Source organism: Nyctereutes procyonoides, unplaced genomic scaffold, assembly GCF_905146905.1.
Source record: "Nyctereutes procyonoides isolate TBG_1078 unplaced genomic scaffold, NYPRO_anot_genome, whole genome shotgun sequence".
NCBI lineage: Eukaryota > Metazoa > Chordata > Mammalia > Carnivora > Canidae > Nyctereutes > Nyctereutes procyonoides.
In genome coordinates, this window is record NW_026575125.1 from 118,663,779 (window position 1) to 118,938,178 (window position 274,400).

Consider the following 274,400-nt stretch of genomic DNA (forward strand, 5'->3'; position numbering starts at 1 on the left):
CCGGAAAGCGAGAGAGAGAGAGAGAGAGAGAGAGAGAGAGAGAGAGAGAGAGAAGCAGTGAAGGCAGGACGGAGACCTATCCCACCACAGTCACCACAGGGCTGAGCAGGGAGGGGGATAGGCTGAGACAGGCCCCTTGGCCCCTTAATGAGCCAAACACACACCCAGAGGTACAGGGCAGGGACAGGGTTCCCACGAACCGACAGCTCCAGCTCAACACCTCTCCATCAAGGGCAGGGGGCTCACTGGAGTGTCGTCCTTGCTCCGTCCTGAAGGCACAGGGATACAGAAACAGCAAGTGCTGGGTCTCCACGCGCCACCCCTGGCCCGGGTGGAATGTTGCGCTCTCTCCCAGGCTCCCACCTCTCGGGGTGCTCCTGGTTGAGCTGGATGGGAGGTGGCCCCCAGGCAGAGAACTCCCATCTGAAGCTTTCCCCCTTTGGAACTGACGGTGGCTGTCCTCCCCAAGGCTGGCGGTATATCTACCCCGAGGAACCCTCGTGGCTGCCTTGGCTTGGCCCTGGCACTGTAGGATGCTCTCTGGGTGGCTCTGCCTGAGCCCAGAAGCTTGCACCCCCGCACCAAAGAGGGCGCTCGGGGTCCAGAGGAAGAGCCACCAGCCTGAGGGTGGTCGGGCTGCCCACAATTCGCCCCCCCTATACTGGGGGACACCAGTATAGACCGGGCTGCCGACCCTCGAGTTCCCTCTGGGAACATCTGCAAGCCCCCTTGGGTGTTGCAGTTGCCTGAGGTGGGTTCCCGATGCCCTGCCAGGGGTGCTTGGCTGCCCAGGTGGCCAGTCGGACAGGATGCTCCCCCTCCCGTGCCAGGTGGCTTCAGCAGATTCCAGGCCGAATGCCCCCACCTGTGTGAGACCAGCCTCAGCGGCCGCGGCAGCTCAAGCACAGCCCCGGTGCCCAGCCCGGTGGTGGGGCTGGGCGGCCTGTGCCTGGGCTCCGACTGCTCTGACGCCGAATCCGAGCCTGACCGTGACTCGCTGAGCTGTGGCCTGGATTCCGAGGGTGCCACTCCGCCCCCCGCGGGGCTGCTGCCATCCTTCCCCGTCCAGATCCTGCCCAACCTCTACCTGGGCAGCGCCCGGGATTCAGCCAACGTGGAGAGCTTGGCTAAGCTGGGCATCCGCTACATCCTCAACGTGACCCCCAACCTGCCCAACCTCTTCGAGAAGAACGGCGACTTCCACTACAAGCAGATCCCCATCTCAGACCACTGGAGCCAGAACTTGTCCCAGTTCTTTCCTGAGGCCATCGCCTTCATTGGTAAGTCGGCCCTGCCCTCCTCTCCCTGCCTCCCCCCCCCCCCCGCCGGGCCGAGCTCCCGGGAGGGCCCCTCCTGGGCTTCGCCACAGTCCCCAGAGCCCCAGACTGGACCGGCCACCCGCGACAGCCCTAGGACCCCTCAGGCAGGACGGGGCCCCCGGGGCCACCTGGCTCGCAGCAGCGCAGGGGCAGGGCCCGCGCGTCATGCTGCCTCCCGCTCTGCCCCCCGCCCCCCCAGACGAGGCCTTATCCCAGAACTGCGGGGTGCTCGTGCACTGCCTGGCAGGTGTCAGCCGCTCTGTCACCGTCACCGTGGCCTACCTCATGCAGAAGCGCCACCTGTCACTCAACGATGCCTACGACCTGGTCAAGCGGAAGAAGTCTAACATCTCCCCCAACTTCAACTTCATGGGGCAGCTCCTGGACTTCGAGCGCAGTCTGCGGCTGGAGGAGAGGCGCGCCCGGGAGCGCAGCAGCGGGGGGCAGGAGTCCGCTGCCTCCGACCCGCCCTCCTTCTTCACCACCCCCACCAGCGACGGTGTCTTCGAGCTGGACCCCACATAGGGCCCCGTCCCACCCCCGCATGGGTGCCCTCGCCCACCCATGAGCGGGGCGGTGGGGGGTGAGGAGGGAGGGGGTCTCAGCCATAAGCAGGGGGTGGGGGGCGCGCAATACCTCATGGGAGGGCTGTTGGGAAGAGGCCGGAGCCAGGAGCCCCTCCAGAGTGGCCGCGGGGAGACACCTGTCCTACCCACTTTTAACATCCACGGGAATCTTATTAAATGTGCCTATAAGCCGGGCCCAGGGCCGCCAGCCTGACCCGCGCCGCTTTCGGGCGGAACCACGCTCCAGAACCTGCCTCTTCTGCGACTGTTACTTTTTTCTTTAGGGGGGTGAGGGTGGGGGGATTCCCGTTCCAAGGGACCATCCAGATGGCTGCCTGTTCCTGGGCCTCGAGCCTCCCTGTGGCTTCTCCTCAAGCAAGGGTGTGTGCTTGCTCTGGCCCCCTCGTTTGCTGCAGAGACCTGCCCCCAGTCCCATCCCTGTCCCCAGATGGCTGCTCCTGGGGAGGCTTCCCCACCAGTTAGTCCCCTCCCTGCTTCTCTGCCAAGGCCTCAGGCCTCTTGGGGCAAGGGCCTCCCAGGGGATGCGGTCCCGGGGGTGGGGTGCCCCCCCCCAGCAGCGCAGGGTCCACGTGGACCGCCCCTCTCTGGGTGGCTCCTTGCTGGGCGCACCTCAGGGGCGGGTGCGGGCCTGGGGGCTGCTGCGCGGGTTCCTGGCCACACATCTGGCGCCCTGTTTATCCACTTGACGTTTGAAAAGATGCCTTTTTTTCCTCTTCCCCCAGATGTCTTAACGGGATCACTGGGGCTCTTTGTGACTGAGGGTGGCCAAACTGCTGCCGCGGGAGATGGGGGTCTCGGAGCAAGAGCTGGGGGCGGGGAAGGGGAAGAAGGCCTGGATTTTGCCGCTGCCGGTCCCACACAGCCACGGTTGGCCTGGGGGGGCGGGGAAGGGGCCAAGCTGCATATACAGAGTCATTCATTGCAGCGCACACCCCTCGCGGGCGGCGCGCATGCATGTGTGTGTGCATGTGCCAGTGCTCACACACGCACGCCGGCCTGTTTCCACACCCGGCCCGGGGCCCGCAGGCCCTGCTGCCTGCGGGGCCATCTCACCCTTGGGAATCCACACCACGGTTGCTTTCTTTAATTGTTCCTGAATAAACGGTTTATGTAAGATACTGAACAGAGGGAACTGCTTCCTGAGCACCCTGGAGGGTTTGGGGAAGGTGGGGGGGAGGCCCAGAGCAGGGATGCTGGAGCCCCGTGCTGGACTGTGGGGGGCGGGGGGACTTGAGCACCCACCCTCAGCCGTGACCTGCCGTCAGGCACCCACGCAGCCTGTAGGCCCAGCCTCCAGCAGAGCCGCCCATCGGCTCCTGAGCCACGGAGCCCCCACCCCGGGCCACACGCTGCTGCTCCGGACAGGGAGGTCGCATGAGCCAAAGATGCTCACCACTCGGAGCCGGCTTCCTGGAGGGGCAGGGAGGACTCTAAGCCGACCCCAGTGAGGCTGAGGGTCTGGTTCTGTGCAGGGAGCAGGGGAGCGGGGACCCACCAGCAGTGACCTCAGGGTTTGGCAGCCGAGCCCCAAGGCTCAGCGCGGAGTCGGAGCCGAGCCTCAGTGTGAGGGGATGGGAGCCACCCGAGGACGGGAGCTGGGGAGGGATGGGGGCACACCTGCGTGGCCAAGCTCATGTCCCTCTGGCTGGCACCACGTGGAATTTGCTCCTTGGACTGCAGATCCCGGGACGGAGGCAGGGAGAACCTGCAGCGGCCGCTGGGCCACCTCAAGGGACAAAGGAGGCTTGCTCCTCGCTGGCTTCCTGGGCTCAGCACCGGACAACTCCCCTGAAGCTCAGGTGGTCCTTCTCAAGCCTCGATGCCCAGGGCGCCCAGGGGGCGCAGTCGGTTAACTGACGCTTGGTTTTGCTCTGGTCGTGATCTCAGGGTCAGGAGATCGAGCCCCATGTCGGGCTCAGTGCTCAGCGGGGAGGCTGCTGGAGATTATCTCTCTCCCTCTGCCCCTCTCCTCACTCGTGCCTGCTCTCTCTCTCTCTCTCAAAGAAATAAATCTTTAAAACCATGACTCCCAACCACAGAGACGTGGCAAGAGGTGGAAGTGAAGCTGGAAGGTGGGTGCGGACAAGTGCAGGGGGCGCGCATGCCCAGGAAGCAGGAACCCAGGCCACCCCTCCTCCTTGGACACCCTCTTCCTATAGCTACCCAGACACCTCCCATGGGAGCCAGGAGATGATGCCTGGGGCCCCACATAAAGCCAGTACTCTTGGGGTACCTGGGTGGCTCAGTCGGTTGGGCGTCTGACTCGTGGTTTCAGCTCAGGTCACGATCTCATATCAGGAGATCAAGCCCCACATCAGGCTCTGTGCTGGACGGGGAGTCTGCTGGAGATTTTCTCTCTCCCTCTGCCCCTCTCCTCACTTGCTCACTCTCACGCTAAAATAAATAAATAAAATCTTAAAAAAAAAAAAAAGAAAGCCAGTACCCTTGAAGGGCAATGCTCTCAACAGGCATGGCTGACAGATTACTGCCCCCCCCCCAAAGACGGCCACATCCTAATTCCAGGCCACTGTGAATACGTTACCTTAAGTGGCAAAAAGGACACTGCAGATGTGCTGAAGTCAAGGATCTTGAGATGGGGTGACTGTCCTGGATTATCTGGGTGGGCCCGAAAACCATCATATGCATCTTTATAAGGGAAAGAGGGATTCAGGAGAGTGAGGGGAGGAGACATGGCAATGGAAACAAGGATCAGAGCCAGAAAGAGATGGGAAGAGGCTACATTACTGGCTTTGAAAGTGTACAAAGGGGCTGCAAGCCAAGGAATGCAAGTGGCTTCTAGAAGCTGCAGAAGGCAAAACAACAAATCAGCTCGACTGATACCTCGAGCTTAGCTCAGTGAAATCCATGTTGGGTTGCTGATCTCCAGAACTGGAAGAGAACACATTTGTGCTGTTTTAAACCCCTGGGTTTAAGAAAAATAAAATAAACCCCTGGGTTTGTGGCGATTTGACAACAGCAGCAGCAGAAAATGAGAACAATTGGTGACCTAGAAAAAAAAAAATACCCCACCAAAAGAGGTGAGGATATTTACTTATTTTGCCCTTGGAAATGGGTAGAAGTGTGAAAAAAAAAGGGGGGAAATTTGACCCTCAAGAATTAATAGCCACAAGCTGAATTTTTAAAAAAGATTTTTATTTATTTATTCATGAGAGACACAGAGAGAGAGAGGCAGAGACAAAAACAGGCTCCACCCAGGGAACCCAACGTGGGACTCGATCCCGGGTCTCCAGGATCACACCCTAGGCCAAAGGCGGCGCTAAACCGCTGAGCCACTGGGGCTGCCCTACAAGCTTAATTTTTAACTGAAAGAATCTAGGCATAGAGGACTACACTCCACAGCTTTTTTTCTTGGAGGGACTAAGGGACAGTGAGAGATCTGAAGGGGGGCACAGCTCCGGGATTTGTCTGGAAGCTCCATTTGCTTAGCTTGCACACGGATTTCACTTGGAATGGAACAGCCCAATAAAAATAGCGAAGTTTTGAAAATACATTTTTTTAAAGATTTTATTTATTTATTCATGAGAGACACACACAGAGAGAGAGAGAGGCAGAGACACAGGCAGAGGGAGAAGCAGGCCTCATGCATGGAGCCTGACATGGAACTCGATCCCTGGTCTCCAGGAAAAGGCCCTGGGCTGAAGGTGGCACTAAATGCTGAGCCACCCGGGCTGCCCTGAAAATACATTTTTTAAAAGTTCTAACTGAAGTGGTCCAGAAGGAGTATTGCCCCCAGAGTGCCTGGCAGGAGCAAGCACAAATCCTCTGTGCGGGGACATCCTTTCAATATGGGCCTGTAAGGTGGGCTAGGATGATGAAGGGCTGTAGTTGGGTATTTGCCCTCTGTTAGACCCTGATACAGCCCCAGTAGCTCAGGATCTGATGCAAGAGTTTGTCCCGAAGGCAGGCCTTATTAAGAACAGAATGGTGTATTTCAAAATCTCTACTTTCCCCCTCCCGCTGCCAGAAGCAGGAGACCTCTCTCGCATCTTCACTGTGCCGTTAGGGCCCCTGGAGAGAAAATGTATAAAAGTGTGGGAACCTCCCTAAGATTGGGCCCCTCCCCCCCCAGATTTTTTTTTTTTTTAACTTTCAGACGTGTCGACACTGAACCTCAAGCAATTCATCAGTTAAAGTTCAGGTTTTCCTCCCCCCGGCACTGTTCTCTCCCAGGTTTCTGCTCTGTTAGGCTATGACTCTCCCTGTATCTGCCTGCCAGTGTTTGGAACAGTGGTTCGCCCTGTGGATCTCACTTCTCTCGTGGATCTAAGGAGAGCTGTTGACTTTTCAGTGTGTTCAGCTTTTTACTTGTTGATGGCGTGCAGTGGTGACTCCCAAGCTCCTTCCATGCCCGACCAGAAGCTGGAAGTCACCCGAGTCTGATTTGATTGGCTGATTTTTTTTTATTATTGTAGGTTACATTTTATGTTTCTTCTACTTGAGTCAGAAAGTCTGGATGGTGGGGCTGACTTAACTTATTTCCTTTCTCTCTACCACAGGGTCTTCAGTGACTGTTGTCTCCCTTCTAAGAACAGTTGATTCATATATTTTGCCAAGGTTTCCAGTTTTGCGTGGTGGGAGGGTAAATTCTGGACCCTGTTACTCCCTCATGGCCATATCAGCATTGAATAATATTAAGCTTTGTTAAGATAAATACGCTAAATGCTAGATTTTCTAGAGTGAAGATTATATAGAGTGTATTACTGTTAAACTAGTAGAGGAAAAGTCTCAAACATTGAGGGAAAATCTCAATCCTAAAGAAGTCAAGGACAAAAATAAAGAAACAAACACTGGAATAAGTAGAAGGTATAAAGTAAGATTATAGAAATTAATCCAAACATCACTTAAGCAAAATAAATAGACTAAACTCTCTAGCTAAAGACAGGATTAAGGACATCTGGGTGGCTCAGCGGTTTAGCGCCTGCCTATAGCCCAGGGCATGACCCTGGAGTCCTGAGACCCAGTCCCACATAGGGTTCCCTGCATGGAGCCTGCTTCTCCCCCTGCCTGTGTCTCTGCCTCTCTCTCTCTCTCTCTCTCTCTCTCTCTCTCTCTCTCTGTCTCTCATGAATAAATAAAATCTTTTTTAAAAAAAGACAGGAGTATTTTATTTTTTTTAAGATTTTACTTATTTATTTATTTATTTATTTATTTATTTATTTATTTATTTTAATTTATTTTTTATTCATGAGAGACACAGAAAGAGAGACGGGGGGGAGGCGCTCATCACGCTCTGACCCCAAGGCAGCTGCTCAACCGCTGAGCCACCCAGGTGTCCCAAGACAGGATTATTTTAGATCCAGCTATAAGCCATTTCTAAGAGACACATCTAAATAATAGGATCAAAAAAAAAAGATTAAAAGGGCTGGACTTCTAGCTATGGCCAAGTGAATATATAAAAAATAATCTCCCCCCTCCCCCCCCAAAAAACAACCTGGCTAACTTCAGTTAGTAGAGCATGCAACTCTTGACCTTGGAGTCATGAGTTCAAGCCTCGCATTGGGAGTAGAGTTTACTTAATAAAAAAAATTTTTAAAAAAACTATAAAGCTGGACAAAATTGACAAAAACAACCTTGGTGACCTGGAAATCAACTGAAGGTATATAATAAACCAAGAAACTAAACTTTGGGACTGGCATAGCGGTTTAGCACCGCCTGCAGCCTGGGGTGTGATCCTGGAGACCCGGGATCAAGTCCCACGTCAGGCTTCCTGTAGGGAGCCTGCTTCTCCCTCTGCCTGTGTCTCTGCCTCTCTCTCTCTCTTTCTCTCTCTCTCTCTCTCTCTCTCTGTGTGTGTGTGTGTGTCTATGAATAAATAAACAAAATCTTTAAAATAAATAAATAAAATAAACTTTGGGACTCTGTGGCATTCTGACCTAGCTTTGATCTCATCCCTCCCAGCTTGTTTTGGCATGGGCCAGGGCAAGGCAGCTGATGAAGACAAGCAGCTTCTCTGCCTAGGTTTGAGGAAAGCTAACTCAATTCGGAGTGGTGGATAATACCTGCATCCAGGGCATTCTCAGTGGAAGTGACTTCTCAAAGGCAAAACAGCCAACAACACAGCTCTTTTAGACTGATATTGTGAATGTGCTTGGGGCAAGCATATTCTCGGCTAGCCAGAGAATGAAGAGGTCTCAAACAATCCATGTTCTCCTGGACTATCTTGAGGCTACACACGCATATAAAAGAGACTCAAGGGGGGATCCCTGGGTGGCTCAGCGGTTTGGCGCCTGCCTTTGGCCCAGAGCACAATCCTGGAGTCCCGGGATCGAATCCCGCATCGGGCTCCCTGCATGGAGCCTGCTTCTGCCTCTGCCTGTCTCTCTTTCTCTCTATCATGAATAAATAAAATAAAATAAATTTTTAAAAAAAGAGACTCAAAAGAACCCAGGGAAAAGAAAACATTAGACAGACCTGCAAATACCCTGAACACTGAAAGAGGTCCCCTACCCATGCACAGATCCATCAGCAGTATACACAAGTCTGACTAGGTGAAGATGTTATTAGCAATTTCCATCCAATCAATGGCCAGCCACTAAGCTAGGCAGATACAGGGGCAGCCCCTACAAAACCAGGCTTAAAAATTTAAACTAGAATATATTAAAAAAGCAGAAGGTCACCTAGGTGGCTCAGTTGGTTAACCATCTGACTCTTGAACTCAGCTTAGGTCTTGATTTCAGGGTAGTGAGTTCAAGCCCCATATTGGGCTCTACACCAGGCGTTGAGCCTACTTAGAAAGGAGGGGCACCTGGGTAGCTCAATCAGTTAAGCCTCTGACTTTATTTTGGCTCAAGATTTTATTTATTTATTCTTGAGAGACACACACACAGAGAGAGGCAGAGATGCAGGCAGAGGGAGAAGCAGGCTCCATGTGGAGCCCAACGTGGGATTCGATCCTGAGTCTCCAGGATCACACCCTGGGCTGAAGGCGGCGCTAAACCGCTCAGCCACCGGGGCTGCCCTGTGTTGATTTTTTAACTGGATATTTTTGAGTTACAACTGCATTACTCAGTTTTGGTAAAATGAAGAGGCTTTGCTTCAGTATAGCTCCATTCCTTCCCTCCTCTTTGGTGCAGTTAATGTTATGCATATGTTTATTGCATACGTAGGTTATAAACCAATAATACATTGTTATGGTTACTGCTTTCTTTATATGATCTTATGTCCTTTAAATACGTTAAGAGAAGAAAGGAGGAAAAATATATTGAGACTTTTATATTAGCACACATATTAATCATTTTTGCTGCTCTTCATTTCTTCCTTCAGATTTGAATTACAAACTGGTGTCAGCCTGAAGGACTTCTGTATTTCCTGTAAAAAACTATATGAGCAGTGAGTTTTCTCACTCTTTATATACCTGGGAATATCTCTTTTTAAAAAGATACTCAAGAATTAGTGAACTTGAAAATAGATCAACACAAATTATCCAATCTGAAAACCAGAGGGATAAATGATTGAGACTCAGAGACCTGTAGAACAAGTATACTAAAATGTGTATAATGGGATGCTTTAAATCTTTATTTTTTAAGATTTATTTATTTACTTATTTATGATAGACACAGAGAAAGAGAGAAAGAGGCAGAGACACAAGAGGAAGGAGAAGCAGGCTCCATGCCAGAAGCCCGACGTGGAACTCGATCCCGGGACTCCAGGATCACGTCCTGGGCCAAAGGCAGGCGCTAAACCACTGAGCCACACAGGGATCCCCTAATGGGATGCTTTAAAGAGGAGGAGAAAGAGAAAGGGGCAGAATAAACATTTGAAGAAATAATGGCTGAAACACTCAAATTTTATGAGAAACATTAATCAGACCCAAGAAGTCCAATGAATCCCAAGTAATATAAACACAGAGTTAGTCGTAGACACTTCCCGGTGAAAGATAAAAGTCAAAGATAAAAGCCAAAGATAATCCATTTTGAAAGCAGTAAGAGAAAAATGACCCAAGCAGAAGGGAACCACAATGAAATTAGCAGTTAACTTCTGATCAGAAACAATAGAGGCCAAAAGACAGTGGAATGACATAATCAAAGAACTGGGAAAAAAACACCATCAATCAAAAATTCTATATCCAACAAAATTATCCTTTAAAAGTTGCCGGTTAAATGGGGTGCCTGGTTGGCTCAGATCAAGAGCAAGTGACTCTTGATCTTAGAGTTATGAGCTCAAGCCCCACACTGGGTGTAGAGATTACTTGAAAATAAAATCTTTTTAAAAATTAAAAGTTGAAGATTTTTTTAAAAAGAGATATTCCCAGGTATATAAAGAGTGAGAAAACTCACTGCTCATATAGTTTTTTACAGGAAATACAGAAGTCCTTCAGGCTGACACCAGTTTGTAATTCAAATCTGAAGGAAGAAATGAAGAGCAGCAAAAATGATTAATATGTGTGCTAATATAAAAGTCTCAATATATTTTTCCTCCTTTCTTCTCTTAACGTATTTAAAGGACATAAGATCATATAAAGAAAGCAGTAACCATAACAATGTATTATTGGTTTATAACCTACGTATGCAATAAACATATGCATAACATTAACTGCACCAAAGAGGAGGGAAGGAATGGAGCTATACTGAAGCAAAGCCTCTTCATTTTACCAAAACTGAGTAATGCAGTTGTAACTCAAAAATATCCAGTTAAAAAATCAACACAGGGCAGCCCCGGTGGCTGAGCGGTTTAGCGCCGCCTTCAGCCCAGGGTGTGATCCTAGAGACTCAGGATCGAATCCCACGTTGGGCTCCCACATGGAGCCTGCTTCTCCCTCTGCCTGCATCTCTGCCTCTCTGTGTGTGTGTCTCTCTCATGAATAAATAAATAAAATCTTTTTAAAAATCAACACAGAAAATAAAATGGTATATAAACTGGTAAATAAAAATATTTAATACAAGAGAAGGTAGTCAAAGAAGAAGAGAGGAACAAAAAAGAATGGAGATATATAGAAAACAAATAGCAAAATGGCAAATGCAAACACAACGGCATCAATCGTTACATCAAATGCACATAGTCTAAATACCCCACTCAAAAATCAGAGAATCAAAAAAAAAGTGAGAGTCCATTAACTGTATATTGTTTCAAGAAGACAAAACTTAGGTTCAAAAACAAAAATAGATTAAAAATAAAAGGATGGAAAAAATATATCATGCAAACAGTAACCATAAAAGAGCTGTAGTGGCTATATTAATATCAGATGAAATAGACTTTAAGACCAAAGCGATGATTTTTTTTTAAGATTTTATTTATTTATTCATGAGACATACAGACAAAGAGAGGCAGAGACACAGGCAGAGGCAGAAGCAGGCTCCATGCAGGGAGCCCAATGTGGGACTCGGTCCCAGGTCTCCAGGATCACGCCCTGGGCTGAAGGCGGTGCTAAACCGCTGAGCCACCCGGGCTGCCCAAGACCAAAGCGATTATTAAAGAAAAAAGGGACATTTCATCCAGAATATATAACAATTATAAATAAATACACATCTAACAACACATAAAGCAAAAACAGACAAAAGGAGAAAGAGACAATTCAACTATGACAGTTGGAGATTTCAATACCCGACTTTCCAATAATTGGTAAAACTAGAAAGAACATCAGCAAGATGCAGAAATCCTGAACAACACTATCCACAAGGCTGACCTAACTAAAACCTATGGGACACTCCACTCAACAAATGCAGAGTACTCTTCAAATATGTATGGAACATTCTCTAGGACTAGGATTATAACTTAGACTATAAAACAAGTTTCAGTACATGTAAAAAGATTGAAATAACTCAAAATAGGGCAGCCCCGGTGGCTCAGTGGTTTAGCGTTGTCTGCAGCCCAGGGTGTGATCCTGGAGACCCGGGATCGAGTCCCACATCAGGCTCCCTGCATGGAGTCTGCTTCTCCCTCTGCCTGTGTCTCTGCCTCTCTCTCTCTCTCTCTCATGAATAAATAAATAAAATCTTTTAAAAAAACTTTATAAAATGAAATAACTCAAAATAGGTTTTATATTTTATATTATATTTATATTTTATATAAAATAACCACAAAAGAATTAAATCAGAAATCAAAACCAGAAAGACATCTAGAAAATTCAAAAATATTTGGACATTGAACAGAACACTTGTAAGTAACCTTCAAGCCAAAGAAAAAATTACGAGGGAGGGATCCCTGGGTGACTCAGTGGTTTTAGTGCCTGCCTTCAGCTCCGGAGATCCTGGAGACCCGGGATCGAGTCCCACATCGGGCTCCCTGCATGGAGCCTGCTTCTCCCTCTGCCTGTGTCTCTGCCTCTCTCTCTCTCTCTCTCTGTATGTCACTCATGAATAAATAAATAAAATCTTAAAAAAATTATGAGGGAAATTATAAAATACTTTGAACAGAAGGAAAATGAAAATTCAACACATCAAAATTATGGGATGCAGCTAAAGCAGTACTTAGAAGGAAATTTGTAGCTTTAAATGCCTCAACCAGCAAATAAGAAAGGTCTCAAGTCAACAGCCTAGTAGTGATCTACCTTAACAACCTAGAAAAAGAAAAGCAAACTAAATCCAAAGCAAGCCAACATAAGATCAGTGTAGAAATGACTGAAATAGAAAACAGAAAAAAAAACTAATGAAAACAAGAGTTTGCTCTTGGCAAAGATCAACTAAACCAATATTAACTAGACTGATCAAGGAAAAAGGTTACCTAGATCAAGAATGGAAAGGTGGGACATTACAACTGACTTACACAAGTTTGAAAGATTCTAACGCAATGTTTTGAACAACTTTATGGCAACAAATTAGACACTTCAGATGAACTGGACAAATTCTTGGACACAAATAACCAAAATTGACTTCCAAAGAAAGAGAAAAAAAAACTAAAAGACAACCAACAGAATGGGAGAAGATATTTGCAAATGACGTATCAGATAAAGGGCTTGTTTCCAAGATCTATAAAGAACTTATTAAACTCAACAGCAAAGAAACAAACAATCCCATCATGAAATGGGCAAGAGACATGAAGAGAAATCTCACAGAGGAAGACACGGACATGGCCAACATGCACATGAGGAAATGCTCCGCCTCACTGGCCATCAGGGAAATACAGATCAAAACCACAATGAGATCCCACCTCACACCAGTGAGAATGGGGAAAATTAACAAGGCAGGAAACCACACATGTTGGAGAGGATGTGGAGAAAAGGGGAACCCTCCTGCACTGTTGGTGGGAATGTGAACTGGTGCAGCCACTCTGGAAAACTGTGTGCACGTTCCTCAAACGGTTAAAAATTAGACCTACCCTATGACCCAGCAATTGCACTACTGGGGATTTACCCCAAAGATACAGATGGAGTGAAACACCAAGACACCTGCACCCCGATGTTTCTAGCAGCCATGTCCACAATAGCCCAACTGTGGAAGGAGCCTCGGTGCCCATCGAAAGATGATGGATAGAGAAGCTGTGGTCTCTGTATACAATGGAATATTCCTCAGCCATTAGAAACGACAAATACCCACCATTTGCTTCAATGTGGATGGAACTGGAGGGTATTATGCTGAGTGAAATAAGTCAATCGGAAAAGGACAAACAAAAAAAAAGGAAAAGGACAAACATTATATGGTCTCATTCATTTGGGGAATATAAAAATTAGTGAAAGAAAATAAAGGGAAAGGAGAGAAAATGAGTGAAAATATCAGTGAAGGTGACAAAATATGAAAGACACCTAACTCTGGGAAATGAACAAGGGGTGGTGGAAGGGGAGGTGGGCAGGGGGTTGGGGCGGCTGGGTGATGGGCACTGAGGGGGGCATCGGTGGGATGAGCACTGGGTGTTATGCTATATGTTGGCAAATTGAACTCCAATAAAAAAATTTTAATAAAAAAAAACAAAGAGAAAATCTGAACAGACTTATAATAAGCAAATAAATTTAAAAAAATAAGCAAATAAATTGAATTAGTAATTTCCAATGTTCCATAGCAGAAGAAATGAACAGACATCTCTCCAAAGAAGCCATCCAGACGGCCAACAGATACGTAAAAAGATGCTCAAGATCACTGACCATCAGGGAAATGCAAATCAAAACGACACTGAGATATCACCTCACACTTGTCAGAATGGCTAAAATCAACAGTGCAAGAAACGAGTGTTGGCGAGGATGAGGGAAAAAAGGAACATCTTGCACTGTTGGTGGGAGTGCAAACTGGTGCAGCCACTCTGAAAAACAGTATGGAGGTTCCTCAAAAAGTTAAAAATAAAAAAATAAATAAATAAAAAAGTTAAAAATAGGGGATCCCTGGGTGGCTCAGCGGTTTAGCGCCTGCCTTCGGCCCAGGGCATAATCCTGGAGTCCCGGGATCGGGTCTCACGTCGGGCTCCCTGCGTGGGGCCTGCTTCTCCCTCTGCCTGTGTCTCTGCCTCTCTCTCTCTCTCTCTCTCTCTGTGACTATCATAAATAAATACAAATTAAAAAAAAATTTAAAAGAGAAGTGCACTTGTCCCCACGGCCACTGGGTGGTGTGTGCAATGCTGAGATGTTGGATCTCTAGATTGTATACTAAACACTAACAGAACACTGTGTGTTGACTATCCTGGGATTTCATCAACCAATTAATCACTTAATGGTCCCACAAAGAAAATCCAAGCCCAGAAGTCTTCACGGGTGAATTCCATGAAGTAGCATAACCGGAAATCTACGTCCATAGAAAAACTTGCGTGTAAAAGAGAAAGAAAAACCTTGCATCAAACGATCGTAGTAGCATTATCCACAACAGCCAGAAGGTGGAGGCACCCCGAAGGCCCATCAGTGGGTGCACGGATGAGCAAAACGTGGTCCCCGCATACAGTGGAACATCGTTCAGCTAGGAAGAGGTCATGAAGTACTGTTCCACGCTACGGGGTGGACGACCTCAGAGACGTTACGCTGGACATGAGAAGCCGGGCACGAAGGGTGACGTACTGTATGATTGCATTTATGTGAAACATCAGAACAGGCCAATCCACAGAGGCAGAATGTAGACTAGTGGGGGGCGTGGGGGTGCTGGGGGGAATGGGGAGTGACCACTAACGGCTACAGGGTTTTTTTGGGAGGTGATGAAAATGTTCTGGAATTGGATCGTGGTGATGGTTTGCACACCTTTGTAAATATGCTAAAAACCAACAAACTGTACATTTCCAAGGGTGAATTTTTACAATATGTGGATTATATCTCCATAAAATAAAACAAATTCTAACTTTGAGAGGGAAAGGATCAAAGATCCTATACCGGACAGATATTAACCAAAAGAAAGTGACAGTTGTTATGTCACTGTCAGTCCAAGTGGACCATGAGGCAAAAGCATTGCAGTGTCAACGCGTGTGTCACTCCTTTTTTTTTTTTAAGGTTTTATTTATTTATTCATGAGAGAGACAGAGAGAGAGAAAGAGAGAGAGAGGCAGGGACACAGGCAGAGGGAGAAGCAGGGTCCATGTGGGGAGCCCGACCTGGGACTCGATCCCCGGTCTCCAGGATCAGGCCCTGGGCCGAAGGCAAGCGCCAAACCGCTGGCCACCGGGGATCCCCGTGTCACTCCGTTTTGACGAAATGTTCAACTTACCTGAAATATGTAGCACCCGCACTTACTAATTTAACTTAAAAATACACAAAGCAGTAGTTGGAGGAATGAGAAAGAGCCATCAGGCCTCTACTCAGGGACATCTCCATGGGGCCTCGGGGCGTCCGGGTGGCTCTGCCGGTTGGGCGCCCAACTCTTGATTTTGGCTTGGGTCATGGTGTCCGGGTCGTGGGATCGAGCCTCACCTCGGCCTCCGTGCTGAGGCTGTAACCTGCTTGGGATTCTCTCTCTCTCTCTCTCTCTCTCTCTCTCTCTTTTGAAATCTCCGTGGGGCCTGGAGACAGGCTCTGGAGATTTTTTTTTAAGAATTATTTATTTATTTATGATAGACAGAGAGAGAGAGAGAGAGAGGCAGAGACATAGGCAGGAGCAGGCTCCACACAGGGAGCCCGACGCGGGACTCGATCCCGGGACTCCAGGATCGCGCCCTGGGCCAAAGGCAGGTGCCAAACCGCTGAGCCACCCAGGGATCCCCCCCTGGAGATGAGGTTTTTATATTCATCGCAAAAGGCCAGGTGGGGTTGAAAAATATCGAAAACCTCTCTTAAGGCAAAAATCTAATCCCGTCACTGTCCTGCCTACAGGCAGCCGTGCCACACCTCCCCAGCGCCCACTTGAGAAAGTTCACTTTCCAGGCCAGTCGCTAGCCACTGGGCACAAGTGTCCTCAATCCACCAAAGCGGTTTATTTGTTCTTTCCCAAACACTTCGCACTTCGTGTGTTGCCCACCTGCAGCCACGGGGACGGAGGCACGGCTGCCCGGGTTAAGCCAGGAATGGGCAGAGGACGTGGCTGGCCTGTGGCCACCAGTGGCTGGCGGTCCTGCGTGCTCCCCTCTGCCTCCCGAGGGAGCTGCTTCTCTCCCGGGGTGGACTCCTTCACCCCTCCATGTCACCCACGAGTGATCCCCATCTTTCCAGGCCCGCATCCGCTGCCCATGTTCCGCCTAGGGCCCCCACGTGGACCCGACCCACATCCCTACCGCCAGCCCCGCCATGTCGAGCTCCGTGGGGTCTCTCTAGGGCTTGGGTCCCACGCTTGGCCTCTGGCTCCGTGGAACAACCTCCAGGTCCCCACTGGCCAGCGAATGTCATGAAACGGAACCGAGGCCCCGGCTCCCCACTCTTCCTCGCGCTGACGGCCTGCACCCACGCAGGGAAGGGTGAAGAGCCCCCCGAGTTCTCCGCAAGTCCCCAGGCATCCTCATGCTCCCAGGGAGCCTCGTCACTCGCACGCAGGCAGTCGGGGGCGTCAAGCACGCGGCTGTGTGGCCTTGGCTCCGGCCCTCGGCCTCTCTGCGCCGCCCTTTCCGCAGGTGTCAGGTGGAGATGGTGACAGGGCTTCGAGTGACACACGGAGGTGGAAGGTGGCCCGATGTAAAGCTGCTTCCGCATTTGCAGAGGAGGACGAAAAACAGTCCCTTTGGCTCTATTTTCGGGCCCTGCAGGGAAACTGGCCGTGCTCACCACCCACCCTGTCTCTCCCCCAAGCCCACCCCATCCAACCTCTCTTGGTAAATGGTCCGACCCCTCTAGGCCACCGGGCCGCACCTCCTTTGCTCCCCACCCCCACCCGACCAGCATCCCCGCCCCACCCAGCCGGTGTCCCCGGCCCCAGCGCCACCCACAGGTTCGCGGGGACCCACCCTGTGTGGGCCAGAACCAGGGCTACAGGGTCCTCCCATTGCCGGACTGGTCCCTGACAGCTGGGAGGATGCGAGCGCACTGGGGCCGGCTCCCAAGCAGCACCCACCCTCTCCAGCTGCCCCAGCTCAGCTCGGGCCACCCGCCAGCAGCTGGCCACCGCTCCCAGACTAAGGTCCAGCCCTTACCCTGCCAGGCCTGAGCACCTGCCGGTCCCTGAGCCTGCAACGGTCTCACAGAGCGCCCCCCAGCTCCCTCTCCATGGCCCACCTCCAGCTCCGGCCTTTGGGGGCCAGTCTCTCTCCCAGACCGGACACCTGCGGCCTAGGCACCTGGGCGACCCAAAGATTGCCTCTCACAGACTGCCCCCTGGGAGGGATGAAGGGCACCCCCCCGCCTGCCCTGGGGGTCCCCTTATCTCCCGGCTCCCGGATGGGAAGGGCAGGACTTCTCCCCCAGGGCCTGATTCCAGGGGTGCGGGGTGGGATGGGGAGGGGGGCAGTGGGGGAGAGGAATGGTTTTGAGCCGCTGCCCAGGTGGTGACGTCCGAGGAGGCCTGATGGATGGTTTTAGATGTGGCCATGGCGCCGCCTGCTGGCCGGAGGCCAAGTGGCACCCGCGTGCGGCTGGCGGAGCTGCAGCCCCAAGCCCGCGACCCGCCGAGGGTCTGGCCATCTCCCAACCGAGCGGCTCCTGCGCAGGGCTCCCGGAGCAGCCGGCGCGCGGTCCCCACGCAGGTCATGCCTATCGTCCGAGCAAGCTCACCCCCTCCATTACGGGGCCTCCTCCTCGAGGGCAGGCACCTTGCACGCCGGGCCCAGCGGCGGCCACAAACCAGAGGCCCAATCGATACTTGATGGACAAAGCAAGAACAAGCAGGTGTCCTGAGACTCTGGGGTGAAGACGTCAGAGGTGTCAGGAGGTGACGAGGGCCCGAGTAGGAGCTAAGGGGGGGGGGACAAACAGGTCACTGGAGGTGAGGACCCCAAGCGGCTGGGACCTGGCCTCGGCCCTGGCTGCCTGAGGGCCCCTGGACTGTGGGCTGGGAAAGGGGCGCAGGCATGGTAGGATTGGATCATGTGACCCAATAGCCCGGAGCGCAGCATCACCTAGAAGTGGGCCTAGAAGTGGGCCACGGGGACAAAGGACGAAACTGCCCACCACCCTCTGGACTTGCCCTGAGCGCAAGGGCCCATGGGAGCTAAGGGCAATAGGGAGCAGGAAGTGGGTGAGGGGAGGCTAGGAGAAGAGAGCTAGAGGGGTTGGTGCGCCTGGGACTCACACCCTACGATGTGCCCATTGCCAGCCGCCTGGATGTGCCGTCCATTGCCGGACGAGGTGCGCTATGCCCGGTGGTTCCGACAGGTGCCAGGCCCCCTGGCTCCGACCCCAAACACCGCTGCAGGCCTCCTGCGCCCCCTGCCCTCGCCCGCCGACACCCAGGCTGGCCCTGCTTGGGCCTCCCTGCCTCCCTGCCTCCTCGCGGGTCCCAGAGCTTCACAAGGAGAAGGGTCTCTCCCATCGCGCTCCACAACGGGGGCTGGCAGGGAGCAGCGGGCAGGACTCAGTGGGGAGGAAGCGCCGGCCAGCTGGGCCGGGACTCAGGGTGCTCCTCTGCTCGGTTAGGGCTGAAGAGCGGCCTTAGGGGTCTTCCTCTAATGGAGGGAGGAGGGAGGACGAGGAGGGAGGAGGGAGGAGGCCTACTGGGGCCAGGAAAGGCTCAGGGCCTGGAAGGTAGGACTCTGGAGCCCTGGCCCGGCCACAGTGGGGTTGCAAGGGGCAGGGGCCACACAGCCCGGAGGACTGGCCACCGCTCTTCACGCCGTAAGCCATCACAACCCAGGCTGGGTGTCCCGTGTCATCTTCCTGTCCCGGGGGGTGTCATGCCCTCCCCCCCAGCTCATGGGCTCCGTAAGTCACAGTACGGGATGGGTGTTGAGTCCCCGCTGGTGCCCTGTCCTGGCTAGAGGGCTCCTCCCACCTTCCGGGGTTCCCTAGCCTTCCACATAGGAGATGCCCACTGGAAATGCTCTCTGTCTGGCCAGGGCCGTGGAAGGTGGGGGATGGAAGGGAGAGGTTGGGGGACTGTGTCCCCTTGCCTGTGAGCCCTTCCCAGCCTGTCCCCGAAGCCCATCCCCAGGGCACCGGAGACAGGGCTCCCCAGACCGCCACTCGGCCCCCCGCCACCGCCCTCGGCTGGCAGCCCTCCGTTTCTGCGGAGCCAGAGCCACATGCAGGCCGGCCTCTAGGGGAGCAGAGCTGGCAGCCGGGCCGCCTGTCGCTGGAACTTTGGGGGGACAGGGACAGGAAGTTCTTGAACAGCTGGGAGCTCACCTGCCACCATGGGAGGGAACACAAGTTCAGGTGGCAGTGGGCGAGGTCGCATGGTGGGGGCCTGTGGCCAGCAGGGCCACCTCCTCGGTTTCCTTCCACAGGTGACATTCATCCTCTCCACACTCGTCCCCCACCCCTGTCCCTTACCCCTCTCTCCAGGTCACCATGGGCCCGTTGCTCTGTCTGTCTTTATTGATTTGGGGACAACTCGAGGGGGGCTAGAGGGCCATGACGCAAGCGGGACCACCACAGTCAGCAAAGCACAGAACAGCGTGCAGGAGGAACTGCCCCCGAAGCCTCCTTGGCTCCTAGAGGGGGCGTGGTGGTGTCGGTGGGGGAGTCCCCGCAGACACGGAGGCCAGGGCACAGGGTGGCAGATGGGGGAGTCCCACGCCTGCCCGGGGCCGTGCGCCACACCCACACCTCTCCGACTTTCCAGCAGAGGCCGCGGGGTCCTGGGGGTGGGGAGAGAGGCCCGAAAGGATCCACCCATGAGAAGGGAATCTGGGAGGCCACGCGCACCCGAGCACCTGCCTGCGGGGGGGGGGCAGTCAGGGGGCGCCCCCAGCTTGCCCTGCGCCCCTGCTCCCAGTCAAGGCTCTCGGCAGCGGCGCCCACTGGGTCCTTGGCACCGGCCCGCACTGACCCTCAGGGGCCCGCGGCCACCAGCCCCCGTCCCCTCCCTGCCACCGCCCTCCGCTCTCTGGGGTCGCCCCGCTGAGCTCCTGGCCACACGGAGCCTGCCCCCTGTAAGTGCCCTCAGGAGTCAGGTCCCCGTGGGTGCGGGGCCCACCCCTGCACACCTGCGCATCACCACTTGGCGGGCTGGCAGGACTGGAGGCCGGGGTGGCTGTGGCGGGCCATCCTCCGCTCAGAGGCCTCCTCACCCTCTGGGCTCTGGCCCAGCTTGCGGATGTGGCGCAGGAAGGAGGTGGCATTGAACGCTCTCTGTGGGGACAGAGGGTTGTCGGGCCAGGCCCCGGCCATGGCCCCAAGACTCCCAGGAGCCCAGAGGCCACTGGCCACCCGGGCCCTCCTCCCTGAGGAGGTCCACGGGCCCGTCCCTCACCGACCTTCCAATGGGTCCGGGCAAAATTTTTCTGGATCTGCTCACTGACGGAGCCCAGGATGTCCTTGTCCAAGGCCGCGTCCCCAGAGATCCTAGAGGGAGGCCAAGGGTCAGTGGCGGGGCAGCCTCTGAGGGTGTGGTCCCTCCGGGCGCAGGCCAGGTTGGCAGGGGTCCCCACTCACCAAAGATGCTGTAAGGCCTGCTGGCAGGTGAACCTCTTCTGGGGGTCTCGCTCCAGAAGGTGCCGGATGAAGTCTTTGGCTGGAGTGGGGACGCCAGGTCAGCCCACCCCATCCCCACTCCCCCCGTCACTCCCCCCTCCCGCAGCTCGGGGCCAGCTTCAAGTTCACCTGATTCTGAGATGTCATCCCAAAAGGGAGAGTCAAACTCGTAGCTGGCCCTCAGGATCTGGCTGAAGAGTTCAGGATCGCTCTCGTCGTAGAAAGGGGGGTACCCACAGAGCCTGGCACCCACACATGAATCACCCAGCTGCCCAGCCCTCCCCAACCCAGCAGAAAGCAGGCAGGCCGAAGAGGAGCCTTCGCAGGGGTCACTCACAAGATGTAGGAGATGACACCCAGGGCCCACACATCCACGGCCTTCCCGTAGGGTTTCTGCTCCAAGAGCTCCGGGGCTGGCGGCCAGAGACAGACAGACACACACCGGCACGCACAAGCACCGCGCCTTCAGTGCTGCCAGGCTCGGCCGAGCTAACCCCACAAATGACCCACCACCTACCCTGGTGCGCGGCTCCCGCGGTGTCCCCCAGCCGCCCCCAGCCCCCAGCAAGCCTCAGCGTGCCTCCCTCACTGACCCACATATCCTGGGGTCCCACAGGCGGTGCCCAGCATGTTGCCAGCCTGGATCTTGGAGAGGCCGAAGTCGGAGACCATGATCTTGGAGTCCTCAAAGGGCGTGGCATAGAGGAGGTTCTCAGGCTGCGACACACGGGGCGCCAGAGGAAGTGCCAGGTGAGCCCCGGGGCCCCCTGGAGTCCCCCAGACGCTCGGGGCGCAGGGTTGCCGGGCGAGGCCCAGGCGGGCAGGTGGGAGAGCAGGCACCTTGAGGTCCCGGTGCACGATACCCAAGCTGTGCAGGTAGGAGACGGCCCCGAGGACCTGGCCCACTAGGTGGCTGGCGTCCTTCTCTGTGTAGGAGCCACGCTCCATGATGCGGTCGAACAGCTCGCCCCCTGTCACCCTGGGGGGAGCGGGGGCTCAGCTAATCCGGGCCCTGGCACACCGCCCCCCAGCGCCGCCCCGCAGCCTGCCCCTGCCCTCCTCACAGCTCCATGGCCAGGTACAGGTGGGAAGGGCTCTCGTGGACGTCCTCCAGGGCCACGATGTTGGGGTGGCTGACCCTGCAACGGCACGAGGAAGGCGCCACTGGGCCACCACAGCCCCCGCCGCGCCTCTCGGGGCCTAGGAGTGCTCGGTCCTGGGCCACCCCAAGCCCTCCTCCCTCCTCTCGTCCCCGCCCCCGTTCCCTGCCACCCCAGGCCCGCGCACCTGCGGAGCACTGCGATCTCGTTCTCCACCAGGGCCTCCTTGCCTCGCAGGGCCTTCTTGGGGATGCACTTGAGGGCCACAAGGTGTGAGGAGCCGCGCTCCTGGGCCAGCACCACCTCCGAGAAGGCGCCCCTGGGGGGCAGGCCGCGGGGGACAGGGGGGAAGGGGGAGGGGTGGGGAGGCCGAACACGGGAGGTGCTGCGGGCCCAGGCCACCCGCCGCCCCCACCCCGCCTCACCCGTTCACACACTCGCACACACGCACCCCGCGCTCACTGACACACACACTCACGAGCCGAGCTTCTCCCGGATCTCGTAGACGCTGCTGATGTCTTCCGTCTGCTTCTTGAGCAGCAGCATGTCTGCGGGGGGTCGGGCGGAGATGGAGGGGCGCCCCCTGGGGAAGCCACCCCCAGTGGCAGCCCCGCGAGAGCCAGGAAGCCGCCCGCCCCTCCCCCACCGCCAGGCCCGCACCCCCAGGCGGGCGACTCCCAGCGAGGCCACCGCGGCCGCTGCCCCCTCCCGGATGCGAGGCCACGACCCCGTGCCCCCACCCCCGCACCCCGACGGCGGTCGGCACCGACACCCGCTCTCTGCCTCCACACAGCGGCCCCGCCGCGGTCGGCCGCCTTCCAGAAGGCTCCGCGCACCCCCACCCCGTCCCCCCGGGCCCACCCCACCCACAGCGCCCACAGACGGGCGGCCCCCCTCCACCCCCGGGCCTGGCCCCGCCGCCCTCGGCCCGGCGCTCTCGGGCACGCGCCTCTCGGGGCCTCCCGCGCCCCCGAGATGCACCTGCGACCCCCGCGCCCCGCCGCCGGCCGCGGCCACGGCCACCCACGCGGCCGCCCCAGTGCAGCGCGGGCCTGGGCGCCTCGGGGCGGGAAGGACTCGGCTGCCTGGGCCTCCCGCGTCCCGCGCTGCGTGGGCCGCGCCGGGCTTGACAGGTGCGTGCGGGGGCGCGGGGGCGCGGGGGCGCGGGGGCTGCGGCGGCGGGGCCGGGATCCCACGCGCCCCCGCCCGCGCGCGCCCCCGCTCCCGGCAGCGCCGGTGCGGACCTGGAGCCGAAGCCGCAGCGTCGCCGCGCAGTGGCCGCCGCGCCGAGCCCCCCGCCCGCGCCCCGCCGGACCCGCCCCCTCCGCGCGCGCCCCCGCCGGCCGCCGGCGACCAGAGCGGGCGGTGGCCCAGCGCTGCCGCGGAGCCGCAGGGCGCCTTGTAAGGCAATGGGCCCGGCGCCGCCGCCGCCGCCGCCTCCCTTCTGGGCCCGCCACGCCAGTTCCTGCCGCCTCCGCCCGGGCGCCCCGCTGGACCGGCCCCAGGGCCTTTGCACCTCCGCCGCATGGTGACGGGGCTCCCTCCGTGCCTGCGGGTCTCCTCCCTAGCCCCGCCCCCGCCACTTCTGCCACCTGGCCTGAGCCCCCAGCGGCCAAGCGCAGCTGGAGGCCGCGACGAGCCTCCCCACTGGGCTCCCCCTGCCCCCCCCCCCACGCCCGGTCTCCTCCCCTCCAAGGAGTCAGGCCATTTCCCGAATCCAGGACGGTTACCGCGGCCTCCACACCCTCCCAGGGCTCCCCACGTGACCGGGAGTCAGAGCACAAGTCCCCGCAGGGGCCCAAGGGCGTTGCATGGTTGGTCCTCCTTCCCGATCATGCTCAGGCCCCTCTCACCCCCGCCCCCCCTCCACTAGCTCTAGCAGCTCCGACCCGGCCGGCCCCCTAAGTGGCCCTCAAACATCGCCGTGCACCTGCCCCAGGGCCTTTGCACTGGCTGCCTCTCCGCCTGGAATGCGCTTCACTCAGACTTCTGCGTCCCTGCCGCCTCACTCTATCAAGCCGCAGCTCCAGTGTCCCCTCCTGGAACAGGCCTCCCTGCCCGCCCACCCCAGTCCCTAGTACACCACCCTGCCTGCCCCGTCCTCAGAAGATCCATCATTGCCGTGTCACCTCCTCAGTCTTGTCTTCCTCTTCAACACACCCGCTCCCAGAAAGTGTCTCTGCTGACCCAGCTCCGGAAAATAATCGCCAGGTGACTGGACTCAGTCCTTCATCCAACAACTGGTGGATTCTTCCCCTCCAGCTCCATCTCAGTTCGGGCACTGGGTCCAGGGACGTCCATGCCCCACCAGGGACAGGGACGCAGGTGTCCTGGCCGTTGACCGGAGCTCGTGCAGACCGGTCAGGGCTGCAGGGGCTTCTCGGAGCCACAGGGGCCAGGGGTGGCCTGCTGAATGTCTCTTCGCAGGGGTCTGCAGGCCCCGCCGTGACACAAACTCTTTTTTTAAATATTTTATTTATTTATTCATGAGAGACAGAGAGAGAGAGAGAGAGAGAAAGAGAGGCAGAGACCCAGGCAGAGGGAGAAGCAGGCTCCATGCAGGGAGCCCGACGTGGGACTTGATCCCGGGTCTCTAGGATCACACTCCGGAGTGAAGGTGGCACTAAACCGCTGCACCACTGGGGCTGCCCGACACAAAGTCTTTTAAGAGGCTCCCCAGGCCCGACAGACATTTGTCAAGATCATCTTTGCAGAACTCAGCTCGGACACGTCTCTAATACTTGGTCAATCTGAGAAGGACCCCAAGCTCACCCAACAACGTTCCCGGGGCCCTAGCCCTCGGCAGCTGGCTCACCTCTGTGAACAGGGTTTCCTAGGAATGGAATTGACCATGACCCCAGCTCACCCTGACCGGAAGGCCTGCCTGTTTCGGGACGCCTGGACCGATTGACACAGACCCGAGCCTCGTCTTACCTGCTCGTCTAATAATTACCCATCAACGTGTCTAATCCACTGCAGCCGCTTTGGCCCAGCCAGAAGAAAGATTATCAGAGCCCCGTGGTCACGGGCGATAACAAGGAATATAATTCACATACGTGTGCGTTTGTGTTTCAGACAAGTGCGATGTCTGAGAAATGAAAGCCCGCCCGCCTGGAGAGGGACGTCGCCGCGGGCCAGCACGTGAGATGTGGAGGCAGGAAGACAAGGGCTCACTTCCAAAGGGAGCATGGAAAGAAGAGGCGGCATCGGAGTTTGCGATGGACACAGCTCCGAGCTCAGCAGGTGCTTTTGAGGCCCCTGGCCTCACGTCAGAGGTGGTAGGTATCACGGTTGCTGGGCTTTCTTACAGTGTTTACAATACACCAGAAATCACACCCTTTGCAACTGTTTAAACATCTGCTGAAGTATTGTAGACTCCCACTTCGAAATGCCTGTGTGTGTGTGTGTGTGTGTGTAAGTGTGTGTGTGTGTGTGTGTGTGCGGAGTGGTTGGGATAAAGAGCTTTTCCAAATCCTTTCAGAGGCCCATTTGCAGAAAAATCAATGGAAAGTTAACCGTAGGCCTAAATGTAAAACACCCAACTCTTGTAAGAAAACAGAAGAGAAAAATCTGTCTTAGCTTGGGCCTGTGATGAGTTTTTAGATATAATATGGGAAGCACGGCCCATGAAAGAAAACACGAGAAGTTGGACTATATCAACATTTTGAATGTTTGCTCTGTAACAACGGTGTTAAAGAGAATGAGAAGACAAGCCACAGGAGCGTGGGAGATCTTTGCAAAACATGTATTTGATAAAGGACCAGTATTCAAAATATACGAGGAACTCAGGGACGCCTGGGTGGCTCACCTGGTGAAGTGCCTCTGCCTTCGGATCAGGTCTCGATCCCGGGGTCGAACCCGGAGTCAGGTTCCCTGCTCAACAGGAAGTCTGCTTCTCCTTCTCCTTCTGCCCTTCTGCCCTGCTCATGCTCTCTCTCACTCCTGTCTCTCTCAAAAAAAAATTAAATCTTAAAATATATATATATATACATATATATATATATATACATATATATATATATCTTAAAACTCAACAATAAGAAGCAACCCAATTAAAAAATGGGCAAAAGGCCTTACCAGACAGCTCACCATGAAAGAAATACAGATGAAAAAGAAGGATATGAATAGATGCTCCACATCCTACATCTTATGTCAGCAGGGAACTGTAAATTAAAACAGTGAGATACCCCTACCCTATGGCGGTTTCTTACAAAAGTCAACGTACTCTTACCATATGACCCAGCAATCACACTCCTGGGTGATTTCTGGGTGATTCAACCCGAAGAAGTCGGAAATTTATGTCTACACAAAAACTAGCACATGAAGGTTTAGAGCAGCTTTATTCATAATCAGGCAAAAATTGGGAGCCACCCAGATGTTCCTAGGTAGGAGAATGGATTAAAAAGAAAAGGGTGTGGGGATCCCACATCGGGCTTCCTGCATGGAGCCTCCTTCTCCCTCTCTCTCTCTGTGTCTCTCATGAATAAATAAAATCTTAAAAAAAAAAAGAAAAAGAAACGGGTGGTCCATCCGGAGGCACCTGGGTGGCTCAGTCAGTTGAGCAATCGACTCTTGTCTTTGGCTCATGTCGTGATCTCAGGGTCATGGGATCGAGCTCCACTCTGCTCAGCTGGGGGTCTGCTTGAGATTCTCTCTCTCCCTTTGCCCCTCCCCTCGTTCCCTCTCTTTCTCAAATAAACAAATACATAAATAAATCTTTTTTTATTTTTTAAAGATTTTATTTACTTATTCATGAGAGACACAGAGAGAGACAGGCAGACTACAGGCAGAGGGAGAAGGGAGCCTAATGCAGGACTCGATCCCGGGCCCCTGGGATCACGCCCTGGGCCAAAGGCAGACGCTCAACCACTGAGCCACCCAGGCATCCCAATAAATAAATCTTAAAAAAAAACCCAAAAACCTATGGTCCATCCAGACAATGGAAAAGCTATGAAGCCATGAAGAAATGGTTGACTCTTGAATACCTACTGCATTTTGCTAAGTGAAAGAAGGCAGTCTGCAAACAGTGACAGACTGTGTGAGTCCCCTCATATGACATTCCAGAAAAAAGCAAAACTATGGAGACAGTCAACAGATACGGGGTTGCCAGGGGTTGGAGAGAGGGGAGTAACGTTTGACTAGGGGAAGCCCAGGAGATGTTTAGGGTCGTGAGGCTACAGCATGTGGTGCTGTGATGGTGGATACTGTGGATAAGTCAAGACCCAGGGAAGTGTGCAGCACAAAGAGCGAAGCTTAACATCAACAAAGTTTGGGGTGCCTGGGTGGCTCAGTCGGTGAAGCATCTGCCTTCAGCTCAGGTCGTGATCCCAGGGTCCTGGGATCGAGTCCTACATTGGGCTCGCTGCTCAGTGGGGAGTCTGCTTCTCCATCTGCTCCTCACCCCACTCATGCTCACTCTCTGTCTCAAATAAATAAATAAGTAAATAAATAAATAATAAAAATAAATAAATAAATAAAATCTTTTTAAAAATCTGCCAATTTAGGGATGCCTGGGTGGCTCAGTGTTTGAGCATCTGCCTTTGGCTCAGGGCATGATCCCGGGGTCCCAGGATCCAGTCCCACATCAGGCTCCCTGCATGGAGCCTGCTTCTCCCTCTCTCCATGTCTCTGCCTCTCTGTGTGTGTCTCTCATGAATAAATAAAATCTTTTTTAAAAATCTGCCAATTTAAAAATAATCCTTTAGGAAATTGGGAGATCTCAGGAAGGAATAGACTCTGACAAAAGAAGCTAGTTGTATCTCAAGTGTATGAGACCATTTCACTGAAGGGGACTGGGGGGAAGGGGGCTGATGTGAGCCACTAGGAACTGAGTGGAGTCCGTAAGACCAAAGGCTAAAGGAACGGTGCATTCTAGCAACTCTTGTTCCCCACAAGGGTAGGGGTTAACAATGCTGAAACCCCTCGGCACGTACACTGGCATTCAACAATTAAGTACACAGAAGGCAGGTTTTTCACTGTTGCAGTGGGATGATACAGACAAGCAAGGCGGGTGCTAGAAGGATCCATGTGGCGATGGATCAGAGTTGGAGACATCAGTATGAATGGACGTTTACGTGACTATACAGGTGCGTATGTATATATAGAATGTATAACAGATGCATACACCGTGTCTACCTATATACCATACAGCAATTTGTTGTATATTATATTTCGACATCACGTATAGGTATGTTCATAGATACGTGTTAGTATGCACGTAAACTTCCTTGCTCTGGCAGCTAAGAGACGTGGAAGCTATGACACCCCAGTAGCCCTGAGCACACTAGAGCCACGACCGTGGTCTCTAACAGCTTTCTCCCGTAAAGGGCTCCTCGTGTAGGGCTGGGACAGGAAGTGCACACGAGGAGCCTGAAGCAACTTACACTGCCAGAAAGTAAGGAAAGGCAGTGTGCTCAAGCTCTCACTCGCTCTGTCTCTCTCTCCTCCTCTCTGTTGCGCGCGCACACACACACACACACACACACACACACACACACACACACACACAGTGACGAGGGTATGACAAAGGACCGCAGGAGTCAACTGAAAGAGCACCCAGGGGTCAAAGATGGAGCCACATAATAAATAAAGTAGCATCGGGTTGTGATCCAAAGTAGAAAATAAATATCCACTGTTATAAATAAATAGTCAAATAAATAAATAAGGGGGAAGGGACAACCTTGGCACAGAAAACTGTAAATAAAGGACTCAAGTGTGGGCTGTGCAGAGTGCCTTCCTTCCAAACGGGATGGATCGGAAACGGGGAGGTTCAATTTGCAGTGGAGACACCCAAAGAGCGAGTGGGACCCCAGCCAGGTGACCGGCGTGGCCGTGGCCGGGGGCGAGTCACGTTGAGGGCATGGAGCCTTGTGAGGATGTGACGGGAAAGGCACGTTAGCCCTGCGGTCGTCCTCCCAATAACCGCCCGTGTGTCTCCTCCTGAAACACCAAAGCAAAGTGTCCAGGTTGTTAAGCACGAGGCAGTGTGGTCCTGGGGCAGAGAAAGGACACTTGGGTAAGTCGAGGAAACCTGAGTTGTCGCTGGGGCTTCCGGTCATCGGGGAGCACTGTGCGCTGCTGGTTGATGATGGTGACCGCGGGGCCCCAGGCAAAATCCAGAGACCGAATCGGGAAAGTTTACCTGAGGGAGGCCAACGCCCCGAAGGGAGCGGACTTGCATGTCAAAGATGTTTCCAGAAGACCCAAAATCCTTCCAGGTTCCAGAAGGAAAATGCGCCGCACCTGCTGGCGGGCAGGGAGGGTCAAAGGGCTCGAGGTCAGGGAGTCCCTCAGCCGCGGGCAGCCCCCGGGAGCCCATCTGGGGATGCTCTGCCCTCAGGGTCTTCTGCCGCCCGAGCCCAGAGCCCAGCTGGAAGGCGGACCCCCAACTGGCAAGTCTGAGGTCAGGGTGGAGACAGTTGAACCCCTTCTCAAAGGCACCCCGCTGAGGCAGTGTGGGTACCAGGGGAAGCCGCTGGGCCTCCTCGGTGGAGGAGGGTCAGGTTGCCCCTCCCCAGCACTGGGGACCCTCCCAAGGCTCCAGCCCCCAGCCCCAGGGGTGCCCTCGAGCCACTCTCCCCCCACCAGCTGTCAAAAGCAAAAAGCCCTTCAAGGTGGACTCCGGCTATTTTGAATTCCAAAGCTCTTTGAGCCCCCACCCGATCTCCAGCTGCCCCCAGGCCTCTCCAGGGATCCAGGGATCCCAGGTGCCCGGGGGTGGGGCGTCCTCCCACCCGTGCACAGGCTCCCACCCCCACCCCCGCCCCCACGCCCCGGCGGGCCCCACGCCCCAGGCCCGGGCCCAGTTCCCAGCGGGCACTCCCAGGCCTCCCGGGACAATGAGGGCCTTCCGCTCCGGCTCCCTTCCTGCCCTCCCCCCAGCTCTCTCCTTCCCTCCTCCCCCTCTTCCTCAGCTCCCGGTGCCAGCGGCCCGGGGCTCCAGGCAGGGGGCCCTGGCACCCGCTCACCCCAGCAGCCAGGGCCCCAGGGGCGGGGAGGGTGGCCGCAGAGCCCTGGGAGCCCATCGAGGCCCACGGCCCCTCCGCGGGAGCCGCCCCGGGAACACTGTAGCCGCTTCTATGGGCGCGGGCTGCTGGGGTCAGCACACCGGAGGCCAGAGTTCCGGCCTCCAGCTCCCACTTTGGGCAGCTCCTGCCAAGTCACCCTGGCCAGAGGCGAGGATGGGTCCGCGAACTTCGGGCACCCCGTCAGGCTGCCCGCCTCGGCTCTGCGTGGGAGGCAGCGCCCGCCCACCTGCTCGGCCTCCGTCCTGGGACAGGTGGCAGCTGAGCCGAGCCTGCGGGTGGGAGGGAGGTCCGCCCACGGGGTGGGCCCAGGGGCACCCCGCTCCTCGGCGCCGCAGAGCCCGCAGGCCGGCTCCGGTCCAACTGTGCACCCCTTGGAGAGGACCTGAGCTCCATCTGATCTCGGGCGCAGCGACGAGGCCCCGGAAGAACGGACGCGGACGCACAGGGCGGCTTTGTGCTGCTGAGACAAGCCCGCGGCACTCGGCCAGGGGAGGAAGCCACCAGTGGGGTCCGGGCCCAGGACAGCCATGGGGGTGGCATCAGCACCTGCCTGAGGACCACTGGGGTGGCGGCATAGGGAAGGTGCAGCCCTGCAAAGTCAGGTCCGGGAGCCTGTGGCACCCCCAGATACGGAGGCCTACGTGGGCCTAGACGCGCCCCGTGAAGGCCCCCCTGGGGCACTGAGGGCCTAGGTCCTAGGGGTTCTGGAGCTCACGCAGGCCATTGTCGGCATCCACGCGCCCTTCCTGTCTCCCTCTGGCCCCCTGCAGGCCAGCCGCCCCCCTCCTGACACCCTCTGACCTCGCAAAGGCAGCAGCAGCCTCGCCTCGGTGGCAGCTCACTCCCACTTGTGCCACTGGCCTTTGAACCTGCCTCCCCTCCCAGGGGAGACAAGAGTCCCCACCCTTGGCTCCTGCAGGCCCTTCGCAGGCTCCCGAGGCCTGGCCCTTTGTCCCCTCTGCCCTCCCGGCAGCTGAGCTACTTCCCCAAAGTGCCACCCACTTGCCCGCGTCCTTCTCCAGCCACCGCCTTCTCCCCCCACCAGTCTCTTCAGATGAGCGAGATGTTAAAATTCTCGAAAGAGCCGCCTGCACCCGGCCACGTCCCCACTTCCCCTGGCTCCTCAGGGCGCTGTCTGACCTCTGCCCGAACCTCTCCATCACAGTTGCCGCCCTCACTCCACTCCTGCAAGTGCTCCCGGCCCCTCCTCCCCCCTCCTCCCCCTGGGACAAGATCCTCAGCCTACTTCCTTGGCTCCTCTTTCCTCGCACAGGAGCACAGAGGGGCTTGCGGTCCCGGGCTGGAGCTGCTCGTCTTTCCCCCGTCCTTGTTCCCCGCGGCCCCCCTGCCCCGGGCCTCCCACGGCCCCAGTACTTCTCCACGGCCCCTTTGTCTCTGGGCCAGCGTCGGTCTGAGACGGGGCAGAGAACACCCAGGTTAGGGGCCTCTGATGAGCAGTGCAGCCCTGCTGCCTCGAGGGTCCCCGAGCGCCCTGCGCCCCCACCCGACCTAAGCACAGGCCACCCCAGAGGCTCCTCCAGCGATTCTGGGTGGAGAGGCTGCCCCTCCCTCGCCGGCAGGCTCAATCTGGCTCGGCCCAGAACTGCTTTTCTTCCTAAAGCCACTGGATGGCCGAGGGTTTAGCTTAACGGGATGAGCCATCTGGGGACTACAGCCTGGTGATCAAAGTGTGGGACCGGTTGGGGGCTGGGGGCGCACTTCACCTCCCTGCCAGGACAATGACCCTTTCCTCCCCCCGCCCCCCCGCCCATGGCTGCTCTTGGCTCTACAAAATCCCCAGCAGGCTGCCCCGTGCCGGTGGGGAAGTGGCCCAACAGCCTTGCCAGGAAGGCCCGAAAGTCCCTGGAGAGAGAAGCTCTGCAGGTGGGGAACTGGGGCCTCCCAGCTGACGCCTGGGGGGAGGGTCTGTGCACCCGACAGGCACCAGGGGGCAGCCTTGGCCTATTCCAGCCGGAATCTCCTGCGGGTCTCGCGGGAGTGGGGGGCAGCCAGGGTCCCCGAGACCCCTCCTTGGTGACAACGTGTAGCTTTACTGGGCAGGCTTGTCTCTGCCCACTTGGGAGGCTCATAGAGAGACTGTCACCCCGGGAGCTGGGACCCCGACCTCCAGCTCCCAGGGTTCGTTCGCTGGCTGCCGGGAGGAGGCAGATGGTGCTTGTGGCCAAGCCCCCCAGCACACCTGGAGGCAGAGCCGGCGGCAGCCTGTCCCTTGCCTGCCAGCCGAGGGGTCCTTCGGGAGGCCGGAGCGGCCTGCAGCCCCCCGGGAGCAGGGAGCCGGGGAGCCGCAGGCCTCCTACCAGCACCGGCCCAGGCCCTCGCTGGGGGTCAGACCAGGGTCAGGGAGATGGCACGGCCTGCGAGGATGGGGAGAGCAGGAGGGGCCCAGGATGGCCGGAGGCAGCCAGGGGAGTGGCTTTCCTCGAGCCGGGAAGGGAGGCTGGGAGGGGCGCCCTGGGCGGCAGGCGGGCCCAGGTGAACCTGGGGCAGGCGCGGTGGGGTCCCCGGAGCGAGGCACTGGCGGGCGCCGCAGGTAGCAGCCATCCTGCCTCCCGCTGGAGCGGCGTCTCCTCCTCGGGAGGAGGGAAGGAGGAGGTGGGCGGAGTGACGGGGAGGGCGGGACGGGGGGGGAGGGGGACCAGCCCGGTCGTGGGGGTGGGGCGACAGTGACATCACCCCAGAGTCGGTTCTTAAGCGGCAGCCGATCGGACCGGGAAAGAGAGGGACGGTCGGAGCGCGGTGGCGAGTCGCTGAGCCCGCCGCGGCCCCGAGAGCGGCTGGAGCCGCCGCCGCCGGGAAGGAGGGGCGAGCGCGCCCGAGCCGTCGTCGTCGTCGTCGTCGCCGCCGCCGCCGCCGCCGCCGCCGCCGCCGCCGGAGCCGCGAGCGAGCCGGGCAGCCGCGCCGGCCCGGACCGGGGCGGGGGGCGCGGGCCGCAGGCCCCTGCTCCGGCCGCCGCTTGCAGACCGTGGGCGCCCGATGCCGCCCGCGCCCCGCTAGGCTGAATCTCGGGCCGGGCGAGCCGCCGCCGCCGCCGCCCGAGCCGCGGGCAGGAGTCTCGGGAGCCACCGCCGCCGCCCGGCCGGGCCCCGCCGCCGCCCGCGCGCCCCCGGGCCCCCGACACACATGAGATTCTTCAGGCTCACTTTCAAGTGCTTCGTGGACTGCTTCTGACCGCGCCGCCCCGCCTCCCCGACCCCCGGCCCGGCCGCCCCCGGCCCCCGGAGGGCCCGCGCCTTCGGGGCCCCCCCCCGCGCCACCGGCGCCCCCCGCCGCCCGCCCGCCCGCCCCCGCGAGGCGCCGCGCCCCCCGGCCCGGCCGCGCGGCCCGCCGGGGCCATGGCGAAGAAGAGCGCCGAGAACGGCATCTACAGCGTGTCCGGCGACGAGAAGAAGGGCCCCCTGATCGCGCCCGGGCCCGACGGGGCCCCGGCCAAGGGCGACGGCCCCGCGGGCCTGGGGGCGCCCGGCGGCCGCCTGGCCGTGCCGCCGCGGGAGACCTGGACGCGCCAGATGGACTTCATCATGTCGTGCGTGGGCTTCGCCGTGGGCCTGGGCAACGTGTGGCGCTTCCCCTACCTGTGCTACAAGAACGGCGGAGGTGAGCGCCCCCGCCCCGCCGCGGCCCGCTCCGCCCGGCCGGGGCCCCCGCTGCCCCCGCCCCCTGCCCGCGGCCGGCCCCAGCGGGGCGCAGGGCCGAAGTCCGGAGGCCGGGGGCCCGGAGGCCGCCCCTCGCTGGCCGCCGCCGCTCGGTGGCCGCGGCTGGCGGCCTCCACCCCCCTGGCCGGTCATGTGCCTGGCAGCGTGTGGGGGGAGGGGGCCGGCGAGCCTCCTGCCGAAGCCCCGGGACTGATTGGCCACCGAGGTGGGAAGGCCAGGCCTGCCCCCTGGGGGGCTCCCAGAGGTGAGGAGCCCAGGCTGCCCCCGCTGCTCGGGCACACAAGTGGCACATTGTGCGGGGCCCCCACGTGTGCACACACGAACACACACACACACAATGGGCTACTCTGTCCCTCCCCCTGCCCTCTCCTCCCCTCCCTTCCCTTCCCCTCTCTTCTCTTCCCCTCCCTCCCCTCCCTCCCCTCCTCCCCTCCCCTCTCCTCCCCTCCCTCCCCTCCCTCCCCTCCCCTCCAGCCTGGGCCTGGAACACTGGGTGCCTGAGCCAGGCTTGGGTAGCCTGCGGCCTGGGCCGCCTGGCGCCGCCGCTGGACACACTGCATGCACACCCCATGCCCGCCTGCCCGGGCCCAGCTTAGCAACAGCGATAGGCACCCGTGTGTCCTGTGACTGCAGAGCGCCACTGGGGTTGGGGGGAAGCCACGGGGACTGGGCGATGGCTGGGAAACTGAGGCCCAGAGCGAAGGCCTTGGCCCAAGGTCATGCACAAGAAGGATGCTGGGACCAGGAGCCAGGCAAGCTGCAGCCAAGCCTGACTTCTGAGGAGTGCAGAGCTGAGCGGGGCCGACGGTAGGGGGCCTGGAGAGGGAAGGGGGGCAGGCGGGCTGCTGGTGCCCAGCTCCCCTGACCACCACCCCCCCCCCCGGCCTATGCTCTCTGGCCCTGCCGCTCCAGGGGCCTCGAGCCCTGCTCACCAGACATTGTTGTACCCCACTTCGTCTCCCCCTGTCCTTGCTCACCGACACCTCCAGACACCCCCTATGTTCCCTGGCAAAGGACTGCCACTCAGCCACCCACCTGCCCTCTTCCCGGACCTTCGTACTTGCAGGCAACTGCCTGCGCACGCAGGACCCCAGGGCTCCCTGTCCTGGCCCCAGCCAGCCAGTCTCCCAGGCCTGAGTGCCAGCCACAGCACACGTACGCGCAGGAGCACACATACACATGCCGGTCCTCCCCTGCGCTGCCCAGCAAACAGGGAACTGCGACACGAGGGTGTGTGTGTGTCCTCCACGCCTGTTAGGTCACCGTAGGTGAGGGTAGGGCCAGAAGCCTTGTGGGTTGCAAGGGCCGAGGACTGCCACAGCCCTCCCAACACTCCAGCCTTCTCCCCACAAGGCTGTTCACCTTGCACCTCTGAGTCAGTGGCCACCCCTGCACTGATTCACCCAGTGGGAAGTTGTGATGGGGCCAGGGTGTGGCCCAGAGCTGGTTCCACCCTGACATCACAGGGCTTCGGAAGGCGGGCCAGCCAGCCAGGGGCTAAGGGGCTGCCTGTGCAGGTGCCCACCCTCTGCTTCCTCCCCCAGGTGTATTCCTTATCCCTTATGTCCTGATCGCCCTAGTTGGAGGAATCCCCATTTTCTTCTTGGAGATCTCACTGGGCCAGTTCATGAAGGCCGGCAGCATCAACGTCTGGAACATCTGTCCCCTGTTCAAAGGTGAGCGGCCCCGGGCTGGTCCCTCTTGTCCTCTCCCTCTGAGATCCCTCGCCCTTCCCACTGCGAGGACAAAGCTGGCACCCACTTGAGAAATCTTGTCCTATCTCAGCACTAGGCTGGGGCTCCACGGGGGCCCCTCACATCACAAGGGGAAAGCTAGAGGACCTGCAGACCACCCGCATGATCTTGGGCAGGTGGGGATGGGAGCCAGGGACTTGGCCTCTCCACTGAGGCCAGGATGCCCAGGCCCGGCAGGGCTGAGAACAGGCCCTGCCAAGCACACTTGGCCCCCCGAGGCTGAGTGGCGGGTGCAAGAGCTGACAGCAAGACACGCCGCCAAGGGCCTGCTCCCCCAAGGCCAGAGGGCCAACCAAAGGAGCTTGGATGGGAGCCATGCAGCCCAGGGCCTGGAGGGAAGGACTACTGGCAAAGGTCAATTTAGAGCTCCTTGTGCATGTGGGCAGTGCGCCCCATTCTCTCAGGCCCTAGGAAGTACCCTGAGGAAGAGTCAGTGATTGGCCAAGGTTGCCTGCTGAGAGGGAGAGGGGGACTATGTCCCAAACGGCCCCAGGTCACCAGGAAGCCCACAGCCACTGAGGACTGGAGGCCACTGGGGGCCCAGGTGGAGGCTTGGCCCTCCCTCCACCACCATGGTGGCAGTGGGGCCCAAGAGGAGGGGACAGGTGTGAGGCTAGGGAACTTACAGGACTGAAGGCTGAGTTCGGGGCCAGAGGGGAGGACTCGAGGGAGGCTGCAGGAGGTGAAGCCGGGAGCAGGGGCAGGTTTCTGCTGGCGGGGAGGCTGAGGGGGCCAGACACAGATGGGGGAGCTGCCCTGGTGTTGCCACACTTGCACAAGGGAGTCCAGGGTCCAGGGGGCTCTCTGCATCTGCTGTCCTCCCACTCCCCACGATCCTCCCACCAGATCTCCGCAGTCGTGCTCTGGAGGCTTCTCTGAGCCTGGTAGGGTAGATAAGCAGGGGGGCAGGGGAGGGGAGTGGCTCGTGAGAAGCCCACGCAAAAACTCCTCCCCAGGCCTGGGCTACGCCTCCATGGTGATCGTCTTCTACTGCAACACCTACTACATCATGGTGCTGGCCTGGGGCTTCTATTACCTGGTGAAGTCCTTCACCACCACGCTGCCCTGGGCCACATGTGGCCATACCTGGAACACTCCCGACTGTGTGGAGATCTTCCGCCATGAAGACTGTGCCAATGCCAGCCTGGCCAACCTCACATGTGACCAGCTTGCTGACCGCCGGTCCCCTGTCATCGAGTTCTGGGAGTGAGTCAGGCGCCTCTGGGCCGGGCCCTGCCTGTCCCCCGCTGCGGGCTCCACATATGGCCGGAGTCTGCATGCGCTGGGGCCCGGCCTGTCTTCGGGGAGCCCCCAGCACAGCCCCTAGAGGAGCGGGAACGGGTGGGCCTGACTCCTTCACATCTCAGTCCCAGGCATTGTCACTCCATCGTGCCCGCCAGCCTGGGAGGGTGTGGCTCGCGGGCACACTGTGGGTGCTGTGGGTGCTGTGGGTGCTGCGGGGCCGGGCTCCCAGCCCTACAGCCTCCGGCCCGTTCAGGCTCACACCCTGCAGCACCTCCGGGCCCCAGGCGTGGGGAGGGAGGGGGGCTGGACGGGGCGCACCGCCCCAGGGGCCGCCCGCAGCCGCTCTGCCCGCTGCCCGCACACCCTCACGGGCCCTCCCTCCACCAGGAACAAAGTCTTGCGGCTCTCCGGGGGCCTGGAGGTGCCGGGGGCCCTCAACTGGGAGGTGACCCTGTGTCTGCTGGCCTGCTGGGTGCTGGTCTACTTCTGTGTCTGGAAGGGGGTCAAGTCGACGGGAAAGGTACGGCCGGAGGCTGGCAGGGCTGGGGGTGATGGCCGCGGTGGGGGTGTGGGGGGAGAAGGGGCGCCCCTGCCAGGGACCACTGCTGCAACGGGAGGGGGCCCGGGGCCCCAGCAGGGCGCGGGTCATCGAACCCAGGCCGCCGGATCCCCACCTGTGGCTGGAGGGCCCGGCCCCCCTGCACGCTCAAGCCCGGGAGCCTTGCCTCCCTCGGGGGAGAGGCCGAGGTGGCAACTGTCCCTTGTCAGTGAGGGGCCACCCCGGCTCCCCCACTTGCTGTCCGGGCCTCTCTGCAGGGACCCGGGCTGCAGCTGCCCTTGCCTGCCTGGCCCGCTCCGCTCCGTGCGGCGGGAGGCAGAGGTCTGTGGTCCACGTGGCTCTTGCCCCTGTCTGTCCCTGGCTGGATGCTGCCTCTCTGGCATCAGGGGCCCAGGGGGCGTGGGACCTGCCCCTGGCCGTGTCCCCCCCACCCCCGTGGATCACCTGCTCACCGCGGGGCTGCTGCTGCTGCCCGAGCCGAGCACACAGCCTCCCCGGGAGGAGCCGAGGCCTCGAGGAGGACGGCGAGGCCGCCGGCTGGCCTCCCGCTGGACCTCCGAGCCCCCGGCGTGGGCCCCTCTGAGCCGCCCGCCCCCCCGCAGATCGTGTACTTCACCGCTACCTTCCCCTACGTGGTCCTCGTCGTGCTGCTGGTGCGCGGAGTGCTGCTGCCCGGCGCCCTGGATGGCATCATCTACTATCTCAAGCCCGACTGGTCCAAGCTGGGGTCCCCGCAGGTGAGGGCACGTGCGCGGAACGGGAGGGGGGGCGGCCGGGCCGCACAGCCCCTCGCACCCCTCACACCGTCCCGGCCGGCCCCCCCGCAGGTGTGGATCGACGCCGGGACCCAGATCTTCTTTTCCTACGCCATCGGCCTGGGGGCCCTCACGGCGCTGGGCAGCTACAACCGCTTCAACAACAACTGCTACAAGTAGGTGCCGCCGCCGCCGCCGCCGCCCCCCCCCCCCCCCCCCGGCCCCGGGAGGCGGGCGCCCTGACCCGCCCCGTGGCCCTGTGTCCCCAGGGACGCCATCATCCTGGCACTCATCAACAGCGGGACGAGCTTTTTTGCCGGCTTTGTGGTCTTCTCCATCTTGGGCTTCATGGCCGCGGAGCAGGGCGTGCACATCTCCAAGGTGGCCGAGTCAGGTACGGCCCCCGCCCCCGCGCCGCGCCGCCGTGGCCCCTCGTGCAGAGGCGCCCTGGGGAGCGGGCGAAGCACCCGCCGCACTGGCCGGTCACCCTGGGCCCGGGGAGGCCCGGCCGAGCAGCTGCACGGCCCAGCTGTCCTCGCCTGCTCGGAGCGGGAGCCCGGGGCCCCAGGGCCACGCGGAGCCTTGAAACCCGGGCCTCGGAGAATGCCCCGCCCGTGTGCCAGAGGCTGCCGAGGAGGGGGGCCTCGGGGTCACCGGTGACCCGGGACGGGGTTCGAGTCGGCGGAGGGACCGCCGACACCCTGACCCCGGTGGGAGGGTCCCGGGCCGCCGCGCCGTCCGTGGGCGTGGGAAGGGGAGGGGGCGATGGTGCCGCCCACCCGGCGAGGTACCCGGCGAGGTACCCGGGTGTGCAGACCTGCCCTCCCCTCTCAGGGCCTGGCCTGGCCTTCATCGCCTACCCCCGGGCCGTCACGCTGATGCCCGTGGCCCCGCTCTGGGCTGCCCTGTTTTTCTTCATGCTGCTGCTGCTCGGCCTGGACAGCCAGGTTTGCAGGGGGCGACAGGGCACGGGGGGGGGGGGGGGGGGGGGGGGCGCTGGCGTAGGCGGAGGGCGTGGCCTCAGCGCCCGGCCACAGTTTGTAGGTGTGGAAGGCTTCATCACCGGCCTGCTGGACCTCCTCCCGGCCTCCTACTACTTCCGTTTCCAAAGGGAGATCTCTGTGGCCCTGTGCTGTGCCCTCTGCTTTGTCATCGACCTCTCCATGGTGACTGATGTGAGTGGGGGCGAGGGGGGCCGCCCCGGGCCTCCGGCCGCCCGCCACCCATCGCCTTCCCTGACGCGGCTCTGTCCCCAGGGCGGGATGTACGTCTTCCAGCTGTTCGACTACTACTCGGCCAGCGGCACGACCCTGCTCTGGCAGGCCTTCTGGGAGTGCGTGGTGGTCGCCTGGGTGTACGGTAGGTGCTGCGGGCGCAGGGGCGGGCGGGGCGCGGCCGGGGCGCGGCCGGGGTCTCCAGCTGCAGCCCTCCCGCCCCAGGAGCCGACCGCTTCATGGACGACGTCGCCTGCATGATCGGGTACCGACCTTGCCCCTGGATGAAATGGTGCTGGTCCTTCTTCACCCCGCTGGTCTGCATGGTAAGGGCCAGGGGAGGCGGGGCGGGGGCGGGGGGAGCAGCGCCGAGGGCCCGCCCCTGGCTGAGCAGGGGTCGTCCTGCTCAGGGCATCTTCATCTTCAACGTGGTGTACTACAAGCCGCTGGTCTACAACAACACCTACGTGTACCCGTGGTGGGGCGAGGCCGTGGGCTGGGGCTTCGCGCTCTCCTCCATGCTGTGTGTGCCCCTCCACCTCCTGGGCTGCCTCCTCAGGGCCAAGGGGACCATGGCCGAGGTCAGTGTGCCCTGCGCGACACCCCCCCGCCCCTGGGCCAAGGCATCAGCTCCGAAGTGCCCGGTCTCCCACCCGCTAAGATGCACCAGTGCGCTAGAAGTCTCCGGGCCAGCTGGGGGAGGGTGGCATGGAGGGGACGCAGACCCTCTGGGGCCTGAGGTCATGGCAGGGGGAGCAGAGGTCTGTCCCCGGCCTCCCACCCCTTCCCCTAGTCAGAGAGCGGGGCGCAGTCAGTCCCCGCAGCAGGAGGGGCCCCTGTCCCCAAGCCGCGGCAGGTGGTGGGTAGTGGACAGGCCAAGGGCCAGCATGCGTGCCCCCTCGACCCCCATGGCCCGGGGACTCAACATGTCCCTTTCTCTCGCAGCGCTGGCAGCACCTGACGCAGCCGGTGTGGGGCCTCCACCACTTGGAGTATAGAGCTCAGGACTCCGACGTCAGGGGCCTGACCACCCTGACCCCAGTGTCCGAGAGCAGCAAGGTGGTGGTGGTAGAGAGCGTCATGTGACGGGCACCCGGGCTCCCATCACCAGCTCACCCTCTTGTAGCCATAGCAGCCCCTGCTTTAGCCCCCCCACCCCTCCAGGGGGCTTGCCTTTCCCTGACACTTGGGGTCTGCCTGGGGAGGGGGGGAGGAAGCACCACGAGTGCTAACTAAAATAACTTTTTTTTCCATTTTTAATAAAACGCCAAAAATATCACAACCCACCAAAAATAGATGCCTCCCCACCCCACCCCCCAACCAAGCTGGTACACACGCTGCTTCCCAGGCCCTGCCGACCGCCGGCCCCCTCGTGCTCGCTGCAGATGTGTCTCCCCAGCCCCACCACACCTGCCTCTGGGGGGGGGGGCCACCCTGGAGGCAGCAGTGGCGGGAGGGGGGGACACAGGGCAGGGAGGCGGGGGAGGGGCAGCAGAACCAGAACCAAGGCCGCTGTTTCAGCTGGGCTAGACCCCTCTCCCCGTCCCTCTTCTAGAAGCTTAGAGAGCCAGCCAGCAACGGAACCTCCCGGTTCCCGCGCCAATTGCCACCAATATCAATCGTGTGAGCTTGTGTACGAGTGCATGTGTGCGTGAGTACGTAGGTAGGGTGAACCTAGATCTCTCTTAGCAAAGGTGAATACCAGGTGTAAACTGTGCCTGTGGGCAAATGAGGCTTGTATTTTGCACATTTTATAAAAACTTGAGGAAAGAGATTTCTGCTTGTATATTTCTAAAGAGAAAACAGCCCGACGTCCCTCCCCCTGCCACTCCCCACCCGTCCCTTTCAGCGTCCCCTTAGTCCCCTGCCCCAGCCAAGGAGTGTGAATTTATAGATCTAATTTTCATAGGCAAAAGCTTCAAGCCGTGGAGCGTGCGAGTCTGTCGCGTGGGTGTGCATGTGTCGTCCCCGGCCCCAGACTGGGGGGGAGAGTGCACGGCGGGCGGCCTCCGGGGACACCCCCCACGCCCCCGCTGCCCACAGGTGGATGCGGTGCCGGGACCCCGGGGCCGCTCGCCTGGCACGTGCGCCCTGCCCCCGGGGCCGGGCACGACCGCAGGGATCTGAGGTGGGCACCAGCCAGGGAAGGGATCCGGGCCGGGCTCCCACCTGCGAGCTTAAAGCTGATGCGCTTCCCACGTCTCGAGTCTTCCATGTAGCAGCTTTAATTAACCCACGTGTGTGTCACGTCCGATCCCGAGACAGCCGAGTGGACCCTAGAAAGGCTTCCCCCACGCCACCCCGACGTCGGTCGGAGGGGTGGGACCGGGTGAGGGTGGGGGTCCGGCGGGGACATTCTTACTGTGCTAAAAAGCCACTGCAAACATAGCAATAAAAACCTGTCATTTTCCAAAGCTGCCTCCTGCTCCACCTCTGCTTGTCAGGAGGGGGGCTGTGCGGGGAGGGTGTTGGGGCTGCAGGGGTGGGGTGGGGGAGGCCACCTCCCCTCGGGCTTTCCTCGGTCCCCGCGCCCACCCGGTGCCGTTCCGGGAGCTGGGAATAGAGCAGGTACCGAAGCCGGCAGAAGCCTTTTCCCCCCGGAGCTGACATACTTGGGGAGAAAGGATGACGAGGATGGTAAAGAGGAACGCGAGGGTGGGAAGTCGTGGGTGCGGAGATTCCTGAAGGTTGCCCAAATGCTGCATTGAACAGGTGACCTCCGGAAGGGAAGGTGAGCAGGAGTGCTGGCACGGCCAGTGACAGCTGCAGCAGGACCCGAGAAAGCAAACAGCACTGGGACCGGGGTGCTAGCACTGTAAGGGCCAAGTCTTCAGATTAGGGACCCATGTGCAAAGTGGAGCCAGTGGAGGTGTGGATGGCTGTGATGAGGGGTTCAGACAGGAGTCAGGAGACTCCGTGAGACACAGACAGATCCTGAGCTCTTGGGCACCAGGAAGGGTGGCGGTGGCAGGCCCTGCACCCAGGGACATGAGAGAGAAGGTGTGGGGGTGACGGTGGCAGCTAACTGGGCCTGCTGTATCAGAGATGTCACCTCAGTGCAAACATCCAGTCAGCACGTGGACAAGGAGTCTGGACTGGAGAGAACAGTAGCGGTTCTCAGCACATAAACACAGCCCTGACAGCCCCGAGCTCCCCCCCAAGCTCCCCACGGGTGACTGAGAGCAGGGGCAGAGGGAGAAGTGGCCCAAGCACCCGGCCCTGGGGCCCTGGGACACTCACAAGGGGGCAGAGGGGTAGCCGGCAGTGGACAGGGAGGAGGGGCAGGAGGGACCCCGAGAGGGGAGGGTGGCCTCCTGGCACAGGAATGAGCACACCTCTCCCGCTTCCACGCCCCCCCCAGAGGGGAGATGGTCAGGAAGCCAGGGGCGTAGGGTTGCACCGGGGGGCCACTGATGGTCAAGGGACAGGAGGCCCTGAGAAAGTTTGCTGGGTCCGGCAACGGGGTCCCAGAGACCCGCACAGGAGGCCCGGGGTGCTGGGTGCATGCAAAAGCTTGACCGGAGTGGGATTAAGAAAGGCGGTGTAGAAGCAACCCAAGTGTCCACTGATAGAGGAAATGGATGAATAAAATGTGGCCTATCCACGTAGTAGAATATTATTCAGCCTTAAAAAGGAAAGAAACGGGGCAGGGCACCTGCCTGACCCAGTGGGAAGAGCGTGAGACTTGATCTCGAGGTCATGAGTTCGAGCCCCACATTGTGGGTAGAGATTCCTTAAATACCTAAAAGCTTTAAGGAAAAGGAAACCCTGACATGTACTATGATGTGAAAGAACCTCGAAAACATGCTGAGGAAAAGCAGCCAGACACAGACGCTGTAGCAGTCTGCATCCACGAGGTACACAAGAGTGGTCACACCCACAGAGAAAGTACGATGGTACGTAAGGTTTGGGGGCCTGGTGCGCACTCTGGACGCCAGCCTGGGAAGGAGTGGTGGCCCCTCAGAGGGACTGGCTTGCTGCCCCTGCAGTTCCTCCCTGGCCAGTCCCTGCTCTCCAGCAAGGCATGACCCCCCCACTGAGGAGGAGCTTTAGCCCTCAACTATACAGCCAAGGGTGGGCCACGTCTGAGGGTCACCAATAACCAGGGGACAGGTCCCCACAGAGCTCAGAAAGGAACACTGGCTGAGCAGGCCCGACTGCAACTCAAGCCGGGCCTGTGCTGGCATGTGGAGGCGCCTCCCCAGCAGGCCATGCGAGCAATGTCCCGGGCCCCTCACATGTGCCTCGCCCTGTCAACTCCTCCAGCAACAGCCCCTGCCTTGTTGCCCACAGAACAGAGCCTACAGCCCAGGGTCATCCTCAGGCCCACTCTGCTCCCCACCCTGGGCTCACACCAACTCCTTACCATCCCCACTCCCCCAACTACAACTGTACCTTTGGCTCTTGCTAAATGGCCTATGAGCCACCTGCCACAATGCCACCAGACTCCGAAAACATCAACATCATAAAAAGGGAAGTCGACAAAGGTTGGACTGCTTGGCTGGGGCCCTGAAAGCAGCAGGTAATCACCATTTATTCTGGAACCTGCCCCTGTGGTAGGGGCTTCAAATGTGGGGTCTGGCCATCTAGTGGGAGACAGGTAAGGAAAGCAGTGAGCCCTTGGGGCACGTGGGTGGCTCATTGGGTTAAGCATCTGCCTCGGACTGGGGTCACGACCCCAACATCCTGGGATCAAGCCCCACATCAGCTCCCTGCTAGGCGGGGAGTCTGCTTCTCCCTCTGCTGCTCTTCTCCCTTTCTCGCTCTCTCAAATGAAAAAATTCTTAAAATATTTAAAAAAACAGCCCAGGACTTGGTACGTACTGGGCTACCACAGCCAGGGGTGGGGCACCGGGGGGGGGGGCAGGCCCACTCAAGAGCAGGAGGCTGCTAAAAAACGGTGCTTAGAACAACCTACGGGCCAGTTTCTGTGGGTGGTCCTCCAGTTGGGGCTGTTACCCCCATCCTCATCTCATCCCCCCACCCCTGGCGGGGTATGCCAAAAGCAGCATGGTGCAGCATTCTCTTTGCTTGGCCCAGGGCCTGACACCATGGGGGTTCAGGGGCCACCCGAAGCTGGCCAGGGAAGAACCCACAGTTTGGACTCTGGCCTCTAGAAATTCATAGAACGGTGAGCTCAGGGGGAGGGCAAGGTAGTCAGGGAACACTTCCTGGAAAAGTGGGACTATCCCTCAGCCTTAGCATAGCAACCACACGGCCTCACCCACAGTCCCCCACCCCTACCACCCATCAGACACCACCTTGCTGCTCATGAAAGCACAGGGAGGGGACACAGGAGAAGGCAGCCACTGGCCCAAGGCCTTGCCAGGAGTAGGAGTACAAGCTAGCCACTAACACGAACATCTCCAGGGGCTCCCCAATTCCAAAGAAAATACCTCCAACCTATTCTTTTTGCCTAGTCCTCAGGGCCAGCAGAGGATGAGCACTGCATCGAAGACAGGGGCTACAGCAGCCCCAGCCACCCAGGCCCTCAGGCTGGTCTTGAAGGCCACCTCCTGAAGTTGGCCGGCGGGAGGGGGCAGGGAGGGAGACTGCCAAGGGAGGAGACCACAGCAGAAGCAGGCTCTCCAAGCAGGTACGCACGTCCAACATGTTCCCAAGGTTGCAGGCAGCAGAGGGGGCACCCTCCCCACCACCTAGCTCTATCCTGGGCCAGTCATAGGTCACTGTCAAGGGCAAGTCTCCTGTCTTAGTAGGCGTGAGTCAGAGGTCATCCTGCAAACCTTCAGGAGGAAGTGGGGCAGGGAGTGACTGGTGGCACTCTGCCATGTTCTATCTGTCCTAAAATGTGATGAACAGGACTCAGAGGAGGCAGGCAAGTCTGCCACCCGGAAGCCCCAGCAGTTTACTGAGTCTCCCAAGATTCCCTGGACCCAGTGGCCAACCCAACAGGTCAGACACACCCCAAGTGGTCATAAAATAGGGCCTGCCTGGGGAGCAGAAGGCAAAGGGACAGGGAGAGCAAGTATGAGCCTGGGCCCAACCTAGGATGAGGGAGTCTTTAGAGATTAGTAAATTGAAAGAAAATAACCTGAAGGCCTCCGGGACCCAACATTGGGAGTCTCTATCAGAACTTCCCGCACTCCTTCTGGCCCTCCAGTGATGGGAGAAAGACGCGGCTTCCTGGTGGCCTCAGTTACACGCACGAATCATAGTCACATAACAATGAACTTTATTGCTCCAGGAAAACTCTACTCTGCCTGCACCGTCTACCCTCCTGCAGGACCAGAGACAAGGGGCCCTGGAACCCCAAACAACACGCAACACAAAAAAGGCACAACCCAGTGGGAAGCAATGCCTGCCTCATGCCTGGCCGGCTGGGATGGCAGCAAATTCATCCTGCGCAGGCAGAAACTGGGTCCCCTGGGGTATGCCGGGAGAGCGTGGAACTGCAAGCTGTGCAAGGGGACAGGAAGCAGAGGGGGCGAACTGAGGTACCGGGGAGGCCGGGCTGCAGGCAGCAGCGGGCACAGCCCAGGTGGCAGGTGGGGAGGAGCAGCCTCACTCCTCCTTCTTGTCCGTGGGGCCATCCACCGCTGCCTGGAAGGGACAGAAACCACAAGGCAACGGGTCGACAGGGTGCACCCCTCCCCTTCACCCCCTAGCCCCTTCACCCCAAAGGCCCAGCTTGCTGGTTTCTCCCCAGGTAACAGGTACCAGGTGAGCAAGGGACCCCACCTGCAGCAACACCTAAAGGCCTGCTCAGGTGATTGTGGACCCTCTCTAGCAAAGGCTGTGACCCTAATGCCAACCAGAGGGGGTGTAGCTGGGCGCCTCTGCTGTCACGCTTCTCTTCAAGCCACAGGACCCCACACCAACCGCCGTCTTGGGCCCGTGGCAGACCTGGCATTCAAGTCCCTCCCAAGTCCCAGCTCAGGCCCTGCACAATCCTGCACATCTTTTATGGGTCCTGCTGGTGATCCCACCCTACACTGAGGCCAAGCAGTCCTCCTCTGGGGCCTGGGCCCTATCTCTTCAGCCACTGTGGTGGCCAAATTTAGGCCAAGTGACAAGGCAAATTGTTAGAACTTAGGGGCATTTACATGGCCCTCAGGCCCAATTCCCAGGCCACCTGAGCTTCCAGATTCAGCCAATCTGAGGACTCTGACAGGTCCTAGGAGCGGGGTGGGGCAGGTAGGCCGCCCCAGCCCTGCATCACCCCCACAGCCCACATGCAGAAGAGGCAAGCTGCCAGTCGCAGAGTGTCCCTGCAATGGACCTGGACCAGTCAGGAGCGCCACACCACAGACCAGGTACACATGTGAGGGAAGGTGCTCTTCTCAGAGACACTGACGCCAGGCAGGAGGGCCTACCGCACTACCAAGGCCACTTTAGCAAGTGGCTGCCATCTGCCAAGCCACACCCCTCCTGCTAGAGAAAGAGTTCCAGCTGCTGAGCCCAAACTGGCACTGCTTGGCAGGCTCTTCTCTAGACCCAGAGTCAGCAGCAATGGAGGAAGAAAGGGGGAACGGGGGAAAGAAGAAAGCAGCCAGCCCCACCACCAGGGCCTCTTGAAGGCTCTGTCGAGGGAGGCCAGGCTGGGGATGAGCCCGCTCGGTGCTGCTCAGGGTGCGGGGGGCAGATCCGACCCGGCAGAGCAGAGCACACATGCCACTGACCTGTAACTTTGCGTGCTCCTCCAACAGACGGTCGTACTCCTTGGTAAGGCCCTCAGACTGCTTCCGCATGGCCATGGCCTCGCGTTCAGCTTTCTCTAGTTCTGGAGATGATGCAGATAAGGAGAAAAAGAAAACACAAAGATAGGGATTAGTTAGGAAGAAAAAATCCAGCTGCTGGAGACACCAGAGACAGGTCTGAATGTGTCCCCACTGAGGCTGTCTAGGAGGGCGCTCCTCTCCAGAAAAGTTCCCCTGCCAGCTGTAGGGCGAGCCCCTGAAGCAGGAGAGGGCTGGCTAGCACAGATGGGGGAAGCAGGAAAACACCAAGGACCCCCTGGCCCATTTGATGAAGGGACTCCAAGTGGCCCTAGGCATGGGTGACTTTGGGGAGGCTGTGGGCCTGGAACCAACAGTCTGAGAACATTGAGGTGACAGCAGGAGGTAGGGAGCAGAATGCTGAGAGCAAAAAGCGTGTTGGGAGGGGCTTTCAGGAAGGGAACAGATGAACTCTTCAGTAACACTGCCAGCCGTTCTGGGGTAGCTTCCCGAGTTTTCCCTGTCCCTGCCCCAAGGACGCTGGTGACACTGCCACATGTGGAGAGCACTGTTCCCTGGGCCTATTGCTGGCCAACATGCTCCAGAGCTAGTCTCGGAGCACCTGGGACTCCCCGGGCCTCCAGACAGAGACTGCACCACTGAGCCCCAGCAGCTAGATAAGCAGGAGGCCATTTGTATGTTCTCACTCAGCTCCTGAGCCCAAGTGCACATCTGTTATTAATACTTTGGCACAAGAGGGGCAGCCAGCACTGGTGGAGCTTCCAGACTTTCAGGGGCTGGGGGACACCTGAGGACAATGCTCACTTTGCTTGTTGATGTCTAGCTCATCCTTCAGCTTCTTCAGATCAGCCTTCAGGCTCCTGTTCTCCTCTTCTACCTTCTCCTCGGCATCCTTACCATCCAACTTGACCCCGCCAGCAGCAGCTTCCTAGGAAGAAGGCCAAGGGCACGGGTTACTTGGGCGGGCGGGAGGGAGGGAGGGAGGGAGGGAGGGAGGGAGGGAGATAGGCGATCCAGCTCCGTCTCCCCCACTGAGTGTGATTCCTCAAGCTGCACTGGGCACTTGCCCCTTCAGAAATGTCAGCACAGAACTGGGCCACTGCTTGTTCCCAGCTACCAGGCAAGGGGAAGGGCCAGCAGGGCCACCTGCCACACTTCACAGGCCACACACCCTACCTCTCTTCCTTAGCAGCACTGGGAGTTCACCAGTCTGCCCAATGACTCCATCTGCTACCTTCTGGAGACTTTTACCAGTCACCCCTAACTGACCAATGACCTCTGTTCCTCTCCCCAGGCTCCATAGCTCACTCTGGACAGAAGCAGCAAACTCATCCCTGCCTGTGCAACTCTATCCCTCCTGTGGATGAATCCAACCCCATCTACCCATCTTCCCAGCTTAGCTCACACCTCACCTCCTCGGATAAGCCTTCTGAGACTGGCCACTTCCCATCCCTGTCTTGCCCTGAGCTGATACAATCCTCAGGAAACCACAGGCCTTATCTTGCATTCTTCTATGCTAACCTGCCCATGGTTCTTCATAGCACAGGGCTCAGCTCACCAGAGTCAGTTTTATCAGGAAAGAGTCTGACCTGGATGTAGCACATAGAGACAAGGGAGCAACGAGGGTGCCCCTTTCCCTGTCAAGTCCCACAACCTCTCCCTACATACCCCCACTGAGAACCACCCCTGTCCCTTCTACCCAACCCCTCAGCTTTGCCAACAGCTGCAGTGTCACACATTTCCCAGCGGTGACACTGCGGCCTGGAGGGAATGTCATGTGGCAGAGTCCAGCAGGTAGAACTCACCTTCTTCAGCTGGTCATTCTCTTCCATGTACTTCTTGGCCGCCTCACTGGCACTCTCCGCCTGCTTTTTAAAGGCTTCATTGGACGCCAGCAGCGTGGCCTGCTGGGAGATGAGAGTCACCAGGCGTCTAAGCAGGCTGCAAATGAAAAGGAAGGGAGAAGTGAACAGAAGCAGCAAGGGAAATGGCTGGCATGAACTTCTCTTGGTTGCTCCTGCCCCAAGCCTGCCTCCAGCCTAGACCTGTCCTCTTGGATTGCCAGAGCAGCCAAGCAAGACACCGCCAGCCTGGGTCTGGCAACAAAAGGGAAAAGGTGAAGCCTAAGAACCATCTTCTGCCACCAGAATGATTAATACTGCCCCAAAACAGCTGCTCGAAGCTGAGGCTGTCCTTCAGTCCCAAAGGCACAGGAAGCAGCAGATTGACAGGGTACCCCAGGCCAGGCCTGGCTACAGCTGGAGGACCCTGAACCTAGCCCTTTCCACCTCAGGGCCTGGATGTTTCAGAGAAGCCACAGCACCATCTTTCTAGCTGTGAAGTCAGGCTTGCCCTGGTAAACGAGAGCAGCCAGCGTCCAGAGGCACTTCCAGCTTCTGGGCCAAATCCTCAACACCCACCTCATAGGGGAGGCACGATCACTGCCCCACTTCAGAGAGGGGAAACTGGCTAAGGCAACTGGTAGAGGTCAAGAGCCAAACATGGACACAGCAAAGCCCCCACTGTAGGCTGTCTGACTCCAAGATCCAAGCTTGGAACCATCACCCATTCTCAATTTGGAGGGAACCACTCCCAAGCCAAGTAAGAGGAGGACAAAAATGACTCCTCTCTACACATGGTCTACAGGCAGCTGTTAGAGAACATTGCAACAACAAGGTCTTCTGGGGCTGGAGGAACAGAAAAGGAAGAAGCAGGACCCAAGCATCTCAGGTCCAGACTAGCCACAAAGGGCAAACAGGTGGCAGCTGGGGGCACCTGCCACTCCATTTCCCTGATAGCCAGCCCTGTCCTCGAGATGTTACCTGACAAGAGAAGAGAGGAACAGAGAAAGGCACAGCTCAAACAGTAAAAAAAAAAAAAAAAGAAAGAAAGAAATGGGGTGGGGAGGAGGGAGGGCACATTCCCCACACACCTGAGACAAGAGGCCCTGGCTGGTCATAGCTATGAGGAAGGCACCTACAAGCACCCCTGGGGAACAGGGAAAGACTGCTTTGTAGAGTGTTTCCACAACAAAGGGCTTGCTCAGAGAAGACAAAGCAGCCTTGGATGCCTGCTCCTGGGCCAGCCTTCACAGGGTTCTCGTGGACACCTGTAGTTTAGATGGCCCGAGGGCATGGGGCAAGAAACCAGGTGCACTCCCCTGCTGGCATGGGCCGTGGCACAGTCCCCATCAGGAATAAGTACCGGGCAGGGGCAGGAGAGGTGGGCACACAGGGGCCCTCAGAAGCCCATCATGCTTCCTGGTTTGCGGAAAGGCTCCAGGGGCCCCTGGCAGCATGGGGAAAGCCAGGCTGCTGGTTCCTGGCAGGATGGGAGAGTTTCCAATGACATGTGCTCTCTAAAATTAGCAGCTGGACCTCGTGGCCCAGGGCTCAGGTTTCCCTGTCTCAGCCCCTGACTATACACCAGCCTGCCCCCCACTGGGCTGGAGCCCTGGAAGAGGAAGGAGCTACCAAGCACCCCAGAAACCAGAGAGAAACAACACACTTGACTTATGTCAGCAGGGCAGAAGTCACCGGAGGGACCCAGAAAGAAAGGCAAGTCTGACTAAGCCCCAACCTCCCTATTCTGAGCACTCCGGCAGCACTCAGCAGATCCTGGTGATGTTGAAGAGGCCCCTCCTCCCAGATGGCGACAAGCTGGGGGGAGGGCACGTGTGCCACCTGGTGGACCCAGCAGGCAAAGATAGGGCAAGTAAGCCCAAGAGTGACACACCTCCTGTCACAACAAGGCCAGGCAGGTGGCCGACAAGAACAGGACTCCAGCAGCATCGTAAGTGACCATGGCTGTCCCCCAGGTTATCCAGGGAGGCCGGGCCCAGGGTGGTGGTGCCAACAGTAGCAATGCAGCAGGGGTCCGGCTTTCCTCAGTGCCCTCCAAGCCCGTCCCCAGCTATGGAGAGCCAGGGCTGCCACCATGAGCCCAGGCAAACACAAAGACCCTAGCACAAGAACTGATCAAAGAGCCTCCTGAAACCGCAGCCTGCTCCAGCCCCCCGCCCAGGCTCACAGCCCTTCCTCAGGATCTCTCGCTCAGTGCAGGACAGGAGCCACCAGAGCAGGCGCCCTCCAGCACCTGCCAACCCCAGACCCTGAGTCCACGTCCTCCGTCCTCCGGCTTCCTGTTAGACCTGTTCCTCCAACCCTGCTGTGGACAATTCTGCTATGCTAATTCTTCCCTCCAGGAACCTTGTTCTCAAGGAGCTCTCCCTCCTGCTGGCCCAAGCCACTCTTCTCCTCTCTTCCCTCCCTCCCTCCATTTGGCAACCTACACCAACCTAGGACTTGCCCTGCTCAAGTCACTACCAGGACCACCGCTGGCCTAACCACCTGCTCCAAGGAGTGCCCTGAAACCCCTGGAGCGCTCGCTCAGCAGCACTTGGCGCAGCTGATAGGTGGCCCTCCTTGCAGGATTCTCCCCAGCCCCTGACTCAAGCAACCCTCACTGCCCACCCATCTCATCACCGACAGGGTTCATTTCAGGCCAGGCCCTCACACCCAACTGTCTCCTAAAGGCTGGCCCCTGGGGGTCCTTGAGCAAAGCCCAGTCGGTCTGTGGGCAGACCATCCCTGTATCCCCCTGTACTGAAGGGTGTAGCCGGTCTACCCACAGTCTGCATGTGCCCCATCGCGCCCTTCTCCCCCCAGCCCCAGCCAGTCCTGTCCACATCACCTCCACACAGACCACCTCCAGGTCATCCTCACTGCCAACGGGGATGGCCTCAGTGTTCGTGTCCTGGGTGATGAACAGCTCCCAGTAGCCTCCTTCCTATCCATGACCATATGGCTTTGCAATCCACACTCCAAAAGCAAGCCAGAGTGATCTTTCTCCGAGGCAACCTGATCACGTCACCCCTCTGCTTAAACCCTCCAATGCCAGTTTGGGCCTTCTCCCCCTGCCAGCCATGGAGGGCCCTGCTCTGCTCCAGGAACACCAACGGCTAACCGTTCTTGAACACACCAGGTTCTCGCTCACCTGGTCTCCATGCCACAGCACTCGTCTGTGATAGCCTCCCCTCTTCTGGTGACTCAGACCAACTCAATCACCACCTTCCTCCAAAACCCTTTCCTGCCCCTCCTGGGTCCCCGTCTCGGCTCTCCCACAGCATCTCCGCACACCCCCACGTGGCTGGCCACACTGCTCTTACTCTGTGCTCCCCCTTACCACCTCTCCAAGTCATCCTCTGTTCCCCAAAGCCACAGCTCTCCCCGGCTCTGCTTTCCCTCTGCCCAGCCACAGCAACAAGGACACAGGCAACAACAGGGTGACAGGGACCAGCAGTGGAGAGGTACAGTGGAAAACCGTGCTGATGAGCAAGCCAGGCTTGGGACTGCAGTGGTAGCTAAGAGGCAGGTGGAAAAACACTCAGCACCAAGGCCGGGGGGCCCAGGGCCAAGCCAAGAGCAGCGAGCCCAGGGGCTGGCCTCCTGGAACTGCCCTTCATATACGGGGCCCAAGTCTCTGCACCTGCCCCCAAGACATCATCCTGGAGGAAAGGCTGATGTACTGGCTTTCTGCTGTCTCCTGCTCCTTAACCTCCAACACTCTCTGCTCTACTGCCCGAGTACTATCACGCACAAAACTGTTCTGAGCCATCCGTTTCTGGACAGCACATGAGAACCCACAAGCCAAAGGGATTTGCTGAAGTACAAGGCTGACAGAGGGACCCAGGGACCAGGTTAAATGCACCCAGTGATGGATGGGAAAGCCAGCACACAAACCTTAAGAACACCTAGATGTGTCCTTGGCAGACCAAGGTCATCCCCAAATACCTGAATTCAACTCAGCTTTCTTGTAAGATGTTCTTGGACTCTGAGTGGAGCTCTCATGCTTTTATAAAAGGTTGAATAAACAACAGAAAGAGAGAGAAACAGACTCTCTATGTGGACACTAAAGAAACAGTGCCAACCATATCAAGTAGGGAAGACGAGGTTCATATGTGCTTTGCACCAATCCCATCTCCCTCCTGTGGGCAAATAGAGGAGGCAAACATTGGCTTCATAGGGTGTGAGGCACAAGCAAGGGGAGCATTCTCCAAAGTCCCAACTAAAATTTTCTATGGTTGTGGTAACACCCTCACCTCGACCCTGTTGCTAATACTGCCCGCTTAGCATTTACCAGGCATCTCCTGGGTGCCATGCCCACAGTGAGTTGGGTCACTGAGTCATTGGGACCCCAACACAGGGACAAGTAGGCAGGCAACTCCCCTTCAGCCCACTGCCCACTGGGCACAAGCTAGTGTCACAGTGCCACCTGTTGACTCTCCAGGCTGATTGCAACCCTGTGCCAGACGAAGCTTGGCAGGGCTGCTGGTGGGTTCTGGGTGAACCCAGCCCACCTGTCCAGGAAAAAACATGGAGAAGGAAGGAAAGGCCACCCTGACAAGGAACCAAAAGCCAGGTGATGTCCCAAGAAAGGCTTTGGGCAAAGTCGAATGATAATAACGACAGAAACGATCCCAGGAAACACACAACCTTAAACAGTTTAGAATCATGAGAAGAAGGCAGGAGAACAGCAGAAATAGTTTAAGATGCAGGGAAAGTCACCTCAAATGGCCTCTTAGCTCTCATGTACAGAGGTTGTAGAAAATGGGGAGGGGGACTAGGATGAGGATAAATACCGATGCTCACCTCAACTCCAGCTCATGGCCAGGGAGTGCTCACCCACCCTGAGGCCAGTGAAGCCAGTTAGAAGGGACAGGAGCAGAAGCACGTGGCCATCCACCCCCTAGAGCTAAAGAGAACCAGTGGACAGGAGCAAACTATTTCTTGAGCTTTCTCATGTTGCTTTCTTGAAACCTGTTAGGAGAGCTGTGTAACCCAGGGGACAGACAGCAACTGAATGAGGGCAGACGAGGAGGGTTCAAATATGCGGGTATCCTACCTGGCGACTGGAGAAATTGAGGGAGTGGGAGGAAGGGAGCCATCAGCCCTGGGTGTGCCCAGCACAGTAGTAACTTGAGTCGAAAGGAAACAAGGCAGTGCCTCCAGCAGGCAACATGCCATGCTCAGAGCCTGGGAAACATGCTTGGACCAGGGCATCAGCGTAAAGGACTGAGAGGTAGCTTCAGCTATACTGATGATGTGGAGGCCACCTGCCACATGTGTCCTTTTCAGTTTAAATGAATTAAAATGACTAAGTGGCAGGCCCAATTCATCAGTGATACCAGCATGCTCCTTCACAGCCTGAGCACCTTAAGCCTACACACTAGAAACCTGCTCCCCACTCCCCTACCCTTTGCCTCAGAAAGGGGCCCTCCTGGAACGTCAGGCTTTTTCAGTGACCTTGGAATCAGAAAGAAGGAATCTCTGTTTGCTTGGCACCCTGCCCCAAAAAGGAGGGGCTCATTCACCATCTGCTTTTAGAGCATGAGGAAGAGAATTCTTCAGTCCCAAAGAACTGAAAGATCTGTATTTTAAAAGTTGACGCTTGTTCCAATGCACGTCAGATGGTCTTTCCTGGACAACGTGTAGAGAACTCCCCCCCACCTGCTTTACTGCTGTCCTGTCATGAGAGTCCCTTCTGGCCCAGCACCCACAGGACACTGCATGCTATAACTGGGATGAGTGGGCCTTGGGCAGCTGCAGGGAAGACTTCTGTAAAAGACTTACCCAGTGCCTAGGTCTGCAGCACTTTTCTATTCTAGTCATAGTCTTAGAAAAATGACAACAGCCAATATAGCAACAGATGGAGTGACAGACCAATAGAACTGAAGGCCAAACCCAAACCTGATGTTCTGCGATGGGGCCTCCACCCAAATCACTCCATCTTCCAGCAGGCCTGAGCATCAGGATTTTAAAAATCCCCTAGTTACCTTATTCTAGACAACAATTTAAAGAGACAAACTATAAAAACCTAAACCCAAAAACTGCATGGCAATCAGGGAAATGTGAGTAGACACTACCAAGTTTACATTATGAACTTGTTACTATAAAGTTCTTATAGATGAGATGTTAGTGTTGCTTATGATTTTATTTTTTTAAAAGGTTTTATTTATTTATTCATGAGAGACACACAGATCAGCCTGCACTGGGCTCCACTCAGTGCAGAGTCTGCTTGAGACACTGCCTCACCCTCTGCCCCATGCACTCTGCCCTACTAGGGCGTGTGCATACACACACACTCCTTCTCTCAAATAAAAATTAAATAAATAGAATCTTTTAAAAAACCCAAATAATCCACAGCCAGGGCACAGTGGAGGTGGGGAGATAAAATGGGAGTGGCCAGGAGACTCCCACTGCTGAAGCTGTCATGTTGGTGGGGTGGGGGCTATCCTTTTCTGCCTCTATAAATGGTTATGTCATCTACGTCAACAAAGCTAGTAGCAGCCCCGGGTTGTTTCCAGTGCCTGGCCAGTGCTGAGAGCCCCCAAGTACCATCTAATTGGGTGTCCTCAGGATGCGTGTCCCCCAACCCTCTCTGTTCCTACTGCATAGCCTATCTCACTCTACTCTGCCACCCCCATGCCCGACTCAGAACACAAGGTCCTTGAGGCCAAAACTGGGCCTTCTCTTCTCTTAGCCTGAGCTTGGCATAGCCTACCACACAGTTGGGAAAATCCCACAAAACCCTTATCACTATTCAGGGGATACTGAGAAGTGTTACCATTTACTAAATACTCCCCATATGCCAGAAATGATGTGCAGAACATCACCCGAATCACCTCAATCCTCACACCAGGGAAAAGCTCAAGAAGTTCAGTGACTTTCCCAAGGTTACCAAACTGCCAATACCAGACCCAGGATCCAAACTCAGGTCCAATTCCAAATCCCACTCTGGTCATACCAGCCTGCCTCTCAGGGCATGGGTCATTATGGAGAGGAGGGGGAAGTGGCCATGGTTAAAGCATGACAGAGCCCAGACTGGCCACTGGCCCCTGCCCAGAGTGTATGCACACACGCACGCACACCCCAGTAGTGACATAGGAATCAACTATCTGCAGAGCTGAACATCAGGAAGATGGAGCGCTGACCTGAAGGCAAAACAGAACCCCTTGTTTGCCTCAGAGGGTCTGGATGGATTTTACCCTGTGGGTTAAAAGGGACTCGACTGCCTTCAAACAGACAACCTAGCCTTCAAATCACTGGCCATGAAGGAGAGGAACCTGGCAGAGAAGCACAAAGGCAGCCCCATCTGACTGACTGCAGGGGCTGACTGCAGTGACACCATCCAGCCCGGTGGGGTAGGCAGAAAAGAAGAGATCCCTGTGGATCGAATTCAGGTCATTACACATGGAGGGGTGGACCTTCCTGCATCTGGATGGTGAGCACTATTCTGACTCTGACTGACACTTTAGCAAAAGTAGAGAAAAGCGTGGCCCTCTGAACACTCGAAACAGCCCAGTAGGAGCTGCCGTGTGGCTACACTCCCAGCGACTCCAGAGGGACGATGGCCAGCTGCCAGTCTCCAAGCAGGGATGTAGAGACCAAGGATACGAGCGTGCAATAATAATTCACTAGCCAGAGCCCGCAGCTGCCCAGAGCAGCACTCAGAAGCAGCCTGTCTCAGACCAGAGGCCCCCAGTGAGCACTTTGGGGGAGTCTAGACCCTGTGTTTTTCTAACGCCCCTGGGGTCCCTACTGGGGAGCTCAGGAGACCTGAAGAGGTGGGCTTCCAATCTACAACACCTGGCACAGCAGCCTGACAAGTTCAACCTGGGTGCAGGCCTGACGCTGTCCCAATCTCCCTACCCCTACTATACAGTCCCTAAGGTTTAGGCAGCCCTTGGCGTGTGCCCGGCCCTTGGCGCAGAGCTGACTGGCCTACAGGAGAAAAGACCAGGTTCCCATGCCGCCCCTCACAGGCTGCCCGGCACCTAAGCCGGCTAATGACGCAGACCTCACAGAGTAGACTTCATAAGAAACCTCAGAGAATGGGATCCCTGGGTGGCGCAGTGGTTTGGCGCCTGCCTTTGGCCCAGGGCGCGATCCTGGAGACCCGGGATCGAATCCCACGTCGGGCTCCCGGTGCATGGAGCCTACTTCTCCCTCTGCCTGTGTCTCTGCCTCTCTCTCTCTCTCTCTCTCTGTGACTATCATAAATAAATAAATTAATTAATTTTAAAAAAAGAAACCTCAGAGAAGCACAAAGAGGTGATGTTATTAGCTGGGCCACCATGAGAGGGGGGCGGGTTTCCAGGAAGAGGCCACAGAAACACTTGAGGATGGGGACCCATATGGCCAGTTCATGACCTGGGGAGGCCAGAGCACAGAGCAGAGGGCTGCAGGGAGGGATCACATCCTGAAAAAACTGGGTGTCAAGCGTTTATGCCAAAGGTGCTAGGAAGGCACTGGAAGCAGGGGTAGCAGGGTCAGTTTTCCAGGGAAAGGGGGACCAACTGGGGGAGCAAAAACAGCATCAGGAAGCCCGGCTGGAACAATCCCAGCACCACTGGAACAGCGGTTCCAAGGACCAGAAGGAAGGCAGGCTCAGGAGGTCAGAGCCCCAGGCTGTTGAATGGGTATAGTTTCACTTTCATAAGGTAAAAAGAATTCTGGAGCTTGGTTGTACAACAGTGCACAGAGACTCAACACTACTGACTCGGACACTGAAAAATGGTTCAGATGGTTAACTGGACAATATGTGTAATTTTACCACAATTTAGAAAGACCCACATGGGAAGATCACATGGGAGAAAGAAAAAGGACAGAGCACCCTCCCCCCACCCTCCTAGGGTTCTGGGCTGGGAAAGCAGTTCTCAAACTCAAGAGAAAGGAGCACAAGGACCTGGGCAGGGAACAAGCTGCCCACATCAGCGCTGAGGCTCAGTAGACACAAGACCAAAGCCCAGACCCCGCTCCCACCACTGCAGCCAACTTGTTTAAAGATGCAATGTTTTCCTTAAGCACGAGGCCAACTTCTCCAACGAGGAGGCCTGTTCCACCCAACTCCACACCACCACATGCTCCTGCCCCGGGGCCCTGTGAGGAACCAGGACTGCCACCAGTCCCTCTTCTGAGCATCCCTCTCTTCCTCTGTGGCATCCACATCCTCCAACCTGCAGTCTCTAGGTCTCTACCCCAGGCTTGCCTCTCCTGGCATGTTTCCTTTCCCCCCCATCTCAAGGGAAGTAGCCGTGCTGCCAGCACATCCCTCTCCGCCATCCCTCAACCCTTCCCTGAAGCTGCCACAGCACGCCATCGTGCTGACCAGCCACCTTTCAGTGAGCTCTGCTGGCTCCCTTCTCTCCCAGCGCACCTCTGGCACTGCCACTCTGCGAGTGCCCCCCAGCAGAACCACCAGCACCTCAGCCTCAGAAACCTGGCATTCCTACCAGCTTCTCCCCTTCTCTCGTCAGTACCCCTCCAACTTGCCCCTCACCACCCCTGCTACCATGCCCTGGTTCAGGCCACCGGCAGCTCTCCCTCCAGTAACCTCCAAGTTGGTCTCCCTACATCTAGGCTCTCCTGCTCCACTCCAACCTCTGACCACTGCTCAAACATGCACACACATCTGTGACCATGGGGCAGTGCCACTGGAGCAACCCAGCCCTCAACCACATGGATGTTAGGTACAAACTCAAGAACCAGCATTCAAAATGCTGCACCCCAGTTCTCACCACTCCTGACCCATCCACCCTGCTCACTCAGCCCACCCTTCCCTGCACTCCACTGGAGCCTACTGGGGCTCAGTCCTGCCAGTGCGATGTGTGCTAACATAGCAACGTTGGCAGATGCTTCAAACAGCATCGAGAGGCCCAAAGCACCTGGCCTAGCTGATGAGCATGCAAAACAGCAATTGAGGGAGATTTTCCATTGTTTATGACCAGAAAAACGGGGGAAGACGGACTCAATGCTCAATAGTGGGGAACTGGTGCCAGCATGGAGCCCAACGGGAGCCCTGAACTCACAACCCTGAGATCAAGATCTGAGCTAAGATCAAGAGTCGAATGCTTAACCAACTGAGCCACCTAGGCACCCCCCTGATCCTGTTTCTTAGAAACAGGTAGAAGTAGGCAGACTCTGTAGGGAAAGAACCCAGGCATGGAAGTCACATTGTTCTAGTTTGATTTCTTGGCTCTGCCAACAGGCAGCTGTGGGGGCTCAGGAGAGGTTTTTGAGCTTCTCTAAACCCCCGTTTCTTCTTTGGAGAGCTGTTAAAATTATTTTGCAGTATATGGAACACCTAGCCAAGTGGTAGCTGCGATCAAGGTATAAAAACCTCTAGGAAGATATATGGCAAAGGTATATATAAGTCAGCAGCAGTTACAGTAGTAGTAACATTTCAAAGAACTTATTTCATTTACCTAAAGCCTCATCTTCCTTCAAAGACTATGGTTATCAGATGACCATCTTCAGATGGATGAAAAGGGACTCAGAACCATCTAAAAGATTAGAGTCATGAGACTCGTGAAACCAAGACTAATGACGAGGACATGCAGGGAAGTACACGTTAGCTTACAGATAGCACAAGACCATTTCTACCAAAAGCCAGGCAGAAACTACTTAGAGAAAAGAAATAGTCCAGTATCTGGTCTACAGTCAGAGGTGGGCTGAAAACCAACAACCTAGTACTGGAAGCTCACACCAATGCAGACAAGCTGGAATGTGAACAGTCGATTGGAACTAGGTGTGAACCTGGGCATGGCCACTTCTTAGAACCTGTGCTGCTCAAGCCACTCCATCTCTCTTGGGCTGCCCTTTTCCATTCATAAGCCCCCGGAACTACTCAAGTCATTAAAGCTCTTATTGGTTTTGAAAAAAACCAGAACCCAAACAAAACACACAAACAGCTCACAAAGAGGAGAGGCCACATGGCTGCAGTCTGAGATAAGCCCTCCTTGTAACAGGTTGTGAACACTTCAAGCAAAAGGGGAGGAGCTAACCCAAAGCCACACCCTGACTTGGTGGAGCCAGTCTCCTGACTTTCGATTTTGAGTCCTTCTTCAGTCACTGTCAGCCCTCCTAAATGTAGATCTGTACAGAATGGCATTCCAGGGGCACCCCTCTTCTATAACTCCAACACGGGGCAGTAACGGCTACTCACATGCACACCTCTGGCAACTACTCTGTCGTCTTCTTTCTGTGGCAATAACCCAGCTATTGTCTCATGCTAAATAATGCTCACGTGTCCACCAAGCTAAGACTGAGTGGGACCCCACAAAACAGCTGTTGTAATATAACCAAACCTGACCCAGCAGAGAAAGAAAGAGACCTCTCTTGCTCATTCCTTCACAGGTTTGCGTACAGCTAACCAGAGTTACAGCTGGTTCAGGGGAGCCTGGCTGGCTCAGTTGGTAGAGCACTGACTCTTGATCTTGGGTTGAGTTCGAGCCCCACACTGGGTGCAAGGATCATTTAAATAAATAAATAAACTTTAAGAAACAAGTTAGTAGCTCATCTGTGTAAAATTTCAGAGAGGGCGGGGCACCTGGTTGGCTCAGTAGATAGAGCATGCAACTCTTATACTTGGGGTTGAGAGTTAGAGGCCCACATTGGGTGTAGAGACTACGTAAAAATTTTAAAATATTAAAAAAGAAAGCTTGGAGAGGCCCATAAACAAAGACTTATAGAACAAAACAAGGAAGGAGCCCTCTGCACTGGGCAGATAGTGTGTGCACAGATGAGAGAAGACATTCTTCAAAGAGAAAGTGTGTCAAACATTCTAGGGCAGGCACAGCAGTCTCTGAACCACCCAGGTTAAACGAGGAGAGCAAGACCGTGCTCCCGGTGTTTTAGATGCATCTGACTATATCCAGACCCAGAGAAATCCTATCCCAGGTAGTGAAATCCCTTGACACAGCCAGAGCTGCCATCCAAAGTGGGCTCCAGGAAGTGCGCAGTGCAAATGTGCCAGAGCAGCGCTATCCAAGCACACATGTGCATGAGGCTCACCCCGGAGCTTGTTTGCCAGAAGGCCAGGGGACGGTCTAAGGTTCTACATTTCCAACAAGCCTCTAGTTCCCACTGAGGCTACTACTGGCTCCAGGCCGTCAGAGCAGCACGGTACCAGGGGAGCAGGACACTACCGATCCAGTTCCAATGACTAAAAAGAGTAAGATGCAAAAAAGAACAGAACGCCTCAAAGGACTGATGTCTGAGAGTGGTTGTTAACAGTAAAAATTTGGGGTACCTGGGTGGCTTGGTTAAGCACCTGCCTTTGGCTCAGGCCATGATCTCAAGGTCCTGGGACCGAGCCCCACATCGGGCTCTCTACTCAGTGGAGAGTCTGCTTCTCCCTCCTCCTCCTCTGTGCTCTCCCTCTCTCAAATAAGTAAAATCCTTAAAATAATAGTAACAATAATAATTACAGTGAAAATTTCAAACCAGCGCATGTATCTGAGAACAGGGAAGTGGTGAAACACACAATGGTCCCCTCACATGACAGACTACATGACTGTTAAAAACAAGAGGTCTGCATGAGTCATGGAAAAATCACTAAAACATATCATTGAGTGAAAAGGGGCAAGTCAAAGCAAAGCAAAAAAACCCCAAGGCACTTATGAAAGCAAAGTTACACATCATATAAAACACTACTTTAAAAGTTCGGAAACATCCCATTATTACCCGTCTTCTGTGGATGAGACAAAGCGCTCATTCTCGTGCCTGACATTTCTGTATTATTTGAAGTTTAGGGGCCTTTATTTATTTTATGATGAGCAAGAATAACTTTATAATCAGAGGAACAAAGACTATAGTTTTGTTCTTAAAGTATTTCCTGCAAGCTACATACGGGTTGTGTGGACATCAAGTCTGGACAAGAATTTTCCATAGCTAACGTTGTGCAAAGAGAAGTTGCTCAAGGACCACAGCTGCCACATAGGATCTGAGCCCTAGACTAGGGAAGAATATGTATTTCTAGAAAATTCTAGAAACAATTCAATAGGTCATTTTCGGGCAACTGGTGAATCCACACTAATCCCTGAGAGTCACTGTTTCCTTTTCTAAGAAGTTGCACAAGACCAACCTTGCCTGTTTTTGGATCGGCTACTGGACAAGGACATGGGAGGGTGTAGCAGAGCATCTTCTAGCCACAACAGAGAGGGAAGAGATCTGTGGCTGCTGGAACACACAGGCCCAATGTGTCATGTCTGACTTGTTTAAAAGGAAACTCAACCGACTGTTGCATGCTTGTGAAATGGACAAGTCACAGCAAAGTGAGGAGGCAGATAGTGGGGCAAAGGGCAGAGTGGGACTGCAAGAGCAGATTGGAACGGCCGGCCCAAATTTCACTCGGTTCTCCTAACTTCTGTGCGTCCTTCAGGGAACAAGCAGGGTGTGTAAACAAGGACTGCTTCTCTCCAAAGCTACCCCCCTCTGAGGAAACTGCCAACTGCTCTTGCTCTGTAACCCTGATGGTGACGCTGTTACCTGACTCTGCATTCGTCAAAACACTCCTAGAACCGAACTCAACTCTCTGTACTATCCACCAGCGTTAACTCAACCGCGGGAATGAAGCTGGAATGCCCAAGCACACAGTGTTGCAGAGAGAGGACAAGTCGCGCACGCACTCACGCGCCTGGCATGCTGGCCACCCACTGGCCCCTGGCCCAGCCACACAGTATCTGCCCCAGAGGTGTCCTGGGAGAGCCCACAAAAACAGAAGCGTCAGGAGTGTGACTTCAAAGACAGATGTGCGGAACAAGCACCACTCCTCCATCCACCACCGCGATTGCTCCTGAACTGGCAACCTGCAGTTTGCCAGCCTCTCTGCACACGTGGGGCCCCAAATGCAATCCTCCAGATAGTGCTGGCTGACACAGAGCTCAACAGGGCTAGAGCACCTCCATCCTGGCGGCCCCAGCCTTCACAAAGGGCACTAGGAGCTCCTGCACCTCTGCCAGAACTCCTTCTAGGGTGCAGGAAGCCACAACCCCACACCTGACCGAGTCCCTGACCAGCCACAGCTCCATGGTCCTCTGTCAACCTGTAGGCTTATTTACACAGGTGTCCCCACTCAAAACTCGAGTCTCATTAGAACTGGCCCCATCACTGAGTCTGTCTGATAGCTGTGGATTCCCAGCGGGAGCTAACCTGCCTGCTGCCCACCACCTCAAGTCCATCTCTCCCTGCATCTGTTGGACAAACCACCAGCGTCCTCAGCAGAGAAACGCCAGGCAGGCTGAGGGTGGCTCCCAGCAGCAGCCACTCACAGCAGTGAGGATCCCACCTGAGTATACACCGTGAGGTCGGCACCCTGCTCACGCTTCGGCATCTGGTCCCTAGATATCCAACGAGAGACTGGCAAACACTGTGCAGAAAATCCACCATGGTGAAGCAGATGGAGGGCAGGGCAAGCCCAACAGAACTCGTTCTCTATTAATTCATGGTAACCGAATGGTCCCTCCCTCTTCTCTGAAAGCACACAAGCTATCCTTTCTTCCTTTCTAAGGTGGAGGTGCACCGTTCCCGGAGGTACTGCAGTACCCAGTGGATGCACGGAGTAGAAGGAACAAGCTCCTACTCCACTTCCCTGCTGGAAAAACACATTTACTCTACTGTTCTCTGATAGAGTCCACTCCTAAACTGGTAGGAACAGATATTACACTTGATCTTGGCCAAAAGGCCAAGAAGCAATACCAGATGCTCTTTCTAGAACGTGAACTGAAATCAAGTCAGACCCTCCTGCTCTACTTCCATCTTCACCGGCCTTCTCCCTCCTTTGGAAATTAGGATGTTGGCCTGTCTGCAGCCTTCCAGCATTGATCCGACCCTGCAGCTCCTCAAGGACTAACAATTCCACTTGCAGAAGACCGACCGCCAGAGCCTCTGGCCACGATTTCATCAGTGTTAGTGAAAACTACATTGCCCACCTGGGATTTCCATTCTCTCATTCCAAGGCTTCCTTTATCCTTGACCTCCTGCCCACCCTTTCCTTATGTTACATAAAAACATCAAGGAAACTACCCTTGCCCCAGGTCTTACTGTGTTTCATGATCCAGAGCCCACTAAGGGCTTTGTCTTCTTGACGCTGCTTTTCTTAAAGCTCTGCATGCTCTCCTGGAGCAATCCTTAGTTCTCTTTCTGTCCTTCCTATCTTTCATAAAACATAGGCTTGCCTGGGAGTCCCCTCCTACCCCGCCGCCCCCCAGCCTCTCTGGCTATTTTTTAAAAATATTCATTGAAGAAAGGCAGAGAGAGACAGAAAAGAGAGCACATGCGCGGGCACACAGCAGGGAGAGGCAGAGGGAGAGAGAGAATCTGAAGCCAACTCTGCACTGAACACAGAGCCTGATGATCCACAATCCTGAGATCAGGACCCAAACCAAAACCAAGAGTTGGACACCCAACCGACTATGCCAGCCAGGCGCCCCCACCTCTGCAGGCGCTTTACACACAGTGAACTCTTCCTCCTCCCGGAGCTCACCTGTAGTTAGACTCAAATCTGGATCTGCCTCCCTTTCAGTCTCAGACCACAAAATCATGCTTCTTTTTTAGAGCTTCCCGAAACCCTCCAACTCCAGGATACCTGTCCTCCCAGCCTTCTCACTGCCTGACTGAAATTTCCAGTTTGAAGACAGCATGCTTGCAGACCCCTTCAGTGATCCAACAGACCACCTGGTAAAGCTCTGTCCTTCCCAGCTCCAACCCTGCCACACTCCAACCTGGACCCAGAGTGGTGAAGGTCACCTGATTGTCTTTTCCTCTGAAAACCTGAAACCCAGGCAGGCCGTCATATTAAGGCCTAGTGAAAAGGGGCATCCCGGAGACCAGAGGCAAAAGAGGCTAACTCAAGAATTTACACACTACCCTGCCAACCTCTGGAAGCCCCTGGCCTGAGTACAATGTTTACTCCCAGCCAATCAGCACACTCAATGGCAGCCAGGCCCCTCTGATGAGAAAGAACCCCTGTGAGCAGAAGGCCTCCAGACTCAAATAGGCACTTGCTATCAGTTCAGTCTTACCCAGGCTAGCCACCCACACGGCCCTGACTGAGGCCCTCAGTCTCACCAGAAAACCCACCAGAAATACTCGGGCTGCCATGGAGCACAAAATGCTCCTGCAACAGAACTACAGTGGGGAAGGCACTAGGGACAGACACGGTCTCAGCCTCGTAGTGCCACTTCTGCTCACTCTTCTCAGGTCAGGTTGCCATGCCCAAAGGCCCCTATTCCACTGGTCCCTTTAAACTGGCCTCCATGAGATCCCTGGGTGGCGCAGCGGTTTGGCGTCTGCCTTTGGCCCAGGGTGTGATCCTGGAGACCCGGGATCGAATCCCACGTCGGGCTCCCGGTGCATGGAGCCCGCTTCTCCCTCTGCCTATGTCTCTGCCTCTCTCTCTCTGTGTGTGTGACTATCATAAATAAAATAAAAATAAAAATAAAAAATTTAAAAAAAATAAAAATAAAATAAACTGGCCTCCAAAGACCCTCTCCCAGAGGGCAACACCTCATAACTCACTTCAGCCTACAGAAAGAAAGCAAGCTTGGCATGTGTTTGCCTTAAAAGACCACGTGGCAAGTTACAGCAGAGCCAGGACACAAGTCTTCTGCCGTTCTGGTCAGACCTTTCCCACTCACCACACTGCCCCTGGAGGTCAGAAGGAGAATCAGAGGCCTCTGGGGGAATGAGGGTCCCCAGTTCAAGGCCACAGACTGAGTAAGCCAAAGTCACTGGCTAGCCCACGAGTCCTTTCCCAACCCTAAGCCCCTTGTTCCTCCTCACTCACAAGGACAGCAGCAAGGAAAAGCCAGCAATATAGAGATTCCTCTGGGCACGGAAAAGCTTCATGTGGAAGTGTTCCACAGCCCCAGGATTATTCTGCAGGTTCACCTTCTCTGTCACGTCGTCGTACTTCCGAATCTCACGTACAGCATCTGCAGCACAGAAGAAACACAAGGGCATCATCAGCTCCTGCTCAGACAAGACCGGGTTGTCCAGGGGAGACACGTGGCACAAGTCAACGTGACTCCACTTCCCTCACATCTGTCACCCCAGGTATCTCCCCTTCTATACACACCTTGAGGGGATGCCTTGTCAGAAGCTTGGCCTCGAGACCCATTCTCCTCCGGCTTTTTTCATGTCACTCCCTGGCCCCATTCCTACCCAGACCACAAACTTACTCTGTATCAAGGTGCTAACCAAGTCTGAGGTGTTGCTGACAACAGCCATGGAGCCCTCAGTGTCTGGTTCCGTCTACCTCAAGTCGGGCTGGCCATCAACTACCCCAGTGACAAGCCAGGGTCAACCTGTTCATGTAAATCCCCACGAAGGAGGCATGAGCAGCCTAGGAGTCAAGACCCCAAAGCCACTTGCCAAAGACAAGCTTTTCCGTTTCTAAGGTTCATGAAGCGTTTTACTATTTAAACTGCCTTATTTGGGGCAGCCCCAGTGGCGCAGCAGTTTAGCGCCGCCTGCAGCCCGGGGTGTGATCCTGGAGACCCAGGATCGAGTCCCATGTTAGGTTCCCTGCATGGAGCCTGCTTATCCCTCTGTCTGTGTCTCTGCCTCTCTCTCTTTGTGTGTCTCAATAAATAAAATCTTTAAAAATAAATAAATAAACTGCCTTATTCTAGGAATGGACATCATTAAAATGTCCATATCTCCCAGAAACACCTACAGATTTAATGCCATCCCTATCAAAATACCAACAGCATTTTTCAGAGCTAGAACAATCTTGAAAAACAAAGTAGGAGGTATCATAATTACAAATTTCAAGTTATATTACAAAGCAGTAATAACTAAAACAGTATGCTGCTGGCATGAAAATAGGCATCGATGGAATACAATAGAAAACTCAGAAATAAACTCACAGCTGTATGGCCAAATAATCTTCAACAAAGGAGGAATGCATATCCAGTGGAAAAAATCTCTTCAACAAATGGAGCTAGGAAAACTGGACAGCCACATGCAGAAGAATGAAACTGGGCCACTTCCGGGACACCTGGGTGGCTCAGTGGTTGAGCATCTACCTTCGGCTCGGGGTGTGATCTCAGGTCCAGGGACTGAGTCCCGCATCAGGCTCCCCACAGGGAACCTGCTTTTCCCTCTGCCTCTGTGTGTCTCTCATGAATAAATAAATAAAATCATTTAAAATTTTTTATTTTTTAAATAATTCTTTTTTTAAAAGATTTATTTATTTAGTTAGTTAGTTATTTATGATAGACGGGGGGCGGGGGAGGCAGAGACACAGGAGGAGGGAGAAGCAGGCTCCATGCCAGGAGCCTGACGTGGGACTCGATCCCAGAACTCCAGGATCGCGCCCCCCTGGGCCAAAGGCAGGCACTAAACCGCTGAGCCACCCAGGGATCCCCTAAAAATTTTTAAAAAGAAAGAAACTGGACCATTTTCTTTCACCAGGCACAAAAATAAACTCAAAATGAATGAAAGACCTAAATGTGAGACCTGAATCCATGAAAATCCTTGAAGAGAGCACAGGCATTAATTTCTCTGACATTGACTATAGCAACATTTTTCTAGATTTGTCCCCTGAGGCAAAGGCAACAAAAGCAAAGACAAACTACTGGAAGTACGTCAAAGTACAAAGCTTCTACATGGTGAAGGAAACCATCAACAAAACTAAACTGCAACCTACAGAACAGGAAAAAAAATTTTTTAATTAAAAAAGCAAATAGAACGGTCTTATTCTGATTAGAAAATAAATGTACAGGGGCAGACCGGGTGGCTCCGCGGTTTAGCGCTGCCTTCAGCCCAGGGTGTGATCCTGGAGACCCGGGATTGAGTCCTGCATCAGGCTCCCGGCATGGAGCCCGCTTCTCCCTCTGCCTGTGTCTCTGCCTCTCTCTTTCTGTGTCTCTCATGAATAAATAAAAATCTTAAAAAAAACACACAAATGTACAGACCTCAAAAATTCAAATATACCAGAAATGTTTAAAGAGAAAGAATCCCATGACATAAGCACCCCCAACAAACACAGGACATGCAGTCATCTTACCTAAAGCAATCACTTTCTGCCACATTACCCTATTTTCTCTGTAATATACACCTAAGCTGAAATTACCCTAATTACTGGTTTGTTGTCCATATCCCCTGAATTAGACTACAAACCATGAGAGCAGAAGTCTTTTCTACTACACCCAGGACCTAGCACAGTTCTGGGTGCATAGGGGGCATGCAAATAACTGAATTGTGAGCAGCCTCTACTCCTGAGAGGCACCAATAGGAATACAGTATTCCAGTATACAAGTATATTTACATATTTGTCTATACTGTAGAAAAGGAACCATTTACTACTCCCCACCCGTTACCTGAGACATCTTTTTAAGTCAGTACATAAGGATCTACCTAGAAAGGTCTCTTAAGAGAACCGCCCCCCCAAACAGGAGAGAACAATGTACCGCAGTACCACAGTATATGGATACTGTCGGTTAATTTTTTGTTTCAGACTATTTTTTGTTTTTTAAAGACTTCATTTGTCAGAGAAACAGAGCACGCAGACATGCTCTTTTTCCGAGTGCAGACATGCTCTTTCTCTGAGCAGCAGGCAGAGGGAGAAGCAGGCTCCCTGCTGAGCAAGGATCTCATTGGGGGAGTTGATCCCTGGACCCGGGGATCACGACCTGAGCCAAAAGCAGATGTCAACCGACTGAGCCACCCAGGTGTCCCAAGAGCCTGCTTTGTTTTTTAAGCTGATATTACGTTATTAAAAAACCTGCCTCCCTTTACTGGTGTCCTTGTGTTAATCTGTATCATGAAGCAAGCATCCTCCTACCCTATTAGTAGAGATCTAAACCAGGCCAAAAACATGCTATTTATTATGAACTATATGTTCCTGTCCCTTGCCTCCCTCCCAAAATTTTTATATTGATAACCTAACACCCCGAAAGATGGTATTACAAGATTACGAGGTGGAGCCTCTGGGAGAGTTAGGTCATGAAAGTGGGGCCCCCATGAATGGGGTTAGTGCCCTTGTATATTTTTTTAAGATTTTACTTATTTATTCATGAAAGACACACACACACACACAGAGAGGGGGGCGGGCAGAGACACAGGCAGAGGGAGAAGCAATGCGGGACTTGATCCCAGGTCTCCAGGATCAGGCCCTGGGCTGAAGGCGGCACTAAACCGCTGAGCCACCCGGGCTGCCCAGTTAGTGCCCTTATAAAAGAGACCCCACAGAGCTCTCTCACCCCTTTCACCATGTGAGGACAAAGTGAGAAGGCTTTATGAACTGAGGAACAGGCCCTCACCAGCACCAAACCTGCCAGCATCTTGATCTTGGACTTCCAGCCTCCAGAACTGTGAGAAATACACATCTGTTGTTTAAGTAAACAGTCTATTATATTTTTGTTATAGCAGCCCAACGTAAGACCTAAAATTGAAAACATTCATATCCTTGGATTCATCAAAATTCCACCTCTGTGGATTTATCCTATGTAAACATTTGCATAAATATATGACCTTACCGGTATACCTATAAAGAATTGAGGGGTGGCTCAGTCAGTGAAGCATCTGACTTCGGCTCAGGTCATGATCTTGGGGTCCTGAGCTAGAGCCCCATTGGGCTCCCTGCTCAGCAGGGAGCCTGCTTCTCCCTTTTCCTCTATCCTTCCCCTACCCCCTACTTGTGCTCTCTCATGCTCTCTCTCAAAATTTTTTTTAAAAAATTGAATCACAGCAAAACATGTATTATGATACCACATAACATTTATTTTTTAAGATTAAAGATTTTATTTGAGAGAGAGAAAAAGAAAGCACAAGTGGGGGGAAGGGCAGAAGGAGGAGGAGAAGCAGACTCCCCGCTGAGCTCAGAGCTCGACAAGGGGCTTGATCCCAGGGCCCTAAGATCACGACCTGAGCCAAGGGAGGCAGCCAGGTGCCCCAGGATACCACACAATGTTGAAAAAGGATGAGATTGCTGTAAAAAGAGATCTAACACAAAACAAAATGCACAATCCAAAACAGGGTGTACTATGATCTGAATCCAATCCCAAACAGTATACAGTATTTTAATAAAGATGCCAGCATCAAAAAATGCTTATGGACATGCACAACAAAGCATCAATGATCATTTTTCTTGTGATACGGGATTATGGGAGGACTTTCTGGTTAAATTTCTGAATTTTTAAGAACATGTGGGGGATCCCTGGGTGGCTCAGTGGTTCAGCGCCTGCCTTTGGCCCAGGGCGTGTGTCTGGAGTCCTGGGATCGAGTCCCACGTCAGGCTCCCAGCATGGAGCCTGCTTCTCCCTCTGCCTGTGCCTCTGCCCCCCTCTCTCTATGCCTATCATGAATAAATAAAATCTTAGGAAAAAAACATGTTATTTTGTGATTAAAAAAAAAAAACCAAAAACATGTTTGGAGTGCCTGGGTGGCACAGTCAAACATCCAACTCTTGGTTTCAGCTGAGGTGATAATCTCAGGGTCATAAGACTAAGCCCCAGGTTGGGATCCATGCTCAGTGCAGCCTGCTTAAGACTACCTTCTCCCTCTGTCCCACCCTGACCACACTCAAGTTCATCTCCTTAAAATAAATAAATCCATAAAAAACAAAATACTAAAATAAAACAAAAACATGTTTTTCTGTTCCATCATCTGCATCCAGGGACCCCAACACCCTAAGGACCACTTTGGTCAATGGCAGGGAGCAGACTGGGGATGGGGGTGTTAGGCCACTAGTCCAAATCACGCAACACAGTGCTGCCCTCCGTATCTCAAGGCTCTGGACCAGGGCAGCTGACCGTGGATGCCCATCAAGCCCATTCTCCCACCTTCCCTCTTAGACCTGCCCAGACTCCTCCCCTTCAGGGGCCAGCCAGGGCTGCAGCTCCAGCTAGCTATGCTCATCACCTTTCATCAAGATTCCTGCTAGCTGGGCAGCCCGGGTGGCTCAGCAGTTTAGCGCCGCCTTCAGCCCAGAGCATGATCCTGGAGTCCCAGGATCAAGTCCCACATCCGGCTCCCTGAAAGGAGCCTGCTTCTCCCTCTGCCTATGTCTCTGCCCACCCCCTCTCTCTGCCTCACATTAATAAACAAATAAAATCTTTAAAAAAAAAGAAGCAATCTTATAAAAAAAATTTTAAAAATAAAAAGAATAAAAAACATTTCTGCTAGGTAACATTTATACCTGTAGAAGTCTTAACACACTTATCTAGATCACACTTCTTACTGTTACGGTAGGAAGGAGCCAGTCATCAAAACCAGTGTCTCTCTGGAACTTCCAAGTTCCCTGACCTCAAAAAAGAAGAATGGCACCTCTGCCAACTCCTAGGTTCTCACAGGACCTCCTTGGCCCATCAGCTATGCCAAGACATGTGGAGCTCATGGATCCTTTACAGAGGAGCAAGGCCTGGAGGCAGCACCCTGGCGAGGCAGCACCCTGGCAAGCCTCTCCCCACCCCCTTACCCCTACCCTACACCTAAAAGCAGAATCACACATACTCCATTCCACAACTCTAAAGCCTGGTTTTTTAATGCTCAAAGGATGACACCCTTATTTTCTACCCTTTCTGGCCTCAGAGGCCACACAGGGAAGGAACTCTGACTGCAAAGAGCTACTTATGGGGCCTTGCCGAGTATTTCAAGAACAGCACAGTATGCACATGTGGGCAGCTGATGCCCACCCTATACAAGTGGGAACGGGTAGGCTGCACCTGGCCTGTTCAGAGAAGCCTGAACATATTCCATCAGGCGCCAACACATTAGGAGGAAAAATGCCTAATGCTACAGCTAGTGGATGGTGCCTTACACATTCCCCCCACCCCGCCCCGCCCAACTATAGCTCCCTGGCCTCCGATCCACTGCCACATTTCTCCTGGAGACTCAGGTAGAGAGGAGTGCTCTGAGCCTAAGCAGGTATCAACACCTTGGAGACAGAACCACTGTCTGCCACAGAACCCAGCCAATACTTTAAAGTCCAAGCTGAGGGATATGCTGACCACTTAGTACAACAAAACACATATTTAACAGCCAAATGAAAGCTATATTGCTGCCTTTGGTCTCCAAACAATCACATCACCACGTCACAAAATGCCTGCCTTCCACCTTAGTACCATATAAGGCCCCAAGCCCCATCCCTGAGAATGCCCTGAGACCAGCTTATCTTTCAAGCCTGGTTAGTGTGTTCCTCAACATGGTGTTTACAGAACTCCACAGTTAGAAGGACCCATAAAGACCCTGAAGCCTGACCCAATCCAGAAGGCTCTGGGATACACTGCCAGACCTCAGTCCCCACTATGCTATAGGTCACGGCAGCTTCCTTTCCAGCCCCACTCCCTGACCATTTGGTCACTCGGTCCCTTATTCACAACCTGTCTACATAACTGAAAAGCAGTGCTGCTTAAACCAAGATCAACATCAGCCAGTCAGCTTCTCTCGGATTCAGTTCTGAAATGACCTGAGGAGCCACCCCCAAAAGGTGGTCATCACAGGGTGCAAAAAGGCTGCCGGTCAAAGTAAAGGCCCTGCCAACAGTCAAGAGCATTCTCTTCGGGGATGAGGGATCCTCCTTCCAAGAGGAAGACGGAGGCACTGAGGTGGTCTATCTCGGAGAAATCCAACTTATAGGCTATACATGGAACACTGCACAAGGCTTTACAGCAGAGGCCATGCTGTGGCAGAGAGGCTGGGGCACATGGCTGCCCTCAGCCATGGCTCACTCACCAATGACCAGCAGCACAAGGATGACAATGAGGACTACAAAGAAGGTGTTGCCATAAGTCACTACCAACTCCACCAGGCGGGACTTGAAAATCTTCTGCCATCTGTGAAGGAGACAAAAAAAAAAGCTGTAGAAACATACACTTGGGACCCAGGACCCTGAGAACAGAAAGCCAGTCTTGCACTCATCTCCAATGGCTAAATATCCTGAACGGCCTCAGCCTCAAGTGTCCTCAGTTCTTCAATGTAGGACATCTGTTTGAGAGAGTGTGGGGGGGGGGGATGCTTGGCCATATACAGAAATTCCTGTGAAACCACTCTCTTAAAAACCCTAGTAGTAAAAAGAAAACAAAACACTAGTAATCTCTGGGGAAGGCAACAAAAATGTTCTTTTTTTACTATTATTCAAGGATAATTAACATATGGCTTTCAGAGGCAGCGAAACAGAAAACTTAAACTTTTCTTTGCATTCCTCTATGTAATGTTCAAAACGCTTGCCACATACCCATTATTTCCTCAAACAGTTTCTCCACATGACCAAAGTGGATTCATGTAGACCTCCACCACCCTGGATTATTATGAAGCTGACCCAAGACTTCCCTTTGTTTCTTTCCATAAATACTTCAGGAGGTAACTGTTAGAAAATAGCCTTTAAGAATGGTTAATGCAATCATGATGCTATCACGAAACCTCAAGAAAATGAACAAGAATCCCTCATTATCAGAGCCAGAGTCCCAAAGTCTAACTGCTGCAATTTTTTTTAACAGTTGGTTCGTTTGAATTTGAACAGACAAGGTTCTGACTCTGCATTTAGTTGATAAGTAGCTTCAATCTCTCCTCGCCCTCTTCCACCTTCTTTCCCAATCGACTTTCTGCAGAAACCAGGTTGTTTTTCCCACAAAGGTGCCCAGATTGCAGCTCCAAAAAGGCCTCTGTCTCTACATTTCCTCTGAACTGTATGAAGCGCAAAGAAATTCAGATCTGGCTTTTGGCTAGAATATGTCCTAGACAATATCATATGCTTCCTATTTTATCATGTCAGAGATCTATGTTTTTGTTTTAATCATTTTTAAGGGGCAGCCTGGGTCGCTCAGCAGTTTAGCGCCGCCTTCAGCCCAGGGCGTGATCCTGGGGACCCGGGATCGAGTCCCATGTCAGGCTCCCTGCATGGAGCCTGCTTCTCCCTCTGCGTGTGTGTCTGCGTCTCTCTCTCTCTCTCTCTCTGTTTCTGTCATGAATAAATAAATAAAATCTTTTAAAAATCATTTTTAAAAAAATCTATAAAGATTTAGCTTTATTTACAATTGTCTAATTAAAATCAGAGAATGTTCACATATTATGTGTAATTAAACATTAATTTCCAATTAACTTTTAACAGATCCTTGCTCATTAAAAGCAATATGGCTTCATCTCTCATAGGCTGAGTAATGCTCACGAGGCTGCTACGCAGTGCCAGCGGGGCTGCTTAGAAGGACAGAAGTTACCAAATCAACTACAACATGACCCCATAGTGCAAGTGTTCCAGATGCCATATTGCCACCCCCTTGAACCCCCGAGGGAAGGCAGAGGGTATCATTCCAAGAAAGAAACATAATCAGAGAGAGGTCTTCTCTCTTTTGGAGCATTCCGAAGGCCAGAAGGCAGTGTGCACGGGAAAGGAATTCAAAAAGATGTGACAAAGCAAAACTGTGTGGAAGGTTGGCAATAATAAACACAACCCCTGCCACCTCAACCCCAGACAGGTTCTACCTGTTTCCATCTGGCCCCAATTCCAGGGTCTTACCAACTCTGCATGCACAAGGGTTTGGGACTCAGCAACAATCACCCTTTTGCTTGCCTGCTTGCGCACAGACCATACCTTTTGGGAGAAATGAAGGGAATGCAGAGAAGCAGCACAGCAAAGACCTCTGCATAGAGGAAGGTGGCGACTGCAGTCCACTGCAGACTCATGCTGTTGCTAGAAGGTTTCCAACAGTGGGATGCGAGCTTGTTTCCTGACAGGACACAAAAGGGACAGAAGCTGTTGTGAGAGCTGAGCAGCCGCTGTTTACCCTCTACCCCAGCACTCTACTCGGGTCTTTTTAAGCCACTGGCTGAAACTGGCCTCGACTTAGCAGGGATACTTGGCCAACAGTGCTCAAAGGCCTGAGAAACTCCAGTTTGCCAGGACAGAATTGCTTGCTGCCTTCCAGGATGCGCATTAAGAGCCACCTTTCCGGCGGATTCCTTTCCCGACAGAGTCCAGCAAACTCCTTATGCCTGCTTAACTGGGAAAGTGTTAATAAACATTATATAAACGGGAGAAAATTCTCGACATCCATCAGGCACACTCCCTTCCCAGTCAGCCTCAGGGCGGCAGTGTTTCAGTAACGCACTTTCTCCAGGAGCCGCGGCGCCCCCACACCCAGCCCCAGGGAACCCCGGAGGCCCTTCCCTCCCGAGCCTTCACGAACGGAGCCGAGAGAAAACCTCCGGCGTCCCTCTCTCGGGCGAAAGCAGGCGCTAAAAACAAAACAAAACAAAAAACCTTCCGACGCCGCCGCTCGTCTAACTCCCGAGGCGGTGGGAGAACTCAGGGAACCTCCGAAAAGCCACAAGAGCGACTCCTACCGGGCGGGAGTCGGGGCCAAGCGCAAATGCGGGTCTCGTGTTAAGCATCTCCTGGCCTCGTCTAGAGAAAGTTCTAGAAAAAGCGGTCTCCTGAGAAACCGGAGGAACGAAGCCCTCACGGCAGCGCGGGTCGGCCACAGCCGCCCACCCGGCTCCAGGCCCCCGCGTTGCCCCCGCGCGGCCCCCGACGAGGCCCTAGCCCGCCACGCCCTCCTCCAGCCTCAGGCCGGCGGCCCGTCGCGAGGAGCTTCGCCACCGCCCCTCAGCCCCGCGGCCGGCCCCCACGCCTTCACGCCCCCAGAGCCCAACTCCGGCCGCCGCCCCGCCTTCCCTCCGCCCAGCCCTGCCCCCGGACTCCCGCCTCTCCGCTCTACCCGCCGCCGCCCCCGTCGAAGGCCCGGAGGCCCGGGCTGTCCGCAGAGCCCAGCCGGGCGCGCCACCACGCTCACCGAGCTCCCCACAGCCAACGCACACGCCCCGTCGCCGCCGCGGCCGCCGCTACCAACGCTCCCACACGGCCCTGGCCCCGCCCCTTCCCCCGCGGCCGGAAACCGGAAGCACCCGCCGCGCCCCGCCCCCCGCTCCCAGCCGCACCCAGGCCCCGGGGCTCCGCCCACGGCCACATGGAGCCCCACCCCCAAGCCGAGGCTCCAAAGCCCAGGACTGGAGGAGAAGAGGCGCCTCGAGGCTGGGCGGGGACGCCTCGGGCGCGCCGGGAGGAGGGCGGGGCCTTGGCGGGAAAGCCAGCGCGCGCTTCTCTGGCCCGCGCGGTCCTCCCACGTCTCAGTGGTCGGGGAAGGGGCGGAGCCCAGCCGGAGAACGAGAACGGGGTGGGGCCGGCCGCGCCCGGGCTCCGCCTCCCGCCCCTCCTCCGCCCCCGCCCCTTCCCCCCGACTCGCCCCTGGGGAGGGGTGGGTGGGTGGGGATTCGGGGCGGGTGGCGAAGTCACTGTCGGCTTCAGCCAGGCTGCGGAGCGGACGGACGCGCCCGGTGCCCCGGGAAGGGGCGCCACCGGGAGAGGAGGAGGAGGTGGAGAGGAAGAGCCGCCCTCTCTGCCGACACCCCCTACCCCCACCCCCGAGGCTCTGCCCCCAGGGGCTGGGGGCCTGACAAGTTTCTCCACCTTGGCTGCCTGAAGAGGCCGCTACGCTGGAGGGCCCCGAGCCCACCGCACCAGGGTCCCCAGCACCGCCCCGGTGGCCTAACGCGACAGTCTCAGGAACCACTGCAAGGTTTCCAGTTGCCTAGACAAGGAACCTGGGGTCAGAGCAACAACCCTTCCAGCCACCTGCCTCGACTTCTGCCTCAGGCACCAGTCCCAGCCCTGTGCATCCAACCCAGGTGACATGCCGGTGCTCTCCACCCCCCGGTCCTCGCGGGTGACCACGCTGAAGCGCACAGCCCTGGTCCTGGCCCTCACGGCCTATGGAGCCCACAAAATCTACCCTTTGGTGCGGCACTACCTGGCTGCAACCAGGGGCCCTCAGGTACCAGCAGGGGAGTCCACGCAGGAGGTATCTGGGGCCACAGCGGCCAAGGCCAGCGTGAACCGGGTGTTCTTGCAGCGGCTCCTGGGACTCCTGCGGCTGCTCTTCCCCAGGACACTGTGCCGGGAAACAGGGCTGCTGGCGCTGCACTCGGCCTCCCTGGTGAGCCGGACTTTCCTGTCAGTGTACGTGGCCCGCCTGGACGGCCGGCTGGCCCGCTGCATCGTGCGCAAGGACCCGCGGGCCTTCGGCTGGCAGCTCCTGCAGTGGCTGCTCATCGCGCTCCCTGCCACCTTCATCAACAGCGCCATCCGGTACCTCGAGGGCCAGCTGGCCCTGTCTTTCCGCAGCCGTCTAGTGGCCCATGCCTACAGCCTTTACTTCTCCCAGCAGACCTACTACCGAGTCAGCAACATGGACGGGCGGCTTCGCAACCCTGACCAGTCCCTGACCGAGGATGTGGTGGCCTTTGCCGCCTCTGTGGCCCACCTGTACTCCAACCTCACCAAGCCGCTCCTGGACGTGGCGGTGACCGCCTACACCCTGCTTCGGGCGGCCCGCTCCCGTGGGGCCGGCACAGCCTGGCCCTCGGCCATCGCCGGCCTCGTTGTGTTCCTCACAGCCAACGTGCTGCGAGCCTTCTCCCCCAAGTTTGGCGAGCTGGTGGCAGAGGAGGCGCGGAGGAAGGGAGAGCTGCGCTACATGCACTCCCGAGTGGTGGCCAACTCAGAGGAGATCGCCTTCTATGGGGGCCACGAGGTGGGGCAGGTCGGGGTACTGAGCGCAGACGAGAGCTGGTGGCAGGGGGCAGGCAGGGGGCAGGCGGCCACGGACAGCAGCGCTGGCGGGGGCCGAGGCCAGAGGTGTGGGTAGGCCACAGACTGGGGATGGCAGGACCTGGGGCAGCCCAGGTTTAGGCCCCAGAAATGGAGAAGCAGGAAGGCCGGGTGGGGACCGCCCAGGGCCACTTCTGCTTCCTCTCCCCCTCGGGGTGCTTATCCTGGCCTCGGGGCGGTGGAGCCTAGCGGTTCGGGGTGTGGGAGCTCCCTGCTTGCTCCGCTCCTACAGCCAGCCGGGAGGAGGCTCCTGCCATCTGGAAGCAGGGACCCGGGGAGGGGGGGGCACGGCCGGCTGCGGGGCCCCGGGCCCTTTGAAGGCCGGCATCTGGCCCAGCTGGTGGGCCCGGCAGGCCGGCGTTATGGGCATGACTCAGCCCGAGCAGGCGTTAACGAGCAGCGCCCGGCGCGGCGGCCGCAGCCCCAGCAGTGCTGGGCGCCCGGGGTCAGAGCCTCCCCCGCCTGCGCCCGCAGGCAGCCTGGCTGCCTGCTCGGCTGCCTCCCCAGGCCCGCCCGGCCCAGGCCGCCACCGCGGCTGGACGCACTTCCTGCCCGCCGGCGGCCACCCTGCCCCCCCCCCACCCGCGCGGCCGCCCTTCCGCCCGGGTCCCAGGCGCGCAGCTCCCCAGCAGGCCTCCCGGGAGCCTGGCGCTGGGAAAGGTTACTCGGGGCCAATGCTCCCTTTATCTCGCCTCGCCCCTCCCCTTCCTCGTGCCTGGGGTTGCAGCTGCCTCGGGCCCTGCTCTCTGCGACTCCGGTTTTGGTTCCCGAGGGCTTCTGGAGGGAAGGGCACAAGGCACAACGGTATAGCCGCCTCCTGGAGGAGGCCCGTGTGTGTCCTTCCCGGCTCAGGTGGCCTCTTGTCGCCCGACCTTGTCCCATTGGCTGCACGTTGGGCAGGGGCCATGATTTTTTTTTCTTAAAGGCTTGTCCCTAAACTGTGCACAGTGGGCATCCCAGGTGTAGGGCTGGGCTCCAGGTTGGGGGAAAATGCCTGGTCTGCAGCTACAACCCGGGTCTCGTCTCCCGCATGCTGGACTGCAGGGCCTTGGCGGTCAGCCACGGCCTTGGGTGAGGCGCTTGGCACTTTACCCGCAGCTACATTGTCAGCCCCGGCTGGCGCTCCTGCCAGCTCCCAGCACGAGCCTGGATTGCCAGGGTGCTCGGAGGAGGCATGCTCACTTCAGGAACCAGGATTGGACTCGATGCAAAGCCAATCAGTGTGCCAGACCTGGCTGGTGGGGGCAGGAGGGCCCCGGTGTGTGTCCACAGCCTGTCTCTTTCCACCTCGGCTCAAGGGCTGGAAAGTGGTGTGGGGTGATGGGCCCTCGTGGGTGCGTCAGGTGCCTTCACTGAGCAGGCACGTGGCTCACCCCAGTTCCAGCAGCTGATGTCCCTATGGACACTGGCCCAGGCTCCATTCAACAGGTTAGGGCAGAGGTGACTGGCTGGCTGGCGGGCAGACATCACAGTGTCCTGTTCTCACTGAGCTCCCTGAAGGAGGCCGAGTTAGATTTCATTCGCGTACACACGTACACACAAACTGCCGCTGGCTGGAGAACAAGGTGAACCTTTCTCAGCAAATCAAAGCATCAAAGCAGGTTTATGAGAACCTGGTTCTCTGCTGATGGCTCTGCCAGGATGGTGCAAAGTCATGCCTCTTGCTGCCTCCAAGTGGTGTGAGCTTGGGCAGGTCCCTTTGGCTCTTGGGCTTCGTCGTCCCACAGTCCAGCGGGCGTGAGAGCACACACGCTGTGGCGTGTGATGAGAGTCAAGTGGAGAGTCAGGTGCGAAAGTACTCGGCAAAGGAGACGGTGCCAGGCTGGGCAGCTGGGCTCAGCCAGGGGTGGGAGGTGGGGCTGGGGCACAGACCCCTGTAAGGAGCCTAGAAAGCCACCACCGAATGGCCTCCTTGCCGTGACCAGTTCCGGACCCCTCTGGCCTGCCTTCCGTTCCCTTCGCCGCTCTCTTCTCCAGACCCTGCGGGAGCCCCTTTCCCCGGCTGTGCAAGCGACCTGGGGTCACAGGTGGTGGCCCCTGTGGCAATGGGGAGGGAAGGGCGGCACTGGCGGAGGAGCCTGCCCTTCAGCTTTCTGGGGGACAATACGGTGTCGGGTCTTCATCCAGGGGAACCTTGGGCAGGTTGGGGCAGTGGGGCCCAAGGAGACCGGGAGACTCTGGAACTGAGTTCCTCAAACCCAAGTACCGCCTGTTGCTTTCCCGTGCCGCTCTCTGCTTAGTTACGGTTAGCACCCCCCTCCCCGCCAGCAGTTGCCCAGAGATGCCCCAAAGCTGCGCGGGGCAAAACAGGGGTGTGGTAAGCATGCCAGCTAGACAGGTGGTGGAAAGAAAGGATGGGGCCATGGGCCTCGGAAGGTGGGGGTGGGGAGGCCCTTCTTGGTGGCGACCGTACCCTGGTACTATGACGTCAGGCAGTCCCGAAGTTCGAAACCGGCCCCTGTGAATAGGGTCCAGTCGTAACCCCGTACCCTTGCCCTTGTCGTGGCCACCAAATGGCATAGCGTGTCCGAGCGGTGCTTGGAGACTCTGGTGGTGCCCGTGGGCCTTACCAGGAGGCCGCCTGGCCTCCCTCTCCCGCCCTCCGCAGGTGGAGCTCGCTCTGCTGCAGCACTCGTACCAGGACCTGGCCTCGCAGATTAACCTTATCCTGCTGGAACGCCTGTGGTACATCATGCTGGAGCAGTTCCTCATGAAGTACGTGTGGAGCGCCTCGGGCCTGCTCATGGTGGCCGTCCCCATCATCACTGCCACGGGCTACTCGGAGTCAGGTGAGAGCCGCGGCGTCGCAGGGGGCCGGGCCGGGAACCCTAGCCTGTCCTCCCGGGCTGGGGAGGCCCCGGAGCTTGGGCTCCCGGGCTCCGCACGGTCACCCTCGCCCGGAGCTCCTGGTTGTCTTCTGCTCGGCCTGTGTCTTCCCTCTCCGCCATTCCACGCCCCGTGGCACTGCACCGCTGAGCCTGGGGACTGTGACTCAGGGAGCCCCTGTGTCCCTTTCTCAGACGCACGCACCCTCGCCCACCTGGTCCTGGCCTCGGCTCACCGCGACCTGGGAGTGGAAGGAGGGGGAATCAGCTTCGGTTCCTTCGTCGCTTGGGCCCTGGCTTTCCTGTGCCTAAAACAACTCTCGTGGGTTGCCGCGGGTATAGACGGGCGTGGACCCTGAGGCCCGCGGTGGGAGTGAGGAGAGACCGGAAAGCCTACCTTGCTTGTCACTTTAGCTCTTGGGTCATCAGGATTCCCCTTTGTCCCTCTGCTGGCAGTCTTTTGGTGGCCGCCCTCTGAAAGGTTAACACTGGCTTGGGAAGAGTCCCTGTTAACCTCGAGCTCCTCCTCCACCTAGCCTTTAGAATCTTCTAGCTCAGGGTCCCGCCATGCCCATGTTTGATGTAGCCCGGGTCAAGTTTGCCTTCCTGTTGTTTTTACGCTTTGCTTCTTGCTTGATTGGGTCAATGTGTGTTTAAATTCAGCTCTCTGGTCACCGATTTCTTTGCCCGCTGGTCCTTTCCCACAGCCCAGTTACCTTCTTCCGGAGGGACGTCTTCTAGAAGTCCCCCCCCCCCCCCGCAAAGCTTTTGTTATGGAAACATTGAGATTGTTCTGTTGTCTGAAAACATCTTTATTTTACTCTTTTCCTAGACTAACGTTTAGTTGGGTGTGGGAGTTGGGGGGACGATTACTATCTCTCAGCCCCTTGACAGTATCCCATTGTCCCTGTTGGACAGTCTGCATTGTCTCTCTGGTTACTTCTGGACTTTCCTCCCTGGCATCCTGCAGCTTCCCTGCAAAGTATTTACCTGTAGGCTTCTGTTTATCCTGCTTGGGATTTGTTGTATGGCTTTCGGATATTCAGGGTGTCCTGTCATTCTGGAAAATTCTCAGCTGTGATCTTTTCAAATATGGCCTTGGTCTCCTTCTTTTACTCTTTTCTTCTCACTGACTCCGTTGCGACTCCTCACCACTTCGCCATCTGAATTCGGGGCCGTCCCCACAGATCTTTTATGCTCACTTGTCCATCAGTTTTTTCTTTGGCTGCATCTGATTTGAATTTTTTTGAAATTTCAGTTACTATTTCTATAAGTTCTTTTTGCTTCTTGTTCACACAGAAATTTGAAAACACACATCTTTTTTTTCAAATAGGAATTTCTTTTCTTTTTTTTTTTAGATTTTATTTATTTATTCGTGAGAGACTCAGAGAGAGAGAAGCAGAGACACAGGCAGAGGGAGAAGCAGGCCCCGTGCGGGGAGCCCGATGCGGGACTCGATCCCGGGACCCTGGGATCAGGCCCTGGGCTGAAGGCAGATGCTCAACCACTGAGACCCCCAGGCGTCCCTCAAATAGGAATTTCAAACTGTTTTTGTAGATGTCTGATTCTCTCAATTCTTGGACTGCTCCTTTTTTACGCTCCATGGTGTCTGTCCAGCTTGGGGATTCTTGGGCGTGTAAACCAGCTTTATTTTCCACCGGCTGCTGTTCACTCACAGTGGATCATTTCCCCGTGGGTGTTGCAACCAGACTTCCGTGGGAACCCTGAGTGGCCTAACTGGGGGGTCATTCCCCAGGAAGGTGTGTACTTGCTTTTGTTCAGGCCACACACACCTGCCTGCCAGGGTAATTAACCACTTGGAGGCCCTTTCGCCTTAGCTTCTCGGCTTGGGGAGGAGGGGCTCGTGACCTTGGCAGCGGTATTAATTTGAACTCCAGACACATAATTACATATTCTTAGGGGAGACCTTTTGTTTGGTGCACCCAGAGCCCCAGCTATGCAAGAGAGACTTCCCTGTCTTCTCCCATCTCTGGAGATTTCACAGGAGCACCCGAATACTGGCTTCTCTTTGTGCTCCTGGAAATTTCCTTGCTTTCCTTGGAGCACAGCTCTGCTTGAAAAGGTGGGGCGCCTGGCTGGCTCCATTGCTGGAGTGGGCGACTCTTGATCTCAGGGTTGTGAGTTGGAGCCCCACGTTGGGTGTAGACCTTACTTAAAAAGAATAAATAGGGACGCCTGGGGGGCTCAGTGGTTGAGCACCTGCCATCGGCTCAGGGCATGATCCCGGGGTCCTGGGATCCAGTTCCACATCGGGCTCCTTGCGGGGAACCTGCTTCTCCCTCTGCCCGTGTGTCTGCTTCTCTCTCTCTCTGTCTCTCGTGAATAAATAAATAAAATCTTGAAAAAAAAGAATAAACAAAACCTATTGTAAAAAATTTTTTAAAGTTAAAGATGTGTTCTTTCATGCAGTTTGGTAGCAAGAGGGTTTTCAATTGCATATAAGAGAGAGAGAACCTGACTTGTTTCAGAACCAGAAGTCCGATTCTCTCCCTATTTGTGTCTCTACCCTGGGGCTTCTGGACCCTCTGCTACCTGTCCGCCCCTGGGTGACCCCCAAGAGGAAGGCTCTAACTGGAGGGGGATATTACTTTAGGCTGCAAAGGCCTTACATGAGGGTGGTGGCCTTGATTTAGGCACAGGTGCCGGACCCAGTCAGCACCCCTGGCCTGGAGCATGGGAATCCATCCCGAGGACACCGACCTGTGGTTTCTGCAAGGGAGCGCCTGCAGCCCCCTTCCTCTGTAGCTGTCCCTGGGCCCCAGACCCCCGTCTGGTCCCCAGGCTCCTTCCTGACTACTGCCGTCCTACTGGCCTCCTCGTTGTTCCCCTGAAGCAGGGCTCTGCCGGGAACGCTCTCTCCCCTGGGGACCCACCGCCCCGCCGCCCTCTTCTCCTTCCCCGCTCGCCCGTTGCTCTCCCACCGCCGACCACACTGTCTATTCCACTTCTCTATTTGGTTTGTCGTCACTCTTGTCACGTTAGGCTATGTGTGCTCACTGGGGGCGGGGATTTTTGTCTGTTTTGTCCTTGCCGTGTCCCCAGGACCCAGTGGCCAGTGAGGGCTCCGGGGCCTCCTCCAGGAGGCTGGGGCCCTGGGGACCGACGGGAGGAGTTAGACACTTACCAAATGCGGGAAATTCGGATACCTTTGGCCTGCCGGATCTGCAAGGCCAGAGGGCCCAGAGGGAGGATGGCCTTACCGTGAACGGCTGCCTGTGTCCTGCCCCAGGGCTCCAGTCTTAGCTGCCTGAGTCTCTGAGGAAACCCACAGAGGGCAGTCGGTGCTGTCTCCGGGGAGGTGCCCGCTGTTGCCAGGATGCCCCCAGCAACGGCAAACCGTTTCTCTTTCTGTGCAGCACTGTCCAGCTTTTAGGATGTCTGGGGAGGACAGCTTATGTCCCCCCTGCCTGTTGGGGGCTATGACCCTGGGGGCACAGTGGGAAGGTAGGCCCAGGGCCATAAACTGTCAGGATTAACCCCCACCCATGTCTTGTTCCTTGGATTGCTGGACCAGGCCCAAGAAAAGGCAATGCGAGGCAGTCAGGCCGTCCATCCCGTGCCTTTTCCACCCTGAACTGCCCTGAGGCCACCTACCCCTTCCCACCCCACCTCTGCCATCATATTCCTAAGGCTTCCGCCTTGAATTGACATATTGACATATGCCCCCACCCCGGATAGAGTCCTTGGGCCCATCATGGGAAATTCCTTCCCACTACTTCAGCCTCAGGAGCCTCAGCTTCCCCTGGATACCCCAGTGAGCACTGCTCATTCTCCCACACCCAGGACACTCAGAGTCAGCCTTCCCCTTGCTCCCCATCACCATTTCCAGAACATTCCTTGTGTAAAAGCCCTGCCCACTCAGGGGATCTAAGGGTCAAGGGAATCAAGGCCACTGACAGAAGAGGATTAAAGGGAGCAACCACGGAGTCTAGACTGAACTAGAAAAGCAAGTCGAGACAGAAACAGGCTCCCAGGGAGAAATAGGGGCGTCGAGGATGGCCATTCTCATGAGGGCCACAGAATACAGTGTCGAGGCATGAGATGAGGGAGAAACGAGGTCCAAAAGGGACACACATGTTGGAAAGACTCGGGGGGACGATGGCTCTGGGTGTTGGATGATGGGGTGCAGGTGTGGCCCCGAGAGGGGCTGCCATCCTTAGCATAAGACACAGAGCGAGGGCACTTTAGGGAAAAGGAGCTGGTTGTGCCAAAAAAGAAAGGCAAATGCTTACAGCTCATCTTCTGATCCAGATTATTCGGATGTAATTAACATACCGTACAATTCAGCCTTTTAAAGTGTACAATTAAGTGGTTTTTAATATATTCAGGAAATTGTGCAACCATCACCACTAAATCCACAACATCGTCATCACCCCAAAAAGAAACCCTGGACTCATTAGCAGTCACTCTCCAGCACTCCCCAGCCCCCTGCACCCACTCATCTTTCTCTTGCTGTGGATTTGCCTCTCGTGGACATTTCACATGAATGGAATCACACAATCTGTGGCCTTCTGTGTCGGCCTTCTTTCACTCAGCATCACATTTTCAAGGTTCATCCACATTGTAGGGTGAATCAGCACCTCCTTTTTATGGCCGAATAATCATCCATTATTTACGCATACCGCAGTTTGTTCGTTCACTGGTGGACATTCGGGTCGTTTATACGTTTTGATGATTACGAACACTACTGCCATCACCATTTGTGTACAGGTTTTCGTGTGAACGCGTGTTTTTGTGTCTCGTGGATGCATGCCCGGGAGGAGAGTTGTTGGGTTCCGTGGGAAGTCTACGTTGAACTTTTGGAGGACCTGCCTGGCTGGTTTGCACGCAGCTGCACCATCCTACATCCCCACCAGCCATCCCCGTAGGCGTGGGGCGGTATCTCCCCGTGGCTTCGATTTCTATTTCCCTGATGACTAATAAGGTTGAGCATCTTTTCACATGCTTCTTAGCCATTTGTAGATCTCAGAATACAGTAGAATCATCTGTTGAGATCCTTTGCCCACAGTTTCATCGGGTTCTCTTTGTTGTTGAGTGGAAAAGGTTCCTTACGGTATTATGGATCCGAGATCTTCTTGGATTTGTGATTTGCAGATAGTCTTCTCCCAGATTATAGGCTATATTTTCACTTTCCGGATGGTTCCCTTTGGTGCCCCCGAAGGTTTTATTTATTTTTTATTTATTTATTAGAGAGAGACAGAGACGGAGAGAGACAGAGGGAGAAGCAGGGTCCATGCAGGGAGCCTGATGTAGGACTCAATCCCAGGTCTCCAGGATCACGCTCTGGGCTGAAGGCAGCACTAAACCGCTGAGCCACTGGGGCTGCCCAAAGTTTTATTTTTTATTAATTTTTTTAAAGATTTTATTTATTTATTCATGAGAGACACAGAAAGAGACAGAGAGAGGCAGAGACACAGGCAGAGAGAGAAGCAGGCTCCTTTTGGGGAGCCCGATGTGGGACTCGATCCCGGGACCCCTGGGTCACGCTCTGAGCCAAAGGCAGGTGCTCAATCAGAGACACCCAGGCGTCCCAACCCCAAAAGTTTTAATTTTGATGAAGCTCATTGATCTGTTTTTCTTTTGTTGCCTGTGCTTTTGGCATCATATTTAAGGAGCCATATGTTAGTTTTGGGGGGGGGTGAAGCAGGGGTCATCCTTTTGCAAGTGGATACCCCGTTGTCCCAGCACCATCTGCTGGAGAGACTTTTCTTTTCCCCAAGGGGTCAGTTTTGCTTTCCCACAGTCCCCTCCTTTCCCCTGTGCCCCATAGACTCAGAGGCAGTGAAGAAGGCAGCCTTGGAGATGAGGGAGGAGGAGCTTGTGAGCGAGCGCACGGAGGCCTTCACCATTGCCCGCAACCTCCTCACAGCTGCTGCGGATGCCATCGAGCGGATCATGTCATCCTACAAGGAGGTACCCCCCAGCCCAGCACCGCCCCCTGCCGTGCCTCCCACCGCTCCCCCAGCTGGCAGTGTCTGACCCAGGTCACCATCCCCGCAGGTGACAGAGCTGGCCGGCTACACAGCCCGAGTACACGAGATGTTCCAGGTATTTGAAGATGTCCAGCACTGCCGTTTCAAGAGGCCCGGGGAGCTGGAGGACGCTCAGGCAGGGCCCGGGGCTGTGGCAAGGTCTGGTGTCCATGTAGAGGGGCCCCTGCAGATCCGAGGTAAGGGCGCGCTCCCCACGGACACCCCCACCCAGAGGGCAGGATCTTTGAGCTGTGTCCCAGGGAGGGCTTCCAGGGCCTGCCATGACCCCCGTCGCCTTCTTTCCCCGAGTGGTAGCTGCTAGTCACCCCCCTCACTTGCCAGCTCCTTCCCAGTGCTCTGGCCAGAGATTTCTCTTGTTTCTCTTCGCAAAAGAGGGAGATGCAGTCCCTGAGTAGAAGGGATCACTCTCCCATGTGGGCAGCAAGCGAAAGTTCGAGACTACAGCAGGGGCCAGGCACTGTGGAAGAGGGGCCCAAACATCAAAGCTGCCATTAAAATAGTGCCAGGAGCAGAGGGTTTTACAGAGCAAAGGCGGACTCCGTGCCTCAGGTTCCAGAAGCCAGAGAATTGACATTGCCCCTCCCCTGCCCAGAGCAGAGCACCACACGCTGGTTGGGGGCAGGCTTCCGGAAGACCCATATTCCCAAGGGTCCCCGGACCACACACTGGCATGCCGTTAGCGGTGGAGTGGCACGTGGAACCCACCGGAAGGCAGAGGGAGTGCTGCTGCTCCCTCTATTCCTTCATTGCGTTCTCTCTCCAGGCCAAGTGGTAGATGTGGAACAGGGAATTATCTGTGAGAACATCCCCATCATCACGCCCACGGGAGAGGTGGTGGTGGCCAGCCTCAATATCAGGGTAGGTCAAGTGGGGGACGGGGTGGGGGGTCGCCTGACCCAGGAGTGCTGGCCTGGCTGGGCTCAGCTATGGGGCCCTGGGCCTAACCTTCTGTAGCTGCAAGCCCCAACCCTCGGTGTCTGGCTTATTGGGCCTGGATGTGTTGTCATTCCCCAGATCTACTTGGCTAGTGGGCTAAGGTCAAGGTGAGATGCCAACGTGTCTCTGACTGTTGGTTCTATCGCAGCAGAGTCATAAAAGTGACTAGCGACTACTAGGAGGAGCCAAGGGGCACCCAGGGGCTCCTGGCCCTGGCCCCATGTTGCCATCCCCCTCCGCCCCCATCCCCGAGAAGCCCAGGACTTGGGGGCTCTGCTTCAACTGTAACTATGGTGAAATAGATTCCTCCAGTGACCTGGGCTTAGGGTCCCCTCCGTCTGCTTTAAGGAGCCTCCAGCGTGGGTGTGTGCTGGGTACAGCCTGGCCCAGCAGGAGGGCTCCCAGCCACTGCAGAGGCTGTCTGCAGAAAGGAAGCCCCGGAGGCCAACACCCACCAGTCTCCGGCGTCCCTAGTCGGAGCTTCCGACACGGTCGGGGCCTGATAGGGGAAGGAGAGGCCTGGGGGTGGGGCGGTCCGTGTAAGAAGTGAGAGGGAATCCTTCCTTCCTTCCTGGGCTGGGCACTGGGAAGCAGGCGTAAGTTGGATGGGCACTGCCTTCAGGGAGGCCCCACGCCGGGTCCCCTAAAGTAGTGCCAAGGTCCCAGTGAGCTGCGCGGGATCCCGTGGGGGCCACGGGAAGGATGGTCCTATCCCTGAGGTGAGCAGAGGTCACAGGAAGCTGCACGGGGGCTCGGGGAGGCGGGCAGCATGAGGAAGAAGGCCTCCCCCAGAGGGCAGGCAGTGAAGTGGCAGGAGCGGGGAGCCGAGGGGCCGCAGAGCTGGGTGGCCTGGAGCCGTGGCCCAGCGGGGAGGACCTGGGGAGAGGCGAGTGGAGGGTCAGCGGCTGCTGGGGCCAGTGGGGGCTCCTTGCCCTGATCTGCCGAGAGGGGCCCCGAGAGCCGCTCGGAGGCTGGGCACGTTCTGTTACCCCGAGCGGTACAGGACGGTGGCGTGATCCCTGTCGCCCCTGGCCGTGCTCACTCTTGGGATGTGACAGGGAGCCACCAATGGCTGGTTTATCCAAGGCAAACGATTTCCCTGCAGGCCCAGCGGCAGCCAAGTAGGCAAAGACCAGGGGCCCTGGCTCTCCAGGGCGCAGCTGGTTAGGGAGCAAGGCCAGGTGAGGAGGGGTGACTGGACGGAGGAGCCGGGGTGCGGGGCGAGGCGGAAGCTGGGCTCGGGGGCTGGGAGATGCCGGGAACAGACGGGAGCAGTTCCCGGTCATGATGGGCCAGGCCGTGGGGCAGGTCGGCGGAGGAGGGAGAGGCCCGGGGAAGAGGACCAGGGAGGCCGCCGGGGCGCCACGGTGGGGGGGGGGGGGAGCCAGGCCTGAGGCACTGGCCCTTGTGCATCCACCATGGGGGGGGCCAGCACCCCCCCGCCCCAGGGCATTTATAATTTGACAAAGGATCACAAAGTGATGGGCTCGGACAGCAGAAGCGCTTCGCTCCCAGTCTGCTCCCGGCCGCTCCCAGTCCGGGTGCCATACTGGCCATCAGTGGTGTTCCCAGAAGCCTCACCTCGGTCTCGGCCTCCTCGTCACATGGCCTGCTCCCCATGTGCACGTCTCCGTGTCCAAAAGTCCCCTTTTGCTAAGGACACCGGTGACAGCGGATGAGGGGCCCACCCCACTCCAGGATGAGCTCGTCTAAATTTAACTGACTGCATTTGCAAGGACTCTTTTTCCGAATAAGGTCACGTTCTGAGGTCTCGGGGGTTAGGACCATAACACAGGCGTCTGGGGGCGATCCCACTCAATCCACAACACTGCCACTCGGACCTGGCGAGGGGGGAAGCTGTGGCCTCAGTGCCCTGCCGCCTGACCCCTCCCTTCCTGCACACTCCGCCCAAGCTCAGCTGGCCTTTCTCCTACGGGAGGCATCTCCCTAAGGCCAGTGGGCACCGTGTAGTGGGCTAACTGGAGAGCCCGAGGCCCTTCACGCTGAGCGCAGGGGTCACAGCGGCATCCGGCCAGCGCCCTGGCACCCGCGGGGGCAGTGAGAGGCCCAGGGGGAAGGGGGACTAGCCAGGCATTAGGAACAGAGTGGGGGGTTATCACTGTCCACCCAGAACTCGAAAGAAAGCCCCTGGCCCCCTCCCGGGAGAGCAGGTCTGCCTGGGAAGCGAAGACACTGGGAGTCCTGGTGAGCTGGGACGGCGGGCGAGAGGGTGCCACTGACCTCCTGGGGCCTTCCTCACGCTGGCCCCCTGCTCTCTGGTGCATGGCAGGGGCTTAGGGATCAGGCCCGGACCCCAAACAGGCGTCTGGCTAGGGCTCTGACTGCCACACCTCATCCTTCATGCCCTGCTGTCCGACACCAAGACCCCGAGAATGGCCCGCCTACCAGCCTGGGCACGGCCCCGGATGGGGGTCCCGGGGGAGGGGACGGAGGCCCGTGCAGCCCCCCCCACCAGGTACCAGTGCCGCTGCCTCCGCAGGTGGAAGAAGGCATGCACCTGCTCATCACCGGCCCCAACGGCTGCGGCAAGAGTTCTCTGTTCCGGATCCTCGGCGGTCTCTGGCCCACGTACGGCGGCGTGCTGTACAAGCCCCCGCCCCAGCGCATGTTCTACATCCCTCAGAGGTGAGGGGAGGCGTCCCGCCGCTCCGCCCCTACCCCTTCACCCGTGGGACCTGCCACCCAGGAGCAGCAGAGCGGGGGGCATCGGGAGAGCTCAGCGAGGTCGTGCCCCCGGAGTCGGAGGGGCCATGGTGCCTCCACCTGCCGTCGGGGCGTGGCCTACTCATCTGGCAACTTGGTAGCTGGGGGGCGGGGTGTGCACGGGCAGGAGGGGGGTGCAAGGCATCTGTGCAAGGCTGTACGGTGTGGGGGTGTGGGGGTGCACATTGTGAGCGTGCGTGCAGGGGGGCTTGTGAGCCCTGCCCGGGTCGCTTAGTGGCGGGGGTCGGCCCTGCCCCCAGCAACCAGGGCCGGTGACAGGGCCCCACTGGCGCACAGGGCAGCCCTGCCCCGGGTAGACACGCAGCCTTCCCACAGGCCCTACATGTCCGTGGGCTCCTTGCGGGACCAGGTGATCTACCCAGACTCCGTGGAGGACATGCGCAGGAAAGGCTACTCGGAGCAGCACTTGGAAGCCATTCTGGACATCGTGCACCTGAACCACATCCTGCAGCGGGAAGGAGGTAGGGAGGCGGCGGCGCATCTCACCTGGCAGCGCCATGGAGCGAACCCTCAACATTGCCCTTTGTCCCAACACTCAGGTGAAGGGCCTGCTGCTGTCCCCCCCCCCGCCACCCCCGCCCCGGCCCCGGAGGGACACAGATAGCCCCGCCGTCCAGGAGTCCAAAGTGCTAGGAGCCCTGGAAGCCCCACCCACCAGTGTGGACCTGAGTCCCTGAGGCAGGGGAGGCATCCAGCGGGTGGGCTCGCTTGCTTTCGGCCCAGGACACCCTCTCCAGGCTCTGGGGCTCATGGCAGGGAGGGCCCAGTGGGCCCAGCGGGGAGCCCGGGCTTTCCCTGACAGTGAAGGAAGCCTTTGGAAGCTTCTAGGCAGGGACGTGACAGGTCAGTGTCACATTTCAGCAAGAGGACGGACGCTGGGCGTGAGCAGGGCAGCTGGGGATTGGGTGAGCACGAGGTGTGTGTGCAGAGGGCCCCCGGCGTGGGAGGCAGGACAGAGCCCTGGCGGTGCCAGCCCCTGGGTAGGAGCCCGCGGGAGTGCAGGGACAGCCTGGTAGCAGGAGAAGGCACTGCTCGAGGGCCTACCGGGCTTGTCTGCAAATACCCATGGTGCCCAGAGGGCAGGAGGTGGGGAGGGCGGCCCAGCCGCAGGGGAGAAACCAAGGTGGGGCTGGGCCCAGTTTCCTCTGGGAAATCTGACAAGTGGGGTCCCACCCCTGCCTCCATCCCTTAAGGGGCACTTGACCTTACTTAAGCAGTAAGCTGGGCCCCTGACTCTTCCCCCCCTCCTCCCCGAGAAGGGCAGGTACCGCCCCCTCTCTCAGCACCACCAGTAAACGCCGTGAGCCCGTCAGGGCTCAGAGCAGGCCTGCAGGGAACCGCAGGTGATCCCCGAGGCTCCTGCCGGGGTGTTGTCCCCGTGTCACAAAGACGGCTGGCCCGAGCTGGGGCACTGGGTGGCGCCGCCCCTCGCGGGCCTACCCTGGGTGCCTTTGCCCCCCCCCCCCCCCCCCCGGGCTTCATCCCCAGCTTCCCTCTGTCCCGACGAGCCCTTTCATGTTCCAGCCGCCCCGCACCTGGGAGCGCACCCCTCCTCCTGTCTTCCGCCCCCCCCCCCCCCCCCCCCCCCCCGCTGTTAGCGCTGAGTTCGGCTGCGAATAGCAGAACCCGCCCCCCAACAGGGGCTCAGATGGGTCGCAGGTTTATCTTACCGCGACACAGACACAGACATCCTGAGGGAAGCAGGCGCATCCCCAGCTGTGTGAGGGCCCCTCGGGTCACTCAGCGGTATGTGGCCTCCGTTCCCAAGGTCACCTCCTGGTGCAAGACGGGTGCTCCAGCCATCACGTCACATCCCAGGCCGTGGGATGGAGAAAGGGGCGGCGTGGGGAAAAGGGCCAGGGGTACCCGCCCTGTGTCTTTGAGAGAAAGTTCAGAAGCTGACACGTGTAACACGCTTAAACCCCACTGGCCAGAGTTCAGTCACATGTTCACATGTCACCTCAAGACAAGCTACCGAGAGTGTTCTGTAGGTGGCCACACGGCCTGACAAAACTTCTAGGCCTGTGGGAAGGCAGAGTGGAGGTAGGACACGAGGAGTCACTTCTGCTCAGACTTGCTGAGGCCCTGGCACCCGGCGATGACACCAGCAGCCCGTCCCTGCGGGTGAGAAGCCTTCTGGAGAGACCCCTGCGGCATCCCTGGGACTGGGCCACCACTGGAAGCGCTGGCTGGCCCTCAGCACCACGCCACGTCCTGCGTGCATCCTGCGTGCGTCGGCCGGGGCGGCTGCGACATGGGGCCCCGGTGGCCGAGCACCTGCCACGTGGCCCCTCCGGGGCGGCGGCCGGAAGCGCGGGGGTCTCCGGGCCGAGAGCGAGGCCGTGCGGGCCTGGGTCCCTGGCTCACGGGCGGTGGTCCTCACCCTGCGTCTGCCCTTGGCCGCCCTCTGGGGGTCCAGGGGGCCCCGTGACATCAGGAGGCGGGCCCGTGGGACCGGGGCGCAGCCCCCCGACCTCGGACAGCGGGCCCCTCGGGAAGGCCGCGGCTCCCAGGAGGCCCTGGGGCGTGGGGGTCCCACATATCTTGTCTTGGAGGGGACACAATGCTGTCCGCAAGTCTTTTTTGACTGTTCAAGTGTCACCTGCAGATGGATAAGCATCCGGGGCGCGCGTCCACAGTGGCCAGCGTTCAGCACGGTCACACGAGCCCCGTATCCCACGGTCACTAGCGTCTTCGGCCCCTCCCGCTGTCCCTGGGTCAGCGACAGCCCCTGCGGAATTGAACAGAAGCCCCTTGTCCTTGCCTAGGCTGGGAGGCCGTGTGCGACTGGAAGGACGTGCTGTCGGGGGGCGAGAAGCAGAGAATCGGCATGGCCCGCATGTTCTACCACAGGTGAGCTGGGCTGCCAGGGGGCAGCGGGGCTCCCTCGGGTGCCCAGCCCGCAGCGGGCACCAGGGGCAGCGTGGGGTGTCCAGGGGCCCGGGCGGGGCAGCCAGGTGGGGGGGGGCCCGAGGAGGCCTCACCGTAGCCCCAAGAAGCAGGATCCAGTAGGCAGAGCGGGGTGCCCACCGTGTAGGGGCGGGGGAGACCCAGGCTCGGAAGGACCCCACAGCCTGGCGCCTTCGACCCCACCCCAAGGCCCAAGTACGCGCTCCTGGATGAGTGCACCAGCGCCGTGAGCATCGACGTGGAAGGCAAGATCTTCCAGGCGGCCAAGGACGCTGGCATTGCCCTGCTTTCCATCACCCACCGGCCCTCCCTCTGGTAGGTGCCCTCCCTCCCCGCCTGCGTTCGCTCTCACATGCGCGCCCACGCCTTGGCAGCTGGGGAGAGACCCGCCAAGCGTCTCCTGCTGAACAGCCCCCGCCCCCGTCCCTCTGCCGGCCCAGGAAGTACCACACGCACTTGCTCCAGTTTGACGGGGAGGGCGGCTGGAAGTTCGAGAAGCTGGACTCCGCCGCCCGCCTGAGCCTGACGGAGGAGAAGCAGCGGCTGGAGCAGCAGCTGGCGGGCATCCCCAAGATGCAGCGGCGCCTCCAGGAGCTCTGCCAAATCCTGGGCCAAGGCTCCGGGGTCCTCCAGGGTGCCGTCCCCCCCTGAGCCCTGCGGTCACGTGAAGGAAACAGCGGCACTTGCCCGCCGACCCCTGCACCCAGCCCTGCCGCGGGCCCACCCTGCATGCCTCTCCCTCCCAGGCCTCCTGGCCACAGGCCTGCCCCGCCTCGAGGACTGCCGGCAAAACCACGTGCCTGTCCCCGGGCCCCCTCCCCTGGCCGGGCCAGGTGGTCCTGCCTTCTCTCCCGGGGGCGGGGGTGGAGATGAGCCCCCCACTCACACCGCCAGCCAGTCTGTGCAGAGCCTTGCGTTTCTGGGGCCCTGCTCTCCTGACGCCACGGTCCCCCCAGCGCCCTCCTCCAGTCCCTCGGAGACCCCACGGGCCATCCACTGCTACCGCCCAGATGGCCCAGCGAGGCTCCCGTCCCCCGGGACACCCTTCCTGCCATAGAAGCAGCCAGACAGGTCCCCTTGCGTGCACCCCTTCTCCCTGCCGGTTGTCTCCAAGAGCCCTCGGGAGGAAGGATTGCACATCATTTCTGAGCAAGCGCTGGTAAGAATGTAGCCCCTGCTCCTGTTGGCCCCTGGCCTTCTTTCTTTCTACAAGCTAATTTACTGGAGTCCCATCGGGAGCCATCTCGATTGCCAATACAAGCACCCTGCCAGCCATTGAGCCAGCCCCCGGTGGCCTGTTACCCCACCAGCGTACACTGCCAGCCACCTCCCGGGGTGGGGTGGGGGGCACAGGCCAACCGAACGGGGAAACAGGGGCCAGGGCTGCCGGGCATGAGGGCACCTGTGTGCCCAGCTCAGTGCCAAAGAGGGGTCAGCCAGGGGAGCTGTCTCTGCAGAGCCGGCCCCCACCCAAGAGGGAGACCCCACCACAGCCACCGCATGTGCCTTTCCAGGTCCTCTGCCCTCTGGCCGGGGAGCATCCCTCAATCCCTCAGTAAAAGCCTCCCGCAGAAAGTGCAGTCCTGCCTCCTGGCCTGTTTCTCTGGCGGGGCTTGTGTGGGGCAGACGGGGAGGGGCATGAGGTTGCCTGGGGTGGAAGGAGGCACCGCCACCCCTGCCCCCACGCAAAGACACAGCTCAGCATATTCTCCAGCTGACTCGGTGGGGAGGTAGATTTAGCAACATCTCACAAAAATATTGGCTGAGCACAAACAGGACTCTGGAGCAATCGTGGGCCAGGTGCTGGGGTGGAGCAGAGAGGACACTTGCCCGGTCCCTGCAGGAGGAGCTTCTGGAGAGACGCTGTGGGAAAAGCCGTGAGCTGCAAAGTGGGCTGGGGGGCTGCGGGGCGGGCACAGAGCAGGAGGAGGGCCACAGTGAAGAAGTGGTCCTAGACCTTCTAGAGAGAGGGAACGGTCATAGGGACGTCCAGAGGTGCATGCTGAGCACGCCACAGGGCATCATGGTCAATGTGATGTGGAGGGAGAGGAAGGGAGGCAGGATGGAAACCGCATACAGTGATGCTGCGGGGAGGTGAGAGTGCACAGCTGGGTCCCCGTCCACTGCTCGTGGAAAGGGAAGTGAGGCTCAAAGCAGGTGCTCAGTCCGAAACTTAGATGTGAATGTTCATAGCAGGGCTTTTGATGATAAGCCAAAAGTGGAGACAGCCCAGAAGTCCATCAGCAGGAATACGCCAACCAAATGTGGTCTGTCTATACGATAGAATGCTATTCGGCTAAAAAAGAATGAGGTTTGAGCCCCGCTGCAGCATGGACGGACTGTAGAAACATGACAGTAAGTGAAAGAAGCCAGACACAGAAGACCACGCACTGTGTGAGTTCGTGGGTAGGAAATGTCCAGAATAGGCAAATCTATAGCGACACAAAGCACAGGAGCTGTTGCCAGGGGCTGGGTTTCCTTTCGGGGCAATGTTCTGGAGCTGTAGAGGTGACAGTTACACAACATTGTGGCCGTACTAAATGTCACCGAATTCTGCCCTTTAAAAGGCTTGATTTCATGTTATGTGAATTTCACCTAAAAAAAATCGATCTATGGATAATAGACGACGGAGACATTGATTGATTGATTGATGATAGCTAGATGACACCTGATTGATAGATAATAGAGGCATGGTGTATACAGAGAGCTGATTGGTGATAGATAGGGGTGGAGATGAGAGAGCAACCACTTAAAGCAGCCCACGCAAGGTGTGCTGACGCTTGGAATCCCAGATGTAGAGTGAGGGTAGACGAAAGTCGAGATGTGGGCAGGGGTCAGACTCTGGGGGGAGTGGAGCGGGACCGCCCAGGTGACCCTTGGACTCTGGCTTAGGTGGCCAGGGGAGCAAGGGCACCCTTAGCTGAAGGAAGGACAGTCCGTGATAGAAGATAGAAGTGGACAACCTGGGGAGGAGGTGCCTGGCGTTCCATCTGGGGGATGGGAGATAGCCTACGTTTGACTTGAATTGAGGGATTAGGATTTGTTCTCGATCCCGGGAGAGGTAGCGAATCTGGAGGGCGAGGAGCTTTCCCTCCTTTTCTTCCGAAGATTGTTGAGGTCATTCCTACCTGATGATAAATCCTTGTTTGTTTGTTTGTTTTTAACTTACATAGTTAGCATGGTTCTGTGGTCTGCCACCAAATGGTAATTGATACAGATGGGAAGAGACGTAGCCGGTGGATCCTGTCCACAAGGAAGTTAGTGGAGAGAAATTAACTTTGGACAAAGTAGACCTCAGGGCACAAATCATTGTTAGGAATAAAAGAGGTCACTGCGTAATGATTAAAGAAATAACTCTTTCACAAGCATTAACCATTAACATGTGTGCACCTGCCTAATGGTAGAACCTCAAATATCTATCAAACAAAAAGCAGAAAAAAGAAAAATTAAATAGGACATTTGCCACAATACATCCCACCACTTCTCACTGCAATCGGGAGCTTGAGAAGACAAAGCTTGCGAGACTATAGGAAAAACTGAGCGAGCTCGATGAATGGACAACCCCAAACTAGAGACTGCATACTCTTTTCAAGTTCACCTTGAACATTTACTAAAACTCACCATGTCCTAGGCCACCAAACCAGTCTCGACAAGAATTTAGCGGAGCCTTCGATAGCTCAGTTGGTAGGAGTGGAGGACCGTACTAAAAGAATTGGTATCGTACAAATCACATTCTCCAACTGTAATAGAATAAAATCATTAGTCCACAATAAAACTAAAATTACATCCTCTCATATGTTTGGAAATTTTAATGTACAGATGTAAATTTTAACATGCACTTCCAGGTAACTGACTGGTGCAAAAAAAAAAATTATGATGAAAACCTAACAACAGAACTGAACAACAATGAAAACACTACATGTGCAAATGAACGGGGGGGGGCTGGGTGGCTCGGTTGATTAAGCGTCTGCCTTGGGCTCAGGTCATGACCCCCAGGGGTCCTGGGATGGAGCCCCTTGTCTCATAAGACTCTGCACTCAGCGTGGAGCTTGCTTCTCCCTTTGCACAAACCACCCTCCACCCCAGCTCATGCTCGCTGTCACTCTGCTCTCTGTCAAATAACATCTTTTAAAAAAAAACATATAGGATGTAGCTTAGGAGGAAATGTATAGCCTCAAAAAGAATACGATGAGCACCAACTCAGGAAGCTAGAAAAACCACAGCAGAATAAACCCAGAGAAAGTAGAAAAACAGAAATCATAAAGACAGCAAAAATTAAGGAAATGGAAAAATGAAAAATCAATAAAGCCAAAAAAGTTTGTTCTCCAAAATTAGTAAAATAAGTCTCTGGCAGGAATGAAAAGAGAATGCACAAGTAAAGTGATGCGAGGAGGGAAAGAGGGGTATAGCCACAGAGACAACAGCCAGTTTTTTTTTAAGATTTTCTTTATTTGAGAGAGGGAGAGAACACAAGTGGGGGGTGAGGAGGGGCAGAGGGAGAGGGAGAAGCAGACATCCCGCTGAGCAGGGAGTCCGGCATGGGGCTCAACCCCAGGACCCCAGGATCATGACCTGAGCCGAAGGCAGACGCCCAACCGCCTGAGCCACCCAGGTGCCCTCCACTGACAGCCATTTCAGGTGCAGTGGGAGGCTGTAAAGCAGGGGAGCTCGAACACCTGTGGAACCCTTGCTCCTAAAAACACCGCGAAAATGACACTAAGGGGGTGACAAACGTACAGTGGAAGAAGTTCGCCACGGAAAATGAGAGGAGTGCCTACCAAGAATGTTTTATTTTTTATTTTTTAAAAATATTTTATTTATTTATTAGAGACAGAGAGAGAGGCAGAGGCCCAGGCAGAGGGAGAAGCAGGCTCCATGCAGGGAGCCCGATGTGGGACTCGATCCCGGGTCTCCAGGATCACACCCCGGGCTGCAGGCGGTGCTAAACCACTCAGCCACCCGGGCTGCCCCCAAGAATGTTTTAGAAGCTGGAAAACCAGTGGAGGAGTAACAAGTGACGTAGGAGACCAGAGCACACTCTTAACCGAGCAGGAGGAGGCAGCTGGGAGCAGGGACTGGTTTGCACAAGAACTGGAAGCGGCAGATATCTCAGAAGAGAATATGCATGTATGGGGGGAGTGGAGTGAAAATCTATATAAGAAGCTGCTAGATGAGGGGCACCTGGGTGGCTCAGTTGGTTGAGTGTCTGCCTTCTGCTCGTGTTGTGGTCTCGGGGTCCTGGGATGGAGCCCTGCATCAGGCTCCCTGCTCAGCGGGAAGTCTGTTTCTCCCTATGCCCCTGCCCCTCCTGCTCATGCTCTCTCTTTCACTCTCTCTCTTTTTTTTCTCACTCTCTCTCAAATAAGTTTTTTTTTAAAAGCTGCTAGATCTCTCTCTCTCTCTCTCTCTCTCTCTCTCTCTCTCTCTCTCTCACACACACACACACACACACACACACGGAAGCTAAAAAAAAAAAAGCTGCTACATAGCCCCATCTTTGCCCCACCTCTTGCAGAAGACCAGACTTCACTCTCCATCAAGTTAGAACAGAAGGGTGGGAAATGCAGGGGCGCCTGGGGGTGCAGTGGGTTAGCCGTCTTGGTTCCGGCCTGGGTTGTGGTCTCAGGGGCGTGGGATCAACCCGCGTGTCGGGCTCCGGGCTCGGTGCAGAGTCTGCTTAAGCTGCTCCCTCTCCCTCTGCCCCTTCCTCTCTGTTTCTCTCAAATGAATAAATCTTAAAAAAAAGAAGGCCCGTGGAAATGCAAATTAAAGTCACAGTGAAATATCCTTTTATTGCCACTGATTGGCAGGAAGGAAAAGCGTGGCAGGGAACGCGGACTGGCGGGAATCTGTACCCTGCAGGGGAGGGGGGGCCGTGATCTGGAAACTGGTATAACCACTTTGGAAAACAATTTGCCATTATCTAGTAGAGTGGAAGGCGTCCATGGTCATGAGCTAACAGTGTCACCCCCGGGCACATCTTAGGGCAGCTCTGGGGCCTCCCCAAACGAACCTGATCACATGCACGAGCAGTTCGGGGCAGCGTTGTTGATGAGACAACAAAGCTAGGAACAAGCCAACTGTCCATTAGCAGGAGAGTAAGCGCACGATGCCCAAGTCCTACGACGAGAAGCGACTCAGCAAGGACAGCGCCACCCTTGCACAGGGGCCACGCCAGTCTTCTCCGTATCCTTCCAAGTGTCGTGCACAGGCCGCCGGAGCGAGCGCATCACACAGGAGTGACTAGAGGACGGCTGTATGCACCAACGTGGCTTATGTCGCCGATGCAATTTGAGCAACGACTTGTGGGAACGTACACCTGGTCTGATGCCATTTGTCTAAAGCCCAAAAGATGCAGAACTAAGTGGTGTTGTTTAGGGACAACGCATACTGGGGAAAAGTGTAAAGGAAGGCAAGGAAAGGGTAGCGGTGCCCTCTGCTGAGGGAGGAGGGAGCCACCCGGGCCTCGGAGGCTGGGAGAGTGGGGTCATCCAGTTGCTGGCGGACACGGGCAGCGGGCTTTCCCATCGTTGTCTAGACGAGTCACAGAGCTGCTGTGTGCTCTCGTGTATGCGCGTAGTTGAATGAGATGAACCTGCCATTTTTTATAGGTCAAAATAGCTGGGTGTTAAGCAGTTTCATCTGCTTTTTGACCTACCAAATTTCATAATAATATAAAACCAAAAGACTGGGGAGCCTGGGTGACTCAGTGCTTGAGCATCTGCCTTTGGCTCAGGGAGTGACCCCAGGGTCCTAGAATCGAGTCCCGAGTCGGGCTCTTCTCAAGGAGCCTGCTTCTCCCTCTGCCTGCTTCTCCCTCTGCCTCTCCCTCTCCCTCTCCCTCTGCCTCTCTCTGTGGGTCTCTCATGAATAAATAAATAAAATCTTAAAAAAAAACCCAAAAGGCTTTATGCTAATAGATGTAAACGGTAATGGAGTGGGCATGCTCCTAAGAAAATATTATTTATCAAAAACTAACTCAAGGGGTACCTGGATGGCTCAGTCAGTTGGGCGTCTGCCTTCAGCTCAGGTCATGATCCTGGAGTCCTGGGATCGAACCCCGCATCGGTTTCCCTGCTCAGTGAGGAGGCTGCTTCTCTCTGCCGGCTGTTCCCCCTGCTTGTATGATCTCTCTCTCTCTGTCAAATAAATAAATAAATTTTAAAAAAAACTAACTCAAAATAGAAAAAGTCATCCAAAAATTCATATGGGATCTCAAGGGACCCCAAATAACCAAAACAATTCTGAAAAGGAAGCACAAAGTTGGAGGAGTCACACTTCCTGATTTCAAAACATGTTCCGAAGCTACAGGAACCGAGACAGTGCAGCACTGACGTCAAGACAGACAAATAGGCCAACAGAACAGAATAGAGACCCCGGAATAAATCCTGACAAGGGCGCAAGACCATCCAATGGGGAAAGGACAGTCTCCTCACCAAATGGTGCTGGGACAACTGGACAGCCACATGCAAAAAAGAATGAAACTGGACCACTTCCTTACATCATACACAAAAATCAACTCAACACTGTTTAGAGGCCTAAACATAAGACCTCCAACTATAAAACTAGAAGAAAATATGGGGGGGAGCATCATGACATTGGACTTGGCAATGACTTCTTGGAAATGACACCAAACGTGCAGGTGACAAAAGCAAAAAGTAGACAAATGGGAGGACTACACCAAACAGAGAAACTGTGGTGCATCTAAGGACCGTGCAATCAAAGGAGTGCAAGGCCTCCTCTGGAATGGGAGAAAATATCTGCGCATCACACATCTGACAAAGGCCTAATATTCAGAATACATAAAGAACTCCTACAACTCAACAACAAAAAAATCAAATTCCCCAATTAAAAAATGGGCAAAGGACTCGAATAGACATTACTCCAGAGATGACATACAAATGGCCAACAAGTATATGAAAAGTTGCTCAACGTCACTGATCATCAAGAAATGTAAATCAGGGCAGCCCGGGTGGCTCAGCGGTCCCGGGGTGTGATCCTGGAGACCCGGGATCGAGTCCCACGTCGGGTTTCCTGCATGGAGCCTGCTTCTCCCTCTGCCTGTGTCTCTGCCTCTCTCTCTGTGTGTGTGTCTCACGTGAATAAATAAAATCTTTAAAAAAATGTAAATCAAAACCTCAATAAGGTATCACTTCACATTCATTAGGATGATTAATATTAAAAAAAAAAAAGAAGAGGGGCACCTGGGGAGCTCAGTGTTGAGCGTCTGCCTTCAGCTCAGGGTGTAATCCTGGGGTCCCGGGATCGAGTCCCGCATCGGGCTTCCTGCAGGGAGCCTACTTCTCCCTCTGCCTGTGTCTCTGCCTCTTTCTCTCTCTCTGTGTGTGTCTCTCATGAATAAATAATAAAACCTCTTTAAAAATCCTAAAAAAAAAAAAAACAGAAAGGGGTGCCTGGGTGGCTCAGTTGGTTAAGGGTCCAACTCTTAGTTTTAGCTCAAGTCATGATCTCAGGGTGGTGAAGGAATCTGCTTGAGGATTCTCTCCCTCTCACTCTGCCCCCCACCCCGCTCATATACATTCTCTCTCTCTCAAATAAATTAATCTTTAAAAAAACCCAGAAAATCTCAGGTGTTGGCAAGGATGTTAAGAAATTGGAAACTTGTGCACTGTTGGGAATGATACCATGGTGCAAGTGCTCTGGAAACAGTATGGAGGTTCCTGAAAAAATTTTAAGTACCTAAAAGACCTAAAATAGCTGCCATATGATACAGCAATCCTACTTATGAAAAGAATTGAAAGCAGAGATATTTGTGGGGTTTTTAATTTTTTTAGATTTTTATTTAAATTCAATTAATTAACATATAGTGTTTTATTAGTTTCAGGGGTAGAATTTAGTGATTCATCAGTTGCATATAACACATCACCTGCCCTCCTCAATGGCCATCCTCCAGTGACCATCACATCACATCACCTGCTCATCACATCACCTGCCCTCCTCAGTGCTCATCACATCACCTGCCCTCCTCAATGGCCATCCTCCAGTGACCCCGTCCCTTCACCTACCTCCCTTCCAGCAACCCTCAGTTTGTTTCCTTTTTTCAATAATTAAAATTATTTTATTTTATTTGTTTTATCTATTATTTATTTGTTTTATTATTTATTTATTTATTTATTTATTTATTTATTTATTTACTCGACAGAGAGATAGAGCCAGAGACCACAAGCAGGAGGTGGGGAAATGGCAGAGGGATAAGGAGAACAGATCCCCTACTGAGCAGGGACCGAGATTCCGGGCTTGATCCCAGCACCCTGCTGGGAGGTCCAAGAGGTTGCTGCCTGTGTTCTCCAGGATTTTGATGGCTTCCTGTCTCACATTTAGGTCTTCAATCCATGTTGAGTTTATCTTTGTGTCTGGTGTAAGAGAATGGTCCAGTTTCATACTTCTACATGCTAGTTTTCCCAACACCATTTGTTGAAGAGACTGTCTTTTTTCCATTGGAGATTCATTTTTTTTAAAGATTTTATTTATTCATGAGAGACAGAGAGAGAGAGAGGCAGAGACACAGGCAGAGGGAGAAGCAGGCTCCACACAGGGAACCCAATGCAGGACTAGATCCTGGGACTCCAGGATCACACCCCAGGCTGAAGGCAGGCGCCAAACTGCTGAGCCACCTAGGGATCCCCTCCATGGAGATTCTTTCCTGCTTTGTTGAATATTAGTTGGTCATAGAGTTGAGGGCCTATTCTGGGTTTTCTATTGTGTTCCTTGATCTATGTGTCTGTTTTTGTGCCAGCACCACACTGTCTGGACGATCACAGCTTTGGAATACAGCTTGAAGTCAGGCATTGGGATGCCCCCGGCTCTGGTTTTCTTTTTCCACATTCCTTTGGCTGTTTAGGGTCCTTTCTGGTTCCATACGAATTTCAGGATTATTTATTCCGGCTTTGTGAAGAAAGTCCAGGGACTGCATTGAATGTGTAGATTGAAAGCAGAGATATTTGTATATCCAAGTTCATGGCAGTACTATTCGCAACAGAACCTGAGCACCTATCAGCTGATGAATGAATGAGCAAAATGTGGCCTATCCACGCAATGGAATGTTATTCTTTCTGAAAAAGGGAGGAAATCCTGACATACTCTACAACATGGATGAACCTCGAGGGCATGATGCCAAGTGAAAGAAGCCAGTCATAAATGACAAATACTGTATGATTCCACTTCTATGAGGTAGTGAATGTAATCAAATTTCTAAAAACAGAAAGTAAAACGATAGGTACCAAGGGCTGGAGGGAGGGGCCAAGGGAGAGTTGTTTGATGGGTATAGAGTTTCAGCTTTGCAAGATGAAAGTTCTGGAGATCTGTTTCATAACAGTTTAAGCATACTTAACACTACTGAACTGTACACTTAAAACTACATGCTTGGGGATCCCTGGGTGGCGCAGCGGTTTGGCGCCTGCCTTTGACCCAGGGCACGATCCTGGAGACCCAGGATCGAGTCCCACGTCGGGCTCCCGGTGCATGGAGCCTGCTTCTCCCTCTGCCTGTGTCTCTGCCTCTCTCTCTTTCTGTGTGTGTGACTATCATAAATAATTAATTAATTAATTAATTTAAAAAAATAAAATAATAAAATAAAACTACACGCTTGGCCCTGCCCAAGAGCGGGCCCAACACCAGCCCCTACTGCTCAGACGCCAGTGAGCCCCCATCCACGTGCTTCTGCCTTGTTCTGAGTTTAGTGAAAGTAAACTTTGAGAGCTTTGAGAATCAAGGTCAGAAAAGTCTAGAAAGTCACTATGATGGGAAATTTTATGTGATGAATTTTTTACTGCCAAAAAAAAAATTGACTCAAGAAAAAGCAGAAAACCTGAATGGTCCCATAATCATTAAAGATATTGGATCAGGGGATCCCCGGGTAGCTCAGCGGTTTAGCGCCTGCCTTTGGCCCAGGGCATGATCCTGGAGTCCCGGGATCGAGTCCCACGTCGGGCTTCCGGCATGGAGCCTGTGTCTCTGCCCCCCCCCTCTCTCTATCATAAATAAATGAATAAATAAATCTTTTTAAAAAAAGATATTGGATCAACAGGCATTGAGGAGGGCAGTTGATGGGATGAGCACTGGGTGTTATACTATATGTTGGCAAATTGAATTTAAATAAGAAAAAAAAAGGAACTGGATCAGTAGTTTACAATGTATGGATAGAGGGGCAAGAGACCACAAAACCAAGGTTTATGGATGAAGTCTATCAGATCTTCAAGAAACAAATATCCCCTCTCTGATAAACTGTTCCAAAGAACAGAAAAAGAAAAAACGCTCTCCCAACACATTTTATGATGTCTCTATACCAAAACTCAACGAGAGTAATACAAGGCAGAAAGAGAGAGAGAAAGAGAAAAAAAGAAAGAACAAAAGAAAAGGAGGGAGGGAAGAGCCGGGAGGGAGAGAGAGAGGAAGGAAGGCAGGGAGACAGACAGGCAGGCCAATCCAGAACTATATATACATATATATATTTAAAAAATATGGGCAGCCTTGGTGGCTCAGCGGTTTAGTGCCGCCTTCAGCTCAGGGAGTGATCCTGGAGACTTAGGATCGAGTCCCACATCAGGAGCCTGCTTCTCCCTCTGCCTGGGTCTCTGCCTCTCTCTCTGTGTGTCTTCCATGAATAAATAAATAAAATATTTAAAAAAAAACACACACCATGATGAGATTGAGTCTAGCCCAGAAGATGTAAAGGTGGTTTAACATTAGAAAATCAATTAATGTGGGATGCCCGGGTGGCTCAGTGGTTAAGCGTCTGCCTTAGGCTAAGGGCATGATCCCGGGGTCCTGGGATCAAGTCCTGCATCAGGGTCCCTGCTGGGAACTTGCTTTTCCCTCTGTCTGTGTCTCTGCCTCTCTTTGTGCCTCTCATGAATAAATAAATTAAAAATATTAAAAAAAAAAGATTTCACACCAGCGACACAGAAGGTCATTGAGAAAGAAGACAGATAGCATTTACTATGGCATCATAAGTAATGACATGCCAGTCCTCTAGGAAACAATGTATTTAAGGGATCTTAATAAGGGCGCCTGGGTGGCTCAGTCGGTTAAGGGTCTGCCTTCAGCTCTCATGATCTCAGGATCCTGGGATCGAGCCCCACATCAGGCTCCCTGCTCAGTGGGGAGCCTGCTTCTGTCTGCTTCTACCCTTGCTCATTCTCTAAATCTCTCAAGTAAATACATAAAATCTTTTAAAAAATAAGCAATCTTAATAAAGAGAGAGATACACTATGTTCATGTATGGGGAGACAGTATTCTAGGGACAGCTAGTCTCCAAAGTAATTCAGAATTCAACAAAATCTCTATTTACTCCTTCAAAGAAATCCCAACAGACTTCTTCCTAAACCTTGACAAGCTGGGTTTTTTTTTTTAAGTTTTAAGGAAAACTAAAGGCCCTAGAATAGGCAAGATCATTTTTTTTAGAGATTTTATTTATTTATTTATTTATTTGAGAGAGAGTGAGCAGGAGAGAAAGGGTGCACTCACAAGCCAGGGGAGAGGCAGAGGCAGAGGGAGAAACAGGCTCCTCGCGGGGAGCCAGATGTGGTACTCAATCCCAGGACCCTGGGATCACGACCTGAGCCAAAGGCAGACACTCAACTGCTGAGCCACCCGGGTACCCTGGCAAGATAATTTTGGAAGATGAGGAGGGGGAGCAACAATCTGACAGGGAAAGCAAGGAGAAGGAAAAGGAAGCCTTCAAGCTTTCGTAAGTGTAGTAGAGGCAGACGAAGACACCAAAGGGACAGAGGACAGAGCTGCCAGCCGCCCAGACCTGGGACAGGGCATATGAGCAAGGGCTCAGTACACATCAGTGGACAGCCCTCCGCATGGAAAAGGAGAAAAATGTGACCCGTACCTCACACCAGCTGCAAACAAACCCACTCCAGAGGCATTAAAGAACACCTGAGCATGAAAACCAATTTTATAATATTTAGAAAAGGGGCACCTGGGTGGCTCAGTGGGTTCAGTATCTGCTTTCAGCTAGGGTCATGATCCTGGGATGGAGCCCCCCATAGGGCTCCCTGCTCTTGGCCTCCCACTCCCCCTGCCTGTGTGCTCACTCTCTCTGTCTCGAATAAATAAATAAAATCTTTAAAGAAAATCGAGAAAAGAGACCCAGGAGACAACTTCTCTGACCTCGGGTAGGGGAAGATTTCTCAAGCAAGACTAAAAGGACAAAGCATAAAAGAGAAGAATGATAGGGACAATTAAATCTACATTAAGACTTGCTTACCCAACGATGCCACTGGCAATCTGAGAAGACAAGTCACAGGCCCGAAGAAGACGCAACAGATCGGACACTGGTGCCCACACTGTACACAGAACCCGTCAGCTGGTGGGGAAAGGCAAGCCACATCAAAACCTTGGCAAAAACAAAAAACAAAACAAAACAAAAAACAAACCTTGGCAAAGCCACGCTTGGGCATTTTGCAGCAAAGGAAGCATGGAAAAGCTCAACGGGACTGGTAGGCAGTGGATGACAAGTCAGAGCGCCGCAAGGCGTCACCACCTGGAACCTACAGCACGGACAGGAAGGACTAAGGAAAAGCCCTTGTAGCAAGTGTCGGTGACCATGCGGCCCACAGAAACGTGTACGCGGTGGCGGCGGCGGCGGCGGCGGCGGACGTAGGACAGCAGCTGGGACAATGCCCCAGCCTGGAAACCTCAAGTGCCCGCGGCTGGGGACCCGGGGAGCTCCTCGCAGCGCCCCGGACCCCGGCACTCACCCAGACGCTGGGCGCGGCAGCACGGGGCGCCCGGACGGATGGCGGAGGCCGCCCCCCAGCCCTCCCGGGGACGCGGGCAAGGGCAGTGGCGAGGGGCCGGGGTCACTGCCCGAATCCTCCAGCTCGACTCCCTTTCTGTAGGAGGAAAGCCCACAAAGCCAGCGGGCGGCGTCCACGGGCGCCACCACCTTGGGACGAGGGGCCCTTGCAGGCCACACGCGCACACACCTGTTAAAAACCGGGTGGAGTGAGGGCAGGTTTCTTTTCTTCCGTGGAAAGGTAGGAAAGCTGTTCCCACCGCTGAGCTGGAAGCTGTCTTTCCTGATGTCACTGGGGACACACGTGGGTGTTAGGTGTGGACGGAGGAAGGTTTGGGGAGAGAGGGCCAGCTGTCTACGGGGTTGCTGAGGGCAGTCCTTCCGATCCTATGGGTCAGAGCCAGCCCCTCCTCGGCCCTCCCCAACAGCCTGCCCCACCTGGAGCTTCTAGATCCTTCCCTTGGCCCCCTCTCGGCCACCTGGTCTTCCCCCTTGGAGGGTGCATGGCTGGAGGCAGTCACATCCACATCTGCCGGGCCTTTGGGCTCTGGGTCGCCCGCTTCCCGGGGCACCCCTGATCTCCCCTCCGAGTCCCCACCCCCATCCCAGTGCTCCAGTCACCTCGTGCTGAGCTTCTCACACTCAATGACTCCCCTGGCCAGCTCCTCTTGCTCACGGAGCCCTCAGTCCACCCGTCCCTCCCCACACTGCCCACCCCTCTCCGCTGGCACCCCTGCCCTGCAAGGAGCAACGCTCCAGCAGAAAGGGCCCGGGGTCCCCTGGATTCTCCTCCGTCCACTGCCCCCACCTGTCCAACATCAGGCCTCTAGGGTTCCGTCCCCTCCAGTGTATCTGCCACGCGCCCCCCTCTCTCCATGCCCACAACCACCACTGCTCCACGCTCCCCCACATTCTCCACCCAGGGCCACCGGCTTCCGCTTGTCCAAATTCACAGCTATTTACGAGGTCGTGGTGACGTATGTAAGTCCAGGTCCTCCCTCATTTGCTCACCTCTGCACCCACCTCGAGCACGCCTGTGCTCCGGGCAGGGGGAAACCCCCATGCGCGTGTCACCCGCAGGCCCTCTCCCCTTGGTTCAGGGTTCGGGACCACGTGGCCCGATGGTGAAGTACAGGGGCCCTGCAGTGGACTCTCGGCCTGGCCACCAACTGGCCATGCAGCTTCCTAACCTCCCGTGCCTCCGTTTCCCCGCTTGTGAACTGGAGGAAATAACTGTACCCCCTCCGGGCTCATCGGAGGGAGCGAAGGGGTTAACGCACACGGAGAGCGGCCCGGTTGTCAGGAAGACATCAGCAGGAGAAGTGTGTGGTCCAAGGTCAGCTTCACTCTCCCGGAGACTAGGCTCCCCGCCTTGGCGCCCTCCAGAGGTGGGGGGTGTCCCCCAGAGGTGGGGCCGCGGCAGGTGGCTCCGTCCCTGAGGCCGGAGACCCTGGGAGCGGGAAGGCGTCGGCCGCCAGCCCCAGGCCCGCCCGCCCTCACCTGCTAGGCCAGGTGCCCACCAGGGCCGGCAGGGGGCAGCAGCGCCCCGCCCTGCCCCAGCAGGCAACTGGGCGGGCGGGGAGGGGCTGGGCAGCCCGGCAGGCCCCGCCAGGATAAGTCGGGTTGGGCGCGATTGCATTGTGGGGAGGGAGGCCGGGGCTGCGCCGGGCGCACTTCTGGCACTGCCAGCTGCTCCTCACCCCTGCCAGCGGCCCACCCAGGTAGGCAGGGGCTGGGCTGGCGGGGGCGCGGGGGGCCGGGGCCGCCGCGTCGCAGGGCACCGCCACGGGCCGTGCTGGGACCTGGGAGAAGCCAGGGGTCTGCAGAGCCGCCTCGCCGGACAGGGCAAAGGCCCTCGGGCACCAGCCCGAGCCCCAGGACGACAGCCCCCGATGCCTCAGGGGCCCGGTACCCCTCCAGGCGGTGGCCCTGGCGCTGGGGGAGGACCCCTGGCTTCTAACCCCCATGGGAAAGCTCGCGGGGCGGGGGGCAAGGCATAGGGTAGGGAGGAGGCCCGCCTGGCTCCCCACCCCCACAGCCACCCAACCGGCCCAGCCAGGTGGCAGCGAGCACCACTGCTGCCACCTCGCCCTGGAGCGAGCTGCTGGAGCCTGCCGTGGCCGCCGCCACGCCACGGAGAAAGCGGGGACCCTAACCTGAGTGCACCTGCCCCTGCGCCACAGGCCGGAGCCCCTGCGCTGCCAGCCTCGTGGGCAGACAGTGCCCGGCGCGGCTGGCAGGAGACCAGCTGCCGGTCGCCACTCCCTCCCCCACCCCCTTGGCACCCTGCGCTCAGAGGGGAGCCCAGCATCCTGGGATGCTGCTCCCCTGGGGGCTGGGGGGGAGGGAACAGCTGGCAACCAGTTGCCATGCCTGAAGCCAAGTGCTGGGCTCCTGGGGACCGGGCCCCCACCCCTCCCGTGCACCCCATTTGCCTCGGCCCCTCCAGCAGCATCCTCCCCTGGCACTGCCCACTCCCATCACGCCGTACCTGGCACGATTTACGGGTCCCCCAGGGCGGGGCTGGATGGAGACAGGTCCCTTGCTCTCTGGCCAGTCTTATTCCAGGCCGAGGGGGCGGGGGGGGGGGTAGCAGGGGGGTAGCAGGTCTCCTGGACGCACTGCCTTCGTCAGCACCTCCCTGCCCCCAGCCCGGACAAAGACAGGCATTGAGGGCCACGACTGGCACTTGGACCAGGCACCCAGGCTACCAAGGCTAAGGCTGGCATGGCAGGGGCTCAGCAGCCTGACCTTCCCGCAGAGGCTCTGTGGCCTACCCTGTGCCCTTGGCGGGGACCCGGGAGGGGGACAGAGAGGACCATGCTGGCTGGCACAGGGCGGGAGTGGGGCGGGGCGGGCTGTGTGGGTCCCATTTTTCTGGCTGGAAGAAACCCTGTCCTTTGTCCCCAGGTCCCAGGGGGTGTCTCTCTGGGGGTGGGGAGTGGCAGGGAGCCCCCTGGCCAGAAGAGCCCCGGGGGTGGGGGTAAGAGCACCAGATAGTGAGTCCCTGGCCTGGGCCCGTGGACAGAGAGGACATTGTTGGGGTGGAGGCAGGGCCACTATTGACAAAGCTGCCAGCTGTGGTGGAGCCCAGCCGCCAGGCCCTTGGCCCCCCTGGCCTCACTCCTCCCTCAGGGCCAAGCCTCCACTGTCTCCCTCCCGCTCAGGACAATGCCCCCCACAGCCGTCTCGTGCCCGTCACCACTGCCCTGGGCCAGCTGAACTGAGGAGATGCGCCTCCCTTGGTGCCACACTGCCCGGGAGACCCCTCCGCTGCCCCCCTGCAAGGCGGTAAGTGCCTGGGGCCCCCGTCTGCACGGATGTCCCCGGGGCGGTCCAGGGCCGGGCCGGGCCCCGTAGCACAGGGGGGCCCGGGCGTGGGGCCCCAGATGCTGTCCCTCCACCCCCACACCCACAGGCCCCAGACGCTGCTGCCAGTATCCCAGATCTAGAGGAAATGTCCCTGTCCTCAGACCAGGCCTGACCTTCCTGCCTGTGTCCCGGAGATAAGGGGCTGGGGGCCCCCCTCGGGGCCCTGCCCCCAGCTGGCACACCCACCAGGGCCCCGGCTCCGTCTCTGCTGCCAGGCTGCAGGGCGCGGACTGACGGTGGGCCTACCCCGCTGGCACAGGCGCACGTGGCCGGCTGTGCAGGACCCTAGCTCACGGCGGGCCCTGGCTTCTGTCCCCTTCTCCGTGGGTCCGTGCCCAGCAGCTCCGGCCGGCACGGGCTCTCCTTCTGTGCCTGTGGTGCCTGGTCCCCTAGACAGACAGCCGAGGCCCAGGTGGCTGAGCGGGGTGGCTGCCCACGGCCCTGGCTAGCAGGTGGGGTGTGGGTCTACAGCAGGGGCCCCGCTCGAGCCTTCTCTGGAGGCTGGCACCCCCCGCCCCCCCCCCGCAAGGCCCACGGGAGATACCCCTGTGGTGTGAACGAACGGCTCCGCATGGGTCGTGGGGGGGTTGCCCCCTCCTCAGCAAGGCTCGCCCCTCTTTTCTCTCATGCCTCCAGGTCAACACCCCCAGGGGCTGGGGCCCACAGGCCTCCCCCTGCACCCCTCCCCACCTCCCCCAGCCCCCGCTCTGTCTGGCTCTCACATCTCCCCCCACCCCAGCCCCTGCTCTGCCCCCGCTGCTGCGGGCGGTCTCTGCCTGCCAGTCTCTGGCTGCCTCAGTTTCTCCCTGGCTGTCTCTCCCATGCCCGGCCCTGCCTGTCCCCACCGCCAAGGGTCCAGTCTTTACAGCTGGCCCTGCCTGCCCAGGCTGAGTTTTCTCTCCCCACCTTTGATGTCCCCTGCGCTACGGATGCCCCCCCAGCACGGTGGCCTCCTGCCTGAGTGGCAGGCACAGGATCCCCATGACATGCCTTCCGCCACCCTTCCTGGTCCCGCATCCTCGTCCTTGCCCCCCCTTCCCCTCGCCCCACCCCCTGCCTCCCCTGGCCTCTCCCCATCAGCACCTCTGGCTTCTTCCCTGCCTCTCCCACCGCCCTTCTGTCCGCGGGAGTCCTTCTGTCCGTGGGAGTCCTTCTGTCCGTGTTCTGCGGCTGTCCGGGATCTGCCCCTCCTCCAACCATCTAGATGCAGAAAAAGTAGGAGATGAAAGCATTTCTTTCCTTGGACACACATGGGGGGCCTCCACCCTCTCCGCCTCTCGGGCCCTCCCTTCCTCCGCGTCTCCCCCTGTCTGCTCTGTCCTCTCCCTCCCTTGTAGCTGTCCCTCTCCTGCGGTCTTCCCTCCCTCTGGGGCTCTCTCCCCGCCCCCTTCCTCTGGGCCTCTGGCTGCCCTGGCAGCGCAGGCCGGGGGTGCTCTCCCTGCCGGGCCTCACTTGCTCTGCGCCCCCCCAGGTGCCTGCGATGGCTCCCCGGCCTCCCCTCGGCCCCCACCTCCTGCTCGCGCTGCTGCTGAGCCTGCCGCCGCCCCCGACGCGGGCCCGTCACTTCTCGGCCCCCAACGCCACCTTCAACCACTTGGCACTGGCGCCGGGCCTGGGCACGCTCTACGTCGGTGCCGTGAACCGCCTTTTCCAGCTCAGCCCCGAGCTGCGGCTGCAGGCGGTGGCCGTCACCGGGCCGGTCCTCGACAGCCCCGACTGCGTGCCCTTCCGCGACCCGGCCGACTGCCCGCACGCACGGCTCACCGACAACGCCAACCAGCTGCTGCTGGTGAGCGGCCGCGCACGGGAGCTCGTGGCCTGCGGGCAGGTGCGCCAGGGCGTGTGCGACAAGCGGCGCCTGGACGACGTGGCCCGCGTGCTGTACCAGGCCGAGGACCCCGGCGACGGGCAGTTTGTGGCCGCCAACGCCCCGGGAGTCGCCACGGTGGGCCTGGTGGTGCAGGCGCCGGACCGGGACCTGCTGCTGGTGGCCCGCGGCCTGGCGGGCAAGCTGTCGGCGGGGGTGCCGCCCCTGACCGTGCGCCAGCTGGCGGGGCCGCAGCCCTTCTCGAGCGAGGGCCTGGGCCGCCTGGTGGTGGGCGACCTCTCCGACTACAACAACAGCTACGTGGGCGCCTTCGCGGCCGGCCGCTCGGCCTACTTCGTGTTCCGCCGCCGCGGGGCGCGCGCGCAGGCCGACTACCGCTCCTACGTGGCCCGCGTGTGCCTGGGCGATGCCAACCTTTACTCGTACGTGGAGGTGCCCCTCGCCTGCCGGGGCCAGGGCCTCATCCAGGCCGCCGCCGTCACGCCAAGCACCTTGCTGGGGTCATTCGCCGCGGGCCCCGGCGGGGCGGGCGCTGCCCTGTGCGCCTTCCCCCTGGCGCGGCTGGACGCCAGTATGGAGCACGCGCGGCGCCTGTGCTACACGGCGGGTGGCCGCGGCCCCGGCGGCGCCGAGGAAGCCACCGTGGAGTACGGAGTCACCTCCCGCTGCGCCGCCCTGCCCGCCGTGAGTGCCCCTCCCGTCTGGTCCCTCCGCGCAGTCTCGGGGGGGCTGCTGCCGTAGTCCCGGGCTGCGGGTGGCCGGGCGCTGTCGTGTGACAGCCGCATGTGACCGCCTGGGTAGAGGATGTCAAGGAGGTGCCGGCTCCCGGCTGCCCGGGGCCGGCTTCTTGTGTTTCTTCCTCTGACGCGTCGGCTTGTCCTGCCACGGGTGGGGGGCGTGACCACTGTGGCCCGGATCCCCCAGGGCTCCCGGCCCTGCCCTGCGGCCCTGACTAGCTCTGGGCCCCGGGAAGGCACCCCCCGCCTCTTCCACGGGCTGATCCTGCCCTCCCTGTCCACCCAGGACTCCCCCGAGTCGTACCCCTGTGGCGACGAGCACACCCCCAGCCCCATTGCTGGCCGCCAGCCCCTGGAGGCCGAGCCCCTGCTGCAGCTCAAGCAGCCCATCAGCGCCGTGGCTGGCCTCCAGGCAGACGGGCACACGATCGCTTTCCTGGGGGACACGCAGGGTCAGCTGCATAAGGTGAGGTGACCAGGCCGCCCCAGCCCTGGACCCCCGACACCAAGCCCTCCCACTGCTCGGCTAGGCCCGGCCTGCTGGCTTGCCTGGGTGTGCCCTGCCCCACCGTGGCTCCGGGAGCCCCGGGTACCTTCCACCTCTCGGGCTGTGTCCCGCCGGCAGGCTGAAAGGCCATGCCGCACGCCACTGGCTGGCCGGGTGCCACCTTTCAGGGCTCCTCCTTGCATGACTTAGGATGACTGCCAGGAGGCTCCCGATTTCTCTAGCCAAGAGCAGTCAGGGTGGGCAGGGATGCCACGGGGCGGGCTGGGCAGTGCCTGGTCCCCAGAGTCCGCCTGGCCCCAGAAGTCTTGTCCCCCCCTGGCCCGCTTATCTCCTTGCAGCTGCCTGCCTGCCCCTGGCACCCAAGGCCCTTCCTTACCCAGGGTGGCTGGGCGATGGCAAACGGGGGGAGGTGATGCAAGCAGAGCAGGATGCCCAGGGGCCTGGCCTGGCCTCCCTGGGGTAGCTTGAAGGAGAGCTGGCTCCGTGAGACGGGATGCTCCCCGGGAGCCCCAACCAAGGGGAGAGCACGTGTCCTGAACGGTCAGCCCATGGCCATCTCAAGAGCAGGCCTCGTCGTCCCTCCAGGTCTTCCTCAATGGCTCCCACGGCCACGTGTACCACTCCCAGCAAGTGGGGCCTCGGGGCTCAGCTATCAGCCCAGACCTGCTGGTGGACGGCAACGGCAGCCACGTCTATGTCCTCACTGCCCAGCAGGTGAGGCCTGTCCCCGGGATGGGGGGGATGGGAGGGCAGCACACAGGCACGAGTCTCTGCACCCACTGCCCCTGTCCCTCACTGCCCATCCAGGTGGACCGGGTACCTGTGGCAGCCTGCCCCGAGTTCCCTGACTGCACCAGCTGCCTCCAGGCCCGGGACCCGCTGTGCGGCTGGTGTGTCCTCCAGGGCAGGTGAGCACAAGGCCTGCGCCTGGACTTGGGCCAACAGGCGCTGTGTGCAGGGAGGGCACACCCAGAAGTGGCCCTGGCCGTGCCAGGAGGCCAGCCTGGCCTCCTGAGGTGGAGGTGCAGGGCCGCTGTGCAGTCCCTGCGTCCCGCCCCACATGGCTCCACCTGCCCTCTTCTCGTTTCCCAGCCCCACCCCCCGTCAGGCCTCTGTCGCCTCGCCCAGGTGCTCCCAGACCCACTTGGGCTCCAGAAACCCCTTCTGGCAACCCTCCCCTCTGTAGCGGTAGCCCCCTCTTACTCAGGTCAAGGCCCAAGCCTGCAACACCGGCCCTTCCCTCTTGAGCTCCCCCCCACGAGCCCCGGCTCCCACTCCCCAGCGGGGCCACCCTGCCCACCCTCGTGCCTCCGATCACCTGGGGAGCCTGAGACCCACACGGTGACCCCACGGGCCCCTGCCCACAGGTGCACCCTCAAGGGCCAATGCGGGCGGGCAGCCCAGGCCAACCAGTGGCTGTGGAGCTACGAGGACAGCCACTGCCCACACGTCCAGAGCTTGCTGCCGGCCTACCACCCCCGCCAGGAGCAGGGCCAGGTGAGCCGCCGGCCCCTAGGCTGCCCCCCGTCCTCCTCCTCCTCCCCCCTGCCTCTGCTCCTACCCCACTCTGCCCTAGCTCCAGCTCCTTCGGCGACAGAGCCGCACCACCCCCCCTACCCAGGAGCCCCTGCCTGCTCTGTTTTCCTTGCATGTATCCCAGGTCACCTTGTCTGTCCCCCGGCTGCCCACCCTGGCCGCGGATGAATACTTCCATTGTGCCTTTGGGGACTATGACAGCTTGGCCCACGTGGAAGGGCCCCACGTGGCCTGTGTCACCCCACCCGAAGACCAGCTGCCGCTTAACCCTCCAGGCACAGGTGAGGGGCCCCTGGGGCAAGGGGACAGGGGGCTGGGGCAGGAGCCACATGACCTGCCGTGCCACCGTCATCCCCACCCCCACCCCCAGACCACATCACCTTGCCCCTGGCTTTGATGTTTGAGGATGTGGCTGTGGCTGCCACCAACTTCTCCTTCTACGACTGCAGTGCTGTCCAGGCCTTGGAGGTGGCCGCCCCGTGAGTGCTGGGCTTGGCGGCTGGGGAGGGGTGGTGACCCCTGATGGAGCCCGACCTGAGCAGCACCCCCCTTCCCCTGCAGGTGCCGCGCCTGTGTGGGCAGCATCTGGCGGTGCCACTGGTGCCCCTGGAGTAGTCGCTGTGTGTACGGGGAGCACTGCCCAGAGGGCGAGGGGACCATTTACAGTGCCCAGGAGGTGGGTGGGCCTGGCCGCCCCAACCACTGCCACACGCCCGCCCCACGCCCTGCCTGAGCCTCTCAACTTCTGGAGGGCTAAAGGGTCTCCTTTCCCCAGGCGGACGTCCAGGTGCGTGGCCCGGGGGCTTGTCCCCGGGTGGAGGGCCTAGCCGGCCCCGTCCTGCTGCCCGTGGGTTGGAAGAGCCACTTGGCCCTGCGTGTGCGGAACCTTCAGCATTTCGGAGTGAGTGGGGGGCTGGCAGGGGTGGGGGCGGGGTGCCGTGTCCAGCGGCCTGACGGTGTCCCCTCCCAGAGCCTGCCCGCCTCCTACCACTGCTGGCTGGAGCTGCCCGGAGAACTTCAACGGCTGCCGGCCTCTCTGGAGGAGACGTCCGGGGACGTGGGCCTCATCTCCTGCCAGGCCCAGCAGGTGTGTGGCCACCCCACAGCCTCACCTGCCGCCCTCAGATGCGCCCCACACCTCACAGTGTTCCGAGCCGTCAGGGTCTCACCGTCCCTCGAGGCAGGCTCGGTGCGGGCGCTGGGCACGCGGCAGGAACACGGCACCCACGGCCTCCGCCCCGGGCTTGCGGTCTGGTGGGAGCCGGGGGCACGGAACAAAGGCACCCATTCTGGGAGGAGGGCCCTGGAGGAGACGGGGGTCGGGGTGTCCCGAGCCGGGCCCGGCCTGACTCCACCCTCCACCCACAGCTCCGCCCGTCCGTGGCCCAGCGGGAGCTCCGAGTGCCCATCTATGTCACCCGGGGCAAGGCTCAGCGGCTGGACAATGCCCACACTCTTCATGGTGAGCTTGGGGGCGGCAGGGCCGGCCGGACAGGGCGTGTGGCAGAGGGGAGGTGCCTCAGCACGCTGCCTGCCCTTCCCCAGTGACCCTGTACGACTGCGCCGTGGGCCACCCCGACTGCAGCCGCTGCCAGGCGGCCAATGGGAGCCTGGGCTGTGTGTGGTGCAGCCACCACCAGCCCACCTGTCGCTATGGCCCTCTCTGCCCCCCGGAGGCCGTGGAGCTGCTGTGTCCCTCTCCCCGCATCGACAGAGTGAGCCTCCAGCCCTCCCTCCCCGCCCGGGCTCGTCCCCCATCTGCCCTCCCTGCCCCCCGCCCCCCGCCGTCCTGACCTCCCCCAGCTCAGGCCCTCAAGCCCTAGCAGCTCTGGCCCATCCCAGGTGCTGGCTGCTGGGGCACCCCCACTGCACAGTGGGGGTGGGTTCGGGGAACTCCATTGCCTTCCTTCCCCACTGCAGATTGAGCCCCTGACGGGGCCCCCCGAGGGCGGCTTGGCCCTCACCATCTGGGGCTCCAACCTGGGCCGGGACTTCGCCGAGGTACAAGACGCCGTGAACGTGGCCGGCCGCCCCTGCAGCCCCGAGCCCTCTCTCTACCGCACCTCTGCCCGGTGAGCCATCCTGGCTGCCAGGAGCTGAGGGATGCTTTCCTGGGGAAGCCCTCGGAGAGTGGCTACTGAGAGAGAGGGGCGACCTGCAGCCAAGAAACGTGGGCCTGGGTCAGAAGCGCCAACAGATGAGCCGGGGGGGGGAAAGAGGGGTGGACGGGGGAGGTTCTGAGCAGTGGCTGGTGGGTGGCCCATGGCTCCCACTGAGGCAGGGGCCTGGTCCATGCGAGCCCTGAGCCGCTCCGGGGCCTCCATTCCGCAGGATCGTGTGTGTGACATCCCCCGCCCCCAATGGCACCACTGGGCCAATCCAAGTGGCCATTAAGAATCGGCCACCAGGCATCTCAACCCAGCATTTCACCTACCAGGTCAGTGCCCAGCCCAGGGGGCAGCAGGAGGGAGGGGCCGGAGTGAAACCTAAGTGAGGGCTTCAAGGTTGGCCTCGGGGTAGCGGGCAGAGTTCCCACCTGTCCAGAAGAAAAAGCATGTGATCTGATCGATCCTTCCGGCCGCTGAGTGGAGGACGGGCGAGGGGCAGCAGCAGGACAGTGGGGACCCTACTGCTGGCATCTGTCCAGGCAGAAGGAGGGCGGTGGAAGCAGGGAGTACGGCAGGCAGGCCAGGGCGAGGGTGGGGGTGACAAGGGAAGGGAGCCGCTGCAGGACTCAGAGCGGTGGGGACTTGCACGTCTGGTGTCTACAGGCCTAGCAGGGAACGGAGGGAGAGCGGAAGCCAGGAGGCCCAGGGCGGGAGCAGTGGGAGGCAGCGACAGGCTAGTATCAAGGGGTCTGCAGCCCCCCAGGTTGGCGACCGCATCTCAGGATGTAGAGCTGGGGGGGGGGCGGGAGGAGGCCCGCGGCAGAGGATGAGGCCTCCTGAGGGGCAGAGCAGAGCTGTGAGGTCAGGGGAGGGGGAGGTCAGCTGTAGCCCACGGGATAAAGGCCAAGCACCTCGGGGACTGGAGCCTGGGTGAGTGTCGGGCCAGGCTGCCGTGGCTGCCCCAGCCTGCTCTGTCCCCCAGGACCCCATCCTGCTGAGCCTGAGTCCCCAGTGGGGTCCCCAGGCAGGGGGTACCCAGCTCACTATCCACGGGCAGCACCTCCAGACGGGAGGCAACATCAGTGCCTTTGTGGGTGCACAGCCCTGCCCTATGTGAGTATCTCTCCTCCCGATCCCCACCGAGTTGCTGTCAGCTGGGGGTATGCGCCGTGGGCCTCATCATCCCCTCGTGTACGTGGGGGCAGTGGGCGTGGGGCTCTCTAAGGCCCCCCGCCGAGTCCAAGAGAAATGGTCGCTGTGCCCACCCCTAGTGGTGCCCTCATTGAGGGTGGCAAGTGGGTCTCTGGGTGGAGGTGGCCAGGCCCAGGCTAGAACCCAAGATGCCAGCCCCTCCGCCCTGCAGCCAGGAGCCGGTGTGTCCTGAGGCCATCGTGTGCCACACCATGTCCCAGGCCAGCCCAGGAGAAGCTGTGGTTCGAGTGGTCTTTGGCCATGCCCAGCGCACGCTGCTCACCAGCCCCTTCCAGTACACGGCCAACCCGCAGCTGGTGGCGGCGGAGCCCAGCGTCAGCTTCCGGGGGTGAGGACCTCAAGCCCTCAAGGCAGCCTCTGCTCCTGGCCGGGGAGGTGGGGCCGGGCCGGGCCACCTGCCACCTCCACCGCTGCTGACTGCCACCCTGACACAGGGGCGGGCGGCTGATCCGAGTCAGGGGCACGGGCCTGGACGTGGTGCAGCAGCCCCTGCTGTCGGTGTGGCTGGCGGCCACGGCGGAGGTGCAGGCTGCAGGTGCCGAGCCCCAGGACCCAACCCCGAGGACGAGCTGTGGGGGCCCCACCGCAGCGCCCCAGGCTTGTATCCAGCTTCAGGAGGGCTTGCTGCAGGTGAGCACCCCACAGGCAGGCGGCAGGGCTGGTCACACCCAGGGCGGGGGTGGGGTGGGCCACTCTGCCCCTGGGGGCGAGCAAGGGAGCCCCGGCTCACCCCTCCTTGTCCCGGCCCCTGCCGCCTCGCAGTGCTCCACTGTCTGTTCCATCAACTCGTCCAGCCTCCTTCTGTGCCAGAGCCCTGCCGTGCCAGATGGGGTGCACCCACAGCGGGTCTTCTTCACCCTAGACAACGTGCACGTGGACTTTGCCAGCGCCAACGGGGGCCAGGACTTCCAGTACCAACCCAACCCCCGTCTGGCGCCCCTCAGCCGCGAGGAGCCCACCCGCCCCTACCGCCTCAAGCCGGGCAACGTCCTGGACGTGGAGGTGAGGGCTCCGCAGGCGAGCTCCGTGCGGGGAGCGAGGACACAGGCCAGGCACCGTGGCTCAGGCTCGGGTCTCTCTCCCAGGGCCAGGGCCTCAACCTGGGGATTAGCAAGGAGGAGGTGCGCGTGCACATCGGCGACGGCGAGTGCCTGGTGAAGACGCTCACGCTCACCCACCTGTACTGCGAGCCGCCCTCCCGGGCCCCACAGCCCGCCAACGGCTCCAGTGCCCTGCCGCAGTTCGTGGTGAGCTGGGGCTCCAGGGGCACGGGTGGCTGGGCAGGCAGAGCCCTGGGGCCCCCCCACTCAGGAGCCTGCCCCCGACCCTGCCCTCAGGTTCAGATGGGCAACGTGCGCCTGGCCCTGGGCCCCGTCCAGTACGAGACTGAGCCCACTCTGTCTGCCTTCCCCGTGGAGGCCCAGGTGGGCCTGGGCCTGGGCGCCGCTGTGCTGATCGCCGCTGTCCTCCTCCTCACCCTCATGTACAGGTGAGAGACCCCTCCTGGTGCCGGTGCCGGTGCTGGTGCCGCTGCCGGTGCCGCAGGCACCTGCACAAACTCCCCTCTGCACTTCGGGAAAGGTGCCAGAGGTGGGCTTCCAGGCCTGGTGGCCTCAGGGGCCCCACCGTCTCGGGCCAGTGACTAACACCTGGCCCCCGGGGTGCAGGCACAAGAGCAAGCAGGCCCTGCGGGACTATCAGAAGGTCCTGGTACAACTGGAGAACCTGGAGATTGGTGTGGGTGACCAGTGCCGCAAGGAGTTCACAGGTGAGGAGAGCGCAGCGGGGAGGGTGCCAGGGGGCCCACCTGAGCCCCAGCGCATACCTCGGTGGCTCCCCGCCCGCAGACCTGATGACCGAGATGACCGACCTCAGCAGCGACCTGGAGGCCAGCGGGATCCCCTTCCTGGACTACCACACCTATGCCGAGCGGGTCTTCTTCCCCGGGCACGGCGGCTGCCCCCTGCAGCCTGTGCTCGAGGGGCCAGGGGAGGAGGGGCGCCGCGCCCCCGTGCGCCAGGGCCTCACGCAGCTCTCCAACCTGCTCAACAGCAAGCTCTTCCTCCTCACAGTGAGGGCTGCGTGGCTGGGCGGGGCACCCGCAGGGTCTGGAAGGGGGGCACGGGGGCGGGGGGGCCAGGGGGAGCCTCCCCTGAGTGCCGGCACCCCTCCCGCCAGCTCATCCACACCCTGGAGGAGCAGCCCAGCTTCTCCCAGCGGGACCGCTGCCACGTGGCTTCTCTGCTGTCCCTGGCGCTGCATGGCAAGCTCGAGTACCTGACGGACATCCTGAGGACGCTGCTGAGTGACCTGGCTGCCCACTACGTGCACAAGAACCCCAAGCTCATGCTGCGCAGGTTGGCTTTGGTCCCACCGTGGGCCTGGCAGCCAGGGTGGAGGCTCCCCGCTGAGCTGCACCCCCCACCCCCCACCCCGTCCTGCCTTCCCTCCTTTGCCCACGTCAGCCCAGGGACAGGGTGGCCCAGTGACACCCTCTCTCTGACCTGGGGCCTGCTCCCCACAGGACAGAGACCATGGTGGAGAAGCTGCTTACCAACTGGCTGTCCATCTGTCTCTATGCCTTCCTGAAGGTGAGGGGCGCCCGGGATGGCACCGTCGCCTTCCCCTCATCTGAAGGCTGCTGCTGTGGCCTCCCTGACCTGTTCCCACAGTTTCCCTGGGAGCCTCGGGGTATGAGGGGTGGGAAGTGAAGGGCCAGGTGTGAGGCAGAGGCCGGCTGTCATCGTCCTCCCTCCACAGTGGACAGCCCCTCCCTGCCCCTACCTTGTCCCGGGCACCGACTCTGGCCCGTCCTGATGGTTGCAGGAGGTGGCCGGTGAGCCGCTGTACATGCTCCTCCGGGCCATACAGTACCAGGTGGACAAGGGCCCCGTGGACGCTGTGACCGGCAAGGCAAAACGGACCCTGAACGACAGCCGGCTGCTTCGGGAGGACGTGGAGTTCCGGCCCCTGACGCTGATGGTGTTGGCGGGCCCCAGGGCTGGCGGGGCCGCAGGGGGCGGTGCGGTGCAGCACGTGCCCGCCCGGGTGCTCGACACAGACACCATCACCCAGGTCAAAGAGAAGGTGTTGGAGCAAGTCTACAAGGGCACCCCCTTCTCCCAGAGGCCCTCAGCGCATGCCCTAGATCTCGGTGAGAGCCCCCGTCCCTGCATGGGGCCGTCCCCACCTGTACACGCTCAGCCCCACCTGGCTCTCCCTGCATGGGGCCGTCCCCACCTGTACACGCTCAGCCCCACCTGGCTCCAAATGGCAGACTGGGAGAGCAGGCTGCGGGCTGACTGGCCTCCCTGGGTGCCCCCAGAGTGGCGCTCGGGCCTTGCTGGTCACCTAACCCTGTCAGATGAGGACCTGACCTCAGTGACCCAGAACCACTGGAAGAGACTCAACACTCTTCAGCACTACAAGGTGCCAGGCGGGCAGGGGCTGGGGGGGGCAGGCCCCCGCCTCTGGGCCAGCCCAGGAAGGAGCCCAGCCTCTGCTCACCTGCCCCCCAGGTCCCGGACGGAGCCACCGTGGGGCTCATCCCCCAGCTGCACAACGGAGAGGCCGTCTCCCAAAGCCTGGCCCAGAACTGCACCCTGGGCGAGAGTGAGTCCTATGCCCCCACATGCCCCCAGAGCTTGGAGCGGGCAGGCGGGACAACCAGTCCTGCCTTCTGCCTCGCCTGGGTGTCCCCCACACCTTGCCGGGGAGGGGGGCCGCCGCCAAAGTTGTACGCAGGGCCACGGACCTGGGGCAGACCAGGGCAGCAGCTCATCCTGGCCGGGCAGCTCTGGGACCGGGGGCTGTTGGGCTGAGCTCTCCTCCCGCTGCCCTGGTTCCGCTGCCACCCCCAGCCCCACAGGGCCAGGTGAGCAGGCTGGGCAACCGCCGCCAGTGCTGGGGCAGGGGGTACGGGGCACAGGACTGAGGCCAGACTTCCGGGCCCTCAGACGTTCCCATGCTGGAGGATGGTGAGGAGGGTGGGGTCCACCTCTGGCACCTGGTGAAAGGCACCGAAGAGCCAGAAGGAGCTAAGGCCCGGCGCAGCAGCCTGAGGGAGCGGGAGCGGGAGCGGGCGCGGGCCAAGGCCATCCCGGAAATCTACCTCACCCGCCTGCTCTCCATGAAGGTGGGTGGGCTCCGGGGCTGGGAAGGCGCCCCCCCGGGGGCCCCTGACCGGGCTGGGGGTCGGGCCTGGCGCCAGTGCACACCGCCCACACGGCCCGCCCACACCTTCCAGGGCACCCTGCAGAAGTTCGTGGATGACACCTTCCAGGCCATCCTCAGTGTGAACAGGCCCGTGCCCATTGCCATCAAGTACCTGTTCGACTTCCTGGACGAGCTGGCCGAGAAGCACGGCATCGAGGACCCGGAGACGCTGCACATCTGGAAGACCAACAGGTAGGTCACCGGCTGTCCCCCACCTCGTGCGGAGGGCGGGGGCCACAGGGAGCCGAGCTGGGCAGCCCCAGCTGGGCCTGGATCTCCGGCCACCCTGAACGCGGACTGGCAGACAGCTCCCCGTGGAAGTCAGGTGGGGGGCCTGGGCTGACGGTGCGTCTGCGGGCCTGTGCCCCCCAGCCTGCTGTTGCGGTTCTGGGTGAACGCCCTGAAGAACCCGCAGCTCATCTTTGACGTGCGGGTGTCAGACAACGTGGATGCCATCCTCGCCGTCATCGCCCAAACCTTCATCGACTCCTGCACGGTCTCCGAGCATAAAGTGGGCAGGGTAAGGGCAGGACCGCCCCGGCTTACGGGGTGAGCGCCGCGGGGGCTCAGTACAGAGCCCTGAGTGGTGCTGGGGCACGGGTGGCACAGAACGGGGGCCAGGAGGCTGGGCGAGGGGGCGCTGGTGGTACATCCGGTGACAGGGCCGGAGCTCCCCCCACCTCCCCGCTCAGGCCCACTCCTACCCGGAGCAGGACTCCCCAGTGAACAAACTGCTGTATGCCCGGGAGATCCCTCGCTACAAGCAGATGGTGGAGAGGTAGGTGTTGGGGCACTAGGCCCGGGGGGCAGGGGCTGCCCGCCCCTAACAGCATCTCCTCTGCCAGATACTACTCCGACATCCGCCAGAGCTCTCCGGCGAGCTACCAGGAGATGAACTCGGCTCTGGCCGAGCTCTCTGGGGTGAGGCACGGCCCAGGGGGCACACAGCTGCACATCTGCGTGGGTGCAGAGGGGAGGGGCGGGGCTTGGGCTTTAAGGTCCAGGCTGGGGCCTCACCTCTGCACGGTCGGTCCCCAGAACTACACGTCTGCTCCCCACTGTCTGGAAGCTCTGCAAGAACTCTACAACCACATCCACAGGTATTATGACCAGGTGAGGCCTGCGGTACTCCAGGGGGGAGGGGCACACCCCCAGAACCCAGAGGGAGGCCCCAGGAACCTTGGGGGTGGGGTGTGGGATGGAAGGAGGTATCCAGGCCCAACAGGCGGAGGGGAGGGAGGGCCCAGGTTGGGGAAGAGGCGTGACTTCAGTCCAGACTTCTCAGGGAGGCATGGGGCAGCCCCTGCCGGATCCAGAAGCTTCTGCTGAGATGGACACAGGGCTGGGGTGTCCCTGAGCTGATGGACCGAGGGCAGAGGTGTCAGGCAGGGCACCCTCCTCTTCCCTGGCAGATCATCAGCGCCCTGGAGGAGGACCCTGTGGGCCAGAAGATGCAGCTGGCCTGCCGACTGCAGCAGGTAGCGGCGCTGGTGGAGAACAAGGTGACGGACCTGTAAGCTTGGGCCATAGCAGACGCCCAGCGGCCTGCAGAGGAGCAAGCAGGCCCTCCCACCGCGGTGCCTTCTGACCCCTCGATGGAGCCAGCAACTGAGGAGGGGCCGGCTGGGAGCGGAAGGGGGTTGTGCCCACCAGGAGGCTCCCTGCCACCTCTCCCGCCACGGCCACCGGCCCTTCGCTCCCCTCCCTGGGCTTCTTTCTAATTTATAGGAATCCTTACCTCTTCTCCCTCCTCCCCCACTGTATTTATTTGCTTGCTGGAGAATCACATCTGGAAATAAAGTAGAAATACATCTTTTTAGCAAAAGCCCAATCCCCAGGCCCTGCCTAGCCCTATGAGTGTACTCGGCGCTTCCTCGCTTGGCCGTCCCCCAGCCCCGTGGCTGTGACTCCCTGCCTAAGGAAGAGGGGGTCACCAGGCACCCCCAGGCCTTGCTCTCCTCTCGCCTCCCCTGGCCCACCAGCCCCCTTGTCTGCCTACCATGCCCTGCCAGTTCTTTCCTGGCCCAGGGACAATACGACCTAGCATCTCCCATCCTAGGCTAACCAGCATCACTGCCGAGTCCCCTCGGTGCCTCTCTGACTCCCCGACAGTCCCTAGCTGGCCTCCCAGCTCCACACTTGGCGCCTCCAGTCCCTCCAGGGAGCAGCCAGAGTGATCCTTCTAAAGAGCACAAGTGCCCCTCAGCCTCCTTGGGAGCCTCCGGCTAGTGCCCCGGCCTCCCGGCCTCCCGGCCTCCCTCCCCCCCACCCCCGCCTACCACTCTGGCCCAGGAGGTGTCCTCATGTCTGTCAGGCTGTAGGCCTCACCCCAGCCAGGCCCCGCACCTCCCTGGAGGCTTACCCACTTACCCCTTCCTGGGGAGCCAACACTCCCCCATCCCTTGGATGCAGCCCCAAGTCACAGGCTCTAGAGGGCTCTGCTGGACCCGACCCTGGCATCCCTCTGGCATGTCCTGAGAGTTGTGGGCTTGTCTGGTCCCTAGAGGAGGACCTCCGAGGACAGGGCAAGGTGGATGGTGGGCCCAGCGAGGAAGGCGGGGATGGCTGCAGGGCCCCGAGGAGCTGGAAGGGAGAGCACACGGGGTCGGTGCTGGAGTCCTGAGCGGGTAGGCTTCCAGGCTCTGACCCGGTCCCGGCACCTCCGGTGGGAGGAACCAGTTGCCCTCAGCTCAGGCCTTGACTCATTCATCCAGAATCCCCAGTGACACCACGTTCGGCCCCGGGGGGTGGGGGGGGAGGGGGGAGCTCCTGCCGGCCTAAAGGGTCAAGAGGCCACGTAAGGTGGAAGAGCACTGAGTGTGCGCAGGGAATGGGGTCTGCGTGGGAACAGGGAGGGTCACCTCTGGGAAGGCGACCACAGGGGCCAAGCAGGAAACCGGAGAATGTTCCAAGTGTCACTGTTGTCCTAGGGCATGTGAGCTCTGTGGGGGGGCGTGGGGGCGGCCTGAGGACCAGGTTGCCCACTGTCCCCCTCAGCTGGCTCCAGCTCTGCCGTGTGGGGACTCGGCCTGGGAAGCAGGTGGCTGACACACCCCCACTCAGTGGCCCCCCCCCCCCCCCGCCACAAGGCCTTAGCCTGGGCACTGCGTTAGGGCATCCTGCCGGGGCGGGGGTGTCCCCCGTGTCCCAGGGTCCCCGTCGGCGCGAGCGTGGAGGCCGAGTGGCCCCGACGGTCCCAGCGCGGCCCGTCGCCGGTGGGGGTGGGGCGGGGGCCCGCCGGTGGCCGCGGCGCCTCCTCCCCGCCGCATACCTTGCCCACAGCCGAGCAGCTGGGAGGCTATTTATAAAGGCGGGTGAGCTCAGCGGCGAGGCCGAGCCTATAAATGCCGGGCGGCGGCCGGCCCCACGGGAGCAGCCGCCGGGGGCGCGGGAGCTGCGGGCCGCGGCCGGGATGAGCGCCAGCGCGGGCGGCGGCGCCGGGGACAGCGGCAGCAGCAGCAGGTAGGGCTCGGCCCGGGCTCTCGGGGGGGGGGCCCCGCACCCCGGCACCGCGCGCTCACCGCCCGCCCGCCCGCCGCACCCGCAGCTCGCAGGCGTCCTGCGGCCCCGAGTCGTCGGGCTCCGAACTCGCCCCGGCCGCGCCGGCGCCCCGGATGCTGCAGGGGCTGCTGGGCTCCGACGACGAGGAGCAGGAGGACCCCAAGGACTACTGCAAGGGTGAGGCCCGGCGGGCGGCCCGGCGGCGGGAGGGGTGGGCCGGGGGCTGCACCCCGCCGCGCCCCGCCGCCCACCGGCCGCCGGCTCCCCTCCGCAGGCGGCTACTACCCGGTGAGGATCGGCGACCTGTTCAACGGGCGGTACCACGTGGTGCGCAAGCTGGGCTGGGGCCACTTCTCCACCGTCTGGCTCTGCTGGGACATCCAGTAAGCACCCCCGCCCCCCGCCCCGGCCCGCTGCGAGGCCCCCGGGCTCTGGCCCGCCGGCAGCCGACGCAGGCCTTGGGGTTGCAGGCGCAAGCGCTTCGTGGCCCTGAAAGTGGTGAAGAGCGCGGGGCACTACACCGAGACGGCGGTGGATGAGATCAAGCTCCTGAAATGTGTGAGGCGCCTCCCTCCCCGCTCCCCGCTCCCCCGCTCCCCGCTCCGGCGGGGCGGAGTTCCCGGAGTTCCCGGAGGGGCAGGCTCCAGCTGCCAGGGGCAGGCCGGGAGGCCGAGACGAGGGCTGAGGTGCCCCGGGGGTGCCCCAGGCGGCAGCTGGCGCGGGGCACGCCGGAGCCAGTAGTGTCCCCTTCGCTCCAGGTCCGAGACAGTGACCCCAGTGACCCCAAGAGAGAGACCATCGTCCAGCTCATCGATGACTTCAGGATCTCAGGGGTTAACGGGGTCCGTATCCTTCCCAGTGTGGCAACAGCAGGGCCAGCTCCTGCCATCCCAGCCACTAGGTCCTCAGTTTCCTGATCTGCGCGACGGGGCTTCTCCCTTCCAGGGACACTAGTCTACAGAATAGCCCCAGCGCTTTATATGTGGGGGGGGGAGGGGGAGCAGATGGCCAGGTTGACACTGGTCCTTCATGAACATTGCTGAGTTACCCCAAATGGCAGCAGCTGCCTCTGTGGCTGCACCCGGGCTCTGGGACGAGCACAGAAGGTACCATTCCAACTGGCACACCTGAGAGTGACAGGGACCCTCTAATAACACCAGGAGGGTGGTGACTGTGCACCGGCAGAGCCTCGGGCGGGTGGGGCCTGCGCCCCAGCTGTGCCTGCTGGCCGCCCTTCACTCCCAGCCCCAGATGTGTGCATGGTGCTGGAAGTCCTGGGCCACCAGCTCCTCAGGTGGATCATCAAGTCCAACTACCAGGGCCTGCCCGTGCCTTGCGTCAAGAGCATCGTGCGGCAGGTGAGCGTCGTGTGCTCCGCGGGACAAGTGTGACAGGCAGACGGACAGGGCTGCTCAAGAGCTCACCTGGCCCTCCTCAGGTGCTGCACGGCCTGGACTACCTCCACACCAAGTGCAAGATCATCCACACCGACATCAAACCTGAGAACATCCTGCTGTGTGTGGGTGACGCCTACATCAGGCGCCTGGCCACCGAGGCCACCGAGTGGCAGCAGTCAGGGGCACCGCCCCCCTCCCGCTCCACAGGTAGCAGGAGCTAGTGGGGGGGGGAAACCCTGTGGGCCTCAGCCCCTGCCTGAGTCTCTGTTCCTCTCTCTCCCCCAATGCTCCTCTGCTCCCCCAGTCAGCACTGCCCCCCAGGAGGTCTTGGTAAGTTGGGGTGCCCCTCTCCCTGGGCTTCCTCTCCCTGCCTCCTCAGAGCTCCCTCCTTGGGTCTCTGGTCCCACCCCCCCACCTCTTCCCCCAGGATGAGGGTGACACACAGCGTGGGTCACAAACCCTAAACTGTCCTCGGGGGCTGCTGGGCTTGCCACTGCCTCAATGGAAGAACGCTGCATCTAGGGCCAGGTGGGGCCCAGAGCATCCCCAGGGGAGCCCCCCACCCCAGAGGCAGACCCATCAGCTCCTTTGCAAACTGCAGCTTTGGGGAGACCAGAGGGGGATGGAGACAGGAGGCAGGTGAAGGGCTGGTGCCAGGGGTGGGGGGCTGGAGTCTGGTGATGTTTGGTCACCCAAAGTAGCCCTGGGGCCTGGAGGCCTTGGCCCCTGCGAGGCATGCAGGCCCCCGGCAGAGGCTTGGGTTGGTCAGGGAGTGGGTGAAGGGAACCCGGGGGTGACCCTGGCTCTACTGGCAGACCGGCAAGCTGTCAAAGAACAAGAGGAAGAAGATGCGGCGCAAACGGAAGCAGCAGAAGCGGCTGCTAGAGGAGCGGCTGCGGGACTTGCAGAGGCTGGAGGCCATGGAGGCGGCGGCACAGGCTGAGGGTGAGGGCCCCGAGGGTGAGGGCCCAAGGGTGTGCCCACCAAGCACAGCCACCAGGGCCTCTGCTCACACGCCGCCTCTGCCCATCTCCCCAGACGCCGGCTCGAGGCTAGAGGGGGGCAGCGGCTCCACCTCCTCTTCCGGCTGCCACCCTGGGGGGACCAGGGCTGGCCTCTCCCCTGCCTCCTCTTCCCCCGCTGGAGGGGGCGAGCGCAGCCTCAGCCCGGGCTCCCAGACCTCAGGCTTCTCCGGCTCCCTTTTCTCTCCTGCCTCGTGCTCCATCCTCTCAGGCTCCTCCAACCAACGGGAGACCGGGGGCCTCCTGTCACCCAGCAGTAAGTTGGGCAGGGCCTGTGGGTAGACTTGGTGGGTGGCCGGCGGGCAGGGTTACCTGCCCCCACCCCAGGCCAGCTCAGTCTCTCCCCACTTCTCTTCCTTCTCCAGCACCGTTTGGTGCCTCAAACCTCCTGGTGAACCCCCTAGAGCCCCAAAACGCAGACAAGATCAAGATCAAGATCGCAGACCTGGGCAACGCCTGCTGGGTGGTATGAGCTGGCCTGGAGAGCAGAGCTGGGCACCCTGCTGAGGGCAGGGGCGCAGGCCCGCTCCCAAGGAGCCCGTTGGGGCCCACAGTGCCACTCGACCAGACCCCAGGGTCTGCCTCATGACTCAGACCCAGGACTGGGCCCAGACCAGCATATCTGTCCCATCCAGTCAGCAGAACTGGACCCACTGCAAGGGGCAGGGAGGCCAGTCCCTCTCGGGACCTCTGGGGACCCTGAGGCTGAGCGAACCCCACTGGGCTCCTTGGGTTCATGGGCCCAGAGGCGGTGGGAGATGGTGGGGGCCAGTGGGGGCAGGCCGGCTGTGGCCCCGGCTGCTCCCCAGGGCTCCCCTTGCCTCCAGCACAAGCACTTCACCGAGGACATCCAGACTCGCCAGTACCGGGCTGTGGAAGTGCTGATCGGAGCGGAATACGGGCCCCCTGCCGACATCTGGAGCACGGCGTGCATGGTATGCCTCAGCTGCTGCTGCCCAGGGCCGGCCCACCGGCTGGCAGCCTCACCTTCTCCCCCTTCCAGGCCTTCGAGCTGGCCACCGGCGACTACCTATTCGAGCCTCACTCTGGAGAAGACTACAGTCGTGACGAGGGTAGGGGGAGGCCGGCCCTGGGCTCAGCCTCGGGGCCTCCCAGCTGCCCGGCTGCCCCCCAGCCTCCTCTCTGTCTACAGACCACATCGCCCACATTGTGGAGCTTCTGGGAGACATCCCCCCAGCCTTTGCCCTCTCAGGCCGCTACTCCCGGGAGTTCTTCAACCGGAGAGGTAGGACCGAGCAGGCTCCGTTCTCCTGGATGTCCAGGGTAGGGCAGGGCCCACAGATTCCCAAGCAGGGGGAGTGCCGGGTCCTAGGGGCCCTCCCGGCAGAGCCTCACCCAAGGCCACTGCCCCTCCACCCCCCAGGAGAGCTGCGGCACATCCACAACCTCAAGCACTGGGGCCTGTACGAGGTGCTCATGGAGAAGTACGAGTGGCCCCTGGAGCAGGCCACGCAGTTCAGCGCCTTCCTGCTGCCCATGATGGAATACATCCCCGAAAAGCGGGCCAGTGCTGCCGACTGCCTCCAGCACCCCTGGCTCAACCCCTAGGCCTCGACGGGCACTTTGTGCAGTTTGAGGCGGGCCTTGCTCACCCTCATGCCCCTCCCAGTGCCTTCAGGGAAGGCGGGATGCCTCCTGCCACCCTCCTGGGTGCCAGCTTTCTCATAGCCTGTGGCAGGGCAGGGAGATGCTGGAGCCTGGCCCACCATTTAGAATTCGTTCTGCCCCCAACCCTCACAAAGGGCCCTGAGTGGGAAGTGTGCGTATTTCTTTTCTTAATAAAGTGTGAGCTGAAACGTCAGCATCCTGGAGTGACAGGAGCGCGGCGGCCGAGAGAGGGGACAGAGGGTGGTTTATTCTCGGTCTGCCCACCCACCTGGCTGCAGTGCCGGCAGTGGGAAGGGGTAGCGGGTGGAGGCAGTCCCAGGGACCGCCTAGGCTTCCACGGCCCGGCCGTTGATGATGCGGATGTGGCGGATGATGTCCTGGATGGCTTCCGACGTAGTGCCTTGGCCTCCTATGTCGGGGGTGTGCATCTGTGGGAGACAGGCAGGCTCGGGCACACACACCCGGGACCTGCCAACACCTGACCCCCACCCTGTAGGCAGCCCGAGGGCGGCCCACTATCTCCCATGGCTTGGGAGGGAGAGCAAGACCAGCTCAGGTCCAGAAAGCCCTACCCTGCCTGGTTCTGCCCTCCCCTTGGGGGCAGTGGGAGGTGCCAGGTCACCACTTCCTGCCCCTCAGATGGCACACCAGCTCCAGCCCTCCTGGGGGAAGGGGCTGGGGGGAAAGCAGGGGAGGGGAGAAGCGGAGCCTCACATTTTCGTTGTCCATGGACGCCAACACGGCCTTACGGATGGAAGTGGCGTAGGAATGCAGCCTAAGGAGGGAGAGCAGCTTTCAAGCCCTTGGAGCCGGGGGCTGCCAGGGGGGCTGCCAGTGGGGCATCGAGAAGTCACTTACTTGAGGTGGTCAAGCATCATGCAACTTGCCAGCAGCGTGGCCGTGGGGTTGGCGATGTTCTTATTGGCGATACTCTTGCCTGTGTTCCTTGTAGCCTAGAAGGGGTGAGACAGGGGAGGCGGTGGCGAAGGTCACAGTGTTTGGTATGTGACTGTGCTGGCGCAAAGCCTCCACAACAGGCCAGCCCACAGAGACAGAGAGCAAGTCAGTGGGTGCCCCAGGCTGGGGCGGGGATGCTCGTGACTGTGGCCACAGTCCCCTCTCAGGGTGATGGAAATGTTCTGGAACTAGACAGAAGAGACGGTGGCCCAACACCATGTGTGCACTTAATACCTGAGTTGCTCATTTTAAATATTTTCTCTCTGTTATGTCAATTTTGCCTCACTTTTTAAAAAAAGACTAAAAAATAGAACTAATAGGTCCACTAAATGTGGTCTGTTTCTCCGTATAATGAAATGTGACTCAGCCATAAAAAAGAACGAAGCTCTGAGCTGTGCTACAGCGTGGATGGGCCTTAAAAACACTAGACTGGGGTAAAATAAAAAAACAAACTCCACTAAGGCAAAGAAACTAATCATAAAAGGCCACATGCCATAAGACTCCGTTTGTAGGGGCACCTGAGCAGATAGCATCTGACTCTTGATTTCGGCTCAGGTCATGATCTCAGAGCCCCATGTGGTTCAGCAGGGAGTCTGCTCCTTCCTCTCCTCTGCCCCTACTCATGTGCACTTATGCTTCTCACTCTCTCAAATCAATCAATCAATCAATCTTAAAAAAAAAAAAAGCACGTCCATTTGTAGGAGATGGCCAGAAGAGGCCAATGCACAGGGGCAGAAAGCAGATGAGTGGTGGCCAGGGGCGGGGGGGGGGGGTGTGGGTGACAGTGACAAATAACAAGTACGAGGCTTTCCTTTTTGGGGGGATGACGACGTCCTGGAACGAGTCAATGGTGATGGTTGCACAACTCTGAATAACCTAAAACCACTGAATCCTCACACTTCCAGTGAACTGGATGGTCTGCGAGCTATAGAGCACCCAGGGGCCAGCAGCCCGCCACTCACCGTCTCAAACACAGCGTACACGTGGCCATAGTTGGCCCCGGCCACAAGGCCAGGGCCCCCCACCAGTCCCGCGCAGACATTGTTGACAATGTTACCGTAGAGATTAGGCATCACCATGACATCAAACTGCTGTGGCCTCGACACCAGCTACAGGAAAGGAGGAGACAGACGGGAGCGTGAGCACGGGAAGCCCACGGTGCCCGAGGCAGGCAGCCATGGGGCCCGGCAGGCCAGCTACCTGCATGGTGGTGTTGTCCACGATCATATTCTCAAAGGTGATCTGCGGGTAGCGGGCTGCCACTTCCTTGCAGCACTGGAGGAAAAGCCCGTCGCCCAGTTTCCTAGGAGGGGGACACAAGACACCAGCTTGGCCACTCTAACAGCCAGCTGGAGGAATGGGGTGTGTGGATGGCCACAGAAGCTGGGTTCCAACCTCCGACCAGCCCCCCGCCTATGAGACAGGCATAATCCCGCTTGCCCTCCCCGAAGCATGCAGTGCGGCAGAGCCTCGCCTGGGAACCAGGCAAGGGGGCACAGCCCTGAGTGTGGCCCCTCGGTGGGCGGCCAGGGCTCCGGGCTCCAAGTCCCTGAGAGCGGGCCCCAGGAGCGTGTTCGGTTCAGCGGTTTCCCAGGCGCCTGCAGAACGGGCAGGAGCACGGCAGCAGCGGGGCATACATGATGTTGGCCTTGTGCACAGCAGTCACTTTCTTGCGCCCGCTCTCCTGGGCCAGTTTGAAGGCATACTCAGCAATGCGCAGGGACTTGGCCTTGGTGATGATCTTCAGGCTCTCCACCACCCCAGCCACACTCTGGGACAGGGACAGGGAGAAGAGACCCTCTGGCCCAGGTTTCTCTTCGAGGCCTGGCCTTCGTTACTGTAGACCCCAGCCAGGCTCGTCCCCAGCCCCGATGACCCGAGGGGAGAAGGGGACAGCCCGGGTCTCACCCACCTCATGTTCCAGGCTGCTATACTCGCCCTCTGTGTTCTCCCGGACAATGAGGATATCGATGTCCCTGTGCCGGGTCACCACTCCTGGCAGGCTCTTGCAGTGGATGACATTGGCATAGAGGTCCAGGCTGGTGCTGGGGACACGGAGAGAAGAGGAGATGGCCAATTCCACAACTGTCTGCCGGCACGCTCCACACCTGCACTGAGCCCCAACCCTGTGCACCTGGTTCTCACCGAAGGATGTTGTTTCGGGATTTGTGGGATGGTGGCAGGTTATGGTTTGTTTCGATGTTGCCTGCAAGACAGACGAAGACAGGCTGGAGGGGGGCCCCCAGTCTCAGCCATACCACCGTATTCCCCTCCCTGAACAAAGGAATGCATGCCAGAGGCAGCTCCAACCAGGAGAGAAGATGGCTTTCAACGGCAGAAATAGTTCACAGAACGCCAGAGTGTAACCTGCACCGTAAGCCCCTTGGGGGCAGAGGGTGTGCGTGTGTGCATGCGTTTGCTTCATGGATGGGTTCCGAGGACCTAGAGCAGCACCTGGCACATAGCAGGCACTTGATAAACACTCACTGACTGAATGAATGAACAAATGAATGAACAAGGGCTGGCAGCTAGCCAAGAGATCTTGCCAGACCCTGGGCAGGAAACGGCAAGATCAGGGTCTGGCTGGTTAGAAAGTGACCACTCCTGCTTACTAACAGGCTGGCTAGCCAGGCTGGCGCCAGCAATGTGACCTTGATCAGTGTCACTGTCAGGCCCTGTGTCGAGGTGCCACATGAGCCCCAGCTCAGGGGCACATGGGGGCTGCCTGGAGAAGACTATAGCTTGGCCCGGGCTGGACCCAGGGCAAAAGAGAATGGAGCAGCAGGAGGCCAGTGGCCACTGAGAAAAGGCGGTTCTCCCAAGGGTGCCGAGTAGGCTTTTCTCAGAGCCCACGGGGCCCATGGCCCCCTCCGAGTCACATCCTGCCCACGCTGCCTTCGCCCAGTGTCTTAGGCACCTTGCAGATGCCACGTCAGCTCCGCCTCTTGACTGCCAGGGCCTGGGACTCTAGCCGGGTTTGGCTTTGCTCACACAGAGCAGGTGATGGGCTCTAGCTTACAAAATGAGTAATACAAAGAGTTTAAAGACATATACCAAACCGAGGTGACCTCAGGAAGGGCTAGAATTCCTGTGTGTAACACCCACACGGTACTGGTGGCTAGAGCCGAAGCAGGAGGCAGAGGGCTAACACTGCATTTCTGCAACATGTGGTTTGTGATAAAGGTTCTGAGGGTCAAAGCTGACCCCAGCAGAGAGGGCCATCCCAGGAGGGAAGGGGGTGGGCAGAGGCCCTTGACTAAACAGGCTCCCACATAGTCTACAGCCACCAGGATCTCAGAACCGCAGGGTGGACAGGACCCTGGAAGCTTCTGTCCATTCTCCAAACACAAGGGTCTTCCCTAGCCAGAAAAACCCTGAGGTCAGAGTTGTATGGTCCCAGGGACAAGTGTCAGCTTAAAAGTGAAAGGAATTAGGGGATCCCTGAGTGACCCATCGGTTTAGTGCCTGCCTTCAGCCCAGGGTGTGATCCTGGGGTCCCGGGATCAAGTCCCGCATCGGGCTCCCCTTGAGGAGCCTGCTTCTCCCTCTGCCTGTGTCTCTGCCTCTGTGTGTGTGTGTCTCATAAATAATAATAAAAAAAGTGAAAGGAATCATGCATGGTATCACATCGTGCCCACCCCCGACCTGAACTCACCCTTCAGGGCCACGCGGTTCCGCCGGATGGCCATGATGGCGTTGCGGATATCTTCTTCATCAGCATTGGAGCTCACGTGCACCTCTTCAAAGTCCACTGGCACACACGCATGCCTGGGGCAGAAGCAGGTCAAGGGAGCTGGCCCCAGGCGAACGCCAGGCCCCCCTCCCGGAAGCCTGCCCGGACCACTGGGTGCAGAGGCCTCTCCACTGCTGTTGCCCACCCTGACCTGGCTCTGGCTGAGAGGAGACTAGGCCCATCTGCACCAACTAACAGGGAGACACTCAAACTCTACAACACAGTGAGCAGGACTGCTGGCACTTTCCCCACGCCCAGGCCAGCCTGGCAGGATCACAGGCACTGGGATGAAAGGCCTGGCGTTACTGCCCCTCTTGGCACGGTTCTCAAACCACCCCACACCCGTGGCCCGGGATACAACCTCCCCTGGGGGTACAGGTCAAGGGGAAGTGGGCCCAGGGGCTGCCTACCTGAACACAGACTTGACATGCAACATGAGCTCTGGCCCAATGCCATCCCCTGGGATCATGGTCACTGTGTGCCGCCCACCATACTTAGCCGATGGAGGCTGGAAGGAGGCGAGGTTGAAGGTGGGACCAGGTGCCAGCTTGGGGTATCCTACCCCGCCACCCCACCCCAGACAGGGCTACTCCTGGGGCTTTGCTGCTCAGGAGGACAGCAGCAGAAGCAGCCCCAACCCCCACCTGGACTTGGGTCAATCTGACAGCAATTAAAAGCCCCAAAACTTAAAAGGCAGATGAGAAGAATACTCACAATTGTTTGTTGCTAGAGAGAGAACAGGAAGGAAGAAGACACTAGTCAGCCAAGGTTGGAGGAACAAGGCTGTGCCCAGGGAACAGGGCCTCTTCCCTGGGGACACTGTGTAGTACAGTTCACGTGAGGAGGGGTGGGCAACCTCTGGAGACCACGCCTCCGAGGGAAGGAAACCAAGGGCCAGGGAACAGAGAGGCACAGCACGCACACGTGCACACAGACAGACACACGTGCACGCACACAACTTCACACGCACAGATGGCGTACACACATCAACAGCAGTCTGCGCGTATGCAAGCACACACCCTGGCGAGTACTTACCGAGACGCTCCTCCGGGGGACCTCATGGGCACCTAGAACCTGGGAAAGAGAACCCAGATGCCAGAGGTTGCTGCCGAGCTCAGAAAGTCAGTTTGGCAAAGGCCAGCTGAACTCTTGGCAGGGGAGAGGGACCGTCCCCACCATCCCCAGACAGGCCCCAAGTGTCATCTGCTCACCTCAACCACGCACCACCATCTGGTGAAGAGCACACAGTACGTGCCCACACAAATGGCTCCAGAGCCTCCATTTCCCAAGCACCAGCCCGTCAAAGCACCCAGGAGGGTCGCCGCAACCCTTTATGCTTCCTTGAGTTCCACAGTCAGTTAAATGTGTCTCCCTCCCCCTTTTGTTGTGTGATTCTTTATCTGCCGATTATTCCTGCTCAGTGATGTGTGTTGTCTGTAACGCGGGAAAGTTGACACACTAAATGTGGAACGACAGGGAAATCATTATAACCAACCACAAGGCCATCACAACAACCACTTTATCTTCTTTAAAATCTTTTTTCCGTATTACAAAATCAGCATACAGTCCTAACAGGGAGATCAAAAGAAAAAGAGAGCACCCAGCCCCCTGGGTGCCCAGAGACCATCACGGGTGGCACTGTGGTGAACGACCCTCCACAATCACAAGTCCAAAGCAAACACGCCATAGAAAACGTAACCATTTTTAGAAAAATCACAGACACCAAGCTTTTAGAAGGGTTTCATAAAGGATTGCAAAACTGCTTCGTGGCCTACATGGAAGATAAATGTTCCCAACCCCCTGACTCCGAAACAGCCACATTTAGCCACACCACTCATGTCTGACAGCTTCAGAGTAAAAGCTATCTGGGCCAAAGGAGACAGGTGTTGAGAAATGATCCATCTAGAGTCCCCCACATTGTCTGGAGGCAGAAGCTTGTGTGCCAGGTCCCTCTACAGTGGGGCTACAGGTCCTCACATTTCCTCCCTGCTATGCCCCACCTGGGAATACATCCAGGTGTCCCTCAACCCAAATGGGAAGGGACCGAACCAAGGTCCCTTTTGTCCCTTGAGATGCCCTTGCCCCTTGCCTACTGGGAAAGCAGAGTGCTCCAGCCAATAGCATAATCCCCTGGCCATTCTGCAAAGAGCCATGCCCTCTTGCTAGAAGTCTAGAAAGCTCAGAAAGAGACTGACCATCCCCTTGGGGCCTCCCTGGCTGGTATTCACAAGCCATCCCCTTGCACAAGCTCCGGCAGCACTGCTGTGCCGGTCACCCACCCAAGCCAGAGGCCAGGAGGGCAGTGACCACTAAGACAAAAGGCTGCAGGTACCTGCTTATCCATGTGGCCCCTGGGCCTCCAGTGACAGGCACACTCGAGGCTTTCCTAGTTTTCTTTCCACCACTTGTCAGTATCTGAATTCATCTTATTTGTAGGCTCTTGATTCAACTTATAGAAGGAGATTCCCACTGCCCTTCTTCCAGGAAGCCTTCCCTGATGTGTTAAGGCTGTGGAACTGGAGGTCCCTCTGGGCTCCCAAAGCCCTACCTACTCCCTCCCCCACCAACTACAATCTCCCTAGGCTGTCCCTATCAACTGCCTTGCTCCGTCCCCAACCCCTAAGCCCCTGAGGGCGGAAGCCACGTCTGTCCAGTTCCATACTGTCATCCCAAGACCTAGCAGAATGCCTGCTCCAGAGCTTGGACATAAGAAACATTTCCCAAATTAACAAGTACATGAGAAACTGAAGGAAAAAGGTGGTGGGTTTGGGGGGCCAGTGAGGCCTTGGTCCAAACCCACCATCCACCGCTTCTGGTAACAAACAGCTTAACCTGGCTGAACTTCCTGTCCTTACCTGAAACCTATGGAATAGAGATGCCCACTTTATGTGGTTGCTGGGAGGATGCAGCAAGCCATTTGGTTCCCAGCAGGGCACACCCGCCCCCTCACCCCACCAGTTCCTCAAGCCAGTGTTCGGCACTGGGTGGACCCCTGCAGCTCCCAGCAAGTAATTCCTCCTAGGAGTCCAACGGCACTAGGCAAGTAACTTGGCCATGGTGGTGAGCCACCACCTGCACCTAGCTCTGTATCTGGGTAACCACCCCCACCCCTACCCTCTCCCTTGGATGACATCACCACCTAAGCTAAACCTCTCCTTCACCTGGTCCCTATGCTAGATGTTTCTTCCAGGCTTTAGCCAAAGACCCAGAGAGCTCTCAAGACTGACTTCCCTTCCTTGCTCTGGACAGATACAGGCACCTTACTTCAGGGGGTTATAAGGGTTCTGCCTCGCACCTACGCCACCCTCTGAAGCCACTTGTCAAAGAAGCCCCTTTTAAGGCAGGATAGGATATATGCACAGGGCTACTGCTGGAGCATTAAGCGGGAGGATGGGTTCTCAGTCATCCTCTGACAGTGCCACAGAAAGAAAGGAGCCCAGGGTGGTATGTGTCCCTGCAAAAGGATTCCCACATTCCAAATCTTAGTGAGGCTTCATTCTTCAGCGTGTTCTGTTAGATCAAGTGCCAATGGTGGCTGCATGTTTTCCCACAAGACCCCAATTGGTGGGACCAAAGATCTGGGGTTCATCCCTAAAGCTTTCCATACCCAGGATGGTCTCAGGGCAAGGCACTGCCCAGCTACCCACTGCTGCCTTCCTCCATCCCCACCCCAACATGGGCACAAGCACACAAAGAAGAGGAGATCAGGGAAGAGACAAATGTCTTCACCAAGACCCCGTGGGAACCTAACTGCCAGAGCCGCCAGGGCCTCTGGAAAACCCCTCGTCAGCAAGTTAAGAGAAATGAGAATTTGATAAAGCGTAAGCTATCACAGGATAGCTTTCCTGAGGGGTCAGACGGCAGAAGCATAGCAGATGTGTCCACAAGGTGTGTTAGCAAAGTCACAGGATTCTGGAAGGTCAAGGTTGGCTAGTTCCTTTGAGCCGGAGGGGAAACTGGAGTTCAGAGACAGGAGGGTGGCCATACTCTGGGTCATTGGGGGGAGCCAGGCCTGGAGGTCATACGTCTTGACCCCTAGAGCCAGTCCGGGCTCTCTGATGCTTCCAATGGCTTCTGACTCACCCAGAGTAAACTATCCTCGCTTACGTGTGAAAAGAAAGAGGAATGAGACCTGAATAACCAAGATCCTAAACGGAGAACTGAGGAAGCAAAGCCCCCACGGCTTCCCACCTCCCCAGTCTCAGAAAATCTAGCTCACTTCCATTTCAGGCGCCTGCGGGGAGAAGGCATCTGGGGCTATAAAGATGTCCAGGGGGAGGGTGTGGTATCAGGGATACCGGGAAAGTCCGGTTCTCCAACTCCACTGGGACAAGCGACAAAGCGGTCCGTAAGAGAAAATCCCGAGGAGGAACGGGGACTGGGAACGGGATTCCTAAGACGGCAAGAGTCAGGCGGGCCGGGACACGTGACCGCCTCGGGACCAAAGATCCCGAGGCTTCCACAATGACACTAGAAGGTGACACTTGGCTCGTTGCTGCCCACTCTCCTCGCCGGTCCGGAGTTCCCCCCGCCCAAGATGCAGACCCCTGGGAAAGCCGGACGAGGGCCAACTTTACCCAAGCCCCTCACTGACAGCAGAGGCAGCCAATCAACTGAGGCGCCTAGCCCTCTCCCCGCCCCTCGCGGAGCCCACAGCCAATCAGGCTCCAAGACGCTCTGCAAGCCTGCGGCCTGCCAGCGAGCGCCGCAGCTGTCTCCGCGGCCCGCTGCCCCTTCTCACCTCCCAAGGACGGCAGAGGAGAGCCGGTCTGAGCACCGCCTTTGGAGCGCCGCGGACGACCGCCGCCACCTTCAGCGCCATGACGGAACGTGAGAGCCGTCGCACGTCCACACACAGAGACACCGCTCTCGCGAGAGTTCGGCAGGGTGCGAAGTGCCGGAAGCGAGCACGGACCCGGCAGTGCGCACGCGCACGGCCGCGCCGGTTCCCACGCCCCCTTCCGGCGCGGACAGCGCCGCCGCCGCCGCCGCCGCCGCCGCCGCCGTCGCCGCCATCTTGGTGGGGCGGCCACCTGGGCCTCTGGTCTGGGGAGGGGACACGTCAGTGCCGCCAGCGGCGTCACAGGCCCGCCCGGCCCGCGGGCGCCTGATTGGCTGCCGCTGCTGCTTACGCGTCGTGCTTCCTCGTCTGTCCCTCGTGTTGAGGGGAGTCGGTCTCTTTTTTTCCCTCGGCAGAGAAGAGGCGATGGCGGCGCTGGCATCCCTCGGCGCCCTGGCGCTCCTCCTGCTGTCCAGCCTCTCCTGCTGCTCAGGTAGCGGCCTGGCCGGGGCTCCTTTCTGGCGAGCCTCTTTCCCACGACTGGTGGTGCGTGGGGGAGGAGGGGTGCGGGCGAAGCAGGGTTCTGGGCCTTCTTCCTCCGAGAGGCAGGTGGCCTCCGGGCGCGGCGACCGTTTAGCCAGCGGCCAGGCTGCCGGGGAAACAGCCAGAGATTCCTTCCGTCTCCTCCCGCGAGGAAGAGCCCCAGAGCCTGCCCTGTGCGCCCGCTTCCCAGCCCCAGCAAGGAAAGTGACACACGTCCCTGTTTCCCCTCCGGAGCTCCCAGTCCCGGAGGGCGGGGGTGGGGGGCGGACAAGAGCAAAACTCTGCCGCGCAGTGCGATCGGAGTGAGAAACTGGGCTGGGGGGAGAGGAGCCACTTGACCCGGTGAGGTGAGACCAGGCCTCCCCAGGCAGGGAGCTGTAAAGAGAGGAAGCAGGGACGGTCCAGGCAGAGGGACCATGAGCATGGGCAAGTTAGATAGGAGCATCAGAAGAGGGGGGAAAAGGTAGAAGAGATTGGGGGATGCGGCTCTGGGGTGCCAGGCCAGACTGTTGACTTTTTCCCTGAGGTCCTGATGTATTGGTTAAGGGGCTTTTCAGCAGAGCTGAGCCACAGTCAGATCAATGAACATTCTTGAGAGATTCTTAACACCTGGTGGCACGGTTGAGCTCAAACCAGAGTCCAGAAGTGTGTTTAGGAGGAGATCCTTGCCCGAACCACTGCTAAGCCTGGGGGGGCTTAGACTCGGTTGGGGATGCCTTCTTCACATTCACTTCACCTGCCCTGCTCAGGCCAGAGCATTTGGTGCCTGGAGTGTTTCATCAGCCTAACTGGCATTCCTGCCTGCACCCCTCTCACCTTCCCCTTGGGGATTACCCACCGTGTAGCCTGCGATGTCTGGAAAGGACAAACCTGGCTGTGAAACTCTTGGATGTTCCTCAGGGTCCATAGGGCAAAGGCCAAGCTTAGTGGAAGCCACAGATGTGGCTCCAGACAATCACTCCCTACTGATGTTCCCAGGCATCTTCCTCCTGCCCAGATTCAGGAGCTTCTCTGTCTCAGCCTAATGCATGGCTCTGCCAGGACACATTCCAAGTGCAGTTGGCTGACAACTTCCCCACTGGTTAGCATCTGCTTGGCACCCTGTGTTTTAGGCAGTGCCCTTCCTAACCTGTAGCAGTTCAGTCTCCAGCAATGTAGAGGTGGCTAAGGCAGCATCCTTTCTCTCCCAGCAGCCCTGTTAAAGGGGACAAACTGGGCCCATTTCCTTCCCTTGGGAAATGCTGGGTCCAGTCTTGGCCTTCTATCACCCGTGGCTGGAGCCAGAGACCCCTTCATCTCAAGCTTGCATGCATTGCAGGCGGCACCACGCTTGCTGTCTGCGGAGGATGCCTTCAGTAAACTGACCAGGGCCATGTGTGGCTCTGAATTGAGGTCTGTCTGCCCCTCCCCTAAGGCTTCTGGGATGCTCCAGGGCAGGCTGCAGCCCAGAGTCATCGCATGGCTTCCCTGTCCATAGGTCGAGGCATAGGCACCAGTTGTCCAGTGAATCTATCCAGCTGCTGCTGCCCCTCTCCCCAATAAACACACACTCTTTTTCTCTTTCTCTTCCCTTCCTCCCTCTCTCTCTCCCTTGCTCTTCTTTTGAAAATAGCCTTTCTATCTGCCCCATCTGCCTAGCCTTCCTTCAAAACTGTCTCACCCTCCCCCCACTTACTGCTGCATTTCTGACTGAGCATTTGGATCTGTTGCCCACACCCCACCTGACAGATTGCAAAGGGCCCCATGTGCCAGCTGACAAGGTCTGGGAAGTGGGTCTGAGTGGTCCCTCCTGCCCCCCAGCCCAACACCCACGAGTTGGGCCTTACGTAGGCATGTCTACCTCCCCACAGCGGAGGCCTGCGTGGAGCCCCAGATCACCCCTTCCTACTACACCACCTCGGATGCCGTCATTTCCACTGAGACTGTTTTCATCGTGGAGATCTCCCTGACGTGCAAGAACAGGGTCCAGGTGAGGCAGTGGGGGTTCAGCCAGGAGAGTGTGGGGCAAAAGGTGGGCACTGAGCCTGGGGCATCAATTCCTCACTGGCAGCTGGTGGGGTCAGACCCATGTGAACAGACGGAGGGTGAGGAGAGAAAGGTCAGGGCACAGCCAGGCCAGGCTGGTTTTTTTTAGAGATTTCATTTATTTATTCATGAGAGACACACACAGAGAGACACAGGCAGAGACAGAAGCAGGCTCCACACAGGGAGCATGACATGGGACTCGATCCCGGGTCTCCAGGATCACACCCTGGGCCAAAGGCGGCACTAAACCTCTGAGCCACCGGGGCTGCTCCAGGCCAGGCTGTTTAAAGGAGGTGTTTAGCGCCGCCTTCAGTTCAGGGTGTGATCCTGGAGACCTGGGATCGAGTCCCACGTCAGGCTCCCTGCGTGGAGCCTGCTCCTCCCTCTGCCTGTGTCTCTGCCTCTCTCTCTCTGTGTATCTCTCATGAAAAAATAAATACAATCTTTAAAAAAGGGGGGGGATCCCTGGGTGGCTCAGCGGTTTAGCGCCTGCCTTTGGCCCAGGGCGCGATCCTGGACTCCCCGGATCAAGTCCCACATCGGGCTCCCTGAATGGAGCCTGCTTCTCCCTCTGCCTGTGTCTCTGCCTCTCTCTCTTTCTCTCTCTCTCTCTCTCTCTTTCTCTATCATGAATAAATAAATAAATCTCTAAAATAAATAAAGGAGGTGTTAAAAGAACATTTTCCTAATCTGATCAGCCTAGATGTGAAATACGTAGGTAGATCTCTCGCTGTGCCTTATAACAGCAGACGCTGAAGTAAGAAACAGCAGGGGTATAGCCAGCTCCCAGGCTCCTGTATTCTTTTTCTGGTTGTGGTTTGCCAAGGTGGCCTTTCTGGGTACAACACTCCTCGGGTGGCTCATTGGGCACCCCTTGACCCCAACACCTGCTTCCAGGCTCAGGAATAACAAGTACGCTTCAGTCGTCCTGCCTCTGTTCACAGTTAACAGGCTTGCTGTGGGTTAGGGAGGCTCAGCCACGGTGGGGTATGTGCCCCCCACATAGGGGAGACATGCGGAGAGGCACAAACAGCATCTGGGTGTTGGCTTCCTGGCATGTCTCTGGGTCATGGCAGGCTACCTCCATGGTTCTCACGTGCTGCCCCCTGCCAGACACATTCCAGTCCTTGACTGTGTGCAGCCTTGCTGCCCATAGGCCCCACATTGGGGGCTCCTGACCACCAGAGAGGGGAGAAGGTGACTCTCTCTTTGTTCCCTCTCCCAGAACATGGCTCTTTATGCTGACGTCAGTGGAAAACAGTTTCCTGTCACCCGGGGCCAGGACGTGGGGCGTTATCAGGTAAGGGATGCTGCAGTTGTCATTTTGAGGGGAGGCCATCTGCTCACAGGCACAACTTTGAAGGTGCAGGGGTGGCCCGGTGGAGGATTGAGGTTCTGTGACTCGTGATGCTGGTAGTGGTACTGTCACCACTAGCAGGGGACCTTGGTGTGTCCACTGTGCTCACCCCCTGCCGAACATACCCAACCCAGGTATCCTGGAGCCTAGACCACAAGAGCGCCCATGCAGGTACCTACGAGGTCAGATTCTTCGATGAGGAGTCCTACAGCCTCCTGAGGAAGGTGAGTATCAGTCACCCAGGGCCCCGCCCTGGCCTCCAGGACACTTCCACAGTCATCTTCCACAGTCATCTCCACCCTGCAGCCCCCTCTTAGCAGGGACCTCGCTTTCACAGATTACAACGGCTGGGTGGGCACCTTCCTGACCGCCTGCCACACCTGTCCTTGCACCTCCCACGTTCATCTCTTGCCTGGTTCTGTCTTCCATGCATCGGGCCAACGCTGCTGCCTGTCCGGCCCCTCTGTGCCCCACCTGGCAGCACCCCTGACCCCAGCATCTCCCTTGCAGGCTCAGAGAAATAATGAGGACATTTCCATCATCCCACCCCTGTTCACGGTCAGTGTGGACCATCGGGTGAGTGGCCCAGTCTCGAGGGGAAGCAGGGAGCACACAGCAAGCCTCGCCGTTTTTGAGGGGTGGGATCGGGCTTTGGTTGGCCAGTGTACCTTTGTGCCCTGAAGGGAGAGTGACTAGGGTGGGCTGGCTCCTTGCCTGGCTCTGCCCCGAGCTAACTCTGGTTTCCTTTCTCACAGGGCACCTGGAACGGGCCCTGGGTCTCTACGGAGGTGTTGGCTGCAGCCATCGGCCTAGTGATCTACTACCTGGCCTTCAGTGCCAAGAGTCACATCCAGGCCTGAAGGTGGCACCCCTGGGCTCTTGCTACTTTCAATAAACAGTTGCTGGCTCTCACCAGTATTCAGGACACGAGCTCCTGCCTCGCATTGTCGTGTCATGTACACACCGGCAGGGGCTGGCAGCTGGTGCCCTGCTCTACCTGGACAGCGCAGGCTCTGAATGGGGACGGGGCCAGAGCTCCCCCGCCTCGCGTGTGTGCTGCATGCTCAGCCATCGCAGCCTCTCCTTCCTCGGCCCCCACTTCAGCCTGCCCTGCCTGCTGCCCCCGCTGCCTGCCTTGGTCTCTCCCAGCTGCCTGCATGGGGCTGGGCGGGGTGTGGGCTCATCCTGCCACTGCCTTGGTCTGCCCCGACCTCCTGCCACTGAAAGGGCAAGTGCCAGACAAGGTCGGGCCGCCCCCAGCTTCCTTGAGGTCCAGCAGTTGGCAACATGTGTAGATGCAGCCTGAGCTGCCTTCCAAGTGCCCCGTGTGGGGTCCTGGCAGGGGCGACAACCTCCCTTGCTGGTCATGTGGAGCGCCAGGGGTCCCCCTAGCTTACTCCTGTAGCTGAAGCCGTGACGCCTGGCAGCTGAGGAGTGCTCCTTCCACGCCCTCCACCCCACCTCCTCTGTGTTGCCTCCCAGTGGGTTCTCACGGCATGGCGTCGGGTGGGACACGTGGAAGGCCCAGGACGTGTCGGAAAGATGATGTGGGCCACCCTCCCCATCTCTGAAGAGCCAGCTTCCAGTTTGGCCTGGCGCTTTCTCTGTGTCCCCTCCCCTGAGCACCCACTGCTCTTAGCACTGAGAGGGGCCAGGTGTGTGGAGGGTGGCTTGTGAGCCGGCACTGCCTGGGGACCTCCTCCAGACTGGGGGACACTAGCCTCTCCCGGTTCCTTGTCCCTCACTCCTCTGGAAGTGGGGTGAAGTGGGGAGGAGCTGGCTCCTTATTCCCCAAGGGAGGGCTGCAGCAGGACGCTTGGGGCTGAGTCCCCTAATAATCCCACCAGGCTACGACTCCTGGCGGGGAGAGCTTTCTGGAATCAGATTCACAGTGGTAATTAAGGGGTGCCTGCTGCTCCCCCTCCCTGCCAAGGAGTGAAAGGAGACTGGTCCTCCCATTCTGCCAGCAGCCCGTGCAGGGCAGGCAGCGTGGACAATGGCAGCTGTTGGCCGCTCGGCAGCTCTTGATTCTGCTCAGCGGCCAGAGGGCCCCGATGTGAATGAAGTCACTACTCCAGGGCAGCTGTAGCTAATGGCCCTCCTGGCGCCAGCGTCTCAGAGCCCCAGTGTCAGCTTCTAGGCGGCAGGGAACTCCAGGTTAGCGGCCTGTCGCCCCCATCCCAGGAGCACTGGGCCTCCGGCCTCCCCTGTCCCCCGAGGCAAGAACGGAGCGCCTCTGGTGCTGACCAGGTGAGCCTGCAGCAACGGCCAGCCAGTTTCCTGCAGCAGGGATGGGCCCCTGGAGCCCCCGCCTCCACAGGGCCTGCTCGGGGACCCAGGTACCCCTCCCGAGGAAGATGTGCCATCTTCCCGGTGCTGGGCTCCAGAGGCCTCCCAGGGCCCCCCCAACTCCTTCGGCTCCCGTGGCTCCTTGTCACCAACAAGCGCTTTCGTCCCTCCCACTGTTCCGGGCCTCCCCCCCCCCCCCCCGCCCAGCTGGCCACCCTCAGGGCCCAGGCTTCTGGGAACACTTGCTTGGATTTCTCGGATTTCTCACTCACGCCCATCTCAGCAAATTAGGGGAATTGATGAGAGGCCTGCGCGGATGTTTCCTTAGAATCTTAATGCATCCTCGCGCGCTTCAGCTGCTGGCAGCCGCCCACCCCAGGAGGTACACACCCCCCCCAAGCTGGGGCTCCCGGAATGGCACTCTTTGGGGCCCCAGGGCCCCACCCAGCACCTAGCAGATGCCCAGTGGTTTGCTGCACTGAAGGGAACCTCGAGCATTTGGCTGCCCCGCTGGGGGTTCCTTCCCAACACGGAAGGGTCCTCCGCAGCCACCCGGGTGCTCAGGCATCTGGCCACAGGGCGTCTACTCGGCAATCTCCGTGCTGGGCACCATGTGGGTCCCCAGACAAGGGTAGTTTGTGCCTCCCAGAGGGTCTCAGCTCCGTGCCTCTTCTAGGGCTCTTCCTGAACTGGGGCGTGGAGGAGGCCAGAACCTGCTTCTCAAGGCTCCACTACACCAGGGTTGGCCTCGCAGGGCGGAGGCCTGCCTCGGGGTCACCCGTGTGACCACGGCACACTCCTAACATCATTCGGGTGGACTGGCTTGTGCTCTGGGTACTTGAGAAGGCCTTGCCGTCCCTCGAGGACAGGGGAAGCACAGAGGCGCGCCTTGCCCACCCGCCCGGTGAGAATGAACACAGACGCCAGGAGTCACCTCAAAAAGGCAGCTTGCTTTATTCTCTCAATGCCGATGGGGGGCAGGGGTGGGCAGCCTGTCTGCCTCCAGTCTGAGGCTCTCGGAGCCGCAGGGGCCCTGGGGGCTGGGCCTGGTCCACGCTTGCAAAGTGGGGTGCAGAGCATCTTCTCCCCAGTCAGCCCAGCTGGCCGGGCCCGTCTCTCTCGGGTCCAGGCCTCTCCCTCAGCTCGGTGTGGGTCTTGTCACCAAGGTCTTCCACTGCTGCTTCCGTCTTGGCTCTCCCTCGGTCATCGGGGAAGGAAGTGGCCCCCAGGGTGGGCCTCCTGAGCCACACAGAGGCTCCCCGTCCCCACGCCTCAGAGTGGAGACCACCGAGAAAGCTGCTTCCCATTGTCCCCTTCTTCCCCAACCCTTCCCTCCCCCTGCCCCAGCCCAGCCCTCCCTCTCCTCCTTCCCCCCACCCACGTCCTTCCCAGCCATCACCGGGGGTTCCACTTTTTTGTCAGGCTGCCTGAAGGAGCTGCCAGCCCCCAGAGCAGGTCCACGAAACAGAAAAACAACAATTGGCAAGCACAGAAAGGGAGAAAAACCACAAAACTCAGGGTTGCCTTTGTCTAACAAATAACCAAGGCTCCCGGCAGGGGGCGAGGCTGTGCTCGGCTTGGAAGCCAGGCCTTCTCTTGTGCTTAGGACAGTCCCCTCCGCCTCTCCTTTCCAGTCCGACGTTCCTGTCCCCAAGTACCCATGCTGAGAGCTCTGGGGGTCGGGGGTGGGGTGGGGGGTGTGTGTGCGCGCACAGGGGCCGCACAGAGCTGGAGGGGTGCCTGTCACACGTCTGCCCCCCTCCCCCCACCCCGTGCCAGGTGTCAACGTGGTGGCTGCACTTGGGGAGCAGGAAGTGGCCGATGGAGAGAAGTGTCCCTTCTCCTGGGGGGCCGCTGTCTGGTAACACAGTCCTGTGCACACACACGCAGACACACACTAGATTCTAAGGGAGGGTGGGGGCCGGGGTGTCGGGAGGGGCTCACACAGTGGTGACGGAGAGCAGAGGGTTGTAGACCCGCTTGCCGTCGGCGGAGCGAGTGCCGTGCGCCAGCATCTCCTGGATGGTGATCCAGTTGTCCAGGATCTTCTTGTTCCGCTTCTTCATGGTTTTGCGGTGGCTCAAGGCGATGATGTTGAGCTCGGCCTTGCTGTCGCCGTTCTGCTGCTCCCGCAGGCACTCCAGCCGGCTCTGCATCATGAACTCGCGCCGCTTCCGCTGCTCCCGGGCGCGGATCAGGTGCTGCTTGCGCTCCTCCTTGCTCCAGTAGCGGCCCATCTTCATCTCGCTCACCGCGTCGTCATCCGTGGTCATGCCGCTGCGCTCCTCCCGGATCTTCAGGGCCCGGGCCTTGAGGAGGCGATCGCGCACCGGCCGCTTGGCCACGTAGCGGGTCCCGTCGCTGCGCACCTTGACCTTCCACTCCATGCGGGGCGCCTCGGTGGCCGCCACGGCCCCGCCCACCCGGGGGCCGCCGGCCAGACCCAGGGGGCCGTGGCCCAGCTCCTCCAGGCCACGCGGCGGGGCCAGCTGCACGCAGCTGTGGTAGTGCTCGGCCTCCTGGCCCTGGCCGCGGTGGCGCCGGGCCAGGTAGGGGCTGCCTTCGGGGCCCACGCGCTCCAGGGTGGCGCCCGTCTTGGGGCTTCGGCGGACGCGCTCCTCCGGGTGCGGTCTCCGGCCCACCTCGGGCTCACGCGACAGGGAGCGGAACTTGGCGGGGCTCCCCTGCGGGCCGGCGGCGGCCTTGGGGTGGGCGGCCACGGCGGGGCCCGAGGGGGGCCGGTTCAGGTTGGAGTTGCCGGTGGCGGCGGCGGCCCGCCGCAGGGGGCTCTCGGGCAGGGGCTCCGCGAGCAGCGGGGTGCTGCGGCAGCTCTCGCCCGTGTTGTAGGCGCTGGTGCTGTCCTTGTCCGACTTCTCGGGCAGCTCGGAGATGTCGGACAGCTCGTGCTTCTTGGGCTCGCCGGCCCCCAGGTCGTAGAGACTCTCCTCCTCCAGCAGCCAGGCCTTCATGCAGCGCTCCCGCAGCTGCTGCATCTTCTGCGCCCGCAGGATGTTCCGGCACTTGAACTCCAGGTGCCGCAGCTCCTCCTCCAGCATGGCCATCTCGTGGCCCAGGCTCTCGTTGCGGTTCACGTCCAGGGCGCCGTTGCCCGCCGACGCGCGGGGGAAGAGCAGGCCCAGCTGGTTGCCGTTCTCCAGGTGGCCCTTGATCTCCAGCAGCTCTCGGTAGCGCTCGTACTCCTCGTCGGTGAGGCCCGGGACGTCGCCGCCCCCCAGGCCGGCCCCCTCGGCCAGCAGGGAGTCCATGCTGAAGTGGAGGTCGCGGCTCTTGCGCAGGGCCCCGGGTGTGTTGGCCGCGCTGGCGGGCTCGTCGCCCAGCAGGTCGTGCTCGGAGCTCTCCTCCGTGCGGGTGCTCTCGTCCGTGCGGCCCACCCCACTGTCCAGCTCCTGGCTGTTGCTCAGGCCCGGGCCCGCATCGGGGACCCCTTTCTCCTCTTCGTTGCCAAGCTGGGGCAGAGAGACGGGCCCCGCTCAGTGTGGGTCCCGCAGGCAGGGGTCGGGATGGGAAGGGCCTCCGGCTCGCCCTCCCCGCCACCCACCCAGCCTCCTTCCTCACCTGCTGGGCAGGGGGCGATTTCAGCTTCCGTGCACGCAGGTCCCCCTCCTGCTCGGAGCCAAAGTCATCCAGAAAGTCATCCCGGTCACTGTCCTTCCACCGCTTTGCCAGCTGCAGACACAGGGCTGTGCTGTCTCCACGGCTTTAAGGACCTCCCCGGATACCACCCACCAGTGGGCCTCGAGGTCCCGTACCCGGCCTCCTGGTCTCGATCAAGTTGAATGACCCAAGAGAGAGGGTGGTCCCAGCGCACTGGGCCATCAGAGGCCGGAAGGGGAAATGGGCCCCAAAGACCCTACCCACCCTCCACCAGTGCCAGGTTGTTGGCATGTCTGTGCCCTGGTCACAGATCAGCAGCTCCCACAGAAAGCCCGCTGTCAGGGGTCCCAGAACATCCTGCCGGGCACACACACACACCTGGCTCTCAGGCCGGGCCACCAGCAGGGAGATGTTGGTGTTCTCCTCCTGGCTCAGAATGGCCACCGCCTCTTCCCGGTTCTGGACGTCCACACCATTTATCTGTGACAAGCCGAGGGACAATCAAAGAGAATGCTGGCACCGGCTCTGGGGCGGGCCCCAGCTGAACCACAAGGACCCCGTCGTAGGGAGCTCCAAGCAGAGCACCCTGGGCTAGGAAGGGTTCTTGAGCTCTGACAGTATGGAAACCAAGTGGAAGTGCCCAGGGGGACGAGAGCCTGGCCTGTGCTCCTGTCTGGCACATGTGCCCCGGGAACAGTGTATAGTGGGACACATGCTCACATCTGGGGGATGGAGGGAGAGGCTGGCCAGGTGCCACCGCAGCACAGGCCCTTGACGCCAGCAGGTCTGACGACACGTGGGAGCCACCCGGGGCAGTTGTACCGGAGAGAGAGGAGACCCAGCCCTGGTTTCAGGCACGGCAGGACGCCTGGCCATCGGAGGAGGCTCTCAGCAGGAGAGAGCTGGACTGGCTACCGAGAGGTCGCTGGGCAGCCGGAGCAGTGGGGACCACGGTCAGGCCTGCCCACCCCACTCACCTGGATGATACGGTCTCCCTCACGGATCCGGCCGTCTTTGGCTGCAATGCTGTTGGGGTTCACCTGCAAGGCAGATGCATCATGGGGACCTGGCGCCCCTCACTCAGGTTCCCTTCTGGTGACAGGGGGCAGCCTCGCCTTGGGGGTTCCCGAAGCAAGCTGAGGTCTCCTTCTTGCTTGCTCCCTCTTCAGCTCAGAAGGTTCCGAGCTCCACGAGGCAGGGACAAAACGGTGGGTCTTGGGCTAATCACCTCTCCCCAGCCCCTGCCTATCACCCCCAGGCCCATGCCCACACCCCCCACTGGCACTCATATACTCTTCTGCATGGAAACCTGTTTTTTTCCATTTCAGAGGCTGGGTAAATGGAGGAAGCTGGATGGGTGGGGTGGGGACACACACACACACACACACACACACACACACACACGCATACCAGTCCTGGGGCTTGATGGCTGTTAAGATATTCATACAGAGGTTGACTTGGCCAGAGTTTGGGGGTTGGCTGGCGAGCCACCCACCCTCCTGTGGACATGTGTGTCCACCACAGACAAGTGGGGAAGCACAACCACTGCGAGTCCCAGGAGGGGCTGGCCGCAGAACGTGGGAGGGACAACGAAGCCTGGCCGGGACCTCAGCCTTGCTCACTGTCCCAGCCTGGGCACAAGTCTCCTGGATGAACACGCACTGAAGCCATTAGCTGCCCTGTGCCATGCTGAGCAGGCGCCACCCTGGGCAGCCGGGCCTTTACGGGCAGCCACAGAGCCCTGGGTGGCATGGAGAGGCCACAGGGATGAGACGGCGTGGGGACTCTCCGTGTGCTAGACCCCGCCTCAGCACCTGTCACCACGGTGCCCTCCCGTCCCCACTGCAGGTGCCAGACAGACGAACGCTGTCAAAGTCCAGCCTGGGTGTCCTCACACATGAGGAGGCACCGAGCTCCCCCGCCTCCCAGAAGACCCCAGTCCCGCACCCCGCCTTCCTACCTCTCCAACATAGATGCCCAGGTCCTCCTCATCATCCGTACGGTAGCAGACCATGAGGCCTAGCTTGTCCCGGTGGCTGGTCTTGTACAGCTCCACCTCCTGCCACAGGGAGTGGGGGGGAGAAGCAAAGGAAGAAAGCCCCCAAAACACGTGAGCAAGGAGGCACGCTACAGGGGCGGCAGCCACGGCCCGGCTCCGACCCCAGCAGCGCGTCACCGGAGCCCAGGTCGCAGCCTCCGGCTCGGAGGGTCTCTTACCATCCCAAGCGGCGCACGTGTGCCGTGGTCTCCCCTACCAGGACACGCCCGGGACACACCCGAGACTCACACGAGACACACGGGACACACGGGACACAGACATGCGTGGGACACAGACTCACCAACACAGACTGACTAAGGACCTCACCCACGCCCTCCCCGACGCGGCCCGGCTCGACCCAGTGCAGCCCGTGAGCCTGAGTAACCAGCTGCGCGTGGGCAAGGGCCACGGGACTCGGCCGCCTGGGGACAGCGGGAGCCAGGCCCGGGCTGGGCTACAACCAGCCAGCGGGGGGCTGGCTCCTGAAGCTGGCGGGGGGCCCTGGCCTGGCCTGGCCGCCCGGCTCACCTCATACTCCAGCTCGTCCATACGGTCTGCCTCCTGCGGGCCGCCCTCCATGAACTCCGCCGGGTCATAATACTCATGGCTGATGGGGGGGCTGCCCAGGAGAAGGGGGGTCAGGCCAGCCATCTGCTCCTCTAATGCCCTAGCCCCGGCTCCCGGGCTGGCCGGTCCCAGTGAGCTCAGCGTGGAGCTCCTCCGTCTGAGCTACATGCATCCATGCAAAGACCAGGAATGCTTCTTGAACGGGGGTGTGCAGGGGGCTGCACGGAGGACACAGGCATGCCTAGCTCTCCCACCCCATCCCGCCCTGTCGCCCAGCCCGGCCGGCAGGGTACCGAGCTCTCCGAAGTGCAGGTGCCCCTCCCGCCCGGCACTGGCCCCACTCATGCAACGCCCCCAGGAGTTATCCAGGCCTCAGAGGACTGCTGGGGAGTAGAGGAGGACCCACGCTACCTCCGGGGCAGCCCTCCTTGCCCCACGGCTAAGCGTGGCTGCCGGCGGCCAGGGGCCTCACTCTCTGCGGAGGAGGGGATCCCGGGACCACCGCCCTGCAGCACGGGGTTTAGATTAGCAGAATGAGCCACCAGGCGTGGATGAGAGGCCCTTCTTCCGAGTGGGCCAAGGAAGCCGAAGAGATGGAGGAAGTTCAGAGCGGGGGGAGAGATGGGACAGACAGGATGTGAGAAGATTCAAGGAAGGATGCTTGAGAGGCAGAAGACGATGGACGGCAGAGGAGGAGAGAGGATGGAGGAGGAGGAGCGGAGGCCCGCGACCTTCCAGAAGCCAGGTCCCGGGATGCTCCTCCCCCGCCCTGGGGGGCAGATGCCCTAGGGAGCCTGTGTGGCAGCCTCCCCGGGCCCTTCAGCGGCTGCTGTCCAGCCGGAGGCTGCAGAGGGCCTAGAGATTTCGGAGCCCTGGGATGCCACGGTCAAGCTCTGGAGGCCAAGGAGCCTGCCGCTCGGGGTCTCCCCGCCACGCCCAGAGCTGCGGCAACGGAGCCTCTGGGTGGCGTGCCCTCTCTGGAGGCAGGGCCCGGGGCCCTCCTGAGGGCGACTCACAGCTCAGACAGGACGTACGGCTCCAGGATGGCCATGGGCGGGGTGGGCGGGCGCAGCTTGCCCAGCGCCATGAGGTGCTCAAAGGTGATGTCGGTTTGGGTGCCACTGTCCACCAGCTGCAGGTCATGGCATGAGCTGTCCCCCCGGAGCCGGGGGCTGCGTCTCAGCACCTGGATCACCAGAGGCTCCTTGGAGGAGCGCAGGGCCTCCAGGGTTTGCTCCTGAGACAGCTTGGAGAGTTCCTTCCCGTTCACCTGTGGCAGAGACACGCCCCCGTGAGAACCCGCCCACCCGCACCCCGGTGAGCCCCACTCCTGAGCCCTGCCCCTACACAGGGCTGTCTGGGGATCAGGGTGCCCCCGTGACTATGCACCGGGTCTGGGGGCTCGGCCCCCACCCTAGAACATCCTCCAGCTCTCCTCCCTCGGGAGCCAGCCACGCTCCCATCCTCCTCGCTCCGGGACCAGCTCGTCGTTCAAGCAGCACTGAGGCCAGAGCTAGGGTCTAGAAGATCCACGGAGAGTGGCCCTCGGCAGCGACTGTGCACCAGTTGTGCTCATCTGCCGTCAGGGCTGGAGAAGATCTTGATTCCTCTCCCAATGGGAGTCAGTCAATAAATGGGTTCAGGCGGGAGGGTTGGAAAAAGGTACACAGACACAAAGGACAGGACCTCTGTCCTCAAGGCAACAACAGAATCGCTGAAGAGAAGGGGGACACGCACAGAGCGTCCTGACATGGCAAGGCGACCTGAGGGAGGGGCCGAGGAAGTGACCCTCATAAGACCGCCACCATTTCTTGGGCACCCAACGTGCGTCTCTCCCCTGAATCCTGACCCCAAGAACCCACTGTGCAGATGAGGAAAGCGAAGTTTAGCAAAAACGAAGGCAGTGAGTCAAGGTCATGAGCCGGACCAGGCTGCGTAGTGGTCAGAGCTGGGCAGAAGGTGGGCCTGGTGAAGCCTCCGGGAAGAGCAGGACCACAATGGGTGGGAGGGGTGGAGGGTGCAGTGTTTTCCGGGACCAGCTGGGTGGAGCAAGATGCGCCCTCAAGGGAACTGGGGACACAAGGCTGGCCCCAGTCCGGACACTGATTTCTGCAGCAGCCTATATGCACCGGGCCCTGGGATGGTCACTGTCGGGTGAGTGTGACCTCGAGGGGCTCGTTGGTGTGGACGCCAGTAGACTTAGGACCAAACAAACACAGCCAGAATTTAGGGCATGTGCCAGGAGACCGGTGAGGGGTGGGAGGTGGGAATCAGGAAGCGGGTCCTGCAGGAGGGGGCACGGCAGGGTCTCCTGGTTCACTCAACAGCTCGTGGAAGGGCTGTTCTGGGCCCGGGCAGGACACCCACCAGGGGATACTCCAAATGGCTACGCCCAGTGGGTAACCACGGAACCAGACCTTTGGGAGGCCCCTAAGGAAGCAGAGGGCCGGCCACACCCCACCTAGGGGGCGGGTAGGAAAGGCTACCTGAGTGAGGGGCACCTGGCCCGCATCAGGGGAAGGGAGAGAGGGAGGCTTGCTTGCAGGTGGAAGCGGAGTCCTCACCAGTCAGCACAGAGGATGCAGGGCCCGTGGACCCAGCACCTGCCACCCATCACCTGCCCGTGGACAGACCTTCCGCAGGAGGAGGGGAGAAGCGCCACACTTGGGCACAGTGGCCGGGTCATCTCAGTCTCCGAATTCCCACAGTGCCACCTCTGTCCCCGGGGGTCTCAGGGGGATGGGAGTTCTACATGGAGATGCCCGATCCAACTCGGCTCTCCTGGCCACCACTCAACAGACCAGCCCTGATGTCATTCCGGGGAGATGGCCGTCTTAAGAGTCCCACGACCCCCTGGCCAACCGTTGGCTCCTCCGAGGCATGAAACCCAAATATCTGCTACTTGATTATGTCTTTGTAGAAGAGAATCTCGGTATCAATGGCTCCCCTCCCTACAAACTTTCCCTGGTCAGAAAAGATTTTTTTTTTAACCAATGTGGTCTGATTATAAAAGAAACACAGGTTCATTGTTGAACCTTTGAAAAATACAGAAAACCATAAGGAAGAAAAGAAAAATCAGCCAAGAAGGTATTAGTTTCCAAGTAAAGGTTAAGTGTGACCGTGTGGTCGGGGAGATGCGGGGAGGCGGCGCGGGGGGCCCAGGAGAAATCTGGAAAGCTGTGGGCAGGGCGCCGGGGGCAAGGCTGTAGAGAGAGGGAATGTGAGCAATGGCCTCGAAGACCCTAGCAGAGCTGGCTGTGAAGCGGTCAGGAAATCTGCGAGCCAGCTGTTCAGCGCAGCCGTTACCAACATTTGATGGAATAATCTTCCAACGGCATGAATTATATTAAAAACAAAGGCAGTGGGGATCCCCGGGTGGCTCAGAGGTTTAGCGCCTGCCTTTGGCCCAGGGCGTGATCCTGGAGTCCCGGGATCGAGTCCCACATCGGGCTCCCTGCATGGAGCCTGCTTCTCCCTCTGCCTGTGTCTCTGCCTCTCTCTCTCTCTCTCTATGTCTATCATAAATAAATAAATCTTTAAAGAAAAAAAAACAAAGGCAGTAAGTACTCCAAGCTCATGACTTTCTAATTATTTTACTCCACTCTCCTGTTTGCACTGTTAGGGTGACTTGCGCCTCGTGTGTCTGGAGACAGGAGATACTGTACGATGGCGTGTGCCCGTGCATTTCTTTCCGTGCTGAGGGACACCATGCTGGTGGCCACAATGGGAGTATTTATTTCCACCACGGAAATCAGCAACTGCTCCAGATCAGGGCTTTTTGTCTCGGACATTCACCAGCTCCCCACTGCCCTTAACTCAAGGGCTTCCCTAAAACGCAGAAGGGCTGGGCTGTCCTCGAGATCTCCAAGGGCTAGGTGTCTCCCCGAAAGTCCTGGAGCAGAGCCACAAGTGTGCAAGGGGAGGCTCAGGTGACAGTGAGAAACGCAGGAATGTCTTTCTCCCTGGCATCTGTTGGCTCTCCTGCAGCCACGTTGCTATGGAAACTGGGCCCAGACAGTGGGGCTGGGGGGATGCAGGGTGGGCTGGGACCTGAAGAGGAGGATGGGGTCATCACGGTGATGCCCGGGACGCCCGGCAGCCTTTCCCTTGACCCATGTGCTCCTTCAGCTCCTCTTCCTCAGTCAGGGGGTGTTCCCAAGCTAATGAAGATAAGTGGGGCAGAGACAGGCCGTGACAAGCTGGAAGTGAGCCCCTGCCAGAGCCAATGAGCGCTACCGGCACGGTGGGGAAGTGTGGGGTGATGAGCAAAGCAGCCGGGGTCCAGGGGCCAGGCACACAGTATCGACCCAGCGTTCTGTTAACACGTCTTCCTCGGAAGCCCTGCCCTCGTCCTGCCAAGACCCACTCCTGCTCACCACCTCCCTCCCCTGCCGCCAACACTCCAAGCCCCTGACAAACAATCCGAAATGGAGCAAAGTCCTAAATGGACAAAGCAAAACTGCCTACCTTGGAGGTGAGAGAACAATGTCACTGATGTTGGAACAGAGAAGCAATTCTTAAGACGAACAGTGGGCAAGGAAGAATGGAAAAGACATAAATTTGACTATGTTAAAAGGTCAAACTTCTGAACAAAGGACATAAACACAGTGAAAAGGTAAGACAGGCGAGGAGAAGATGCATACAAGGCATAGAACTGATAAAGGATTATCCGGAATATTCTCTGAAGAATTCCAACCAAACAGTAAGAAAATACAACCAATACGGCAGGAGAACCAGGTCACAGAAGAGGGAGCTGGGCTGTGAGCAGCAGCACCGCGACACCAGCCCTGGAAACAGCCCAAGGGCCCACCATCCGCAGAGGGATCCTAAGTCGGGCCCTGTTCCCACCCCCATGGGCCCTGTTCCCACCTGCGGTATCCGGAAGCCCTCCCCGCTCGCTCAATGGCACGAACAGGAAAAAACAGGCATCAGAATGACAAAGCCAGGGAAGGGAAAGGAATGGGGTCAGGGATGAGTCTGCACAGGCGGCTCCAAATCCGCCTTTTTAAGGGAAAAATGCCGAGGCCCACAGGCCAGAACTGAGGTGGGTGGTTGTACGCGCCCAATGCCAAGATGATGTGATACTTTTTCTGGACTTGAGAAGTGTTTTGGGGGGGCCCAGCGGTTGAGCGTGTGCCTTCGGCTCAGGGCATGGTCCGGACACCCGGGATCGAGTCCCGCAGGGAGCCTGCTTCTCCCTCTGCCTGTGTCCCTGCCTCTCTCCGTGTGTCTCTCATGAATACATAAATAAAATCTTTAAAGGATAAAAAGTGTTTCACCACAGTTGCACCTGGAGGGGCAGCCGGGGCCAGGGAGGCCCGCTGCACAGCTCTTGGAGGGGAAGGGGGTTCCCTGGCAGCCTGCGTGGCCAGATCCGCAGGAGCACGGCCTGGGGGTGCTAAGTGTAGCCCCGGCCCACTCGCGAACGGGCCGCTCTGCCCGGCGCTGCGGGGAGTGGGCTGCACAGGCGCATCGCGGTGGGAGCACAGGAAGCGGAGGCCGGAGATGGAGGAACCCGCCCAGCCCTGGTGGCGAGGGGAGAGGCGGGGCGCCTTCTCCGGGCCCAGGGGCCCAGGGGTTGGGGGTATGTGGGAGGGGTGAGGGCGGAGGGCATGAGCATGTGGGCTGGCGGAAGGGGGGGTGAGCACAGACGTGGGGGTAGGGTGATGCATCAGGGTGGCCTTTGTGCATGGGGGTGGGGGCCTGGGGCTGGGTGGCTCGTGTGGGTGGTAATAGGGGCGGGTCTCTGACCCTGCGTTGAACCCCTTCTCCTTGGAGAGGGTCTCCTCTCCCGCTCCTTCCCCCTGCCACCTCCGGCTTCAGCTCGGTGACCTAGATCATCCGCTCTCCTTTGTCCCCTCCCTCACGCATCCTTCTTTCCTCCCTCAGTAGCTGCTCATCACTTCCTGCCCCCCCTCCTGTCACCTACAGCCATGCGAGGACAGATGTCAGGTGTACCCATTCCTGGGCACATGTCGAGGGAGTCACGAAAGGGCCAACGGCCACCCGGGGAGAAAGCGGAGCACAGAGGGGACCCGGGTAGTCCCAGCATGTGGGCAGGGCTCCACAGCCCTGAGATTTGACCCCGTCAGGCTGCCAAGGAGGCCAAGCGCGGGACTCATTCACCTTCCCACCCGAGAAGGCCCGAGAAGGCCCGAGAAGGCCGAGAAGGCCGAGAAGGCCCAGCGGAGCTCAAAGTCCCAGCAAGGGCCTGAGGGCATGCAGCACATCCTCATCCTCAGCCAGGAGGGGAAGCCAGGGCGCCTTTTAAATTTTTTTAATTAAAAAAACGTTTTTAAAGATGTATCCATTTATATGAGGGAGAGAGAGAGAGAGAGGATCGAGTGGGGGGAAGGGCAGAGGGAGAATCTCCACGCAGACTCCCGAGAGCCAGACGCGGGCCTCGATCGGATGACCCCTGAGATCACGGCCTGAGCTGAAACCAAGAGTCGGATGCCTCCCCTCCCGGACTGAGCCACTTCTGATAGCCGGAAGGAATCCAGAATCCGGATCACATGGGGAATGTCATCTCCAGTTCCCAGAGAGCAATACTTGCAGGCCGAGCCCCTTGTCGGAAACCCTCATTATTAGATGTTGCCCAAACCTCCCTCCTCTGAAGCAATCCAGAAGAAATCCACTTCGTCTTTCAACACTCCACATACGCCTGAAGGCCACTTGAACGTCCCACATCCGCGCTCGCCCCAGTTCCCGAGGACTCTCATGTCCTCGAGCTAGCCGCGCCAGGTGCCAGGCGTTACTATCCTTCGCCTTAGCTGGAGCCAGCGTTTGGCCGCCGGTCCTGCTGTTTCACAGCGTGCTCGCAGGGCAAACAAACCCTCAAGCACCGCCTCGCCTCACAGGCCTCGGGCTCTCCACTCAGGGGCTCTCCAGGCATGGATCCAGTTCTCTGCCCAGATGCGCCCAAGTGGGTTGACCTGACACCCACAGCTCTAACCCGAGGCCAGCGGAGCTGGAAGTCGCTTCACTTCCACTGCGGGGAGAGGGGATCAAAGCCCTAGAGGCCCCCTTTGCTCAAATGGGGCCCAGGTGGCCCTCCCACTCCCCTGGCAGATGGCCCGGTCCCCGCATAACACGGGGAGGGCACTCGCTGCCCTGGGCCCGCAGGCACCAGGCACGGAAGCGCCTTGCAAGCCCAGTCTCCGCAGGTCCCAAGGGCACTGGCCACCACCAGGCCGCTGGGCACTAAGCATCCCTCATCCTGGCTAACCCTGCCACCCAGTCACACGGTCTCGGTCTCAGTCTGACGCACTGTAAAGTGGCAAGCTTTCTGGAGGAATTTGTCAGTAATGATTAAGAATCTTGCAAATGTCCACCATATCCCCCTGGATCCAATAAACTTGCTCTAAGCAAGAGATCCTAATTAATAATACTATTACGTGAACTACAAGGATGTTCAGAGCAGCTTTTTTTTGTTGTGGTAAAATACACCAGACATAACATTTGCCATTTGACCATCCTGAAAGCGGCATTCAGCTCCTTCACACTGTTCTCAGCCATCACCTCTGCTTCGTGGGACATTTTCGTCCCCCAGTGACCCCTACCCATTCTCTCCACGTTACCCCCGCCCCCACCACTCTCTCTTCTGTCCAGATATAAATGGAATCGTGCAACATGTAGTATGATGTGTTTGGCATCGTTCCTTGACACATTTTCTAGGTTCATCCATATTGTAGTAAGTGTTAGTGCTTCATGGCTCTTATGGCTGAATAACATCCCATTGTATTCCATAATATCCCTTTATATGGACGGCCTACATTTGGTCTATCCATTCATCCGTCAATAGACATTGGGTTGTTTCCACTTTTTGCCCACTGTGAAGAAGGCTGCTATGAACATTTGTGTGCAAGTTTTTGAGACTGTTTGCAAATCTTTGGGATGTATACCTAGGAGGGGAACTGCCGGGCCCTACGCTCATTCTGCATTTAACTCAGTGAGGTATCAGCATTATTTTAAATGCCAACAAACTTACAACCATCTTAAGCATGAAGTGTCTACCTCATTAAAATGTACAGCTGACCTACCACAGAATCTTCCAGTAACAATCCTGTTTCTCAAAAAACATAGAACGGGGCACCCGAGTGGCATACTCAATTAAGTGTCAGACTCCTGGTTTCAGCTAAGGTCAGGATCTCAGGGTCATGCTCCGTGCGCAGCACAGAGTCTGCCTGAGACTCTCTCCCTCTCCCTCTGCTCCTCCCCTCTCGAATAATCCTTTAAAATTATGATGTTTGGGCAGCCCGGGTGGCTCAGCAGTTTAGCGCCACCTTCAGCCCAGGGCCTGATTCTGGAGACCCGGGATCGAGTCCCGCGTCGGGCTCCTGGTGTGGTGCCTGCTTCTCCCTCTGCCTGTGTCTCTGCCTCTCTCTCTCTCGGTCTCTCATGAATAAATAAATAAATAAATAAATAAATAAATAAATAAATAAAATCTTTTAAAAAACTAAAATAAAATAAAATAAAATTATGATCTTTAAAATAATGATCTTTTTTTAAAATATTTTTAAAAATATATTTTTTTGATTTTTCAGACAGAAAGAGAGCACGAGCTGGAGGTGTAGACGGAGAGGATCTCAAGCAGACTTTGTGCTGAGCACGGAGCACGAGGTGCTCGATCTCATGAGTGGAACTGAGATCCTGACCTGAGCCAAAACCAAGAGTCCAGCACTTAACTGACTGTGCCACTCAGGTGCCCCAGTAAATAAATCTTTTTTTAAAAAAAGATATATTGGGCAGCCCCGGTGGTGCAGCGGTTTGGCGCGCCTGCAGCCTATGGTGTGATCCTGGGGACCCAGGATCGAGTCCCACATCGGGCTCCATGCATGCAGCCTGCTTCTCCCTCTGCTTGTGTCTCTGCCTCGCTCTCTGTGTGTGTGTCTATGAATAAATAAATAAATCTTAAAAAAAAGATATAAAAAGACACATTTGAACTAGGATGATTACCATATAAAATGTTTATGGAAAAAGCCTGGGAAACATATAAAAACATTGTGTGAGGGAAATCTGAGATTTTCCACCCTTTCTTTCCAAACTTTACATAACATGGCTATACTTTTGAGGGGAAAAAAGTGTTTATGAACAGAAAAAAAAAAGACCATTGCTGGAAAATTCTCACAGTAAAATTTAAGCACAAAGACCTGCTTAGACCAGTGTGATCCCAATTTTGTGAGCATGGAGCTGGGTGAGTGGGAGGCAGCCTGGCTCGGGCAGAGGTGTGGAGCGAGGGAGGCAGCTGGGACATCGTGCTGCCACAGATGTGCTAGTTTGGAGGGTGCACGGAGCTCACAGGCTTTTGAAAGTCTTTTTCACGGATGGATGTGGACGCTACACATATACATTCATTGGTATGCGCGTGTGCATTCAGCACCACACAACACTTTCCTTAAAGACTTTTCTTTTCTTTCTTCCCTAGCATATTTTCTCCAATGAACACTGCTTTTGTAATCAGAGAGAAAACACACAACAGCAATCTAGCCCATGATATATTCTGAGTTGCTCTCAGTTTCCCCAGACTCTGGCAGGCGACTGCTTTGTGCTCCTGGCTGCAGGGCAGCCCAGGCTGGGACTGTAGCCTCGGGGCTTGGGCCCCTTGGGTGCCCATGAAAGGGGAGCAGCGCTAATGAAGTCACATCACACTCCACATCCACACCCGATCTGAGGAGGCACTGCTGTCTCCCTCTACTGCTTTCCACTTCCCGCCTGGGTGTCCCCAAAAAAGGAGCTGGAGTCCCAGAGGGAGTGAAGGAGGCCCCGGGAAGCTCGGGCTGGGGGCTCCAGTTGAGGGGGGACAAATCACAGTCACCCATCCCTAGAGGAGGTGGCCACACGGGCCCCACGTCCACCCTTGGTGCCACTGGGAGACTGGCTCTGGGAGACACTCTGGGAGAAGGAAGAAGGCCCCCGCCATGTAGCCTCCATGGGTCTCAGGCCCGGGGGACACGGCGGAGCTGACACCCTCCCGCCCCCAGCATAGCCCCTCTACCTGCCTCCTACTGCTCCCTGGGAGGTGGGATTTCCAGAAGGCCTTCTTTTTTTTTTTTAAAGATTTTATTTATTTATTCATGAGAGACACACAGAGAAAGGGAGAGAGAGGTGCAGGGACCCAGGCACAGGGAGAAGCAGGCTCCATGCAGGAAGCCCAGCGTGGGACTCGATCCCGGGTCTCCAGGATCACGCCCTGGGCCGAAGGTGGCGCTAAACCGCTGAGCCACCTGGGCTGCCCTCCAGAAGGCCTTCTGTGTGTGATCAAGGTGTAGGCCCCAGCGTGTGAGCAGGGGACAGGAGATCCCTAGGGTCGGGGGAGCACTGACCCCATAAGCACCAGCCAATGAGGCAGGGAGGCAGAGCGGACATGCCCCAGGCCTGCCTTCAGAAGGAGCCCGTGCCCACCCCGGCCCCTCAATGCAAGCCAGGTGGCAGAGGTGGGACCCCTCCCCACCAGCGAACAGACAAGCCAATCTGGTAGTGGGCTGAGGAGACAAGACACAAGCTAGGGCAGGGACCTACCTCAATCCAGGCTCTAAAGGAAGGTGGAGAGGAAGTTGTAATAGGAGTGGGAAGAACTTTCTAGCAATCAGAGGTGTTGGGGGTGAGCAAGGAAGGTGAGATGGGGTGTCAGAGGCTGTAGTGGGGATGGACCTGGGTGACCAGGCCACTGCCCACTGGTCTCTCTTGTTCCCAGCAAGCTGAAGACAAGGGACTCCTGGGACAAACATGTCTGGTCTCCATGTGGCTTCCCCAGGATGCAGGGGGACAGTGGAGGATGAGCCCGCTCGGGGAGGGCTCCCTCTGCCCCAGGGCACCCTTCTGGAAGCTGAGAGGCAGACTGCTCCAAGCCTGGTCGGAAGGTGCAAGGGGGAGGGGGCAAAGCCGCATTTCAGAAGTCCGGTTGGCAGAGAGCCCGGCAGAAGAGGTGATGTGGGCTATGGGTGCACAGGTGACCCTCTGTGTCCCCGGTCAGCAGGGAACCACTGGAAGGCAGAAGGCACAGGCTCCTGAACATGGCAGGCCCACTGCCTTCTCCAGCTGAGCGCTGGAAAAACGGGAAGAACAGCCATAAGTAAGACAGACGTGGGCACCCGGGTGGCTGGGCGGTTGGGTGGCTGCCTCCGGCTTGGGTCATGACCCCGGGGTCCTGGGATCAAGTCCCGCATCGGGTTCCCCGCAGGGAGCCTGCTTCTCCCTCTGCCTGTGTCCCTGTCCCTCTCTGTCTCTCATGAATACATAAAATCTTTAAAAAAAAAAAAAAGGCGGACATGATCCTTGTGCTCGGGGAGGCTAGTGCCAGGAGCGGGACCCAGACAAGTCACAAGCCGTTTCGGATCGCATTAGAGCCCTGGGTTACGTGGTGGAAAATGCGAAAGTGGGGACTGTTTTACGAGTGTGCAGGGACAGCCTCCCAGGGGATACTTGACCTAAGACCTGAGTGATGACAAGGAGCCTGCCACGGTAGGGACTCTGAAGAACATTCCAGCCAGCGCTAAGCCCTTGGTGCCCGCTGGGGAAGAATGTGCACACACGGAAGAGGCCGGCCTTCACCCCAGCCTCTATGAAGAACGTGGAGGAGGGGACCAAGTGGAGGCAGAGGAAAGAGCAGCAGGCAACCGGTGGGCCAGACCAGAGATCATGGTGGCCTGGCCCGGGATGGAGGTGGCAGCGGACACGGGGACCGCCAGGACCTGCTGCTGGGCCAGGGACAAGGACTAGGGAGGGAGGAAGGATGCCTGACAAGCACAGAGCAGACGCCTGACATCACTCACCATCAGGAAAGTGCACGTCAACACCACGGTGAGACCCCACATACACACACCTACTAGGAATGGCTGGGATGACAAAGTGGAAGAGAAGTGCTGATGTGCTTGTGCAGGTGCAAGAGGTGGCAGTGGGTATGGAAAAGTCTAGAGGTCCCACAAGACCCAGCAATGCCGCAGGAATTGAAAACAGGCATCCACGCAAAACCATGCACACACCAGTTCGTGGCAGCACTATTCATCACACCCTAGTTTGGAAGCCACGTCAATGTCCACCAACAGATGGAGAGACGCAATGTGGTGACATCCACAAGGTGGATCATTCCACCGCATAAAGGGATGGGGACGGAGGCCCAATACATGCTACACACATGCGTGAAGACAGTGTAGCCAAGTGAAAGGCAGGCCCAGAAGGGCGCGTACTGTATGATTCCAGAACAAGCAAATGCACAGGGAAAGAAAGCAGAGGGGTGGTTGTCAGGGGTTGGGGGTAGGGAGAATGGGGAATGCCTACTTAATGGCTGTCATGTTCCCTTTTCGGGGTAATGAACATGTTCTGGAAATAGTGGTGATGGTTGCACAGCGCTGAGAACGTACATGTCACTAATGGTAAATCTAATGTCATATACTTTTTCCCCCACAATAAAAATATAGGGCTGCCGTGCCGATCCACAGAGACCACCAAGGTCAGGGTCAGTGGGGACGAGGCAGGGGTTGGGGTAAACACGGGCCACGGGCATGCTTTATTAATGGAATTTTTTTCCTTCCAATCTGAAGTTCCCAAAACAAACACCTCCAATGCACCACTGCACTTAAATGTGTCCCAAACACACGCCACCAAATCACCTGTCATGTGACCATTGTCACCGAATTCCACTAGGGATTGTTCTTTATTGTAAAGCATGAGATTGGGGGGTAGCGGGGTGCCTCGGTGGTGCAGCAGGTTGAGACACTACTATTGGTTTCGGGTCAGGTCTGATCTCAGGGTCGGTCGGAGGATCCAGCTCCGAGATGGGCTGTGCACTCAGCACGGAATCTGTTTGGGTTTCTCTCCCCGTCTTCCTCTGCCCCTACCTCTGTCTCCGAGATAAATAATCTTATTTTTCTTTAAGATTTTACTTATGTATTCATGAGAGAGAGACACACAGAGGCAGAGACACAGGCAAAGGGAGAACGTGGGGAGCCTAAGGCGGGACTCGATCCTAGGACCCTGGGATAATGATCTGGGCCAAAGGCAGACGCTCAACCACGAGCCACCCGAGAGTCCCAAAATAAGTAATTAAAAAATAGGCAAGGACGCACGCAAGCACTAGACCAGGCGCCTGGCCGAGTGTGCGGGTAGAGCACGGGAACCTTGATGTCAGGGTGGTAAGTTCGAGCCCCACGCTGGGCCTAGGGTTTACTTTAATATAAAAAAAAGTAAATAAAATCGTGAGATGGAGGAGATAAGGGGGGATGGAATGTCCACCGAAGAGGCCCACGGAGCCCACGAGGCCGCCGACGCTGAGCCGCAGGAGAGCGAGACCCAGAGTTTCTCAGGCAGAGAGATGCTGGGGAGAAGGGCTGAACCAGACAGAGCATCGCGGGGACGGACGGGGGACGGAAGGGGGCGCGGCAGCCAGCACGCGTGGGCATCTGTTCGGGGGTGGACCGGGGCACAGGACCCGGGGCGCTGGGCGGGGAGTGCGGCTCAGCCCGCATAGACGCCGCCTTCGGGAGCTTCCGCAGAGCACCGGTCCCGGAGGCGGGGGCGGGGGGAGAACTCCGCCTTGGGGCTCTACCGGGAGAGGCTCGGCAGGCACGGAGGCCGGCCCGGAGCCCGTGGGCGGCGCTGGCAGCGGGCGCGGGGCGCGGGGGCGGAGGAGAACCCCCGCGGCAGGGTGGGGGACACAGCGCATCGCGGGCGGGGGTGGGGCGGAGGCGCGGCCCGGTGGCGCCCCCTCCTCCCTCCTCCCGCCTCCCCCCTCCCCCGCGAGGCGGCGGCGCCCCGGGTGGCGGAGGGCGGAGCCCCAGCGCGCTCGCCCCGCCCCCTCCCGCCGGAGCCGCAGACAAAGGCGGCGGCGGTGGCGGTGGCGGCGGCGTGGGCAGGGCGGGCCGTGGGCGCCAGTCCTCCCCCACCCCCCGACCCACGGAGGCGGGCGCAGCGTGTGGGGGCTCCGGGGAGGCGGGAGCAAGGGGCTGAGAAGAGAGCCCTGGCCGTCTGGGCGGGGCCTGCGCCCCACGGACGCCCCTTCGCTCGAGCCCACGCGGCCACGAGGGGGTCAACTCCACAAACGTCTAGTGGGGGGTCCCAGGGTGGCTCGGCGGTTTACCGCCGCCTTTGGCCCAGGGCGGGATCCTGGGGTCCTGGGATCGAGTCCCGCGTCGGGCTCCCTGCGTGGAGCCTGCTTCTCCCTCCGCCTGGGTCTCTGCCTCTCTCGCGCTCTCTCTCTCTCTGTGTCTCCCATGAATAAATAAATAAAATCTTAAAAAAAAAAAACGTCTAGTGGGGCCCACGACTGCCACAGCACGACCGTCCTAACCCCACTCTGCGGACGGACAAACACACCGAAGACACAACCTAAACTGGAAGTTGCCCTCTGCCCTGGCGCCCAGGTCCTGACCCACGGCTCTCAGCTCCGCTGACGGGCGTGTCCAAGGGACACCTTGGACGTACCTGTGTCTGGCTGCCCGGGCTCGGCCAAGTGTCAGGGGGCCCCCACACCCATAGGGGCAGAGAAAGCAGGGAAGGGAAGCCGCAGCCAAGGGCCGGCTCTCTGCAGCCCGCCTTTACAATGGCCCAGCACGGGTCGTCGCTCCTATTTTGCCCACCCTGGATTCTGGAAAGGGTCAACGCACAGGGCCCTTGCAACATGGGACTGGGGATACCTGCATACCCTTCAGGCAGATCTCCCCCGGAGGGCGCATGCTCACACCTGTTCTCTCCTTTCTACACACACATGTTGGAAGCAAGATGCCAACACCAGGGCTCCCATTCGCGGGGAAACCACACCACCCTGATATGCTCGTGGACTCAGCACTGATGCCATCATCAGCCCCCCTACCCCATCCACAAACGTACCACTAAGGCCCTTACAGCTTGTTTTTCTTTCTGCACCCAGGATGCAATCGAGGACCACACACATCACACGTGCTTGTTAGTAGGTCTCTACCATCCTTTAGTCTAGAACAACCCACTTTTTTTTTCTTTGACTTTCATGGCACTGACCTCTTGGCAGAGTCCAGGGCACCTGCCTTGCAGAATGCCCAAGTCTGGATCTGCCCTCATTAGATTTAGCTTAAGTGCTTTAACAAATTGCTGGGTCCTACCCCCTCCCCACGAACAACATCAGGAGACACCGGGATCAGGCCATCCCACTGCTGGGGACCTTGATTTGGTTTGGTCACATGGTCCAAGTCATGGCTGCCAAGTCTCTCCTTTTGCCTTCCTAATTTACAAGACACCTGGGGTAACACCTTGAGACCCTGCGACTATCTTGTTCCCTAACAACCTCTACGTAATGGTTTTACCATCCCACAACGATCCTTGCCTAAATGAATTGCATCGGTGGCTACAAAATGCCTTAATTTGTAAGAGTTGTAGCAGGGCCACCACAGTCTATGCCATCATCACTAGACTGGCCCAGCCAATGGCTTGGCCCGAGCGGTGGCTGCCTGGACAAACTATGCATCCAACCCCAGAGCTGTGCCCACCCCTTCTTGCCCAGGGGCAGGAGAAATAAAAGGAAGCATGGGAAGGCTTCATCTCCAAAGCCTTTTTAAGTAGCTTGGGAGTGGTATGCTGGTCCGGGTACCCAGGTGAGCTGTCTGCATGTCGGTGAGGGCGGGGGTGGCGGGAAAGGAGCTTTGCTTAGCGGGAACACACTTCATCCCTTGGGACCTTAGTGGTGCAATGACCCCTGGAAATCGAATCGGTAGGTCTCAGGTGACGCCTTGCCTCTTATTTGTAGGAAACTCACTTCCTAGGTGATGTTGATGTGATTCAGGGCTGCACTTCTTCATCCCAAGATCCCTCCTGACGTCCTTGCCCCTGGTGCGGGGGGTCCAAGGACCAGCAGCACGGACGCCGCCTGGGAGCTTGTGAGAAATGCAGACTCTCAGGCCCTGGACCTGCCCCAACTCTGCAGTTTAACAAGGGCCTTAGGGCGGAGGTGCGCTGGCCCAGAGCACCCCCTCAACGAACCAGGAAGGACGCACACATACCTGAATGGGGTTCAGACACCAGACAAGTGATTCAAAGGGTTTCTCCTTCCCTCTCAACCCTTCCCTCCCCAAAGCTGCTGAGTGGATGGTGCTGCCCACCCAGGGTCTGCTGAAATCTGGTCCACGTGCCCTGGCCCCCCTGCCTTTCTAGGTGAGGGCAGGCCTCTCAGGGAACCTCTGACGTCCTGCCTGGAAGTGGCTGACAAGGAATGGCACCCCAGAGGGCCTGTGTGAAAAAGCGAAGCAATTCCTAAGATCATCATCAAAATCAACCTTCAGGGGAGAAGGGGGGCGCCTGGGGGGGCTCAGTCAGTGAAGCGTCTGCCTTTGGCTTAGGTCGTGATCTCGGGGTCCTGGGATTGAGCCCCGCATCGGGCTCCCTGCTCAGCGGGGAGCCTGCTTCTCCTCCTTCTGCTGCTCCCCTTGCTTGGGTTCACTCTCTCTGTGTCTCTCAAATAAATAAAATCTTTTTTAAAAAACATCCACCTCGGGTGTAAGCTCCCGAGTGAAAACATCACCAGCCCACCTCTGGGCTAACCCGACTGGCCCGAGGGCATGAGCTGAGCGAGTCTAGGAGTCATCAGGATGAGAGTCTCTGTGAGGTGCCCTTCGTCCCCACCGCTCAAAGCAAGCCGAGCAAGAGGCAGGCTGCCCTGCGAGGGGCGATGCCTGGTCTCGGCCCCAAAGCAGCCCCCGGGCCCCAGCTCCTCCGTTTTTCCTCCTCTGGCTCCTAACTAGTCTGGGGCCTGACATTCCTTTGCAATTCAGGGCTCTCCTTCCTGGGTGTTTCCTCCCCTTTCACGTTACAGAAACCCTCGGAATCATACTGGTCTTCCGTCACTGGACACTAACTGTGTCCAGTCCGTGAGTAAGGCTGTCTCCATCCACCGCCACGCCTTGGCCACCCACCAAGTGGCAGCAACTCCACCCTCTAGCCAAATGAGACCCCAGGGGACCAAGTGCCAGGAGCAAAGTTTGCTGATTTCCCCCAGCAGCGACCCTGGGGGGCAGGCACTCTTTATTCCCACATGGCACTGTCTTCCCCTGTGGGGACCCCGAAGTAGAAGCAAGGGAAGACCCACCCAGGGGCGCCTGGGTGGCTCAGGGGTTGAGCATCTGCTTTCAGGGTCCTGGGATCAAGTCCCCCACCGGGCTCCCCGCAGGGAGCCTGCTTCCCCTCTGCCTCTGCCTCTACCTCTCTCTGTGTGTCTCTCATGAATAAATAAAATCTAAAGAAAAGAAAGAAAGAAAGAAAGAAAGAAAGAAAGAAAGAAAGAAAGAAAGAAAGAAAGACCCACCCAACCCTACTAAGGCCCCCATGCTGGGCTAAGTGCTCTGATGTGTTTTTCCTTTGATGTGTGTGTTACACGTATTTCTTGTTGTTAAAGCTTTACTGAGGTGTAATCGCCATATGATCAAATGAACATATTTAGAGCAAACACTTTAAGGTTTTGTAAATATGTCTGAGCAACCATCATCACCATCAGGACAGTGACCATTTCCATCGTCCTCGAGGATCCTCATGCCCCCTTTGTCATCACTGCCTTCGGCTCATCCCTGCAAATGCTGATCTGCTTTCCATCATATGCATTAGTTTGCATTTTCTAGAATTTTCTACTGATGCCTCAGCCAGTACTTGGAACTGAGGTAAGGAAGGAAGGGCATCTTAAAATTCTGAGACAATGGAAAAACGTGGTGACCCCGTGCAGATGATAGCTATTGGAATTCAGGGCCCATTCACCACGGCACGATTATTTCCAGAGGGCCCACTTCAGGACAGGCAGGGCACTCAGCAGCAAGGCACAACGACAGAACCAAACCCTGCTCACAGGAAGCCCCCACTCGGGGGGCAGGGAGCATGTAGGGGGGGCTTCCATGGAGGACGGAGGAAGATGGAGAGAGGGGACAAGTGTGGGCCCGCAGCCCCCCACCGTGCTCTCGCAGCACACTGGGCCCTGCTCTCCCCAGCTGTTGCCACTTTGTTCCTGGCCAGTCTCTCCCATTATAAAAAGGCCCCAGGGAAGGAGGGGTCTGTGGCTCCTCAGCGCACAGAATGCTGGCTGCCACAGTGGGGCTCAGCCGGCAGGAGCTGCAGGAAAGAAGACCTGGGGGGCTGTCGTGTGGCCTCTCTGGATGAAGACAGACAGGAGACAATGGTGGTCCTGACTCACTGGGCCTCAAGGCTGAAACAAGAGGACAGGTCCGGCCGGACCTTGTTGGGAACAGGTGGAGTGGGCCGGAGGCCAGTTAGTTGCCTTTGTCACATAGGTCTCCTGTGCACCAGGCCTGCGAGCAAGCATGTGACGATTCAGAGAGGGGGACCAAGATCTAGAAGACTAGGGTGGCAGGGCAAAGATGAAGAAGCAGAGAGAAGCCCAACAGAGTGGGGTGACACTAGATCCACAACAAAGGGGTTGAGGGACCCCAGGAAAGGATGCCGGCGAGCAAGGGCACCGGGAAGGGCTCTCCGAAGGCACTGGGTGCCTTGGTGCTGACGCCCCTTCCTCTCCACCTTCCACCCTCCGTAAGCCCGTTCCCTCCTCTCCCTAACTCAATTTGCAAGACCGCCCCCCACCGTGGATCTTTCTACCTTTTGCGAGCTTGTCAGTGTGTCGCCCCACTGCCGCCCCCGCCCCCAGCCTGGCACCTGTGCCCGGCTAAAGCCAGTGGAAGACATGACTGACACGATGCCAGTGGAGCTGGAGCTCTGACAAGCCGCGCTGGGCGCCTGCGGGAGGCCGGCTCACAGGGATAAGGGGCCCAAACCAGCGAGCGCCTCAATAGCCACCCAGAAACCTGACGAAGTCTAACAACCCTGCATATCATAAAAACACTCAAACTAGGAATACGAGGGTCTTCCTTGGGGTGCCCGGGTGGCTCAGCAGTTGAGCGTCTGCCCTTGGCTCAGGGCATGATCCCGGGGTCCTGGGATCGAGTCCCGTGTCGGGCTCCCTGCAGGGAGCCTGCCTCTCCCTCTGCCTGTGTCTCTGCCTCTCTCTCGGTGTGTCTCTCATGAATAAATGAATAAAATCTTAAAAAATAAAATAAAATAAAACATAAAAAAAGGGTCTTCCTTGACTTGATAAAAGAGCATCTATGAGAAATCTACAGCCAACTTCCAACTCACTGGTGAAAGACTGGAAGCTTCCGCTCTTAGATCAGGAGCAAGGGAAGGATGTCTGCTCTCTCCACTTCTATTCAACACTGTACTGGAAATTTTAGCCCGAGCAAATAGGCAAGAGCAAGAAATAAAAGGCATCCGGATTGGAAAGGCAGACGTAAAACGGTCTCTATTTGCCCATGACATAATCCCACATACAGAAGATCCTGAAGAATCCACTAAGAAGCAATCAGAGCTAATAAGCGAGGTGAGTAAGGTTGCAGCACACAGGATCAATATATAAAAATCAACTGCGCTTCTACACAGTGCCAATGAGCAAGATGAAAAGGAAGCTGAACCAATTCCCAGGGCGAAGTGGCTCAGGCAGGTAAGCATCCGACTCATGGTTTCAGCTCAGGTCACGATCTCAGGGTCCTGGGATCGAGCCCCACTTTGGGCTCCATACTCAGCACGGACTCTGTTTCTCTCCCTTTCCCTTTGTGCCCTCCCCAAATAAAGAAACAAATCTTAAAAAAAAAAAAATCCTGGCTCAGAAGAGCATGTGGCTCTTGACACCAGGATCATGTGTTTGAGCCCATGGTGGTTGAAGAGATTGCTTAAATAGATGAACTTCTAAAAAAAAATCTTTAAAAATAATTTAAGGGAGCAGCCTGGGTGGCTCAGCAGTTTAGCGCTGCCTTTGGCCCAAGGTGTAGTCCTGGAGTCCCAGGATCAAGTCCCACGTCAGGCGCCCTGCGTGGGGCCTGCTTCTCCCTCTGCCTGTGTCTCTGCCTCTCTGTGTGTGTGTCTCTCATGAATAAATAAATAAATAAAAATCCTTTAAAAAATTTTTTTAAAAGAGGGGTGTCTGGGTGGCTCAGTGGTTGAGCATCTACCTTCGGCTCAAGGTGTGATCCCAGGGTCCTGGGATCGAGTTCTGCATCGGGCTCCCTGCGAGGAGCCCGCTTCTCCCTCTGCCTGTGTCTCTGCCCCTCTCTCTCTCTCTCTCTCTGTGTCTCTCATAAATAAATAAATAAATAAATAAATAAATAAATAAATAAATAAATAAAATCTTAAAAAAAGGAAAACAATTCCACTCACAATAGCATCATAAAAAATAAAATACTCAGGAATAAATGTAACAGTGACGCCTGGGTGGCTCAGTGGTTGAGCGCCTGCCTTTGGCTCAGGGCAATGATACTCGAGTCCCTCGTCGAGCTCCCTGCATGGAGCCTCTTTCTCCCTCTGCCTGTGTCTCTGCTTCTCTCTGTGTGTCTCTCATGAATAAATAAATAAAATATTTTTTTTAAAAAGGAATAAGTGTGAGCAGCCCAGGTGGCTCAGCGGTTTAGGGCCGCCTTCAGCCCAGGGCATGATCCTGGGGTCCCGGGATGGAGTCCCATGTCGGGCTCCCCGCATGGAGCCTGCTTCTCCCTCTGCCTGTGTCTCTCTCTTTCTCTCTACTCTCTGTGTCTCTCATGAATACATAAATAAAATCTTTAAAAAAAATCTTTATAAAAATAAATTAAACAAATAAAAATAAAAAAATAAAGGAATAAATGTAACAAAAGTACAAAACCTCGTTTAAAGAAATTGAAGACCCATTTGGAAAGACATTCCATGTTCATGGGTAATACTCTACCTAAATCGATCTACAGATTGAATTCAATTCCTACAAAATTGCAGCTGGCTTTTTTTGAGAAACTGGCAAGCTGATCCGAAAATTCATATAGAAACTTAAGGGACCCAGAATAACCAGAACAATCTTGAAGAATACAAAATTGGAAGACTCACACTTGATTTTAAAATTTATTTACAGGGGCACGTGGGTGGCTCAGTTGGTTAAAGCATTGGACTCTTGGATTGCGCTCAGGTCGTGAGCTCAGGGTCATGAGGTGGAGCCCTGCATCAGGCTCCTCACCCAGCATGGAGGCTGCTTGAGATTCTCTCCTCCTCCCTCTGCCCCTCCTCCTGCTCATGCTCTCATTCTCTCTCTCTCTCTCTCTCTCTCTCTCAAATAAATAAATAAATAAATAAATAAATAAATAAATAAATCTTTTTAAAGATCCTAAAAATAAAATTTACTTACAAATCCACAGTAAAAGCAGAAGGGTACTGGCATAAAGATAGGCATTTCTCCAGAAAAGATAAACAAATGGCCAATGGTGCATGAAAAAATACTCAGCATCACTTAGGCATCAGGAACTGCAAATCAAAACCACAATGAAAAAAAAACCACAATGATACCGCCTCACGCATGGTAGGATGGCTCTAATCAAAAATGTGCGTTGGGGGGATATGGGGAAAGTGGAACCCTGTGACATTCCCAGTAGGAATGTGAAGTGGCTTAGCCCCTGTGGGAAAGGGTTCGGCAGGTTCTCAAAAAATGAAACAGAATTTACCCTACGATCCAGCAATTCCATTTCAGGCTATATACCCAAAAGAATTAAAAGCAGGGACTCGGGGTGCCTGGCTGGCTCAGTCGGTGAAGTGTACTGCTCTTGATCTCAGGGTTGTGGGGCTGAGCCCCACGTTGGGTATAGAGATTACTTTTTAAAAATCTTTTAAAAAATAAATAAAAGCAGGGACTCAAACAGATATTTGTACACTCACATTCACAGCAGCATTATTCACAATAGTCAAAAGGTGGAAGCAACCCCCATGTCCACCAACGGGTGAATGGATACTGCGTGGTATAGTCACACAATGGAGTATTATCCAGCAATAAAAAGAAATTTAGGGGGAGCCTGGCTGGCTCAGTTGGAAAAGCATCTGACTCTTGATCTCAGGTTGTGGGTTTGAGCCCCACGTTGGGTGTAGACATTACTTTACAAAAACATTTTTAAAAACATGATAAAAGAAAGAAGCCACATATAGAAATCATACATTGTATGGTTCCTACAGTTCACGAAGATGAAATGTCTGGAACAGGTAAATCCATAGAAAGTAGATGAGTGGTTGCCAGGGGCTGGGAGGTGTTGGGAGAAATGGGTACGGGAGTGCTAAAGGCGGGGTTTCTTTTTAAGGTAATGAGAATGTTCTGGAATGAGACAGTGGTGATGGCTGCACAAGTCTCTGAATCTATTAAAAACCACTGACTGCACACTTTACCAGGGTGTGCGAATTTTAGCTCAATAAACCTGTAGGTTGTTTTGTGCCCGTGGAACCCAAGGCTGGGACAGACACCTGGCGTTAATGTGGGGGTTGGAGAACCCAAGAAGAGGCCCCAGGGAGTCCGGGTCCTGGCACAAGGAAGTCCCCTGGCAAAGTGATGCGGGTGTGCATGTGCATTTCCCTGGGCTGCACTGGACCCCCCTGGGGTCCCCACAGGGTGCAAGGCCGCAGGCACGTACAGACCGGACAGGAGAAGCACCACTGTCGCTAGGGGAGGACCAGTGTTGAGGGGAGGACGGGAGTCAGGCAAGGGGTCCGACTGGTCTTTTGAGACAAAAGCTTCTTTCTGCTCTGAGAAGAGGGTCGGATTGGGCCAGGAAACCCCTCCTTGGTCTGTCTGGGGCTCCAGCCCCCGGAAACGGGGTCTTCTTGGACTACTAATGGTTTTCCCTGCTTTCCGGCTCCTTTTTATTCACTCTTTCTTTTGTCTCCCCTTTATTTTATTTTATTTTATTTTATTTTATTTTATTTTATTTTGGGAGGGAGGGAGGTGCAGAGGGAGAGGGAGAGAATCTTAAGCAGGCTCCATGCCCAGGCACCACGCGGGGCTCAATGTCACCACGCTGAGATCAGGACCTGAGCAGAAATCAAGAGCCTGGGCCACCCAGGCGCCCCTCCCCTTCATTTTCACGGATAGTCCCTCTTTTAAAACTGCATCCCAGGCTCTGATTCTGCCCAAACTTCAAAGCAGGAGCTTTAAAAGGGAGCGATGTCCCCAGGCACTGGCCTGTGATGGCTGCGGCTCAGAGCAGAAAATTGCAGAGGGCAGTTGGCCTGTGTCCCCAAGAGCCTGGGGCTCTCTCTCAAGAACCTTCCTGCCGGGGGTTCATCTCAAACCCTCCTCCAACAAGGAGCCTCCCTGAGGGCAGTCCCAGCCCAACTGTGGCAGCCTCCCCAACTGACTGCCAGGGGGAGCCCCGAGGGTCGCCTCAGTGTGGCCCCTCAACCAAGGCTCCTTTCAAGCCTGTAGGGCAGCGCGGGGCGCTCTCCACGCATCCCCATGAGGTCGGCCTTACGCGAAATACTACCTCAATCCCTGTCTGAGGAAGTCAAGAGCGCACAGCTTTGGAATCGCTGGCCGTTTGGTGGAAGATTCCAAGAAAGAAAGCGGTGAGGGTGGGATCCCACGGCGGCACCAACCAACCAGTGCAGCCCGGGTGCCCACCACTGGGATTCCCGCGGGCTGCCTTTCGGTCCCGGCCCGGGTCATCACCGAGCCCGGTTCCACGAGCGGGCAATGACAATGGCCAGGCAAGATTTCCAGGGAACAGGCCGAGAGGAACAGTCCGGGGGGCGCACGGCGAGAATGGAAGAAAGGCGGGGGGCAGCGAGGGGCAGCGAGCGCCCCCGGGGACAGGGCTTCAGGGGAGGTGGGTGGCGCGACCAGGGCAGAGCAAGGTTCCCCGTCCTGCCCCCGCCCGCTCCCGGCGGCCTCAACGGGGCTCCCGCGGCCTCCCCCATCCCCCCCCCAGACACCGATCCCGCCCCCCGCGCCCCCGCGGATGCTTACAGGAGTTCCCCCCATTCTTCTAAGGAGACCTCATTGCCCCGGCCCACGCCGCGCCCAGCAGCGCCCGCTCCCCGGTCGTGACCCAGAAACCCGGAGTTGAAGTGCATACCTGTCTGCGCCCGGTCCGCCCCTGGGTCCCGACTGCCTCCGACCTTGAACTCCCGCCACTTGGCCCCGGGGGCGTCTCAGGCCACACCATCCGGGACATTTCCCTGGACACCTCTCTGAGCGCACACAGAAAGTACACACACGCGGGGCCGGAGGAGCCTCCGCGCACACACAGACGGGGCACAGGCACGCACTCACGAAGTCACGCCACGCACAGGCAAGGAAGCCCCGCTCCGGGCCACCGGGCTGGGCTTGGGTTCCGCGCGCGCGGCCGGGCGGATCCCCTCCCGCCGGCCCGCCCGAGCACCCCCCGGCCCACGCCCCGCGCGGCTCCGGACCCGAGGCCCCGCAGGGCGGAGAGCGAGCGGGGCACCGCTGCCCGCAGGCAGCCTCCCCGTCGCGGAGCCCGCGGCACCCGGCCTGGGCGCGCACCGTTTGGGCAGGGCCGGAGCGGAGCGGCTGCCAGGACGAGCGCCCCGGCCCCAGCGCCCCCGCGCGCTCCGGCGCCCCTCGCCCGCGGGGCCCTGGATTTGGCCGCCGCCCGCGCCGCGGGTGCCCAGCTCCCTCCCCCGCCCTGGGTCCAGCGGGGCGAGCGTGTGCAGGGAACGGAGCCCGTTGCTATGCAACCTCCATCCCGCGCCGGCGCCGGCAGCACCGCGCCTCCCCGCTCCCCGGCCGGGGTGCAAGCGCGCCGGCCCCGGGCCGAGCCCAACTTCCCGAACCAGGCCGATCCGGACCCAGGGTTCAGGCCCCCAGTCTACTCCGGGCGCCCGGGGGATGCGCGCGGCACCCCAGCCCCACGCAGCTGCCCCCATTTGTGCGCGCTTCCCACGGAGCGCCAACACCCAGCCGCCCCCCGAATTGAGGGCGGGAATGGCTCCCTACCTCCTCCTCTCCGCGCCCTCCAGCCCTCCCGGGTCGGCGACCGGCTGCCTCCCCAGGTGGCGCCCACGCCCCCCGCCGCGGCGGCCCCTACCTGAAGCATCACTTTGTACTGCTCCTCCGGTTTCTGAACCACGCACATATTACATCCCATGGTGCTGGCCAGCGAGGGGAGGAGGGCGGCAGCGGGAAGACGCCTTTCAGTGGCCGGAGTGCGGGACCGCGGGTCCCGGGCCGCGGCCGGGGGCCATACCCTAGCGCAGGGGGCGGGCCGCCGAGCGGGGGAGGGGAGGACGCCCCCCAGGGAGGGGCCGCTCCACGCCCCTCCGGTTACCTCGGCCGGCGGAGGCCAGGCGCGGGCATGCTCCCTCGCACCCGGCCAGGAGAAAAAGGGCAGCGGGGGATGGGCGGGCGCGCCGGGCGTTGCTGGGCGACGGCCCCCCAGGAGGCGCGGGGGCGCGCCGGGCCGCCGGGGGCCGTCAGGGGCCGTGGGCCGCGCGCCTCCCCGCCCGCGGGGCCCGCCGCTGCCGCTGCCGCTGCCGCTGCCGCTGCCGCCTCCGGCTCCCACCCATGGCCACCGGCCCCGGGAGCCCGGCCCTCGCGCTCGGCGCCGCGGCCCGGCCCGCCGAATGGGGGGCGGCGGCGCGGCGGCGGCCCCCGCCCGCGGCCAGGCCCGCGCCCACGCTCCCGCCTCGCCCGGCCGCGCTCACGGCGCTCCCGATGCCCGCTCTCCGGCCCGCAGTCGGCCCCGCAGTCTCCGGCTCCCGCCCGGGACGACGGGCACGCGCGCGGCGGCGGCGGGGGGGAGGGGCGCGGGGACGGGGCGCACGCGCGCGGGGGAGGGGAGCGGGGCGGGGTGGCAGCCGAGCGGCGGGGGCCGCGGGAGCCGGCGCGGAAAGCCGGGGGCGGGGCCTCGGCCGGGGTGCTAGGGGCTCCGGCGCCCCGCTCCCCGCTCCCCGCTCCCGACGGCGTCGGGTGTCCGGGCTCACCGCTCCGGCCGCGCGCCCGCCGCGGGGCGGGCCCGGGAGGCGGGGGGCCTGGCCCCAGCAAGGCGCCTCCGGGGTCCCCCGAGAGCTCGGGGCCGCGATCGCAGCCCGCTTCCCGGGGCCCCCACGCCGCAGCCCGCGTGCCTCTACCCTCCCTCCGACCTCCCTTCAGTGACTGCTTCCCTCCCTCCGCTCGGCCCTCCCTCGCTATCCTTTACACCGACACCTTTGTTAAGATAAAAAGAAGGGGGAGAAGAGAGGGCGCAGAGCCCGCCACATGGCTTGGGGTGCCCTGGGAGCCCCGCGCGCGCGGGGCCGCCCCCCCCCCCGTCCGCCGCCTACCTGTCTCCGCCGCAGCCCCGCGCTCGGGCTGTCCCCCCATCTCTTGCTCTTCTCTGCCACTGCCTGCCCTCTCCTCGGACCAGCCCGAGAGAAGGCCCTCGCCTGGGAAGCAGCGTGGGACTGGGGGCTCGTTTCCCAGGGGTGCCCGGGCAGAGCCGCTGCGCCCGAGCCCCAGGCTGCGGAAGGTCGCTTGATTAAATTGCCGCACGCTTCATTTCCAGGCTTTGGCAAGTGATGGGATCATTAACCGCACGGAGCCGTTTAATTAGACGGCAGCGGTTGGGGAAGGCCCCTCCAAAGCCCTCTTCCTCCCCGACTCCTGGGTTAGAGGCTAGGAATCGGGACGCCGGGCCTGCTGCGGGGTCTGGAGAAGGGCAAGGAGTGTCCGGGACAGCAGCCCCCGGGGCAAGGGCTGGTGCACCGGTGGCTTACATTGACGGTGGTCTCAGGGGAGGAGAGCCGAGGGCCGGTACAAGGGTACATTCAGGTTGGAGGGGCTCAGAGCCGCGGGGACTTGACCCTGCGAGGAGGCGGACAGAGTGCATCTGCGAATCCTCGGCCCCAAACCCAAAGACGGCCCCAAACCCAAAGACGGCCCCAAACCCAAAGACGGTACTGCTGTGCTAGGACGGCCCACAACCCTGGTGGCTTACAACAGAAACGTGTTTTTTCCAGTTCTGGAGGTTCCAAGTCCAAAATCAAGGTGCGGGCAGGGCCGTGCTCCCTCTGAAGGCTCAGCGGAGGGTCCTTCCCTGCCCCTTCCTCCCTTCTTGGTGGCTCCCAACAACCATTGCTGTTCCCTGGCTTGTAGCAGCATCACACCAATCTTTGCATCTGTCCTCACCTGGCCTTCTTCCCCTCGTGTCTCCTCTGTGTCTCCAACTTTCCCGTTTCTTATATGGACACCGGTCGTTGCATTTAGGGCTCACCCTACTCCAGCATGACCTCCCCCTAACTGATCACATGTTCAAGGGCACTAATTCAAAATATGATCACGTTCACAGCTACCAGGGATTGGGGCTTGAACTTTGTGGAGGGCATAATTGTACCCACCACACAGGGCGGAGGGGAGATTTAAGGACTACATAGACTGCTTCTTGATGAGTGGAGGGACCAAGTCACGTTGCATAGTAATGTAAATGTCTGCGAACACGTGAATGGGAGGACTTTGTGGCCATTTTACCATTGACCTCACCTCCATCACCTGTTCTAGATTCCCCCATCCCTGGAAAACCTCACTGCCAGGCTAAGTTTTTTTCCTGGAGGGCTGAACTGGATCTTCATCCTACGTACGTCTGAACCTTTCATTGCTTTCCTCCTTGGCGGGCCACAGTTGTGCAATTGTCTATTTACAAAACACCCAGAGACACCCTATCGAATGTCCTCAGTGGCAGGCATACTTCTTGTCCTTAGAGAGCAGCAGTGCTAGCTCCTGACGCACACGGGATCAACTGCCCCACCAATATGACAATCTTTTCTTTTTTTTTTTTCTTTTTTTTTTTTAATTTATGATAGTCACACAGAGAGAGAGAGACAGAGAGAGGCAGAGACACAGGCAGAGGGAGAAGCAGGCTCCATGCACCGGGAGCCTGACGTGGGACTCAATCCCGGGTCTCCAGGATCGTGCCCTGGGCCGAAGGCAGGCGCCAAACCGCTGCGCCACCCAGGGATCCCCCGACAATCTTTTCTTGACTGGATGTTCCATGGGCTTTAGGAACCTACGTTGACCAGATAATAATTTTTGTTGTTGTTGTTAGGATTTTATTTATTGGGACACCTGGGTGGCTCAATGGTGGAGCATCTGCCTTCAGCCCAGGGCATGATCCTGGAGTCCTGGGATTGAGTCCCACCCCGGGTTTCCTGCATGGAGGCTGCTTCTCACTCTGCCTGTGTGTGTGTGTGTGTGTGTGTGTGTCATGAATTTTATTTATTTATTCATGAAAGACGACACAGGGAGAGGCAGAGACACAGGCAGAGAGAGAGGGAAAAGCAGGCTTACCACGAGGAGCCTGATGCTGGGCTCAATCCCAGGGCCCTGGGATCACAACTCAAGCCAAAGCCAAAGGCAGACGCTCCACCACTGAGCCACCCAGGCAGCCCCCCCCCCAGATTATAGCTTTTGTTTCAAGTTCAGCAGAGCCCTTACCATGACCCTTGATGGAAGCAGTACCGTATCCCAAGAAGCAGGACTTCAAGCCCAGGAAGGCCTAAGGTTTCAGAAATGGGAAACCCTAATTCAAGTAGGTCACTGGAAATGATGGGGAGAGCAGCCAGTCTTGCTAGGTTCACAGCACCACGTATGATTATTAATTCACTGCCTTTGTCACCTTGTGGAGTAAGGTCCCCCAATGCCATAAGGTGCTTTCCCTGAGCCAGAATCTTTGCTGAGCCTTCAATAGGCCCTGGGTGCTTCTGGGTGATGCAGTATAGGGCAGGGCCAGTGGCTCCCATGCACAAGTGCTTATTGTCACACCATCGTTCTTGGAAAGAGTCCCTTACTCCGAAGTATTGTGTGGCATAGCATGTCATTAGATCAGGTGTTGTGTAAGCCCTCGGATGGATTGCTAGCAAAGATGTTGTGCACAGGGAAGGCAAATCCAAATCCAACGTGTGAATTATCACTGCCCCCTCTGGGGGGAGAGGAATCCTGAGGTAACCTTCCTGCTACCAAATGGTTGCCTGGTCCTCTTGAGGAATGGCGCCATACCAGGAACTCAGCATTGGTCTCTGCTGCTGGTGGGTTGGGCATTGCGTAGTGGCAGTGTGGGGATCAGCCGTGCTGAGAGAGAACCCTTCCCTTTGGGTCCGTGCAGAACCTCCAGCCCTTCCCACCAAGGCCACTGCCTTCATGGTCAGCTGGTTGACCTCCACCATGGGGTTCCCTCCATTTGCCTGGTGGCAGAGTTTGAGTTACCGCTGTGCGGAGGGCCATTGGTGGAGACACAGAAATCCACATAGCCTTCTTTTTTTAAAGCTTTTATTTATTTATTCATGAGAGACACACAAAGAGAGGCAGAGGCACAGGCAGAGGGAGAAGCGGGCTCCCTGCAGGGAGCCCCATGCAGGACTCGATCCCCGGACCCTGGGATCAGGCCCTGAGCTGAAGGCAGACGCTCAACCACTGAGCCACCCGGGCGTCCCTCCACATACCCTTCTTATGCACTCCCCGAGGTACATTAGATATATCCACACACCTCTCCTCCAAGCCTTCTGATCGCTGATTGTAACATTGTGGTTTATAAAGAAAAATATATATATTATTTAGTCTTTGTTTTGTCCCAAATATCCTAAAACTCTTGGAATTTCCTGTGATGAGAGCAATAAAGGTGTCTTTTGTTATGTGAATGAGGGGACTTTGGGACCACACCTAAGGATGGGGGATGGTTGCCTGGAGAAGCAACTGAATAATTAGAAGGTTGGGACTTTCTGGCCTCCTTCCCTGACCTCCAAGCAGGGAAGAGGGGCTGGAGGTTGAATCTATGGCCAATGATCTGATCAATCATGCTTTTGTAACGAAGCCTCCTTTAAAATTCAAAAGGAGCAGGGTTTAGAGACCCGGATTGCAGGTACAGGAGAGCGGCCTGCTTGAAAAGAACATGGAAGCCCTGTGCCTTTTCCCCATACCTTGTATTACAGATCTCTTCTTTTTTTAAAAAAAAAATATTTTATTCGGGATCCCTGCATGGAGCCTGCTTCTCCCTCTGCCTTTCTCTCTCTGTGTGTCATTCATGAAAAAATAAATCAATAAAATATTTTTAAATATTTTATTTATTTATTCATGAGAGACACAGAGAGGCAGAGACAGGCAGAGGGAGAAGCAGGCTCCCCACAGGGAGCCTGATGCGGGACTCGATTCCTGAACCCTGGCATCATGACCTGAGCCAAAGGCAGCCACTCAACCACTGAGCCACCCAGGTGCCCCTTACCTATCTCTTCAATCGGGCTGTTACCGAGTTATAATAAACTGGTGATCGAGTAAGTGTCTCTGCGTCCTGTGAGCTGCTCCAGCAAATTAATCCAACCCGCAGAGGGGGTCTTGGGAACCTCTGATTTATGGCCAGTCGGTAAAAAGTACAGGTAGGAACCTGGACTTGGGGGACGCCTGGGTGGTTCAGTAAATTCAGCGTCTGCCTTCGGCTTGGGTCATGGTCTCGGGGTCCTGGGATGGAACCCTGCGTCAGGCTCTCTGTTCAGCAGGAAGCCCCCTTCTCTGTGTCAAATAAATGAATAGAATCTTAAAAAAACAAAAAAACAAAACAAAAACCTGGATTTGAGACTGGTGTCTGAAGTGGGGTGAGGTCTTAAAAGAATGACTGCTTAACCTGTGGGATCTGATGCTATCTCCAGGCAGAATTGAGCTGAATTATAGGGCACCACATGGTGGCCAGGAATTGCTTGGTGCCCTGGAAAAACTCCCACCACACATTGGGATTGGGTACAGGAGGCTTTTTACTGACCTTTGGATCTTTTTTATAAAAATTTTATTTATTTATTTGCTTGAGAGAGAGAGCACAAGCAGGGGGAGCAGCAGAGGGAGAAGCAGACTCCCCACTGAACAGGGAGCCTGACGTGCAGCTCAGTCCCAGGACCTTGGGATCCTGACCTGAGTGGAAGGCAGACACTTAACCAACTGAGCCACCCAGGTGTCCCATGACCTTCCATTCTTAATCCTCCCAGGCCCCTGACCAATCTTCCAAGTCATTTTCCATGGACACCTTTATCTCAGGCCATTTCTCTCTCCCTACCAAGTGGAAAACCAAGTGTACTGCTCACTGAGAGGGTTTCTCCTCATCACTGTCCCCAGGGCCACCCTGAGTGCGACTGTAACTAGGCAGCAGTCCGTGTTGACTAGTACCGACATAAGATGACCCATGGATGAACCAGGTTGAAGTGTTTCCCCATCACCTGTCAGACAGAGTGACTCCCCCTCCCACCGCTGAGGAGTCCACAGGTGTGAGCTACCCGAGAGGGAGTACCAGTGCAAGGGAGGCAGGTGACCTGGGGTCTGGACTTCCTGTCCATGTACCTGACTTGAGCCTCTGGTTCCAGGTGGGCCTAGTCCTGAAGGTGCCATCTTCACTGTCTTGTTTCTGTGCCTGGCCACATGGCTTGGTGAGTCTGCCAATACCTAGCTCATGGGCAAGTCCTGTCAAATGGACACTTGATGCCCCACAGTCGGCTTCTTAGCCTGCACCAAAGCCCAGTAGCGTGACAGCAGCTGCTTTTTGAATAGTAAGTAGCTCTGCCACAGAAGTCAGGGCCCAGCTCCAGACCTCTATGGGTCTGTGCTTGGATCCTTCCATGGAAGCTTCCCACGGACGCCCCACAACATCATGGTCTACCATGGACAGGTCCTCTCGCGCCACAGGTCTTGCGGGGGTCATGGCTGAGCAGCCCGCACCCCGGCCCAGACCTTCTGCAAGACCCTTTCTTGCTCTGCACCCCACTCAAAACAGGTCATGCCTTTGCACCCCAAGACCTGCTTGATCAAACATTCCATCAATTCAGGGATCTATTCAGCGTCATGCCAAGTACATCCCCTTTCTTTCTTGAGTTAGTGTCGGTTGCTTTTTGCAATCAGAAAATCCTTATAGCCTTTTTCCTCCCTGCATCCGAGAACAAGATGGGTCACCGGCAGCTCTTCTGGAGCCATCTGAGGAAATTTGGCCAGGGTCTTGCCGTGTCTGCTCAACCTGGCACGATCTGATCCAGAAATAAGGCCTCAATATGTGCCGCCAGTGTTTCCATCAATACTCGAAGGATACAGGCTTCATTAAGGCGGATTAAGTGAGCTTCGTTGAATGGGTCATCCAAGATACCTACCTTAATGCTAAGTATCTCATTATACATAAAATAAAAAATACTTATTTTTTCCCAAGATTTTATTTATTCCTGAGAGACACACCGAGAGAGAGGCAGAGACACAGGCAGAGGGAGAAGCAGGCTCCCTGCGGGGAGCCGGATGTGAGACTGGATCCCAGGACTCTAGGATCACACCCTGGACCAAAGGCAGATGCTCAGCCGCTGAGCCACCCAGTCATCCCTAAAATAAAAATACTTCAACTAAGAAAAAAAAAAAAAGAAAACAAAATCCTAACAAATACAAAGCCTTTCAAGACGGTGGGGGAGGAAGAGATCAAGAGACAGTTGATTGAACCAGGGGTAGCTACTTTGATCTGTGCTCAGCAAGGAGGAGAGTGGAGGGACATCCCAGCACAGCAGGAGGGCTGTCATGGCCATTATCGCATTCCTTAGTGTGAATACAAATGCCGAGGGGAGCCTTACCTGAGTTCTTATCCAGACTGGTCCTGTCAGGACTCTGTGCCCTTTTCCCTCCATGCCCTGAAGCTTGGATTTCCTGGGGACATTGTATCACCCTACATCACCCTACAGAAGAGTTCCACTTAAACCCAACATTGATTGCTGCAAGGGGGTCAGGAGCTAACATCATTTTCCCACTAGATATGGTTCCTGTTCCCATCCCTAATGTGCCAGATGCCCATCTGGGACACCCTGTTTCCCAGTAGTCACTCATGACCTTGCCCACTGGCTTCCCAGGAGGGGAACTCTCAGGAAAGTTGAGGCCAGACCCCAGCCCAGAAACTCTGTCCAGCTTCTCTTCAAGTGGTGAGACTGCCCTCTCCAAAGGCAGCGGAAACTTCGTATCCAAAGAAGTCATCACCAAACACAAGGTCGTCTTGGTCTTCCCCTTGGTTATCATCTTTTGGGATTTTGTTCTTTCGCATTCTGTGTTTTGGTCTATAATCTATTTTGAGTTTATTTTTGTGAAGGGTCTGTGTCTAGATTCATTTTATTTGCATGCGGATGTCCAAGGTGTTCCCAAAGCATTTGTTGAACAGATTATCCTTTCTCCACTGAATTGCTTTTGCTCTTCAAAGGTAAGTTGACAGCATTTGTAAGGGACTATTCCTGCTATCCCACTTGGCAAAACTGAAAACCCTGTTGATAGGGTGGAGGAAGCAAATGGGGGGCCCAGGGGGCTTCTCATGTTCTGTGTGAGAACATATCCTGGCTTATGGGAACATGGGTATTTCCTTTTCTTCTTCTTTTTTTTAATCCAGATGCACAGAATCGGATTACTCACTATGCATCAAATTTGTTCACTCAAGGTGCACTTTCATTTTACTTTAAAAATAAGCTCATTGGGACGCCTGGGTGGTTCAGCGGTTAAGCGCCTGACTTCAGCCCAGGGCATGATCCCAGGGTCCTGGGATCGAGTCCTGCATTGGGCTCCCTGTGGGGAGCCTGCTTCACCCTCTGCTTGTGTCTCTGCCTCTCTCTCTCTGTCTCTCATGAATAAATAAATAAGATCTTAAAAAAAAAAAGCAGGGGATCCCTGGGTGGCTCAGCGGTTAAGCGCCTGCCTTGGGTGCAGGGCGTGATCCTGGAGTCCCGGGATCAAGTCCCACATCACGCTCCCTGCATGGAGCCTGCTTCTCCCTCTGCCTGTGTCTCTGCCTCTCTCTCTCTGTCTCTGCCTCTCATGAATAAATAAATAAAATCTTTTTAAAATTAAAAAAAAAAAGAAATCAAGAGTCAGATGCTTAACCAACTAAGCCACCCAGGTGGCCTTCCTATGATCTTACTTATCTCATAACTGGGAGCCTGTACCTCCAACTCCCTTTCACCCATGTTGCCCAACCTTTTAGTTTTATTTTTTAATTTTAATTTTTTAAAAGAAATATTTTATTTTTTAAATGATTTTTAAAAAATTTTATTTATTTATTCATGAGAGACACACACAGAGAGATAGAGACAGAGAGGCAGAGACAGGCAGAGGGAGAAGCAGGCCCCGTGCAGGGAGCCCCATGTGGGACTCGATCCTGGGACTCCAGGATCACTCCCTGGGCCAAAGGCAGGCGCCAAACCACTGAGCCACCCAGGGATCCCCTTATTTTATTTTTAAGGATTTTATTTATTTACTCATGAGAAACACAGAGAGAGGCAGAGACCCAGGCAGAGGGAGAAGCAGGCCCTATATGGAGAGCCCAATGCAGGACTCCATCCAGCATCCCAGGATCACACCCTGGGCCAAAGGCAGATGCTCAACCACTGAGCCACCCGGGCGTCCCTAAAAGAAAATTTTATTTTATTATTTATTTATTTATTTATTTAAGAAAATTTTATTTTATTTTATTTTATTTTTTTTTACAACTTTTTTTAATTTAATTTTTTTATTTCTTTATGATAGTCACAGAGAGAGAGAAAGAGAGAGAGAGAGAGAGAGGCAGAGACATAGGCAGAGGGAGAAGCAGGCTCCATGCACCGGGAGCCCGACGTGGGATTCGATCCCGGGTCTCCAGGATTGTGCTCTGGGCCAAAGGCAGGCACCAAACCGCTGCGCCACCCAGGGATCCCAAGAAAATTTTAAACTGCAGTAAAGTGACAATGTTATATTACTTTCAGGTATACAACATAGCTATTTGACAATTCTGTACATCACACTAGGCTCACTAAGTGTAGTTATTACCATCTACATTATTACATTATTATTGACTGTATTCCCTACGTTGTACCTTTCAACCCTGTGACTTATTTATGACTGGAAGTTTATTTATGCCTCTCAATCCCCTTCACCTATTTTTTTAAGATTTTATTTATTTATTTATTCATGAGAGACCCACAGAGAGGTGGAGACACAGGCAGAGGGAGAAGCAGGTTCCATACAGGGAGCCCCATGTGGGACTGGATCCCAGGGCCCCAGGACCCCAGGATCACGCCCTGAGCTGAAGGCAGATGCTCAACCGCTAAGCCACCCAGGCGTCCCCCCCCCCAACCAATTTTGCTCATCACCCCACCTCCTCCCCTCTGACAACCACCAGTTTTTCTGTATTTATGAGTCTGTTACTGTTTGTTTTGCTTTTTAGATTCCATGCACAGGTGAACTTATGTGGCATTTATCTTTCTCTGTCTTGTTTTTTTTTTTTTCAATATACCTTTATCATTTATTTCTGTTTTTAGAGAGAGGGAGTGAGCTGAGGGGAAGAGGGGAGAGGGAGAGGAAGAGAATCCCAAGCAGGTTCCACACCCAGCATGGAGCCCAATGCAGGGCTCAATCTAACAACAACCCTGAGATCATGATCTGACCCGAAACCAAGAGTCAGATGCTCAACAGACTGAGCTACCCAAGTGTCCCTTGGTTACCTATTTTGGGACTTTATGGAAAAAGAATTCTGTCTGTAGTCTTCTGGGACTTGCTTTTCTCTCCTCAACCTTACATAACTAAGATTTTTGTCCATGATGTTTTTTGTAGCCCTAGTTCATTCATTTTTACTGATACATAATAGTCCATAATTTATTTACCCATTTTCCTGTTGAAGGGCACTTCAGTTGTTTCCAGTTTGTTGCTATTGCAATGCTGTGAACATTTGTCTGCACATCTCATAGTGCAACGTAGGGAAGTTTTTCTCCCATATATGCCCAGGAGTGGAAAATCTGCATGTGTTCAGTGTGATAGGTGGGGCCCAGTTGCTTCCCAAAGTGGCCCTACCAATTTGTACTCCTAGCAAGAGGTAAAACATGCTTTGGAATCTATATCTTCTTCAACTCTTGGTATTTTCAGACTGTTTCTGCCAGTTGGGTGGGTAGGAATGGTCTCTCACTACAGTCTTGCATTTCCCTGATTACTAGTCAAGTGGTTCTTCAGGGGTTTCTTGGCCATATGTTTTCTGTTCTGTGTTATACCTGGCTTTGTCTTCTTCCAGTTTTTGTATTTTCTTCCCTTTGTTTATTGATTTGTGGGAATTGTTTACATACTCTGAATACTAATCCCTTGCCAGTTACAGGTACTGCAAATATTCCCTCAGTCTGTGGTTTGCCTTTTCACCTTAAGAAATCTTTGGTAAGTAGAAGTTCCCAATTCTAACATAGTTAAATGTACCAATTTCTTTTTCAGGGCATTACTATCTTTTATGTCTGGTTTCAGAGATCTTCTTGACCCCGAGGCCAGAAAGATACTTTTTCTTATACAAATTTTATGACTTTATGACAAGTCAGGTTGTATGCTGGGCAAGCTTCTGTTCATTCATCTTCCTCAGGGGTGTATTACATAGCCTTTTTTTTAAGTTTACGTGTTTACTTATTTTTTTAAAGATTTTATTTATTTATTCATGAGAGACACACACACAGAGAGAGAGAGGCAGAGACACAGGCAGAGGAAGAAGCAGGCTCCATGCAGGGAGCCCAATGCAGGACTCGATCTCAGGTCTCCAGGATCACGCCCTGGGCGGAAGGCAGGCACTAAACTGCTGGGCCACCTGGGCTGCCCTATTTACTTATTTTTAAGTAATCTCTAAACCCAACCTGGGGCTCAAACCCACGAGCCCAAGATCAAGAATAGGATTTCTTCTGACTGAGCCAACCGGGAGCCCCATGTATTGCCTAGTCTTGACCTTTGTTCTTCCATAAAGCCAACAATAGAAGTAACACTTAAACCTACTTAAGAGGGTTCGGAACAGGGCAGCCCTGATGGCACAGTGGGTTAGTGCTACCTGCAGCCCCGGGTGTGATCCTGGGAACCCGGGATCGAGACCCACATCAGGCTTCCTGCATTGAACCTGCTAATCCCTCTGCCTGTGTCTCTGCCTCTCTCTTCTCTCTCTCTCTCGCTCTGAATAAATAAATAAATCTTTAAAAAAAAAAAGAGGGTTCAGAACATGGACACATGGATGGCCCAGTTGGTTAAGCATCTGACTCTTGATTTCAGCTCAGGTCATGTTTGAGGGTCTTAGGATCAAGCCCCAAGACCGGCTCTGCGCTCTGTGTGGAGTCTGCTTGAGGATTCTCTGTCTCTAATAAAAATAAATAAATCTTTTTGAAAAAGAGAGTACAGGGATCCCTGGGTGGCGCAGCGGTTTGGCGCCTGCCTTTGGCCCGGGGCGCGATCCTGGAGACCCCGGATCGAGTCCCACGTCGGGCTCCCTGCATGGAGCCTGCTTCTCCCTCTGCCTGTGTCTCTGCCTCTCTCTCTCTCTCTCTCTCTGTGACTATCATGAATAAATAAAAAAAAATCTTTAAAAAAAAAAAGAAAGAAAAAGAGAGTACAAAACAAAACCTGTGGACAACTCTCACTTTTGAATACAAATGCAAACATTCTAAAGATAAGCAAGACTTCAGCAATATAGCAAAATAAGATACTACATATGACCAAGTAGGGTCTACTTCATAAATACAGGGATAGTTCAACCTTGGGAAGTCATTACTCAGGAAAACAGAGGAAACTATTTGATCACAATAGTAGGTGCTGATAAAGCATTTCATAAAATTCAACATTCACTCTGTTAAAACCGAGTACAATCGTGAACGTGGGGGAGAGAGACAGTGCTTTGACTCTTCTGGTGATGTCACAAAAACAGTGAGGTGTGTGGAAACCCCCTACCAACTCCATTTTCGCAAAATGGAGCCCCAAGCAGAATGTGAGGGTTTCCCAAAGCAGCTAGAATTTGCATGGAAGCCACAGGGGACAGGGATGCAGAGCGGGCCTGTCTCAGGATAGCATAGCCCAGATATGACCAGCGCACTTTGTCTAAGTACAGGGTTTATTGTAAGGGGGTAAACCTAATCCCTTGCATAGAGCAAGAGCTATAGGACCTCAGGAACATCAGAAGGAGATAGAACAGAAGCCACTTAGGGGATATATGCAGTTAAAAAGCAAAGAACATAGCAAACCAGGGGCGCTTGGGTGGCTCAGTTGGCTAAGTGTCCAGACTCTTGATTTCAACTCAGGTCATGGTCTCACGGTTGTGATGATGTAGTTTTGGAACACAGGTGAGGTTGGGGGGTGGTGAGGTCCGGAGCTGATGACCAGGAAAGAATTCTTGCGACATCTTTGGTGCACAAAGGTGGTTTCTATTAAAGCTCGGGGACAGGACCCCTGGGCAGAAAGAGCTGCAGCACTGGGGGTTGTGAGAGGTGGCTGATTATATCCTTGGGGGTGGGGACAGGTAAGGAAAAGGGAGGTTTTCAAAACAACTTTCATATGCTAACGAGCACCTACGAGATACTGGGGGGGAGGTGCTTGCCATTGTCCAGGTAAGGTTGTTTTTCCCTCTAGCGGGGCATTAACATTGAGACAGTTGGGAGCTTCCTGGAGGAATGTCACACGCGTCGTGCCCAGGAGTGTGGGAAGGGGAGGCGGTGGGGTGTCAGCCTGTGCTTCGTCCTCAGCTCGCCTTCTGCCCCCTCCTCATTTCTCCCCTGAGCAGTTTTGACCCTTAAATCTCTAAGGCTGCTGAGGATGGAAGGTCTTATCTTCTGTGGCTTCTTCCTGCTGCACAGGGGTATAGAGCTGTCCCTACTTATGCATCAGTATTGGTCAGTTGGGGGACATATAAGGGAGTTATGAAAGGGCAGGCCGCTGAATCCAAAGCGGACAACATATACGAAAGTCCTTGAGAAGAAAAGATCATCTGTCAGCTGCAAGGTATGGCAGTGAGGAGGTCTTGGCACCAGGCAGGGAGACACGGGAAATGACAACAAAGATGAATATTATTATGAGAAATAGGAATTGAATAGGCTTGACCATTTCCTCCAATCCAGGACTTTCAACCAAGTATTAAAGGAAAAGGAGATCATTTAAAGGGCCAATCTGAGCATTGATGGAAGGTGGAAACCCAGAAGTATTTTGTGGTAATCTGGAATGTATGCACAGCATTCTGCTGTTTTTATGATAGCCCAAGGCCCACCTTGTGTAACTGTTAAAACATCGAAAGCCATTCTATTTGGTAAAACTGCTTGACGCATATGTATTACTTTAGTATTTAATAGGGAAAGGCTACTTTGAGTATTATTTAGGGCTTTTTTTTAAAGATCTTTTTAAATTTATTTATTTATGATAGTCACAGAGAGAAAGAGAGAGAGGCAGAGACACAGGCAGAGAGAGAAGCAGGCTCCATGCACCGGGAGCCTGATGTGGGCTTCGATCCCGGGTCGCCAGGATCGTGCCCTGGGCCAAAGGCAGGCGCCAAACCACTGAGTCACCCAGGGATCCCTCATTTAGGGCTTTGACTGGGTACTGATTAAGAGCTTCCGCGTGCCAAATGCCATTGTCCAATCTCAAAGAGGGAACAAGGATGGACAAAGAGGGAACTAGGTGGCCATACCAATGAAACACAGAATGACTCTACTGTTGTTTTTTAAAGATTTTATTTATTCATGAGAGACACACACAAAGAGAGGCAGAGACCCAGGCAGAGGGAGAAAGCAGGCTCCAGGCAGGGAGCCCGATGTGGGACTCAATCCCGGGACTCCAGGATCATGCCCTGGGCCAAAGGCGGCGCTAAACCTCTCAGCCACCCAGGGATACTGTTGTTTTCAATTTGGAAGGCCGACTGGGTGGGTAATGGTTTTAAGAATGCGACCGTGCATCCAGGCAAACCCAGAGTCCTGCGGCTGGCTGTCCAGCCTGGGGGAAGCCGCGCACACAAGTTAGAGTCGCAGCATCATTGGGGCCCCGGCAGAAGCCAGCCATCCTTGGGGTCTCCTTGAACTGCACTCAGGATAACAAAGACCACACGGTTTTGGAGGGCCAGGCTTTGAATTTGGGTCCTAATTTCAGGCCCATATTTGATTGGGGAGTTATGGCTTGATAATAATCCCCTTTTCTTTAAATTGCTCCATGGGCATATAGGACTAGGAAGGCCTATTTGGAGTCAGTATAAATATTAATTTTTAAGGCTATTGCCAATTGCAAAGCACAGGTGGGTGCTAGGAACTCTTTTTGGGGCAAACATGATTGGTGACAGGGCTTCGGCCTCAACAATCAGAGTTAGACTAACTAGCATACCCAGCTTTTCTTTTTTTTTTTCAAGATTTTATTTATTTATTCATGAGAGACACAGAGAGAAAGAGGCAGAGACACAGGCAGAGAGAGAAGCAGGCTCCATGCGGGGACCTGATGCCGGACTCGATCCCAGGACCCCGGGGTCACACCCTGAGCTGAAGGCCGATGCTCAACTGCTGAGCCACCCAGGTGCCCCTTACCCTGCTTTTCTTCCTCCCTTTTCCACGAAACTACTGCCATTGGTAAATCAACTGTCATCTGCATTTTCAATAGGGACATCTTTTAAATCTGCTCAACTAGAATAAAGATCAATAATCTCTGAACACTTGTGCTCTATGGAAGTACCCTTACCCAGGCATAAGGGCACCTGGGTTTAAAGTTTGACTAGGTGGGGGGGGGGGGCTAGCCAACTAAGCATCAGATTCTTGATTTCGACTCCGGTCATGATCTCAGGGTTGTGAGATTGAGACCCGCATTGGACTCCACACTTAGTGAGGAGTTTGCTTCAGATTCTCTGTCTCTCTGTTCCTCCCTCCCATTGCTCTCTCGTGCTCTCTCTATCTCTAAATAAAGAAATAAAATATTTTTTAAAAAAATGAAGTTTGACAGATTTTAAGTATTTTTCAGGTATATCTATAAGCATTGCCTGGCATTTAATAAGTCGGCCTTCCATCATCCATTGGTGGCCTCTGGTCTCTAAAACATTCCAGACGTGATGTGAAGTCGTTACAGTCAGGGATTGTTCTGTGGTGAGCTTTGAGCCTCCTTTTACCAGGAGGGCTGTTGTGTGCTTGGCTAAAGCCTTTGTCTGCAAGTGTAACTCAAGAGAGGTGGCTTCAAAAAAAAAAAAGAAAAGAAAGAAAGAGAGAGAGAGGTGGCTTCTAGGATAAATATGGCTATGAGGGATGAATCCATCAAGAAGCCCTTTTTGTTAGCGGTCCAGCCTTAACAATATCCTAATTACAAGGATTCATTGGCAAGTGGGAGATTTGTCTCAGGGGATAAGGGCATCCCCAAAGTGCATTATCCAATCCAATCATAAAGAAAGTGGGGTCATCCATTATCTCCACAAGTACATATTTAACCCCATGAAGTGGGGTGAGGTATGCTCTGGTTTTTAAGGAGCGATTTTGTCATCCCAGCCACACAGACTTGGCCAAGGTGATGGCTGAACTGTAGGTTATTCAATTGTTGGGGAATCAATCCCATTTTTTTTTTAGCTGTTCAAATAATTATATGCCCATGGGGTCCTGTTATTATCCCCGCAGAATAAAAAGCACAAAATGTGTCCCTATGTGAGCTATTGTGTCAATCTCTCGGAAATTCACCCCAGTTGTCTAACTTAGGTAAATAACATTTAAGGGCAATCAAACCAGGATTTAACATCTGCCAAGGTGCTGTTGCCAATTGCAAAGCACAGGTGGGTGTTTGAAACATTTTCTCTCTATAAAACCTCTCATTAAATCAGAGATAGCCAAATTAGGGCTAAATCATTTGTAAAACAAGTCCAGTTTTATTTATTTTTTTTAACAAGTCCAGTTTTAACAAACTGGTCCTAAGGACTTCCATAAGCTCAGCAAGAATAATGATTGATCATATAGATCTTTTAGAATCTGCTTTGCTGGAATATTTTATAAGGAATCTCTAGGTTGAACTTTTAGCAGCCCCTCCAGGCCAGAAAGAAGCCCAGCATCCCGAAAGGAGCTTTTCAAGAACATCAGAATAACCATAAATGGGGCGGCTGGGTGGCTCAGTGGTTGAGCACTGCCTTTAGCCCAGGGCGTGATCCTAGAGACCTGGGATCAAGTCCCACATCCGGCTCCCCGCATGGAGCCTGCTTCTCCCTCTGCATGTGTCCCTGCCTCTCTCTGTGTGTCTCTCATGAATAAATAAAACCTTTAAAAAAATACAAAAACCACGTTTCATCTTCAAGGATATTCATTAAAAGGTCTTTTAGGACAAATACAAGTTTTTGATATCTTTAAAATCCTAAAACTGAAATGGGTAAGAATTTCCAGAACTAACTAAAGTTGCATTCAAACTGAACAAGAATTAGTAACATGGGATGAACTGAGGAAGATGATTAGAGTTCTGTGACTCTTGTTTAAAACATCATCGCTGGTTTTGTAATGTTTGCTTTTCCAGACTAAGGAAACTTTCTCTTAAGGTATCTCGGACTTATAGAAACATGATAGGGACACCCGGGTGGCTCAGTGGTTGAGCATCTGCCTTTGGCTCAGGGTGTGATCCTGGGGTCCTGGGATCAAGTCCTGTATGGGGCTCCCCTCCCTCCCTGGGGAGCCTGCTTCTCCCTCTGCCTGTGTCTCTGCCTCTCTCTGTGTGTGTCCCTCATGAATAAATAAATAAAATCTTTAAAAAAATAACACACTAAAACCTTAGGAATTGCATATGACCTCTAGAATACTTCTAGCATTTACCCAACTGTAACTGAAGGCTTATTATTTTACAGTGCTTCTAGACTAACTTACACCAAATAAAAGGCCTAATGTGTCAGAGACTTCATTTACAATTTAAATCTTGGGATGTTTGTGTTTTGTTTTTTTTTAAAAAAACTCAGAAAATTATAGCACACACCTAAATAGGATCACAGATCATTACAAAACTCAAAATGGGTTTAATCAAGGTGACAATAAGAGACTCCAAAGGCAAATGTGTTCGCTTATATAGTTGCAAGCAAAACTTAGCTCCTTTAATAGTTTTAGCCAATGGAAGACCTGATAATTGACAAAACTGAGAAACTGGTTTTCTGGGCAGAAAAAAAAAAAAAAAAAGGGATCCCTGGGTGGCGCAGTGGTTTAGCACCTGCCTTTGGCCCAGGGCGCGATCCTGGAGATCCGGGATCGAATCCCACCTCGGGCTCCCGGTGCATGGAGCCTGCTTCTCCCTCTGCCTGTGTCTCTGCCTCTCTCTCTCTCACTGTGTGCCTATCATAAATAAATAAAAATTAAAAAAAAATCACACACATTTATTAAAAAAAAAACCTTTGTTTACATCTTCTTATCAGGAGCAGATCAAGGATCCAAGAAAACTTTCTTTTGAACACAGAGAAAAGCATAATTTCAATCTTAACCAATGTACTTTTTAAAAAACCCCTTCATTTCAATTTTAGTCTGTCCTGACCACGTCTAAAATTCCTTTCCAAGGATTTCCCTTCACAAACCTACTACAACTTTTTTTTTTTTTCTGCATTCACATTTTGTCCCAAGCCATGTCTCTCCAACCCACCAGTCTCATTTAGGACAAAAGTACCTTTTTTTACCTTCAACAAAAATGCATTCTCGTTCCTTATGTCTGTCTTCCATATAGAGTTGCTTCCTTTATTTCCATCAGTCTTAATTACATTTAGCAGAAATATTGTCTCCTTAGAAACCTTAATCTCAGGACTCCTGGGTGGCTCAGTAGTTGAGCATCTGTCTTTGGCTCAGGTCATGATCCTGGGGTCCTGGGATCGAGTCCCGCATTGGGCTCCCTGCATGGAGCCTGCTTCTCCCTCTGCCTGTGTCACTGTCTCTCTCTCTGGGTCTCTCATGAATAAATAAATAAAATCTTTAAAAAAAGGAAACCTTAATCTCCAGTGAAAGCTAAGTAGTAAGCGATTTTGAACTGCTGCACCAGAATTCTTTAGATGGCAGACTTATGAACTGATTAAGCACAAAGCATGTTTACCAAAAGGCCTAAATATTCTTAGTTTTTTTTTTTTGCAATAAGAAGTCAAAAGCACAAGTCTATGTCTAGTAATCAATGATTTAGCACTTTATCCTATTAGAAAAGACCTAGATATCCAATGAATCAAATCCCATTTATCATCCAAGCAAAACTTTAAAATTTCAGGCTACTGAAGACTTTGAAAGCTGTCTTAACAATTACCCATGGATGGCTCAGCAGTTTAGCACCTGCTTCCGGCCCAGGGTGTGATCCTGGGGACCCTGGATGAGTCCCCTCATCGGGCTCCCAGCATGGAGCTTGCTTCTCCCTCTGTCTGTGTCTCTCATAAATAAATAAGATTTTGTTTTAAAAAAAGCAATTATCCATGGAAACTTTGAGACGGAAAATTAACATAATTTGAGTCATCTTTTTACTAACAAATTGCTACAGAGGTAACATGAGCTTATTTGACCTTTAGCAAATCTTGGTAGAGGAAGTTTCACGTTTAATCCCAAGAACTGTAAAGAACATGTCTACCTTAAGCCAACGAAGTTAACTTAGTTTAAATACTGAATTACGTTCCGGCTGGGTCCACTTAAAACTCAATTTGTTTAACCCCATTGTCAATTTTTTACCTGAGACACTGGTGGGCAGGCGGCTGTGTTAAATCCAGGGTGATATAGGAAAGTTAGGGTTTGAAACCAATGGCCAAGAAAGAATTTTTGAGATGTCTTTGAGGCTAAAAGGTCGTGTTATTAGAGCACCGGGACAGGACTATTGGACAGAAAGAGCTGCACTGGGGTCATGAGAAGTGGCCCGTTACATTCTTTTAAGTTGGGAGGGGGTTAGGGAGAGCTTAAGTCTCTAAGGAATCTGGAAGGCAGGTTTCCAGGACCTTGAGGGGCTAGCTAGTGTAGGGACGAGACCCTTCAGATGTATATGGGCGGGTCATATGCTTGGGAGATGATTGCCAACATGTATCTTGGGGGGTTTAGAGATAAGGGAACTTCTAAAAGAATTTTTATATGTTAAAGTGGACCCACAGGATCCTGGGGGTTGGGCTAAGATTGCCTTTTGCCCTTAGCAAAGTATAAAGTATAAACCTGGAGGCGGTTGAGTTCCTAGAGGAAGGTTACTGCCCGTTTCAAGGACTTGTCAATGGGCTCTAGGGAGTAAGGAAACTTAATGATTTCTTTTCTGCCTGTTTCCCACATCACAAGGGGTGGGTGCTGTTCTTTGATAGAGAGGATAGGAGGAGTCAATGGCGCTAGAAGCACTGAGAATGGTCTAGAAGCCAGCTATGCAGGCCGCACCCAAGGTGGTGCCAGAACAGGAACAGGGGGAGAGGGGACAGAAGAGGGGAGGTGCTGCCAGAAGGCAGAGCAAGGGTTCCCAGTTCCAGAGCTCGTCAGCTCCAACAGAGGATCCGATGCCATGTTTTCCCACCAGCAAGGGGGAATTGGGCCGTCCAGGTCAGGCCCAAGAAGACAGGGAATTGCCCCAAAACAAAGGGAGTTGTGGCGGCTGCTTGGAAATATTCCTTAAAGTCCCCGTCCCGAGCAGACTAACCTCAGTTGGCTCCAATTAATAGCCATTAACCCAGGAGATAAGTGAGGAAGAAGCCCCACATCTATTAGGAGGAGGAACAGTGAGAGAGAGGCACAGTCAGCACCCCCTTTGCTAGGGAGGGCCTACGGTTCCTCCAGTAACCTGGGTTTATTATCATCCAATGTTCCAGGAGGGGCGTCTACTGGTCGAGTTACCACCAAACGTGTTCTGCAAGAGGCCCTTAGGTTGGGGTCCTGGTGTAGAGTAATGAGGGCCTGGGGATGAGCAATGAAGGTACCCTAGGTCCATTTGCCCTGTTTCCTGCAGAAGAGATCTAGCAGATAGATCCCACTGAGGCCATGCCCCTTACAGGAGCCCAGTCTTTTCCTACATTTTGCAATCCAAATGGTTTCCAGTGGGTGAAAAAGGCATCGCAAGGGACAGTCCTTGGGGACTGAAGAAGCCTACTGAGACCATAGTCCTAGAAAAGGAGAGAAGGCCCATTACCTAAATCCACCCCCTCACTCCCGAGTGGCGTCCCGCGCAGGGTATGTCAGAGGTTCCGCGTGTCAAAAGCAACTGGAAGTGTCCCTCAAACGAAAAATCGCTGTTGATCACCATCCTACCTTGCCATGAAGGCATTCCTAAGGTAAAGGCCCCGTAGGAGGGATGCCAGCTTCCCTCCCCTTCCCCATCACGGCCTAGGCTACAAATGGGTGCCTGGGGAATGGATTAAAATACCATACTAGGGGATCCCTGGGTGGCTCTGGGATCCCTGGGTGGCTCAGAGGTTCAGCCCAGAGCCTGATCCTGGAGACCCGGGATGGAGTCCCACTTCGGGCTCCCTGCATGGAGCCTGCTTCTCCCTCGGCCTGTGTCTCTGCCTCTCTCTGTGTCTCTCATGAATAAAGAAATAAATAAAATATTTTAAAGATAATAAAATAAAATACCATACTGGGCTGTCCCGTTCCCTGAAAGCCACATTATCACCCTGCCACGAGGATCACGCCTTATTTCCTATGCCTTGCAGGTTGCGACATCACCTTGCCATTTTTAACCCACAGAAAACACTAGAAAAGTTTTACAAGGGGAAATGACCGAATTTTGCAATTTAAGTAGTTAGCAGAGGAAAGCAGTAAGGATAGGGAATCCATCACGGTCTAAACGGTCCCCAGTTGGGTTTTAATTCCCTTGGGTACTGGTTTGGGATGGCTCCCAGTGGAGGTCTCTCGGCCAGGGCCAGAAGTGGCCAGACCAGGGATGTAGAGGGGATCATACTAGACCAGTGAGGAGGAAAGCTCACGCGGGGGTCCTAAGATTGGCAGCCGTCCTGGTGACTTAGGTGGCTGTCCTGTGCCCAAGACAGCTTTGTAGGGGGACAGGAATAAAGAGAGTCTGTAGGTCTTTTTTTTTTTTTTTTTTTTTTTTTTTTTGAGTCTGTAGGTCTTATTACCATTCCAGCCAGGGTACTAACTTCCAGCCAAAAGGCAGGCCTTCTCCTCCCCGTAGAGTAGCCACAGGCTAGAGAATTGCAGCCCGAGCCACTGGCATCAAGTGCTCCAATTGTGCTCCTTGAAAAGCCCCTGGAATGAAAGTAAAGAAAGAGGGGAGGAAAGACTCACCAGCTTTGCACCGAAGTTCAGAGTCCAGATTTAAAGACTCAAAGCCCCGAGTTCGAGCGCCATACGACGTAGTTTTGGAACACAGGTGAGGCTTGGTGGGGTGAGGTCCGGAGCCGATGCCCATGAAAGAACTGTTGCCACATCTTTGGTGCACAAAGGTGGTTTCTATTAAAGCTCGGGGACAGGACCCCTGGGCAGAAAGAGCTGTTGCACTGGGGGTTGTGAGAGGTGGCTGATTATATACTCGGGGGTGGGGACACGTAAGGTCAAGCGAGGTTTTCAAAACAACTTTCATATGCTAACGAGGACCTGCGAGATGCTGGGGGCCTCGCCTTTGTCTGGGTAAGCTTGTTTTTCCCTCTAGCGAGGCATTAACGTTGAGACGGGTGGGAGCTTCCTGGAGGAATGTCACACGCGTCGCACCCAGGAGTGTGGGAGGGGGGGCGGTGGGGTGTCAGCCTGTGCTTTGTCCTCAGCTCGCCTTCTGCCCCCTCGTCGGTGAGATCGAGCCCCAAGTTAGGCTCCATGGTGGGCGTGGAGCTTGCCTGAGCTTCTCTCTCCCTCTGCCCCTCCCTCCCATCTTTATTTTTTTTAAGATGTTATTTATTTATTCATGACAGACACACACACAGAGAGAGAGGCAGAGACACAGGCAGAGGGAGAAGCAGGTTCCATGCAGGGAGCCCGATGTGGGACTCGATCCTTGGACTCCAAGATCACACTCTGGGCCGAAGGCAGGCTCCAAACCGCTGAACCACCCAGGGATCCCTCCCTCCCAGCTTTAAAAAAAAAAAATAAAGAATATAGCAAAACAGCCAAGGGGCAACACTTCTCAGAAAACACCAGAAATTAAAAAAAAGAAAAGAAAAGAAAACACCAGAAATGAAGTACACTTCTGTACTGAGGGACTCGCCCCGAGGTGGGAAATCTCCATGTCTTGCAGAAAACAGCAGCTTGGAGAACCGAGGCAGAGAGGATGGAGACGGAGAATCCACACTGCGGGGTGGGGGGCAGTCTACACCGAGGAGCACCAAGTTGGCCCAGTGCTCGCGGAGCTCAGAAGACGCTAAATTATCAACATTTTCCCTGGGGCTAGTGCTTTCGGTGTCTTAAGACATCTCTCCCAACCCCGAGATCTCTAAGATGTTCTCTCATCGTCTTCTACAAGCGTTGTTGTTGTGTCCTTTTTTTTTTTCAATACAATTGGAATTGATTTCGTGTATAGTGTCAGGCAGCAGTCAAGGTTTTTTGTTTTTTTTTTTAAGAAAGAAAGGAAAGGAGAGAAAAAGACTTTCCCAGGCTGAAGATGCTCAGGAGGGCTCTATAGAGTCTCGTCACCAGGCCCAGGGTGGCTGTTTGGATTGTTGTTTCAACAATGCCAGGAAGCCAACCAAAGTACTCCCTTCCTTTGAAAGGACGTTGCAAGGAGATGCAAGTCCCTTTGGGGACCTGGGGGCATTTGCTTCTCCTCGAGGGTCTCAGGTACGTTTAAATTTTAAGAGAAGCTCTTGGAAATTCTTAGGGTCAGATCACAATTGCCTCCAGGAGTAAATGCAAACGAGGAGTTCCCGCGGAGGGGATGTTGCCCGTTCTCTCTCGCTTTTGCAACCTTCCACTCCTCTTAAAAACCAAAGTTCATTGAAATGCAAGTCCCCTTGAGGGCAGAGGCATTTGCTTATCCATACGGGGTCTGGGCTGCTTTTAAACTGTAAGGGGGCCCCTGGAAGTTCTCAGGGCCAGGTGTTGGTTGCTTCCTGAAACACAGGCATCCTGTGAGTTCCTGCGGAGTGGATGTTGTGAGTAGATCCCGCTGCCAATTCTCCCATGGGCCCATCCTCTCCTCTGTGCCTCGGGCCCCACCAGCTCCGCACAGACCTGGCTGTGGCCTCCGAGATCAACTTTCTGTATTTACTTTCTTTATTTTTTATTTTTATTTTTATTTTTATTTTTATTTTATTTTATTTTTTATTGGAGTTCAATTTGCCAACATATAGCATAACACCCAGTGCTCATCCCATCAAGTGCCCCCCTCAGTGCCCGTCACCCAGTTTTTTCCACCCTTCTCAACCATCTTTCCTGCGGCTCCTGGAGGGGGCTTCTGCGAATGCATCTGTGCCCTTCGGAGGGGGTGGTGACCCGGATGGGAGTGCGTAGGGGATTGTGTTCTACTCTCCTTGGGTCTCTAGCTGGGCCTACGAAAGAAACTGATGTAAGGCAGATGCACAGGAGAGAAAGCACCGATTTTGTTGAATTTTTGAAGGTACCCGGGGAAGCATGAAGACCCGAGGAAGTGACCAGAGCAAGCAACTTTTTCTACCTTATATACAAAGAAAAAAAATGCATCTGAAAAATTGACAAGACATGGGTAAAGGTGAGTTTAACAAGGTTTGTTTGTACAGATTTCTGGGCCCCTAGCTCCCCACATACATTTGATATTAACACACATTTTTAAATAAATTCATTTTACACTTAGCCGACTTGATCACACATTAAAATTCCCTGTCAAAAAATAATAATAATAAATAATAAAAATAAAAAAATAAAATTCCCTGCAAAGATTCCTTTCCACATTCTGATTGCACCCTATGTTTTCTTCTTCATTTTATTATTTTAGATTTTTTTAAGTAATCTCTATACTCAATGTGGGGCTCTATACCCCCTGAGCCAGTTGGGTCCCCTTGTTTCTTCTTCCTTAAACAGTCAACCTCACTTTAGGACAAAATCGCTTTCTTTTCCCTCAATAAAAAATATATACATCTCCATTCCTTATACCTTCTCTTACCAAAAGCATATCTACTCTCGTAGCATTCAAAGCTATTTCCCTTATTATTTCTAGTGGCTTTAGTTACTTATATTACTTAGAATTCTTAAATCTTAGAAACCTTGATTTCTAGTGAAAACAAGAAAATATCGTGAAATACACCAGGATTCTTTTGATTTGCAAGTTTGAGTACATCTTATGATTTTTAGAAGCCTATACCTTTTTTAAGGCATTTATTTATTTATTTATTTATTATTTATTTATTTGAGAGAAAGAGGGCCCAAGCAGGGGGAGGGACAGAGGGAAATGGAGAGAATTTCAAGCAGATTCCTTGCTGAGAGGGGAGCCCAACCTGGGGCTTAATCTCACAATCCTGAGTTCCTGACCTGAGCCACAATCAAGAATCAGTCACTTAGGGGTCTCCTGGGTGGCTCAGTCGGTTAAGCTCTGGCTCTTGTATTGGGCTTGGGTTGTGGTCTCAGGATCCTGGAATCAGCCCCATGATGGGCTCCCTGCTCAGTGCAGAGTCTGCTTGAGGATTATTTCTCTCTCTCCTTCCTCTGCCCTACCCCACTCGAGTCCCCCCACCCCCAAAAAGATAAATAATCTTTAAAAAAAAGAGTCAGGGGTGCCTGGGTGGCTCCGAGATTGAGCATCTGCCTTCGGCTCAGGTCATGATCTCAGAGTCCTGAGATCGAGTGTCGCATCGGGCTCCCTGCATGGAGCCTGCTTCTCCCTCTGCCTGTGTCTCTGCCTCTGTGTGTGTGTGTCTCTCATGAATATATAAATAAAATATTGAACAAAAAAAAAAGAGTCAGATTCTTAACCAGGTGAGCTACCCAGGCTCCCCACAAGCAGCTTTTTTGCCCATCTCTACACAGGGTGTCAAGGCTTCCCCATCTAAATATTCATCCTAACCCCTAAAGGAAAGGAACCCACTCACCCTTGCTTGGGGAATCTTGGCTTTGGAAGGTCTTCCCCTTCAACTCCTTATTCCTTTTTTTTTTAAAGATTTTATTTATTTATTCATAGACACACACAGAGAGAGGCAGAGACACAGGGAGAGGGGGAAGCAGGCTCCATGCAGGGAGCCCGATGTGGGACTTGATCCCGAGTCTCCAGGATCACACCCCGGGCTGCAGGCGGCGCCAAACCGCTGCGCCACTAGGGCTGCCCTCAACTCCTTATTTCTTACCAGTAAAGTTTCCTGTATGCCACAGCTACACCTGGTGTGTCTGTGACGGCCCAAGGAGTGGACTCATGTTGGTTTGGTTACATGAAGACACATCTGTTTAAAAAAAAAATGGCTCTTCACTGCCTTTTTTTTTTAAGATTTTATTTATTCATTCATGAAAGACACACACACACACACACACACACACACACACACACACACACACAGAGGCAGAGGGAAGCAGGCTCCATGCAGGGAGCCCGATGTGGGACTCGATCCCGGGTCTCCAGGATCATGCCCTGGGTCAAAGGCAGGTACTAAACTGCTGAGCCACCCAGGGATCCCTGCCTGACTTTTTTTTTTAAGGTTTTATAAAGATAGTTGTGGAAAGACTTCTATAAACTCATTAAAACAATCTACCAGCTGTGTCTGAACTGTTAGGCCCATCATCCTAGAAAAGCTGGTTTTGTTGTCTGAGGCTTCAGGTCTCCTTCTGGCCGCTTAAAACACCTGCAGCTGGACTTCATTCAGCTGCCACTTAGCCTGGGTTGTCAACATGTTCGTGTTCTTATATCTGTGTTTCCCAGACAGGTGGAAGCTTTCTGCTGCTGCAAAGCTCTCCCTCTGTGATCGCTCTCGCTCTCCCTCAAATAAATAAATCTTAAAAAAAAATGAAACCCTTTCTCCTTTTCCTCTCCTTTACTCTAGCATTAGTGGAGAAAGATAATGTCCTAATATGTATCTCCCAGGCCATTGCTAAGTGGGAAAGTCAATTCTGGAAATTAGACCAACCTTTTATTTCAACTGAAGAGAAATTGTAACTGTCCCAAATTTTTTCTAAAGATGTTATTTATTTGAAATCGAGAGCACAAGCAATGGGCTCAGCAGAGGGAGAGGGAGAAGGAGGCTCCCTGCCTAGCAGGGCTCAATCCCAGGACTCTGGGATCAGGACCTGAGTTGAAGGCAGAGCTTAACCGGCTGAGCTACCCAGATGTCCCCCAACTTTTCACAAGCAAAATGAGATCTCATTGGTTGACTCCCCTGAATTTACATTGTTGAGTTAGAAAGGACCTACCAGGAGCTGTTCCTGAACTAGGATTCATTGCTTTGGCCTATCCCGACTTCCCTAAGTAGGGATAAATGTAAATGAGGCTGTAATCAGGGGTTTTTCCTTAATTCTTGAAATTATTGCAGAATCTGCTGCTAAATGGACACCTTGGGAGGCTCAATGGTTGAGCATCTGCCCTCAGCTCAGGGCTTGATCCTGGGGACCTGGGATCCAGTTCCACGTCGGGCTCCCTGCATGGAGCCTGCTTCTCCCTCTGCCTGTGTCTCTGCCTCTCTCTCTCTGTCTCTGTGTGTGTCTCTCATGAATAAATAAATAGAATCTTTAAATAAATAAATAAATAAATAAATAAATAAATAAATAAATAAATAAATAAATATTTAAAAAAAGAACCTGGTGCTAAGGATCCTTAGATTCTCTAGCCCAAGTAGTTGTTGTTAATAGGATAGCCTTTCATTATTTTTCAGCTGAGCAAGGAGGTGTCTGTACTGTGGCTAACGTCACCTGTTTTATCTGGATTAACACTTCCAGGGAAGCTGAAATCCAGTTACGTACAATCACTGAGCAAGCCACTTGGCTTAAATACGTGATTCCTTCAGTGAGTTTTTCTTTGATTGGTTTGGGTCTTGCAGACCGTGGCTCTGAAGTGCACTCCAAACATTAGGAATTATCCTGCTTATAGTTACCATAATCTCCCTGGTGTATTGTATCCTCTCAAAAGCAGTAAATGCCTGTCCACAGCTAGTAACTACCAAGCAAATGATCTCCCTGAGACTGAAACCTCAGAGGAAAAGTGAAGAGAATGGCTGACTAAAGGGTTGTCGACCCGAACTCGTGGCCTGTGAAGATCACAGGGGTTTAGCAACAACCCGAACCTCTGAGTGTCACACAGAGGCTCAGTGAAAGCTCGAAGAGCTACAGAGCCATAGTTGAAAGCAGCGCTAACGACTTACATTTCTTTCTTTTTCTTTTAATTTTTCAAAGATGTTATTTATTTATTCATGAGAGACCCAGAGAGACAGGCAGAGACACAGGCAGAGGGAGAAGCAGGCTCCATGCAGGGAGCCTGATGCGGGACTCGATCCCAGGACCCCAGGATCATGACCTGAGCCAAAGGAAGACGCTCAACCATGGATCCACCCAGACATCCCATGTCTTAAATTTCAATCACATCTCTCAGATAAGCTGAGTTCATCAAAAGGGGAGAATTGTTTAAAACCACAGGCCCCAAATGGCATTACTTATGCCAAGTAACCAAACCAGGGCTTAATACGTTATCTAATTGCAGTTTCAACCTCCCCTAGAAATGTTAGTCTTAACAGTCAGTGGGGAATTTTCTCACCAGTGCCTATAAGGGAGTCCGTCCGTGGGGTTTCTCCTTCCTTGGAAGGAAGACTAGGCAATCCACCTAATAAGACTCCTTGTCCTTCCACCTAAGGGAAGGTGACCCTATCTGGAATAACCTCTCTCTTCTTTTGCTAATAACTTTTGGGGCCTACCTTCCTTCCTACAAAAACTTTCCATTTTGTACAGTTCCTTAGAGCCTCTACTGGCTAGACAGGATGCTGCCCGAATCATGAATCAATAAAACCAAGTGCACCCTCGAATTCACTCAGTTGAATTTTTCTGCTTTAACAATATGGTAAAAAAAAAAAAAAACAATATGGTGAAGCTCTAATCCCCAGTGGGATGATATTTGGAGGTGGGGACATTGGCAGATAATTAAGTTTAGAAGCGGTCAGGAGAGTGAGCCCTTAGAAGGGATTAACACTATTATGAGAAGAGGAAGAGAGAGATCCAGTTCTTTCCATCTGCAGGAAAGGCTGTTGGGGCACACAGCAAGAAGGCAGCTGTCTACAGGAACTGGGGCTCTCACTAGGAACTGAATCTGCCAGCACCTTGATCTTGTACTTCCAACCTCCCAAATTGTGAGAAATAAATGTCTGTTGTTAAAAAATCCCCCAGTCTTTGGTATTTTTTCATAGCAGCCAAAGCTGATTAAAGCATGTTTTTCTTTTTTTATTGGACGTGTGGACGTATTAGGGGGTGAGTGTCTTTTCAAAATGTTCTCTTGTTTTTGTAATTCTTTTTTTTTTGAGATTTTATTTACTTATTCATGAGAGACACACACACAGAGAGAAGCAGAGACACAGGCAGAGGGAGAAGCAGGCTCCATGCAGGGAGCCCGACGTGGGACTCGATCCTGGGTCTCCAGGATCACGCCCTGGGCTGAAGGCGGCACTAAACCACTGAGGCACCCAGGCTGCCCTGTAATTTTTTTTTAATGGATTTTATTTCTTCTATTTGAGATTTTGACAAAGGATATGGTTTTACACATGATTATGGCTCATCTCTTCAGTAAACTATTTTTTTAATTGGTTCTGTATCTCAAGGCCAACCACTAAAGGCCCAAAAGGATGCAATAATTTGTTTCAGCGTGGGGATCTTTTCCAGCGTGGTGTGAGGTGGCCACTCTCTACCATCCCCTTTTTCCTTCAGATGGCTCAGAGTAACCAAGCAAGTGTCTTCCCCTAGGAGCTCTTCAGACATCCCCTCTGGGAGGAGAGCAGGGCAGCCTCTCCCCAGCAAGTTTCTGGGCAATTGGGAAGAAAGTAAGAACACACAACCCCAGTCAGAGAACCTATCTTGTGGGAAACACAGAGGAAGAGGAAGAGTAGGAAGCTAATTCAAGATACCAGCAACCTGGGATGCCTGGGTGGCTCAGCCGTTGAGTGCCTGCGTTCAACTCAGGGTGTGATTCCAGGATCGAGTCCCACAGTGGGCTCCCTGGGAGGAGCCTGCTTCTCCCTCTGCCTGTGTCTCTGTGTGTCTATCTCTCATGAATAAATAAATCCTACAAAAAAGATACCAGCAACCTGTACCTAACCAAAAAGGCAAGGATGAATTACCCTAGGAAGCACTGTTGAAACATAGATTCCTCAGCTCCCACCTCTGAGATTCCCTCACCCTTTGAGTTTTCAGCTGTTTTCGTTGTTGTTTTTGTTTTTGTTTTTTTAGATTTTACTTTTAAGTGATCTCTACACCCAATGTGGGGCTCAAACTCACAACCCAAGAGATCAACAGTTGCATGCTCCACCAGCTGAGCCAGCCAGGTGCCCGAGTGTGGAGCCTTTTGTTTCTTAGCTGAGCCTCTTGTCCCTGTAGGCTCCTGATTCTCCTGTCCTTGTGATTCCTGCCTCCTCCAGTCTCTTTCTACAATCCCTCTTCCAGCATCCTTGTTTCTTCAGATAAGAACATGCAGTGTCTTTCTTCCTTTTTCCTCCTTATAGGTCGGCCAAAGTAGAAGTCACTGTCTTTAGAAAAGAGTTCCAACTGAGCAACCAACGGCAGTTTTTAGTTTCTTTTTTCTTCTTTGTCTTCTCAATTTCAGTTTCAAGAGTCAAGACAAAGGTGGTCAGGGCCAGAGAGTGATTTTGACTTACCCTTGGAACCATGACAATAAATTTTGAGAAACAGGGGCCCCTGGTTGTTCAGTAGGTTGGGAATTTGCCTTGGGCTCAGGTCATGACCCCAGGGTCCTGGGGTCTATCCTGTGGCAGGCTTCCTGTTTGGCAGGGAGTCTGCTTCTCCCTCTCCCTCTGTCCCTCCTCTCCTGCTTGTTCTCTCTCTCTCTCTCTCTCTCTCATAAATAAAATCTTTTTAGAAATAAATAAAATAAATAAATAAAAATTAATTTTGAGAGACAAAAATAAACAAGGGACTCACTATCTTCTGAGTATGCTACTGCAGCTTCTCTTACCTCATCTTTTACGTATGGCTGTCAGCAACCCCTCTCAATGGGTCTCTGAATGCCTTTAGTTCTTCCAGAGTTATAGGGAGTGGTTGCTAGTTGGCTTCCCCTGCTCACTACACCCCTTGATGTGGTGTCCAGAAGCCAACATGCTTGTTCCATCAAATGAGCAACATCTTCTGGTTGCAGAATCCACGTGTGGGGTTGTAAAGTGAAAACACACTACTTGGGATCCCTGGGTGGCGCAGCGGTTTGGCGCCTGCCTTTGGCCCAGGGCGCGATCCTGGAGACCCGGGATCGAATTCCATGTCGGGCTCCCGGTGCATGGAGCCTGCTTCTCCCTCTGCCTGTGTCTCTGCCTCTCTCTCTCTCTCTCTCTCTCTCTCTCTCTGTGACTATCATAAATAAATAAAAATTTAAAAAAAAACACACTACTAAGTGCTTTTGCAAACTTCTGGGGCACAGTAAAAAGAGGGATTTATTTTTTTCACCTCTCTTTTCTTTTCTTTTTTTCTTTTTCTTTTTTTTTTTTTTTTTTTGAGAGAGAGAGAGAGAGCAAGCAAGGAAAGGAGGGGCAGAGGGAGAGAAAGAATCCTAAGCAAGCTTCATGCCCAGCATGGATCCCAATGCAGGGCTTGATCTCAGGACTTTGAGATCATGATCTAAGCTGAAAGAGTCAGAGGCTTAACTGATTGAGACACTCAGGCACCCCAAGGCTTTATTTTTTATAGGGGGGAGGGGCAGAGGGAGAGGCAGAGAGAAAATCTTAAGCAGGCTCCATGCCCAGCACAGAGCCTGATGGGGGGCTTGATCTCACAACCCTGAAATCATGACCTGAGCCAAAATCAAGAGTTGAATGTTTAACCCACTGACCCACCCAGGTGCCCCCAGAAGAAGGCTTTAAACGGGTAATATCAGATGACAAAAAAGGCAAGTGGATGACCTCAGAGTACCAAGCAGCTACTCAATGACATCAGCTTTCTGGCCATCCAAATAGGAAAGGCTGGTTTTCCTTGCATTGAGGCAAGAAAAAGGTAGGATTGTATGGCATTTTGGTCTCCTTTCCAGTATTGACACCCATCAGCTTAACACTTTTTTTTAATAACAGACAAACAACAGGAAAACCTCCAAGCACATAGAAACTAAATCACACACTTCTAAACAATCCATACGTCAAAGAAGAAGTGTCAAGGAAATTTTTTAAAATACACTGAACTGAATGAAAATGAAAATGGAGCATAGCAAAATGTATGGGAAACAACTAAAGCAGTGCTGAGAGGGAAATTTATATACTAAATGCACGCATTAGAAAAAAGGTAAGTCTCAAATCAATAACTTGAGCTCCCACCTCAAAGAACTAGAAAAAGAAGAGCAGGGGATCCTTGGGTGGCTTAGCGGTTAAGCGTCTGCCTTCCGCCCAGGTCGTGATCCTGGAGACTCAGGATCGAGTCCCACGTCGGGCTCCTGGCATGGAGCCTGCCTCTCCCTCCTCCTGTGTCTCTGCCTCTCTCTCTCTCTCTCTCTCTCTCTCTCTCTCTCTCTCTCTCTCTCTATTTCTATCACAAATAAATAAATAAATCTTAAAAAAAAAACAAAAAAGAAGAGCAGAATGAACATAGGGCAAGCTGAAGGAAACAGTAAAGATGAGAGGACATCCGTGGTGCCTTGCTGGCTCAGTCAGTAATGCATGCAACTCCTGATCTCAGGATTGCAAGTTCAAGCCCCACATTGGGTATACAGCTTAAAAAATAAAATAAAAAATAAAAAAGAGGATACCCAAAGCAAAAAAAAAAAGAGAAAATCAATAAGACAAAGAGCTGGTTGTTTTAAAAGATCAATAAAATTGATAAACCTCTAGAAGACTAGCAAAGAAAAAAGAGAGAAGACACAAATGACCAATATCAAGAATGAAATAGGGGATGTCAACGCAGACCCTCCAGGCATCAAAAGGATAATAAGGAATTCTACCAAAAACTCATACACATAGATTTGACAAAAATATAAATGGAAATGGTCTCATTCCTCAAAAATGACTACCATAATTCACCCATTATAAAATAATTTGAATAACCCAGTAACTATTAAGGAAATAGAGTTGAGGGATCCCTGGGTGGTGCAGCAGTTTGGAGCCTGCCTTTGGCCCAGGGCACGATCCTCGAGACCCGGGATCAAATCCCACGTCGGGCTCCCGGTGCATGGAGCCTGCTTCTCCCTCTGCCTGTGTCTCTGCCTCTCTCTCTCTGTATGATTATCATAAATAAATAAAAAAATTTTTAAAAAAAGGAAATAGAGTTGATTTAAAATCTCTCTCCACCAAAAAAAAGAAACTTCTAGACTAGACCCAGAAAAATTTTTTTAAAGGTTTTATTTATTTATTCATGAGAGACTCACACTGAGAGAGAGAGGCAGAGACACAGGCAGAGAGAGAGGCAGGTTCCATGCAAGGAGCCCAACGTGGGACTTGATCCCGGGACTCCAGGATCACGCCCTGGGCCAAAGGCAGGTGCTAAACCACTGAGCCACCTAGGCGTCCCAAAATAGAAATCTTTAATGAAATATTAGTGTATAGAATTCAGCAAAATACAGAATTATACACCAAGACCAAAGAGGGTCTATTCCAGTGATGCAGGCTGGTTCAATATTTGAAAATTAATCAATGCCATCCACCATATTAACAGCTTAAAAAAAAAAAGAAAAACCACATAATAGTATTAATTGATACAAAATATTTGACAAAATTCAACACCTGTCATGATTAAAAACTCTTAGAAAAATAGGAACAGAGGGGGAACACCTCAACTTAATTACAAGCATCTACAAAAATTCTACTGTTTACATTATACTTAAAAGTGAAAGACTGATAGATCATATCAACAAGAGAAAAAACAAAAACAAACAAACAAAAACAAGAGAAAAAACAAGAACCATAGGATCCTCTCAATAGAGGCAGAGAAAGCATTTGACAAAATACAGCATCCATTCCTGATCAAAACTCTTCAGAGTGTAGGGATAGAGGGAACTTTCCTCGACATCTTAAAAGCCATCTACGAAAAGCCCACAGCAAATATCATTCTCAATGGGGAAGCACTGGGAGCCTTTCCCCTAAGATCAGGAACCAGACAGGGATGTCCACTCTCCCCACTGCTATTCAACATAGTACTGGAAGTCCTAGCCTCAGCAATCAGACAGCAAAAAGAAATAAAAGGCATTCAAATTGGCAAAGAAGAAGTCAAGCTCTCCCTCTTCGTAGATGACATGATACTGGACATAGAAAACCCAAAAGCCTCCACCCCGAGATTGCTAGAACTCATACAGCAATTTGGTAGCGTGGCAGGATACAAAATCAATGCCCAGAAGTCAGTGGCATTTCTATACACTAACAATGAGACTGAAGAAAGAGAAATCAAGGAGTCAATCCCATTTACAATTGCACCCAAAAGCATAAGATACCTAGGAATAAACCTAACCAAAGAGGTAAAGGATCTATACCCTAAAAACTACAGAACACTTCTGAAAGGAATTGAGGAAGACACAAAGAGATGGAAAAATATTCCATGCTCATGGATTGGCAGAATTAATATTGTGAAAATGTCAATGTTACCCAGGGCAATTTACACATTTAACGCAATCCCTATCAAAATACCATGGACTTTCTTCAGAGAGTTGGAACAAATTATTTTAAAATTTGTGTGGAATCAGAAAAGACCCCGAGTAGCCAGGGGAATATTAAAAAAGAAAACCATATCTGGGGGCATCACAATCCCAGATTTCAGGTTGTACTACAAAGCTGTGGTCATCAAGACAGTGTGGTACTGGCACAAAAACAGACACGTAGATCAATGGAACAGAATAGAGAACCCAGAAGTGGACCCTCAACTGTATGGTCAACTAATATTCGACAAAGCAGGAAAGAATACCCACTGGAAAAAGGACAGTCTCTTCAATAAATGGTCCTGGGAAAATTGGCCATCCACATGCAGAAGAATGAAACTAGACCACTCTCTTGCACCAGACACAAAGATCAACTCAGAATGGATGAAAGATCTAAATGTGAGACAAGATTCCATCAAAATCCTAAAGGAGAACACAGGCAACACCCTTTTTGAACTTGGCCACAGCAGCTTCTTGCAAGATACATCCATGAAGGCAAGAGAAACAAAAGGAAAAATGAATTATTGGGACTTAATCAAGATAAAAAGCTTCTGCACAGCCAAAGAAACAGTCAACAAAACTCAAAGACAACCTACAGAATGGGAGAAGATATTTGCAAATGACGTATCAGATAAAGGGCTAGTTTCCAAGATCTAGAAAGAACTTATTAAACTCAACACCCAAGAAACAAACAATCCAAACATGAAATGGGCAAAAGACATGAAGAGAAATCTCACAGAGGAAGACATAGACATGGCCAACATGCACATGAGAAAATGCTCCGCATCACTGGCCATCAGGGAAATACAAATCCAAACCACAATGAGATCCCACCTCACACCAGTGAGAATGGGGAAAATTAACAAGGCAGGAAACCACAAATGTTGGAGAGGATGTGGAGAAAAGGGAACCCTCTTGCACTGTTGGTGGGAATGTGAACTGGGGCAGCCACTCTGGAAAACTGTGTGGAGGTTCCTCAAAGAGTTAAAAATAGACCTGCCCTACGACCCAGCAATTGCACTGCTGGGGATTTACCCCAAAGATACAGATGCAGTGAAATGCCGGGACACCTGCACCCCGATGTTTCTAGCAGCAATGTCCACAATAGCCACACTGTGGAAGGAGCCTCGGTGCCCATCGACAGATGAATGGATAAAGAAGATGTGGTCTATGTATACAATGGAATATCCCTCAGCCATTAGAAACTACAAATACCCACCATTTGCTTCAACATGGATGGAACTGGAGGGTATTATGCTGAGTGAAGTAAGTCAATCGGGGAAGGACAAACATATGGTCTCATTCATTTGGGGAATATAAAAAACAGTGAAAGGGAATAAAGGGGAAAGGAGAGAAAATGAGTTGGAAATATCAGTGACAGAGACAGAACATGAGAGACACCTAACTCAGGGAAACAATCAAGGGGGGGGGTGGAAAGGGAGGTGGGCAGGGGGTTGGGGTGACTGCGGGACAGGCACTGAGGGGGGCACTTGATGAGATGGGCACTGGGTGTTATGCTATATGTTGGCAAATTGAACTTCAATTAAAAAAAAAAAGTGAGGGATCCCTGGGTGGCGCAGCGGTTTGGCGCCTGCCTTTGGCCCAGGGCGCGATCCTGGAGACCCGGGATCGAATCCCACGTCGGGCTCCCGGTGCATGGAGCCTGCTTCTCCCTCTGCCTGTGTCTCTGCCTCTCTCTCTCTGTGTGTGTGACTATCGTAAATAAATAAAAAAATTATTTAAAAAAAAAAGTGAAAGACTGCTTTCCCCCTAAGATCTAGAGGGAACAAATCAAGGATGTCTGCTCTTATTCAAAATAGTGCTAGAAGTTCTAGCCAATGCATTAAGGGAAGAAAAGGAAATAAAAGGCACACAGATCAGAAAGGAAGAAATAAAACTGTCTGTATTTGTAGATAACAGATGTATTTGTAGATGGCATGTTTATGTGGAAATTTCAAAGACTACAAAAAACTCCTAGGACTATTACAGGAGTTCATCAAGGCTGCAGTATACAAGATCAGTATACAAAAATCAGTATACTACAAATGAACATATGGACACCAAAATTAAAATACAATATCATTTACAAGAGCCCCAAAATACTAGGTGTAAGTCTAACAAAATATGTATAGGACTTTTATGCTGAAAATTTTAAAAAGCTTAGGAAAGATCTAAACAAATGTAGAGACATAACCTATTCATGGGTTGGAAGACGCAACATAGAAAAGATCAATTCTCCTCAAATCGACATGCAGATTTAATGCAGTTCCTATAAAAATCCCAGCAAAATTTTTATAGATATAGAGAATATTATTCTAAAATCTATATTGAAAGCCAAAGAAATTAAAATAACTAAAACAATTTTTAAAAGAATAAATTGGGAAGAATCAGTTTTCCCAATTTAAAGATTTACTATATTTACACCAGTTGAGATGGTTTGTTATTGGTAGAGGAAAGACACACAAATCAATGAAACAGAATGGAGAAAAAAAAAGAAACAGAATGGAGAACCCAGAAATAGACCCACAGAAATATTCCCAAGTGATTTTTGACCAAGATACAAAGCAATTCCATGGAGTAAGGATAGACTTTCAAGGAATTGTCCTTGAGCAACTGCGTATCCACAGGTCAATAAACGAACGTTGATCTAAGTCTCACACATCCTACAAAAATTAACTCAGGACACCTGGGTGGCTCAGTTGGTTAAGTGTTTGCCTTCAGTTCTTAGGATCTTAGGATCCTGGGATAGAGCCCCACATTGGGCTCCCTGCTCAGCAGGGAGTCTACTCTTCCCTCTCCCTCTGTCCCTCCCTCCACTCGTTCTCTCTCTTTCTCTCTCAAATAAATAAATAAAATCTTAAAATTTTAACTCCAAATGGATCATGGACATAAATGTAAAACTTTTAGAAAAAAATAGAAGAGAAAACTTTCGGAACATAGGGCTAGGCAAAGAGTTCCTAGGTTTGACCCATAACCATGATCCATAGAAGGAAACACTGATAAATTAGACTCCTTTAGAATTAAAAAAATACAAAACAAAACAAAACAAAAAGACTTCATTAGAATTAAAAGCTTTTGCTTTCTGAAAGATTCTGCTAAGTAGGAAGATGAAAAGACAAGCTACAGGCTGGGTGAAAGTACTAACAAACCACATATCTGACAAAGGACTGGTATCCTGAATACATAAAGAACTCAAAACCCGACAATAAAAAACATTTCCAATTAGGAAATGGGCAAAACAGATGAACAGACATTTCATCCAAGAAGATACACAGTTGGCCAAGAAGTACATAAAGAGATGCTCAACGTTATTATCCACTTGGGAAATCCAAACTAAAAACATAATGAGGCATCAAAATGGCTAAAATAAAAAGTAATGATAACACCAAGTGTTGGTGAGGATGCAGAGACCTGGATCACTCTTCTATCCTTTGGTGGGAATACAAAATTGAGCTGCTCCTCTGGAAAACAGTTTGACAGTTTCAGAACTAAGCATGCATCCACCACAAGTCCCAGCAATTGTAATCTGGGACATTTATCCTAGAGAAATGAAGTGTTACGTTCACACAGAAGTCTGTACGCGGGGATCCCTGGGTGGCTCAGCGTTGGGCACCTGCCTTTGGCCCAGGGCGCGATCCTGGAGACCCGGGATCGAATCCCACGTCGGGCTTCTGGCATGGAGCCTGCTTCTCCTTCTGCCTCTCTCTCTCTCTCTCTCTCTGTTTGTGTCTCTCATCAATAAATAAATTTTAAAAATCTTTAAGAAAAAGTGCAATAGAAGGAAGCCTTATGGTGAGAGAAATATACCTTGGCTGCATCTATGTCAGTACCTGGTTGTAATAAAATACTCCAGTTTTGTAGGATGTTACCACTGAGGAACTGGGTACAGGAGACAGGAGATCTCTTGGTATTGTTTCTTAGTAATGCATATAAATCAGCAATTATCTCGAACTAAAAAAATTCAATTTAAAAAGTGAATGAGGGGGCAGCCCCAGTGGCGCAGCGGTTTAGCGCCGCCTGCAGCCGGGGGTGTGATCCTGGACCCGGGATCGAGTCCCACATTAGGCTCTCTGCATGGAGCCTGCTTCTCCCTCTGCCTGTGTCTCTGCTTCTCTCTCTCTCTCTCTCTCTCTCTCTCTCTCTCTGAATAAATAAATAAAAAATATTTTAAAAAAAGAAAAATTTTTTAAATTTTTATTTATTTATGATAGTTACACACACACACACAGAGATAGAGAGGCAGAGACATAGGCAGAGGGAGAAGCAGGCTCCATGCACCGGGAGCCCGACGTGGGATTCGATCCCGGGTCTCCAGGATCGCGCCCTGGGCCAAAGGCAGGCGCCAAACCGCCGCGCCACCCAGGGATCCCTAAAAAAAGAAATTTAAAAAATAAAAAAAATAAAAAGTGAATGAGGGACCCCTGGGTGCCTCAGCGGTTGGGCTCCTGCCTTTGGCTCAGGTCGTGATCCTGGGATCTGGGATCGAGTCCCGTGTCAGGATCCCTGTGAGGAGCCTGCTTCTCCCTCTGCCTATGTCTCTGCCTCTCTCTCTCAGACTGTGTCTCTCATAAATAAATAAATCTTAAAAAAGAAAAGTGAATAAAAGGGGCACGGGGCTGGCTGGCTCAGTCAGAAGAACATGCAACCCTTGATCTCCGCGTTGTAGATCTGAACCCTGCACTGGGTGTAGAGATCACTTAAAAAGAAATAAATAAAATGTTTAAAGAAATGTTTTAAAATTTAAAATTAAAAAAAATGAACAGGAGATTTAAATAGACATTTCACCAAAGAAAATCTAGGAATGAAAAATAAGCACATAAAGAGGCTCATCTTATTTATCCTTAGGAAAACGCTATATATTTATTTATTTTTAATTTATTTTTTATTTTTCTAGGAAAACACAATTTAAAAACACAAGGAGGGACGCCTGGGTGACTCAGCGGTTGGGCGCCTGCCTTCGGCCCAGGGCATGACCCTGGAGTTCCGGGATCGAGTCCCGCCTCGGGCTTCCTGCATGGAGCCTGCTTCTCCCTCTGCCTGTGTCTCTTCCCCTCTCTCTCTGTGTCTCTCATGAATAAATAAATAAAATCTTTAAGAAAAAAAAAAAAGGAAAGCAGATTGCCCTCCCCGATGTGGGCACCCATGGTTCAATCCCTTGAGGGGCTGCACAAAACCAAAAGACGGAGAAAGGAGAATCTGCTCTCTCTGCCTGACTGTGGAAGCTGGGCGACCGATGGTCTTCTCCTGCCCCTGGCCTGGGATTTACACCATCCGCTGCCCTGGTTCTCGGGCCTTTGACGCCAGACTGGAATATATACCGCTAGCTTTCCTGCGTCTCCAGCTTGCTGACCTCAAATCATGGGATTTCTCAGCCTCTATAATTGCAGGAGCCAATTTCTTATAATAAATCTCATGGTATGTATAAAATCGCCTGTATTGTAGACACAGTCTTTTTCACCTCCCCTGTGGGGCAACAGTCCAATTTCCCCTTGGTAGTCGAGATCCATCACCCCAGCCAGCGCAGGAACCCCCTTCTCGGCCTGTTGATTCGCAGGCATGAAGAGTCCAAAGTGGCCAGTTGGCAGTCTTAACTTTCAGTTCAATGCAATTATTGTGTCTCCTGGTGGGAGTATCCCTCCCCCCCAAAAAAAGAACTAAGTCTACTAGGCCAGCAGAGCACAAAATTGTGGGAAAAGGAAGCCAAAAATATTGCTGGTGGGTCGCTAGGGGTAAGTGGGTTGTTGGTGCCACTTCCATCTCCACCTCTTAATTCCTGGACCCGTGAATCCTGGCTGTGAGACAAAGAGTGCCATTTACTGGATGTTGATTCACAGCACGTCCAGCTCTCTGGGGAACCTTGCTCCAGCCCTGCAAGGTGTGGCCACGTAGCCAGCCCTGGAATGGAGTCTTCGGAAGCCCGTGCCACTCTTCAATAACGCAGCTGCCTCAGGATGGTGGGGAACATGGTAAGGCCTGTGAGTTCGGGGAGCACAGGCCCAGGGACACACTTCTTTGGCTGTGAAGTGACTTCCTGGATCAGAAGCAATGCTGTGTGGAGGACCACGAGGGGGGATAAGGCACTCTGTACGTCCACAGGTGGTGCTTGGGGTAGGAGCATTGTGTGCTGGGAAGGCACGTCCATGTCCTGAGTAAGCGTGTGTTCCAGTAAAGACGAACCACCACCCCTTCCATGGTGGAATGAATACCATATATACAAATATTTCATTTAATTTATTTATTTTTAAAGATTTTACTTATTTATTCATGAGAGACACACAGAGAGAGGCAGATACAGGCAGAGGGAGAAGCAGGCTCCATGCAGGGAGCCCGATGTGGGACTCGATCCCGGGACTCCAGGATCAGGCCCTGGACTGAAGGCAGGAGCTAAACCATGGAGCTACCCAGGGATCCCTTATACTAATATTTTAAATTTTAAAATTTGATATATGGGATCCCCGGGTGGCTCAGCGGTTTGGTATCTGCCTTTGGCCCAGAGCATGATCCTGGAGTCCCCGGATTGAGTCCCACATCGGGCTCCCTGCATGGAGCCTGCTTCTCCCTCTGCCTGTGTCTCTGCCCACCCCCTCTCTGAATAAATAGATAAAATAATCTTTAAAAATATAAATAAATAAATAAATAAATAAATATAAATTTTGATATATTATCTTGCTTCTTGCATGTTATCTTAGTGAATTTAGGTCAGATTGATGAGAATTTACTTGCAAATGATAATATACATCTCGATTGTTTTAGTGTTTTATTTCTATTTTTTTTCCAAAGATTTTTACTTATTTGAGAGAGAGAGAGAGAGAGAGAGAGAGAGAGAATGAGTGGGGAGGGACAGAGGCAGAGGGAGAAGCAGATTCCCATTGACCAAGGAGGCTGAACTGGGGCTCTCTGTTCCAGGACCCTGAGATCATGACTGGAGCCAAAGGCAGACGCTTAACCGACTGAGCCACCCAGGCGCCCCTAATGTTTTATTTTTTTAAATGTCACGATTCAAGAGACACTGAGCTGTAGGAAACAAACAGGGTTACTGGAGGGGAGGTGGGGGGGGGAATTAAGTAACTGGGTGATGGGCATTAAGGAGGACACTTGATGCAATGAGCACTCGTGTTATATGCAACTGATGAATTACTAAATTCTACCTTTGAAACTAATAAAAAAAATCAAAACAAAATGTCATGGTAGGAGGACAAGGATATATTGTCAGGAATGGAAAAGGAGTTTTTATTTTATTTTATTTTATTTATTTTATTTATTCATGAGAGACACGGAGAGAGAGAGGCAGAGACACAGGCAGAGGGAGAAGCAGGCTCCCTGCAGGGACCCTGATGAGGGACTCGATCCTGAGACCCCAAGATCACGCCCGCAGCCCAAGGCAGATGCTCAACCGCTGAGCCACCCAGACGTCCCAGGAAAAGGAGTTTTTAAAGTGATTTTTATAAACCAAAGATATTCATTTTAAAGTTTTACCTAGGGCAGCCCGGGTGGCTCAGCAGTTTAGCGCCACCTTCAGCCCAGGGCGTGATCCAGGGGTCCCGGGATCGAGTCCCGTGTTGGGCTCCCTGCATGGAGCCTGCTTCTCCCTCTGCCTGTGTCTTTCATGAATAAATAAATAAAATCTTTAAAAAAAAAAGGCTTAGGATTTTTCTTAGCAAAGTTGTACTAATAAGGAATTCACTCAGGTGTTTTCTTCCTGAAAGTGTCCATTTCACTTCCTCCTCAAAGTTTATTTTTTTAAGATTTATTTATTTATTTATTTTAAATTTTTATTTATTTATGATAGTCACACACACACACACAGAGAGAGAGAGGCAGAGACACAGGCAGAGGGAGAAGCAGGCTCCATGCACCAGGAGCCCGATGTGGGATTCGATCCCAGGTCTCCAGGATCGCGCCCTGGGCCAAAGGCAGGCGCTAAACCGCCGCGCCACCCAGGGATCCCAAGATTTATTTATTTAAAAAAAAATTTGTTTATTTATTTGAGAGAGACAGACAGAAAAGGGGAGGGGCAGAGGGAGAGAGTCTTCAGGCGGCCTCCCCCCTCCAGTGCAGAGCCTGACTAAGGGGTCGATTTCATGACCCATGAAACCATGACGCGGACCGAAACCAAGAGTCGGACGCCCCACTGACTGAGCCCCCTAGGTGCCCCTCAAAGTTGGCCAGCTAGCTCTGCTACGTAGTGAACCTCCACCGAACAATCATCTATCCACTCACAACTGTGTGTCAGCGATTTAGGGCAGGCTCAGCTGCGTGCTTCTTCTTTTGTCTCCCCCAGGCTCACTGGTGTGATGACTGCCAGCTGACAGGTCGGCTGGAGCGAGGGGGTGACTGGGGCCTGCGTCTCCACTGGACCAGCCCAGGCATATTCACGTGGTAGCGGTCACAGCGTCCCAGAGAGCAGCAAGGGAGAAGGTCCTGACGTACAAACACTTTTTAAGCTTCCCACTTGTTAGTGTCCCGTTGGCCAAAGCACATCACATGGCCAAGGCCATATTCGAACCTGCGGGAATGGACTCCATGTCTTAAAGGGAGGAGCTGCAAAGTCATGGCACAAAAGGGTATGAATACGGAATAAGAAGAATTTTTGTGATCCATCACAGATATTTTCTCTCACTCGAGTAGTCATTTTTGTCAGCAAATCGAGGATCCCGTTACCTTGCTTTGCTCTCTGGTTTCTGTAGTTTGTACTGAGAAGTTGGCGTCAGGCTAATGGCATGACTGCAAAGGTAATCCAGCTCCCCCTCTCCTACTGCTTTGCCTATTTTCTCTTTGTCTTCGCTTTTCCTAGACTTTACTCTGATGTCCCTGGGTGTGGTTTTGTTTTGTTTTATCTGGGTCCGGATTCATAGGATTTCTAGAACCTGTAAGTGGATGTCTGTCATCAATTTTGGAAATGTGGTTTATGCCCCATTTTTCCTCTCCTTTCATTCCAGGACTCCAATTAAACATACAGTAGACTTTTTTTCTGTGTACCCTCCGTCTCTCACCTCCTTTTACCTTGTCTTTTACTATCCTTATACCTCACCGGGCTTTGTTCTGGCTGTTTTCTTCTCACATAGCCTCCAGTTCACGGATTTTCTCTTCAGACCATGTTTAACCACCCATTGAACTCTTTTTTTTTTTTTGACCCATCGAACTCTTAATGTTGGTGGTCGTACTCTACATTTCTAGATTTTTTATTTTATTCTTTTCGTAGTTTCAAATTGTCTACTGGTTTATCAATTTTGTCTTTTTATTTCCTTGAATGTATTGGATTTCATTATTTTACAGTCTGCATTGGATGATTCCATTATTGGAGTCTCTGTAGCTCTGTTACCGTGATTTTGTTTGTTTTTTTTTCTTTTGAAGATTTTATGTATTTATTCATGAGAGACACGCAGAGACAGAAGCAGAGGGAGAAGCAGGCTCCTCGCATGAAGTCTGATGTGGGACTCGATCCTGGAACTCCAGGATCATGCCCTTAGCCAAAGGCAGCTGCTTAACCGCTGAGCCACCCAGGCGTCCCTGTTGGTTTTAATGAGCACTACCCCCAATGTGAGGCTTGAACTCACAACCCCAAGATCAAGAGTTGCACGCTCTACTTACTGAGCCAGCCAAGTGCCCCTCTGCTACTCTTATCTGCTGCTTTTGTAACTTTATTTTTATTACAATTTCTTCCCTCCCTATAGCCTGGTTGTTTTTAAGTGAGTGTTGGATATTGTCTATGGGAAACTGCATCAATAAATTGAGGCCAATGATGATACTATCTTCCTCCAGAAAAGATATTATATTATATTATATTATATTATATTATATTATATTATATTATATTTGCTTCCAGCAGGCAACTAGGACAATGGAAATCCTGGATTTCCTTAATCCAGTTTCCAGGTATTGAAAGGGCTGAGATCTTGACTACAGTCCCATAAGAGACAGGCTATAGTCCTTTCAGAGGGCTTATCTATTTATACTTTATGTTTACTCCTAGACCTTTGGGTTTTCAACCTAAAGCAAGAGATGCCACCTTTTTGGAGGGCCCTGAACTTCAAGTCTTGATCCCTTGCCGCAGAAGTCAACTGCTCAGCTTCTCATGCTCTCAGCCACGTCTTCTGGAATCAGTAGGTAAGCTCACCTTTCTGTTTCCCCTTTCTCTCATATGTTGGCCCCATAATGCTTCACTACCTGATATTACTTGAATATTTTCTCTCTCTCTCTCTCTCTCTCTTTTTAAGATTTTTTTTCTTTTTTAAGATTTTTAAAGTAATCCCTACACCCAATGTGGGGCTCGAACCCACAACCCCAAATCAAGAGTCACATGCTCTATCAACAGAGCCAGTTGGGTACCCCTATCACTTGGATATTTTTAAGCAAATGTTTTTCATATCTTGTCGAGCTTATTTGGTTGTTCTCAGTGACAACTGTAACTCAAATTACTTACTCTGTCCTTACTGGCCACAGAAGTTATTCAGCACCACGCTTTTAGGCTTTCTTTAGATTGCTGGATCTACATATAATATTGCTTGCAAATACTGCATAGTGCTCCCTAATGTCCTATTTGCTTCCTCAGTGATGGATGTCCAGATTGCCTGTACTTCCCAGTCGCTGCAAATGAAGCTGCAATGAGCTTTCTCACACATGCCACCTTACATCTTGTGTAAAAATTACTTTGTGATGTATACCTGAAAGTAGAATTATTAGATATATAGGCCAGGTAGATGCTTCACTAAATACTCCTAAGTTATTCTCCAGAATGGCTGTGCCCGTCTGCATTCCCAGCAGCACTGTACAAGTGCTCCTCTATCCCTATATCTCTGCCAGCATTTAGTGTCAGATATGTTTCTAGGTGTGGATGTGCATTTGCCAACTAATGGGTATAAAGTGACATCTCTGGGCAGCCCGGGTGGCTCAGCGGTTTAGCACCGTCTTCAGCCCAGGGTGTGATCCTGGAGACGCAGGATCGAGTGGGGCCTGCTTCTCCCTCTGCCTGTGTCTCTGCCAGTCTCTCTGTGTATCTCTCATGAATAAATAAATAAAATCTTTTTTTTAATAAGTAAAATCTTTAAAAAAAAAAAAAAAGGAAATCAGACTCTGAGGGAGAGTGCTGAATGGGTGCTGCCTGTCCTGCCAAGGCTTAGGGGAAGGGCCGCATAGGTTTGGAACTTCAACCTCTAAGGAGGGTGACCTCTGACTAGTTCTGAGAATGCTGAAATTAGCTGGCAATCAACTGATGATCCCAGGCTGAGGACCAAGGCTGGGGGACAGCAACAGGAACAGAGAGCAAATAGGAAGGAATAGATCCTTGTCCCCTTTCTCCGGGCTTGCCATCTTCCTCTCCTGTCCCTGCTGGTGGAACCTAACAGAGAGCCAGAAGACAAGAAGACAAGGAAGACATGTGGTTGCTGAGTTCCAGTGCGAGCATCACAAAGCCAAATGTGGTGTATTTGCCATCCCCAACCCCCTTTGGCATCTCAGCATCAGTACAAACCCTTCTATGTGTGTTTGAACTTCTATCAGCAATGGTGAGAACTTTTTTTTCTGACAAAATGCCAGCATTATTATTTTTTTTAATTTTTATTTATTTATGATAGTCACACACACACACAGAGAGAGAGGCAGAGACACAAGCAGAGGGAGAAGCAGGCTCCATGCACCGGGAGCCCGATGTGGGATTTGATCCCGGGTCTCCAGGATCCTGCCCTGGGCCAAAGGCAGGCGCTAAACCGCTGCGCCACCCAGGGATCCCAGATTTTATGATTTTTATAACTTCCTTCTTCTGCTATCTTTTTCATATTCCTCTTACTATCAGCTGGCACTTTGGCTGCTTGCAGTTCTATATGTGGAGTTTCTCCAACTTTAATTCCTGAGGGTCTGAACACCTTTCAGACTGCTGTCTCCACCAGAAGTTGGCTGCTCTCAAATGGTGCCACGAATGGGGCGGTGTGAGCCTCTGCTGTTAGTGGATTAGGGCCCCGGCAGCAGTGAGGGCCAGGTTGGCCTTGGCAAGGGAGAGTCTATATTGTTGAAGTCCTATACATAAGCCCTCCAGTCACCATGGTCACTTTGTTCATGGGCCCATTGAGAAAATACTGGGGTGGCTGGGAAACTGGTTGGCTGGCATTCACAAAGCGTGTCATTTTACCCATCTGGGTATTGAGAGTCTCCTCTGCAGTGGATGCCCTCTGAGAGGCCCATCCACATTCCTCTTCCCCAAACCTCTGTCACCAAATTTCCAACCCTATTCTTTCCAAGTCGTGATCGTTCACCCAAATCATTAGCAGTTTCCAGTGTAGACCCACACTTCTAGCCTTCTCTCAGGCCGTCAGAATGAGCAATCAACTACAGCAAATTCAATACTTACTGCAGGGGCACGTGGGTGGCTCAGTTGGTGAAGCATCTGCTTTGGACTCACGTCATGAGCCCAGTCAGGCTCCCTGCTCAGCGGGGAGTCTGCTTCTGCCTCTGCCCCCCCCATCCCCGCTCCTGCGTGCTTGCGTTCTCTCTCAAATAAATAAATTCTTTTTTTAAAAAAAGAATTTATTTATTCATAGAGACACACACAGAGAGAGAGAGAGAGAGAGGCAGAGACACAGGCAGAGGGAGAAGCAGGCTCCTTCCAGGGAGCCCGACGCGGGACTCGATCCCGGGTCTTCAGGATCAGGCCCTGGGCCACAGGTGGTGCTAAACCACTGCACCACCAGGGCAGTCCAAATAATTCTTTTTTTTTTCAAATAATTATTTTTATTTTTTTTTTTTAATTTTATTTATTTATTTACGATAGTCATACAGAGAGAGAGGGGGGCAGAGACACAGGCAGAGGGAGAAGCAGGCTCCATGCACCGGGAGCCTGACGTGGGATTCGATCCCGGGTCTCCAGGATCGCGCCCTGGGCCAAAGGCAGGCGCTAAACCGCTGCGCCACCCAGGGATCCCTCAAATAATTATTTTTAAAAATAAATAAATAGCTACTGCATGGGGCACCTGACTGGCTCAGTTGGTAGAGTATGTAACTCTTGGTGTCAGGGTTGTGAGTTCAAGCCTCATGTTTGGGCATGGAGCCTACTTTTAAATGAATGAATGAATGAATGAATGAATGGCTACTGTACAGCCAAGGAAACAATCAACATGACCAAAAAGCAAACTACAAAATGGAAGAAAATATTTGCAAACCATATATAAGATAAACGGTTAGTATCCAAAATATATTTTTTGGAAAAACCCCCACAACTCAATAGCAAAATCCCCAAATAATCCAATTTAAAAATGGGCAGAGGATCTCAATGGACATTTTCCTGAAGAAGACATACAGATGGCGACCAGACACATGTAAAGATGCTCAGCACCGCTCATCATCAGGGGAATGCAAATCAAAATCACAATGAGATATCACCTCACACACATCAGAATAGGTATCATGGGGCGGGGGGCACCTGGCTGGCTCAGTCAGAAGAGCGTGGGACTCTTGATCTCAGGGTTATGAGTTTGAGTGCCACATTGGGTGTAGAGATTACTAAAAAAAATACACTTAAAAAAATAAAGGGGGGCCTGTGCGGCTCAGTGGGTTAAGCATCTGCCTTCCGCTCATGTCATGATCCCAGGGCTCTGGGATCAAGCCCCAGGTCAGGCTCCCTGCTCAGTGGGGAGTGTGCTTCTCCCTCTCCTACTGTCCCTCCCCCCTGCTCATGCATTCTCTATCTCAAGTAAATAAATAAATTCTTTTTTTTTTTGGCTTGGTATAGTATACTTTATTGATGGTACAAATAAATAAATTCTTAAAAAAAAAGAATAGGTATCATCCAAACGACAAGAGATAACAAGCGTTGGCAAGGATCTAGAGAAAAGGGAACCCTCTTACATGCTCTGTAGAAATGCAAATTGGTGCTGCCCCTGTGGAAAACAGTATGGACGTTCCTCAAAAACAAAACAAAACAAAAAAAAAAAAAAACAAAACTAAACCTACTATATGGATATATGGATATACCACTTCTGGGTATATATCCAGAGGATGTGAAATCACTATTTGAAAGAGACAACTGGGGACACCTGGATGGCTCAGCGGTTGAGGGTCTGCCTTCAGCTCAGGGCGTGATCCCAGAATCTGGGATCGAGTCCTACATCCGGCTCTCTGCGAGGAGCCTGCTTCTCTCTCTGCCTCTCTCTCTCTCTGTGTCTCTCATGAATAAATAAATAAAATCTTTAAAAAAAATGAGAGACAACTGCGCTCTCGTGTTCATTGCAGCACTATTCACAGTAGCCAAGACATGGAAACAACCTAAGTGTTTGTTAATGAATGGTCGGATAAAGATGATATTATGTGTGGGTGTGTGTATATATACATTAATATATTATTCAGCCATAAAAAGAAGGAAATGCTGTCATTTCAGACAACTTGAGAACATCATGTTAAATGAAATAAGTCAGAGAAAGACAAATATTGTATGACCTTATTTATTTTATTTTATTTTATTTTATTTTTTATTTTTGTATGACCTTATTTGCATGTGGAATCTTAAAAAGCTGAACTCATAGAGGCAGAGAATAGAATGATGGTTGTCAGGGCCTGGGGGATGAGTACTAAGGAGATGTTGGTCAAGAGTACAAACTTCCAGTTATAAGATAAGTTCTGGGACTCGAACGCACAACATGGTGACTATGGTTAAAAATACTGTGTTGTGGGATCCCTGGGTGGCTCAGCGGTTTAGCGCCTGCCTTCGGCCCAGGGTGTGATCCTGGGGACCCGGGATCGAGTCCCACATCGGGCTCCCTGCATGGAGCCTGCTTCTCCCTCTGCCTGTGTGTCTCTCTCTCTGTGTGTGTCTATCATAAATAAATAAATAAATAAATAAATAATAAATAAATAAATCTTTAAAAAAAATACTGTGTTGTATACTTCAAAGTTTTTTAAAATTCAATTTGCCAACATATAGCATAACACCCAGTGCTCATCCCATCAAGCACCCCCCTCAGTGCCCGTCACCCAGTCACCCCCACCCCCCACCCACCTCCCCTTCCACTACCCTTAGTGTGTTTCCTAGAGTTAGGAGTCTCTCATGGTTTGTCTCCCTCTCTAATTTTTCCCACTCAGTTCCCCTCCTTTCCCTTATAATCCCTGTCACTATTTCTTATATTCCCTGAATGAGTGAAACCATATAATGTCTGTCCTTCTCCGACTGACTTACTTCACTCAGCATCATACCCTCCAGTTCCATCCACGTCAAAGCAAATGGTGGGTATTTGTCGTTTCTGATGGCTGAGGAATATTCCACTGTATACACAGACCACAGCTTCTCTATCCATCATCTTTCGATGGACACCGAGGCTCCTTCCACGGTTTGGCTACTGTGGACATTGCTGCTAGAAACATCAGGGTGCAGGTGTCCCGGCGTTTCACTGCATCTGCATCTTGGGGGTAAATCCCCAGCAGTTCAATCGCTGGGTCGTAGGGCAGGTCTATTTTTAACTCTTTGAGGAACCTCCACACAGTTTTCCAGAGCGGCTGCACCAGGTCACATTCCCACCAGCAGTGCAGGAGGGTTCCCCTCTCTCCACATCCTCTCCAACATGTGTTGTTTCCTGCCTTGCTAATTTTCCCCATTCTTGTATACTTGAAAGTTGCTATGACGATAGATTTTAAATGTTTTCATAATAACAACATGGTAATTTTATTTTTTTAAAGAATTTTTATTTATTCATTTGAGAGAGAGAGAGAGCACCAGCAGGAGGAAGGGCAGAGGGAGAAGGAGAAGGAACCTCTCCGCTGAGCTGGGAGCCTGATGTGAGGCTCAATTCCAGGACCTGTTGATTATGACCCGAGCTGAAGGCAGATGCTTAACCATCTGAGCCACCCAAGCACCCCAAAATGGTAATTTCAGGAAATAAAGGCTATGTTACCTTAGTGTGATAAACATTCTGCAAATTTGGCACATATACATGTACCAAATTATCACATTGTACATCTTAAATTTTTTTAAGATTTATTATTTATTTATTTTTAATTAATTTATTTATTTATGATAGTCACAGAGAGAGATAGAGAGAGAGGCAGAGACACAGGCAGAGGGAGAAGCAGGCTCCATGCACCGGAAGCCCGACGTGGGATTCGATCCCGGGTCTCCAGGATCGCGCCCTGGGCCAAAGGCAGGCACCAAACTGCTGCGCCACCCAGGGATCCCAAGATTTTATTTATTTATCCATGAGAGATAGAGAGAGGCAGAGACCCAGGCAGAGGGAGAAGCAGGCCCCATGCAGGGAGCCCGATGCGGGACTCGGTCCCGGGTCCCCAGGATCACACCCTGGGCCCAAGGCAGGCGCTAAACCGCTGAGCACCCGGGGGTCCTCAGAAAACAATTTTTAAAAAAGAATGGACAAGGTGCTCTACTGCTCAAGAGACTGTCCATGTGGAGAATTGTCCTTTGCCACCGTCCTTAGGGTCACCATGAGTGGTGCTGTAACACTGCAGCCATCTACTTTCGGCAGATTGTGCAAAAACATCTATAAACCAGGTTTGAATTTCTTTCCTCCTCAGTGCGCTGATCATACGAATCATTTCAGGGGCGCCCGGGTGGCTCAGTGGCTGAGCATCTGCCTTCGGCTCAGGGCGTGACCCCAGGGTCCTGGGATCGAGTGCCGCGTCGGGCTCCCTGCATGAAGCCTGCTTCTCCCTCTGCCTGTGTGTCTGCCTCTCTTTCTCTCTGTGTCTCTCATGGATAAATAAATAAAATCTTTTTTTTTAAAAAAAGCAACACTTCTTCCTTTTGAAGCATAGACATGGAAGGGGCGAGGATGTCATGCTGCTCGAGGTGGTTGCCAAGGGAATCAGAAGCACTTGCTCACGCAGCTTTTTGTACTTTCTGAAACCACCTGAGTTTCCATCTCTAAAATTCCATTTCTGCTCACTGCGGTTCGCTGCTGCACATGCTCAACCTACGGCTGGATGGCTTAGGCAAACACCTAGCTCCTGATGGAAAACTCAGGGCATATGGTCACCCATAGTTTTAATAATTCATTCTCTACCAGGCCCCAGGAGGAAGCCAAATCTGTTTCTCTGAAGGACAGTGGTTATCCGAAAAAGGCGTGGACTTTCTACAGAACCCTAGACGTCTGCGCAGTGATCCCATTGTTGGTGTTAGCCAGAGGCTCCGTGCAATATCACTACTTTCCACAGGCGTTTCAATTATTACGAGATCTGCTGGGTCACAAAGTCCAGCTGGAAGAGTAGCTTGCCCTGAAGTCTGGACTCACAGAGTTGTCTCTTGCTCCCCCACGCCAAACTGGTAGCCTTGAATTACACAGTAAATGAGTCATCGTATCACACTCACTTGTGATATATATTCCACAATCCCAAAGGGTCCACCGGACATTATTTTTAGAGGTAGTTGGTGCAGGCGTAGCATCTAGCCTTTCACCTCGAAGAGGATATAGTTATGTGCTTTAGAGCAGTAAATTTCCAGAAACTCTACGAAGGCTTTACTACCCTAAACGTTCATGGGGTTTATCTCCCACCTTCTATTTTGTCCATGTCCCCCTAAGACATCTATAGTATTTTCTGCTTCTTACTCATCAGATTTTATCAGGATGATGTCATCAATGTACTGGGCCAGTGGATATTGTGAGAATGGTAAGACCATCGAAGTCCCTAAGTACTGCGTCAGAGAGGAAAGGTAACTTGGGCAACACTGGGAAAATGCACCGTTGGCCCTACCAGGTGAAAATAAAGCGCTTCCGGTGGGCTTCGCGAATTGGTATGGGGTAAATTGTCGGATAGGGCAAAGGCTATCAGGGCAGACTACGAGCCACGAGTAGTGATGCTCTGACTTGGTGGAGAGACTACATCTGGGACAGCAGCTGCAGCTGGAGTCACTGCCTGATTAAGTTTGCCTTAATTCACAGTCATTCTCCAAGATCCATCCACCTTCTGCACAGGGTCAAGGAGACCAATGGAGATACATCGTCACAATCGCAGTTCAGGTTCAAGGCACTAATCTTTGTAATTCCCCCTAGGAGTTATACCTTTGGGGTCCTGTCTCTATATCAAGCCAGGGATGTTCTGACATCTTTGGGTTTTTTTTTGGGGGGGGTGTTTTGACTTTTTGCATCAACTCCTTTGGTTTTTTTTTTTTTAAGATTTATTTATTCAAGAGAGACATAGAGAGAGAGGCAGAGACACAGGCAGAGAGAGAAGCAGGCTCCATGCAGGAAACCCGATGTGGGACTCGATCCCGGGACTCCAGGGTCACGCCCTGGGCCAAAGGCAGGCGCTCAACCACTGAGCCACCCAGGGATCCCCTTTATTTGGTTTTTAATCCCAGTACAGTTAACATACAGTGTTATATTGGTTTCAGGTATATAATATAGTGATTCGACAGTTCCCATCCATCACCCAGTGCGCATCACGAGTGCACTCCTTAATTCCCATCACCTATTTCACCCTGACCCACCCCCACACTCCCTGGCCCCAGTAACTATCACTTTGTTCTCTATAGTTAAGAGTCTGTTTCTTGGTTTGCCCTTCTCTCTCTCTTTTCCTTTGCTCATTTGTTTTGTTTCTTAAACCCCACATGTGAGTGTAATCATATGGTATTTGTCTTTTTCTCAGTTATTTCTCTTTTTTTAAAGATTTTTATTTATTTATTCATGAGAGACACACACAGAGAGAGAGAGAGGCAGAGACACAGGCAGAGGGAGAAGCAGGCCCCATGCAAGGAGCCCGACGACGTGGGACTCTATCCCGGGTCCCCAGGATCACGCCCTGGGCCGAAGGCGGCGCTGCCGGTCATTGTAGTTTTGATTTGCATTTCCCTGATGATTGGTGATGTTGAGCATCTTTTCATGCATCTGTTGGCCATTTGGATGTCTTTTGGAGAAATGTCTGCTCATGTCTTCTGTGCATTTTTAACAAAGATTTTATTTTGGGACACCTGGGTGGCTCAGTGGTTGAACATCTGCTTTTGGGCTGGGGTGTGGTCCTGGAGTCCCAGGATCGAGTCCCACATCAGGCTCCCTGCATGGAGCCTGCTTCTCTCTCTGTCTCTCACGAATAAATAAATAAATAAATAAATAAATAAATAAATAAATAAAATAAAAAAGATTTTATTTATTTGTTTAAGAGAGAGAGCATGAGCAGGGGGAGGGGCAGAGGGGGAGGGAGAAGCAGACTCCCCATTGAGCAGGGAGCCTGACATGGGGCTCAATCCCAGGACCTCGAGATCATGACCTGATTCAAAGGCAGGCACTTAACCTACTGACCCACCCAGGCACCCCATTCTGTCCATTTTAAATTGGATTATTTGTGTTTTGGGTGTTGGATTTTATAAGTTCTTTATATTTTTTGGATACTAATCCTTTCTCAGATACATCATTTGCAAATACCTTCTCCCAACCAGTAGGTTGTCTTTTAGTTTTGTTGGTTATTTCCTTCCCTGTGCAGAAGCTTTTATTTTTTTTTAAGATTTTATTTATTTATTCATGAGAGACACAGAGAGAAGGGCACAGACACAGGCAGAGGGAGAAGCAGGCTCCCTGCAGGGACCCCCATGTGGCACTCAATCCCCAGACCCTGGGATCACGCCCTGAGCTGAAAGCAGACGCTCAACCACTGAGCCACCCAGGTGTCCCAGAAGCTTTTAATTTTGATGCAATCCCAATAGTTTTGATTTTTGCTTTTATTTCCCTTGCCTCAGGAGACATCTAGAAAAATGTTGCTATGGCTGATGTTAGAGAAATAACTACTTGTGCTCTCTTCTAGGATTTTTATGTTTTCAGATTTCACATTTAGGTTTTTAACCCATTTTGAGTTTATTTTTGTGCCTGGTGTCAGAAAGCTGTCCAATTTCATTCTATTTTTTTTTAAGATTTTATTTATTCATGAGAGACACAGATAGAGGAGAAGCAGGCTCCAAGCAGGAAGCCTGATGTGGGACTCGATCCAGGGTCTACAGGATCATGCCCTGGGCTGAAGGCGGCGCTAAACCGCTGAGCCACCTGGGCTGCCCCCACATTGGGCTTCTTGCATGGAGCCTGCTTCTCCCTCTGCCTGTGTCTCTGCCTCTCTGTCTCTCTGTATTTCTCACTAATAAATAATCTTTCAAAAAGGGACGCCTGAAATAAATAAATAAATAAATGAATGAAATAAATAAATAAATAAATAAATAAATAAATAAATAAATAAATAAGGGACGCCTGTGTGGCTCAGTGGTTGAGCATCTGCCTCTGGCTCAGGGAGTGATCCCCGGGCCCTGGGATCGAGTCCCGCATCGGGGTCTCCTCGAGGATCCTGCTTCTCCCTCTGCCAGTGTCTCTGCCTCTCTCTGTGTCTCTCATGAATAAATAAATCAAAATTTTAAAACAATCTTAAAAAAATAAACCTACCTTGTTGAGTTTTTTTAAATCATGAATGGATGTTGTATTTTGTCAAATGCTTTTTCTGCAACTCTTGAAAATATCATGCGGTTTGTATCCTTTTCTTATTAATGTGATGTATCATGCTGATTGATTGGTGACTATTGAACCACACTTGCATCCCAGGAATAAATTCCACTTGATTGTGGCGAATGATCTTTTTAATGTATTGTTGATTTGGCTTGCCAGTATTTTATTGAGTGTTTTTACATCTCTGTTAATCAGAGATTTTCGCCTGTGGTTCTCTTTTTTGTGGTATCTATCTGGTTTTGGTGTCAGGGTGATACTGGTCTCATAGAATGAATTTAGAAGTTTTCCTTCTTCTTATATTTTTTGGAATAGTTTGAGAAGAATAGGTACTAACTCTTCTTTATTTTTTTAAGATTTTATTTATTTATCCATAAAGGCAGAGAGAGAGAGAGGCAGAGACACAGGCAGAGGAAGAAGCAGGCATCATACAGAGAACCTGATGTGGGACTTGATCCAGGGTCTCCAGGATCACGCCCTGGGCTGCAGGCGGTGCTAAACCGCTGTGCCACCGGGGTTGCCCACTAACTCTTCTTTAAATGTTTGATAAGGGATCCCTGGGTGGCGCAGCGGTTTGGCGCCTGCCTTTGGCCCAGGGCGCGATCCTGGAGACCCAGGATCGAATCCCACATCGGGCTCCTGGTGCATGGAGCCTGCTTCTCCCTCTGCCTGTGTCTTTGCTTCTCTCTCTCTCTGTGTGTGACTATCATAAATAAATAAAAATTAAAAAAAATAAATGTTTGATAAAATTTGCCTGTAAAGCCATCTGTCTGGTCCTGAACTTTTGTTTGTTGGGATTTTTTTTTTTATTATTGATTCAATCTCCTTGCTGGTGATTGGTCTGTTCAAAAAAATTTTTTAAGTTAAAAAAAAGACTATTTATTTATTCACGAGAGACACAGAGAGAGGCAGAGACCCAGGCAGAGGGAGAAGCAGGCTCCACGCAGGGAGCCCGACGTGGGACTCGATCCCAGGACCCCGGGATTATGCCCTGAGTCAAACCAAGGCAGCCGCTCAACGGCTAAGCCATCCGGGCGTCCCAGTCTGTTCAAATTTTCTATTGTTCTGACATCATGATATCACTGAAATGAGGCCAGGATTGAGTTCAAGTTTAAGTTAACCATCCAAGTAGGCTGTTGCATTCCCTCCTAGCTGCATGACCTAACATTAAATACAGACTCTCTGGTAAATGCATCCAGCTCAATAAATTACATCTAACTCGGGAGTCTCTGGGTGGCTCAGTGGTTTAAGTGCCCGCCTTCGGCCCAGGGCATGATCCTGGCATCCTGGGATCGGGTCCCGTGTCAGGCTCCCTGCATAGAGCCTTTTTCTCTCTGCCTCTTTCTCTCTCTGTGTGTCTCTCATGAATAAATAAATAAAGCCTTTTAAAAAGAAAATTATGTCTAACTCAACGTTCCATTCCATCCTCTTTGGTATAACATTCCTAGAGCTCACTCCCACACATATTCTCCAAGCTTTCTGCCAGTACTTGGAAGAATCTTGCTATTCTTTTGGTGTGTAAGGTGTTTCCCCCGGGGTCTCAGTGTGTGCCTGTCCTCCTAGAGCTTGCTGAGGACAGGTCCTAGCTATGGGTTTAATGGTAACAGGGGATGGTGTCTTGAGGCGTGGCGTGTCTTGAGAAGAATGGGCACCCCCTTGCAAGGCACCAGAAAACTTGCATGAAAGCCCTAAACATTCTCTTACTTTTTAAGGGGCACCTGGCTGGCTCAGTCGGTAGAACACGCAACTCTTGATTTCCGGGTTGTAAGTTCGAGCCTCACGTTGGATGCAGAGATTACTCAAGAATAAAATCTTCAAAGAAATAAATAACATTTAGGGATCCCTGGGTGGCGCAGCGGTTTGTCGCCTGCCTTTGGCCCAGGGCGCGATCCTGGAGACCCGGGATCGAGTCCCATATCGGGCTCCCGGTGCATGGAGCCTGCTTCTCCCTCTGCCTGTGTCTCTGCCTCTCTCTCTGTGACTATCATAAAATAAAAATAAAAAAAATAAAAAAATAAAATCAGATTATTAAAAAAAAAGAAATAAATAACATTTAAAAAAAAGAAAATGAAAAAAGGGCAGCCCCGATGACTCAGCGGTTTAGTGTCGCCTTCAGCTCAGGGCCTGATCCTGGAGACCCGGGATCGAGTCCCATGTCGGGCTCCTTGCATGGAGCCTGCTTTTCCCTCTGCCTGTGTCTCTGCCTCTCTCTCTGTCTCTCTGTGCCTCTCATGAGTAAATAAATTTAAAAAAGAAATAAAAAAGAAATAAACAACAATTCTCTGCCTTTTTGTAGCCACAGGGCTGCTGGGGCTGAAAATCAGGCACAAAGTTCAGTTGTGCAGGTTCAGAATCCCAGTGTCATTTGAATTCCCAGGTTCTTCACGGTTCTCATGTGGAAGGCAGAGTAATGGGTGGGGACGAGTGGTACCCTCAAACTCAGTGGTGCTTTCAAGCCTGAAGATGCAAGCAAACCAATCCACAGGGCCCCTCTTTTGGGATAGGACTCCTGACACCACTCTTGTTACCAGTTTCTCCATCAGCCTGGATCTCCAGGAAGCTGAAATCATGACAGACACTTCCCTAGCGTCTTCAGAGGGAGCACAACTCGGCCGACACCTTGATCCCAAGATGGGATCCAGAACTAGGAGACAATACATTTCTGTTGTTCAAGCCCCCTGCTTGGAGGTCCTTTGTTCCAGCAGCCCCTGCAGACTCATGGAACATCGGGTAGGAGCTACAATTCCTCAAACTTCACAACTTAGAGAGGGGGGCAGGGTCTAGCTAGTGCTGGGGTTCCCGATCTCAGAAGAGGGCCCTGTAGGGCTGGGACCCAGATTTCTGAGCAGAGGGGCGCTGCTTGCCTGGTGATGGTGCCTCAGAGGTGGGATGCACCAACGCTGTTTTTGGAAGTGTTGGGAAATTTGAAAATTTGGTTCGGCTGGTGCCATGGGACTAAACTTCTTGCTACTAGCGAAGAGAAGACGTGCAGAAAGGGGCATGTCCCCTCCTCCTCCTCCAGCCTTGCAGTGTCCCTCTAACAACCCCCTCTGGTAGCAGAGCCTAAGATGGAGCCAGCTGGCAAAGCACGAATGTGGTTTCCACAATCCCCACTCTGGCATCACAAAGCAGATGACAACAAAGTAGGTTGAGACCCAAAAGACAAGAAGCTTAATAACGGGCACACTCACTCTCTGGGTCAGCCCCTCTCGTCCCAAGGCACGCACCTCTAGGAGGGACTGCATGCACCCATTTTATCCATAAGCCAGAACAGGAAACCGCCGAAATGTCTACCAACAGGAAAATGGATAAGTAAGCTGTGGTGTAGCCATACAATGGACGCTGCTCGGCAGTGAAGAGGAGGGAAGAACTGACACAGACAGCCGCACGGGTGATGTCTCAGGACAGGTTGTCTCTGGAGCAGCATATTGGATGGGCGGAGGCACGCAGGGGCTTTCCCCAGTGATGCAAATGTTGTTTTTTTTTTTAAAGATTTTATTTATTTATTCATGAGAGACACAGAGAGAGGCAGAGACACAGGCAGAGGGAGAAGCAGGCTCCATGCAGGGAGCCCGACGTGGTGCCCGACGTGGGACTCGATCCCGGGGCTCCAGGATCACGCTTGGGCCAAAGGCAGGCGCCAAACCACTCAGCCCCCCAGGGTTCCCTGATGCGAATGTTCCATAGCTTGATCTGAGCAGCGGATTTGCAGGTAAACAATGGAGGTGTGCATGGTATTTCATGCATGCTAGGTCTCAACGAAGACCTCTTTAGGAGCTTTTCAGGACAGCAAAATAATTTTGCATGATAATGTAAAGGTGGATCGATGTCATTATATGTTTGTGCAAATGCGCTGAACGCACAACAGAGTGAAGCCTAATGTGAGCTGTGGACTCCACTTAATGGCAGACGGTTACGGGCTCGTTGGTGGAAAGAAGCGTCCCACACCAACACGGGATGGGAACTGCGAGGTTGGGCAGTGAGGGACTCTGTAGGAACTCTACTCGGCTCAGTGTTTCTGTAAACTTAAACTTGATTTAAAAAAAAATTTTTAAGGAGGCTCCACACACAATGTGGGGCTTGAACTCACAACCCAAAGATCAAGAGTCGCACCTCTACTGAATAAGCCCTCCAGGCGCCCCCCCCAAACTTGCTTGAAAAACCAAACTCTGGTGCACCTGGGTGGCTCAGTCGGTTGAGGGTCCGACCCTTGATCTCAGCTCGGGTCTCCATCTCAGGGTCCTGAGTTCAAGCCCTGCGTTGGGCTCCGTGCCAGGCACGGGGCCTACTTAAGCAACAAGAACAACATCTAGGGAGGCAGCCCAGGGCCGGTGCAGCAGTTCCACGGGCTCCTCAGGACCCCAGGCTCCCTTCATGTTGCTGCTCGGCCAACCCCATGGTGGGTCCAAGCTCTAGGATGGCTCCTCCCAGGCCACCAGGGCATTTGTGTTGCAGTGAGGAGCCGAGTGGGGCAGGGAAGGGCACGCTCTGCTTCTCGGAGGGCACAGCCTAGAGGCTACCCATCCACTCACAATCCAAGGGCCCCGCCTAGGTGCAAAACGGACGGGAAATGGACCTTCAGCTGAGCAAAATCCTATTGTGATGTCAAAATAAGCAGATCCTGCGGACAAGAAGCAGACGCTGACTGCTACGGCTGGAGATTAAGCGGGATGACGAGTGTGGACAAGTCTCCAGGGGATTTGCCGTCAACCGGAGCACAGACGCGGGCAAAGCTGGAGGGCTGTGGTGAGAGGGGCGGGTGCTTTTCGGGTGGAAGCTGTGATGGCACAGGACTGATCAATAGGGACAGATAAATTAGAGATGCAGAAGACACAGCGACCACCCCTGAGCGGGTCACGGGGGTGGGAGCCCGGGCCGGGCACTGGGACTGAGCTCCGTGGCCTGCGGCTCAGCCCCGGGGCCGGGGAGGGCGAAGCGCCCAGGGCAGCGGACTGATCTGACCGTGGGAAGGTGGGAACCTGGAGGACAAAATGCTCTTCTCCTGCTCTCCGTGCTCAGTTAGAGCCGAAGCACAGACTGCACAGGACCTCACCTTGGAGAGCCGGGGCGCAGGTGGGCTCGGGAATCCCCGAGGCGGGCCGCCCAGCCCTGTGGGTCCAACTAAGGTGGTCATCCATTTATTTTTTTATTTTTATTTTTAAAGATTTTATTTATTCATTCATGATAGACACACACACACAGAGAGAGAGAGAGACAGAGACACAGGCAGACAGGCAGGAGCAGGTTCCATGCAGGGAGACCGATGCGGGACTCGATCCCGGGACTCCAGGATCACGCCCTGGGCCAAAGGCAGGTGCTAATCCGCTGAACGACCCAGGGATCCCCAAGGTGGTCATTCATTTAAAGTGTGTTTTAGGGGACGCCTGGGTGGCTCAGTGGTTGGGCCTCTGCCTTTGGCTCTAGGACTCTCAGGATCGAGTCTCGCGTCAGGCTCCCTGCATGGAGCCTGCTTCTCCCTCTGCCTGTGTCTCTGCCTCTCTCTCTCTCTCTCTCTCTGTGTGTCTCTCATGAATAAATAAATAAAATCATTAAAAAAATGTGTTTTACTGGCATAGGGGACAGGCACCCCAGGAAGGACGGCTCCACTGGGGGGGCGCTGAAGCAGGCAGCCAGACACAGGTAGGCTCCGTCCTATTACACAGGGAAGAGAGGCTCCTGCGTCTGCCCCACGGCAGGGAGTGCCCACGGGTGACCCGGAGGCCAGGGTAGAGGCCACGAATGGGTCTTGGGCTGCCCTCCTTGGCTCCAGCACCCACCGGTGGGAGACCCGGCCCGGGAGATGGTGCTCAGTAAAACGACCACAGTTCCTCTTCATTCGCAGGTTTTTATTTGCCTGTCATAATTCTGATATTTATGTACATATATATATATTTCTTTTTTTTTTTTTTTGTTTTTGTTTTTTGTAAAGGGCTCATCAACAGACCAAGCAAAGGCAAACAGGGAGACCTTGGCTGCCAGGCAGGAGCGCAGCGGAGCTGGGAGACCAATCTTTCCTTCTTCCTTTTTCTGTTTTTTTTTTTCCACGTCTGTTTTTATTTTTCCTAGGATGGGATCATCAAAGCTAATTGCTATAAAACCTAGAAACCACCTAGAGACTCAGACATCTGCCTACACACTAGCGGCATATGGGGAAAGGCAAGAGCACACACTTTCAAAGTCACGGTGTATTTACATTCCCGAGGTTGAGGGGCAGGGAGGCGAGGGAGGGCACTACTCGGGCCGGGCGGGGCGGCTGGAGGGTCCTGGGCTGCGGGCGGTGGCCGGGGCAGCGGGGAGATGTGCCTGCCCCCCACCCCCTGGCGGTGCCGGAGGCCACTTGGATGTTGTCTGGTGGGCACCGAAGGCAGCGTGTGTATGGAGCTCCTGGAAGCTGGCCGTGGAGCGGGGCGCAGGGGGGCAAGGTGCCGACGACCGTGGCACCGGCAGGTGGGGACCCTGGGCTCTCCAGATGGCCTCCTCTGCAGCCGCGGCCAGCTCGCCCAGCTCACGACCTGGCTGGAGCAGATAGTGGGGCGCCCAGTCCCGTCCCCAGTCCCGGCCGGGCCGTCCGCGGAGCGGCCACCCCTACGTCCTCTCGGCCCAACCGCGGCTCAAAGGCTGACGAGGTGGCCCCCGAAGGCTCCTGTGTGGGCGATCGGCCCCCAAGCTGGAACAAAGCAGTGCGTGCCCAAGAAGGGGTGCAGCTGGGTTTTGGCAATAAAGTGGGGACCAGGGAGTCAGAAGGGGTTTGGAGGCAGCGAGTTCCTCTCCTCTGCCCCCAACTTCAAGCCTCCCCCAGGCCCAGGGCCGGAGGCCGGGGCCCGGGCCTGGTAGAGAGAATGGACGGAGCCTCAGTCCCAAGGTGAGCGCAGGTGCTGGGCTTGGAGGTCTCAGCCTCGGACCCCCCATAGCCCGGCCCTGGCCTTGGCCCTGCCTGGCCTTGCCTGGAGCCGCTACTCTAGGGCCCCGGCAGGGTTGATGGGGGAGGCGGCCCCTGAGCTGTCGTTGCCGCCTGCTGCCTCCTTCTCCTTCTTGCCGCTGTACTGGCCGATGAAGGAGCCGTCCTCGTTGAACTGCACGTCCACGCTGCCCCCGTAGTCGGCCAGGCTGTCGTCACTGCCCAGGGGCTTGATGTCCCCATTGAGGGACGGCTGGCTGCTGCCAAAGGCCTTCTCCTCGTTGTCACTGCGGGGGCAGAGGGCAGGAGGGAGTGGGAGGCTGCCCGGTGGAGCCCGGCGGGAGCTGGCGCGTGCTGGCTGGAGGGAGGAGGCCGGGGCCCGGGTTCCACCTGCCTTTCATTAGCTCTGAACGCATTGGGGAACCAGTTCCCCCCTGACACGCACCCCAGGATCCCAGGGGCTGTGAGGAAGCAAGTGGGCGCTCAGCCTGTAGGTGAGCCAGACAGGGGCCCCGGTCCAGCTGTCACCCCTTGCCCAGCCCGCGGAAGCATGGAGCTGGGAAGATGATAGGCAGGCCCAGAAATGGGGTGTCAGTGTGGGGACCAGGTGGAGCATGCTGGCTTCTCCCTGAAACAGGGCGCTGCCAGGCCAGAAGGCTGGGGGAGCCCCGAGCCCCGGCGAGCAGGGCCCAGTGGCACTCCCAGGCACCCGCAGGAGGGTCCCTGCCATCAGGCTCTGACAGGATCTTCCCACCACCCCAGTCTTACCTCTCCAGGGACCTGACAACACCCAGCAGCACAAGGAAGAGAGAGAGACAGGGTCAGACATAAAAGCGAGGGGGTGCGGGGCGGCCGGGCGGCACGTGCTCTCACCCCCAGCTCACCTGTACTCGCCGAAGGTCTCGTCCTTCATCGGCCGGGCCTCGGAGTCCACCTGGGTGTCCTCCTTATCCTTCACTGGAGACACAGAAGGCCCGGCTTTGTCTCCCACCCCTGCCTGACTCCGGACACTGGGCCCCATCCCCAGCTCGGAGACACGGGGGAGGCGCCCCCTCTGTCCTCTGAGTGCCCCCCGCGCCCCGGAAGCCTTCAAGGCACAGCACTCACCCCGCGCGGGCCTCGGTGCCACCTGCTGCTGCCTGGCTCAGAAGCCCCATCGGGCCCCGCCCGCCCCCACACGCCCACACCACCCTGCCAGAGGCGGGGGACCCAGGAGGGCTTGTAGCTCTACCCCCCTCACCCGAGCCCCAGGCCAGGGGTTACCTGAGTATTTGCCCCCTTTGCTGCGCTTGATAAAGCAGAGGATGAGCAGGATGAGCAGCAAGAGAATGATGGCGCTGATGAAGCCGATGAACCAGCCCTCCGTGGCGAAGCCGGCGGGCGGGAGCCTCACGCGGCCTGCGGGAGGTCGGGGAGCAAGGCCCTGAGCGGGGGCCGGGGACACACGCTCTCTCAGGCCTCTGGCCCTGGGGACTGGCAGGGCGGGGAGGGCCAGCCCGCAGACAGCCGGGGCCGGGCCGGGGGTGGCCGCGATGACCTGGGGCTGAAGCAGGCTTGAAAGGGACACCTGGGGGGTCCCTGAGGGGCTCAGCATTTTGGCTCCACCTTCGGCTCAGGGCGTGATCCTGGGGACCCGGGATCGAGTCCCACATCGGGCTCCCTGCATGGAGCCTGCTTCTCCCTCTGCCTGGGTCTCTGCCTGCTTCTCCCTCTGTCTCATGAATAAATAAATAAAATCTTAAAAAAAAAAAAAGTGACACCTGGGGGGACCCTCTGGGTGGCGGGGGGCAGGACCTTTGGTGAAGATGACTACTCCGGAAGCAGTTAGAACGGAAGGATCCGATAGGGGCCACTTAGGGCCGGGCCTGCTCCGGCCCGGGGCCCAGCGCCCGTCCCGCCTGCGCTGCCGGAGCCTCACCGGTGCCGTTGGTCTTCACGGCCATCTTCAGCAGCACCCGCTCCTTGAGCAGATGGATCTCATAGTCGGTGTCGGGCTGCAGGTCCCACTGCGTGTAGGAGCTCTGGTTGTAGCTGACGTACTGCGGCGGCAGGTGAGGGCCCATCTTCTCGTCTGCGGGGGCGCGGGCGGCAGGGGTAAGCAGGCGGCCGTGCAGCGCCCCAGCCCCCCCCCCGGGGGCCCTGCGAGCTCACCCCCCAGGGCTTTGAACCAGATCTGGAAGCCGAAGTTGCACTGGCCCTCCTTGGGGACCCAGGAGACCACGCTGTAGTTCTCGCCAGCCATGGCCGAGATGTTGCCAAAATCCGGGGTCCCTGGGGAGCGAGAAGAGGTTGTGGGACCCCGAGGCTGCGCGGGGCCGCCCCCCCCCCGCCCCGGGCCCCATGGCTCACCGGACAAGGCCATGGTGCCTCCCTCGCGCACGATGGCCTCCCCGGGGCCCTCCTTGGTGGTGGCCTGCAGCTGGAAGCGGTAGCGCAGGTGGGGGCTCAGATTGGTCAGGTTGTGTGTCCGCAGCTCGGGGTCCGGAAGGTCAAAGGACAGCTGCTCCTTGTCCCCGTCATCCACTGCGAGGAGAGGCGGGGAGTGGGCCTTCGGGCTCTGCGCACCCGCCCAGCTCCCCTGCACCCGTCAAGCCAGCGGGGGCTCGAGTCGGGGCCCGCGACCCACGTACGGGGGTGGTAGGAGAGCACGTAGCCGGTGAGCACGCCGTTGTGGCTGAGCGGGGGCTGCCAGTGCAGCAGCAGGCTGGTATCCGACTGGCACTCCAGGTGCAGCGCCTCAGGGTGGCCCGGCACTGTGGGGCACAAACACGGGTGGGGGCCTTGCCCGGGCCTGCCCTGCAGTGGGGGAGGGCGGGCACAGGGGCGGGGGGCCCACGGCTCACCTCCCTCCGGGGTGCTGAAGGTCATCTCGCTGGCGGGCCCCAGTCCTCGGCCATTGAAGGCCCGCAACTCCAGACGGTAGGAGCTGTAGGGCCTCAGGCCCCCCAGGACGGCGCTGGTGGTGTTGGCGGCCACCACCACGTGGCCTCTGTGGACATGCCTTTTGCTGTGCCTCCTCTGACTGCCCTCCCACCAGTACGTCACCTGCGGGGGGTGGGGGACAGGAGACTCCACAGGGGCGGAAGGCGTCCGGCACTGCATACCTCGGTGCGGGCCTCCCATTGCCCTCCGTGGGGACCCCTTCCTCACACCCCGAGGACTCCTGGGAGAGCAGTTCACAGGCTGCACAGGCCCACCCCAAATCCTGCTACTCCTGGCGGCCTCACACCTCACCTTGGGGATCCCCCACCACCACGCCTTGAACGCTTCCTTACGTTGTATCCTCGGAGGTGGCCCTTGACCTGGGCTGGGTCCACAGGCCACCACCGGACCAGCACGGCGCTCGAATTGAGGATCTTGATGCCTTCCATCTCAGGGCTTGCCTGCGGGTCTGGAAACAGCCGGTGACAGACGTCGGCCTGCGGCAGCCGGAGACCAGCCCACAACCCTCCCGCAGGAGGAAGATGGATTTGGATGCCGTGTGCGGGGCAGGCAGTTTGATGAGCAGGGCATGTGCGTGGGGTCAGGGTCTCTCCTCACAGACGGTTTATTGGTTGCAAGGGAGAAAGGATCTCGGCCAGGCGATCAAAATTAGCACGGGGTAGTGTTCCAGGTGCAAGGAAAGGAAAGGAGCCGGACGACCAGACTTGAGGGGGGATCCTGGGCTGGATCCCCACTGACGCGGTTGGCACATCGGCTGCCCGCTACATAACCACGGGGTGTCAACGCTTAACCTCTGTACTTTCACGAGGGCACTTGGTTATAGAAGAAACTGTCCTGACTCCTGGGAAGTGCTCTACCAAGAGCCCCGGTGCGGAGGGAGGGCCGTGGGCCACCCCAATACTCACAATCTTCCCCAGAGTAGCCGATGGTAATCTGGGGCTCAGGGCCCTTGCCCTGGCTGTTGACGGCCTGGACTTTGATCTCATAAGGCACGAAGGTGGAGGTGTTGGACACGACCAGGAGGGGGTCGCTCACGATCTGTTCCTGCCAGGCACCCCGTGTCCCCTGAGGGCGCCATTGGACGCGGTACTGAACCTGGGGGGCATTCCAGTCCATCCACCTAAGCGGCTAGAGGGGGGTGGGCAGAAGAAGAACTGGTTGGCCAGGAGCACCCCCTCTCTGGCCCGCTCCCGAGCCCAGCCTCATGTCCTGTCATCCTCTGGTCCCCAGCACAGACACGGGGAGCAGCCAACACCTGGATCCTGGCCTGATGTCCCGGGGCATGCTCGGCCCGGGGCCCCTCACCTTCCAAGTGATGACCATGTTGCTGGTCTCGTTCCCTTCCCCCTTCACATCCACAGGGTTCTTCTCTGGGGCTGGAAAGTAATGTGTTAACACATCAGAGCTGTGGGCTCCTGCCGAGGCTGTGAAGGCCAAGGACGGAGGAAGGAATGGCCTGGAAGTCAAGGGCCAGCAGCTCTGGGGGAACCCTGCCTCCCAGCTCCCGCTGGGAGCCTAGAAGCAGAGGGGCTCAGACATCTCTTCCCCTTGTGCCCCACGTGGCTCACCTGCCTCGGGTGTGACCACAGTCTCAGAGGCTGGGCTGGGCTCCCCGGGGCCGTATTTGTTGATGGCCGTCACTCTAAAGGTGTAGTGGACGTAGGGCGACAGCTTGAGGGTGGTGGAGGTCTGGTTCCCGGGCACCTTGCCCAAACTGTACCATTTCTCAGGCGCCATCTCCTTGTCTTCAAATTCAATGTCATACTCTGCCAAGAAGGGAACCGGCGATTGGGTGGGTGGCACGTGGGGGAGGGCTCGATGGGGGTATGAGTCCGGCTCTCCCCGCGGAAGGCATTCCCAGAGTCCCACGAGGAACTGTGCGCCCCAAACACAGGCGCGTGCCCCAGTGAGGTGGCCAGTCCCGGGCCGTGGTCGTGGGAGGAGGGAGGCCCCAGGAGGAGGAAGGCTAGCAGGGGCGGCCGTAGGGAGGCGGGGGGCACCGTGCTCGGGCCTCTTACTCTCGATGGGGGCGTTGTGGTCCTCGGCGGGTCTCCAGGACAGGCGCACCTGGCTCTGCTTCAGCAGGTGGCGATCGGACAGCTCCAGGTGAGGCACCGGCCCGGGGCTCCCTGAGGGTCACGGAGGGTGGGTTCCCCGGCCCACATGCCGGCTGAGAACCCCACTCCCCAGCTTGAGAGGGCCCCGTGCCCCCCGTGCCACTGGTCCCGGGACTCACCCACCACCAGCAGCTCTGCCCTGCCCTCCACCATGTCCAGCTCGGTGCCGGCCACACAGCTGTAGTTGCCCTGGTCACTGTAGTCCACGCTGTGGATGACCAGGCGCCCGTCCTCTATGAAGTACCTGCCGGGGGGGGGCATGCTTGCCCGTTTGTTCTGCTGCCCGCCCCTCCCCTCCCCTCCCTCTCTTGCCAGACCGTCCCTGCTCAAAGCAGGGGTGCTCCCCCATGGATGAGGCCAGGAGGCCTGGACATCCCGCTTTCCCCACTCTGCCCCCTTCCACCAGGCCCGCACTTGTCACTGTCCCCAAACTCCTGGAGATTTCGACCGTCCCCTCGCCAGGTGATGCTGTGCTGCAAGGAAGGGTCAAAGGAGGCCTGGCACGTGAAAGTCACTTTTGAGCCTTTTTTCTCGATTGCACTCTGTGGCCCCTGTGTGATCTGAGTGGCATCTGAGGACAATGATGGAAAGGGAGGGTCACTCCTGTGTCCTCCAGAGGCCTTAACCCTCCCTCCTGGAGGTGTTGCCGATCACATGGTGTGGGGGGGTATCACCTGACCTTTGACCTGCAGGTTAGCCACAATGGTCACGTTGTTCTGGTCGTTGGCAGCCTGGCAGAAGTAGTGGCCAGTGTCATTGGCCTGGAGGTCCCGGATGCCCAGGGTCCCGTTGGTGTAGGGGAAGAAGCGTTCATCCTGTAGCACGGTCTTCCCTTCCTTGTCGAGCCTAGTGTGGGCAGGGCAGGCCCGGCTCAGACCCCATCCGGCTGGTCGCCCCACGCCCCAGCTCCCTGGGAGGCCGGATGGCTTAGAGGTGCCCCTTTCGGGGAGGGGTCACTCACCACTGGACACTGGGCACAGGAGCTCCAAAGGCCTTGCACAGAAGATAGGCCGTGCTGCCCTCGACCGCCATGTACGTCTCGTTGTCAGGGGTCAGGATCTTGGCCGGAAGTTCTGGGGGAGAAGCAGTTACAGAGGACAGGGCAGGACTCAGGCCAGGCGCAGGGCTCAGGCCAGCCTCTCCCAGGCGGGCTCCGGGCATCCTCGGGTCCCCAAGAGCCCTGCCCGTCTGGCTTCTCTCTGCCCTCCAACATGCCTCAGATAGCCTCCCACCCCAAGCGCCCAGGTTTTCCCGATTACTTGATGCCCCAGTGACCGTCCACCTGTTCCTGAAGGCCCTCCCGGCCCATCTCCGGGAGAGGAGCCACCAGGCCGGCCTCGGCACATCTGGGCCAGGGTGGGCCTCCGCTCAGGGCCATGTGGTGGCCAGAGCACTCTCCGAAGCCACCTTTTCATCTGTAAATGGTGTGCACCCCCCACCCCCCACCCTGCACTGCTGAGGAAGGCGGGCGAGATTTGGGGCGAAGGGCCCCGGTGTGGCGAGAGGCAGCCACAGTAGACAAAGCAGCCCGCGCTGAGTAAGTCCGGTGGCCTCGCCGGGTGGGCTGCAGGACGGACAGACAGACAGACGGGTTACTCACGAACGACATAGATGTAGGCATTGGCCAGCAGGAGCCCGTGCCGGTTGCGGGCCTCGCACTGCGTCACCATCGTGTCGCTGGGCTGCACGTTGCTCAGGATCAGGGCCCCACGCTGGATCCGGTACTTCTGGTCCTTGGCCAGCTCTGCAGGGGCAGCGGGTGGCCGGGGGGGGGGGCAGGGCAGAGCAGTGAGGCACGCTGAGGCCCCTCCTCGCCGTGCCCCCCCCCGCCCCCCGGGGCTCCTGTAGTCCCTGCCCCTGCCTGGGGCCACAGTCACCTTCCACAGGAATCCCGTTGATCCTCCAGGTGACCTCGGGTTGGGGCCTCCCCTGCACTTGGCAGTCCAGGCGGGCAGTCTCTCCGGGGCCGTACAGATGGCTCTGGGGCTTGTGCAGCCAGTAGGGGGCAGCTGCGGGGGCAGGAGCGCTGCCCTGAGCCAGCAGTCCCCCAGCCCCAGCCCCTGCGCCCACCCAGCCCCGGGACAGTGGGTGTCGCGGATGGCTGTCCCCCGAGGCCACTCCGGGAGCCCGTGCCACCCAGCGGAGGCAGCGTACCCTCCACCGTGACGTAGTAGGTGTGCCGGTCGCTGCCCAGGGAGTTCTCGGCCAGGCACCGGTACTCGCCATCGTCCTCCTCTGCCACGTTCAGCAGCTGCAGGGTCTTGTTGTGGTTCTGGTAGGTGACTCGGTCCGCTGGCATGGGGCCACTGGGGCGCAGCCACTTGATGCTGGGTGTGGGGCTGCGGGGGGCCGACGTGGAGGAAGGCCAGGCGGGAGAGCACAAGGCTGCTCAGCCCGGTCCCGTGACACCGGCCCCAGGGTCTGCCCCCCCCCACCCGGGGCACCCCGACTCACAAGCCCTCGGCGATGCACTCCAGGACCAGTGGCTGCCCCTGCAGGGCTACCAGGTGGCTGCTGGAGTTGGTGGGGAAGAGCAGGCGAGGCTTCCTGTCGATCATGCTGTTGGCTGCGGGGAGAAAGGGAGTGGGTGGTGTGGCCCACGCTCTCTCACCCTCGAAGTTACCAAGCAGGGGACTCCCCTGCGAGGCCCTGGGGCCTGTGTCCCCTTCTCTGCTCAAGGGAGGGCCCCATCTGGCCTGGGAGGAAGACTGAGGTCATTTGATCTTTGGGGTGGATGGTGCCTGAGGATCAGAGAGAAGGGGGGAGGTGCATGAGTCTTTGGGACTCACTGGCCTTGACCCGGAGGTCAATGGGTTCCTTCTGGATGATGGTCCGGGTGCCAGGAAAGTGGGCATGGCAGATGTAGTCTGAGTGGTTGTCCGAGGTGAGCACGTTGGCGAAGTAGAGATTGCCGTTCTGGCCCATTGTCACCCGCTCATCCTGTTTGATGTGCAAGATCTCTGTGGGGTGGGCGGGGGGGCAAGGAGGCGAGGGTCAGGCTCCATCCGGGAAGGTCTACCCCCTGACACCTCCGCCCCGTCGGCGGCCCCTGGCGGGCACCCACTGCTATTCATCCAGTAGATGCGCAGCGGCTCGGCGCTGGGTGGTGGGTGGCAAGGCAAAATGACCGACTCCCCTTCCTCCACCTCCACGGGTTTCACCGTCTCCTTCGGCCACTTGGGGGCACCTAGAAGGGACAGGGAAGCTGGCACTGGGTCCCAACTCTCCTCCGGGGCGGGGCGGGGCGGGGCCCGGGGAGAGGCGGAGGGAGAGCTGCTGAGGGAGTCCCCGCATCCGGAGGCAGACGCTCTGGGGGGGCCTTCTGGGCTCAAGGCTGAGGCCGGCTGCGTGCAGAGCAGAGGCTGGGCAGGGGACCAGATGGCTGCGAAGGGTTAACCCTTCACAATTCTCAGCTCCCACCCAGAGGCCTAGCATGGGCGGGGGGTGGGGAGGCTGTGGTGCGGTGATGGGGGAGGGGAGCCGGGGAAGGATGTGGGAGTCACAGACCCTTCCATCATCCTGACACGGAAACCATGGCAACAGTTCCCAAGGTAACCAGAGGGGTGGAGAGGAGAGAGGAGCATGCTCGGGAGGCAGAAAGCTCAGGGAGGATGGGATGCAGAGGGAAAACCCCAGGGAGAGCGCCGCGCAGATAAAGACAGAGCTGCAGAGCGGCGAGGAGGGAGAAGGAGGGCCAGGCTGGAGGTGGAGACGGGGCAGCAGGGAGGAGGGAGAGCGGAGGAAAGAGGCCACGGAGTGATGGGGGAGACATGACCGGAGACGTGGAGGAGACGGGACTGCAGAGGCGCAGAGGGGATGGGAGGCCAAGCCCAGGCAGTGACTCAGACAGACACAGGGAGGGACGAGGCCCCCGAGGCCAAGACGGGGCAAAGGCCAGAGGAAGAAGCGGCGACGGAAGGGGAGCTAGAGGTGACCAGGAAGACAGTGGAGAAAGGGACAAAGCACGGGAGGGGGCCACCACTGGGGAGCAAAGGAGGAAGGTGGCCGCAGCTGGCAGGGCACCCGGTCTCCCCGCCACACTCAGCCACCAGCTGGGGGTGCAGGGCTCCCTGAGACCTGTCGGGGACCCTCTCATGTGTCCCGGGCCCTCCCAGGCCCCTGCAGCGCCTCGCACCCTCGGCCATGAGCTGGATCTCATGGGACATGGCCGTGCCCAGCTTATTGCTGGCAAAGCAGCGGTAGGTGCCCTGGAACCTCTGGGCAAAGTTGCTGTTGTTGCCCGTGATGGTGAAGGAGCCAGAATGTGGCGCCTGGTGCACGGTCACACCCAGTTCTTCCTTGGGTTTGAAGTGGACGCCATCCCGAGTCCAGCGGAACCTGCGGGCAGAAAAGGGCTCAGAGGCCCAAGGCGCTGGACCCCAGGACGGGGCTGGAACAGGCCAGGGCAAGGACCAAGGGTGATGAGTGAGAGCGCGGGGCTGGGGGACGCCTGGGCGCAGAAGTTGGTGGCCCGGGGGGGCATGAGCACTAGAAGCCGAGCTCAGCAGCCAACGCCGGGGCTCAGAAGGTGAAGGTCACTCACTGCACTTCCGGTTTGCCACTGGCCTCACACTTGAGGCTGATATCATCTGTGGGGAAGACGACCAGGCGCCGTGGGGACTGTTCCGTGATGACAGGTGGCTCCATCACTGGGGACAGGATAGGCAGACACGTGGTAAGGATGGTGTCTGGCTGGCTTCACGGCCGCGACCCCTGTCCCACCGCGAGGGAAGCAGGGCTTGAAACCCCTAGAGGCCCCGAGGCTAAGGGGGGTGTTTGTGTGCGAAGAACCAGGCTGGGCCTCGAACAGAGGGAGAGATGGGGACACGGTGCACAGGTAGAGAGAGACGCAACAGGGAGAACCAGGAGCAAGAAGTACAAGGAGAGACACCTGAGAGAGAGAGACGAAGCCAGAGACAGAAAGCGGGGAGTCACAGGGAGAGAGGGGAGCAGAGGACAGGAGAGGGAGCAAGAAAACCCCGGCCAGGGCGGAGACAGAGCAAAGATGGCCCACGGGTCAGGGAGCCCGGACAGGGAGCCAAGAGCCAGAAACGACAGGCGACCGCGCAGGGCACAGGGCTCACGGGGAGAGGGGGCCCGCTGCACCCCTCTTTCCCTGGCCTTCTGCGAAGCACTCCCACCCACCCGGCCCCAACTTACCGCGGTATCCTTCATCTAAGAAATCCAGGCAGCAAGGGAGAGAGCGGAGAGAAATGCTGACACTAGGCCCCAGGGGGCCTGAGCCCCCCGCAGGCCCCCTGCGGACGGGGAGGGAGGGACCCCCCCAACGTGGGGGCTCCATGCCAGGCTGGAGCTGTGGCGGGCGGAGGCCCAGAGGACTGGCCGCAGCCTGATGGCTGGTCTCCCGGTGGGTAATGCCCACAGGGAGCCAAGACTGGAGACACCTGTGCCTCTTATGAGGTTGCCCTTTGGACCGGCCCTTGAATCCCCCCCACACCCCACCCCGCAAGGCCTTCGGAACTGACCCCCCTTCCACCTAGGGTGCTTGGGGGGGGCAGGCAGCCCAGCATGCAGGGCTCCCTCTCCTGCTGCAGCCCACTTCCCTCCTAATCCAATTAGCACAGCTCAGTGTTTTCAATTACCCAGGCCCAGCCCTCCCAGCCGGCTGCCCCTCCCCCCGAAGCCTCCCAAAGGCCCGGCTGCCTCCGACTTTCCGACTTTCCGTCGCCCGCAGGGCTGACGCCAGCCCCCTTTCTCCCCTTCCTTCCTCCCCGCCTGCCTGCCACTGAGCTCCCCGGTGCGGAGGCCAGAGCTGCTGCCCCCCTGCCCCAGGACTCGGCCGGGCCGGGGCGGCTGTGAGGACGGGAGAGGAGGCCGGGAGGCACTTGTGCGCTTTGTCTCTGCAGAGTGACCTCCACTAAGGGCCCCCAGGAGAGAGGAGGCGGCTTCCTGGGGACACTGCAGCTGGAGCCCTGAGCTGGGGAGGGGCCAGTGCAGGCAGCCCAAGAGCAAGAGATAGTGACTGGGATGGGTAACGGGATGGGGGAAATCGCCTGGGTGGAGGAAGCAGGAAAAGAGACAAAAGGGCCTGGAGGGGCAGGGAGGGAGACAGCTCTAGCTGGAGGACAGATTCCAACAGGGAGGCACCAGGCCACCCATCATATTGCAGTGGGGTCAGTCACAAGCGCTGGCCAGTGCCCAGGGCAGCCTCCTTCTCTCTCCTCACTCCTCCCTGCCCTGCACACGCAGACACACCAGGCCAGATGGCCCAGCCTGCGGCAAGGTAGCAGGGCAGGCCAGACTGGTGCCCAGAGTCAGGCCTGAAAAGCAACCAAGAGGAGACAGAGGGGAAGGAGGACGAGTACATGTGTGTGAGTGTGCAAAAGTGTGACTCCAGGCAGACAAGTGAGTGCTCCTGGGTGTACTGCATGTGGTATGTTTGCCTCCCAGCGTGTTTGTACATGGGTGTGTCTTGCCACAGTACATCTGAAGGCTGTGTGCGCGGGTGCTTGCATTCAGTATTGCACACCTGCCTCCGTCTGTGTGGATGGCTCTGCTCCTTTGTGTCTAAACCCCTCGCCTGTGTGTGACTCTGTGTGTGTGTGTGTGTGTGTGTGTGTGTGTATGCCGCCTATGCATCCTCTGAGGGTCTCTGCTCCTTCTGTACATCTGTGCCTGGTTGGATACAGGTGGCTTGTCTGTGTCTACCCACACATGCATCTGCGTGCATCTGTAACGGGAGTCTGCATAGGCATGACTTCGTGGATTTCCATGTGCGTATGGAAGGGGACATCCCCACTCTTTGTCCCGTTGCTCCCTCTCCACCTCCTCCACACCCTCGGTTGCCTTCCCCCAAAGCCAGGCACCTTCCAAGCCCACCTCCCTCGGCCCCTGTCCCATTCCTGGCACAGACAGACAGTCCTCCCCACTGCCAGCCCCCAGCTCATCTCTCGGTGACACTGGCCTGCTCCAGGTCCAGACTCAAGAGACAAAGGTGGCAAGGTGAGGGAGAAAGGACTCGAACTACCAAGGAGCAGGCTCAGGATAAACATCACCACAGTAACACACACCCCACACGCAAACGGGTACTCACATGGCCCCAAGTCACATGCAGCCACTATGATCAAATGCTAACAAATACCTGCAGACCTTCACACACCTGACCAGTAAGTACAATAAGTAACAGTTATAGCGACTCACAAACTTACGCATATAGGAAATCGAAGTCACACTCAAGAAAATCCACATTTAGTCAATCACAACCACCCACGTCCACACACACAAAATACACAGTCTGTGCGACTCACAAGCACACGCACTCATGTTTTGTCACAAGCTTCCAGCCATACTCCGCAACCTCCACACACTTACCCACTTACACACTCCACAAATGAAGGGTTCCAGCAGTCCCACCCTTCGGCCCCACCGAATCCTAAGGATCCAGAAAGTGGCTGGGCCTTTGTACGGAGTTTTGTCCCATCTCCGTTCACAGACAGGGCTACCGAAGGCCCGAGACGGGATTACCCGCGTCAGGAGGGCGAAACTTGAATGCAGGCCTTTTCACAAGCCAGCGGGGACCCGGGGCGCCCCCCACCTCCGGCCGCCCCCACCCCGGCGCCGGGTGGGGGAGGGCGGGCCCGGGCGCGCCGAGCCCGCTGTCCGTGGTCCTGAAACCGCCCGTCCCCTGTCCGTGGTGCTGACGCGCCGCGCGCCCGCCGCCCCCCTCTTCGGGGGCCCGGGGACCATGCGCCCAGTCCGTGCCCAGGAAAGTGGGAGCCAGCAGAGGCGAGGAGGCAGATGATAACGAGGAGGCCAGCGCGGCGGCGAAAGGAGGTGTGAAGGCTCCCTCGAGCTACTCACATTCGTCAGGGATCTGGATGAGCAGGCAGGGGCTGCAGAGAAGGAGAGGCCACAAGTACCGCAGCGACACGGCCATCTTCCCGGCGGCGCCGGCGGCTGGGCACGGCACAGCCGGCCGGGCTCGGCTCAGGCTCCGGCCGGAGAGAAGGGGGCCGGTGGGCGGCTTGGGGCGGGAACCGGGGGTGGGGGCGCTGGAAGAGGGAAGAGGGAAAGGAAAGGTGGGGGAGGAGAGAGGAGAGAACGGACGACTTTAGTGACTAACATCTGGGCGAGCCCGGGCTCCTGGCCCCGCCCCCCGCCCCGCCCCCAGCTGGCCGGTTCCCCCACCTCTCCCTCCCCCGCACTTTGGAGGGAGAAACCTAGAAGAGTCTTAGGGCTGGCTAGGCCTCCAGGTGCTCTTCCATTCCCTTTCTCCTGTCTGTGCCTTCCGCAACAGCTGCCTCTCCAGCATCAACTTGTTGCCCCCATCAGCTCCCCTGGGCATGCCACAGGCCACTCTGCATGAGTGTGGATGTGGATGGGCACGTAGCCAAATACGCACATGTGTATTTATGCAGCTGTGTGTGTGTGTGTGTGTAGGAGCACATTTGTGTATGTCTTCTCCGAGAGGTAGTGCACTCACGAGTGGGTATGTGGGAGAATCAATGCATGCGTCTAGATAGCTGTGTGTGCACACAGGAGCATGTGTGTGTCTTGTCATGTGTGGAGGGATGAACCCTCACGTTTGCCATCTCTGTGTGTGCACACAAGCGCAGTTGCACATGTAAGTAGAGAACTCTTCTCGGTCCTGTTGCTGTGGGTTTCAGAGCCAACTGATCTCTGGGTGCTGTTCAGGGCTAAAAAGCTGGTGGGGGGCAGTGGGATCTTGGGAAGCGGGGACAAGGAAGGGAAGAAAGGAGCCCAGGAAGGTGGCATTTCACAGAGCAGTTTGAGGAAATGAAAGAAGGGGGAAGGAAGCCTGACGTCAAGAACTGGCAGGACAAAGAGAAGTAGGAAAACACCTCTCAGGGGCAGCCTGGGTAGCTCAAGAGGTTTAGCACCACCTTCAGCCCAGGGCATGATCCTGGAGATCCGGGATCAAGTCCCACATTAGGCTCCTTGCATGGAGCCTGCTTCTCCCTCTGCCTGTGTCTCTGCCTCTCTCTCTCTCTCTGTGTGTCTCTCTCATGAATAAATAAATAAAATCTTTTAAAAAAGCACCTCTCAAAAAAAAAAAAGAAAGAAAAGCACCTCTCTGTCCCTCAGGCCCCTGGGGGACAAGAAAAGTGACTGTGGCTTCTCTCCTTCCAGATGCTGCAAGCCAGGGTCAGGGCGGGGATCAGGGGAGCTCTGGGTCAGTGTTTCTATAACCTCCCAAGTGTCTGGCAGGCCCAGGTCTTTTTCTGAGTTTTCAGGGCTCAGCTGCAAGATACGTCCACCCAAGCCCAAGGACACCACCACACCCACATCCACCTGTATGCAAGAAGCCCCAAGACTGGAGGCCCAGGGAAGGGGGATTTCTCTGCTAACGACTAGAAGAGGAAACACACTCCCAAGCACACAGCTGACTCTGACTCCAAACAGGAAGTGGTGTGAGAAAGAGATAAACAGAGAAAGTGCAAGAGGGTTGTAAAAGTAGGTTGCTGGTCTCTGGTCTGTCAAGAGAGCTTGAGGCTGGAGCTGGGGTCCGGATGCCCTCCCCAAGACCATATTGGACAGCTTCATTGTGCCCAGCAAACACCTTAAGAAGCAGGTAGGCAGGCCTGGAATGCCATGCTAAGGCATCTAGACTCGGTCAGGAGCAACCAGGAGCCATGAATTGGTCTTGTGTAAGGTGACCCAATAAGGGTCCCTGCCTAGGGAGTAGGTAGGGAAGATGGATGGTGGTGAAGAGCAGTCAGCTTGGAGCTCTCCCACATCCAGAGCTGGAGGGCCAGGAGGAGAAGCACCAGGATAGGCCAACATGGATGGGCTGAAGGCCAAGAGAATGACTTGGGAGGGCAGGGAGTGGTGAACACATGGCCCATTCCCAACTTGCAAGAACTGAGCTGGGGCCCAGAGGGTGGAGCAACAGCAGACCTGTTCTGCCCCCACCTTCCCCCACAAAGCCAGTACAAGCAGGGTGGGCCCCAGGCAGCCTCGGCCTCCACTTCAAGGCCTGTAGGAAACAGTAGGAGACTCAGATCAGAGGGCAGGGGATCAAACAACAACCTTGGGAGCTCTGAGCACTCTAGTCTGAGGAGGGGGAGGGGAGAGAAACCAGGGAAGGGAAGCTCAAAGAAGGGCCTTCCTGCTTGGAGGAGACCTGAGTGTTCCCTTCGCAGGAATGACGATCACTGTGGCTCCTCTTTGTCCTCAAAATCCAGGCTCCCAGAATGGGGCTTGGCATACATACTGTGGGTGCATATGCAGGATCAATACAATACTTCCGAGCCCCTGGTCACCATGCTCCGCCCCGTCCCAACGCGCCACAGTCTCCTGGCATTTGCCATCCGGCTTGCCACTGGCCTGGGCACGCAGACAGGCGGGAGCCAGAAGGTTGAGGCCCCTGACAGCTGGGAGGGGGTTGCCTCCTCCACACCCACTGCTGCTGGATCTCTGATCTCTCATCATTCCTCAGGCAATTACGGAGCAAGCAGCTCAGGTTGTCAGCTCAGCAGGGCCCCCAACCCCCATCAGCACCTCCAGGGGCACGGAGGCAAAGAGAGTGTTCCACAAGCTGGTGTACAGATGGAGCCAAGGCCGTGTCTGCGAGGGGTGGGGCCGGGCTGGGGAAGACTGAAGGGTGACAGACAGGGTGAGAAAGAGGCAGGAGGGAGCAGGAGAGGCTGAGAAGTGGGGCTGGGGGAGGGAGGACAGGGAATGGGAGACAAAGGATGCTGGACCACCACCACAGTAGCCAAGATGGAGAAATCCAGCAACAGAGACTGGCCCTGGGGAAGGGGTGGGGGGGGGAGAAAAGGGGGTACAAAGGGTGAGAGACGGCTGCAGAGAGCCCGGATGGGAAATGGTCCAAAGACCAAGAAGGGTGAGTGGTGTGTGTGCGCATGTGCATGGGGCCGAGTGCTGCCTCCTTGGGCATCCCTGTGCCTTGGGGTGTGTGCCAGGCAAGGGACAGAGGACGAGGAGGGAGATGGGCCTGAGGACGGGGGCTTCATGGGCTTGTAGTTCGGGCTGGACGGACAGACAAATGGCAGAGATGCTGCTGAGCCAGGGCCACAGAGACAAAGCCCATGACAACAGACAGAGCAGCAGGTCCCTGGCCACTTGTGGCACTGGGGCTGGGAGACAGTCGTGGGCAAGATGAGTGAGTCCCAGAGGAGGCGGGGACCCCCGCAGTAGGGAGGGAGAAGCACTCAGAGGATCCCAGTGGGGTCCTTCCAAGATTTCTGCCAGGGCAGAGTGCCCGCGCAGGCCCAACGGCGACTGTCTGCCTGCACGCCTGCACCCTGGGCAGGGGGGACGCACAAAGGCAGGCTGCTCAGGAGGGGGTCCAGCCGGGAACCCCTCCCCCGGGCCCCCCTGTGCAGGCAGGAAGAAAGGGCGCGGCAGGCACCGAGGCAGACTGCGGTCCACTGGAGCCCGCGGAGCTCCGGACTCCACGGGAGCTCCGCCCCTTGCCACACCCTGACTGGATCCTGGCCCTCGGTCGGTCCCCTGGGGAGTCCTCTCCTCGGGCCTCCTGTCCTCTCTGACTGTCCCGTCCTCTCTGCCCCTTCCATATGATAAAAATGCACCTGCTCCAGGGACACGTGGCGAGAGGGCCCTCCAGCCCAGGGTCTGCTGAGACGGGCAGTGTCCCCAGGCCACAAGGCCCGAGCAGGGGCAGGGCTGGGGGCTCAGGGTGCCAGATGCATGAGATGCTCCGAGAGCGCGCACCGGGTCCGCGCAGCCTGGGCCTGGGGAACGGCTGCGTGCAGGGACGGGATGGTCCCTGCGCCGGCTCCTGAGCAGGGCTGCGGGGGGGCCTGGGAGCCTGTGGGCGTGTGCGAGAGGGCGTGGGTGTCACCTGCACCCTGTACACCGTGTTCCTTTAAGGCTCCTCCTCGCCCTCCCCCCCAGGCTGTGGCTGGCGGGTTTCCATGGAGATGGAGCCCAACTCCCTCCACTGGCAGCCGAGAGGAAAGGCTGCCTGCCACAGCCTAATGGCTTATTTAGATAATACATAAAGGAGGCTGCTGAGTGGGCGCCCCCACACGTACCTGGGGGCCTGGGAGTCTTAAAGGATCGCCACCTTGTCCTTGTGGTCCCCCCTGCCTCGCCCCTCCCCAAGGCGCTCCCCAGAGTGAGCCCTCAGCCCCCTCAAGGCTGCAGTCTCCAAGGCAACAGCAGCTCACCTGTAAGGACCATTCTCCTTAAAGGATGAGGAAGGGGTGGGACAGAGGTTAACCCTTCAAGGGAGAGCAGGGAAAAGAGACAGTCTCCAGTGGGGGGGGAGCTCAGGGCCGCGGCCAGGACAGGTTTCCTCCACCCCCTCACGTGTGTCTCAGTCAGGTGCCCTATTTTATTAAATAAATTCGCGTATACCACTTACCACACGCCAGGGACTCTTCTACGCACTTTTACATACGTCACGCAATTAATCCTTCAAATCCCCCCGGGGAAGGAGGTGCTATCCTGATCCCAATTTTACAGATGACAAAACTGAGGCTCAGAGAAAGGTCATGGTCGCCAGGGCTGAGCTTCGAGAGAGGGTGGAGGTTCCCAGAGCCACCAAACACCACTGGCAGGGGCGGGGGGGGGGGTCAGCTCACCTCTCAGGCACTGGGCATCCCAACAAGTGTACCTGCTTGTGTTCCCAGGGGGCCTGGACGAGGATGGCCTCTGAGCCTCCAAGCCGTCCTGCCCCCTAGGGAAGGGCTTATTTGCTAGGCAGATGGCAGGCAAATGCGGGGGGCAGGGAGGGAAATCTTGGGAGGAGGCCACGTGGAAGTAGGATGTGACCCATATCACGCCTCAGCACAGAGCAGAAACCATCCCATGGCTAGGCCCTGGGATTTACACGACCCCCTCCTCTGAGGACGCCATCCAAGAGAAGGCACATTCCTTTCCCTGTTAGGCCTGGGGACAGCCGTGCAGAAGGGGAAACTGAGGCCCAGTGGAGCAGGGGCCAAGACTCCAGCCTCCCAGACTCCAAGAATGCCAGGGCTACAGCCAAGTTTCCCATGTGCAGTTGGGGAAACTGATGCCCGCGGCCTAAAAGCTGCCCCCCTTTGCCTCCCCCCACAAGCCTTCTCTTCAGCTCTGGCAAGCAGGCTAAGAACGAGACCAGAATAGCCCCCCACACACCTGAGAAGTGAACCTGCCACTAGAGGGGGCTTTGGGGGCCCTGCTAGGGGCCCGGCGTACGTGCCACTGCTGTGGGCTGGCAGGGCCGGCCTGTGGAACCCGAGGGACGAGAAGGCAGCAGAGCGGGCAGCGGTGCAGGGAAGGTGCCAGGTAAAGAGGCGAGGCAAGGAGCCCCAGGCTGCTGCTCAGATCTGCCAGTCCTGGGACACCTGGCCCAAGGAGCAGGGAGGAGGCGGGGAGGGGGTGCCTAAAAATGGCTCAGAGACTGTCAGGCCCCTCCAGCCCCTCAGGGCTCCCCGCTCCCAAAGGGCTAAAGAGCAGAGGGGGCACAGGAAGCCTGGGGTGGACAATGAAGCCTCTGTTGTCTCCAGGGCCTCAGCATTCCTAAGGCATGAACGCAGGAGGCCGGGGGAGGGGTCAGAGGGCGCCCCCCTCCACAACGGGAAGCCCCATATCATGTGTGTCGAGGCATGCCAGCCTCTGCTGCCACCGCCATCCGCCCCGCCCCTTCCCAGCACAGGCCCATGGGGCATCTGAGGGGACCCATTCGGGCCCAGAAGAACGCGTGTGCCCATGCTCCCTCACGAACACACACAGATGCACACGTGCAACCAGATATACGATCCCCACACATGCAAAGAGGACTACTGGAAGCTACGCACACACCCAGGCCCAACACCACCCCCATGCAAACGTCCAGCCTGGCTGCGCCCTCCCAATCGGCCCGGCTCCGAATGCTCTGGACTGGCGAGCTGAGGGAGGGGCTCCTGGGATGCATCTTCTCCCGTCCAGCTCCTCGGGCAGAGTGACATCAAGATGGACAGGCTCACAAGGCACCCTTGGCTGAACGCACAAAGCCCAGGCCGCTGTCCCCTCCTGCTCCACCCAATCCAAGGCTGACAAAGCCATCCCTGGCGGGTTTAGGGCCAGAGGTTGGCATGGGCTGGTGAGAGGCGGGACAGCGGCTGGGCGCTCCCTCGGAGGTTTCCTGACCTGGGGAGAACATGAAGGGGCCCGGGCAAGCTCCTGAGGCCCGGCGTGCTGGGGCATTGGACAAAGAAAAGCTTCCAGAAAGGCCAGGGGTCTAGACCCTTCCCCTGCAGAGGGACCCCCCCAACACACCATAGCCTTCAGGAGCCACAAAGATCCTGTTGATATGTGGGGGGAAGGCAGACTGGCCTTGCTAACTGCCTATCCCCCAGTCCTCTGGCCGGTGGCCAGCAGGCGCCTCCTGCCCACCGTCCAGGTCAGATGAGGCCCCTACAGGCGGTCTGGGCCCAACCCAAAGGCCTGGAGCCCACTGGAGGAGTGCTGGGGACTGCAGCGCTGTCTCCCCGGGCCGAGGCTCAGAGCTGGGGCCAAGCTCAGGGCGACTGCAAGTGGGGCAGGGGAGGAGCGGAGAGAGGAGATAGACAAAAGGGGAAGCTAAGAGACAGAGATGGAGCCCAGGGCACCAGCGGGGAGGGGTGGGGCAGGCAGAGGCAGGGGGAGGGGAGGAGAGAAGTAGTGCACTCCCCTCGGCGAAACTCAACTGAGCGGGGAGAAAGGCGATACCTTGGTGGGGGGAGCGCATTAGAGCTGGGTGGCTGGCCTAGAGAGAGCAAGGGGGGGCAGGGGAAGCAGAAGGGAGGCGTTCAGGATGGGCCTGGTCGGGTCGGAGCAAGCCCGAGGGTGAAAGACTGGAGGGCAGGGCTTGCTGAAGGCCCATCCCGGCGGGGGCCCCACCCAGGGACCCAAAGCTCGCAGGAGGAGCAGGCAGGGAAAGGCAGCCGCCTGCTTGGGACCCTAAAGGGAAGGATCAGACCCCCTGCGTGCCCCATTGTCTGAATCACAGGCTGGGGCGGGGCCCCTGGGACTGCACTCGGCTTGTCATCTCCCCACCTCACACTTGCAGAGGGGAGCCTGCAGAGCAGGGTGGCTGGCCGAGATGCCCCGTCTTGGCCCACTTCTGCACAGGACCCCCGTCTCTACTCCATTCTCCCCTACCGCCTCCAGGCCAAGCCCAGGACAACCCTACAAACCCATCCCCCTCGCCCCAGAACTGTTTAATCTTTTGCTCAAGAAGGGGATCCAGGAAAAGCTACTGTCACCTCTGTCACCTTTGCCCTGGCTCTCCTGACAGCTGGCCTGGCACGGTGGGCCACGACTGGCATGGCCTGGCTGGGCCTCTCAGCGAGGCCACGCACCCCTCGCTGGCCGCAAGAGCGCCCCGAGACGTTCTTACAGCTGCGGCCATTTAGAGTGGCACAGAGGCTGCCTCGGAAGGAACCTTGGAGATGGGCGAGTCTGCGCCCTCCTGTGCAGCCAAGAGGGCTGAGACCAAGCAGGGAAGGGTCCGGGGGCCCAAGTCACTGGGCTGGGGAATGGCGGGTATGGCACGTGGGTTGCCCCGTCCATGCTCCCCAGCCGGTTCTGCCCAAGTGCGTGCCATGGAAGCCACCCTCCACGGCCGCAGGACGAGGCCACTAGGAGAGGAGCCCACGCCCCACCCGCCGGAGGAGACCTCGGACCGGGCCCTCCGTCACTCCTTGCCTCCCTCTTCCCTTCAGAGTCACAAAGGAAAAAAGAAAACCAATTCATTCCCTCTGAGGACAAAGACGGTGTCGGCGTGGTCTGTGCCCGGCTTTCCCATCGGTAGCGCGGAGCCCGGCCCAAGTGGGCGCCTGGCAGTGAGCAGCTGCCCAGCCGAGGGCTGCCCGCGCCGGCCGGAGCTCCTGGGCAGGGAGGGGCTCATCGGTGTGCAGAAAGGGGAGCCGGCCGCCTCGGGGCGCTGTGCACCCACTCGGGGCTCTGCAGGGGGGGCTGGAGGCTGGGCACTGGGGGAGGAGCCTCTGGGGAGCGGGGCGGTAGCAAACCGGGGAGACTGAGGCTGGCGTGTGCTGAGCGGCGATCAGATCGCCAGCAATCCTTAATTTCTTTTGTTCTTTTCCGTATATTTGAAGGGTACCACGCAGACACAGGTATGAAGGGAAAGGGGGAGACCAGAATGCAGCAAAGAGAAAGGACGAGGAGCCGGAGGACCTTCCGGGTCTCAGCCCGGACCCCAACTTGCCTTGTGGCCACAGCTAGCCGAGAGCCCCTGAAGGCTGGGGAGCCCGTGGGTGCACGTGTGGGTGCTGCACGGGTGCGGTGCCAGGAGGGAGGCTGGGCCAGACTGAGTGCCACCACCTGCAGCAAGGGGCTGGTCAGGAGTGAGAGGCCCCAGACAGGGCTGTGCCCCAGCCGCCCCATAAGGGACAAGAAAGATGATGCTGGGCAGCCGTTCATGAGAAGAAAGGCTGACTGGCTTATTCACTGTCAGGGCCACGTGAGTCAGCAGAGATGACACTGGGCTGCCCAGAAGCCCCTGCCCGTTGGGTGGAGTTAACTGGAAGCGGGGCACCTACTTGGAGGGGGTGTCAGGCCTCCAACTCCTCGGGGCTGGCAGATGGCCCCGGGGCTGCCTCCTAAGACCGGCAGGGATGAGCGGGGCTCCAGATCCCTGTAGGGGGCAGCAGGTTGTACTAGGTGCTCTGTGCAACCCTTGCCAACCAAGAGATCCCAAAAGTCTGCCCTGAGGAGGGGGAAAGCAGAATTACAGGCCCCTCCCGGCGGGAACGCACGGAGACCGGCTCGGGGTCGGCCCCGGGAAGGAGCGCGCGGGCAGGGACAGCGCCCTGGGCAGCTCGCCTCCCGCAGCCTGGCCCGGAGCCACTGAGACCCTCCCTGCCTCGCCTCCACCGACCCACCTTCTGCACCCCTGTGCACTGCCGCACACCCACGGGCGCCCAGGCTGACCTCACGCAGCGCACCCTTTCTTGGCCACGAGAGCCTTTCAGGAATTAAGGCTCCAGACACACCCTGCGCCTCCGCAGGGGACCCCGGTCCCGGAGCAGGCGTGCGGGGGAGCCCCGGGGAGTCCGGGCCGGGGTTTGGAACGGAGGAGGAGGAGAACAAAGCCCCCCTTCCCCCTCCACCCTGCCTTGGGGCGGAGGGCCGGGCAGCGCCCAGCCCCGTCCCCACCCCTCCCCCACGGCCCGGGCGGCCCGGGCCACCCCCACGACGCCGGCGGCGGGATCCTCAGCCCAACGGAGCCCCGGACTGGGGAAGAGGGGCAGCCACGCCCAGGGCCACACCCCACGTTGGCCGATGGGGGGGTCACCGGTCCCACCGCGCTCCCTTCCTCACCCCCGCGCACACCCGCAGGGACGTGCCAACTTCAGCCCCCACCTGCCTGCACAGGCCCTGCCTGGCTCCCCGCGTGGCGTCCCTCTCCCGGTCGGCCTTCTGGGCGTCGCCCAGGTACCCCTCACCTGTCGGGCTCGGGCCCCCGGTCTCCTTCCCCCGCCCGGCTCCCGTCCGCGGGGCCCGGAGCCCAGTGCCCGGCCTGGGTGGGGCTCCGGCCACCCCGCCCGCAACTGCGGGCAGCCACCCCGGGCTGGGCCGAGCGGGGGGCCGGGGGCGTCGCAGCCGCAGCCGGGGCGCGAGGGCAGGCCTGGCCCGCTTACCTGCGCTGCGGCTGCCGCTCGGGCCGCCCGCCCAGCCTCCGCGCACGCCGGCCTCGGACCCGCTGCCCGAGCGCGTCTGCGATGCCGATGCTGCGGCGGCAGCGGCGGCGGGGCGGGGCGGGCGTGCGCGCCGGGAAGGGGGAGGGGAGCGCAGGGGAGGCGGGGGAGGAGGGAGTGAGATCACCTCCCCCGCCGCCCGCCCCGCCCCGCCGCGCCCTCGCCCCTCGTCCCCGCGGACCCCGGCAGCGGACCCCGGCTGCTGAGCCGCGCGCGACCCGGGACTCGCCTGTGGCCCCCCGCGGGAGCTCGGTGCGACCCCCGCCGCCAGGTCCCCCCGGACCTGCGCCCGCTGCCCCGGAGTCCCTGGCCCGGGAGCGCCCGCGCCGCAGTCTTGGCTCCGGGCAGCAATCGCGGGCCTGGGGTGCCCCCGGGGCGCGGGGCTGGGCGGTGGGGAGACATCCCCCGGGCCTCCCCCGGGCCTCCCCCGGCCCTCGAGGGCGGTGGCGAGCGGTGGGCGCCTCCACGCAACGCAGTCCCCGGCCGCGCCCTGGTCGCGGGGTGTTTGCGCGCCCCCTCACCCAGGGACAAGATTCCCGAGTCCCCGGGGTGTCTCCCCGAATCCCTCCCATCCTGGCCACCCGGTCCGGTAGGGCGCGCGGGCCTCGAGTTCAGCCCACCCTAACGACGCTCCGGGGGCGCAGGGGGCCCGGAGCCAGGGGCGGGGAGGTCCCGGGAAGGGAGCCCCTCGAGCTGCCACTCTCCATTCCTAGATCCCCCTCCAGCTCCCTGCCAGCTTCCCCGGGCCCGCGTTTTCTTTCTTTGTCGCGGGGGTTGGCCCCATCTCGACCTTTCCCGGAGGCCCCGCTGCCCGCGGCAGCCTGGCACTGGGAGCCTGGAAGGAGCTCCTCCCCAGAGCGCCCCCCAAGCCCCCGCCCCTCCCCCACCCCCAACCGGGCCGTGACCTCCGTCGGGAGGCGGAGGGCGCAGCTATTCCGGACTGAGCCGAGCCGGCCGCCGGGCAAGGAAGGCCTAGGGCCCAGATGGCAGATTGCAGCCCTGGTGGCCACGGTATTTTTATGAGCATGCCTGTTGCCCAGTGAAGCATTCCGGGGCCTTCCACTCAGCCTCTGAGACCCTCAGAGCCCGCAGGAGGCCCAGGTGGGAGGGCCCCCGGCATCCTGGCCTGGACTTCCCTCCCGCTGGTCCAGGCGCCAGCTTCCCTTTCCCCTGGGAGGGGACCCTCAGTGGGGGTCTGGAGGCGAAGCTCCGAGGGGCCTTTAGGAGCCTCGCTGAGGGGTCCAGGCTCCTGAGTGAGGATGGAGGGCTGGGGAGCAGGACAAGCCAAGGGAGCCCTGCCCCGCCCCCAGGGCTGCCAGTGCCTCCCCCACCCCCACCCCCTTTGGTTCCAGTACACCCAGCGTGGGAGTGCTGGCAGCGCGCCTGTGCCAGGGGCACAGCCCTTTCAGGAGCAGGGCAGACGCTGGGGCGCCGGAGGCCAGCGGGGATCGCTCGGAGGGCCCCCCTGGGCGCGGGAGGGGAGCATCTTCCACGCGGCCCTGAGCTGCTAGCTGCTCCCCTCCTGCTCTGATCCCACCTCTGAGAGGCCTAGCCTCTCTCCTCTCTGGCCTCCTCTGCCTCCCGCTCACCCCACAGAGATCCCGGCCTCCCCCTCCGCCCCCGACCCCATAGCTCCTTTACTCCTTTCGGGAATCCAGGGTCATCCAGGGTCAGGTGGGAGGCTGATGGCTGGGACGGCAATGACAGGAGGGAAGAAACGTGGAGCCCTGAGCTCGCACCCCCTAAACGCATATGATGGCTTCAGCCCCCTGATTAGCCGAGCGCTCCTTCCTATGATGACGCTCAGTCACATTTCTTTTCCTTTTTTTTTTTTTTACAGATTTTATTTATTTATTCATGAGAGACACAGAAAGAGAGAGGCAGAGACCCAGGCAGAGGGAGAAGCAGGCTCCATGCAGGGAGCCCACGCAGGACTCGATCCCGGGTCCCCAGGATCACGCCCGAGCTGAAGGCGGCGCTGAACCACTGGGCCGCCCGGGCTGCCCTCAATCACATTTTTTGAGCCGTCGCCATCCGGCGTTCGGAGCACAGTTCAAGTCATTTACCGAGCACAGCAGTGGGGGACCTCGGTCGCTCAGTAGCCCATGTGACAGGTGAGGAGACTGAAGTGCCCAGAGCTCAAGGAATGTGCCCGGGAGCACAGCCGGAAAGGGCCTGTCTTTCTCCACCACATGTTCGCACCCGCGCGTGTCCCTGTGACCGAGGTTGTCATCCTATCTCCAGGCCAGGAGCCCGAGGTCCAGCGAGGCCGGCCGGCAGCCGGGAGCGGCGCTGCTGAGCCGTCCGCGCGCGGCCGCTCACCCCTCGTGGAGCAGGTGCAGTGCTGCCCCCGTTTCACAGACGAGGAAGCTGAGGTTCAGACGGCTCAGGTGACTGACCCAAGGTTGGCCAGAAGGCAAAGGGCAGAGCCGGGATTTGCACCCGCTTCTCGAAGCCCTTCCTCCCACTTCTGAGCGCCCAGATGGCGGGCCCGTGGGGGTGCGAGCAGGAATGAGAGCGGGCCCCGAACACGGCCCCGAACACGGGGTGAACCACGCCTTCACTGCCACGCGCTCGCCGTGGAGCCCGACGGCTGGGTGTCACCCCCTCAGCCCCGTGCACCCCCAGAGCTCCTCGCAGCCACCGTGGGTGCCTGGGCCCGGGCAGCCACCCAGGGTCTAGCCAGACCTTCCCCACCCCCACAATACAGAGGCCTTGTGCTGAGGGAGGGGGTCCCTGAAGCCAGGGGAGCAGGAAGATGGTGCCAGCAGGTTAAGGGGGCGGGGACTGAGAAGTCTGACATCTTTCTCTCTTTTTCTCCTTTCAATTTTTCTGTGTCGTCCTGCCTCAGGTGTGTCTCTTAAAACAGCACACAGCTGGGTTTAGTTTGATCCAGCCTAACCACACTTGGCTTTTTTTTTTTTAAATCAGCTTTATTGAAGCATAATTTACATACAGTAAAACTTGTCCTTTGGAGGGGTATGGCTTGATGATTTTTGATAAATGTCCTGTAACAATCACTGAAATCAAGATATAGAACATTTCCGGGCGCCTGGGGGGCTCAGCAGTTGAGCATCTGCCTTCGGCAGGGCGTGACCCCGGGGTCCCGGGATCGAGTCCCACGTCGGGCTCCCCGCATGAGGCCTGCTTCTCCCTCTGCCTGGGTCTCTACCTCTCTCGGTGCCCCTCATGAGTAAATAAATAAAATCTTTATTTTTTTACTTTTTAAAAAGATTTTATTTATTTATTCATGACAGACACAGAGAGAGAGAGAGAGGCAGAGACCCAGGCAGAGGGAGAAGCAGGCTCCATGCAGGGAGCCTGACGCAGGACTCGATCCCGAGTCTCCAGGATCACACCCTGGGCCGAAGACAGGCGCTAAACGGCTGAGCCACCCAGGGATCCCCTAAAAATCTTTAAAAAAGATAAAGGATATAGGTTTCCATCACATCCCCAAATTCCCTCATACCCTGTTGAAGGCAAGCACTCGGTGTGGCCCTGGGCCTGGGCCCTGCCGGTCTGCGGCGCAGTTTTTGAGGTTCAGTCATCCATGTCGCGCATGTGTATGTGTCAGCAGCTCGTTCTGTTTTATTACCGAGTAGGATGCCAGTGTTTGGATGGATCCCAGTTTGTTTAGCCACACACCCGCTGGGCGGTTTCCAGCTTTTGGCCACTTTGAATAGAGGGCTCTAGACATCAACATACAGGTTTTTGTGTCGGCGGGCTCGCGCTTCTGTCCCGACCAACGAGTGGGATTGCTGGCGGATTCGGTGTCTTTTTCTACCGTCGTTTTTACCCGTAGGGTTGACCTGATCATGGTGGTGGTGTGTGCTGGGGGCTTGGGCTTGTTCTTGCCTGCTCATTTTTTTTTAAGATTTTATTCATTTATTTATGAGAGACACACACACAGGGAGAGAGAGAGAGAGAGAGAGAGAGAGAGAGAGAGAGAGAGGCAGAGACACAGGTAGAGGGAGAAGCAGGCTCCATGCAGGGTGCCCGACGCGGGACTCGATCCTGGGTCTGTAGGATCAGGCCCTGGGCCAAAGGCGGTGCTCAACTGCTGGGCCACCAGGGCTGCCCCTTGCCTGCTCATTAAGTGCTTTCTTTCTTTCTTCCTTCCTTTCTTTCTTTCTTTTCTTCCTTTCTTTCTTTCTTTCTTTTTTTGTAGAAAATGTGGGTTCATTCTGAGGGAGGCCAATGTTCCCATCCCAGCCTCCCCCTATGACCTGCTTTCTATTTGCCCTGCTTTCCAGATGTCTCTTTCTCCACCCCCACCTTCCATCAGCAAAAGTTCAGGGCGGGAAGCAGAAATCACCGTCTTACCCAGAAAGGGATTTTGTAAGTGTAAGAATGGGAACACAACCACTGGAGGGGCCCGAGGGGGGTGATCGGGCGGGATCCATGGAACAGCACCTCAAATCCAGCTTCCCGGAGGAGCTGCCCCCACCACCATCAGCAAGGTGGGGAATAGGCGGCCCCCCCTTGTGTAAATGGGGGATTCAGGAAGACCCCACCACGGCAGAGAGTCAGGGGCCAGCGAGCTGGGCCCAGGAGGTCACTGGTGCCACAAGAAGGGGAGACCCAACACAGGAGCCACGCGGCTGAAGCCCGAGCTTCGTCGTCCTGGGAACCGAGCGAGACAGCTCTGCGCCACAGACTTGCTGGCCTCTTCCTCAGCCTTCCAGATTGCAGGGGAGTGTGCCTGACTGGGGACCGCCAGCCTGCCTCCCAGAGCCTGGCCCGCGGGGACCAGCCCCAAATGGCGCTTGCGCAGGAAGGTCAAAGACACATTAAGGGCCACCTGGGTGGCTCAGTGGTTGAGCACCTGTGTTTGGCTCAGGGTGTGATCCCCAGAGTCCCGGGATCGAGTCCTGCTTCTCCCTCTGCCTGTGTCTCTGCCGCTCTCTGTGTCTTTCATGGATAAATAAATAAAATACTAAAAAAAAAAAAAAAGACATTAAAAGACGATCCCCCCCCCAAAAAAAAAGACGATCCCAGCCCCTCCCTCTGCTCTTGGTCATCATTAAACAGATTGAATTTGTCTTCTCGTTTCATTTTCCTTTCTGTTTAGAAGCACTGCATTAATTTTTTAGTAGTTACTGTAGGTATTTCAGCGGGCATTCCTAATAAAGCCTAAAGCCAATCAATATCTCTGCTCTGGTGGTTTTAACCGATGGCCACAAATTCTTTGATTCTCCTCGCTTCAAGAGGTCCTGCCTCCTTTCCTCCTCTTGAGTGTGGGCTGGACCTGATGACTCATTTTTTTTAAAAGATTGATGCATGTATGTGTGTATTTGAGGAGGTGGGGAGGGGCAGAGGGAGAGAGAACCCCCAAGCAGACTCCTTGCAGAGCTGGGAGCCCGCCCGTGGGGCTCAATCTCACGAGCCTGGGATCATGACCTGAGCCAGAGTCAAGAGTCAGATGCTCGACCGAGTGCGCCACCCAGGCACCCCTTGATGACTCGTTTCTAAGGAGTAGAATGAAACAACAGTGGCGGTGGGCAACCTTGGGGAATCATAAAAGGTCCTGCTGCTTCCTCCTTGTTCTCTTTCCCGGATTCCTCTGTCTGGGGCAAGTCGTGGCCGTGTTGTGAGGGCACCCAGCAGCCCTATGGCGAGGCTCCGTTGAGGCTCTTGTCCGTGGGCCTGGCTACCCGCTGCCCCTCCTTGTGCCATCACCCTGCCTCACCCACCAACGGCTCGCCACCTTCCCCTCACCCACAGAGCATGCCTATGCCTACCCCTCTGTTTCCTGCTCTTCTTATCTCCAAAGACCTCGACCTCACCTCAGCCTCCCCCTCTCACAGTTATGCCCTAATGAGATTGTCATCATCCACAGAATCGCTGCAACACGCACGTTACGTTCCTAATGCCGAGTCTCTGGGCCTGGCTGCCAGGGCGTTCCTTCCTGTTCTCCAAAGTTCTCCAATGTCCTCCCTTGTACTGCCCCTGCATTTGGCCTTCACTAGATCCTTCCAGTCCCTTGACCCCTGTACCCAGTCTATCAGATCCCACCGGGCCTCCTTCTCTTCCACGTCCCACCCATGCCTCATGGTGTACGTCTTCGACACGCTCCAGTCTCTCCATTAGTGGGGAATGAGGAATACCATTTGCATTAGTCAGGGCCCTCGTGACAAACAGACCAACAGGATATGTGTGTGTGTGTGTGTGTGTGTGTGTGTGTGTGTGTGTGAGAAGAGGTTTATTATAAGGAATTGGCTGGAAGGACCATGGAGCCTGTAAAGTCCCAAGATCTAGACAGCAAGCTGGGGAAAGTTCCAGTCCAAGGGCAGGAAGAGGCCAAGTGTCCCGGCTGGAGCAGTCAGGCCAGAGAGTTCCCTCTTACTCAGGCTCCTTGTTCTCTTCAGATCCTCAGTGGGTTGGAGGAGACGCACCCACATTACGGAGGGTGATCTGCTTTACTCACTCTATTTAATGAAAGGTCATCTCATCCAGAAACATCTTCACAGACACACCAGGGTAATGTTTGGCCAAATCTCTGGGCACCCCATGGCCTGGTCACGTTGACACATAAAATCCAACTATCATAATGGTAAGCTCAGATGTGTGGGGCCACCTGGGTGGCTCAGCAGGTGAGCGTCTGCCTTCAGCCCAGGGCGTGATACCGAGGTCCTGAGTTCAAGCCCCATATGGGGCTCCCCGCAGGGACCCTGCTTCTCCCTCTGCCTGGGTCTCTGCCTCTCTCTGTGTCTCTCATTAATAAATAAATTAAAAATCCTAAAAAAAAATCTTATGGGATCCCTGGGTGGCTCAGCGGTTTAGCACCTGCCTATGACCCAGGGCACAATCCTGGAGACCTGGGATCGAGTCCCGCGTCGGGCTCCCTGCATGGAGCCTGCTTCTCCCTCCTCCTGTGTCTCTGCCTCTCTCTCTCTCTATGTCTATCATAAAAAAATAAATAAATAAATAAATAAATAAATAAATAAATAAATAAATAATCTTTTAAAAAAAATCTCAGACGTGTGGACGGGAGCCCAGGCAGAGTCATACACCTGAGCTCTGGGGAGTCAGAAGCGGGGTTTTAAGCAGCTCTAGGGACCAGGTGATCCTATCTGCAGGGCACACCTCCCACCGCTCAGCTGCTCTCCTGGTGATTCAGCTCCTGCTGCTTCTACCACCAGCAGCCAACTCCATCCCACCCTCCTGTGTGTCTGTCTTTGCATCGTTTTTTTTTTTATATTTATTTATTTATTGGGGGGGACATGGGCTAGGGGAGGGGCAGAGGGAGAGGGAGAAGCAGGCTCCCCATAGAGCAGGGAGCCCAACATGGGGCTCGATCCCAGGACCCCAAGATCTCAACCTGAGCCAAAGGCAGATGCCCAACCGACCAAGCCACCCAGGCGGCCCTGCTTCATCTTTTTGCTTCTGCCTAATCCTAATTTCTTTTTTTAAAAAAGATCTTATGGGACCCCTGAGTGGCTCAGTGGTTGAGCGTCTGCCTTCAGCCCAGGTCATGATCCTGGGGTTCCAGGATCGAGTCCCGCAGGGAGCCTGCTTCTCCTTCTGCCTGTGTCTCTGCCCCTCTCTCGGTGTCTCTCATGAATAAATGCATAAAATCTTTAAAATAAAAAAAATAAAGATTTTATTTATTCATTTATTTGAGAGAGGCTGTGTGTACAAGCAGGGGGAGCAGCAGGCAGAGGGAGAGGGAGAAGCGGGCTCCCCGCTGAGCAGGGACTCAATCCCAGGACCCCAAGATCATGACCTGTGCCCAAGGCCTAGCCGACCAGGAGCCCCCCAGGTGCCCCTGCCTGATCCTAATTTCTGCCTCCACTTGGCTTCTGCTGCTTCGGGTCAGTTAGAGGCTCCCTTTTCTCCCCAGGTCGGTTGGCTTCTGATCTCACTGCAGTTTAAGTAAGAAAGAAGCTGATTGGCCCCACTAGTCACCAGCTTAGGTGGGAGGAGCTTCATGTGCAGGTAGACTGATGGGCTGGGCCCCGGGAAGCTCCAGTCGTGCTTGGTCAGGTGCTTGCTCGTGGTCCAAGCAGCTGAGGCCACGGTTGGGGCAGGCCACGGGGTATACAGTGGGGCCATCTGTTATGGACTGAATTTTGTGCACTCCCCCCATTCTTTTTTTTAAGATTTGATTTATTTATTCATGAGAGACCCAGAGAGAGAGGCAGAGACACAGGCAGAGGGAGAAGCAGGCTCCCTGCAGGGAGCCCGATGCGGAGACTCGATCCCAGGACCCGGGGTCACGCCCTGAGCCAAAGGCACACGCTCACCCGCTGAGCCACCCGGGCATCCCACACTCCCCCCATTCATGTGTTGAAGCCCTAACCCCTCATGTGAGTATATCCAGAGATGGGGCCTCTAGGGAAGTAAGGTTAAATGACGTCCTAAAGGTGGGGCCTTGATCCCACAGGACTAGTGTCCTTGTGTGAAGAGATGGCAGAGACTCCTTTCTGTCTCTCTGTCTCTCATTGCCATATGAGGACACAGCAAGGAGACAACCATCTACCAGCCAGGAAAAGAGCTTTCACCAGGAAAGCAACCTTGTCAGAACCTGCTTCCAGGGCTGTGATAAAGCAAATGTCTGTTGTTCACGCCACACCGTCTAGGGTGTTCGCTGTGGCGGCTCGAGCCGGCTGAGAGCACCCATGTGCCAGCCACTGGTTAGAGGTGCTTCCGCGGCAGGGAGTCTCGGTGCTCCTAGGTCACCTCTGCTCTTGTGGCTCTTGTGATTCTTCGAACCCAACTCCCCTTTGGACGCCCGCGGTCTCCCCCCCCACCCCGTAGAGTGCCGCGTCGGAACGGGTGTCACTCGGGCTCCCCGCAGGGCTGCCACGGGCCCCCTCCAACCTGCTGCCCGGACCTAAGTTAAGCACAGGCACTGACTTTCTCCTAAAATGACAGCGAATGACTTTTTTAAAAAAAGATTTTATTTATTGATTCATGACAGACAGAGAGAGGCAGAGACCCAGGCAGAGGGAGAAGCAGGCTCCATGCAGGGAGCCCGACGCAGGACTCGATCCTGGGTCTCCAGGATCACACTCCGGGGCCGAAGGCAGCGCTAAACTGCTGAGCCACCTGGACTGCCCTGAATGACTCTTTAAAAGCAAACATTGCCGAGGACAGAAGCAAAGGAGATGACACAGCAGCCGCAGGCCGGAGGCGCAGAGTCCCAGGGCAGGGCTCACGCGTGACTGAGGGGTCGCAGTGACAACGGGGGCCAAAACCTGTTCAAGGGGCAGCCAGTCTCCCCCATGCTGTCCTCCGTCCCAGCAGAAGGGGAAGTTCCTTGTCTGGAGACAAGGAGACAAAGGGTGCCTCGGTTGGCCAGCCCCAGGGACAGCTGAGGCGCACCATGCTGGGGACAGGAGCTGCGGCAGGCGAGCACTGACCCCTCCGCCCTCCCAGCTCCCGCGCCCGCAGCCACCCCGCCATGTGGGCTGGAGAGGAGTCCCCAGCTAAGGGCCGTGCGGCCGCCTCCCCGCCCAGCGGAGGAAAGGGGGACGGAGGTGGCCGGCAGGCTCCTGGGCCGCAGCGACCCAACAGCCACGCCATCAAGCTGTGTGGCCGGAGCGTGGACCCAGCCCCGTCCAGCCGATCTGTGGGGCCTGCAGATGCCCCGAGCCCGAATGTGGCCCAGCTCACCCCACCGCCCCTGCCCCACGATGGGAGTTCAGGGGTCACCAACAGCAGGACTCGAGAGGCCTACAAGCTGCCTCCACCCCCAGTGCCCGGACCACCTGGAGATGCTTGCGCAACCCGAATCCCGCCCTGCCGCAGGCCAAGCCCCGGGCTGCCCCAGGAGGAGCCACGCACGCTCGGCCGCTGCAACATGCAGCATCTGCCAACGCACCCACAGGTGGAAGCAGTGTCATAGGAAGTAGCCTCGGGACTCAGGAAGCATGAAAATCCTGAGGGGGACGTGTGGGTGACAGTGATGTTCCCCTGCCCCCCCCGCTCCCCCATAAACACTCCCTCCTTCACATCTTCAAAAAAAAAAAAAACATACTAAAGACAGTGACATTGGGATTTTCCACTAAAACACCTCAAGCACATCACCCTACCTTGGAGGCCATAGGTGGCAACCCACTGCTCCCAACAAGCATTCTTAATTTTTTTTTATTCATGAGACACACAGAGAGAGAGGCAGAGACCCAGGCAGAGGGAGAAGCAGGCTCCATGCAAGGAGCCCGATGCGGGACTCGAACCCGGGACCCCGGGATCACGCCCTGGGCCCAAGGTAGGTGCTCAACCGCTGAGCCCCCCGGGGGCCCCCCAACACGCATTCTTAAAGATGAGAGGACGAGAAGGATCATTCTGAGGAAGCCTCTAATGGAGATCAAAACGAAGACGAGACAATCAGTGGGAAACAGGACCCTGAGGGATAACAAGTATTTGCTTAAAATTCCTTAAGGAGATTTCTTAAAAACTCCTTCGCATCCTCAGGGAGATAATCGAATGTGAGTATTCACGAAAGAGCAGGGTGCTCCGAGAGGGCACATTTGAAGAACAAGTAAGAGCTTCCTGCGGTAGGATGAATTAGGAAGTCGGTGTACGTGGATCTCTTGCTTCTGCCTAGGATGCGGAAGGTTCCATTCCTAGATATTAGAAGCACAGATTTTGTTGTTGTTGTTGTTGTTTGTTTTTGTCTTAAGCCTATCAGGGAGCTGAAGTTGCCAAAAAGAAAAAAAAAGTGGGCCAAAATCTATAAAAACAGCAGGCCCTTCCTAGGAAAAAGCCCCATTGGCACTTTTGTCCCTGGCAGTGGCGGCAGCAGCAGGAGGAAGCTGCCATAGGCTCGAGTAAAAAGAAAACAGGAACTAGTAACACATTTGCAGAGGCCACATAGGGGATGGCATGACATTTTGAGTCCCCAGGGGCCTCAGACACAAAGAGCTGGCATTCGCCCACCAACTCTTCTCCATGGGCTTCACCAAGAAAGTCTGCAGGCGGCCCAGGGGGGCTGACCTATTGTCTCTGGGGCACCCACGTGCTAGGGGTGCTGAAGCCTGCGTGCAGGGCAGGAGATCTGGGAGGAAGGTCACCGCAGGCCTTCCAGGGGCGTTGGCAGGGGACAGGTCGCGCCGGGGTTGAGGAAATACAGGACTCAAGGCAGGTAGGAGGCCTGGCGCAAACCTGCCAGGCGCCCGAAGTCCTACCCCGAAGCCTGGCAGGACTCGAGCCAGAAGACCCGAAACACGCTCTGTGGCGCACGTTCCTGGATCCCCCTGAAGTCTAGGGGTGAGGCGGAGCTGGAAGAAAGATATCCCCAGGCACTACGATCACAAGTCCACAATTTTTTTTAAAAAAAATTATTTATTTGTTCGTTTAAGAGAGAGGAAGCAGGGCAGCCCGGGTAGGTCAGTGGTTTAGCGCCACCTTCGGCCCAGGGTGTGATCCTGGAGACCCGGGATCGAGTCCCGCGTCGGGCGCCCTGAGTGGAGCCTGCTGCTCCCTCTGCCTGTGTCTCTGCCTCTCTTTCTCTCTGTCTATCATAAATAAATAAATAAATAAATAAATAAATAAATCAATCAATCAATCAATCAATCAATCTTAAAAAAGAAGAAGAAGAATTGAGGAAGGGCTCAACCCGGGCAGCCCTGCCTGAGTGTTTCTTGTGGTTGCGGTAGCTGAAGCCGGGCCGGCGCGGAGCCGGGCACCTTAGAGCTGCCTGGGCATCTCCCTCTCTTCACGTCTCAGAGCCCTTGCGTGCAGTCTCTCACGAGGCCTACCGTGGGCCTCTTCACAGCCCGGCAGCCTCGGGGAAGTTGGACTGCGGTGGCTAAAGGCTGCTAACGAGGCAGGAGCTGCACCCTCTTTTCTGACCCAGCCTCAGAGATCCAGCAGCATCACTCACATCATGTTACGATGATGACAAACAAGTCACAAGCTTGCGAATTATAGGGAGAGGGAGGCTTAATTCCACCTGGTTTTGTTTTAAGATTTTAAATCATCAAAAAAAAAAAAGATTTTAAGTCATCCCAACACCCAATGTGAGGCTCGAACCCACAACCCCGAGGTCCATAGTCGTGTGCTCCACCAACTGAGCCAGCCAGATGCCCCAAATTCCACCTTCTGACGGCAAAACGACAAGGCCCCAGAACAGAAGAATGGTAGATATTGTCGGGGATGCTTTTGACAAACATGGTCTGCCACACACACCGGTTAAAAGACAGAGACTGTCGGGCCACATAAAATGGCTCTATGTTAAAAAAAAATGGCTCTATGTTACTGCAAGAAGCCTACCGTTAAGAAAAAAAAAAAAAGAAGGAAGAAGCCAACCGTTAGCATAAAGACACAGACAAGTTGAAAGTAAAAGGATGGAAAAAGATACATCACGCCAACTCAGCATGAGAAAGCTGGTATGACGATATTCATATCACAGTTGAATTCAAGACAAAGAATATTACCGGAGATTAAGAGGAACAATCAAAAAGACATAATAATCTTAAATTTTAATTTTAAATATTTATGTCAGAAAACCATAAATAATGTTAAATATGACCTGCCTTTGGGTCAGGTCAAGACCCCAGGGTCCTGGCATCGAGTCCCACGTCCGGCTCCCTGCTCAGCAGGGAATCTGTTTCTCCCTCTGCCCCTCCTCCTACTCATGCTTGTGTGACCTCACTCTTTCTCTCTCGGAAATAAATAAATAAAATCCTTAAAAGGAAAAAGAAATAGGCAAATCTCCAAACATAGTTGGAGACTAAAACATCCCTTTCTCAATAATTAGTAAAACAGAGAGGGAAAAAGTCAGTAAGAATGTAGATTTTTAAAAAATATTTAATTTATTTAGTCATGAGAGACACACACACACACAGAGGCAGAGACCAAGACAGAGGGAGGAGCAGGCTCCATGCAGGGAGCCCAACGTGGGACTCAATCCCGGGTCTCCAGGATCACGCCCTGGGCCGAAGGCGGCGCTAAACCACTGAGCCACCCGGGCTGCCCCAAGAATGTAGATTTGAACAACACTATCAACCAAAGTGACTTAATTGATATTTATAAATCAAGAAAATATACATTCTGGGGCACCTGGGTGGCTCAGTGGTTAAGCATCTGCCTTTAGCTCAGATCATGATCCCAGGGTCCTGGGATCGAGTCCCACATTGGGCTCCTCACAGGGAGCCTGCTTCTCCCTCTGCCTGGGTCTCTGCCTCTCTTTGTGTCTCTCATGAATAAATAAATAAAATCTTTAAAAAAATAGAAAACAGGAAAACAATATAGTAAATAAATGAAACCAAAAGCTGTTTTTGAAAAGATTAATGAAATTGATAAACCTCTAGCCAGTCTGATCAGAAAAAATGGAGAGAAGATACAAATTACCAATATCAAGAAATTAAAGAGAGAAGAAAAATGAAAGGGAAGCTATCACTACACATTACAAATATTCAAAGGATAATAAGGGAACACCGGGAAAAACCTATGCCAGGTAATCAACCATATTAACAGAGTAACATATTAACAACAGGGCAGCCCGGGTGGCTCAACGGTTTAGCGCTGCCTCCAGCCCAGGGCCTGATCCTGGAGTCCCGGGATCAAGTCCCACGTCGGGCTCCCTGCATGGGGCCTGCTTCTCCCTCTGCCTGGGTCTCTGCCTCTCTCTGTCTCTCATGGATAAATAAATAAAATTAAAAAAAAACAGAGCAACAACAAAAATGAAAAAGCACATGATCATCTTAACAGATTCAGGAAAAAATATTTGACTAAATTCAATGCCTACTTGTGATAAAAGTTCTCAGTAAAGTAGGAATAGAGGGAAACTTCCTCAGCCTGATAAAGGGCATCTATGAAAAACCCACAGCTAACATCATATTTAATGGTGACACACTCACTGCCTTTCTCTTTTGATCAGGAACAAAGCAAGGATATCTTTCATCACTTTTACTCACTGGAGATCCTAGCTAGTGTGATAAGGCA

At 55.9% G+C, this 274,400-nt stretch overlaps 11 protein-coding genes, 1 long non-coding RNA gene, 1 other non-coding gene and 1 pseudogene across 33 annotated transcripts in view; 7 read left to right on the plus strand and 7 right to left on the minus strand.

Annotated features, from left to right (window-relative positions):
* DUSP9 (dual specificity phosphatase 9) overlaps window positions 1-1,867 on the plus strand; it is a 6,556-nt gene extending 4,689 nt beyond the window's left edge. For 2 of the 3 annotated variants that reach the window (XM_055338699.1, XM_055338698.1), the window contains exons 3-4: window positions 831-1,280; window positions 1,519-1,867. In XM_055338699.1, the coding sequence (XP_055194674.1) occupies window positions 831-1,280; window positions 1,519-1,844 (776 nt within the window). In that variant the 3' untranslated portion in view covers window positions 1,845-1,867. The remainder of the gene's footprint in view (window positions 1-830; window positions 1,281-1,518) is intronic. The other variant, XM_055338700.1, reaches the window with a different exon arrangement.
* Window positions 1,868-19,643: 17,776 nt separating this feature from the next.
* Window positions 19,644-23,166, minus strand: PNCK (pregnancy up-regulated nonubiquitous CaM kinase). 2 transcript variants are annotated; one of them, XM_055338388.1, is made up of 12 exons: window positions 23,104-23,166; window positions 22,338-22,407; window positions 22,047-22,178; window positions 21,824-21,898; window positions 21,600-21,738; window positions 21,353-21,476; window positions 21,097-21,172; window positions 20,889-21,001; window positions 20,721-20,799; window positions 20,543-20,630; window positions 20,273-20,417; window positions 19,644-19,924 (listed from the first exon to the last, which is right to left on the minus strand). In XM_055338388.1, the coding sequence occupies exons 2-11, from the start codon at window positions 22,403-22,405 to the stop codon at window positions 20,280-20,282; spliced, it is 1,032 nt and encodes a 343-aa protein (XP_055194363.1). In that variant the 5' UTR covers window positions 22,406-22,407; window positions 23,104-23,166; the 3' UTR covers window positions 19,644-19,924; window positions 20,273-20,279. The 2 variants fall into 2 exon arrangements, with proteins under 2 accessions (XP_055194363.1, XP_055194364.1); XM_055338389.1 differs by lacking the exon at window positions 23,104-23,166 and adding an exon at window positions 22,841-23,020.
* A 10,032-nt stretch (window positions 23,167-33,198) lies between these two features.
* SLC6A8 (solute carrier family 6 member 8) lies at window positions 33,199-41,238 on the plus strand. 2 transcript variants are annotated; one of them, XM_055339034.1, is made up of 13 exons: window positions 33,199-33,501; window positions 35,105-35,236; window positions 36,271-36,520; window positions 36,947-37,079; window positions 37,721-37,855; window positions 37,946-38,049; window positions 38,143-38,267; window positions 38,708-38,820; window positions 38,911-39,048; window positions 39,130-39,232; window positions 39,313-39,413; window positions 39,498-39,668; window positions 40,033-41,238. In XM_055339034.1, exons 1-13 carry the CDS (start codon window positions 33,240-33,242, stop codon window positions 40,171-40,173), a joined length of 1,908 nt encoding a protein of 635 aa, XP_055195009.1. In that variant the 5' UTR covers window positions 33,199-33,239; the 3' UTR covers window positions 40,174-41,238. The 2 variants fall into 2 exon arrangements, with proteins under 2 accessions (XP_055195009.1, XP_055195008.1); XM_055339033.1 differs by having other exon boundaries at window positions 38,911-39,232.
* Window positions 41,239-45,257: 4,019 nt separating this feature from the next.
* On the minus strand, window positions 45,258-75,454 carry BCAP31 (B cell receptor associated protein 31). Of its 3 annotated transcripts, none has more exons than XM_055338805.1 (8): window positions 75,361-75,454; window positions 74,160-74,295; window positions 72,305-72,405; window positions 65,412-65,559; window positions 48,590-48,725; window positions 47,589-47,712; window positions 46,728-46,828; window positions 45,258-45,648 (listed from the first exon to the last, which is right to left on the minus strand). In XM_055338805.1, exons 2-8 carry the CDS (start codon window positions 74,249-74,251, stop codon window positions 45,610-45,612), a joined length of 741 nt encoding a protein of 246 aa, XP_055194780.1. In that variant the 5' UTR covers window positions 74,252-74,295; window positions 75,361-75,454; the 3' UTR covers window positions 45,258-45,609. The 3 variants fall into 3 exon arrangements, with proteins under 3 accessions (XP_055194780.1, XP_055194781.1, XP_055194779.1); XM_055338806.1 differs by lacking the exon at window positions 75,361-75,454 and adding an exon at window positions 75,286-75,353; XM_055338804.1 differs by lacking the exon at window positions 75,361-75,454 and adding an exon at window positions 74,829-74,963.
* LOC129518962 (U2 spliceosomal RNA) lies at window positions 63,136-63,320 on the minus strand. The gene has a single exon (XR_008666295.1). It is a non-coding gene; the product is annotated as a U2 spliceosomal RNA (small nuclear RNA).
* A 401-nt stretch (window positions 75,455-75,855) lies between the features above and the next one.
* ABCD1 (ATP binding cassette subfamily D member 1) lies at window positions 75,856-94,244 on the plus strand. Its single transcript, XM_055338168.1, has 10 exons — window positions 75,856-77,157; window positions 79,843-80,023; window positions 85,851-85,993; window positions 86,081-86,249; window positions 86,837-86,931; window positions 89,510-89,655; window positions 90,070-90,215; window positions 92,523-92,607; window positions 92,854-92,979; window positions 93,105-94,244. Exons 1-10 carry the CDS (start codon window positions 76,258-76,260, stop codon window positions 93,313-93,315), a joined length of 2,202 nt encoding a protein of 733 aa, XP_055194143.1. The 5' UTR covers window positions 75,856-76,257; the 3' UTR covers window positions 93,316-94,244.
* A 12,971-nt stretch (window positions 94,245-107,215) lies between these two features.
* On the plus strand, window positions 107,216-123,779 carry PLXNB3 (plexin B3). Of its 5 annotated transcripts, none has more exons than XM_055338166.1 (36): window positions 107,219-108,153; window positions 109,600-109,723; window positions 111,276-112,316; window positions 112,656-112,835; window positions 113,463-113,591; window positions 113,685-113,785; window positions 114,245-114,374; window positions 114,538-114,694; window positions 114,784-114,892; window positions 114,975-115,089; window positions 115,189-115,314; window positions 115,384-115,500; window positions 115,782-115,875; window positions 115,959-116,128; window positions 116,334-116,485; window positions 116,745-116,850; window positions 117,504-117,634; window positions 117,885-118,061; window positions 118,168-118,363; window positions 118,544-118,735; window positions 118,819-118,980; window positions 119,071-119,222; window positions 119,401-119,501; window positions 119,581-119,804; window positions 119,912-120,090; window positions 120,258-120,324; window positions 120,560-120,887; window positions 121,059-121,162; window positions 121,252-121,345; window positions 121,690-121,868; window positions 121,980-122,140; window positions 122,321-122,468; window positions 122,641-122,726; window positions 122,794-122,869; window positions 122,987-123,061; window positions 123,361-123,779. In XM_055338166.1, exons 2-36 carry the CDS (start codon window positions 109,664-109,666, stop codon window positions 123,463-123,465), a joined length of 5,724 nt encoding a protein of 1,907 aa, XP_055194141.1. In that variant the 5' UTR covers window positions 107,219-108,153; window positions 109,600-109,663; the 3' UTR covers window positions 123,466-123,779. The 5 variants fall into 5 exon arrangements, with proteins under 5 accessions (XP_055194142.1, XP_055194141.1, XP_055194138.1 ...); XM_055338163.1 differs by having other exon boundaries at window positions 107,220-108,153; window positions 118,496-118,735; XM_055338164.1 differs by having other exon boundaries at window positions 107,220-108,153; window positions 109,617-109,723; window positions 118,496-118,735.
* LOC129518165 (uncharacterized) lies at window positions 115,517-118,825 on the minus strand. 2 transcript variants are annotated; one of them, XR_008666132.1, is made up of 5 exons: window positions 118,703-118,825; window positions 118,464-118,591; window positions 116,848-116,949; window positions 116,378-116,568; window positions 115,517-115,716 (listed from the first exon to the last, which is right to left on the minus strand). It is a non-coding gene; the product is annotated as an uncharacterized LOC129518165 (long non-coding RNA). The 2 variants fall into 2 exon arrangements; XR_008666131.1 differs by lacking the exons at window positions 118,464-118,591; window positions 118,703-118,825 and having other exon boundaries at window positions 116,848-117,496.
* A 1,531-nt stretch (window positions 123,780-125,310) lies between the features above and the next one.
* Window positions 125,311-129,588, plus strand: SRPK3 (SRSF protein kinase 3). Of its 7 annotated transcripts, XM_055338171.1 has the most exons (15): window positions 125,311-125,410; window positions 125,496-125,626; window positions 125,724-125,832; window positions 125,920-126,007; window positions 126,208-126,295; window positions 126,701-126,807; window positions 126,888-127,053; window positions 127,151-127,176; window positions 127,662-127,791; window positions 127,885-128,124; window positions 128,234-128,334; window positions 128,696-128,803; window positions 128,872-128,941; window positions 129,022-129,114; window positions 129,253-129,588. In XM_055338171.1, the coding sequence occupies exons 1-15, from the start codon at window positions 125,361-125,363 to the stop codon at window positions 129,435-129,437; spliced, it is 1,692 nt and encodes a 563-aa protein (XP_055194146.1). In that variant the 5' UTR covers window positions 125,311-125,360; the 3' UTR covers window positions 129,438-129,588. The 7 variants fall into 7 exon arrangements, with proteins under 7 accessions (XP_055194146.1, XP_055194144.1, XP_055194145.1 ...); XM_055338169.1 differs by having other exon boundaries at window positions 128,696-128,941; window positions 129,045-129,114; XM_055338170.1 differs by having other exon boundaries at window positions 128,872-129,114; window positions 129,253-129,492.
* A 136-nt stretch (window positions 129,589-129,724) lies between these two features.
* IDH3G (isocitrate dehydrogenase (NAD(+)) 3 non-catalytic subunit gamma) lies at window positions 129,725-139,084 on the minus strand. Of its 2 annotated transcripts, XM_055338176.1 has the most exons (13): window positions 138,929-139,084; window positions 135,223-135,261; window positions 134,902-134,913; window positions 134,598-134,695; window positions 134,110-134,222; window positions 132,600-132,660; window positions 132,367-132,499; window positions 132,092-132,225; window positions 131,655-131,757; window positions 131,417-131,563; window positions 130,356-130,450; window positions 130,212-130,272; window positions 129,725-129,925 (listed from the first exon to the last, which is right to left on the minus strand). In XM_055338176.1, exons 1-13 carry the CDS (start codon window positions 139,007-139,009, stop codon window positions 129,824-129,826), a joined length of 1,179 nt encoding a protein of 392 aa, XP_055194151.1. In that variant the 5' UTR covers window positions 139,010-139,084; the 3' UTR covers window positions 129,725-129,823. The 2 variants fall into 2 exon arrangements, with proteins under 2 accessions (XP_055194151.1, XP_055194152.1); XM_055338177.1 differs by lacking the exon at window positions 134,902-134,913.
* Window positions 139,085-139,194: 110 nt separating this feature from the next.
* Window positions 139,195-143,822, plus strand: SSR4 (signal sequence receptor subunit 4). Its single transcript, XM_055338178.1, has 6 exons — window positions 139,195-139,460; window positions 141,361-141,479; window positions 142,761-142,835; window positions 143,027-143,116; window positions 143,403-143,468; window positions 143,648-143,822. The coding sequence occupies exons 1-6, from the start codon at window positions 139,394-139,396 to the stop codon at window positions 143,750-143,752; spliced, it is 522 nt and encodes a 173-aa protein (XP_055194153.1). The 5' UTR covers window positions 139,195-139,393; the 3' UTR covers window positions 143,753-143,822.
* A 2,735-nt stretch (window positions 143,823-146,557) lies between these two features.
* On the minus strand, window positions 146,558-176,645 carry PDZD4 (PDZ domain containing 4). Of its 2 annotated transcripts, XM_055338329.1 has the most exons (8): window positions 176,238-176,645; window positions 152,436-152,671; window positions 151,363-151,453; window positions 150,757-150,855; window positions 149,774-149,836; window positions 149,175-149,276; window positions 148,758-148,868; window positions 146,558-148,648 (listed from the first exon to the last, which is right to left on the minus strand). In XM_055338329.1, exons 1-8 carry the CDS (start codon window positions 176,295-176,297, stop codon window positions 147,122-147,124), a joined length of 2,289 nt encoding a protein of 762 aa, XP_055194304.1. In that variant the 5' UTR covers window positions 176,298-176,645; the 3' UTR covers window positions 146,558-147,121. The 2 variants fall into 2 exon arrangements, with proteins under 2 accessions (XP_055194304.1, XP_055194305.1); XM_055338330.1 differs by lacking the exons at window positions 151,363-151,453; window positions 152,436-152,671 and having other exon boundaries at window positions 176,238-176,644.
* Window positions 176,646-183,085: 6,440 nt separating this feature from the next.
* Window positions 183,086-183,258, plus strand: LOC129518856 (40S ribosomal protein S29-like; annotated as a pseudogene).
* A 53,494-nt stretch (window positions 183,259-236,752) lies between these two features.
* Window positions 236,753-260,539, minus strand: L1CAM (L1 cell adhesion molecule). 2 transcript variants are annotated; one of them, XM_055338983.1, is made up of 27 exons: window positions 260,451-260,539; window positions 250,696-250,886; window positions 247,418-247,523; window positions 247,010-247,212; window positions 245,939-246,061; window positions 245,664-245,834; window positions 245,329-245,440; window positions 245,029-245,213; window positions 244,752-244,883; window positions 244,475-244,618; window positions 243,836-243,947; window positions 243,554-243,720; window positions 243,289-243,445; window positions 242,994-243,118; window positions 242,776-242,886; window positions 242,326-242,523; window positions 242,063-242,133; window positions 241,663-241,885; window positions 241,090-241,205; window positions 240,658-240,859; window positions 240,445-240,567; window positions 240,164-240,337; window positions 239,966-240,085; window positions 239,733-239,885; window positions 239,078-239,212; window positions 238,699-238,771; window positions 236,753-238,101 (listed from the first exon to the last, which is right to left on the minus strand). In XM_055338983.1, the coding sequence occupies exons 2-27, from the start codon at window positions 250,769-250,771 to the stop codon at window positions 237,870-237,872; spliced, it is 3,744 nt and encodes a 1,247-aa protein (XP_055194958.1). In that variant the 5' UTR covers window positions 250,772-250,886; window positions 260,451-260,539; the 3' UTR covers window positions 236,753-237,869. The 2 variants fall into 2 exon arrangements, with proteins under 2 accessions (XP_055194958.1, XP_055194959.1); XM_055338984.1 differs by lacking the exon at window positions 236,753-238,101 and adding an exon at window positions 238,564-238,594.
* Between the last annotated feature and the right edge of the window lie 13,861 nt (window positions 260,540-274,400).

What these genes read in the sequence shown, in the direction of transcription:
- PNCK (XM_055338388.1), bottom strand. Translation starts at nt 22,405, where the DNA reads ATGCTGCTGCTCAAGAAGCAGACGGAAGACATCAGCAGCGTCTACGAG. An exon ending in GGTGTCATCTCCTACATCTT is followed by an intron (nt 21,002 to 21,096) that starts GTGAGTGACCCC and finishes TGTGGGTGCCAG; the next exon opens with GCTCTGTGGGTACCCCCCTT. An exon ending in TTGCCCGGACCCATTGGAAG is followed by an intron (nt 20,418 to 20,542) that starts GTCGGTGAGGGA and finishes CTGTCCCCACAG; the next exon opens with AGAGCGTTCAATGCCACCTC.
- SLC6A8 (XM_055339033.1), top strand. Translation starts at nt 33,240, where the DNA reads ATGGCGAAGAAGAGCGCCGAGAACGGCATCTACAGCGTGTCCGGCGAC. An exon ending in GTGCTACAAGAACGGCGGAG is followed by an intron (nt 33,502 to 35,104) that starts GTGAGCGCCCCC and finishes TTCCTCCCCCAG; the next exon opens with GTGTATTCCTTATCCCTTAT. An exon ending in CCTGTCATCGAGTTCTGGGA is followed by an intron (nt 36,521 to 36,946) that starts GTGAGTCAGGCG and finishes TCCCTCCACCAG; the next exon opens with GAACAAAGTCTTGCGGCTCT.
- BCAP31 (XM_055338805.1), bottom strand. Translation starts at nt 74,251, where the DNA reads ATGAGTCTGCAGTGGACTGCAGTCGCCACCTTCCTCTATGCAGAGGTC. An exon ending in AGAATGACCAGCTGAAGAAG is followed by an intron (nt 47,713 to 48,589) that starts GTGAGTTCTACC and finishes CCTTCTTCCTAG; the next exon opens with GAAGCTGCTGCTGGCGGGGT. An exon ending in GCTAGACATCAACAAGCAAA is followed by an intron (nt 46,829 to 47,588) that starts GTGAGCATTGTC and finishes CATCATCTCCAG; the next exon opens with AACTAGAGAAAGCTGAACGC.
- ABCD1 (XM_055338168.1), top strand. Translation starts at nt 76,258, where the DNA reads ATGCCGGTGCTCTCCACCCCCCGGTCCTCGCGGGTGACCACGCTGAAG. An exon ending in ATGTTCTACATCCCTCAGAG is followed by an intron (nt 89,656 to 90,069) that starts GTGAGGGGAGGC and finishes GCCTTCCCACAG; the next exon opens with GCCCTACATGTCCGTGGGCT. An exon ending in CATCCTGCAGCGGGAAGGAG is followed by an intron (nt 90,216 to 92,522) that starts GTAGGGAGGCGG and finishes GTCCTTGCCTAG; the next exon opens with GCTGGGAGGCCGTGTGCGAC.
- PLXNB3 (XM_055338163.1), top strand. Translation starts at nt 109,664, where the DNA reads ATGCGCCTCCCTTGGTGCCACACTGCCCGGGAGACCCCTCCGCTGCCC. An exon ending in GTGCCCTGCCGCAGTTCGTG is followed by an intron (nt 118,981 to 119,070) that starts GTGAGCTGGGGC and finishes CCCTGCCCTCAG; the next exon opens with GTTCAGATGGGCAACGTGCG. An exon ending in TCCACAGGTATTATGACCAG is followed by an intron (nt 123,062 to 123,360) that starts GTGAGGCCTGCG and finishes CTTCCCTGGCAG; the next exon opens with ATCATCAGCGCCCTGGAGGA.
- SRPK3 (XM_055338169.1), top strand. Translation starts at nt 125,361, where the DNA reads ATGAGCGCCAGCGCGGGCGGCGGCGCCGGGGACAGCGGCAGCAGCAGC. An exon ending in CCCCAAGGACTACTGCAAGG is followed by an intron (nt 125,627 to 125,723) that starts GTGAGGCCCGGC and finishes TCCCCTCCGCAG; the next exon opens with GCGGCTACTACCCGGTGAGG. An exon ending in AGACTACAGTCGTGACGAGG is followed by an intron (nt 128,942 to 129,044) that starts GTAGGGGGAGGC and finishes CACATTGTGGAG; the next exon opens with CTTCTGGGAGACATCCCCCC.
- IDH3G (XM_055338176.1), bottom strand. Translation starts at nt 139,009, where the DNA reads ATGGCGCTGAAGGTGGCGGCGGTCGTCCGCGGCGCTCCAAAGGCGGTG. An exon ending in ATGATGCTTGACCACCTCAA is followed by an intron (nt 130,273 to 130,355) that starts GTAAGTGACTTC and finishes CTCCCTCCTTAG; the next exon opens with GCTGCATTCCTACGCCACTT. An exon ending in CGTCCATGGACAACGAAAAT is followed by an intron (nt 129,926 to 130,211) that starts GTGAGGCTCCGC and finishes TGTCTCCCACAG; the next exon opens with ATGCACACCCCCGACATAGG.
- SSR4 (XM_055338178.1), top strand. Translation starts at nt 139,394, where the DNA reads ATGGCGGCGCTGGCATCCCTCGGCGCCCTGGCGCTCCTCCTGCTGTCC. An exon ending in CCTACAGCCTCCTGAGGAAG is followed by an intron (nt 143,117 to 143,402) that starts GTGAGTATCAGT and finishes TCTCCCTTGCAG; the next exon opens with GCTCAGAGAAATAATGAGGA. An exon ending in CGGTCAGTGTGGACCATCGG is followed by an intron (nt 143,469 to 143,647) that starts GTGAGTGGCCCA and finishes CCTTTCTCACAG; the next exon opens with GGCACCTGGAACGGGCCCTG.
- PDZD4 (XM_055338329.1), bottom strand. Translation starts at nt 176,297, where the DNA reads ATGGGATGTAATATGTGCGTGGTTCAGAAACCGGAGGAGCAGTACAAA. An exon ending in AGTACAAAGTGATGCTTCAG is followed by an intron (nt 152,672 to 176,237) that starts GTAGGGGCCGCC and finishes TCTCTGCCACAG; the next exon opens with GTGAACGGGAAGGAACTCTC. An exon ending in AATCGCCCCCTGCCCAGCAG is followed by an intron (nt 148,649 to 148,757) that starts GTGAGGAAGGAG and finishes TCTCTGCCCCAG; the next exon opens with CTTGGCAACGAAGAGGAGAA.
- L1CAM (XM_055338983.1), bottom strand. Translation starts at nt 250,771, where the DNA reads ATGGCCGTGTCGCTGCGGTACTTGTGGCCTCTCCTTCTCTGCAGCCCC. An exon ending in GGCTAACCTGCAGGTCAAAG is followed by an intron (nt 243,446 to 243,553) that starts GTCAGGTGATAC and finishes CATTGTCCTCAG; the next exon opens with ATGCCACTCAGATCACACAG. An exon ending in CTTCAGCACCCCGGAGGGAG is followed by an intron (nt 240,568 to 240,657) that starts GTGAGCCGTGGG and finishes TGTGCCCCACAG; the next exon opens with TGCCGGGCCACCCTGAGGCG.